General features: G+C 39.0%; 1 protein-coding gene and 1 long non-coding RNA gene across 5 annotated transcripts; one reads left to right on the forward strand and one right to left on the reverse strand.

Moving 5' to 3' along the window:
- Window positions 1-28,150: 28,150 nt before the first annotated feature.
- On the reverse strand, window positions 28,151-56,572 carry LOC120532336. The gene is made up of 3 exons (XR_005634275.1): window positions 56,485-56,572; window positions 40,659-40,767; window positions 28,151-28,222 (listed from the first exon to the last, which is right to left on the reverse strand). It is a non-coding gene; the product is annotated as an uncharacterized LOC120532336 (long non-coding RNA).
- Window positions 56,572-210,049, forward strand: LOC120532335 (complexin-1). Of its 4 annotated transcripts, XM_039758237.1 has the most exons (5): window positions 56,644-56,660; window positions 56,802-57,057; window positions 57,896-58,007; window positions 154,809-154,984; window positions 209,693-210,049. In XM_039758237.1, exons 3-5 carry the CDS (start codon window positions 57,977-57,979, stop codon window positions 209,888-209,890), a joined length of 405 nt encoding a protein of 134 aa, XP_039614171.1. In that variant the 5' UTR covers window positions 56,644-56,660; window positions 56,802-57,057; window positions 57,896-57,976; the 3' UTR covers window positions 209,891-210,049. The 4 variants fall into 4 exon arrangements, with proteins under 4 accessions (XP_039614172.1, XP_039614171.1, XP_039614170.1 ...); XM_039758238.1 differs by lacking the exon at window positions 56,802-57,057 and having other exon boundaries at window positions 56,572-56,660; XM_039758236.1 differs by lacking the exon at window positions 56,644-56,660 and having other exon boundaries at window positions 56,683-57,057.
- The last annotated feature ends 78,309 nt before the right edge of the window (window positions 210,050-288,358 follow it).

The following is a 288,358-nucleotide window of genomic DNA, read 5'->3' on the forward strand; positions in this document are numbered from 1 at the left end:
TTCACTTACTCAATAGAAAACATGCTAGCAGATGGCATTTTAGTGTCTTCTAGATACAGTTAATTAGAGCAAATGAATCACACGTGTGGGTGGATAATCTTCTGGGCACTGTTTTGTATGTGTTTCAGTTTTAAGAGCTGGCATGTTATACATCTAAAGAGAAATACACAAAATAGTTTAGAATTTATAAATTTACTAGTACTTTAAAGCTACACATTTTTATTTTATTTGGAAAAACAATGTTACACAAGGCCTTTGACAGGATTGACTAAGTGCTTGAAGAGAGTCATGAGTGAAATACGGTTTAATACTATATTTATTGCAGTTTCTCTCGATTGCTTAGACACATTTCTTGAAAATAAGCTCCATTCCCAAAACCCTAAACACAATTTCATAACTGCTCATTGAACTCCTCAAACTTCAAACTTCCAGGTCTGAACCAAACTCTCTACTCAACACCATGTAATCTTATATCAAAACAAATCTTTTCCTTCAGAGATCACACAAAAGCTCTCAAAAACATATACACTACAACACAGCCTTACACCACACTGAGATCAATTCAAAGCACTATTGAATAATGTTATTTATGCCCTCCCCCACTATATAAACAACAAATGTAGAAATTTTCTAAAGAAATTGATCCTTTAACGTACAACATAATACATAAGGAATTGGAAAGAAAAATAAAATTCTATTCAGCTACTGCATCCCTTCTCTGGTCAGGGTCAGGCACATAGTGCCTGTCATAGTGTTTGGGACAAGATATTTTTCCTTGATTTTACCTTTCTGCTCCACAGTTTAAAATTACAAATCAAACAATTCAGATATAATTGCAGACTTTCATTTAAGGGGATTTGCATACATTTTGGTCACACCACGCAGAAAGGACAACACTTTTTCTTCATTGTACCTCCATTTCAGGGCACTATAATGTTTGGATACAGCGATGGCAGGCATATTAAAGTAGTCATGTCTAGGACTTTGTCCCATATCCCTTGCATGCAATGACTGCTTGAAGTCTGCAAGTCACAGACATCACCAGGTGTGAAGAATCTTCTCTGGTGATGCTCTGCCAAGCCTGTAATGTAGCCATCTTCAGCTTCTCCTTGTTTCAGTGTCTTGTCGCCTTACATTTTCTCTTCAGCATATGCTCAGTTAGATTTACTGTATATTAGGTGACTGGCTTGGCCATGCAATAATTTTCCATTTTTTAGCTTGGAAAATCTCCTTTGTTGTCTTAGCAGTATGTTTTTGGATCATTACCATGCCGTTCAGTGAGTTTGGAGGTATTTACTGAAGTCTGAGCAGATGAGATATTTATATACACCTCAGAATTCATTGTGCGACTGCCGTCAGCAGTTCCATCATCAAGTGTGCCAGGACCTGTGGCAACCATGGATGCCAACATTCCCACTGCCATGTTTAACAGATGAGCTTCCAATCTGCTTTGGATCTTGGGAAGTTCCTTTTCTTCTTCACACTTTGTTATTGCCATCACTCTGATGAGGTTCATCTTTATCTTGTCTGTCCACAAGACCTTTCCCAGAATTCTGCAGGCTCTTTGAAGTCTTTTTTCACAAACTGAAATCTGGTCATCTTGTTTTTGTGGCTAGCTAGTGGTTTCCATCTTGTGGTGTGGCCTCTATTTCTGTTCATGAAGTGTTATGCTGATAGTCTTCTCTGACACACACACACACACCTGCCTTCTGAAGACTATTTCTGACCTGTCAGACAGGCTTTTGGGGCCTTTTCTTGACCATAGTGAGGATTCATCTGTCATTTGATAAGGTGCCACATGAGAGGTTGGGCATCAAGTTAAAAGAAGTGGGAGTTCAGGGTGATGTTTTTAGATGGGTGCAGAATTGGCTCAAACACAGGAAGCAGAGGGTGATGGTGCGAGGAACCTCATCAGAACTGGCCGATGTTATGAGTGGTGTTCCACAGGGGTCAGTGCTAGGGCCGCTGCTATTTTTAATATATATAAATGATTTAGATAGGAATATAAGTAACAAGCTGGTTAAGTTTGCAGATGATACCAAGATAGGTGGATTAGCAGATAATTTGGAATCCGTTTTATCATTACAGAAGGACTTGGATAGCATACAGGCTTGGGCAGATTTGTGGCAGATGAAATTTAATGTCAGTAACTGTAAAGTATTACACATAGGAAGTAAAATGTGAGGTTTGAATACACAATGGGCGGTCGGAAAATCGAGAGTACACCTTATGAGAAGGATTTAGGAGTCATAGTGGACTCCAAGCTATCAACTTCCCAACAGTGTTCAGAAGCCATTAAGAAGGCTAACAGAATGTCAGGTTATATAGCACGATCTGTGGAGTACAAGTCCAAGGAGGTTATGCTCAACCTTTATAATGCACTGGTGAGGCCTCATCTTGAGTACTGTGTGCAGTTTTGGTCTCCAGGCTACAAAAAGGACATAGCAGCGCTAGAAAAGGTCCAGAGAAGAGCGACTAGGCTGATTCCAGGGCTACAGGGGATGAATTATGAGGAAAGATTAAAAGAGCTGAGCTTTACAGTTTAAGCAAAAGAAGATTAAGAGGTGACATGATTGAAGTGTTTAAAATTATGAAGGGAATTAGTACAGTGGATCGAGACTTGTATTTTAAAATGAGCTCATCAAGAACACGGGGACACAGTTGGAAACTTGTTAAGGGTAAATTTCGCACAAACATTAGGAAGTTTTTCTTTACACAAAGAACGATAGACACTTGGAATAAGCTACCAAGTAGTGTGGCAGACAGTAAGACGTTAGGGACTTTCAAAACTCGACTTGATGTTTTCTTGGAGGAAACAAGTGGATAGGACTGGCGAGCTTTGTTGGGCTGAATGGCCTGTTCTCGTCTAGAGTGTTCTAATGTTCTAATGTCATCAACAGTGGAGCTCTTCCTTGCCCTACCAGTCCCTTTGTAATTACTGAGCTCACCATTGTGTTTTTTCTTCTTAATGATATTCCAGACAGTTGATTTAGGCCATCCTAAGGTTTTACCGATGCCTCGGATGGTTTGATTCTTCTTTTTCAGCCTCATAATGGCTTCTTTGACTTTCGTTGGCACAACTCTTGAACTCATGTTGAACAATGGCAACTGCAGACGCCAAGGAGTAGAAGCCAGCCAAGGTCTCTTATGAAGCCATGAAACCCACCTGAGGAATCACAAACACCTGGGATGCCAATTGTCCCAAACATTGTGGTGTCTTGAAATGAGGGGACTACATAGAAAACTCTTGTCATTTCTAATTGGTGTGGCCAAAATAATCACAATGTCTGAATTGTTTGATTTGTAATTTTAAACTGTGGAGCCAAAGAATAAACAAAGGGAAAATGTGCTTTTGTCCTAAATATCATGGAAATCACTGTACACAGTAAGAATATGCAAACTCCAGACAGACAACCACATGTGGTGGGATTCACACTGAGCTTTCTGCACTACTGTCTCACATGTGGCCGGACACTCATCTACACCATTCATTTTTATTCAGCAATGCCATGGGCTACCTGGCTACTCACCACAGCCAATAATAAACATTTAACTTACTGAAACGTAAAGATTTTTTTTTCTTAAAAATGATTGATTTGTTTTTCATTTACTACTTAAAAGTAAAACAAAATCACAGTTGTCTAAATTTCAGCCTTCTCTTCAGCACAAGCTGAAATTTCAACGAGGGGTTTCAGACTTTCGATATGCGCCGTATATCCGTGTGTGGCAGGTGGGACTGTCTTCATGAAAGCACCTACTAAATAAAACATTTTTAATCTGTTGTGTCCTCTTTGAGCAAAATATTTTCTTTTCTGTTGCTGTCATGAAGTGAAATGTCATAATTGATAAATGTCACAGAATGAAAATAAAAATAGCAGCAAACACCCTTTTATCAAAATCGTAATTCTGCTCTGACCTTTTGCTGCACTGCTTTAGTTGCGCCATGCGTTTACCTCCAGGTCACGCTTTTTCTGTGGTAATGCTGGCAGATATATTTAATTGCACTTCTGCCAGCTTGGAAAAGGCTGATTATTTCAAATAATATAAAACATTAACAGTCAGCTGTCTAAATACAGCACTTTAGGAATAATATGTGTAATGTCAAAAATGAAGGGAAATTCTAATACTATAAGAACAGACCTACAGATAAAAGAAACACTTGCACCATATAATTGGTCCATTGGCACGAATGAAAATGAATTCCACGTTCAAAATTCCCAACATGTTGAATGGCAATTAAGCAGATCATATACAGTGAGTAAATAAAATACAATCTTTTCAAATATCTTTGGAAGGTTTCTAGTAAAAAATGGTTTAATCACATAATACCAATCTCTATTTGAATTACTCAAACATGGCTCATTACCACTGTTGTTTGTGGTATCAGCATTCAAATGATAGAGTTCAATTTAATTAAATTAATTTTTGTGTGGTGCAAGCACAGGGTACCTTACACAAATATTTGGACTGGGACTTTTCTGCAATCTTGGTCTTGCTGGATCTCAGTGTGGCATTTGACACAGTAGACCATGGAGTTCTGTTAAAACGGCTTGAGGATGAAGCAGTCATTCAAGGCTATGCACTGAAATGGTTTGAGTCCTACCTTAAAGGTAGAACTATGTCTGTTAACATAGATGGGAACTTCTCTCAGCCAGCACCTCTCACACAAGGCGTCCCTCAAGGTTCTATCCTGGCTCCTCTTCTACTTTCCTTTTATCTGCTCCTCTTGAGGACCATCTTTTACAAACATGATGTTGTGTATCATTGTTATGCTGATGATATGCAGCTGCACCTCAAAGATAGTTCTGACATCACTTCATCTGTAAAAAAAGCTGTTGAAATGCTTTGAGGATATTAAATATTGGATGGCACAAAATTTCTTACAATTAAAAGAAAAAAAAAAGCAGAAGTCATTATTTTTGGTCCTACCACATCTGCAGTTGAAATCGACACTCAGTTTAGGACCCTTGAAAGCAATGATTCATAATGATGTCAGAAACCTGGGTATCATCTTTGAGTCATCACTAAGTTTTGAAAAACAAATCTCCATGGTAGTAAAGTCCAATTTTTACCAACTGAGGCAAATTTCTAAACTAAAATCCTTTCTATCACAGAAGAACTTAGAAACAGTCATTTATGCCTTTATTACATCTCGGATAGATTATTGTAATTTCTTATGTGTGGTTCTGCCAAAATCTGCTCTGTCACACCTTTGGCTGGTTCAAAACACTGCAGCGAGATTCTTAATTGGGTTCGAGAAAAAAGGATCACAACTCCCCCATTTTAGCCTCTATCTCCACTGGCCACCGGTGAGGTGTCGCATTGATTTTAAGATCTTGTTTGTTTTTAAAGCCTTGCATGGTCTTGCTCCAAAATATATCTGTGACCTCCTTCACCCCTATGTGGCATCAAGAGCACTGAGGTCATCTGGACAACTTCTTCTTGTAGTGCGAAGATCTCAGCTAAAGTCGAGGGGAGGCTGAGCTTTGGATTCATAAAGTATTCAGTTCCCTTCACTTTCTGCCCACTTGTTGGTTTCATTTAAATGGAGACATTTGCCATTTTTGATATCCCATCAATCCTCACTCAGTTACCCATAATGGCAAAGTCAAAGCACGATTTCAGAAAGGTTGCAAATTTATCAAAAATCTCTTATTCATAGAAGACTTCATAGGAAGAGTCAGTAGATGGATTGGAAGAGAATGAAGGGGTGTCATGAGGTCACTGGAAAGGGCTGCGTGGTGCTCCCGATATCTTTGCAAAAGAACTAAATTCTGGTGCTTCCTGTTTTGCTATGTGGTTGCGAGACATGGATGCGATCCAGTGACTTGATATGAAGGCTGAACTCCTTCAGTACTGTGTCTCTTCATAGAATCCTTGGATACTGCTGGTTTGACTTTTTGTTGAATGAGCGGTTGCTCACAGAGTCCCAAATGAGGCACATTGCCTGCATTGTGAGGGAGCATCAGTTATGGCACTATGGCCATGTGGTGCAATTACTCAAGGGAATCCGGCTTACAGCATCCTCATTGTTGAGGACCCGAGCGGCTGGACCAGGCCAAGATGACGCCCATATGACATCTGGCTGCAGCAGATAGAGGGTCATTTCCGGAGGGTGTGACTGGACCGTGTGTCTGCCTGGGGGGTTTGTCAACCAGAATCCTAAGCTCTTTCATCATGTGGTGGGTGCGGCACTGTGCTGTACCAGTGCATGCTCCCCAACCTGACCTGACCTGACCCGATTCATAAAAGTATACAGACTTTTTGCTGTGGCACTCCAAATTTTGGCCAGGTGCATCCTGTTTGCTTTGATTCTCCTTGAGATATTTCTAGAACTTGATTGGAGTCCACCAGTGGTAAAATGAAATTGACTGGACATCATTTAGAAAGGCATACAGGTACCCAAGTATATGAGGTTTCACAATTCATACTGCACTAAAGGAGAAAAACCAAGTCATGAAAGACTTGGTAGACCTCCACAATCAAACTGTGGTTAGGCATAGATCAGGACAGAGGGATCAAACGATTTCTAAAGCTTTGAATGTTTCGAGCAGCCCAATGGCTTCAATGATTGTGAAATGGAAGAAGCTTGCAACCACCAGGACTCTTCCTAATGTCGGTCATCCAGCCAAACGTTCTGAAGGAAACCAATCTCAGCAACACTCCATCAGTCAGGCCTTTATGGTGTTCCAATGGAACCATCTTGAATAAAAGAAAGATGAGACAAAGATTGAACTCTCTGAGCAGAACTCCATGTCTGGCAAATCCCAGGCACTGCTCATTACCTGCCTAATACCATTCCTATAGTGAAACATGATGGTGACAGCATCATGCTATGGTATTGCTTCACAGCAGCGGGGTCAGGGAGACTGGTCAGAATTGAGGGAAGGCTGAATGCTCCCAAATAAGAGAAATCCGTGAAGAAAACCTACTCCTGAATACAAGCAATCTCAGACTGGGGTGACGGTTCAGCATAACAATGACCCTAAGCATACAGCCAAGACAATGCTGGAGTGACTTCAGGATAAATTTCTACATGTCCTTAAGTGGCCCGGCCAATGCCCACAGAACGTCTGTGAAGCTACCTGAAGATGGCAGTTTACAGAAACCTTACATACAATCTTGAGAGGATCTTCCAGGAAGAATTGGATAAAACTTCCAAAATCCGGGTGTACAAAGCTTGCAGTGACTTACCCAAAAAGACTCAAAGCTGTATTTGCTACCAAAGGGGCTTCTACAGAAACGAGGGACTTCAGTTTTTGATTTTTAATAAACTTGCACACCTTTCTGAAAACATGTTTTCACTTTGTCATTATGGATTACCGAGTGTAGACTGATGGGCAAAAATGGCAAATCTATCAGTTTAAAATTATGTCTGCAACACAGTAAACTATACAAAAAGTGAAGGGGTCTAAATGCTTTCCGAATCCACTATATATTAAAAAATATTTTATTAACTGAGGCTCATCTGAGTTCAATATATATCTTACAAATATTTAGCACTCTACAAAGTCCACAGATTTGTGTCTTAGACTTCAATATTAAAATATTTTATTGGATTTTGTGCAGGGTTTTCACCCAGCAAAAGCTGTTCAAAATCTCACAAGTCATGAGCTGGATGTATTGTTGTTTTTACATTCGTTTTATTTCCCTACCATGTTAGCAACAGGAAGTCTAATTTCTCAAACAGTGTTTTCTCTCTCCAGTTTCTTTAATACTTTATATTCTTGTTATTGCATTCCTGGTGAACTAATTGGCATTGCTAGCTTCTGTGTGTGTTTCAATCAACATTTATAACAGCAGGCATCTCTACAACAGGCATACAGTGGGGCTTGCTATGGGCCATATTGATCAGGAAAAAAATAACAGCAAAGGTGAAAGAGTTTTTTGTGAATACATTTTTTTGCAATTCCCATCTATTAAATGTCAAGTGGAAAAGTGAGAAATGGATAGTTAATTACAAGCTAGTCGGACTACTTTTTTTCTACTTAAAACAGATGAAGACAATGGAAATAGGTTTGAATTAAATATCATCAAACTCAAATAATGTTTTATTATTTTTGAATAATCAAAAAAAAAAAGAAATGAAGAACACAATCACAGTGATAATTGGAAAGATCACTATAAATAGCAGCTTTGTTTGATATATTAACCCTCCTATTACACTGAAAAAATGACAACTTTAGGTTACGGGTCAAAATGACCCTTCAGAGTTTATAGTCAAATCACATTAAAACGTGGAAAATGTCATTATAGGATTACAGAACATTGAGAAAGATTAACGATTTTGTAAACTGTGATAACAGTGTTTCATTGATGTAATGCAAAGACATTTTTTGTATTTGTTGTGAAAAATAAGGCACAACACAGATGAAGTGCTGGGGCACCAGCCGGTGATCCCCATATAATTCAAGATAAACTCTGTGAGAGATGGCCGGCAGTTTATCCTGGCCAACACCCCCAGGCCGCTAGATGGAGTCCTCCCTGCAACATGGAGGTGCCCCGAATTCCCGCAGGGCATCATGGACAATGGAGTTCGGCTTCACAGCCCTGCTGGATACCATGGGAGCCGCTGCAGGGAGGCACAGGGATTTATATTTTCCTTATAGCCCGGAAGTATTCCCCAGTCACAGGGATGGAAGAAATGAAGCACTTCCGGGCTGAAGAAAAAGAAGAGTTTTCATCTGACCCGGAAGTGCTATGGAATTACATGGACTGAAGGACAGAAGCACTTGCGGGTCGAGCACTATAAAAAGGACTATGGGAAACCCAGCAGACGGAGCCGGAGTTGGGAGGGAGTGTGACAGAGCTGCTGGGTGGAGAGGAGGATTGATTATTGCTTATTATTGATTTATTGTTGATTATTGAGTATTGTGGAGGTGCTTTGTGCTCAGTATAGAAGAAATTTAAATTGCTTCTGATACTTTTACCTGGTGTCTGGACATATTGACTGTGGGTTACACGGGGCAGCAGCGACCCCCTTGTGTCACAACGCGTACAAAAATAGCAACAGAAAAAAAATTAAGAGTTGAGTCCATGTATCAAACTGGCTTCTTCGGGCAGCAGCGGCCATTATATGGGTTTTACACTGAAAGGGGAAGTGTTTGGTGTGGAAGTGTATGTGACTTCAGGTAACCTCTGGTCTGCAGATAAAAGAAGAGAATATGTGAGTGGCAGCACCCTCTCACATCCTGGGGTGAAATTACATGCAGTAACCAAGCCTTGAGACAGTCCTTCTACTCACATGTGTATGACATTTCATAGAATTTTAGAATTAATTAGTTTTGATTTCATCTTTACATTGCTTCGCACATGATGACCACAATGGAAGTGTGTGCTTTCTTGCTGATATATTTCCAACAGTGTATGCACCTGGTGCTGGTCTTACTGTCTTTTTTGAGTGGGGCTCCCCTGGCATCTTTTTTGCACATGCACCCATTAGATCCAAAAAGAATTTTCCCACTGTACCCAATGGATCCATTTCTTTTTGTTTCCTTGCGGGTATGGAAATACCAGCTGTTATTTTCATCTTATCATCTGCAGCTGCTGGGGATCAAGGTGGCATAGTTCCCCTCTCTTTGGTGTGGTAAGTGCTTTGACAAGATCCTCCATGAACATCCAACGTCAATGAAAATTACCCTTATTCCACTGCTGGTTGATCTTAGTCTATAGGATATTGGCATTATAAGCAGGCAAATCTAAAATATTGAAAGAAACAAACCAAAGGTCATGCACTGGCAGTTGTATGTAGCTGTAATTTTGTCCAAGTTGTCAACCCCTCCTTTAGTGGAATTGTAGTCCAGGATTATTTGTGGCTTCATGTCCACTCTTTTACTCAGACATGCATCTGTGTACTTTGTGCTTATTACAAGAACATTCTTATTTTTCTTTGGTTAATATGAAACAATGCTTGCATTTATAGAGAAGGCAAGTTTTGAGGAATGCATAAGAACGTAAGAAATTTGACAAACAGGACGAAACTATTCAGTTGTATAGCTACTAGCTAAGCTGTCCCAGTGTCTCACCCAGGTACCTCTTAAAGGTTGTTCAAGATTTCTGCTTCAACTACATGGCTCAGTAATTTGGTCTGGATTCCCACAGCTCTTTGAGAAAAGAATTGTTCCCTGGCTTTAATCCTAAATGTACCTCCTCCTTAATTTGCACTGGTCTTCTCGAGTACATGATTCACAGTTTAGTTGAAAGAATTCAGCTGGATCTATTTTATCAATGCCTTTCAGAATTTTGAAAACCTGGTCCCCACATAGTCATATCTGCTCATGGCTAAATTGATTTAATTCTCTGAGTCTGTCAGAGTACAACATACCGAGCTCTTCCTTGCATTTTCTTAAGCTCACTAGGAAGTTCAGGCTTCTTTTTTCTAATTGTTCCCTTCTTCCAATGACTACTCTTCCTACACAATCCTTACTACATCAACAACTACTACCACGTCAACTTGAATGGCCAGTGATGACTCCACCTCTGACCATCAGTGTGTAATGTCCATAACTGAAGACCAAGTAATGAGATAACTGAGGAAGCTAGACACAGGAATAGCTGAAGGTCCTTATGGAGTTGGTCATCGAATTCCTAAGGCTTGTGCTGACCAACATTTTGTGGTGTCCTCTTGTCACCTGTTTAGCTTGTCCATAATGCATCAGCATGTTCTACTGCTGTGGAAAACATCCTGCATTGTTCTTGTTTCAAAAAAAGCAGTGTGATGCCCAAGGCTGCGTACAGCTGCCCTATCCCCAACACAGACAGGCAGGACACAGGTTAAGCACATAGCCCAGTTTATTTACACAGTTCAGCACAATGCACAATTCACCAACACAGTCCCATTTTTGCTTCCAGTCCTTCAACCTCCACTCTTCCTGAGGCTTTGTGGTTCACTGTGCTGCTGCTGGCGTGCATCTTGCTGCTGTGCTACTGCACTGGGCTGTGTGTGCACTTGTGTTGCTGTTTTGGTCAGGGCCACAATCATTATTTAAATTATGTCTCCTGCTAACAGACGGCCAGGAGACCCATCTGGGATGCCATTTGTAATGCACAGGGTGCGTACAGCCGCCCTATTCCTGACACAGACAGGCAGGATACGACTTTGCCACACAGCACATGGTTTATTTATACAGTGCATAAATCATTAATACAGTCCCTTTTTTGCTGCCAGTCCTTCCGCCTTCACTCCTCCTCAGGCTTTGTTCTCTTCCTCCCTGGTTCCTTTTATAGGGCACCCGGAAGGAATCCAGGTGCCCAATGAGCTGTCTGGGTGTGACGGAAGTGCTGCCACACAGGGCCCTGTAAATGTCCATGCACTCCCTGGCAGTGGCCACGGCCCCAACAGGGTTGAGCTTCCATGGTTACGACCTGTAGTCCTGCTGGAAACCAGGGGAGCTGACGTCTGTCAGTCTGGCGGAGAAATGGACTTAAAAATACTCACTCCCCTGGTCCTTCCATACTCAGGGCTACCCGGCCAGGTAAGGGCTCTGGGCATCAACCACAGCAGTTTTCTTTCGGTAAGACCACCTTGAGCCACTGCAGTTTGTCTATCAGACAAGGACTGGAGCGGAGGACACAATTATCTATCTGTTCCACGAGGCTTATTCTCACCTAGACATAGCTGGGAGCACAGTGTGGAGTATGCTATTGATTTCTCCAGCACCTTCCATACCATCCAGTCATCCCTGCTAAGGGTTAAACTCAGAGACATGCAGGTGGATGAGCCTGTGGTGTCCTAGATAATAGATTATCAGACGGGCAGACTGCAGTTTGTGTGACTCAGTGAGACAACTGACACTCTTCTCCATCCACTCCACCCTGCCTACACTCTCTTCCACACTCCTTGTTACTCTGTACTGTTGATCCCAAGTATTTAAACTCATCCAACTTTGCCAGCTCTACTCCTTGCATCCTCACCATTCCACTGACCTCCCTCTCATTTACATGTCTTGTTCCTACTGACCTTCATTCCTCTCCTCTCTAGAGCATATCACACACATCTGATTGTTCTTACAATCAGTAATTAATATAATTTGCGGCACAAAGAAAGAAGAATAGTAATCAGGTTTATGCACATGCTAAAATCACTTAAGTAGCTAGGATGCTAACCAGGGAATGAGGTAGGAGAAGTCAACACAATTCTTTATGTTATGCAAGTGAGTGGTGTGATCAACTGTGTTAAGGGAAGCACTTAAATCAAGGACAAGACCTGAAGTATTTTCTGAATCAGAGAAGAGCAAAACATTGCTATCAATTATAGATCTCTTTGATGTAGAGTCCAAGGTGCAAGCCAGATGTTAATACATTTAGTTTATTTAAGTAATATATGTAAACTGTAAAAGGTGTCACCATTTTATGCTTTGCCTTCCATAGGCACCACCCTATTACATACAGTTTTTACTTTATGGTTGGGGTTGTTGCCTTGGTGGAAAATAAATCTCCTCCCAAAACACAGGCTTCTTGCAGATTACATCTGGTTTTCCTACAGGATTTCGATGTATTTTGCTGCATTCATTTTACCCTGACAAATCTTTCAGGGCCTGCTGCAGAGAAGCATCCCCATATCATGATGCTGCCACCATTATGCTTCATGGAGGGGATGGTGTATTTTTGGTAATATGCAGCAAAACAAGGTGTTTAGACTGGTCAAACGGCTATATTTCAGTTTCGTCAGACCATAAAACTTCTTCCTTCTAACTTTAGAGTCTCCCATGTGCCTTGTGCAAAACTCTAACCGAGATCTTGTGTGCCTTTTTTTTAACAGTGGTTTTCTCTCTTTGCCATTCTCCAGAAACCTGTGACTAGTGAAAAACTTGGGCAACATTTGTTTGCTCTTACGACTTGGAGCCTCAGTGATGGCAGAAATGGTGGGAGGCCTCCAAAATACACAAATGGTAGTCCTTTAACCTTCATCAGGTCAACCCAAAAAAATCTCAAACCAGTCAGCAACCAGCAGCAGGCTAGGCCTAAATGTGAAAAAAAAACTGGCTTGAAGTTCAAATTATAGGAAAATCTCCAAAATATGAGAAAATATCCTACTAGAAAGGGGTAACCGATAACCCATGGCTTGTGGACAAAGCTATAAAACAGAATCATTATAAAAAAGAGGATTTATTACAGAAAAAGATTGCAAACTACAGAGAAGGCTTAAAAGAGCAAAAAAGATGCAAACAAGTATTGCTTTAAAGAAAACCTGAAGTCATCAAGTCCCAATACGTAATCTGCAATTGTAATCCTTAAATCAACAGCAAAAAAAAAAAAAATCAGAAAGCCAGAAAATCAATGAAGAATGCACTACTCACAAAAATCTTCAAAACCACAAAATAATCTACCCACTGAGTACCTAGGTCAGACCTCTCCTGAAGGCCTAGGATGGACCCAACAGTAGAGAGGTCACAGTTGCCCTGCTTCTTGTAGCTCCACTCACAAAACACAAGGAAACATGCTAACATTTAAAGACACGGTGCATATTTAACCAAATAAAAGAAAAATATACATATAAAACAAATAATCTTCTTAAATAATATGCTACCGTGTCCAGGATTTTAAATCACATGTAGCTCGCAAACTGTTTGACCTATTGACATGAAATTTGGTACACATACAGTATACTACGTGACCTCTACTGTCCACTTTTAGGGTGATGATTTTGATTATTCTTTTTATTTTTATTATATTTTATTGTAGAATCAACTCTCAGCAGAGGCTGAGGGTTGTTCTTATCCCTTACCACCTTCGCTGTCACTTCCCCTACCTCTTCATATCTTAAATTATTCTTGAGGTAGACTCAAGACTTACAGTGGTGTGAAAAACTATTTGCCCCTTCCTGATTTCTTATTCTTTTGCATGTTTGTCACACAAAATGTTTCTGATCATCAAACACATTTAACCATTAGTCAAATATAACACAAGTAAACACAAAATGAAGTTTTTAAATGATGGTTTTTATTATTTAGGGAGAAAAAATCCAAACCTACATGGCCCTGTGTGAAAAAGTAATTGCCCCCTGATCCTAATGACTGGTTGGGCCACCCTTAGCAGCAATAACTGCAATCAAGCGTTTGCGATAAGTTGCAATGAGTCTTTTACAGCGCTCTGGAGGAATTTTGGCCCACTCATCTTTGCAGAATTGTTGTAATTCAGCTTTATTTGAGGGTTTTCTAGCATGAACTGCCTTTTTAAGGTCATGCCATAGCATCTCAATTGGATTCAGGTCAGGACTTTGACTAGGCCACTCCAAAGTCTTCATTTTGTTTTTCTTCAGCCATTCAGAGGTGGATTTGCTGGTGTGTTTTGGGTCATTGTCCTGTTGCAGCACCCAAGATCGCTTCAGCTTGAGTTGACAAACAGATGGCGGACATTCTCCTTCAGGATTTTTTGGTAGACAGTAGAATTCATGGTTCCACCTATCACAGCAAGCCTTCCAGGTCCTGAAGCAGCAAAACAAGCCCAGACCATCACACTACCACCACCATATTTTACTGTTGGTATGATGTTCTTTTCTGAAATGCTGTGTTCCTTTTACGCCAGATGTAACGGACATTTGCCTTCCAAAAGTTCAACTTTTGTCTCATCAGTCCACAAGGTATTTTCCCAAAAGTCTTGGCAATCATTGAGATGTTTCTTAGCAAAATTGAGACGAGCCCTAATGTTCTTTTTGCTTAACAGTGGTTTGCATCTTGGAAATCTGCCATGCAGGCCGTTTTTGCCCAGTCTCTTTCTTATGGTGGAGTCGTGAACACTGACCTTAATTGAGGCAAGTGAGGCCTGCAGTTCTTTAGACGTTGTCCTGGGGTCTTTTGTGACCTCTCGGATGAGTCGTCTCTGCGCTCTTGGGGTAATTTTGGTCGGCCGGCCACTCCTGGGAAGGTTCACCACTGTTCCATGTTTTTGCCATTTGTGGATAATGGCTCTCACTGTGGTTGCTGGAGTCCCAAAGCTTTAGAAATGGCTTTATAACCTTTACCAGACTGATAGATCTCAATTACTTCTGTTCTCATTTGTTCCTGAATTTCTTTGGATCTTGGCATGATGTCTAGCTTTTGAGGTGCTTTTGGTCTACTTCTCTGTGTCAGGCAGCTCCTATTGAAGTGATTTCTTGATTGAAACAGGTGTGGCAGTAATCAGGCCTGGGGGTGGCTACGGAAATTGAACTCAGGTGTGATACACCACAGTTAGGTTATTTTTTAACAAGGGGCAATTACTTTTTCACACAGGGCCATGTAGGTTTGGATTTTTTCTCCTAAATAATAAAACCATCATTTAAAAACTGCATTTTGTGTTTACTTGTGTTATATTTGACTAATGGTTAAATGTGTTTGATGATCAGAAACATTTTGTGTGACAAACATGCAAAAGAATAAGAAATCAGGAAGGGGCAAATAGTTTTTCACACCACTGTAAATCCCAGCTTAAGTGAAAAATTAAGGAAAACATACTAAGTAATTGCAACACAAACACTGACTTAATCAGTTTTAACACGAAAAAATGCAAATGAAAGAAGAGTAGAAGCAGGCCGCTAGGGTGGAGAAAAGAAGATCTGCTCAGGAAGCAGCAAGTGCATCTACCTCTGAGCAAACAAATGCTAAATGTACAGAGAAAGAGAATGAAAACTATGAATGCTCAAGTCAAGTTTATTCACTGTACATTATCATTCCATTACTGGTCATTCATAAGTATCAAAAAACAACAATAAAACACATAAATACACAAGATTTTCACAATCCAGTCATATCCAATGTAGGTTGTAACTCCATCAGGGTTCTCACAGGTCTCTTGGTGGTCTCCCTCACTAGTCTTTTTCTTGCATGTTTGCTCAGTTTTTATTAACCGTCTACTCTAGCAATTATCCAGCTGTGCCACACTATCCATGATTTATTTAATTGGAAATTCAGTTACTTTGATATTGTCTTGTTTCCATTCCCTGACTTGTATTTTTCAATCCTCTTTTCACAGAATTGCTTGGAGTGTTCTTTGTCTTCGTTGTGTAGGTTAGGCCACCCTAGTGACTCACCACAAGTTGGACCTTTCACATACCACTAACTTCCATCATGTTCGAACTGAAATATTCTGCATGCAGACCATCTTTAAACACACTGAGTGGTGTGCCTCCGGTCTCTCCGTGTCAACCGCCACCATCTCCCCACAGTGCAGCCAATACCATCCACCTGTCCACAGTGCAAATTCTACACTTGTTGCCAATATCTTTCAGTTTGAACATTTGCTCTAACCAAACTGTAGGCAGTGAGTCGTGACCCCATAGTTTCCTGGGGCCTCATATATAAACAGTGCGTACACACAAAAATGTTGCGTATGCCTGTTTCCACGCTCAAATCGCGATGTCATCAGAAGCTATTGATAAGTACAGTTGTGTGTCATCAGCATAGCTATAGTATCTCATGTTATGCCCCGAGATAATCTAACCTAACGGAAGCATGTAAATCAAAAAGAGCAGCGGACCCAGGATAGAGCCTTGTGGGACACCATATAGAATATCATGTGTCTTTGAAGTATAATTACCACAACTTACAAAGAATTTTCTACCTGCCAGGTAGTATTTAAACCAATTTAAGACACTGCCAGAGAGACCCACCCATTGACTAAGGCAATTTCTAAGAATATATAGGTTCCAGCTTCCCTGCAACACTGCTCATAATAGAGCAGGATGAATGGATTGTTAATAAAATCCCTTCTGGTAAATACATTTATGAACTGTATTTATGAAATGTACTCAAATATGACCAGGCATTTCACCTGGAGGCCCACCCCTTTAATCAGTCATGAGTCTAGGCCTATAACAGCTTATTCATTGACTAACATTGAGCTTCACAAGATATCAACAGTGGAAAGTTCACTAAGAGGCATATGCATCAAAGAAAAGTGACTGAAAACATTATCTGGAAGAGAATATGCCTCATACTTGTGCATACTCAAGATAGCTCAACAAGAAGAAGGTAAATTCAACTGTGCAGATTTACAGAATGCTGCTAAATAATCCTTAGGCCCTCCAGTTGCAGATATGAATAAATATTTCATGACAGGAGACGGGTCTACAATTTAAATGCTCTTTCACGTCTGAATGTGTTCCATTTTTGTTCACGAGAGTGTTTTCCGACCGTGGTTTTTCTAACAATACTTTTGTAAAAATAAATGTGTTTGAGAAATTGCGAGCATAAGACTGGATGACTTGACATTTGGATTATGTGACATGAGTAATGTTAGATGTTTTCATAGATGGTTTTCATAACATTTGTCGTTGTCCAGCATTGGTCAACATAGATGCCTATTCTTTGTTATATTTACATCAGACATCACTATAATCCACATGAGGTTTACCTTGTAAGAAGGATTTAGGAGTCATAGAGGACTTGACACTATTAACTTCCAGACAGTGTTCAGAAGTCATTAGATAGATAGATAGATAGATAGATAGATAGATACTTTATTAATCCCAAGGGGAAATTCACACAATCCAGCAGCAGTACACTGACACAAAGAAACAATATTAAATTAAATAGTAATAGAAATGAAAAAATGAAAAAAATAAAAATAAAATTAATGTTAGCATTTACTCCCCTGGGTGGAATTGAAGAGTCGCATAATGTGGGGGAGGAACGATCTCCTCAGTCTGTCAGTGGAGCAGGACAGTGACAAAAGTCTGTCACTGAAGCTACACCTCTGTCTGGAGATGACACTGTTCAGTGGATGTGGATTCTTCATGATTGACAGGAGTTTGCTTAATGCCCGTCGCTCTGTCACAGATGTTAAACTGTCCAACTTTAATCCTACAATACAGCCTGCCTTCTTAACAAGTTTGTCCAGGCGTGAGGCGTCTTTCATCTTTATGCTGCCACCCCAGCACACCACTATGTAGAAGAGGGCACTCGCCACAACCGTCTGGTAGAACATCTGCAGCATCTTACTGCAGATGTTGAAGGATGCCAACCTTCTCAGAAAGTATAGTCGGCTCTGACCTTTCTTACATAGACTATCAGTATATTAACAAGGCTAATAGAATGTCAGGTTATACCGCACCTTGATGTATAGAGTACAAGACCAAACAGGTTCTGCTCAAGCTTTATAATGCACTTGTGAGACCTCATCTGGAGTACTGGGTGCAGTTTTGGTCTACAGGCTACAACAACGACATAGCAGCTCTAGAAAAGGTCCAGAGAAGAGCGACTAGGCTGATACAGGGCTACAGGGGATGAGTTATGAGGAAAGATTAAAAGCGCTGAGCCTTCACAGTTTAAGCAAAAGAAGATTAAAAGGAGACATAACTGAAGTGTTTAAAATTATGAAGGGAATTAGTCCAGTGGATCGAGACTGTGACTGTAAAATAAGCTCATCATGATCATGAGGATTCAGTTTGAAACTTGTTAAGGTAAATTTTGTACAAACATTAGGTCATTTTTTCTTTACACAGAGAACCATAGACACATGGAATAAGTGACCAAGTAGTGTGGTAGACATCAGGACCTTAGGGACTTTCAAAACTTGACTTGATGTTATTTTAGAAGAATGAAGTGGATAGGACTGGCAAGCTTTGTTGGACTGAATGAAGTGTTCTTGTTTATGTTCTAAACAAACATATCTACCTTTTTTAGGTGGAGTATTTCTTTTAGCTGCTCATTTTTAAAAGCCTGAGGTAGTACACCTGAAATAAAAAAAATTAACCATGACAATTCTCTTTTTTCACCATTCAGAATTTTAACTGTTTCCATAGAAAACACAGCACTTAACAGTGCAGCCCAAAAAGCAAAATAGTCCTCTGAATCACTAAAATCCTTTTCTGATTTTACAGAACTCAGGCAGTGTATCCAAAGCTGTTATAGAAGAACTGTCATACAGATAGAGACATTGAAATTGTTCGCGTGCTGGGCATTTTAACTTAATGAATCGGATTCTTGCTGAGCTGAGGGGACAGGAGACAGGTGGAGGCAGTAGGTGAATGATGTCTGTGAACTCAGGACCCAGTTGGTGTTAGCCCTGTAAAAACATTTAATCACCACTGTGACACTCAGGAATTGACTGTGTCTTTTAAGAGAATAAAGCAAATGTATAGAACAATAGCAGTCTTTTGGTATTGCTAAGAAACTAAATCAAAATGTCACCAGTCCTCAAATTATAACAAAAAAGTCCTTAATTTAATACAGAAGATAACCACAAAGTGATAAAAAACACAAAGAAAGCAATGTACTCCTGCCTGCTCCAACTCTCAAAAATCGATGTGGGGATCCTACATGTTTTTGTAGGACAGTTCACTCTCAAAACTGTCCCTTTTCACAGCCAAACTTATTCTGTATTTTGTATGACATTCTTCCTCCTACCTGTTAATTCCTCCTTTCATTTCTTATCTTGTTTTTATTTTACTGATCAAAAGTCACTATTAAAACTCTCTGTTGGGTTATTTAATTATGTATATATTTATTTCAGTCTCAGTTGTGTGATTAACTGTTGTGTGTATGTTGATTATGTAACTTATAATTGGAGAATCACCAAAACGAGAGTCAAATTCGTTGTATGCGTGCATACTTGACCAATAAATCTGCTTCTGATTTCTAGACTTCAGTTTCACACTTTGTAAAGAGACTTAATCCACCACATCTTTTGTACCTAGCAGTACTTTGCATATTTGGGAAAGCATTCCAGATGAGATAATGTTTTTAGTTGGCAAGCAGTGGTGAATGGTTTCTCATCTCAATTCTGAATTTCTTGGTGGTTATTGTGCTCATATAGGATGGATGTTACGTTCTACATTTTAGTTTTACTTTTAATCAACAACATCAATAACTACTTATTTCTTGCATAGTCCAAAATCATACAAGGAATGTCTCAATGGGCTTTTTTACAGACCCCCCAGCCTTGACTCTCATGTAAGACAAGAAAAAGCTCCAAGAAAAAAAAAAGCCTTGAAGGCGAAAAAAATGGCAGAAATCTTGGGAAATTCAATTCAGAGAAACCCCCTTCCAGGTACTACGGGTGTGCAATGGTTGACAAAAAAAATGGGGTAAATTCAACACACAAAACAGACCACAAGAAATCCTCTTCATAGAGCTAGATGACCGATCTATCATGGCCACCTCACAAATCTAATACAGCAATACACAGCACAGTTGCAGGCACAGTAAAACGTAACAAGAGATGATACTGTACCTTTTACTAAATACAGAAATATAACGTACTAGCCAACCCGCGGCGTAGCATACGCCGTATAATTACCAACGTGAACAGTCAACGTGGCTCACAGCTGCATGTGGACTGTAGCACAGACCAAAGCGAGTGAGGATGTGTTTGGTGACGTGATGGGGGCGGGACCATGAGCAAGCAGTGCGCATGCCTCAAGAGCAAGGGTGGACGCGGGAGGAGGGTGAGAGTTGGCGGGCGGGGCTCTGTCGTGCGTTCCTCATGACGCGGGAGGAGGGTTAGAGTGAGTGGTCGGGGCTCTGTCGTGCGTACCCCATGGTCGTGCGACTTGGTCGATTATATATACAGTGGAACCTCGGTTCACAATCCTAATTCATTGCAAAACTCTAATCGTAAACCGATTTGGTCATGAACCGAAGTCATTTCCCCCATAGGATTGTATGTAAATACAATTAATCCATTCCAGACCGTACAAACTGTATGTAAATATATATATTTTTTAAGTTTTTAAGCACAAATATAGTTAATTACACCATAGAATGCACAGCGTAATAGTAAACTAAATGTAAAAACATTGAATAACACTAACACTGTAAGAATTCACACTGTAGCGCTACGAACTGCTCGCTAAAAACACTTTGTTTTAATGAATTTTGAGCACAGGGAAAAAAATTTGAAAAATCTGTAATTTAATAAACAACCAAGAAAAGTAACATTGCAAAAATGCACGCGCGTGCCTGTGTGTGTGTCCCTGTGTGTGTGTCTCTCTCTGTGTGTGTGTGTGTGTGTGTCTCTCACTCTCGCCTGTGTGTGTGTCTCTCTCATGTGGACTGTAGCACAGACGAAAGCGACTGAGGCTGTGTTTGGTGAGTTGTTGCGTGCTGGCACATGAGCAGGCAGTGCACATGCCTCGAGAGCGACGGTAGATGCAGGAGGAGGGTTAGAGTTGGCGGGCAGGGCTCTGTCATGTGTATTCCATGACACGGGAGGAGGGTTAGAGTTGGTGGACGGGGCTCTGTTGAGTGTATCCCAGGGTTTTAGAGTTGGTGGGCGAGGCTCTGTGAGTTGGCAGGCGTGGCTCTCTGTCTTGCTTGCGCTCAGTGTCTTGCATGCCCTTAGTAAATTATATATATATAGATAAGGATACAGATTTGTTAAAATACACCAAAACAAAGTAGATATTAATTAACATAAATGAAAAACAACATCTGTCCATCAGCAAATTTTTGAACCACTGTCAAATTGTGGAAAAAGTGTCAGAGAAAAGCCAGACACAGTCAGAGTCCTAGAGAACTCAGCTAACAAGACGCCTTCCCCATACCCTTCTACCTGATAACTACAATGCTTCATTATTTAAAGTGAATTTTACATAGGCAGGCAAGCAACTTGGCAGTAGAGCAGTAGCACCAAGTGCCACAGAAGAAGAAGGGCAGGGTGAGCAGAGGTGGCCTTAAGGGTGTGTGGGGCTTAGGGCTGACCAACCCCACGCGGGGCCAGTTACGTAAAACACTGTTATCAGTATGTTTGTGCTGTATAAACTTGTGCGTGAATTTAATAAAAATAATGTTAAAATAAACACCAGATTTTTTTAATTACAGTATTCAGATAAATTTTTGCAATATAACACGCAGACTTTATCAAAATATAACGATATCAAGTCAAGTCAAATTTGGGAGCATGCACTGATACAGTGCGTTGCCGCACCCACTACACAACAAAACACCTCGGGATCCCAGTTTGTAACCCCCAAGGCAGACGCACGGTCCAGTCCCACCCTCCAGAAATGACCCTCTACCTGCCGCAGCCAGGTGTTATGTGGGCGACCCCTTGGCCTGGTCCACCCACTTGGGTGCCCAACAAAGAGGATCTTACGAGCGGATCACCCTCGGGAAAAGCGTGCCACATGGCCGTAGTCCCGTATCTGGCGCTCCCTCACAATGCAGGTAATGTGCCTCATCTGGGACTCCATGAGCAACCGCTCATTCGACACAAAGTCAAACCAATGCTACCCAAGGATTTTCCGGACAGACACAGTACCAAAGGAGTCCAGTCTTCGTCTCAGGTCACTGGACTTTGCCCAACACCCAGTCCATACAAGCACTGAACAGAGTAGGAGCAAGAACACACCCTGATGAACCTCAGAATCAACTGGAAAAACGTAGAGGTCCTGCCTCCACTCTGCACAGCATTCACAGTACCAGTGTACAGGCCGGCCATGATATCCAGCAACCTCGAGGGGATCCCGAACCCTCAGGATGTCCCACAGGGCAGCTCAATCAACTGAGTCGATCGCTGCGAAAATTGACAAAGGCTGCAAAAACTCTGCCCATATTCAGGTTTGCGCTCCATGAGAACCCTCAATGCCAGGATCCGGTTGATGTTAGACTTCTTAGGCATAAAACCAGACTGTTCTGGTCACTGATAGGTGAGCAAGTGATCATGGATCCTAATGAGGACGACCCTAGCAAGGACCTTACCTGGCACCGAGAGCAGTGTTATCCCCTGTAGTTGCTGCAATCCAGGCGATCACCCTTCCATTTCCAGTTAGGGACGACAAGTCCCGTTTTCCAGTCAATTGGGATGATGCCAGTCTCCCAAATGAAAGCAAAGATTGCTTGCAATGCCATGAGGACAGCCTTACCACCAGCCGGGAGAAGTTCATTCCGGATATCACAGATCCCTGTAGCCCCTCCCCCCCGAAGCTGGTTCACCACCTGTGCAATCTCAGTGAGACTGGGGGACTCACAGCTAATTGGAGGATCAGCCTCAAGAACCATGGACCCAGAGATATCCAACATCCTAAAAAGAGGATCAGCTTTGAACAACTGCTCAAAGTAGTCAGCCCAGCGGGTCACAACTGCAGTGTCATCCGTAAGGACTGTTCCATCAGCTGCTCTGATTGCGATTCTCCAAGGAACAGATTCAGATGTGTGTAATGCTTTGATTTCTCTGTAAGCAGGATGTGGGTCACTAGACCACAGATGCTGTGTCACTTGCTCACAGATTCCTCTAACAAACACCTCTTTTGTCTGTTCCTGGTACAGACCAGAGTTGCCATTGAGCCGTGCACTGTGACTCCTCTCGATGATATCCAGGGTGCCCTGCAAGAGGAAACACCTCCTTGTAGTAACACCGGTAACACCAACACAACCCTCAGCAACCTTCAGGGTCTTGTCACTGAAGATCTCCCACATCACATTAGGATTGGCAGTCATATCCAAATCTGAAAGTTCCTCACACAAACTGTGTGCAAACTCATTCGAAACAGCCTGGACTTGGCCAGACTCATTTTCCTAGTAGGTGGTAACCTACTGGACCTAAGCTGGATCCTAAGAGTAGCAACAACAAGTCTGTGGTCAGAATTCACAAACAGGGCACTTCTGTAGACCGTGCAGTTTGGCAAGAGCCTCCAGCGTCTGCCCATGAGGATGTGATCGTACTCCTTCACTGCACCTCCAGTATTGGAGTAACAAGTCCAACGATGTGGTTCAGGGCGCTGGGACCAGGATCCAGCGATTCGCAGCCCCTGTCCTTTTGCAAACGATATTATAAACGATTATAATGATATAATCTGTTAAAAAAAGTTAGCCATGATCTCTTACACTCATGGCATCGAGAGCGATACAGCTAAACCAGTAATATAATGTTGCTTCGCGTTCCACCGCCAAACACTTCCCGCACTGTTTCAACTAGGCCTACTTTAGCAAACTGAACCAAAGACTCGACTAAGAAATGATGGTAGGCTCTCCGGAGACGAATGAGTCAAAAGCAACAAGTTATCAGTTGTTCCCAAGTCAAAACAGAAGCCAACCCAGCGACTAATGGCTATACCTATTTTAGGAAGGGATTATACTGGCGACCCTTTTCGGGCGATCAAGGTGGACTATGGAATATTTTCAAAGATGTACATGTACAGAATTTGACCTTGAAGAGGGATTTTAAAAGGGTTCCTCTTAGAAGCATCTCAAATATATATATACTGGAAAATATAACTTGACAATTCCGCTCAAACAGGATACGTGGACCTCAAAAACGGGGCCCCCTTAGGTGCGGAGCCTGGGGCGGTTGCCCCACTTGCCACTCCCAAATGCTGCTCTTGAGGGTGAGCAACTGTTTATAAAAATTATATTAATTACATTTTAGTACTAATGACTAACAACAAAGATTTAGTATGCACAGCTATTTAGCAGCTCTAGTCAGGATATAGTCAACCTGTTATAAAATCTGAGACTGAAGGGGCATCTCTTATAGTAGCAGGTAGGCAATTACACAGCTTTGGGACCCTGTAGTTAAAAGTTCGACCCCCAAGCCCCCTACCATGTTATTTAGTAATTCTTGGACTCTTAATTTGGCTAGCATCTTAAGATCTTATTGTGCTTTCTGGTTTATAAAATAATGATAAGTTCATTAGTTGCTTTTATCCAAAGCAACTTACAAAAAGGGTCAACATAATCAAGTAAGCATCAGCCTGGGGGACTTCTTAGGAACAAGTGTTACAGGGTAAAGGAACTAAATTGATCACTACAAATGAAGAGCTCAGATCAAAATGCAAGTGTTTACAAGAACCTAACAAAGCAATTATCCGTCTGACAGAAATTCACCAAACAAGAGAGTCTTTAAACACTTCTTAATCTCACTGAAGGAGTCAGAAGTTCATATGAAAGTGTGAAGCATGTTCCACCAGCTAGAAGATAAACATGAAGAGAATCTTGACTGAATCTTGACATGGCAATTATCTTGTCTTCCTCTCTTAAGCATGTCCCGTAAAGACTACTTCTCATACACTGTCATTTCGAGGTGCCTTGCTCACCGCCTGTCCTCTTTTATATTTCCCATCATTGAAGGCAACTCTCCACCTCATGTGTCTCACACTTGTACTTTTAATCACATCACCAAAGTCAAGCTGATCAATCAAATTACTCAGAGGGACAGGGCACACACACACAGAGGATAGCATTTCATTAAATAGTAGATGTTATTTGAGATTCATAATACAGGGTGACACAGAAAAACGGGAACTTTTGAAAAACCCACTAAAAATAGAAAAATCTAACAAAAAAAATTTATTGGCAGCAATTGAACCACTACAACATGCCTTTTAAGAGACAGTAATCCAAATTATCAATGTCTGAAAATTACGTCCTGTAGATGGCGTCCTCCTGTACGTATGCATTCTTCCAATCTGCTGTTGAGGTTGCCCATTGATTGCTGCAACATCTCAGCTGGGATACCACGAATTTCGTCTTGAATTCTTTGTTACAATTCATGCAGTGTCCTTGGCCGAGTCGTGTAGACCCGACTCTTAAGGTAGCCCCACAAGAAAAAATCACAAACGGACAAATCCGGTGATCTTGAGGGCCAGGGAATGTCACCGAATCTTAAGATGACACGGTTACCGAACAATTCTCGCACAGCTGCCACTGATTGCCTTGCAATTGATTACTAAATTACTAAATGGCGAGACTGTTTACAGCTCAAGGTCCTTGTTCCGCAGTGCTGCCAACTGTACATGGCTGCCACTACGCATTTCAAAAGTTCCCATTTTTCTGTGTCACCCTATATATCTAGAATTAATTTACTTACATGTATTTCATCAAATAGTCTGCATGCGTCATTTAGGTTAGTTGGTGTGACAGCATCTCTGCCCTGAGGAAGAGACTATGATTCTCAAACACAGTCACTTTCTTCTCTTGTGTCTTCTAGAATATTCTCTGTATTTATTGGATTTTGAATATTTTATTTTTTGAATGTGGCCATTCTTTATATATTCTGGTGCTTTGAACTTTGGTATTTGCCCATCAATCTACACTCAATAACCCATAATGTCAAACTGAAAATATGTTTTCAGAAAGGTTTGCAAATGTTTTAAAAATCAAAAACTGAAATCTCATATTTCTGCAAGTATTCAGATGGTTTGCTGTGGCACTCCAAATTGTACTTAGGTTTATTGTTTGCTTTAATTCTCCTTTGGATGGATCTAAAACTTGATTGAAGTCCAACTGTGGCAAATTGAAATGATTTGACATCATTCAGAGAGGTGCACATGTACCTGGGAGTATAATTCACACAATTCACACTACATGTCAGGACAAAACCAAGCCAAGAAGTCCAAGAATTCTCTTAAGAGCCCAGCAATCAAATACTGGTGATGAAAAGAGCAGGCCATTTTTAAAGTTTTAAGAGTTCCCAGGAGTATAATAGCCTCAGTAAATGTGAATAGGAAGAAGACTGGATCCACCAGGACTCCTCCTAGAATTGTCCATCAAAATGCGTAAGAAGGGCAATGGTCAGGACAAAAACCAAGTCAAAGGGATTCTCTGTAATCCTACGGGATCAAATTGTGTCTTGGCCCAGATCAGGGCAATGGGATTAAAGTATTTCTAACATTTAAAATGTTACCAGGAGCATATTGAGAAACTAAGCAAGAATGGCCTTGCTCAAGGAGGTGCTCAAGAACACAACAGTCACACTAACATTGGTTCAGAAGTCATTTATTATGATGGGAAAACATGATCAAGGCACCATGCAGTACCTACATTAATGGTTTGAAGGCCAGATGTCCACGTGACCATCATCATCAAATTCTTTCACGTGAAGCCTGAAAACCATAAAGACTGATTTAGATCATTTATGTTAGGTAGAATGTCCTCCTGACCATCAGACCTTACTTTATTCTTTGTTATTTAGCATTGCCTAATATATTTTTTATAAACTTTTCTTTCCTCATCTTGTAAAGCACTTTGAGCCTCATCATTTGTATAAAAATGTGCTATAGAAATAAATGTTATTGTTGCCTGAATGATGACTACATCAACATTTCTTGCTTCGCATTTCCTGTCATCCTACATTTACCCAAATCATTGTAGACATGTATTCCAAATAATGATGTATCATTTACCCTACACAATTCAAGGCACCTCACACCCAGATAAACAGACTTGAGCTCTGAGAGGGGTGGGATAGCAGGCTGATTGCTGCAGTTGCTGATTGACACATTTGCAAAACAAAGAAGCTGATGAAGAGGTGTGAGGGAATTTAGGGTGGCCCGGCATTACGACTTTTTTCATAGGATTCAGGGATTTTAGTGTTAAGCCCAAATGAATATCTCTGGAGAGCTCTGAAGATGGCAGTTTATAGACACTTCCGATCCAATCTAACTGAGCTTGAGAGGACCTGCCAGGAAAAATGTGATGGGATAAATTGCTGTTCAGGCAGGCAATTTTATTATGCTTTATTTCAAAGTGTTAGTAGGCATTGTTGCCAATTTTTCTTATTGTTAAAACCGTAATTTCTTTTCTTATACTTCAACTTTTGACTTTTATGAAAGTAGCAAGCTTTAAACACAGAAAGAGGAAGTGTTACTACAGACAGAAATCAGGCTTACAGAGAAGGGATTAAACAGTCAGACACCTTAGTGGAATGAAAAGATCAGAAACATAAAATGGTAAACTGGTCATTTTCTGGACGTTCCACATGTGTAAGCAGAAGCCATCAAATGACTGGTGAGGTTGGTGTTGATATGGTCTGTCAAAATGATATTGGATAGAGAGGAGTTAGGGGTGTCTCACCTCGGTCCTGACAAGCTTTGAAAAGTTACGCTTCAAGCAGGAAAAGATACAGATAGAAGGTTGAGAAGAAGGAACAACATAACCATCAAGAAGGATGACATGTAGAGCCCAACAATATGACCTTAAGAGAGTCAAAGTCACACATAGAGTGTATTTCTATGAAAGTTCCTAAACTATTCCGGGTTGTACTAATTGCTTTGCCAAATCCATTTACTTTCATTCGCTTTTGCTTTTTGACATGTTAAGAACTTTTAAGAATATTACCTGCTCCCTTGCTTTCCTTGTTGCTCTATATTACTGTCTGCGGTAAAGAGAAAAGAGGAGACATCATCTAAAAGGGGAAGTGAAGCACAGTATTCAGTATTTGGTAGAGTGTATTTCTCCCCAAGGGGAAATTGCCTTTTCAGATGACTTTTGGCGGTCAGAGCTGTCAGTTCTGGGTGAAATTGGAATCCGTAGTTCCAGCAAGTACAGTGCCTCTGCGGGCTGACTGCTTCCAGGCCTTGTAAATGCTGTAAAACAAGCCAGGAGCGGTGTGTTAATTACGAGGGGCGTTGAACTATAAACAGGAAATTATGAGCTACACTTTATTGATTGAATACAATGAAAAGACTTATGCACTATTTTTCTATGTAGTCTCCAGCCACTGCAATACCCATGTTCCAGTGCTCAGGAAGCTTCTTAATACCAGAAGAGTCTTTTGACTGCATGTTGTCCCATTCTTGCACAGCGTCAATAACCTCCTCATTCAACTTGAATTTTTTTCCCTTCCACAAATTCCTTAAAGTGGACCAAAGAGATGATCGTCCCTCTCTGAAAGACTTGCACCAATCATACACTCGAGACTGAGGGAGACACTCAACCCCAAACTGATTTTTAAGTCTCCAATAAATCTGAAATGGAATGACTCCCTCTTTTGTCAAAAATGTAATAATAATTCACTGTGCAGCACTACTGTGTACCTCCTGCTCCGACATGTTTATTACAACTGACAGGAAGAGCAGCTAGCACTACTAACAACAAGTTCAAACATGCATGTGATTCTCCCATGAGTCATGTCTACCTTGCACTCTTTATAAAAACACAGCATGAAAATTCCTATTTATAACTGAACCCCCCCTCATATTTAACTACTTGATATATTACTGGTTTTAATGATTTTAGCTAAACCCATTATTTTAACTAATACTGGTTCAAGCAGCATGCTTCTGCTTAAAAAGGTAATCACCATTTAAGCACATTAGCAGTCAGCAGGCACCAGCTGTGGGTCAGGTCAAAGTGGATAAAAGGCGGACGCGCTAGCACAGAAAGGGGAGGAATAACCAAAACTGCAAGAGAGAAAGTGATTCCTTGTTTTTAGACTTTTTGGGCATGACAAGTATTCCGCTGAGGAACTAGGACAGGCAGAATTGGCTTTGTTGAGAAGTTTTAATGGGAGCAAGGTCACTACCTGAGATGGAAGTTCCCCTGTGTGGTGAAGTCCACGTAGGATGAACAATAATCAAAGAGGAAGACACAGGCAGACAGAGGCCATGGGAGCTGTGTATTACAAGTCAAGGGAGGTTTTGTTTAAACAATATAACGCAGATGAGGCTCCATCTAATAATAATAATAATACATTTTATTTATACAAGGCGCCTTTCAGAGAACTCAAGGACACCGAACAAACAGATAAATAAATAAATAAATAAATAAATAAATAAATAAATACAAAACACAATTATAAACAACTTAAAACATCAGAAAATCTAAAAATTAAAACCAAACAAAACCACTATAATTAGGAGGAAGAAGAAAAAGCTATTTTAAACAAATGTGTTTTAAGTTTACATTTGAAAGATGAATATGATTTGATATTTCGGAGATCCGCAGGTAATGAGTTCCAGTGCTTGGGAGCAGAACGGCTGAAAGCTCTGCTCCCCATGGTGGTTAGACGGGAGGGAGGAACGGTCAGATGGGTGGAGGAAGAGGATCTAAGGTTACGGGATGGAATGGCAACATGTAGTGTAGTGGCACATCTGGTGTACTGTATGCAGTTTGTGTCTATATGGTGTGTGTGTGTGCCCTGCGGTGGGCTGGCACCCTGCACGGGGTTTGTTTCCCACCTTGCCCCCTGTGTTGGCTGGGATTGGCTCCAGCAGACCCCTGTGACCCTGTAGTTAGGATATAGCGGGTTGGATAATGGATGGATGGATTACAAAAAAGACATAGAGTAGCAACACTGGAAAAATTCCAGATGAGAGAGCGACAAGGCTGATTCATGAGTGTGAGGTATGAGCAATCTGAAGATAGCATGTTTTTATAATTAGCTCTTTGACTTCGAACCTGTATTAATGCATGGCAGACAAAGGCACAAAGCTTCTCTTCCACGTTCAGATGTGAAACACACAAAGCATAATTCAAAACAACTCTGGAAAATCAATTTCATTCTGTTGCAACCCACAGGCATGAAAAAGAAACACAATGAACTAATTTAAAGCAAACTAACTAAGCTGTAAGCAGTGAAAGAGACACCAAACGCAGAAGACAGCATCGTAAGATATTAAGCATATTTTAGTTCTTTGACCCTTGTTCAGGTTTGGTTAATACTTTAGGGGCATTCTTCTATAATCTCTGACTGCATCACAGTGAAACAATGATCTTATTGGTTTAAAAAGGAAAATTATTATTATTTTACCTGCCCTGGTGAACCTTAAAAGGTTCAATTCTTTCAAAGCAGTGAGACCATTCTTTTAATACCATTTTTAAAAGTTAATAATTGTCAGTGTAAAGCGTCACTGCCTAATGCTACAAGCAAATAAAGGCAGATGAATGTTGAGTTTTATGCCTGGCTCACAACTACACAATTTTAGCTGTGTTTTTAAAAATATGAAAAAAAAGGTTGAAACCAAAACAAATTAACTTAAATTACATTCTGATACTAGAACAATAAATATAGAGTTAGATAAATGTCAATAAAAGTTAAGTACGTATAATAAAATATGCATCTACATTTCAAAAAAAATGTTAGGGGGGGGCGAGATTAAAACTGTTATGAAAACTAGGGTCGCAAATACTTAAAGGTTGAGAAACGCTGGCTTACACCACATGATTTTATCTTCCATTTTGTAGTTGTAGACAAATTTTGAAGTTGATAACAAAACAACTACCGGAGAAGTAAACAATGATCTTATTGGTTAACACTAGAATTCTTGAAGCCTACAAAAAAAACTCGTAATCCCAGGCCCACCTTAAATCCCTTCGCACCTCTCCATCAGTGTCTTTTGTTTTGTAAAGGTGTCGATCGGCTCAAGCAGCAAGCAGCCTGCTGTCCCATCCCCCACCTTGACAGAGCTCAGCTCAGGCAAAAAGTTCTCCCAGCTCAAACTTTACTCCGCCTGTTACAGACTGAAATCAAAAGCTTCTTCTTTTTGGGCACATACACCATTAGTGCGGCGCTGTCAGATCTAAACATTACCGTGGCAAATTGCTCGCATACTGAAGTGACTTTAGCTGCAGGTGGAAGTCCCATTTTACTTATGGTGCCAAGCAGAGTTGTGTTGCGTTAGCCAGGGAAAGTGCTGTGAAGATGCTGTCTGTTGCTACGGTCCTGCCTTTGTCCAGTCACGGGACATCATATCTTTGATTACAACAAATAGCTCTGAGCAGGCATCAGACACAGCACTGCTCTTGTGAAAACAATGGAGATAAATGCCATCAACTCAGAGAGGGAGAGGCAAGTTTGTTGTACCACGTGAATGTCACTGAGAGAATTAAAATTTAAAAAGAAAAAAATAAGCGCTAACTTTTACAAGTAGCCAAAATTTAAACCGGCTGTTACAGACTCAAATCAAATGTATGTTTTTATTATATTAATAATAACAGCAGCTCAATCCTCAAAACACAGAGCACCTGGTCTCAAACCCAGCACCTTTGTGTTATAAGGCAACAGTTCTTACCTCTGTACCATCCAACAATAAATTCCCTGTCGATTCCCTGACATTTGAAATTGAGTTTTTAAGTCATTGACACCAACATGTAAATCAAATGCTTTTTTTTATCTTTGGTTATATTCTTGAATAAAAGCACACATCTTTATTTGATATTTGGACTAAAGTCTTCACAAATTATACACATCACGTCATTATTAGTATAACACGGAAAACGTTTCTGCTTTAGGTATGTGTTCAGCATTTCTTGCATTTCCTTTCATCCTGTACTTACCCAGATCTTTGTAGACACGGAACACACATGAAATGCATGTATTCCAAATAATTATATACTGTATTATGTACCCTATACAATTCCAGGAACCTCACACTCAGATAAGGAGCCTTGGCTTGAGCTGGGAGAACTTTTTGCCTGAGCTGAGCTTTGTCAAGACAGGGGATAGGACAGCAGGCTGCTTGTGCAGATTGATGCATTTACAAAACAAAATACACTGAAGGCGAGGTACAAAGGGATTTAAGATGGGTTGGGACTATGAATTTTTTTTGTAGGGTTGAGGAATTCTAGTGTTAAAAAGGAAAATTATTGATTTTTTTTTTACATGCTCAGCTTTATCGTAACAGGCACAGTCCCTTCAAAGCAAAAACACAAGTCCCTTAATATAAATTGTTTAAGCTGATAACTGCCATTTTATTACTTCAGTATTTAACTCTTCACACAAACAAAGTCACATGTACGCTGAGCTTTATGCCGGATTCACACTAAAAGATATTGGCTTCAATTTTCCAAGTTTTGATATTAATGACATACTCCCGAAAACTGAGCCAAATTCCTGCATGTGCCCGTTGTGGTAGAAATTAAATTGGAAGAATATATATTAAAGGAGGAAATGATTTCCTCAGACTAGGACCTTGTTGTGTCAAGAACCAGGCAGGAGGAAGCTTGTCCATTGCAACTTTTACTTCTTTTCGGCAAATGCTGAAGGGGGAGCATCCCTGTTACAGCAATCTACTAAGGAACACAGCCCTGCACAGACATTGTAAGCAGATGGTCAAAGAATAAATGCAGACAGTCAATCTAATAGATAACTAATTTGGCATAACAGTGCTGAGTTAAAGCATAGACATCACCTGAAATTTACTCTAAATGGTTTGTTGGCTTACACACTCAAAAAACGTATCCTTATAAAAGTCTCATTCTAAGACACTCTTTTACTTCTCATATCCCTCAGGTTCAGCTCCATGAAATTACCCTTGAAATTTCTGTGTATGTGACAACTGTCCAGTTTTTGCTGGTTGTAGGACATCTGCTGATTTCTTAATATACTATAATATCCTGTGTATGACATCAGCCTTCTCCTGGCACATTCTTATCTTTGTTCACTTGACCTTTATTTGGCTTCCTGCTATGTTTGAACACGTTTCTGACATTTTTTAACCCTTTTACATTATTTCTAAGATAGATGCTATATTTTAGTGTGGAAAGCCTACCAAAACACTTGTGCCATATGCGTAATTTTTCTTTTCTTCCACACTGTCACTTACACTCATTAAGTAACAATAAATTAATTGAGCTTTTCCAAACTTGTTTTAAATTATCAACACAAAATCTTCTAGTAGTCCATAGTCCTACTAGTAGTGGAAACAGCAATGAACAGTAGCCTTTGAGACCACAAGAAAGAAGGAGGCGGGCAAGGTGGAAACTGTTAACAACCTGTGGAGAGAACTGAGACAAAACCAGATCAAATCTTGAGGTCTCTCGGATAACCTCAACAATGCTAGGCAATAAATCAGGAAAAGAACAAAAAGAGCAGAACTGAAATTTCATGACATAGTCTTCAGTTTGTGTGGCTCCAGCAGAAATGAGCCTGATAATGAACATTCTCTTTTGGTTATCTTGTTTTTACAGTATATAGGGAGGCGACTGGAAGGGGCAGGACTTCTAGGATGGTCTACAAGTGAGGTCAGTGCACTTCGGTGGGCTCCTCCTCCATTTTTGGGCTGATAGATAAAGTTAGGTTAGTAACGGTACTTCACCAAGAACCTGTCCCTGGTTTTAACTCCTACATAGAGTTTCCAACACACCTCAGCTGTGTGAGCGCATTGGAAACCTTAAAATGAGGTCAAGTAAAGTATCTGCACAACATGTCTGGAGCCAAGAAATGGAGGAGAAATTGGTAGAAATAAGTCCCCAGCCACTTCTTTTGCTGAAAAAATAACAAGTGTTACTTATTAATGTGTAATTTTATTATTATTTTTGTTGTTTTCCAATAGTTATATGTTTTATTTTCACATATTTTCTGTCTGGGCTGTAATTACATATTGTTTTTAAAAACACCTCCATTTCTTGTTCTTTGTGGGTGGAGCCCCAAGAGGCGGGGCCACCATAGGGTCTTCCTCCTGGCTTTATCTTCAGAGCCAGCAGCAGGATCCAGCAGTCCAGCCTTCATTTTTGGTTTAGCTTATGAGTATTACTATTTCAATTTTACATTTCTGGTTATTTTTTGATCTCTTGAATTTGTCTTAAGGGTTTTGGTTCAAGACTGTGTTTTGGGACTTTGTTTCCTGTGGATAGCCTATTTGGGCAAATCCTTTTGCCTGTGTTTTTTCTATTTTATTAATAAATCTTTGATTTGTAAAGATTCTTCATTGCCCTTCTGTGCATAAGCAGAGGTTCACAGTTACCCTCCCAGGATGCCTCACTCTCTTTTGTTATGCTTGGGATGCCAAATCACAACAGGAAGATGCTCATCTGGCTCTAATGTGGCAAAAACACCTGAAACCTGCATTCACATGTTTTTACTTTTCTTTTTCAGGAGAAAAAACATTTCAAAATCAGATGCTCTTGGTCAAAGGAAAGATCTTATAATTTATGAACATTGTCTATACCACTGTGACAGCAAGACAGGAGATCACAAGAAAGAATGTTGTATAATGTGAGCCTGCATTAGACTGACCAGCGTACTGTGACCAGCTACATAGACTGAGACTACAAATGAAACATTTTAGAAAATATACAGTATACATGGTGTAACATTCAGTTTAATCAGTCATGAAGTTAACTGATATAAATGTTGAAACGTTTCACATGTTATTTACTCCATCAAAGAGTTGTCATGTTTTTGTTTGTTAAATATTTTTGTAGAAATTTGTTAAATTCAAAAATAAAAGCAATGACAGACTGCAATTACATGTGTTAATAGACTACATTAAATACATGGTTTTTAACAATACAATGCCATATAGTTAAAAAAAATAGCCTAAATAAGCTTGTGGTGGCTCAATAGCTTTCATACCAAGCAGATTCTAATTCAAGTGATGTAAAATGTCATCATCTGATGTGTTCACTTTTCTTAAACATAACGTTTTTGAAATTATACATGGTAGAGTAGCACCCAATAATTACCAAAACAAAAAATTGGAAAAAAGGAACTGAAATAAGTTGCCCATATAGTGATCAATATTTGTTAAAACCCAGTAATTCATTAAAATTATATAATTAACTAAGAACTAATTTATTGTATAGCAGGAATACCAAAGGTGACAATTATCTTTAAATATTTTAATTCCAGTTTAAAGATACTCAAAAGCAAAAGCGGCTCTTTGGACATGGATATAACCCCAGCTCAGACTGTTGTACGTTATAATGTCGAGTAAATTATGCTGTAATCCTGGCCTGTCCTTGTATATATGGCACAATCAGTCTCTTCATACACTGCAGAAACCGGATACCAAGGTGTGGCCCTTGTTGAATGAATGGCAAGCGGCTTCGATCATCTGATCAACTGCAGTTCCTTTTTCAAGTCGGCCGTATGTTTATATTAATTAAGGGAGCTGCAACCTTTCTTATGTAATTAATTAGTTCAAACTCCATTTAGTTGTTGGTTGAAAACGGTTCTTTAAAGTAAAATTCGTTTAGTCAGTTCAGTTTTACATATGGTTACATAGCTGTTTATCTCTTTAATTTTTTTCCAGTACAGTGAATTTTTTATTGTTCTTTTTGTACTCAGTGGTTAACTTGCCTATAGTAGCAGGAGACGTGAGCAACTGTATGATCTACTTGCCCTTCCCCTGGCATTGTACTAGGGGTCCAAGCAACTGGTAAAAATAAAAAAAAAGTAACAAAGTTAAAGAGAGAGGCAGACAAAATATACAAGTTGATGTTACAACTGTCAAAGTAAAATTGAAACAATAAACTAATTCAACATTAAAGTCACACAGAACGTTTATCTGTTTTTAGATAGACCAGTTTGAAACTTTGACATGCTTTTCAATTGGAGATTCTGAAACTTTAAAACTTTTGTACAGTGTAATCTATTCAAGATATCTAAAGGAGAACTGAACTGTCATGACAAATTTATTTGAAGAATAAGTATGCCAAATTTCAACTGAATTGGGATGTTTTATGTGGACAGACAGACAGACATGGCTATTGCAGTAGGTGCTTCTCGCATTATAGGCAAACATACCTTAAAATGGGTTTAGGAGGCACAAGTAAAGGGGATAAAATTAAAAATCCTTTTATGGTATCACCAGGGGGCAAGCCACCCTGGCGCCTTCGGCACCCAACCTCCAAGTTGCAGCCAGTTTGCTGCTCGCTCTGTTAAAAACAGAGTAAGAATCTGAAAGTCTAATAACATCACATTAAAGTTCGATAAATTCTTAAAAGAATGATACCAAACATATATATGTAGGTTTTAAAATAAGCCAGATTTAAAGTGTGACAAAAAAGTGACATACAAAATGTCGCATAAAATCGTTGCACTTTTAGGCTTATGGTTTTATATATATATATATGGAGAGAGAGAGAGTTGATATATGACATGAGCAGCAATCTGCCTTAGATTATAATGCTAATACAATAATGAAATATAGTGAAAATATCTGCTATAGTTGTAAATGACACAAACTACTACTGCTTCCAAGAGGATGACGATGGACAGGTTATAACTGCTTTCAACTTGCTTGGATAAATAAATACCCAAACCACCCGTTTTATCCTTTTTTTTTTTTAATTAATGTCCCTCGACAGTAGTGAGTTTCTCCACCACCGACATGTTAAAAAAAGGGTTAGCACGTGTTGTTTTGTGGAAATTAATTAAATGAATGCTTGCCAAAAATAAATCCAGATGGGGACATCTGAACTGTAAGCAAGAGCAAAAATAGTTAATTCCCATAGCAAACATTCTCTTTTAAATATCAGGAAACAGCAAAGAAGAAGAAGTCACATTCAAGTAGCCAGAAGTATAGCAAAACATCAGGGAACAATGAAACACCAGGACCCCACTCAAACAGTTGACATCTTGCAGAGTTTGCTTCATAAATAATCTGATTCTTCACTTTTTGTCCTTTCTCTGTCACATAGTATTAATACTGTAACAGTGAGCCCTCTACCTCTTTAGTGCACCTGTTTTCTCACTTATTTTTTTACGAACATCTCCAGCTTTTACTTCTTTACAAAAATGTTCAAAATCCATAAATCTCTTCATACAAAACAATATACTTTTCTTGTTATTATATATTCATTCTTTCAGGATAATCCTTAAATTATACTGTTACGCAAAATTAAACTCATGAACAGATTGTTTGAATTTTGAATAGTTATTTTTTATTTGCATTCATTAGCACAATGAAAATATAATTAGAATGCCTCAATCACATCACATTAAAGTACAAAATTGAAAAGAAATTTAATTAAAATTTAACAATTTATTCATGTACATAATATTGTTCTAAAGCAATTTAACATTAAAATATTTAGTCAGTTTTATGTTTTTAAAAAACAAAGGAAGCATCAATAGATATGAATTTACTGGCATATACCTTCTCTAGGATTTGTCACTTCTTAAGTTTTTTTGATGCCAAATTTCATTTGGTAGCCTGTCGTTTTTCCTCTTTTTTTTCTAACAAGTCCTTATGAACCATCCAGCAGTAGTCTGCCATGGAACTGACATCCTCAATCTTCTTTCCATGTCCATGATATCTTCATGGAATTTTGCACCCTGCTCTTCACTCACCACTCCAACATTTTCGAGAAGTGTCCAGCTGCAGTCAGGACAGTTTTAGGCCTCAGACAGATCTGAGTACTTCAGACACTATGAGGTGTATAAATTGATGCCCCTGTTTCGCTGTTTTCCTGTGTATTCAGCATTATTGAGGTCTTTAAGTTCTGCATCCGAAGCAGTCGTTTTGGTGTCATATATTAAAAACAAATTGAACAAAAAATCTTAACACTTTGTATTTTACAGGATACGTTTTATATCTGTGTTTTGCAATGTCTCATTCATGAGACTGCGCTTTTTAAAACGTTAGTTATGTGCTACACTGAACAGAGTAGTGGCTCTGTGGCTAAGGAACTACACTGGAAATCAGAAGACTGACCCCATATAAAAAATGAAGAAGAATAAATTCTTATAGACTCTGAATCAAATAAATCATATAATTTGTGTAAACAGTCAAAATATGCAATACTACGCGCTGGATGTTTAGGAGCTCTTTAGAGTACTGTCTTTGTGGTCCTCTTGGTGTCATATTATTAGTGCTGTTTTATTACTGGTGTACAAAATTTTAAAATTTATATTAGCGATGCATTCCTTGTGGCAGAGTTTATGCTCCAGAGGAATGACGCACTCGCCCTCAGAAACACGAAGAGGTATAAAGTAGTCTTTTTAGTCGCCCAACTAAGACCTTCTCTGTTAACCGAGCGGCTTTGCCTACCCACTGGGGATGGCTCACAACCTTGCAGCAAGTACAAAGAGATGTTTATTACATTAGCACGTCAGTTTTTCCTGGTGAAGTTTCTTTATTTATAATAGATGTTTCTTGCACACAAGTTCAGTTTGCCACCATTACTATAATAGTACATTTAGCATAAAAGTGTACCGCAAACACGGGGATGGGGGCGTGGAAAGTGGGTGGAGTCAAAAGAGATGTACCTGACAGGGATGTCATCTTACGGGCCTCAGAATGTCTCAGGTCGCTGAATCTGTCTGAGGCCTAAAACTGTCCTGAGTGCAGCTGGACTCTATTGAGATTTTCAGGGAAAAATTGTAAATGGGAATCCAAAAAGTGAAATTTTAACTTAACTAATACATTTTTCACAATTTCTTTATAATTTTGATCTTTATTCTTATATAAAAAACATAGAATTACTTGTCTAACACCAAAGTCTGTATTTTCTAGTATCAGGTATAGCAAAAAATCAATTTAGCCTCAGGCAAACTTAGAAATTTTCGACAGAAGTACATCAGACCGGCTCCATTTTTTGATGGGGTTTAATGCTTCATTAAGTCAAGTTTAACTCTTTCAGGGTTGTGTAGTTTTTTCCCAAAAAAACAAAAGAGTTTTTGAAAAAGCACACAAAGCAATGATTTCACAGAGAAATCAACATAAAACGTCTGTTGTTACATGCTGTGGCTGCCATGGTAGGGTTGGGGGGCTGCAGCATCGGTCGCGGTGCATCGCAATGTGCTTTGCGCCTCTTGTCATTGTAAGTGGCAGTCCTCCCAGGCTAACATTGCCATAGGCACGTCAGATACGTAAACCTGTTCAGCACCATGATCAGATGGAGACCGATCAGTTGATGCTGGTACCTGACATTCATTTTCAATCACTTGCATCAAAATTGAAGTCTGACAAGTCAGAGTCCAATTCAGCGATATATGCAAAACGTCATCCACAGAATATTTTGCTTTATGCATTCACTTCCATCTCTTGTCAGATGTTGATGTCATTTTTGCAGTCGTTTGTTCCTTGCTACTCACACAAGCTTAGGGACTCTCAGTCAAACCAATGAAGCTAATTTTCCTTCTAACAAAGAGAGTCCAACTAAAACAAGACAATGGGTTTTGTCACCGTTTACAGCTGATTACAGCCGTCAGCCCTTCCTTTTGACATAAGTCAACTTCCGCCCTGAAAGACTTAATATGAAGAAGTGGTAGCAGCACTTTATCTGGATCCACCAACCTCGGTCTGATGATGTTTTGGGCACCAAGCTGTCCATTCCTTCTGACCCTAATGTCACTTAATGACCGTTTTGCTTTAGCCCTTTAAACTCAGCCTCATTTATGTCCATTTTATGCTACTTTGATTTAAATGGCTATAACTTTAGCATTCTTCACTCAAAATTCATGTTCGGCTATACATTACTCTTTCAATATTTCTACACCTGAAGAATTAATTATGTTGGACACATATGTTACGGCAGAATAAGTTGCAAGATTCAATAACATGTTTACCAAAAATGTTCTTTGAATGTTAGAAATAATTTGGAATAAGCATCCAAATACTATGAAAGTGTCACTGAATGTGCTACAACACTCAGAAAAAATTGTTATGAAATATCTACAAGTAATATTTGTTCCTGTTTTGAAGTAGTACAAAACAGGATTCTTTTTCTCCACTTTTACTGGTTTTAAGTAAGTACTTATAGCATACAAATCCATTATTGAAGATACATGGCCCATGTATCAATTTGAAGAGCAGATCTTACTCACAGTATATATAAAAATTATGCAGTCTATCCAAATGGCAAAACAACAGTTGTAAGACTCAAAAACATCTTTACAAAAAACCAAAAAGACTGAAATATAGAAAATGGAAAACACAGAAAATGTAATGTTCCTCCTTTCACATTGACTTTGTGAGGTATGGCGAAGTTCCCCAACATTTTGATGATTTTGCCAAACTCACAGTAAAGTGAACTCTGCAGATTTCACTCATCACTACTCAGAATCACAACACTTTGTATGCTTAAGTGTAAATAGAATACGTATTTATGCATTGCTAACTTGTCCACATTCTTTTTGATATCAGGCAGTGGCTTTGCAATTTTCTTGACACGTTCTCAAAAATTGGTAACTCTAACAAGTTATGAATAATTAAATTGAGGAAAGCAAAGGTAATAGTTACACATTATTTTAACAAAATTTGCTACAGTACTATGATGATGCAAAGGTAATTTAAATTCAGTTCAGTTCATTTTTATTCCACTTAAGAGTCCAGTACATTACATAATACTTACCAATACAGTAGAAAGCATAATGTTGAATCATAAACTGAAAAAATCAGGAGTGGTCTCCCCTCGACTTTCTCGTATACTTTGATAATGGGATGGATATTTTAGGAGTAAACTGCAAGACAAAGATAATATTTTTATAATAAAGAACCACCAATAACAAATAAAATCAAATTAATAACATATTGAAAAATTATTATAAAAGTGAAGTTGAAAAAATTGGACTCTGCAGCTGAATGAATAAAAAGTAAAGAATAGCCCAAACGTTGATAGAAATATAAATTTTTTTACCTAATACTTGTATGCAAAATTTGGTTGACCTAAGTGAACGTGTACTCAAGTTATCATGTTTACATAGACACACACACAGACATAATTCCAATAATGGTATTTTCGGACTCGGGGAGATCTAAAACGTCAACATTCATCAAAATCTCGAGGTCGATTTTTGGACGATTACAATACTTTTCCTATACTTCGTTTACAAAAATGATAAATAAATGACACAAACTACTCCACCCAAAAGCTTGTTCCTGTGTGAACGTGTTTCCTCTGTGTACACTGCTCTGATTTTCCAGAAGTATTTATTAAATGATATTTTAGCAATAGTACATTGATTCCACGCTATTTCGCAATTCAGCTATCGCGCCCACTCTATATCACGGATTTTTCTGTGGAACATGTCTAATTTTCTATCGTGAAAATCTGCGGTTTTATAGTGATTGTTTTTTATGGGTTTTTGACAACTTTTTACGTTAAAATAAGCATTTTTCTATGCTAAACTATTAATAACAACAATGTATTTCTGTAATTATAACATACATTATATAGACACCTGTACTATATTTAAATAAAAATGGAGTAAAAATTCAATAAGTACATCCTTCCTGTAGTGTAGTTTGCAGCCAATTCATAACAAAGCATATGCTTTTCATTTGTCACTACGATTGCTAAACAAAAGTTCATTAGAACAATACGTATTATAATTTATAACTATAATATAACTGTAAATATTGACTAAAATGCAGTAAAAAGTCAATATGTATATAAAGTAATGAATATTTAAGCAATACAGAACAGTAAATCATTAAATATACGTACATTGTACACTACAGTAGACAAAGAGTTTTGCGTTACAGTACCCAGATGATTTCTTACAAGGCCTGTTATTGGCTGAAAGAGGAGACTCAACCAATCAGAGCAGGATTTTCATTCTCTTGGGCTCTGATTGGCTGCTGCTAACATGGTGTAATCTCGCAAGCACAGCAAGCGTGAGTCCCCAACGCATTTCACTTGCTTGTGGTCCGATTGTTGTGAGCAAACTTTTTGTGAACTTTTCGTTTTGTTTTAAACCCTACGATGGCTCCCAAGCACACTGCATCTTCCAAGCCTTCTGAGCGCCAGAGGAACAACTGACCATTCAGGAGAAGGTAAAACTCCTGGATATGCTTCAGGAAGAAAAGCGTTACGTGGACGTCACTCGCCATTACAAGTTTACTTGTGTTTAAAGCATGTGGGAGGGGTATTTTAAGTTTAAACTATTTAAAAAATGTTTATTTATATGGTCTTTCTATATCTCGGATTTTCACCTATCGCTGATGGGTCTGGAACCTAACTTTCGCGATAGGCGAGGGATCATTGTGTAAGCGTTTTGCACTTTGTGAGTGTACACCTGGCTGACTTCACTTGTACATTATGTGTTGTGAGTAATGGGAGGTTTTTTTATGAACTTTTTCATTTTGTTTGCTATTGTCCACCATAGATCCCTATTTATCAAAAATGTCCATCCATTCTGGGTGAAAACAGGATATAACAACTTCTTCCTGGCCATCACTACAAACTACATGGGGTAAGTAAGTTTTGAAAAATATAATTTCAGAGCTCAGCTTTTCTTTACCAAAGGACTTTACTGGTCGCCGACAGAGCGACCTTGCAAAAGTCTGAACAGTAGTCTCATGTTGCAGATTTTGCTCACAATGAAATATGATAATGCAATTTGTTTCTCCTAGTTATTTACCTTTGCATAAGTCATTAAAATATTCATCATGAAAGGCAGTATATAAAGCAGAGAATAGTTTTTGATATAAATTACGTCAACAGAAATGCAAAAGGGAAATTCTGGAAAAAATGTCTTGTGGACAAACAACACAAAGATGAACCTGCATCAGAGGGATGGCCAAAGCAAAGTGTGGAGATGAAAAGGAACTGCCTGAGATCCAAAGCAGCCCACCTCATCTGTTAAACATGGTTCTGGGGGTGTTACTTACTTTTTCCTGAATTCTGCAAACTCCTTAAAATATTTTTTTTTTCAAAGTGTAATCTGTCCATCCTGTTTCTGTGGCTAAGTATTAGCCCTACCATTTTAGGGTTTAGAGATTTTTGGGGTAATTGAAGCAGCTTAGGAACAGCAGGAGCTGTTTATGGGAGATGTAGCCTAATTTTCTTGTTGTAAAAGTAGGACAGTCCTGAACTCAGAAGTGATTCCAGAGTTTGGCCTCAGAAGTGACTCCAAAAGGGAGTTTTAAACTTCTTCCAGGATGAGGTGCCTTTGAATTTGGAGCTGAGGAAAGACTTTGGGGAATCGAGTGCCCTTAAGCTGCCCCTCATGTGTACACGTGGGACAACAGACAGCAAAATGTTTCATTTTTGATAAGTGAGTTTGGAAGATGGATAGATGTTTAATTTCATTAACAAAGAATGATGCCCTCCAAAATTCATCAATGACAAAGATCCAGAGTCACACTTTTAAGTTTCATCTAAATATGGCCATAATGAGCATTGCTCTCCAAAATTGTTGGCTAACAGAGATGCAATGCATAGCCACACAAAAGCAGGATGAGGTTTTGTTAAGCTAGTGACCATATTTAAAGATCAGGTGTTTTTTGTTTCTAAAACTGAGTTTATTACAGTACAGCATATCATACTGACTCTTTTACTTATATAGTTCCTCTTCCAAATTTAAAGAAAAGTCCAAAAGGTTACCTCATTAGAAACATCTTAGTGCTGCCTATTCAGTAGGGTCCAGAATGGCTTAGATGTTACTGTATACTGTATTACATCACCTTTTTAACAATGTAAATTATGTACAAATCCTAATAACTTTCACATTTCCTTTCATTAATCAATTACCAATCTAACTGGAAAAATATTTTTGTAAATGATTCAGCTTAATCATAACATCATACAAGTTTGTCATTTTCTTATTATAAAATTTGCACTGAGGATAATACATGAAACTCGGCACACAATCCTCACGCAACTAAGAGTTGTTCTTCATCCACCATAATGAAAGGAGGAGCGTCTATTTGTCTGTCTGTGTGTCCATTTGGTTGCTATGTCTCCGTCATTCCAAAAGATGGTGCGTCACAGACATTTCAGTAATAAAATGCATTGCATTTGACATTCTAACAGATGCCGCATCACACACTTTAACACTGATTTTACAAATCCCATATGGTTCACTGCAAACATTAATGCTGAGATCTACATTGATTACTTAAATGTCAACCTTGTCTTACACGGGTATCACAGCCAGTAAAGAGTAAAACAGCAAATTATCCCTAGATATATCAATAAATAACTTTCTAAGAAATTAGATTTCCATACTTACCCTAAAAGAATGAAGGCTGTTATTGCCGCAAAAAGAGGTCTCGACAAAATATTAATATGTAGGTTTTAAATAATTATGCAAACACAAACATTTAAGTTTTTCTTCTTCAGTTAAATATCTATAGAAAAGGGTTTATGTCTTCTTCTTCTTCTTCTTCTTTCGGCTGCTCCTGTAAGGGGTTGCCACAGCAGATCAACTTTTTCTATAGCTTCTTGTCTTCTGCCTCTTGATCTGTCCACATTCATAAACCTTCTCTTAGGCTTTCCCCTTTTCGTCTTACCTGGCAGTTCCATCCTTAGCATCCTTCTCCCAATATACCCAGCATCTCTTCTCGGCAAATGTCCAAACCAATGCAACAGATCACAATATCATCCACAAACATCATAGTCCATGGGGACTCCTGTCTAATCTCGTGTGTCAATCTGTCCATCGCCATTACAAATAAGAAAGGCCTCAGAGCCGATCCCTGATGTAATCCCAAATCCATCTTGAATGCATACGTCGCTCCTACCGCAGACCTCACCACTGTCACACTTCCCTCGTACATATCCTGTACAACTCTTACGTACTTCTCTGCCACTCCTGACTTCCTCATACAAGACCTCAACTCCTCTCGAGGCACCCTGTCATATGCTTTCTCCAGGTCCACAAAGACGTAATGCAACTCCTTCTGGAATTCTCTATACTTCGACTTTGGAAATGTATGTTACAGCGTAAGAGTTTGCATTAAAAATACTGAATAAATGCATGTGTACAAATCTGTTGTAATGCAGAAAAGTATGAAGGCATTCAATACTTTTGTATTTAATTGCATGAAGTTACTGATAAAGAAGGGAAGGAGGGAAGGGGATGGAAGAGGGAGTGAGGGTGGAAGTGCTGATCTGCTGTACCTGACAAGAGTGGTATGTGTATGAGACCTGAAACATTTTGTTCCGACTACACTCACTTGGGTAACCATCTCTTTCCATTATTACTATCACAAAAGTGTTACTTACTGGTCACTTAAAGCAAGAACTACTAGACACATAACCAGATCCTTTCCTACTGCAGTCACTCTGGTTAAACATAATCTTTGATTCATGTCAATTTCTTCCAGTCTGTATAATAAATGGGCATTAATTTAATTTCTGTATAATAAATGGGCATTAATTTAATTCTGCATCATCAAATTGTTTAATCTACAGTAGTTGTGTTTTTGTGAACTATATTATTATTCTCTAATGTTGGGGTGGTGTTATGTACTGTATTGTATATTTTGCCGTTAATTGTAACAACAAAAGTAATGCGTATGGATTTAACATGCCAGAAAAATTCCTAGCAACAATGTTGCCTGGCAATAATGTTTAATTTCCTCTTCTTCTATCACAGAAGGTTTTTTCCAAAGCACAGCTTTACTTTGTAAACTGCTGTTAAAGTATGAGGAGAGATTTTTGATTGAAGAAGGTTTGAACATTCTCGAAACATGTGACCTAGCAAAGCGGGCATTCGATGGCCTCACTATCAGGTTGGATCATGCTGTGTGTACATTTTAGACATTCTTGGGAAAGATATATATGAACAACAAACACTTTTCAGTTGAATGATGTGCTTAGTACATTTTCAACAGGAATTCATTTTACGATTGGTTGACCTTCATTATTTTCCTGATATTTTGACTGAAAAACCCCCGTTCCCATCAACTCCTCAGATCATCGAAAAAGTAAATTCCCAGCGATTTGTTGTTCTTCAGAACTCTTCAGAATCTGCTCAGGGATAAACGTAGGTGAAAGATGAGGTAGGTTGGATTGGTTGCTTTTGATGAAGTTTCTAAATCTCTATACATATAAAATCCAACTTCTGTCTGTCTGTATGTATGTCTGTCTGCTTTTCACAAGAGAACTACTTCACGGATTTAGATCGGGTTTTTTTCTATAATTTGCTTGAACATTCTGGTTGATTTTGCGACTTCTCTCATTGCACTAAGTATCATAGTTCGCTTACTGGAGCAATTTATTCATGCTAATCTGAGACAGAGGCTGCGGGCCGAGGGGAGGAGGAAGCGTGACGTCAGGAGTGCACAGCTGGGTGTGTCCCTCCTCACTCATGTGCCAGTCTCTACCTCTGGCCACATTTTGGAGCGGACCTTGCCTGTACTTAGCTAGCGATACCTGTTTGTTTGTTGATTTTTAAAGTCTGTCCTGTTTCACTACTGTGCAGGTGGAGCAGCAGGGGATGGCTAGTCATATACAGTATATAGAAGAAATCGTGCATCACAGGGGAATTACATTTTCAGCATAAAAGGTTAAGGATGGAAATTCATTGTCAATATGGAGCTCTCGAAATGCAATGATGTTGAGTGCCTTCAACTGACTGAATACTATAGAGTTTTATGAAAGCTGAAATGAGTGATTTACCATGTAAAGAGGCAGCAGACAAGAGCTTCTCAGACTTAAAATATGTCTGACATTGGGTTTGATACTTTAATAAATGGTGACTCATTGGATTGCTGCTACATTCACAATAATGCATGTTGTCTGGAGAACAGATAAATATGTTTTGTTTCTGTTAGGTTTGGTGCTTTTGGGATTGTTCTAAGTAAAGAAGAATTCTATAAAGGCAACCTCACGTTCTACGTATACGGTGCATTCAGAAAATATTCAGACACCTTCACTTTTGGCACACTTTATCGTGTTGCAGACGTAAATGGATACATTTGCCATTTCTGCTCCTCAGTCTAGTGTAACTTCAATCCACAGGACCTGCAGTGTCATTCACAGCACACTCGCTCAATATGCCCACTGCAAGGCCTTTGTCGTGATTACTAATAAAACACATCCTAATCAGGGAAATTTTAAGTACGATAGGGAATAAAATCGACCAGAGCGGAAGTAATAATCCTGTTGGAAACCTACGGACTTTTACAGAATGATGTAGCCCAGTGGTTATCAAACTGTGGTGGGGGTTAGGGGGTGCGAAGATGTGAAAAAAGGGAAACAAGAATCAAAAATATGAAAAATACATCTATTGAAACCAAAACAAATTAACTTAAAGTACATTCTGATACTAGAAAAATAAATAGAGTTAGATAAATGTCAATAAAAGTTAATTCTTTGTGAGTTGTGGTAATCAAATCTCAAAGACACATGATATCCGATATGGTGTTCCACAAGGCTCTATCCTGGGTCCGCTGCTCTTCTCAATCTACATGCTTCCGTTAGGTCAGATTATCTCAGTTTACAACGTGAGCTACCACAGCTATGCTGATGACACACAGCTGTACTTATCAATAGCACCTGATTACTCCAACTCTTTTGATACACTAACACAATGTCTTACTGGTATTTCTGAATGGATGAATAGTAATTTTCTAAAACTAAATAAAGAGAAAACTGAAATTTTAGAAATTGGCAACAATGGATTCAATGAGGTTATCAGAAATAAACTTGATGCACTAGGATTGAAAGTTAAGACGGAAGTAAAAAACTTAGGGGTAACCGTTGATTGTAATCTGAATTTTAAATCGCATATTCATCAGACCACTAGGACAGCATTTTTTCACTTAAGAAACATAGCAAAAGTTAGACCTCTTACATCATTGAAAGATGCTGAGAAATTAATTCACGCTTTTGTTTTCAGTTGACTAGATTACTGTAACGCACTCCTCTCAGGACCACCCAAAAAAGACATAAATCACTTGCAACGAGTGCAAAATGCAGCTGCTAGAATCCTAACTGGGAAAAGAAAATCCAAACACATTTCTCCAGTTTTGATGTCACTACACTGGTTGCCTGTGTCATTCAGGATTGACTTTAAAATTCTGCTTATGGTTTATAAAGCCTTAAATAATCTCGCCCCATCTTATATATCGGAATGCCTGACACATTATATTCCAAATCGTAACCTTAGATCTTCAAATGAGTGTCTCCTTAGAATTCCAAAAGCTAAACTTAAAAGAAGTGGTGAGGCGGCCTTCTGCTGTTATGCACCTAAAATCTGGAATAGCCTGCCAATAGGAATTCGCCAGGCAAATACAGTGGAGCACTTTAAAACACTGCTGAAAACATATTACTTTAACATGGCCTTTTTATAACTTCACTTTAACTTAATCCTGATACTCTGTATGTTCAGTTCATCACAATAACTATTCATAGTGGCTCTAAAATCCATACTGACCCCAACTCTCTCTTCTGTTTCTTTTCCGGTTTCTTTGTGGTGGCGGCCTGCACCACCACCACCTACTCAAAGCATCATGATGCACCAACATTGATGGACTGAAAGCCAGAAGTCTACGTGACCATCATCATCAGGTCCTTCCATGAAAACCCTAAATACAAAGAGGACTGTTTGATTTATGTTAGGTAGATTGCCCAGAGGGGACTGGGCGGTCTCGTGGTCTGGAACCCTACAGATTTTATTTTTTCTCCAGCTTTTGGAGTTTTTTTGTTTTTCTGTCCACCCTGGCCATCGGACCTTACTTATTCTATGTTAATTAATGTTGAGTTATGTTTATTTTTTATTGTGTCTTCTATTTTTCTATTCATTTTGTAAAGCACTTTGAGCTACATTTTTTTGTATGAATATGTGCTATATAAATACATGTTGATTGATTGATTGATTGAAGTAGGTATAATAAAATATGCATCTATGATATATCATTAATTAAAAAAGAACAAATTGGTATTAGTGAGCTCCTTTCAAAAAAACGTTAGGGGGGCGCGATTAAAACTGTTATGAAAACTCGGGTCGCAAATACTTAACAGTTGAGAAACGCTGATGTAGCTGATGGTATGCTGGGTCTGCTTGCCTTCTTTATACCTGTTACTAGAGTTTCTTATTTATTTTCATAAGTTATTTCTGCTCTCATTTTGTTATGTTAATGAGGACAGAATCACCAGAATTGACTTGGTTGATAATAATACTCAATATGCTGTTGATCATCCCATTACAACTCCTCAATGAAATTATTGAAACTCCAAGTCTGTATTTTAAATTGCATGAACAATAATATAAAGGCAAACTTTTGTGAAAGCTGAGATAACCACTATGAGTGATGGACCTCCGTCACATCACGTACAACCTGTCATTTCCATTGAATCACTGATGTGTGCCAACCACACCATTATAACAACTCTTCCCAATTAAATGTTTTGAAATGTTACGTAGCTTGGAATTTAAGTTGGCTCAGCTTTATCATACACACTGCATTTTATTAAGATCAGCTCAGCTGTTTTGGAATAATGCACTGGTTTTTTTTTTGGTTACCCCAATTACAGGCCCCTTTCCCAATGAAAATTTTGAAATGCCATATAGTGTGCATTTTAATTTGAACTAATGGCAACCCAAACACAAAAGTTTGTAAAAATTGGTTCAGCTGTTTATGTGAGATTACTGAACAGACAAGATTTGATCTGATATTGGGGAATATTTTAGAAAAAACAAATACTGTAAATGTACTGTGAAAGATGAGATGTCAATAAATAAACAAATAATAATAGTAAGCATTAATAATTAAATGTGTCATGAAATATGTTTGGCGTTACTTATTTCTTTATGCTTTTATTTATTTCTTCATGCATTTATTTCAGTGACACCAACTTCAACATAAAATGAAAACTGTCATTTTCACCCATCACAGTAGAGAGGGCGGGCTCTAGCGAGTACTGTGTTTTGATTGGTGAATCGTCAATAGGGTGTGCAGACAGTGAGGCTGTAGGTTCAAGCCCTGCTACCGATGCTGCGTGACCATGAGAGTATTTGGGGAAACAAAAAAAAATTAAAAATTACATCTCCAATGTTGCAATAAGTTGCCTTGGATAGAGATGTCGGACAAATCCGTAAATATAAATGTAGAAATCCTTGGCTAAGAAGTGCTACATTTATAGGCAGACATCACATGTACGGTGCAGACTGCTGCTGACAAATTTAACTCTTCTTGAATGAAAGTAGCTGCATCATGTTGTTATTCTGAATAACTTTTTCTTGCTCTCATGCCTGCCAAAGTCACACAGTCACAAGTTAGCATGGGAATCCTGTGGCTCATACACATGTGCAAAGTTGCAAATTCTTCTACAAAACAATTAACACAGTACTCACTAGAGCCCACCCTCTCAGCCTTGATGGGTGAAGATGACAGTTGTTATTTCAAGGCGTGTTTCATGATGTGTGCTGTGTCATGAAAATCCACTTTAATAAAAGGATAAGTATCTGTGTATCTGGGTGTCTGTCCAGTTGTTATGTCTCTGCCATTTCAACAGATGGTGCATCACAAACATTTGCAGTGTCACACACGTGCGCATAGGGGACAGCTTAAGGGCTCTGGTGATTGCAATTACCCACCGCGGGTTTTCGTTGGGCACGAAATCTGCAATTGCGAAGGCATCAAAGACCTCAGTATTAATTGACAACACATCTGTTACCTGTACAGATCAGATAAAAAGCCTTGGTGTAATTCTGGATAGCACGTTGTCTTTTCAGTCTCACATTAGTTCTGTTACCCGAGCAGCTTACTTCCACCTGCGTAACATTAATCGCCTGCGTCCATCTTTGTCAAATCACTCTACTGCTATTTTAGTCAACAGTTTGGTCACCTCCCGGCTGGACTATTGCAACTCACTTCTCTTTGGTCTGCCCCAAATGTTACTACATAAACTTCAACTTGTTCAGAATTCGGCTGCTCGTATAATTACTAAAACACCCTACTCTGATCACATTACACCTGTAATTCAGCAGCTTCATTGGCTGCCAATAAAGTTTAGGGTCAACTATAAAATTTTAGTCCTTACATATAAGGCTATTCATAATCTTGCCCCTACATATCTCTCACAGCTCCTACAAGTCACTAAACCCTCTCGCATGCTCAGATCTTCTTCCATCAACTTAAATAATCCACCAGCACGTCTTGTCACGATGGGATATCGAGCGTTTAGCAGATCGGCACCTTCCTTATGGAACTCATTACCTGCCAACCTTAGGAACATGACTACCCTTCACCAATTTCAGGTTAATCTTAAAACTCATCTGTGCAAAATTGCTTATTCACTGTAATTGTTACTGGTGTTGTTTTATTTGGATTTTAATTTTTAAGTTATTGAATGTTTAATTTTTTATCTGATTGTACAGTGACCTTGAGTTTTTTGAAAGGCGCTTCAAATAAAATGTATTATTATTTATTATTACCGCTGCAGGGGTTGGCACTGTGTTCTAATGCCGCTCTCTTCTTCCCTCTGCAGACCGGATGATTGACAGATGTAACATCTATGACATCATTTCTGGTATCCTTTTGCCTGGATCTGCCTTTTCCTGCCAGAAGGACATATAACCGGATGTTTGGCCATTCTGAAATTAGTTCAATGCTGGAACAATTGTCTGAAAAGACATTTTTATGCAGCTATTGTTTGTTATTCTGTCTTTTCAAATACACAGGGTCAATGGATGGTGGCTGTCTGTCTAATTCTCGTACAGTAGTAGTGAAATGCATTGCATTTGTCATTCCAACAGATGGTGCCTCACAAACATGTGTGGTACAGTAATCCCTCGCTACTTCACGGTTCACTTTTCGCGGATTCATGACTTTGCGGGTTTTTAAATATAGTAGTAGTATTTCCTAGTCTAAGAACAACAAAACAAGTTCGGTGACTAAGTGCGTTGTAACACGGGCTGTGATTGGTACATGGGAGGGAGACGACAAATCACAGCTTCCCGCTTTCTAATCGGGCCCGTGATTGGTGCTTTGACTGATGCCCAGATCCCACAGCACCTCCCTTGTCTCTCTGTCGCGCCATTTCGCTTCAAGCTTTCTCGAGCGTTTACTTTACACTGTACTGTGTGTGATTTTTTTGTGGTTTCTTTGTGTTGAACTTCGCTTCAATTTTCACCCCCTGCAATGGCTCCCAAACTTGCTCCTTCTTCCAAGGCTGGTGCTGAGCCTAAACGCTAATGAAGAATGATGACGATCGCTGAGAAGGTGAAACTTCTGGATATGTTGAAGGAAGGGAGAACATTCGCGCGGCTGTGGCTGCAGACTGGCTAAGGATCTGCAAGAGTGGTCACAGGAATGGGACGACGATATGGTTCGATCGGTCCAACTTTGCAACAAGGTCAACGACGTCATGACCGCCTACAAGCTGCTCTTCGACCGGAAAAAGAAGCAGCGGCAGCAGCTGCCGATCACAATGTTTTTGCAGCCTCACAAAAAAGAGCCAGTTCCTACTACTACTACGGAAACCATGGAAGAGGTGCCCCAGGAAATGGCACCGCCGTCTGAAGAGACGTAAAATACAGTCATCGACTGCTCAGTAAAAGTCATCATCACCTTCATCGTCATCATTTTTACTGCACAGCATATTCATCACCATCATCACGTCATATATAGGTACGTGTACTTTACTATACAGTAACTGTAAACTTATCTACCGATTTCATATTGCTTAACAGTTGTCCCTGTTATTAATAGAGTAAAGGGTGGGCTGTAAACAGTACAGGGAGGGTTTAAAAACGTCCAAATACACATTCAATTATTAAATAAATATGGTGTCCCCACTTCGCGGAAATTCAGTTATTGCGGCCGGCCTTGGAACCTATCTCCCGCGATAAACGAGGGATTACTGTAATGCATTTTATTATTAGAAATGTTTGTAATGTACAATACCATCTGTTGGAATGACAAATGCAATGAATTTCATTACTACATGCATTACAACATATGCAGCTGGCCTTGATTTAATGAATCGACACACAAAGGGTCTCAGACTGATGCCTTTATCTTTATTCACGTCTCCAACTTTACATTCTTTATTAACGTTGTTATACTGTCACAAGCACCTTGAAAACTACAAACAAAAAATATAAACATACATTTTTAGCAGTTACAAAGAAACAGAATAAATGAAACAACATATAATCAACTGCATACCTCTCTCTGCTTACCAAGGGTGCAACAATATTAATGATTACCGTTTTAGAGATCAGTGTTTGCCTTCCGCTCTTTCCTCACAGTTTCTCCACACTTCCGGTATTTTACGTCATTATGTCCCCTACGTGTGGAATGATTTCGCAAGTCATTTACAAAATACATTCCACTAGATAGTTTACTGCCAATATTAACTCTGAGGTATACGTTGATTACTTAGATTTTAACCAATGTTAGACAAATAGCACAGCTACTAATGAAATGAATACATGTAAGAAATAAGCAACAAAAACGTATTCCATTAAACATTTAACTGCATATTTAATTATTTTTTCCCCAAAATATTCCTTCATAATCTGAGGACTGAAATGAGGTAATCAGTGTGCAAACTGGACACATGACATCAAAAAAGCCAAATAAATTCAGAAGAAAGGCAGAGGGTATTATGATTCCATTTATATACATTTGGTGTTCAAAAAATATTTAACATAAACATATTTAACTAAACGTTCAATATACTATATAGTGTTTTGCTTACATACTCTATTTAGTATGTGAAAATAATACTCCACACATTGGAAAAGAAAAACATTATTTAAACTTACATCAAGGTGTGGCTGCTGGCCAATGCCCATGCTGATATCTGTAACTAATTACTCCACAGTGACTGAGATTTGAACCCAACACTCGTACGCCATGAGACTCCATGCCACTCTTTTCTTAAATCATTTTACTAAATCAGCAGCCATACCACCTGCACTTCAGGACAGGTCAGTCAACTAAAGTTAAACCTGTTTGGGCCCAGCCAGCTCTTGGATGGGAGACCAACTAGGAAAAGCTTGGGGTGCTGCTGGAAGAGGTGTTGGTGAAGCCAGCAGGGGGTGCATATCCTGTGTGGATCCCAATGTCCCAATACAGTGATGGGGATACTCTGCTGTAATAACTGTTGCCATACTTTGGGTGAGACATAAAACCAAGGTCCTGACTCTCTACAGTTGTAAACAATTCCTGGGCATCTTTTGAAAAGAGAAGAGTGTTTAGGTAGGGTGTTTCCCGATGTCTTCGCTAAATTGTCCACTCTGGTCCCCTAATCACCCCCCATCCAGTATTGGCCAACTACCGTTGATAGCAGTTCACTACCTAATAGTTAATGTGTGGTGAGCATACTGATGCAAGATTGTCTGTTGTCACATCATCAAGTGGATGCTGCACACTGGTGGTAGATGAAGTGGCTCCTCACTGTCTCTATAAAGTGATTTGAGTAGGTTACAAAAAGGCTACATAAAATACTTCATTGTAATTATCTACTTATCTATCTTTACTCTTAAAAATAATGGTTTCTTAATTGAAGTTTACTGGGTTGTGTTGTTCCTTATTGAACCATTGCTTGATAAAGAGTCAATTAATGCCGGGACAGGTTCATTACATATGAAATTGGTTCTCTGGGCTCTGAAAAGGTGTCTAAAATGTGCATAAAACAGAAATACTGAGTGTACAGTAGGCTACCAGCAGGACTCTTAACAGATCAAGAAAACCTGAACTTTGTCTGTGTTGTTGTATTATACAGCAAGAATCCTTCTGAAATCAGGAACCCATTGGTATTTCACAAATCTGTTTTCATCTGTTTGTGTTGTTTGGAGCTTGTTACACAAGTTTTTTTCTGGAACCGTCACGTGGATGGTTCTTTATCACTCTGAAGAAACACTTTGGCACATTCATTTTTAAGAGTCTATCTATCTATCTATTATATAGTGCCGTTAAATGCCTTTTACATTTATCTGTCTATAAACCTAATAAAAAAAGTTCCTTCTAAAACCTTCATATGTATAGTTCTTCGGCACTGTGCTGAAGAGCCACTTTACCAACTTTATTTTTAAAATTTTGTTTATTATATACTGCATTTTACACCTGTCTATCTATCATATAGTGCCTTTCACATCTATCTATAAATCTAATTTTAAAAAGTTCTTTCTGGAACTTTCACCTGGATCACACTGAGAAATGTCTTTAGTATCTATCTATCTATCTGTTATATAGTGCCTTTCATATCTATCTATCTATTATATAGTACCTTTCATATCTATCAATCTATTATATAGTGCCTTTCATATCTATTGATCTATTATATAGTGCATTTCATATCTATTTATTATATAGTGCCTTTCATATCTATCTGTTTATTATATAGTGCCTTTCATATCTACCTATTATATAGTGCCTTTCATATCTATCTATATATCTATCATATAGTGCCTTTCATATCTATCTATTATATAGTGCCTTTCATATCTATCAATCTATTTATTATATAGTGCCTTTCATATCTATTATATAGTGCCTTTCATATCTATCTATATATGTATCATATGGTGCCTTTTATATCTATTTATTATATAGTGCCTTTTCTATCTATCATACAGTGCCTTTCACAACTATCAATCAATAAATCTAATATATAAAGGTTCTTCCTTGAACCTTCATGTGGATGGTTTTTTGGCATTGCTATGAAGTACTTTTCTGAGACAGCTTTATGTTTAAGAGTCTATCTAATTATAATATTCAATGCTTGTATAAAGAACATGGCTATTACTTCTGCTTTATTTTCATCATTTAAAGCTAATAATGCAATATAAATGCTTACATTAAATCTGTTTTTACTCTAGTAAAACGGTAAACGGAGAGAATTGCTGTCTCACTTTTTATCTGCAGTATCATTCCTCCTTCTCCGTATGACCTTGGTGCCTCCTTGGTGTGTCACTGGGGCAATGTTTAATTATTATAGGAGAGCCCAGAAAAAAAATAGCCTTTTATTTGTGTATCAGGGTTCACGATTTCAATTATAGGCTACTGTCAAAAAATTAGTATCATTATTATTAGTAGAATTAGTATTATCATTAAGTTGCACTTCACGAAAAACCCTGCAGGCAACTTTATGTTGTCGGTTGTAACAATCCGTTAGCTGGAAAGCAAACTCGCGACTTTACCTACCGCATAGCAGGTTGCTAAAATATTTAGATGCCGAAACACAATGAAATGGTTTTGTTTATACAAACACCGAGCGAAAGTCTTGAAAAAAAGAGATCGTTTTTTGCAGGTTTAAGCAAAAGGATTTGAAAATGGCTTAAACGATACGGAACAGAAATGTATAGATATATGAATTGTATCCATCTTGAAGGAAAAACATCCGGCGCGTTCCGTTATGGTTTCTCACGCCGGCATTCGTACAAACAGTCCCAAGGACAAAAAGAGGTGAATGAATAGATAAACAAAACCCGAGAAAGATGGATGAGGATGCAACCATTACTTACAACGTGTCCCTCGGTTAAATTACGCACCTTACTGCCGCAGACGAAGCATCATAGTTATTTTAAGGGAACGCATTATAACCCTTTACAAAGTGATGTAGGCGGTGATGAGGACGAGGGGGAGAAAGACGACACATCCTTATAGGGAAGATAGCATCGTGTTATGTAGGTCAGGAATGAAATCGGAGGAAAGAAGGCTATGGAAGGTAGGCAGTTCAAAAAATTACGCTGTGGGAATTGTGCGGTGTAGTAGTGAGCAAGTCAGGAAATTCCTCTGCAGGAAAGGGGAGGGTGCGGCGAGATTGAGCAGTATTAATAATTGATTGCTCTCTTTTCTTGGTGTCAAGACGTGGGACGTTTCAGAAGGTAGAACTCCATGTGATTCCGAGTGCCTTCATCAGCAGCCGCAGTTCCTTTCATAAACACTCGTGCAGTCAGTCAGTTACGAGGGGCTGAGAGAAAGAAACAAGGACACCCTTTGGAGACGAAAAAGCAGAGATGTGCGAAGTGAGCAGTTAAATAAGCACGTCTGCGGGCCGACGTTGAACTTCACGTTGAAGGGATAACCCGTCGGGGTTTTTTTGCCCTTGTATATCTGGACAGGTAATTATGTGGGTAAAGTAAAGCAAATCATCGGCAATAGTTCGGGCGGCGGACGGTAGTGGGAGCTTTCCTTTCCTGTATGGTGCTGAAATGCAGCACAGTTGAGCGGAAGAAAGTGTTTTTTTTTTTCTAAATTAAGACTTCTTGGGAGAGCGCTAGTGTTTGAAAATTCTTTCTTTCGCATGAGGGGGAAAATGTGATTGCAAGACTGCAGACTCCGTGCAATGAAGATTGCCGTTGCAATATTGAGGTAGTAAAGTTGAAGGCATTGTGGATTATTTTCAAGGGAAGAAGACATGGTGGTTTCTTTTTTAGACTCGTGTTTTACTGCCCCTCTCTCTTTTTTTTAATCATTAATGAAATCCTGAGGAAAAAAGGGTGCAAGGTTTTGGGACCTTTGGATTGCAACGTCTTTTGAAAATATATTCTCAAAATCGCCGTAAGAGGGAGCTTTAGTAACTTTAGAGAGGATAAAACATTTTTTTTCTGTTTGTTTTCCCTTTAAAATAAGGACGTGACAAGTACTTTTACACATTTTAACGTCAGCTGTATCGCTGTATAACCAAATAGAGATATTTTAATGGCAAATTGCAATTATGATTTTTCTGGAAGAGAATATGCGACTATGTGACGTGGCCGTTTATACGTAAAAGTCCACTAAATTATCAGACTACAGTAACTTTCTGTTAACATTTAATTTAAGAAAAAAAAATTAATAACTCAGTTTCATAATTTGTGAGGGAAATCTTTAAATTGAGTGTTCTCTAATCTCAATTTTCTGCCTATAATGTTTAAAAATGTGTGTCTCTCAAGGTAAATATATACATTATACCAACAGATCCCACTCCAGAGGACATTTCTCCCAAACCCTGAATGTAAATTGTGACGAAAAGGAAAGAAGGAATAAAAAGCCATCGCCATGGATTTTGTTATGAAGCAAGCTTTGGGAGGTAAGTGGTATCAGGGGAGTTGTGAATTTTCCGGCTGGAGGACTTGAAAGCGCGTTGCCAACGTGCCAGAAGTGCTGCCGCAGGAAGCCGAGATTGACATGAGAGGAACTGTCAGCAAAACGTCAAACAGAAATGCTGCTTGACAGTCGGGTTTTCAGGGTAACTAAGTGAAACTACTGTAATGGACTTCGGGCACGTTTGAGATCCCACCCCACATAACCCCCAACCCGTTGTTTCGACTAGTGCACCTCTTTTTGCTTCAGTATTACAAAAGCTTCCATCTATGAATGCGCACCAAGTTCACGTGCAGAACAGGCTGTTCACGGCAGTGTGTGCTGCTCGGCTGCGGTATGCTAACTGGAGGAAGAAAGGTGCGTGGTGGGAGGTCGTTCAGTTTGGGTGGCATCCAGAAGCCAGGATTAACTCGAAATACTTCACTTTTCTACGTCCCCATTCAGCCAAACACAGTCTGTAAAACTCAACCGGTGACTATTCTGTATACTACAAGACTAAGTAAAATATAAAATGGCATTCAGCGTACAAGTGCTGGGCTGATTCGTTACTACTGAGAAAAAAGTGGCATTCTACACCACCGTGGGAAAAGACTCACCTTTACTACACATCATCTCGCAAAGAGTCTCATTATACGATTGCATCTTTTAGACCGCTGCATTCAAACTGAGCATACTGAAACGATTGTTCACAAAATCAATGTTTAATTACTCGAGCCTTTAGTTTGATTAAAACTATAGATCCTCACAGCTCCAGGCACAGCATATTGGGTTCGATTCCTGTCCAAAACACTCCCTGCGTGGAGTCTTCACGTTCCTCCCGTGGCTGCGTCGGCTTTCTTTTTGTCATTGTCGTTTACCAGTAAATCTCCAACAGTGGTGCATACCAGTGATTGGTGGACACGAAATGGAAGTGTGCGAAATGTGACCAACCGTCCCGTTCACGCTGGTCTCTGCATTGCACCTGCTAGTGTCGGGATAGCTCGCCGCTCCCTTCACCTGATCACGGATATATGCCAAGAAAATGAATGATGACTTTAACGAACTGAGTGAATTGATAGATCTCACTATTAAAAAGATTACATTAATTCTATCTATCTATCTATCTATCTATCTATCTATCTATCTATCTATCTATCTATCTATCTATCTATCTATCTATCTATCTATCTATCTATTTAATTACATTCAGTTTAGTTGTGTGCAGCACAGTTCGCTGAGTTCAGGCAGAGAGCGTTGTGACGAGCTTTTAGATAAAATGCAAGTATACACTTTACACATTACCATATACAGAATAATACGTTTAAAAACACGGACTTGTTAAACCACAGAACAAAGTAGTTTGAAACTGGTTAACATAAATGGTGGCGCAGTGGGTAGCGCTGCTGCTTCGCAGTAAGGAGACCTGGGTTCGCTTCTCGGGTCCTCCCGCGTTTGCATGTTCTCCCCGTGTCTGCGTGGGTTTTCTCCGGGTGTCCAAAGACATGCAGGTGAGGTGCATTGGCGATCTGCCCGGGGTTTGTTCCTGCCCTGTGCTGGCTGTGATTGGCTCCAGCGTGACCCTGTGTTAGGATATAGGGGGTTGGTAAATGACTATGTCCCGTTATAGTAATCGATCTATTATGTGTCACCATTCAAATATATCTATTCAATATATAGTTCATTTTACATCTATCTATCTATTATATAGTGCCTTTAAATGCGTTTTACATCTAACTGTCTATCATTTCACATTTATCTGTCTATAAACCTATTAAAAAAGTTCCTTCTGAAACCTTCATGTGTATCTACTGTTGTCATGTACATCCATCTATCTATTATAGTAGTATGTATGCAGTGCCTTTTACATCCATGCATTTATGTATGCTTCTGTCTATCATGTATTGCATTATATTGCACCTATCATATAGTGCCTTATATATCTAACTATCTTTCTATCTATCTATAACATTCGATGCTTGTATGAAAGAAAAGAGCTAATGAAACATTCATTATGCTATAATCTATCCTATAGAGTGTTATTCCTATCTCTCAATCTATTGCTGTATAGTCTGTTATTCTATATTTTATCCTATATATTTATTACTATAACACTTCACACATCTATCTATCTATCTATCTATCTATCTATCTATCTATCTATCTATCTATCTATCTATCTGTTATATAGTGCCTTTCCATATCTATCTATATATACTATAAAAATGTTTGCTGTAATTTGATGGTTAAGTGACGGTCATCTGAGCTTCCAGTCATTTAGCCCTCAAAAAAACTGGCAGACGCATACAGCAGAGTACGGTTTGTATCAGTAAAATCGATGAAATCTGCAATGAAAATTTTATTATCATTAATATTAAGTTGAACTGTTTTACTCAGTACTTAATATACATTTAACAATTATCTCAGATCAAAAGAACTTATGCTATTTAATTGGGTGATATAATTGTTAATTTACAACATACCTATGATGTACAATTCATGCATCTGTATAAAAGTGCTATAAGTCATCATAGTATTATAACGTATTGTCAGAACATAATCATTTTTACATACTGAAACAAACCCAACATTTAATGATTGAGTGCAGGTTGTTTGGCGGAGCAGGAAAGGTCGCATGTGCTACAGGTTTGCCAGTTTACAGAAAGCAATGCACCATAAATCAGCTTCCATAACCACAGAAAAACCTTCAGCCCACTCCCAACAATTAAACCATCTTTAAGTTAGGAATAATTAACAAGGAGCATTCCTTATGCAAATACACTAACGTTATGCAAATTTAGAATTTTAAGCCATTGTGACTTGAGGGTAATACAATTATTTAAAAAATTGTTTTTCACATTGAAACAATTGTTATTGACTGCTAAACACTGCTTAAATATAATTTTGCATGCATTTAGGTTTAAAATTACTTTTTTAACCGTTTATTGTATTACAGTTTTTTTACTGTGAAAATATATGATTAATGTAATTTATTTTTTACTGGATTTCTTTCAGTCTATCATATAGTGCCTTTTACTTCTTTCTCTCTGTCTATCTACCTATGTATCATTTTGTGCCTTTTACTACTATCTTATCTATCAATCATATAGTGCCTTTTATTTCTATCTATTTATCACATAGTGCCTTTTATTAATTTCTGTCACTCTTTCATATCATTTTCCATTTACATCTATCTTAATGTTAATCTAACATATAGTGCCTTTTATTTCTATCCATCCATCCATCCATCCATCCATCTATCTATTATATAGTGCCTTTCATTCATTTATCAATCAATGCAAACCTGTTAAAGATAGCAAGAAAAACAGAAATCTTAACAGTATAAAGCACATTTATTATCTCTGCATGAATTTGTGCTTGCCATGTTTCAGTCTACATTCAAAAATCAAAACAGTCAACCAGAAATCAGACCAAATATAAAGAAAGCTCAGCAATGCCAGGTTTTTATAGATCGCTTTTTTTCCATCTAGCTATCCAGTCTGTGTAACGTTTTATTTTTAGTTTTCTGTTAACCTTCCAAAGTGAATTAAGTTTTAAGACTCTAAACGCCACTCATTGATATTCTGGGAAAGAATGTGACTTTGTATTGCTAATTTATTTGTTTGCAGCTGTTGTGTATTATTCTTTAATGTAAAGGAATATTTATTGTTTGCTTTATGCAATCCCAGGATCCAGCAGATGGACCCGGTGACGTGATGGATATGTTGGCTTGGAAGTGCTGATTATACTGAATATGCTTCAAAGAACTGAAATGGGATTCATTCCATTAACCAACCTTTAGATAAGGCAATTTGTCAGACCTCTGGTCCAGTACACAGCTCTATCAATAAAGAAAATGATTAAAATCCAGTGAACTGTGCTCAAAATGATTTTACTCTTGAGAAAATTGAGATATGCCAAGGCTTTCTCATGCTGCAGTATTGATTTTTTAGGAAGGCAGCACACGCAATGGTTGAAATGACCTGAAAACTGCAGAACCTTTACAATTAAAGAGAAGGGCGAGTTAATTGCAAATCTTTGTAGTTTCTTTTGTGCTCACCAAATGACCTGCGGCTCATTTTACAGTTTATTGTTTTGGTTATTGCCTGTTGTTTACTGGTTAGAGGATACGCAAGTAATAAATTAGAAAATAATGACCACTAAATAAAAACTGCAAAAAAAAAAATCCTTCAGGGTGCTTTCATCAGCATCAGCAGACTCCCGTGTCATTAGCATTCCATGCACTTTTGTGATAAAGTAAGAATTTAGAGTGGTTGACTAATTAGTTTTAATGTCTGTCATGGGCTGTAACAAGAGACATTTAACTGAAGTTTTATGTTTCTGGTTATGGACATTAACACGATCTGGAGACTTTCATTTTCAGGATACCAAACATGAGCCCTGATTGCATATAAAATTAAAGGAAAGCTTGGCCTGACTGTACTTTCAAGAGTAACAGGCAATAAAACACCAGAAAGTAAAGACGGAAACTTATTATCCAGTGAAGACAAATGCGCTAGCAAGCTTTCTGCCCACCCAACGTGAGTCATGCGCTGTAGCATTTGATGGAGTGTAATGTTCCTTGCACGTGTACTTGTGAGGTACTTGAAATGGAGTACGCCGGCTAATTGCATTTTTGGAAGTCAAAAGTACATTACGGAAGAATGTTTCCCAGCAAGACTGATCGATTCCAGGAATGTCTGAACGTTAAACATTATTAATAGTAGAGGCTGACTAGATGCTGTGAGGGATGTGAACATTTGTAAACATTTATTGTTTTTGTTATTTTTAATACTTTTGTTATCATAATATAGACTTTACATTATTAGGTTTATTAATTTTTGCTCTCATTTCTTAACATGTCTTATTGGCTTTATTTACACTGAGGTTTTTTCTTTATATTTCTAAGACACGGTATATTTTGATATACTAGCAGTACTAGTAGTTTTGTCATTCACAGAGACAACAGTCAAATTCTTACTTGCATGTCTGACCAACATGAATCAAGTCTCCATTCTTCAGACCACAATAAACAAGAATGCATTAAAATACATCAAGGTCATGTTATTGAAGAGAATCAGCCTACCTGATGCAAGGACAAATTTTCTCTAAAATTGTGATAAAAAATGAAAACTTGTGGATTTCTATTCTTCTTCTTGGTATTCTTTTGGCTGCTCCCTTTAGGGGTTGCCACAGTGGATTATCTTCTTCCATATCTTCCTGTCCTCTGCATCTTCTTCTGTTCCACCCATCACCTGCATTTCTTCTCTCACCACATCCATAAACCTTCTCTTGGGCCTTCCTCTTCTCCTCTTCCCTGGCAGCTCTATCCTTAGCACCCTTCTCCCAATATACCCAGCATCTCTCCTCTGCACATGTCCAAACCAATGGAATCTCGCCTCTCTGACTTTGTCTCCCAACCGTCCCACCTTAGCTGACCCTCTAATGTCCTCATTTCTAATACTGGCCATCCTCATCACATCCAATGCAGATCTTAGCATATTTAACTCTGTCACCTATCTATCTGTTTTAAAACTTGTGGATTTGTATTGCTAGGCAAAATTTCAACTTTTTTGTACTTTTCTCTACAATAAAGAAGGATAATGTCTAGGACAATCTTACAAAAAAAATATTTCCCTAAATACATCTCATGACGTTCTACATCGGGGTGGACAAAGTCAGTCCTGGAGGGCCGCAGTCGCTGCAGGTTTTTGATCTAAACCAGTTGCTTAGTTAGAAAGCAATTCTTGCCAACAATTAAATGTCATGGCTTGTTAGTGCTGTAACTCTGCCATGTTAGGTCATTCTCATAGTCTTCCCCTTTCTTAGTATATCATCCAAATGATTTAAAGGCTAAAATGGAGGAGTAATTCTCAGCCCTTCACTTTTTTCTCTTTACTTTTCTTTCAAGTATTTAATTAAACCCAATAGTGCATGATAAACACACACAGGTGTAAATGTGTAGTAAGCTAAATTTGAGAACTGCTGCTTTCTTTAGTCATTTGCTAATTTAATTGCTAATAAGGAGCAATTAAAAACTGAGAATACTGATGTTTAAAACTAAAATAAGCAAAAAGTGTTGAAAATCTTAACGAGTGAGTCAACTAAAATGAAGCAGAAGTGTTACTTGAGCAATAAGTGCTTCTTATTAGGCCATTGGGTTGGAGCAAAAACATGCAGGCACTGCTGCCCTCCAGGAACGACTTTGCCCACCGATGTTCTACATCATAAAACAAATAGACCAACACTTGACAGTTCAGTGATTGTGTTATTGAAATATCCATATTGAAATACAGTGATACCTTGGTATACGTCCACTTTGGAATAAGTCCAACTTGGTATACGTCCGGTTTGAACGTGAAACATTTTGCTTGGTATATGACCTTTGTTTGGAATACGACTCGTGTGCTAGAACACCGCGTGCTACCCTTGTTTACCTCTCTCGAGACAAAGCCACGACTGCTCACGAGCGTCAGTATGCCAGTTGTTAGTATTCAGTGAACAACATGCGTTATAATTCTCTGTGAATTTTCACGTGATTTTGTGTTTTTTCACGTAAATTTGAATTGATTGTTGAAAAGTATGAAGGTGACATGCATATCCTGGACTTGGCTGCTGCATACCGTATGCCGCGAACGATGGTATCTTCGATTGTGAAAAACAAAGACGTTATTAAAAGTAAAGTGAGGTTAAACTTTCATTTATTTCAGTAAATTGCTTTTGTATTTATGTATTTTAGTATTAAGCAGTGTTTAAATTATTTTATACAACCCCATTAATGTATAATATGCCAATAGCAATAGGATTTTTTTTCATGGGAACGGATTAATCATTTTCCCTTTATTTCTTATGGAAAAAATTTGTTTGGTACACGTCCTGTTTGGTATAAGTCAAAGCATCTGGAACGGATTAAGGACGTATACCAAGGTACCACTGTATATGCACATTGTGGTGAATGATCACTTTGTAATATTTATTTCTCATCCCTATTGGGATTAATATTAATTCTGTTTGTGAGAAATTTTGTTTTTTTCTGTCTAGGTATCTTTCAAGTTGGGTTTGGTAGTTTTTATTTGTCTCTTGGAGTTTATTGCTATTATTATTATTAGAACATTTTACTGCATTTTGTATTTCCGTCGCTGATGCCTCTCACGGTTGTTGTAGTGGTGTGGCTATGTATGGCACAACAATTCTGTCAGTGCAATAGTATAAATATCTGTGTGAATTACATCTCCTGGTGTCTGATTTGGTTCAATTCTTTAAAAACAAAATACTAAACCTTTGCTTTGTTTCAGTACACAAGGCAATTTAATGATTTTGCCTGTTTTGCTTATCAAGTGAAAGCCAATGCCACATTATACAGCCTCTAGTTGTAGGGTAGGTCATACTTCCCAAAGCGTTGCTGATCTTGGATAGATAGATAGATAGATGTGAAAGGCACTATATAATAGATACTGTAGATAGATAGAGAGATAGATAGATAGATAGATAGATAGATAGATAGATAGAGAGATAGATAGATAGAACTTTATTTGTCCTCAGGGAGAAGTTTGGCTTTTTATAGAAGCTCTTTCAATAAATAAATACATTTAAGTCCATAAGTAATGATCATTATATTTATGACTAGCTGTCCACCCACAGCTCCACCCGCGCAGTAGTGAAGCAGGACAAACTTTAAAAATCAAAAAACAAACAGGTATCGCTAGCTAAGCAGAGGCACTCCCAAACGTGGCCAGAGCTAGACCTGATTCGAACTGAGCCTGGAGTGTGAGTGAGGAGGGTCTTGCTTGGCTCTCCACTCCTGATGTCACGTTTCCCCCTCCCTTTGGCCCACAGCCGGTGTCTCGGATTAGCATGAAAAAATCGCTCCTGTAAGCCAACTAAAATACTTAATGTGATGAAAGAAGTCACAAAATCAACCGGAATATTCAAGCAAATTATAGAAAAAAACCCGATCTAAATCCATTAAGTAGTTCTCTCGTTCGCTAGCTAAGCGGAGGCAAGGTATGTTCCGAGGCTGGCATGTGAGTGACGAGGGCCCTGCCCGGCTCCCCACTCCTGATGTCATGCTACCACCTTCCCTCAGCCCACAGCCTCTGTCTCGGATTAGTACAATTATATGCTACTTGATTAGCAAGAATAAATCGCTCCTGCAAGCGAACTATGATGCTTACCGCGATAAGAGAAGTCGCGAAATCAACCAGAATGTTCAAGCAAATTATAGACAAAAGCCTGATCTAAATCCTTTAAATAGTTCTCTCGTGAAAAGTGGACAGACTTTTCACAGATGCTGGAGTTTATATATATAGAGATTATATTAGTTTTGTCCAAATACTAGAAATGGTGGGACTATGTGGAAAAATGTCTGTCATTCCTAAACAGCTCATACGAAATTTTTGGTAACCCCCTTAAATTAATGCTGAAAGTCTACACTTTAATTGTATAATGATTACAATAAAAATACATTGTGGAGAGGTACAGAGCCAAAATTGTGTCACAGTCCAAGTGCTTGTGAACCTATCTGAACATAATTAGACAGATAAATAAACATAAATACACACACATACACACAATATGGCCTTAACACAGACCAGAATGACTAAAAAGCAGGAAAATTGAAAAGAAAGAAAACGTCTGACTTGGCAATCCCAGTCCTGGTGAGAAATTATGCAGGTGTATTCTTGTTGCTATAAAGGAGCCCCGTTAGTATTTCTTGACACACTTCTGCTGAATGATTCGTTGGCTGAATGTCCTCAGTGTTAGTGTGTCAAAGAGAGGATGTGCAGCATTGTGTATAATGGCACTCAGTTTTATTTTAATTCTCTCCTCCTCTATGACCTTCCAGAGGGTCCAGTGTGTGTCTCATAACTGACCTTGCCCTTTTAATTAGCTTGTTACTTTGGTGGACCTCTCTTGAAGTGATGTTACCTTCCCAGCATGCCTCATTTTAGGAAATCACACTGGCTATCATAGAGCTATAGAAGATGTGAAGGATGTAACTTCCCACATTAAAAGATCACAGTCTCCTAAGAAAAGCTGGCTCTGCCCTTTCTTCTATGGCACCTCTGTGTTCCGAGACCAGTCCAACCTATCATTGATGTGGATCTCCAAGTACTTGTAAGAGTTCCCCACCTCTGTTTTGTACAAAGGGTAAACAGGCACAATGAGCTCAGTCTCAGTCAATGCCCTCTTTTATCTTCTTTCCATTCTGTCATGATATGTAAAACACGAGATGTTAGACAGCTGAGCTTCTTCCAGAGGTCCAAACATCCTCATTCGTTGTTCTTCATCATTGCATTATATGCTTTGTACTTTTGAATGAGTGTTCTTGTGTTATTAGCTCTCATGTGTACACCGATACAACTAATGACAATGCTGGGGTGAGTTGAAGACTAGTTGGAGTGAGTCGCTGGGTATGTCAAAGTGGAGTTCACAGGAGCACACCACGAACTGCCTTCATCTCACTAAAATTATGTTAATGAAAATCATTTAAAAACTCATCAAATATAACATGGCCTTAAATGAGCTTTGTTTTTACCATCTGAAGATTTTGTTTTGAATATTGTGTCTTATTTATTAGTGTCACATGAAGAACATGTACCAATGGGAGAGCCTGGACAGATTCAGAGTCCATTAACATGTTTCTGGTGAACTGCTTCATAAATCTTTATATTCTTGACTGAGTTTTAACATCAAAATCACTGATGTAAGTTGAAGTCAATATGTCATTGTTTTATGCCCAAATAACTGAATGTTAAAAATATTTTCCAAACGATAATAATCTTGAATGGTGGTGCAGATGTTAGTACTGCCTCAGAGTAACCCTCAGAGCTCCAAGACCAGGTTAATCAGTAATTCTCCTAGTATGGCACCTCATTCAGAGTTGGCTCTGGCCTTCAATAATGGGTTTATGGTTGCTGACCGACTATCCATTTTCTGAACTTATTTATTCATCTCTAGGGTTGTAGGGTCTTAATTATACTCATCAGTCTTAACAACCTGCCCAAAAGTTATATTTTTGTATATGTTACTTACCCCATGTGTTTTGCAGTGGTGCCCGAGAAAAATTTCTAATTCCATGAAATTCTTGGAGAAACTACATAAGAGAGATTCTCATGGAACACGATTGATAGGTGACCAGTGCTGCAAAGTAGAAAATGGTTTGCAAAATGACCACGTCAAAAAGAAAAACAAAAATATCACGTTACTTGTGTAACATAATCCACATCTTTTATACAATCGCTAGCTCAAAATATACAAAATAATGAAATATTTGCTACAATGTTGTTAAAAATCACTTCCTGAATTATCAGCAAGTATATAAATGTAAACTCAAAGACTCAGGGAAGTGATGTTTTGGATTGTACACCCGCCTCTCCTTATCACTTTGTTGGCCAAAGAATGCCGAAAGAATCCAGTCTTCATTTCAAAATGCCTTCCCTTGAGTGTTTAAGTCATTTTGAGACATCCCTGTATATTCCCGCAAAACAACGGCAAACCACATTGTGCTAAGGATTACAAGTGCATGGCAGCCGAAGCAGAGAGTGTGGGCATGTGATTGGCCGGTCTGTGGTCTTGTCCTGTGTGGCACATTACAAAGTGCAAAATACAGCAACAGAGACGGGTGGGTGAATGGCGGAAAAGTTCAATTCTAATTCCTATAGTGCCCAGTAATTAAAAAGGGATGTGAAGCAATGGGAAACAATTGACTTTCCAAGCGTTTTTGGAGTGTGCTGTAGTCAATAGGTTTGACATAAGTGTATATTAAAAAAAATAATAATTTACAAAACATAAAAAATTTGTTGTTGTCAACATACATAGTTCAAGGTGAATAGCCGTTAATCACTCCTTTTTATTGTTATTAGCATCTTCCATATAGTCCCAACATTTTTGGAATAATAAGAGTATTTAGAACTGTGGATGGATAAATGAATGACGTAGCATTACGATTACTCATTATATGTCATGAATATTTTATGGATGCCAACAATACTTCATTGGAATAGACAGCCTCAAAAAATGAATAAATAAATTAATGAGCTAACCCTACTGAAGTACCTCATATATCACATAGATGCTAAAAATATTACACACTAGCCAAGGTACCCAGAATTACTTGATTATAAAAGAACTAGTCGTGTAAGTCCGTGCTGTAAAAAGCCCAGGGTCGTAGAAACTATTGAAATCATCAGAAAATAAACTAAAATGTAGAGATGTCAGGTAATTGAAAGTAACTACTCTGGGCATCTCTCTCCTAGGAGGATTTGTTTTGCCGACGAGCTCGCATCGCTTGTGCATTAACAGCGGGATGAAAATTAAAAGGGATACCGGTTTGCCGATGTTAGCAGCTAAATGACTTTGTCTTTCTTCTGAAGTTTCATTTTGCTGACGTGCTCGCCTCGCTTGTGTTTTTAGTGGCTAAGCAAGTTGTCTATTTCCTCAGAAGCAGAGCCCTAACCCTGACTCCACCTCTCACTTCCGGGCTGGACAGACACACGGTTTTATTTGGATAGATTATTTATACAATACTATAATTTTGTTGATTTTTGTCATCTGGGATTAGAATACGAGGATTTGTAAATTGATTCATTAATTATATTTTGGGGGACTCATTACTGCTTACTATGTTAATTATTATGCACAACCAATAATCTGTTGCTTTCTGAAGTGTTGAACTGCAATAAACCAATCTAAATTATGAATTAAGGAATGAATTAATTACGCCCTGTAGTGGGCCGGTGCCCTGCCCGGGGTTTGTTTTCTGCCTTGCACCGTGTGTTGGCTGGGATTGGCTCCAGCAGACCCCCGTGACCCTGTAGTTAGGATATAACGGGTTGGATAATGGATGGATGGATGGATTAATTATGCCTTACATACCTACAATACTATTTGTTTTTTCACATGAACACTATGTTTTGCCCCTCAACCCCAATGTCTTATAGTTTTTAAAAGTTTAAAATGAAAGAACTTTGATCATCTTTAGGTTATTCAGATTACACAGGCATCTAATGTTCATTACATATGATATTATATTTCGCAGAACTATGTAAAGCTTTACATAGAAATCAAAACATTGCACTGTTACTTGAGAGAACAGTGCTGTGCTCTACAAGCATGGGAGCCAACTGATTTATTTCCTGACCTAGAAAAACGCAGAAGCATTTGCTGAGACTGCATACACTTAGGTGTATAATTAGCAGTCAGAATGCATGAAATGAGTATGACACTGAAAAATCAATATAGTAGCAAAAATGCATTACAGCTAATAGTATGTTTTCCACAAATAATTATACACAGATTTACACACAATCACAAATGCAAAAAGTAAGTCTTGGTATTAGTAACTGAGATTTACTGAAGAATTTATAAAGAAATTGGCATCAGTGTCCTGACTAGTGATTTATTGGAGAGTAAGAAGTGCTTCTCAATTTTCTAATTCGTCCATTGCACATTTACTACTTTTAATATTCAATAACTTGCCTACTAGCAATTTGTGTTTTTCTGGAAGTTTTAGTGCAGTCTGGAATTGTCCTCAATTTCGGAGGAGTGCCCAGTGTGCTATATACTCTTCAGTGCCATTACACAGACTCCATGGTTAACTGTCTCACAGTTTCACTTCTTGTAATGGCTCTGGTTTAAACTTCGCCAGCCAATAAATTGTGCTTGACTTGACATGATTAAAACTATAAATAATTCTTTCAGTGTTTTAGTAGTACAGAACAATCAGGGAGGAAGTCATATAGTAACGTGAATTAAAATAAATAGATTGTAGCTACGTTTTTTTTCCAAAATTACCAAAGTTCAGCAGCTCTAGCATAAAAATGGGATTCAACAAAAGCCTGACGTGCTGAAATGATTCCACAGACAAAATATCTTTGTTTTTAAAAGTTTTAGTTAAAATTGAAATAGCAAAAAAAAGGAAAAGTTATTTTCAAAGTTTAAATCTTGTTACATTTCAAATCGTTACAAATCACTTCAAAACAGATCTGAACCATTTCACAACGGTCAGAAAACTGTATGCCTATCCCATTTCTAAGCTGAAAATGGGTCTTTTAAGTCCCTGATTACTGGGACCAGTTCTAAACAACAACTGACTCAATTAACACACTGTATCTCAGTTATAGCAGGAAAGTTCTATCTCTTATTAACTTACAGGAGGAGAAGACTATACTATTGTATATGAAAGAAAATTATATTCTATTCAAATTAAGCAAATTCTAATATGAGTTTATCTCAAAGTTTGAACTTTCTAAGATTGGCTCTTACATAGATAGTGAAATAGCAGATGCTTTAAAGTTATATTTATCTGAGGTCTTCACATATGAGGAAGTAGATAACCTCCCAGCAGTAACAGGGACTACTAAGGAGGTACTGAGGGTTTTGGAAATTGTAGAGGGAGAAGTGCAGGAATCAGAGGGGTTTGGAGTGAGGATCTTTATTAGAATTGGCCAGTGTTAAGAGTGGCGTGCACCACTGGCCAGTGCTGGGGCTGCTGCTGTTTTTAAAATATATAAATGACTTGGATAGGAATTTACTGTAAATAACAAGCTGGTTAAGTTTACAAATGATACCAATCTGGGTGGATTGACAGATAAACTACAATCCACTGAATTATTACATAGGGACTTGGACAGCATACAGGCTTGGGCAGATGAAATATTAATGTCAGTAAATGAAAAATATTACGTGTAGGAAGTAAACATGTTAGGGATGAATACACAATGGGAGGTCTGAAAATCGAAACTGTCAGACGCTGTTCAGAAGCCATTTAGAAGGCTAACAGAATGTCAGGTTATATAGCGCCCTGATGTGTGGAGTACAAGTCCATGGAGGTTCTGCTCAAGCTTTATAACACACTGGTGAGGCCTCATCTGGAGTACTGGGTGCAGTTTTGGTCTCCAGGATTGGCAGTGCTAGAAAAAGTCCAGAGAAAATTGACTAGGCTGATTCCAGGGCTACAGGGGGATGAATTATAAGGAAAGATTAAAAGAGCTGAGCCTTTACAGTTTAAGCAAAAGAAGACTAAGAGAAGACCTGACTGAAGCGTTTAAAATTATGAAGTGAATTAGTCCAGTGGATCGAGACGGTGACTTTAAAATGACATCAAGAACACAGGGACACAGTTGGAAACTTGTTAAGAATTTCTCACAAACATTAGGAAGTTTTTCTTTACACAGAGAACCATAGACACAGGACTTCAGGGACTTTTAAAACTAGATTTGATGTTATTTTGGAGGAATTAAGTGGCTAGGACTGGCAAGCTTTGTTGGGCTCAATAGCCTGTTCTAATGTAGATTGTTCAAATGTTCTAAAAAATATGTCTTGCCATGCACAGTTCTTTGTTATATGTTTTGTAAAGACAGAGAGAGAGAGAGATAGACATTTCTCTTCTGTACTTAAAATTAGCAACAGAGATAAACAATATTTGAACATGCTAAGTAATTGGCTGTTTGATGTCAGGAGATGAGTCAGTGGATTACTGTTCCCTTCTGCATGAGGGGTTGCCAGATACCCGAATAGCCAAAGGAAGACACAGAAAGCAAAAAAAGAAGGACACAGGAGGATTCACTGAAAGTTTTGCTCAGGGGGTCTCCTAAGCAGTACTGGAACCAAATAATTGCTGGTACCGTCTATTTTGTTGGCTTTTATGCCTGCTTCATGATCAAAGTTATTTCGGCACATAGTAATATATATATAATATCAGAAGGTTGGACTTTTGAATGCATTGATATGCCTACATTGTATCAAAACACAGGGGGTGGTTCTCCTTTACAGTCTTGAGTGTGCTTATAGACCTGGGGGTGTCAGTATGCAATCATTCATTGGCAGTATTCAGACCCCTTAAACAGAATAGTGCTGGTAACCATATTGGTAATGTATTGGCCCGCTTCAAGCCCGGACCCATACCCATATTTCAGCTGTATAGCACCCTAACTTTAGAATGAACTTAATTAGATGAGTGGACTCAAATCATTCCTTTAAAAAACAACTTAAAACTTATCTGTTCAGGAAGGCTTCTAACTTAACCTAACATTATGCCACTTCTTTCAGTTTACCCCTCTATGCAGGCACACAGGACAATTTGTGTGTGTGTGTTATATCACGAACTATGTTATTTTTTCATGCAATTCTTTTAATACTGAACTTAGTACTTTATTCTGCTTAATTTTGTTCTTTGATTCTGTCTAATGCTTTATATATCCTGTATTTATCTGTCTAGTGTTTCATGCAGAAAATATTTGTATCCAGTTTTACATACACATTGCTGTTTTTTCTGAGACTCTGTGAAGTGCCTTGAGCATGGAAAAGGCACTATATAAATAAAATGTATCGTTAACATGAAATAGACAGAGGCAATATGACAACCCTACTCCTGCAAGAAATCTTTTGAAATAGCAAATTCCTCAAAAAATCTGCCATTTGTAATAGTAAAACGGCTAAAGTATTTTTGTATAAACTCCCTGTAAGACCAGATAATTTTGGACTTGTCCATTCATTTTCTGTACCAGTTTTCTCAAGACAGAATTAAGAAAAGCAGTGCTACCAATGACTTAGACCTTCCTAGGGCACACTCATGTCCGTGCTAAGTGACAACAGTCTAATCTAGAGCCTCCCATTTAGATAACAAACACATCTTTTTACAAGTATTCTACATTCAAGTCTTGGCAAATTTTTTACTGACTTTTACAATGCTAAGCATGCCTAAGGAGGTTCTGATTTTACTAACTGCAACCCATTGTGCTTTATGAGGCATATTGCAAATTAAGATGGGAACTGCTATTGTTTCTTTCAGGATTGTTATGCGTTTTTGGTCTGTAGTATTTTATAATATGTTGGTGTTGCTCATCAGACTCTGTTAAGCATACCAGATCACAGTGATATATATAAAATATATACAAAATCACACAAGGAATGCCGCAATGGACCTTAACAGGCCCTGCCTCTTGACAGCCCCCCAGCCTTGACTCTCTAAGAAGACAAGGAAAAACTCCCAAAAAAACCCCAGTAGGGAAAAAAATGGAAGAAACCTCGGGAAAGGTAGTTCAAAGAGACCCCTTTCCAGGTAGGTTGGGCATGCAGTGGGTGTCAAAAAGAAGAGTGTCAATACAATACAATACACAGAACAGAACAAATCCTCAATACAGTATAAAAATAAAAATTTTAGAAGTACGTAGCAGAATTTAACAGTGGATGACATCACATAATATGATTTGGATTTGTTTAGAGTCCTGGAGGCCTCATCCATCAAGCTGCCTCCCCCATTTGGCCATTCCACGGCTGAAACAGTGCTGGGCCAGCCAATCCGATGAAAGGACCCCTCTACCCCACGATTCCTGCGATCCTCCATCAGGGATGACTTTACCTTAGGCAGGCAAAACAACTTGGCAGGTGGGCTGTGGCACCAAGTGCCACATTTGAGTACTGAGAAGAGAAACAGAGTAGGTGAGGGTTAGTAACAAATTCTAACTGTCATGTTACTTATATTTTAATCCTAATGACTAACAACAGAGATGCAGTCTCTACAGTTAATCAGCAGCTCTAGTCAGGGTGTGCTAAACTGAAGTAGTGAGTCATCAGCCGGGATTTAAAAGCTGAGACCGAAGGGGCATCTCTTATAGTAGCAGGCAGACCATTTCACAGTTTAGGGGCCCTGTAACTAAAAGCTGTTATTTAATTAATCCCTGGAATCATAAGCAGACTGACATCTTGAGATCTTAATGTGCGCTCTGGTTTGTAAGTCATGATAAGTTCAGACAAGAAAATCGGACTTTGGCTATTTAATGCTTTATATGTTAAAAGGAGGATTTTGAAATCTGCCCTAAACTTAACTGGAAGCCAGTGTAAGGATTTAAGAACTGGAGTTATGTGTTCGTATTTTCTTGTTCTTGTGATGTACTCAAGGTCTATAATAACTATTCCCAAACTAAAGGAACACTATTGCTGCGGTCTCAAATTTTCATAAATGTATTATGTCTTTTCTGATTATATTCTTGGCAATCTATATATGGAATCTGAGGTTTTCGTATGCAAGGATTTCCAATATTTGTTAAGAAATGGCTTATATTATAAGCATATATTTTGTTTACATTTTGCCGTGGTGAAATTCTGTTTTTCCTATGGATGATGTTATTTTAGAGCCTTTTGTATCTGCTATTTCCCAGGCAGCATTTCCCAGAATACACTGCAATGTGCTAGTTTGTGAAGTCATCAGAACAACAGTTTAAAGGTCATCCTTGGCAGTTCTGGTCTATCCAAATCTGATGGATAAACCTTTTGTCTCTCTGTGATCAAGAATTTTTATTTTTGCTCTTCTCAGTTACTAAATGTCTGCACTTGGTTTTCAAATCTAATTTTACTGGTCTGCAAAAACAAAAAAAAAAAAATGCTCCCTTCAAAAATTGTAGGTGTTCCTTAGATATTTGACGAAAACCCAGCAACACAATTGTTCTATCACACTCAGTTTTTGGAAGAGGGGGTTTCAAAATATAAAAAACTTAATCTATGAAAAAAATTTCTCCCAATTTTGATTTAATTAAAACAAGCTTGTTCCATGGATGCCTGATTTCATTTGATCTCATAGTTTTGACCGTTTGCTGTCCCAGATGACGTCGCTATCATTGTTTATCAAATCCTGTTTTTTCAGTGCTGACAGTAATTCTCCATCCTTCTAGAGTGTTCTCAACAGTTTTTAATGGTGTTGTGACCAAAGCAACAATTAGGACGCTGGCCGCAGGTGCATTAAATCTTCTCATTTCTTACTGGATTTTTTTACTCCACAAACGCTTTGTGCATTTTGAATCTTGACTCTGTTCTGAATTTTATATTTAGGATTAGGATTGAATTTGTTTATTATAATACAGTACATTTTTCTGTAGTTTTGGCTCATGTGTTTTGTTAATTAGTTATTGCTATTTTTGCTTTCTGTATTTTTAAAATTTTTTAGGTTTGGAATTTAGATTTTTTCTCTTAATCTCACAACTTTATTTTTGTAATCTATCCTGTTTGTGCCTCTTTTGATTTTTTTACCTAATAACTTAAAATAAAATGAAGTTTTTTTTGTGTGTCCTCTGTTCCATTTAAAAAGTGTTATCTTTTGAAATTAAAAACAGCATCACTTGGCTTACTGATTTCCATTTCTGTTGGCAAGGCATTTTGACATTTTATAGATTCTAAAGCACACAGAAAATGTTACAAACATCATTATCAAAAGCTCAAGGTTAATCTGGGATTCAAAGCTAACTAAAAAAAAAGGAAGAAAAAACACTAGGGTTTAACTTTCCCAGCATGCACTACACTCCTGTTCAGCTTGACAAGACTGCAAATGAAAACCAAAAGGTTTATTATCTGAATCATACAAAATATCTCCAGGGAAATACACTCTTCCTGAAGAGGAATGGCTGCTTGATGTAGTCAGAAAGTTAGCATGTCTTTTGTAAAATATCCATTCAATCTATTTTTTATCCAGCTGATGTGAGCAAAACAAAAAAAAGTAACTTTTTAAATTAGGTTAAAATGATTAATAACATAAGAGAGACCATTACAGACTCGACACGCTTATTTTAACATAACGTTAATGAATTCTTGCCATGTTTAAATAAACTAATTTGAGATAATATTGAATGCTGCTTACCCACCCAGTTATAAAACGTGGGTTGGGATTCTCGCTGTTGACCAAGATAAGTCTGTGTGCTAGTGGTGTTGTACATGCTATTATAATCGATTTATCCCTATGCACTTTAATGCCATCTAAGAGCGCACCAAATAGAGCCGTGAATGGAGTAGGAATGACTGTAGCATTGAGGCTTGTCCAAAATTATATTTTTATTTGGTCTGTTTGCTGGAGCTGGATGGGTCTTGCCCAGTGTACATTTTGGACAAATTTCTCTTATTTGGAAGAGATTAAACTATGATTGTAATGTCTGTCTTTTCTTATAGAGAACCTCATTAGGAAATCTGGTGTATTTGTGATCTATTATGGAAGTCTCTGTAATCAGTTCTGACACTTTGTTATTCTTTAGTTTATTTTGTTTTGAGAGAGATATGAAATAATTTATAATCTTAAGCCTCTGAGAAAAAATAATCAGTTTGTATGGAGATAAATTCGCTAAATTTTTCGTCTGCTACTGACAGAGGGTTAAGATGGCAGATGCGAGTTGAGTATGTAGGACATAGTGATATACGCTCTACAATAACGGGAGCATGGTCATAGATATCAATACCGTAGTACTTGCAAGATTTCATAGCAGGCAAGCCATTATTATCAATGAAAAAATAATTAGTTCTTCAGAAACTGTGAGGTACAGGCACGAAGGAGTAATATTCTCTTGAATTTGGATATAAAAATCTCCATGAATCTGAAAAAGTGTTATTTGCAATGAACTGTGAAATTATCTTTGCTATTTTAGATGTTATGGCTGCTATAGTTGAGAACGTTTTCAAGTCTGGATGTCAAACGCAATTAAAATCTCCAGCCACTATGATTTTATGAGTGGTCATATTAGGAATCTGTGCAAATAAATTGTATATAAATTCTCAATCATCCACATGTTTACCAGAATTACTTTGGAGTTCCAATAAGTTCCAAACCACTATGACGTAGCACTCTTCTGGATAGGATACTACATTTGTTCCATCAAGTGGAATTGTTTTATGGATTACAATTCACACACTTTTGTGTTTCTTATTATAGCTCCAAATAAGGATTTTCCCAACCCAGACTCTTTTCAGTTAAAACAGGCCCTTACTTGTTAGGTGAGTTACCTGTAGAATTACGTTGTTGGCCTTTTAGCTTGTCAGATGGGAGAATACTTGATTTTCTGTTTAGGTCATGACTGAGACCTCTGACATTCCAGCTGAAAAAGTTCAATGGATATCTTGTAATCTTGGGTTAAAGCATTGAGTTTGGATATCTTGTAATCTTGGGTTAAAGCATTGAGTTATTTCTGATTTCAACTTTAACGCTAATTGCAAATGTTTATTGCCGGGTGTTCTAATTAGTAAGGTAGTACACAAATTGATATTTACTACTGTGAATCAGAAATTTGTTATTATTATATTGGATACAATGGAACCTATATATCACCAGATTTTCTGTACAGACTGAAGAATATGAGAAAGCAATGCTCTAAATTAAACTAGGTTAAGTTTTATAACACCGTTAAAAAAACATCTGTCTGCACCAATCAGGATACAGATAAATGGTATAATCTATAACCTTCTTTGCGTCTTTGAATATCTAAAAGTACTACAATAATTAAACATTAAAAGTCTTTGGCAAACATCTCATCATTAAATATGAACATCTTCTATAGAAAAAAAATAAAATGAATAAATTGTCACTATCTCACTGTGTCTATAGTAAATGTGCGGAAAAGAAATGGTACAAGATGTCTTAGGTGGACAGGATGGCATTGTCAGAAACACTGCAGAAAGTTTTCCATAACACCAACTGACTTATTCAGATTCAGGGAGAAGAATATTAATATTATGCCATTCAAGATGCCAGTTAGAAACCTATTACTGGTATCTGAAATTTTAGATGGATCTCAGATCAAGCCAGCATTTGTTGTTTGTGTCATGTAAGAAACTACCTTGACTCATCCACAGCACAGTATTGTGCCATGCTTTGTTGTTGCAAGGTGATGACAGCAGAGTGTTTCCATTTCAGTGTGTCATTTCTAAAGGTCATGTCTGTCTTACTGGAATACAGGCAATCCTTTGAGTTAGAAATGTTTTGACATTCTTTGAGGTAAGAATGGTATCACATACAGTGAGGTGCAGTGATAACAAACTGAGCAGTTTGTGTGACATTTTTCAGAGTGTTGTCAAAGTTATTGATTACATATATTGAACTCGAATCTCCATCTGCATCTTGCAGGTGCATAAACCATTACATTGAGGCACCATGCACCTAGTATATAAACAGCTTTTGTCTGATTCCTTGGTGTCTTTGTGATGATTCTTCCTGTTTTTATGATCCTTGTGTTTTTAAAATTGGTGTATTACAGTACATCTTTAAAATTAATCAGTAGTCAGAAATAAAAGAAGAAATCGTACTCATATAATATGGTAAAGGGTAACATGGAGGTTTTGCGGTGACTCTGTTCTAAAACATTAGATACATTTATTCCCGCACTTATATTTTTTTGTTACATAGACCCACAAATATGTCCTCCACCCCCTTGCACTCACCAGGCCTGGACGGAGATACAGCCTGAAGTTACAATAAACTTACCACTGAGACTGCAGATCAGTCTACACCCACAACTGACTCTTTAACTTTCTTAAATATTTTAAATGTGGCAGAAGCAGAAGAAAAAAAGCAAAATGAATCACTTTTGGCAATTTCAGAAGCTTGGATGATGCTGGCCAATGTGTTTGATAAGTCTTTTATGGTTACATTGTTACATCACATGGCACACATCTTCTTGATGGCTTTATTCTTCCTTCTTCTGCTGTTTCCTTATTCTTCAGTATCTCTTCCATCCTGAAGATAACCTAACCAAACCACCTTAACTGGTTGTTATGGATCCTGATGAGAAGTGACTCTACTCTGAATCTCTTCCAAGTCACTGAGCTTCTCATCTTATCATGGAGTGTTAGCCACACTAACAAGAAACCTCATTTATGCTGCTTGTACTTGCAACCTCATTCTTTCAGCCATTACCCACAGCTAATGACTATGAGTGAAGTGGGGGATGTAGATTGATGAGTAAACCAAGAGCTTTGCCTTTAGACTCAGCTCCTGCTTCACAACCACAGGCCAGAATGATGCCCCACAAAACAGCTGCCACCGCTCCAATCCACTTGTTGTTCTCACATTCACTTCTTCCGTGTCCCAAAAATACTGGAATTCCTCCACTAAGGGCAGTTGTTCATCCCTCACCAGGAGAAGCAGTAAACAATTTTCTGAGAGAACTATGACCTCAGACTTGAAGGTGCTGATCATCATCCCACCTGCTTCACACTCTGAAGCAAATCGCTCAAGTTTGTGCCAAAGATAGATAGATAGATACTTTATTAATCCCAAGGGGAAATTCACATAATCCAGCAGCAGTATACTGATACAAAAAAACAATATTAAATTAAATAGTAGAAAAAATGAAAATAAAAATAAAAAAGCAGACAATAACTTTGAGTAAGTTAAAGGTCACAGTCAGATGAGGCAAAGAGGACAACATTATCTGCATAAAGCAATGTTGCTACCCTAATCCTCCCTCCACACATCCTTGGCTGTGCCTTGTTATGTGAGAACCCTAAATCCAAAGAGGACTGTTTCATTTATGTTAGGTAGAATGCCCAGAGGGGACTGGGTGGTCTCATGGTTTGGAATCCCTGCAGATTTTATTTTTTTCACCAGCCGTCTGGAGTTTTTTTTTTTTTCTGTCCTCCCTGGCCATCGGACCTTACTCTTATTCCATGTTAATTAATGTTGACTTATTTAATTTTCTTAATGTGTCTTTTGTTTTTCTATTCTTCATTATGTAAAGCACTTTGAGCTACTTTTTGTATGAAAATGTGCTATATAAATAAATGTTGTTGTTGTTGTTGATATCCTGTCCAAGAAGTCCACAAATAGGATTGGTGACATGACACAACCTTTATAATTTGTAATTTGCCATTGATAATTTAATAATTTTTAATTTCAGTAATACATGCCAGTCAATGAAACCAGTTTGTATGGTTATTTGACCATACAAGGGGGGACCCAAAAATAACAAGAATTTTTTTTTTTTTAAATCATATATTTCTCTGAACACTTCCAAAATGTAATCACCCTCAAAATACTCTCCAGAGACACAATACACTTGTCCCAACACTTTTTCCATTGTTCAAAACAGTTCTGAAACTCTAAGTGATAGCCTTAAGTGCCTCTGTCGTTTGCCTCTTGACCTCCTCTACATCCTGAAAACGCTTTCCTTTAAGGTCTCTCTTCATTCTTGAAAATAAGAAAAAATCGCAGGGTGCAAGGTTCGTTGGCAAGGTGGGGGCCATTGTCATCCCATTTTTCGTAAGAAATCGCCACACACTTAATGCTGTATGAACGGGAACATGATGCCGTGATGCAGAAGCCACTCGCCTGATCATCGCAATTCGGGTCATTTTCTCTGCACTGCATCACGCAATCGCTCGAGTACTTTAAGGTAAAAACCCTTGCTTGGCTCAAAGCTTTTTCTTTGAAAGCCAGAGGTAGCCTTAAATTAAAGGGTATATGAGGTCTAGGGCTCACCAACCCCACTTGGGGCCAGTTACGTCAAATGCTGTTACTGGTATGTGTAGACTGTATAAAGTTGCGTGTGAATTTAATAAAAATAATGTTAACGTCAACCGGATTTTCTCATTACAGTATTCAGCTAAATTTTTGCAAGATAACATGCAGACTATATCAAAATCTAACAATATAATCTATTTAAAAAGTGTGCCATCATCTCTTCCACTCATGGCGCTGACAACGATACGGCTAAACCAGTAATAAAACGTTGCTGCACATTCCACTGCCAAACACTTCCCACACTGTTTCAACTAGGCCTACTGTAGCAAACTGAACCAAAGACTCGACTGAAAAATGATGGCAGGCTCTCCAGATACGAATGAGTCACAAGCGACAAACCATCAGTTGTTCCCAAGTCAAAACAGAGGCCAACCCAGCGACGAATGGGCTATACCTATTTTAGGAAAGGATTATACTGGTGACCCTTTTTGGGTGATGAAGTTGGACTACAGAATGTTTTCAAAGATGTACATGTACGGAACTTGACCTTGAAGAGGGATTTTAAAAGGGTTCCTCTTAGAAGCATCTCAAATATATATATATACCAGTAACGGCAAACTGCACAATAACATGCAGTAAATACACTTGACTTGAGCATTCCTAGTTTTCATCATCTTTCTCTGTATGTTTAGCATTCGTTTGCTCAGAGGTTGATGCGCTTGCTGCTTCCTGTGCAGCTCTTCTTTTTTCCACCCTAGCGGCCCGCTTCTTACCTTCTTTCATCGGCATCTTTTCGCTTTAATTAAAACTGATTAAGGCAGTGTTTGTGTTGCAATTACTTAGTACGTTTTCCTTAATTTTTCACTTAAGCTGGCAGTTTAGTCTTCAATCTGCCTCAAAATGATTTAAGATATCAATAGGTAGAAGAAGTGACGGCGAAGGTGGGAGGGATAAGAACGGCTCCCGTATGCATGCACCGCACGGCAGACCTACTGCCGAGAGTTGATTCTACAATAACATAAAATAAAAAGAGGAATATCCTTGGAGGTCAATCATCACCTCGAAAGCGGATGGTAGACATCACGTAGTATATGTGTACCAAATTTCAGGTCAATAGTTCAAACGGTTTGTGAGCTACAGGTAATTTAAAATCCTGGACAGACAAACGGACAGCCACGGTAGCGTATTATATAAGAAGACATATACTAGAGAATATAACTTGACAAATCCACTCAAATGGGATATGCAGACCTCAAAAGCGGGGCCCCCTTAGGCGTGGGGCCGGGTCGATCACCCCACTTGCCACCCCCAAACGGCGTTCTCGTTGAAAGCCTCTTGAGACATTGTGTCAACTTCTGTTGCTGTTTTCCCCAAAAGGAAACAGCACTTGGTGCAAACACGTTATTCTTTCAAGTCTGCCATCACAAAATTGACAAAGATGGTAACCGAGGCTCAAGAAAAAAAATTACACTGACCTTACAGACCTTTCCCCAAGGATGCTGCTTGGCCAAATGATGCAGAGGGCAGTCTAGTACACGCACTTACCCGGCAAACATCGGAACTAACGCCTCTCCAACCTCCAGAGAAAAATTCTTGCTATTTTTGGGGTTCCCCCCTCATATACCAGCAAATGCAATGCATTTCTCACACACAAAAATCCAGACTCTTCCTAGTTTAGCTTTCATTGAGCGTACTATTTTCAAACACCCAGGATGTCTGTCAGGTGAACCATTTTACCCATTCATAAACTTTTTGCTGAGTCATGCAGTTTTCATTTCTGTCCTGAGCCAACATTCTTTGGTGAATTTCAGCAGGATTCATTTCCTCAAAGCTTAATATGGTCAGTATAAATAGAGCTTAAAGGTGTTGTATGACTGTTCCCACCCTGTACAGAGTGGCTTCCAGGAACATCAGGAAATCTATAGTAAAGGGAAACAAAGCATAAAGAAACAAAACCACCTATCCGGACCACTGGAAATAAAACATGTCTAGTAAAAGGCTAATAACCAACCCAAATTATTTTGGAAATATCTGCAGAGAAGTACATATTGAGGCAATGAAATGGAATCGATATCCAAAACTATCAAAATACAGGCATGCACCGATTTTCAGTGGCAGGGACAGGGAGACTGGTTAGAACTGAGGTAGGATGAATGCAGCCAAATACTGAGAGGTTCTTGTGCACACCACCTCAGACTGGGGTGATGGTTCACCTTTCAGCCTGGCAATCGCCTGAAGCATGCAGCCAAGCAAATACTGGAGTGGCTTCAGGACAAGTCTCTAAACAAAGCCTAGATTTAAACTCCAGGGAACATCAGTGGAGAGACCTGGAGATGACAGTTTTTCAGATGCATCACTGAAAGAATCTGCCTGAAAGAATGGGATAAACCGCCCAAATTCAGGTGTGCAAAACATGTAGAGACTTACTCAAGGGGGCGGCACAGTGGCGCAGTGGTAGTGCTGCTACCACCTAGTCAGGAGACCAAGGTGTGCATCCCAGGTCCTTTGAGCTACTGTTTGTATGAAAATGTGCTATATAAATAAATGTTGTTGTTGTTGTTGTTGTCCTCCTAGCGTGGAGTTTGCAAGTTCTCCCTGTGTCTGCGTGGGTTTCCTCCGGGTGCTCTGGTTTCCTCCCACAGTCCAAAGACATGCAGGTTAGGTGCATTGGCGATTCTAAATTGTCCCTATTGTGTGCTTGGTGTGTGTGTGCCCTGCGGTGGTGGGCTGGCACCCTGCCCAGGGTTTGTTTCTGCCTTGCACCCTGTGCTGGCTGGGATTGGCTCCAGCAGACCCACGTGACCCTGTGTTAGGATATAGTGGGTTGGATAATGGATGGGTGGACTTAACCCAAGGAGCTTCTACAAAGTACAGGTAGTCCCCAGGTTACGGACATCCGACCTACGACTTACGAATTAGGCCACAGCTGTGACGCATGCGCCTCAGTAACTGCCGCTCCATCATCTTCTGTCTGGGGATGCTGCAAGCGGTGGCTGGAGGGGGGCGATTTCGCTGCTCGCGCAGTGTAGTGTCCCTCGGGCAGCTCCCGGCAGCAGCGGTGACCCGTGGTCCATAGTCACTGGGACCACAGCTATCGCTCGTATGCAGGACGATGATTCGCTGCCCGCCCACTACGCCACTGCAGCTACTGCTCCTGACTGGACGCAGGCTGGATGGAGCGGAGGGGGGCGTTTCACTGCCCACCCAGCACACACGGAAGGTAATGCTGCAAGCGCTGACCCGGTTGTAGCTGAACGGAAGCCATTGAGGGTGAAAAGGGTGGCGGGGGTAGCATTGTAGTATGCCTCGGATAGCTGCCTGTTGAATTGGGGTTGGGCGATTTACTACCCAGCTTTGGCTGCACCGTGTTTGTTCTTGGTTGGCGGACGCTGCAGGCAGCATACTGTAGTGCAGGTGACTGTGTGGTGGGCGGGTGGTGAACACCCCCTCGCCACTCCAAGTCATTCTCAATAGCAAGTCTGCTTGTACTGTTACAAACATAGCAGAAGTTGTCTCTTGTCAGTACATCAGACGTGTTGACGACGGGTGCCTTCCTGCTGTGATAGCGTGTACAGTGCTGTGCAGAAGAGCTCATCTTAAACTTTTGTCTTCACCCTTCAAGAATGTCTCTGAAACACAAATCTGATGCAAGTGCTGGTGATACAGTAAAGAAGAGAAAAACCATCACCATTGAAAATAAAGTATAAATAATAAAAAGGTCAGAGAGAGGTGACACTCCATCATTCATTGGCAGAGCACTTGGTTACAGTCGGTCAACAATAGCATTTATTAAAATAATGGACCTGTTCCAACTTCCATACAAATTCAACTTAAGTACAAACCTACAGTTCCTATCTCGTACGTAATGAGTCTGAATACTTATATAAATAAGAGTACCTTTAATTTAGAATAAATTTGCAAGCCTTTCTGAATCAAAGGTAAATTTATCCATTTAATATTAAAACTACCAAACAATAATGTGTGCTGAAGCATGAAGGGGTTGGAATAACTTTCTGAATCCATTGAACCAGTAAAGCATAATAGTGAAAACAAAAAGCAAAAAAGTAATGGTAATAATGAGGAGAAATAAAATATACTGTATATATATGACTCATGAAAGAAAATTATTTCATAAAGTAGAAATATATGTGTGTAAAGCTGCTTCATGAGGGCGGTAATTTATTGAATATCACTTAAGCTACATGGCCGCCTACATTTGCATGCCGTTTATTGTTACTGTACTTTTTCAATGCCTGTAACACCAAGAAAAACTCTGAACAACTTTATTGCCTACCATTACATTTTTATTTACTCATTCAGTGAGATTATCCTATTTCTTTTTAAAAGCTGTCTGGGTGGTTTAATTTTACTTATAATTATCTATCTAATTAAGCTTTTTGTCCTGCTGCTTCATATTAGGTGCTTTGCAATGTATCCCCGCCACCCAAAACCAAACCCCCTCATCCTGTGCCCTCACCCTCTCATGTCATATTTATTTCAGGTTAATTGAGATCTCTAAAATAGCCTGCAGTGGGTGTGTTGGAAGAAGTGGGCCCCGTGATGAACTGCCATTGGCATCAGTCTAATTAATCATTCAGGAATAAATGGCTGCTTTGGTATACATTTTATGTTCATCATTTAAGCACTGTATGTACTTAAATGATGGAGTTTTTTTTCTCCAATGTTCTCAGCCTTCAGGCAATGCACAGAACTAATTAAAACAACAAATAAATTCTTACATTGCATAAAGCAAGGAGATTCATACTTAGAATCTGTAATACACTACCAACACTGGATTAAGAGTACTGAATACAGTCCTGGGCAGCCCATTATAAAAATGATATAATAACTAAAATAGCTGTGCAGAGAAGAGCAGCCAGGTGCATCCCTCAAGGGCATCATCTACTCAGTGTATGGACATTAAACCACTCCTCTTAAATAGAGATGGCAGCATTGGGAACTAAATCCAGATCTTCAAAACACTCAAAGGCATCCATAATGTTGATCCAACAGAATTCTTCCAGTTAAATAGAAACACCTGATGGGAATTAAGGAGAAGCACGTTGAAGTGAGTGGTCATAAAGAGTCGTCACTACCCAGTCTGCATCTCCTGAGCAGGAGCACTGTTTTCACACCAGTGTACGCTACATTGCATTTTATGTTACCCCATTCGTACTGTTTTATGACATTACATGCTGTTTTCTCTTTCTTTGGGATCATATTGAAGTGGACTTTGTGTTTATTAATGCATAAATTACTATTTACTCATTAGGATGACAACTTTAAGGTGACTTGAACCATTTTAGATAGAATTGATTACATTTCTTTTATTTTAAAATTGAGGCGCAGGCAGGTAAAGTGACTTGCTCATGGCCTTTATTAGAACCCATAACTTTAGGGTTTGAAGTATAAAGCCTTTACCACTACACCACACTGCCTAGCTTTATGCTTGACAAAAATTAGAAATTACATATCCAGGGTGGCGTAGGGAAACTGGAAATTTTGGAACTAGGAGACCTTGGTGCATTGGCAGTTGTTTGGGACCAATGCAACCTCATTTAGGACCCCTTGCCATCTATATATATAATTCACTAAGGCAAGACACCCATGGAAAGCTCGCTGGAAGGGGCGTGGATTCACTAAGCCGCCGACAAGTAAGACACCTATGGCGCACGCAAGGAGGAGCCACGCCCACCAACTCCAAGACCATTGGATACGATGACAACTCGCAGAGGCACGCCCACCAACTCGGACACGACGACACAGAAGGAACAGCGTCATTTATATTCGTCTGTCGTGGAGGCCTCATGTACCTCCGAGCCACCTTGACTGTTCATAGAGGCATGTTTCTCGCGGAGGCGAGTCGCCATACGCAGCGTGTAAAACTGTTTGCAAGTGGTATCCCATGGGATCCTTAAAACAATCCTTTACAACTGAGGTTAAAACACAATGAAGTAAGCAGTCTTTAAAAACCGAGTTTTCGGTTACGACGCACGACCGCGTGCATCATAGCAAACTGTTTTACACGCTACATACAGCAATTCGCATCCACGACAAACATGCGTCTTCTTCACTCACGGACAATTATATGTTGCTCTCTCCAGAGTTCCATCTTTTCATTCACTTTCTGTTGTATCCTCAAACCCTCCCTTTTTAGACAACTGTGTCTTTCCAGAAGTGTTCAACCATCAATAAATAATTATGCGGCGTTTGTTATGCCGCAGGTTCATTATTGTGTTGTATTTTGCTCTCTCCAGAGTTCCATCTTTTCATTCACTTACTGTTGTATTCCAACACCAACCCGCTTTAGACAACCGTGTCTTTCCAGAAGTGTTTAGCATTCAATAAATAATTATGTATGAGATTGAGCGAGTGTCTAGGTGTGGGTAAGCCATTGAACCCCATTCGGGCTGCAAACCGTGGAATTCCCACTAAGTGCGACTCATACGCTCCCACTGTTTTTGTCCCTACCCTTTGTACACAACCACCTCGCTACTACCGTGGTCGGGTGTCTTGGTGGATTATATATAGAAAAGCAGCCAAAACCACACAGAGCAATGAAACGTCTACGTCAGTCATAGGTGCATCTGGACTGTGTAAAGACGACAACGTCTCAAGTGACGAGTTGGAGGTGGGCACATGAGCAGGCAGTGCATACTGAACGAGAAATCGGCAGACTAGCATGACGAAGGGAGCTGAATGGACGTCCTTCTCCTCTTCTCCCGTTCCACACTCCGCGCCGTGCACCCCCATCCCTCCGTCTGGCAGGAGAAGGCGCGATGGCGATCCGCCAGTTTTCAGTCACGGACGATTGTGTGTTGGTTCGTTCCGTGCATTGTTACAATGTTGCTTTTCTTGCTGATTTATTACATTACCGATTTTTCAAATGTTAATTTTCTCCCTCTGCTTAAAAATCATTAAAAAACAGCCTGATTATGTGGCGTATGATATGCCGCGGGTTGGCTAGCTAGTTATAATGGAGCAGTGGAGTGGTGCGCTACGAGTGTTCGCTCTGAAAGCCTTTTATAAGATTGGTGATAGTGTGACTGCTGCGCAAAGGGAATTTCAGCGTCATTACCAGTTAGGACATCACGATCGTGTTCCATCTGCTCATGCGATTACAACACAGGTGCGTAATTTCGAAGAAACGGGTTCAGCCTTAAAAGACAACACCCCAGGTGGATCTACTTCACATATTGCCCGAGAATGATGGCAGCTATTAGACGATTGTTTGGAAGGTGCGTCATTTCACACAACGGTGACATTCCATGGCCTCCGAGATCCCCAGATCTCACTATTTGTGATTTTTTTTCTGTGGCGACATCTTAAAAGCCAAGTGTACTGCACACATCCTGCAACCATTACTGAAGTAAAAAGGGGGACTGAAGAGGAAATTGCTGGTATTTCTCTTGACAAGTTACATCGAACAATGCAGAATTTCCACAACAGGCTGTCAGAATGTGTACACCTTCATTATGTTTTCTTCAGAATATAAAATGAATATTGTTTACCATCATTAATTGCATATCCTGTACAATACATTTCATCATTAAATGGATTTTGTGATGTGTTTATTCATGCTTTGAATGTCAATTGAAAATTTCCCATTTCCCTGTGCCACCTTATATAATTGTTTTAAATACATTTATTACTCACAAAAATTTGCATGTGAGCATCAGTAGGCTTTGCGCCCTTGGAATCAAGTTACCTAAACTGTTCTATAACATTTTGGTAATCATTTGCCGCTCTGATGTTGATCTTTCTGATCGTAAAACAGGTCATTACGGTAGTAATTGACGAGAAGAATTCATAATCCTTTGCCGAATTACGCTATTTGAAGGTTCCTCTAGAGTGCCTCTTTCTTTTGCACGATTTGGCTCAAAAACTAACCAGCACATCATCATTTCTTAACAGGCTTAGCTTTCGAGTTTGGTATTTTTCCATCCAGCCCTTTCAGCTCTAGAAACTGTGACACACTCAGACACACACACACACCCATCGTTGAGATATTGCTGATTTCGGAACCGGGGACCCTAAAATGTTGAGATCCGTCAAAAAGTGAGAAATTTTTGACAAATCTAAAGTTTTTGTTCCTCCCCCAAAGTTGATAGGTTGTGGTGGGTGTGGGCGCATAGCAAATAGTAGTCACTTGGTTGTTTTTCCCTCTCATAATCCTCTGAAGGTGTCCAAGCCAACAGATGTCTGCTAACATAGACTCACTCCATTTTCTGTTATAACATCTGTCCATTTGAGTGATGACTTGATGGAACCTCTCCTCATGTTCTTCAGAGTCTGCTCCCATGTTCAAATGAGAGTGTTTGAAATGAATTTTTAAAGTTGCTCCCAACTAGTTCCCAAGAAAATCATGGCCCATGTTTTTTTTTTCCAGTAATGGAAGGCTGTGTATTCTTTCACAGAGAAGACAATGGATAGATCAACCCAACCTGGCATATTTCTGTAATAAATTTAAACTACAACTTTCTTTTTCCTGGACAATAAAAAGGCATTTTTCTAATATTCCAAAACAATAAAAACTTGTTGGAAACACTTTATTTTGAGATGTGTCTACTTCAACTGACACTATAAAGGGTAATGTGGTCTGAAAGTGGGTCCCAATGCCCCAGTTCAGTAACGGGGACATTGTGCTGTAAATATGGTTCCATCCTTCAGGTGAGACATAAAATCAAGGTCTCTGTGGTCATAAAAGATCCCTGGGTATCCTTTATAAAGAGTAGAGTGTATCCTGATATTCTGGTTAAACTTCTCACCTCAGCCAGGTCATTCTGGCCCCCTAATCACCCGCTGTCTCTAATTGGCTAACCATCTCACCCCTTCACCACCTAACAGCTAATGTGTGGTGAGTATACTGGTGCAAAATGGCTGCTGTCGTATCATCCTGGCGGATGCTGCACATCCTATCTTACAATGAAAAACACTTTCAGTATTAAGAAATGCAGCATATAAATGTAATTTATTATTATTATTATTATTATTATAAGTAGTAGTGGTAGTAGTTGGAGTATTAGATTGTGAACATTCTGGAATTCTGCGGTGGGCTGGCACCCTGACCGGGGTTTCTTTCCTGCTTTGCGCCCTGTGTTGGCTGGGATTGGCCCCAGCACACCCCTGTGACCCTGTGGTTGGGATATAGCAGGTTGGATAATGGATGGATGGAAAGACATTCTGGAATTTAAATTCATTGTTCTTGAATTGTGCAGCCATGCAGTTTACTGCTGTGCCACTGGGCCACTGTTAGATAACATTTACTTAATGCAAAATTTTGACAGACCCGTAAGAGTATCAAATCATAACCAAAATGCATTTAATGTAATTTATATCTCAGTAATCTTAAATGTTACTTGTCATTAGAAAATAAAGTGTTTGTTCGACTCTGCAACGCACATACTTTGGTTTATTAAGTCCATTCCTTAGCTTTACAGAAGTGCAATAAAGGAAGATAGTAAAACATAAATGTCTCCTGTTAGAAGTGGGCTAGAGCTGTGTGAAATTAAATTTCCAGTTGTAACTTTGATGTATGATTGTGTGCACTGGGAAAAACAAGTTATTGGAGTGGATGACTGCGTTAACGAGGAGTAAATATCTACAAAGTAAGTCTCTGTCCTGTGTTCACATCATCATTGTAGTTAAATACCCAACCCAACATTTATGGTGCCGCTACCGGGAGTCGCTTCAGTATCTTTGCTTACAAAGGAAATGTTCCACTAGCATGAAATATAAATCTTATTGCAGTTGTAGATTTTTTTAGATTTGGATCTTCCACATCTTCTTCATCTCCCGTCACACTTCATTTGCTATCTCCCTCTTGCTGCTGTATCTCACTTAAATTTGTAAATGCCATGGATGAGAGTAATAATAATAATTTTTTACTCAAAGCGTTTTAAGTAGTGAATGGGAGGCCGCTTCTAACACCACTAATGTGTAGCATCCACCTGAATGATGTGATAGCAGCCATTTTGTGCCAGTACGCTAACCACACATTAGCTGTTAGGTGGAGAAGGGCTGAGAGAGATAGGCAATTAGAGACAGGGGATGATTAGGGGGCTAGAATGACAAGGCCATAATGGCAATTTAGCCAGGACATCGGGATACACTCAACTCTTTATGAAGAGCACCCAGGAATCATTTATGACCGCAGAGAGTCAGGACCTTGGTTTTATGTCTCATTCGAAAGATGGCACCATTTTTGCAACACAATATCTCCTTCACTCCACTGGGGTATTGGGATCCACATTCAGACCATAAGGTAAGTGCCTCCTGCTGGCCTCACCAACACCTCTTCCAGCAGCAACCCAAGCTTTTTCCTGGTAGGTCTCCCATCCAAGTACTGGCTGGGCCCAAACCTGCTTAGATTTAGGTGGTTGACCAGTTCTGAAGTGCATGTGGTATGTAGGCTTCAGGTCCGAGCTCATCTTAGAACCATATGCAAGATAAAGGAATTCCTTTAAAAATCCTAAGGCTACCAGACAACACTGCCTTCTAGTGGCCCCTGATTCTACTGCAACCATTATTCTGATTTGCACTTAAGTGGCTTTGCAACTACTTCTGTGTTTCTCCAAATGAAACGGAGTTCCAGTGTGTCCTTTCTGAATATCCCAGCCACCAACTGTTGTCTGGGAGATAGTCAGCCATGTTTGAACCATCAGCTTTGCGTAAAGCTCCATAAAATATACAACACTGTTCTAGGACAATGGTTTTATAACCCATTGCAGGTACACCCTATTGTGTAGCCCAAGCATACAAGGTGTGACAGATAGGGGGTGCCACTGAGCCTCAAGCCCTAGACACTACTAACAGAAATGCAGTCTTGGGTTCCAAAGAGAGTTTTTTATTATAAAAATAGCTCACAAATGTATCTTCGAAGTTTGTAGAAGCACAATTATAAGCAAATATTTTTCTTTCTTCCTTCTCTTTTTGTTCACCTCCCTTCAGTGAGTGTTGCTTCCTTCCTCCCCAACTCTGACTCAACTGGTGAATGGCTGGATGGCTTCATATTATGTCGGACCCGAGAGTACTTCTGCTGCCAGGGCAAAGCCCGACGGAAGCACTTCCAGTTCAAATGGAAGTCACAAAAAACAGGGATCATAAATCCCCGCAGCACTCACCTGGTGGCACCCATGGGACCCAGTAGGGCTGATGTACAGGACATCCACTTGCTTACTAAGGCCCTGCAAATCTAGCGGATATGGGATGAGCATATTCCAAAATAAGAGCCGTCCTCCACTGCTCCTTTGTTTTGCCAGATAATCCTGCCTGGCACTTTAAGATACTGCTATCAGTTTTAAATTCACAAGCACAGTGTCCACTTTGTGAACCTTAAAAGGGGTCCTACTTGTACCCTTGTCACTTGCATTCAAAAAGGAGCCTTTCACACCCATGCAGTGGTGAAGGTGGGAAGAGGGAAATTAGGGAGCCGAGTGATGAAGGATCAGAGGTTCAGTTATCAATTACAGAAACAGCACTTTTTGTTTGTAGGCATGGGAAAGGCACTATAAAATGTGTTATGTTTTTGTCTTCACAAAAATTTAATCAAGGAAAGCCAATAAAACACAAAGTACCCTTTTTCACTTTTCCATCAGTTTTGCATGTCTTATATGCTCGATGACTGCTTATATCCATGCCCCTCGTTTCAGTTTGGCCTTTTCACCATTTGAGGGTTCATTTTGTTCCGTTTTGCCCAGGGTGTAATATTTTTTTTGAAAAGTACAGAAAGCAATGGTTTCACACATAAACCAACACATAATAATTATTAATGACATGTTTTATGTTGGGCGGCATGGTGGTGCAGTGGGTAGCGTTGCTGCCTTTCAGCTAGGAGACCCAGGTTCGCTTCCCGGGTCCACCATGCGTGGAGTTTGCATGTTCTCCTCTGCGTGTGTTTTCTCTGGGTCCTGCGTTTTTTCTCCCACAGTCCAAAAATATGCAGGTTAGGTGCATTGGCAATTCTAAATTGTCCTTTGTGTGTGTGTGGGTGTGTGTGCGCACCCTGCGGTGGGTTGGCGCCCTGCCCGGGGTTTGTTTCCTGCCTTGCACCCTGTGTTGGCTGGGACTGGCTCCATCAGACCCCCGTGACCCTGTAGTTAGAATATAGCGGGTTGGATAATGGATGGATGGATGTTTTATGTTTCAAGAGCCTCTACAATATGTGACTTCACATGCCTATTACATACATGTTTGTCTCATCACTCGTAAGCTAAAAAAACAGCTTGAAGTAGTCGAGTTGCTGGTAAACCATAGTGTCCTCTAGCACGGTGTGTCATTTAGTGAAGTCCAGTAGCCATCTTGCCTCCCATGAATCTATGTCTACATAGTCTTCCCAGGCAAACGTTGCTGTAGGCGCTTCAGCTACATGAACATGTTCAACACTGCGATCAGCTGGGGACCGATGAGCTGATGCAGGTACCTGAATTTTGTTTTCAATCACAGATCGTTTAGATCAAAATCGGAGTCTAATAAGTCTAATTTAGCAATAATACACAAATACTGCTTTCCGTGTTTACTTCACTCTCCTGCCAGATGTTGGTGCCATTTTAGAAGTTGTTTATGGCACTCACGCATGTGTAGAGAATCAAGGTCAGATCAATGAAGCTATCATTCCTTCTAGTAAAGTGAGTCGACCTGTAACGTAATGGTGAGTTTTGCCAACGTTTACAGCTGATTACCACCCTCTGCCCTTGGATGTTGACATTAGTTGACATCTGCCTTCATCTGTATATGTCGACATAAGTCGACTCCTGTCTCCAAAGTGTTAAAGTCAGAATGTGACATCAATTTTTGGTTTTTCAGTTTAAGAGGTTTGGCCATTCAGGAATTTGCTTTAATGAGAATTTGTATGAGGACAGAAATTCGCTTTGACTGTGGTGGACAACCTAACAGGCAATGGGGGTTCACTAAAAGCCCTGTAGGCAGAATGTTCACAGATGGAACGTACTGAGGAGATCGATTTGCTGGGCTTAGCTGTTTGGTGGTTACCTTTCCTCTAAATGACCATTATGAATAGCTCAACAATTATTCAGATACCAAATTCTGTTTTTCACTGAATCCGATATCTCATAAAAACGGTTTGTGACTTTTGTCATTTTGCTTGTCTTGACTTTATTAAGTAATAATTGTAATTTTTCACTTACAAATAGTTTTCAGTATGGAACAGGAATTATCACAGTCCTGTTTTGGTGCAACCGTTCTCCCTTTGACCTTTACCTACAAAAAGTGAGTTTGTGAAATCGATGGATGGGTTTAGTAAATGAGTGGATAAATTCCTTACTTTTTTGACCAAATTGAAAGAATTGAATTTTAAAATCTTTAAACATTTATACTTTTAAGATTGTTTCTTTTTCTAATTTTAGTTTCTAAGTTTCTTTTTTCTTTTTCTAATTGTTTTTTTAGTTTTCCTGTATCAATTCCTTCTGATCTGACATTCATTTGTGTTTGTTTTGTTTTTTAATCTTTAAATTTAGCTTAGACATCCATTTGTGGTGATTCCTTTTACTTACATAGATCGCATCTTCTATGGACATTTTACAAATTTGTTGGTACCCTTCCATGAAAAAAGAAGAACCTTTTCATATTTGCGACCTTCTCATTTGCCAAATGGAGCTTCTGTGCTCCCACCATTTTGAGCTCCAGTTGTTAGGGTAAATACTCTTGTTGTTAGGGGGTGTGTCCTCCGAGGTCATGAACTTGATAACAACACAACAGGTTAAAAGGTCCCCAGGGTATCACCTCCTCATCTAAGTTGTGAATTCAAAACTCTTTTTCAAATTGTGCTGTCAAACTCTCAATTTGCAGCCATTTGTTTGATTCTTGACTTTTCTCTTGTTTTTTGACCACATTTTTGCCTTGACACTCATACGTCTGACTTCTAGGTTTTGACCCTTAGGTTTATCTACTGCTACACTCCCAAGCTCTGTCCTGCTTGAAGACATAACAGATACACTGCAGATTATAAACAGTAAGGCTTTCATAACTGTTATGAATGGGAGTCTCAAAGCACAAAATTCCCAAAAGCAATTCCAAAAATGCCCACTAGAGGGGCATATCACCAGTTAGTAATAAGGGCAAACATCGAATCATAAAAAATTAAAGGTTTATTTTTCATAAAAATGCTCTGTAATACATGAAGCTCCAGTGAACTCAAAAAAGGCATCATTGACAAGAAGAACAAAAATACAAAAACTCACCAAAGAATTTCCTTGTGCATTCACAATGAACCACCAGGAACTGTGGGAGACTCTCCAGCTTTTATAGGACAGAGAGCTGTTCCTGGTGGTGATTGGCAGTTGGCCCTGCCTCTTGAGTGGAGGAGGAGGAGGAGGAGGAGCACGCAACTGATTACACTGTGTTGCCGCACACACAACACGGATTGAGTTCTGAGTGCGGCCATACACCACACTGAACAGTATGAAGTTTTTTACAGTGACTGGAGTGCCAATCCTGCCACCAACCCCCAAGTTTTCCCTGCAAGTTGAAGGACCTGCTTGCAGGGCTGGATGCAGATTAACGTCATACTTAGGACAGAACAATTACAGGTTAAGGACCTTGTTCAGGGGCCCAACGGAGTGGAGTCCCTTCTGGCACTTATAGGATTCGAACTGGCAATCGGCAGGTACAGATCCCTAGCCTCAGAGCCACCACTCTGCCCTCTTGAGACACAATCCACAAAACACATGGAACAAAAAAAAAGACTTGGTACACAATGCAGATAATAAATGAAAGAAACGTTACCATTAATAAATTATTTAAAAATTTAACAAAAAGAAAATAAAACAAGGGTTTGAACCCCAGACAGTAACATTAGACAGATATACCCACATGAACTTTAATGACTCATCTCTACCGCCAAATCTGACACAGATTTTCAAAGATTAACTTATTTTTTATACAAATAAGCAATTTGGAGGATAGTAATGAGAATAAAAATAAAGCACCACTCTAAAAAAAACAAGCACTTCAAAACCCCCTTCATAGTTTCCTAGCATTTCCCATACTTTTCATCTCACTGCCTAGACTTTCTTTCCTTTCTTGCCGAAAGTCACTGGTTACTACCACCCTTTTTCTTAGGTATCCTTCTGAATATCCAGAATTGCACCCTATCCTGCCAAAACAGACTCTTCTACATGACCAAAAAGCGGGCTGAGAAAATGGCGGAACTCTAGCATTGCTTCAGCTAACCTTACCTCTTGACAGGGTGAGAAGAACACAATAACTCAAGAAATGCACTCGTGAAATATCCTGTGCCCACTGGATAAATGAGAGGACCCCCTGAGCCCTAAACTCAAGACCTGTTCCATACTGCTCTGTTGTAAAGCTTGTGCCAAACATGAATGAATAAATAACAGAGGCCAGTTTTCTTCTATACTTGCATAGAGCGCATCTTCTACAGACATTTTACAAATTTGTTGGTATCCCTCCACGAAAAAAGAAGAACTCACATTTGTCCCTGAAATAACTTGAAACTGACAAAAGCAATTGGCACTATCATTGTTTGTTCCTTATTCAACAAAAATCTGACTTTGCTTTGGATTCTACCAAATGTTTTAATAATAACACAAATGAAAATGGTGTGGACAATACAATGTTGGGACCCTAAATATAACATTTTGTTGCACAACCTTTAGAGTTGGAAATCACTGCAGACAAGCGATTCCTGGAGCTCTCGGTGAGACTTCTGCACCTGTTGACAGATAGTTTGGCCCACTCTTCCTGACTAAACTGCTCCAGCTGTGTCAGGTTTAAAGGGGGCCTTCTCTAGACTGCTTGGTTCACTTTGTTCCATAGATGTTCTTTGCGATTCAAATGAGGGCTCCTAGAAGGCCACTTCAGAAGAGTCCAGTGTTTGGTTCTTACCCATCCTTAGGTGCTTTTAGCTGTGGGTTTTGGCTCATTATCCTCTTGTTGGATTCTTCTACCTAGACTGAGACAGAGCTTTCTGACACTGGACGTATGTTCTGCTCCAGAATGTCTTTATAGTCTTGAAGTTTCACTGTTCCCTGCACAGACTCAAAGCATCCCATGCCAGATGCAGAAAAGCAGCCCCAAAACATAAGTGAGCCTTCTCCGTGTTTCACAGAAGGTATCCTGTTATTTTCTTTGAAAGTTTCATTTTTCATCTGTAGATATAGATTTGATATGACTTGCCAAAAACCTCCTGTTTTAACTCATCAGTCCAAAAACATTCTTCTAGAAGCATTGTGACTTGTCAGTGTACATTTTAGCTAATTGCAGTCTGGCTTTTTTACATTTCTCTTTCAACACTGAAGTCCTCCTGGGGCTTCTTCCATTGAGCCCACTGTCACTCAGAAAGTGATGAATGGTGTAATCAGACTCTGATGGAGTTCTTGACCTTGGAGTTCAGCTTGTATCTCTTTAGACATTGTCTTTGGCTTTTTGCCTACCATTCTCAACATTCTTCTGCGCCTTCTGTAGTTGATTTTCCTCCTGCAGCCACTTCCAGATGAACTTTGAACTTCTTAATGATATTTGAAACTGTAATCACAGGACCATCAAGCTGCTTGGAGATGATCTTCTAGCCTTTGCCTTGCTTCTTTTGGATCTCCTCAGACAACTCTCTCCTTTTTGCTTTCTCTGGTTCATGTTAAGTGGGGGACACACAATGACGCCACACATCAGAGTGACAACTTTTCTACATTTAAATTGGCTGAATGACCAATTGAATACTTGGAGATACAGTATGTGTGATATAAATTGAAGAAAGCGGCAAGTTTGAAAAATCTATTGTGTAATGATGCAGACAACACAGCAAAAAATGTTTGGGTGCAGCCACCCCATTTCCTTGAAAATTGATCAAATGGTCTTGACAGACATCAGTCCAAAAACAGAGCTGAGAAAACAGACACAATATAGTGGTTTTAAAGCCAGTCAGAGGGAAATGATGTCATCAGGGTAGGAACCGAAAGTGACATCCTCGGGGGCCCGGAAGTGACATCATCTGGCTTGAAAACAGAAGTGACGTCATCCGGCTCGAAAATGGAAGTGATGTCATCTGGCCCAGGAAGAATTTCCCGTGGTTGGTCTGCGGAGGAAAAAAAGAACGTATCAGTCCACTCTGCCACCCCTGGTCAGGCATGGAATTACCCTCTTTTGAGCCCTTTAGCTGTCCCCCACCCGCATGTTTGTGACACTGTATAATCCAACTATTGAGGATCTCTTCTAGGATTCACAACAAATGTGTTCAGGCCATTTTAGGATATATTTGTAGAATAAGCAACACTTGATCTCTTGTCACACTTGCTTTGCTTTACTCTGTGACATATCAAAGGTATGCAGGTACACAGCAGGCAGTTGCTTTTCATCTCATCACTTTTCAGGAGGCATACAGCACAACTGTAAGGGGACAGACAAATTTACCTCCATCTGTATGTCAACATGGGGTCTTTACTCCCTGGTCTTATCTCTCGCACTCCTTTTTGTGAGAACTTCTTTTTTGTTCTGAACAGAAACCTGAATACTGCTTTCTGGCTACACTCTGCATAGTTCTTTATGGAAATTACCATCTTACACTGGGAAAAACAAATAACATTAAAATCGAATTACACAATGCAATAAAGATATATTAATAGTCCACACATAAACCCAGCTCAAGTCATAAGATCCATTAATATGAGTTTTATGCTATCTGAATTTTGAATTACTCCCATGACAATACAGTTAAAAAGAGAGCTGCAGTGTCCTCGAGTCTGCCCCGTGCACTGCCTTCGTATGCTTATATTCCCGCAGTGGCTTATTCATCACCAGCCTTTCACTGTCACTTCGACCTTGAGAGGTACACTGAATTAATGAAGGCAGGCGATACAAGCCCTCGGCACTCAGAAACCCACTAGATGCATTTCATCTGATGCTTTTCTGGGGTTTATAGCTCTTGTAGCTGCTTGGGTAAATGTTGTAACCAGTGTACTAAATTCAGCATGCAAAGTGGAGAAAGATTTCACTTGTGTGGTGTGAAGTCTGCTTAGATAGAAACTATTCTTGGAGGTGCTGAATTTTAAAGGGCAATTCCTCTATGCAGGCGTCAGTACTCGGGCTATGCTCTAGTTGAGCATTTGTCAACAAATAACATGCAAATAAAGGAAAATATTAAGAGTTGAGCTTTATTTATTGAATTATTTTATTGTTTGCCAGTGAAGTATGCAGACACACGGTGCTAAAATGAAATGCAAATAAAAACCAAGTTAAAGATAAGGGGCTGATGGTACTTGTTACGTTTTTTATTTAGTATATATATTATACTTGGTCATTTATTTATTGAGGAAAATGATCGGATATTACATATTTGTGAGTGGCAAAAGTACGTGAACCTCTAGGATGATCAGTTAATTTGAAGGTGATATTCGAGTCCGGTGTTTTCAATCAATGGGATGACAATCAGGTGTGAGTGGGCACCCTGTGTTATTTAAAGACCAGGATCTATCAAAGTCTGCTCTTCACAACACGTGTTTGTGGAAGTGTATCATGGCACGAACAAAGGAGATTTCTGAGGATCTCAGAAAAAGAGTTGTTGATGCTCATCAGGCTGGAAAAGGTTACAAAACCATCTCTAAAGAGTTTGGACTCTACCAATCCACAGTCAAACAGATTGTGTACAAATGGAAGTAATTTAAGACCATTGTTACCCTCCCCAGGAGTGGTCGACCAACAAACAACAACATTTATTTATATAACACATTTTCATACAAAAAGTAGCTCAAAGTGCTTTACATAATGAAGAATAGAAAAATAAAAGACACAGTAAGAAAATAAAATAAGTCAACATTAATTAGCATAGAATAAGAGTAAGGTCCAATGGCAAGACATGTAATAGCCGGCGAGGCCACAAAAGACCCCAGGGTAACTTCTAAGCAACTGAAGGCCTCTCTCACATTGGCTAATGTTCGTGTTCATGAGTCCACCATCAGGAGAACACTGAACAACATTGGTGTGCATGGCAGGGTTGCAAGGAGAAAGCCACTGCTCTCCAAAAAAAAAAAATTGCTGCTCGTCTGCAGTTTGCTAAAGATCACATGGACAAACCAGAAGGCTATTGGAAAAATGTTTTGTGGACGGATGAGACCAAAATAGAACTTTTTGGTTTAAATGAAAAGCATTATGTATGGAGAAAGGAAAACACTGCATTCCAGCATAAGAACCTTATCCCATCTGTGAAACATGGTGGTGGTAGTGTCATGGTTTGGGCCTGTTTTGCTGCATCTGGGCCAGGACGGCTTGCGTTCATTAATGGAACAATGAATTCTGAATTATATCAGAGAATTCTAAAGGAAAATGTCAGGACATCTGTCCATGAACGGAGTCTCAAGAGAAGGTGGGTCATGCAGCAAGACAAGACCCTAAGCACACAAGTCATTCTACCAAAGAATGGTTAAAGAAGAAAAAAGTTAATGTTTTGGAATGGCCAAGTCAAAGTCCTGACCTTAATCCAATTGAAATGTTGTGGAAGGACCTGAAGCGAGCAGTTAATGTGAGGAAACCCATCAACATCCCAGAGTTGAAGCTGTTCTGTACGGAGGAATGGGCTAAAATTCCTCCAAGCCGGTGTGCAGGAATGATCAGAAGTTACTGGAAACATTTAGTTGCAGTTATTACTGCAAACGGGTGTCACACCAGATACTGAAAGCAAAGGTTCACATACTTTTGCTACTCACAAGTATGTAATATTCAATCATTTTCCTCAATAAATAAATGACCAAGTATAATATTTTTGTCTCATTTGTTTAACTGGTTTCTCTTTATCTACTTTTAGGACTTGAGTGAATATCTGATGATGTTTTAGGTCATATTTATGCAGAAATATAGAAAATTCTAAAGGGTTTACAAACTTTCAAGCACCACTGTACATAGGGTACACAATTACCTTGGCCATTCTGAACTTGGTAGTGATGCTGATTGATTTCTTTGCTCTCCCATATTTTATATAAACTCAGTGATTCATAGCGACTACTACGTGACAGCCTTCTGTTGATCTCAGGTCCCAGCTTTCCATTTCAATCGATTCTGAACCAAGGAAAATTTCATTTTGAACCTTTTTTGATCTTTTCATTGCTGACCATTACTTTTATATTTACATTTTATAGGATTTTGAAAAACAGTGTAGTGGACTAAAAATCCCAGCTAAGGTTCACACTGCCTTTGATGGTGATTTTTTAATTTTTTTTGGTGGGGATTCCAGGAACACACCCAGCCTTGGCCCGACTCACACACACTCCCTTACAGAGACAAAAAGCAAATGGTAATAAAACAGAAATTGAAGAATGTATTATAAACAAACTATAACTATGCAAACTACAATGATCCCACCCCAGTTCTCTTTGGGTGATTATACAATAAACACAAATTCATCAATAATAATCAACTAACAAGAACCACACACGATAAAGTCCATAAAAATGGCAAATGATGTAATGAAATGATGGAGATAGATAGTACAGTGATCAGCTCGCTGTATGTGAATGTAAAGAACAGTCCTACCGGTATTTCCTGATGATGACATCAGGAGCGTTCCTTTCTTCTCAGGTTGACAGCCAATCCTCATACAGTCCTCATGCAGCAGGAAAACACCAGACAGCGTATACACCGAACAGGTGACAATTCAGGACATAACAACAATCCACAGGCATTGAACGGGAAGGCAAATAAACAGGTAACTCCAGACACGAAACAATAAAAAACTCCCTTTCTCTGTATAACTGGCCTCCTTTTAAATCTCGTGCTGGCCTCTTTGTTCCCACCAGCCCCTGCACCCTTATCAGATGACCAATCAGAGCCATTGCAGGGACTGCTGGGAGTTGATGTTTTCACCCCCTAGTAGCACCACTACAACTGGAAGGTTTGCATATTGTATTTATTGATTTGGAGAAGGCTTAACATAGAGCACCATGTCAAGATGACTAGAGGTGTGTGTGTGTGAGAGAAAGGAGGACCAGAGAAGTGCGTGAAGATTGTTCAGTATATATAGGGAGTGAGGACTCAGGTTAAGGGTAGTGTTGGGGTAACAGACAAGATCCCAGTTAGAGGAGGTCTGCACCAGGTGTCTTCTTGAACTCCTTACCTCCTTGATCTGGTTATGCATGTGTTGAGTCATGGGATAAAAAATCAGTCCCCCTCGTGCATTCTTTCTGCTGATGACATTGTGTTGTGTAGCACCAGAAACCGAGGACATGGAGTAGAGGTTGAAAGAAGGGAGAAGGGCTCTGGAAGACAGAGCTGGATGTTTCGCATGATGCAAATTAATCTTTATCTTAATTCAGATTTATGCATCCAACAAACAATTCTGTTCTATAGTTGTAACCTTAGAACGAGAGGATAGGATTCAAATGGAGCAAGGGGGAAAAAATTCAGCTTGCAAATCCTGCTTCTCAAGTTTAAAGATAGGCTTATTTTGTTCCTAAGCCTCATATAATGCATAACAGGTACAGTAAAACCCCATTAATCCAGACCCCGGTGATCCAGACTTTTGGTTAATCTGGACTGGATTTTACATCATGGGAAAAATTCTTCGTACTGTATTTTACTGCATAAAGAAAAGAAAAATAACTGACTTCAGAACAGTTAACTACAAATTGTACATTATATTTATCAGCAAAAGCTCGTCTAGCTAAAGTTAGGACATTAGGACAATATAGATGACAACAAACCATTCAGCCCAACAAAGCTCACCAGTCCTATCCACTTAATTCTTCTCAGCAAAGTTGTGTTTTGAAGGTCCCTAAAGTCCTACTGTCTACCATTTTACTTTTTCACTTATTCCATGTCTCTGTGGTTCTCTGTGTAAAGAAAAAACTATAAAGAAGTGGAATAGTGGTTTCTTTGCACACTTTTCTTATACTATGTTTGTTTCACTGGAGTATAAGAGGTTAGAATGTGAATGCCTAAACCACGTGATCGATGCAAACCTTGCGCAAGACTTGGTGACCTCCATGTCTCCTGTGATACAAACAACAGTTGCTGCATTGTGAACAGGGCTTGGGGAACTAATGTCTTTCTTCTCTTTCTCCTTGATTTCAGTTATTTTGCCTTTTTGCCATGTATCTTCTTGTACCATGGTGAACCTTCAGGTGACCAAATTCATCAGGCATATCACTCAGTCATACAGCACTGTATGCATTAGTTTCACTATCTATGTCATTGTCTCCAGTGCAATTCACATTGTTGTTATTATCGCATCATTCAGCTAATGGCTCAGTTTCCATTTCTTCTAAAACTGGTTTTATAGCTTCTTGTTTACACTCCATTGTTTTTGGTTGAAGGCTCCACCCTACTCATGAATATTGATAAGTTACTGCGTCATAAAATACATAGAAATATTCATGATTTTTTGCACCATAATGTTATCTTATAAACTAGATGGCAGCAGAATACCTAAGAGATTCTTAGATTTAACATTATGAAGCAGATTATTACACGTCACCTTATTTCTGACTCGGGCTTAACTATAATTACATAGAATTCTTGTCACACCCGGGGTTAACGCCAAATCTTTTTTCTGTTGTCATACCAGCCATACCACCTGGGCTTCAGAACAGGTAATCCTCCTGAATCTAAGCATGTTCTGGTTGTGGAAGAAAATACAGACACCCCCCACCGGAATGCCCCAATTTAAGCAATAAAACACAGGCAGGAGAAACCGTCAATCATTATTCTTGATCTTGGAAGAGGCAAAAATTTGTTATATTAGTGTTTTTGCAAAGAAAAAAGTGCCCTCTGTGCTATATTTATACAATCCATTGATTAGGTTACTACTCAAAAAAGGAATTCATTACATATTCAGAAAACTTTTAACATGATTGGTTACCCCTGGTTACTACTGGGACATGACAATGTTGATACCTTAAATGACCACAATCTGATTGATAGTCCTGTTAGCTTAGGGTGTATGTGACTTTTTAAATGTATTATTTTTATCCTTATTTTAGGAGATGTGTGAATTCCCCTACAGGTTTATCCAGTTTTGAACAATAAGACAAAGACTTAGTTCTTTATGATCCAACTGGTTACAAAAACAGGACACTTAGTACTAAGTGAAAATATAGAAAAATGATTATGCCATAAAATATAACACATTTCTCATAAGGGGTTATTTACAACGTATAAAAAATGTGTTTTATCATAGTAACCAATAAAATAACAGCATTGGTTTTTAAGCATACGCTCAGAAGGATATGAGACTCTGACACATTGGACCAGGATTCAAATTCAGCTCTTACATGGTCCCGGCCAGTACTTGGATGGGAGACCGCTAATGAAAAGCTTGGATTGCTGCTGGAAGAGGTGATGGTGAGGCCAGCTGGGGGTGCTTACCCTCTGGTCTGAATGTGGATCCCAATGCCCCAGTGCAGTGACGGGGACACTGGGCTGTAAGTATGACGTCCTCCTTCAGATGAGATGTAATACTGAGGTCCTGACTCTCTATGGTCACAAAAGATCCCTGGGCATGTTTTGTAAAGAGTACAGTGTATCCCAATGTCCTGGCTAAATTGCCATCACAGCCTCATCCATTCTGGCCCCTTAATCACCCCCTGCCTCTGATTGGGTCTCTTTCGTTCACCACTTCACTGCTTAACAGCGCATGTGTGGTGAGTGTACTGGCATAATAATGGCTGCTGTCACATCATCCAGGTGGGTTCTACACATTGGTGGTGGTAGTAGAAGTGGTTCCCCTCTGTCTAAGTGCTTTGAGTAGTGAGAAAAGTACTGTATAAAAGTAATTAATTTAAAATGTCAAATTTAATTCAATGTTGTAGATGTGTAAACTTTTTTATAGGCACTGTCTATTCTCTGATAATGGTATCCAAATTTTAGTATTTTTAAGTGCTGTTTAGTACATGTAAAGTTCTCATCTCCATACTAAAATTAATATAGAAAATTCTAATTCAATGAAAGAACCCTGAAAACGTTCTTTTGTTTCATGACATTTGAGCTATACACTATTTCGCATGATACAGAACTTTTAATCTTGTACTAATACTCTGTGATGGACTGGCACTGTCCGCCTTGTCGCCCATTTCAGTGTGATAAGCTCCAGATCCTCATGATCCTGGAAACAGATCAAGCAGGGCTAAGAAAGTTCTGTTGTATGGGAATGGTTCAATTAGCGCAGCCTTGTGTTTCATTTTCAAGGCACAGTGTTGAAGTAAAAACTGTGCTGCAAACATCTGTTTTGTTGTCTGTTTTCTGGGAAAAAATAATTGGTTTGTGTCTTGTTGCTGTGAACACTCTGGAATAGAAGGCAAACACCCTTAATGAGGACACCTCAGCTGTAACTTCATGTTCAGTCGTGAAGGCCGTCCAATTCTAAACTTTCATCAGTCATTTGTGCCCTTCAAATTACCAACAATATTAGATTATAGAGGTTATGCTTTGATTATTGTATCTTTTAGTGCTTTTGCTTTTGTTTCAGTCATTTGGCTAGAAATACATGGTAGATTTCTAATAACAGTTAACAAATACCTGTGGGCTTCACCAAGATGGAGTCATTTGAAATATTGAGGTTAGATTATGATTAAGACAATCCCCCAATACTTCACAACACTGCCCCAAATAAATACTGAAGATATGGTGTCCTCCATAATGTTTGGGACAAAGGGACCCATTTTCCTTGATTTCCCCCTCTGCTTGACAGTTTAAAATTACAAATCAAACAATTCAGACGTGATTAAAGTGCAGATTGCCTACTTTCATTTAAGGGGATTTGCACACATTTCAGTCACTTTTCAGTCAATTGTTTTACATGATCCCCCCCATTTCAGGGAACCATAATGTTTGAGACAATTGGCGTCACAGGTGTTTGTGATGCCTCTCGTGGGTTTTATTGCTTTATAACATGCCTCGGCCCTTAGGTCGCTTCTCATTTTTTACCGTTTTCTATTATATTCAGAAGATTATCGAAATCTCTCGTGATCATCCAGCTTTTGGAGTCTGTAGTTCACGTTGAGACAGAATGCAAAACACTAAGCCATTCTTTTAAATTACACGTTCTGTCACCAGCAAGGACTGGCTTCTAATTAGACAGTTCAGTTGAAAACAAATACATGCAGGAACTACAGCCCCCCTAGGACTGAACTTGAAGACTCCAGGCCTTGGGTGGATGAGTGTGCATTTTGATTGATTTGCCCCAACTTACCATTCAGGGTTGCTTTTGCCTTACAACCATTAGCACTTTCACCCAGCGATTCTAATACTGGGTTAAACAGGGTCTGGAAAACGAATGGATTATCATGACACTCTTACAGATGGTGGTTCTTTATGGTTCTTTACTAGGTTGTATTGTTCCTCGTTGAACCTTTGCTTGACCAAACAGCATGTCATTTTGGGGAGGATTCTTTTTAAAAGAAGTTGGTTCATTTTGCTTTGAAAAACTTAATAATACATAGAAAAAAAAAAACGGAAGTCTTAAATATATTGTAGGCTACCTAGCAGGACACTAACAGATTTATCAAAGTTGGACTTGGTCTGTGGTATGTTCTTCAAGATCTTTAAGCCTATTGGTATTTCACAAAACTGTTACCATCTATTCATGGTGATTTACTGCAGGGAGCCTGTTACAGATCTAAATAAATGTCTCTTGCTGGAACCTTCATATGGATGGATCTTTTGGGAACCCCTATGGCATCTTTATTTTTAAGAGTGTACTGTTTTCTAAATAACACATTGGGTTGTATTTAGTGGCTTTATTTTCTGTTTTTTTTTTCCTTTAATCCTTGCCATGGATTCCGTTCTAATTATATGAATAAATCCCTGTTACTGTTTTATTGTAATCCATATCACCACAAACACATGTTTTAAATTATAATTAGTATCTGCATATTTCAAGTCTCCCGTTTTATGATTTGAAAATTGCCATGTGCAGCATTCACACGAGTAATCAATAGCTAATTATCTCAGGAAGGGGAAAGGGCGAAAAAAAGAGCTTTTTGGAGGGCCTTCAAAAGAGCAGCCATTAAAAAAAATATAATCAGTAAAGAGGTAAGCGGCCGTACATAAACAATAACAATACCAGACAATACCATTTAATATTTTTTTTTAGCTTTAAACTGTGGTGCCAGTTAGGAAACCCTGGGAAAATTTTTCACTGAAGGCTCCCGAGAAGCCCTGATTAGCAAGACAGAATGATATTGACAGTTTTCTTTTCTTTTGACTTAACGCTTTTGTGCAGAATTTGATTTGTTTTTTTTTTATGGATTTTGCATCTCTGATTTTTCACATACAATGGATTTTATAAGACTTCTACACCCTTTTGTTGATGTAAAGACTGAAATCAAGACAAATGGTGTCAGACCCTTATTCAGATTCAATATTGACTTTTCGCACAATTTTTAATGAAAAAGCAAATGGATCAAACTTGCAATGCCTCGATGTCGTAAGTACACGTGTGCACACCCCCTTAAACTCATATTTCTTTAGAAGTCATTTTTGCTTTGATTGATTCCAGTGGTAAAGTCTGTTTCAATTGGTCTTTTATCAGCTTCGCACACCTGGAGTTTGCAATTTTCTTCCACTCTTCTTAGTAGAAGAGTTCAGACTTAGTCAGGTTGTGAAAATTTCCACATAATTTCAATTAGATTGTGTTTCAGCTTTTGATGTCAATAATATATTCCTGTATTGTGGATTAATATTAGGGCAGTAAAGTGGCAAAGTAATTAACCTATCCCCATCACAGCTCTGGACAAGGGACTTACTGTAATTCTTCAGAATAGGTAGTCCACCTGAAGCTAAGAATGTTTGACCTGTACCTGGGTGGGAGACCATCTAGGAAATGCTTCGGATATTCCTGAAAGAGGTGTTGGTGAGGTCAACAGGGAATGTGTGGATCCCAATGCCCCAATGCAGTGATGGGGTCACTGTGCCACGGAAATGGTGCCATCTTTTGGATAAGGCATAATACTGAAGTCCTGACTCTGTGGCCATTAAAGGCTCCTTTCAAAAAGAGTGAGTGTTTTCCCTTTGTCCAATATGGCCTCATCCGTTTTGTGCTCCCAAGTCATCCACAGTGCTTTATTCGCTAACTATCTGTCTCATCCTGTCACCTCCGAATAGCTAATGTGTAATGAGCGTACTGGTGCAAAAATGGCTTTCAGATGGGTACTGCACATTTGTGGTTGTCAAAGTGAATCCCAACTATCTATGTAAAGTGCTTTGAGTAGGTTAGAAAAGTGCTATATATTCATTTATTCCTTCATTTCCCACCATTTATCCAATACCAGCTCTGTGGCATGGTGGCACGGCAACAGTTATAGCAGTAAGGCTACTGTGGAATCTAAAGGTGTTCCCAGACCATCTAGGAGATATAATCATCCCAGTGAGCCCTGGGTCTTCCCTTGGATCTCCTCCCAGCTGGTCATGTCTGTAAAACCACCACTGGAAGGTGTCTGGGATCCATGGCCTTAACCATTTCAAGATTTAACTCACTCATGTAGAACGATTATGTGTATCGTTTTTGTACTTACTGCTACTGGTTTTGATTCAAATAAATATACGGTAGTTAGTGAGGGAAAGCTTAAACCCAGCGTCTCTGTCTGACTGCTTTAAGCGGGGCCGGGAGGTTAGATTGTTCAATCCTTGTTTAAGTGCAGACTCTTAAGGGCACCTTTGTGAAGCCCTCTATTTGTGGTAAACTGGGTTGTACTAAATGTTTAGAAAGTAAAGACAGTCCCAGTTAGTGAGCAGCCTGGCATTAGAGGTCCTGTGGTGAGATGTTACTAGTAACAGTTGCATTAATGCTTTTTGAGATTTTTTTCCTGGTTTTGACATTTTTTCTATTCTCTGTTGTTTCATTGTTTAGGATCCTATGGTGACCCTGTTTTCCCCTTTATACTCTTTATTATGTAGACCTTAATAAAATGTCTTAAATCCCATATACTTACCTCTCTGTGATCAGGTACTTTAGCACTTCTAAATCTGTAATCTAAGGCAATTAAACAGAGTAAAGAATCAGGCAAGAGTTGAGCTATGCATTTAAGTATTTATTATTGGCAATATGCACAAAAATATTAAGAAAGCATGTTACAATGTGAATATCGGCAATCCATACTGTTATAATCTAAGTAGCAGTACTTTTTGCATCCATAGGTGGCTTATCTTCAGTCTAGATTGCTTTGCTACCACATGGTCTTAGAATGGAGTTTTGAAACAGGCCACATGCCTATCTCAATATGGCTGCTGCCAAGATAGAGTTATTTTCCTCATGGCTTTCTCTTCATGGCCAGATGAGAAGAGAGAGAAGTACAAGCAAGGTGACAAAATTTATACAATTCTTATGAGAAATCACAAACCAATGGGAACATCATGTTACAGAATGGTCTCTGATTCAAAATCATTAATAAACAGCAATACTTCAGACCAAAAGAATTAATTTACCTCTCGTTTTCTGCCCATTTACCAGTGAATGTGCTCAGGTACAACTCATCCTCCAGTTGCTTTGTTTAGACAGTTTATGACGTTCCTCCAGGGGTGGCTTGTAGGCCCATATACTGTAAGTCCAGACACAGTCACCCTTACCAAACTGGTCTGATGCTTCATCCTCCCGCCATAAATTTCACATCTTGAGTTGGTCCTAAAGACTGGGGAGTTGGTTAGGTAAATAACAACGAACCGCTGTTCTCATCAATGAAGTAAAACATGCCTCCTGAAACTCTACCTAATGTTACATTTGCTTTCTCTAGCTTACAAATATACGCATACTGTACAAAATCTTTATCAACTTATGTGCTAGATATCACTCCAATACACCCATACAGAAAACAACCTAAGAGGTTAGTGTTAGGTGCATGTAATAGGTGATCTGATAACATGATAAACTTACATATTTAAATGATAGTAAAGGTGTAATATTACGGTATATGAAAAGTCTTTGTGAATTATTTTAGTGTTCTAGTTGCCATTACAACAGAGACAGTATGGCTCATGTGGAGCCCCATGGTTATTTAGATCTCACCCTACAGTAATAGTCTTATTAAGCAATCATCTCAGACTTCTTTAAATCTGTTCAACTGTAATCATGAGGCATTAAAATAATCTTCTGGATATAATAGGTAACTGTAAAAAATGAGAACTGGCCATGTAATACTATAATGGCTGTGATAATATGTAACTGATTCTGTTACATTGTCCATCTGAAACTTCCTTTTATATTTTTAACACTTTAGTTTAAAATAATATGAGAATCCTTTACTCACTGTAGTCTCCTAAGATACATTACTTATAGGTTGAATACATTAACACTTTTTATATAGTTTCAGTCAGATACCATTTGTTAATAATTCTTTCTCAGTTATTTTTTCATGATATCCTTTTTTCATTTGTTTGAAGGTACATATACTATGTGCATCACATTTTTATGTGTTTCCAAAGATGAGTGTGTGAGCAGCTTGAATGATCTGCTTCTTCTGTAGAATCATAGGCTTTACTTAAATATTTTGTTTAAATCTAATTCCATTCATTATGGAATGAGATGTGTCATGAAGGAAATGTGGAAGGATCACCAGATTGATTAGGCAAAACAAACAAGCACGTGTGGATTGCACCAAAGGTCGAATGTGTACTAAATAATGAATATTAATTAATAACAGCAAAAGGTAGGTGCATGATAAGAAGTCGACTCTAACCTTTGATAAAAGTACCAGCCATGCTTGCCTGGTAAGCAGCATGAACAGATTTGACAAAAGTGGAACGTGTTATGAATTTAAAAAATGAAAACTACACCCAATTACATGTCTTTTGTGACATGTGTGTCAGGCCTTTGTATTTACAGTTTTTTAGAACATTAAAATAATCTAGATAAGAACAGACCATTTAGCCCAACAAAGCTCGCCAGTCCTATCCACTTAATTCCTCCAAAATAACATAACTCCAGTTATGAAGGTCCCTAAAGTCCTACTGTTTACTACACAACTTGACCACTTATTCAATGTGTCTGTGGATCTCTGTGTTAAGAAAAACTTTCCAAATTTACCCTTAATAACTGTGTCCAGGTGTTCTTGCTAAATTCATTTTAAAATAACAGTCTCAATACAATGGACTCATTCCCTCCATGATTTTAAACACTTCATTCATGTCTCCTCTTAATCGTCTTTTGCTTAAACTATAAAGGCTCAGCTCTTTTAATTTTTCCTTATAACTTATACCCTGTAGTCCTGGGACCAGCCTAGTCGCTCTTCTCTGGACTTTTTCTAGCACTGCTATTTACTTTTTGTAGCCTGGAGACCAAAACTGCTTCCAGTCCTCCAGATGAGGCCTCACCAGTGTGTTATAAAGCTTGAGCAGAACCTCCATGGACTTGCACTCCACACATCAGGGCGCTATATAACCTGACATTCTGTTAGCTTTCTTAATGGCTTCTGAATGCTGCATGGGAGTTGATAGTGTTGAGTCCACTATGAGTTCTAAATTCCTTTCATAACTGCACTTACATACGATTATTTCTAAGGTAAACTAAATAACAAATACAATAATACATTACTCTACAGATGCCAGTGAAGCTGCCATATAGACTGTTCAAAGGTCAGGCATCAATACAGGACAGAGATAGATATTATAAAAAGGAATTAATCAAAGTGAAGCAGGTATGTATATTGAAAATGAAACAAAATTAGGAGGCTTAATGCCCTATTTTGGTTTCATCTATCAACTTTTTAAATTACTTTTCCAGTTCAGCGTCACAGGAAACTAACCCTGGACTGGCATCAGACAGAGTTGCCTATTATAATAATGTGCATACTGTAGCTGTGGAATTTTGAAGAAGGACTAATGTATCTTGTGCTGTATGTCTGATCTCAGATCCATGTTTCACCTTTTCAGTCAGGAGAGTAGAACTATGAAGAGCTCTATGCAATTTATGAATGAAGTGTAATAAATCTATGGTGTACATCTCTGGAATGTAAAAACACCATGCACTCAGGGATTGAAACCCAAAGGTTCCAGGACTCCCTGACATTGTGAAGCAGCCTCCTTCAATGCAGGTGTTAACGAAAGTCAACATAAAAGGTAGAAGGCTAACATTGTTTCTTAGTGTCGACAAAAAGTAGCCTTTTTGGCTACTACTACTTTTTGGTTTTATCTAATAGATGACAGCAAAGAACACATAATAAACTGAGGCACTCACACTTCAGGCATTCATTCTTCTTTCAGTATCGCAATAAATACCAGATATTGCTCTTACTTGTCAAGCAGGCTAACTGAACATTATTTTCCAGCAACTAACAGAAAATTTAATGTAGACAGTGTAATGTTTAGACATTTCATTTCCTATGTTTTTCACAAATTGAATAAATGCAATAGTCTATGCTTGGGATGCTTGGTAAGCCAAGAAGCAAGACTCTATATATATATATATATATACATATATATATATATATATATATATATATATATATATATATATATATATATATATATATATATATACACTCACCTAAAGGATTAGGAACACCTGTTCAATTTCTCATTAATGCAATTATCTAATCAACCAATCACATGGCAGTTGCTTCAATGCATTTAGGGGTGTGGTCCTGGTCAAGACAATCTCCTGAACTCCAAACTGAATGTCAGAATGGGAAAGAAAGGTGATTTAAGCAATTTTGAGCGTGGCATGGTTGTTGGTGCCAGACGGGCGGTCTGAGTATTTCACAATCTGCTTAGTTACTGGGATTTTCACGCACAACCATTTCTAGGGTTTACAAAGAATGGTGTGAAAAGGGAAAAACATCCAGTATGCGGCAGTCCTGTGGGCGAAAATGCCTTGTTGATGCTAGAGGTCAGAGGAGAATGGGCCGATTGATTCAAGCTGATAGAAGAGCAACTTTGACTGAAATAACCACTCGTTACAACCGAGGTATGCAGCAAAGCATTTGTGAAGCCACAACACGCACAACCTTGAGGCGGATGGGCTACAACAGCAGAAGACCCCACCGGGTACCACTCATCTCCACTACAAATAGGAAAAAGAGGCTACAATTTGCACAAGCTCACCAAAATTGGACAGTTGAAGACTGGAAAAATGTTGCCTGGTCTGATGAGTCTCGATTTCTGTTGAGACATTCAAATGGTAGAATCAGAATTTGGTGTAAACAGAATGAGAACATGGATCCATCATGCCTTGTTACCACTGTGCAGGCTGGTGGTGGTGGTCTAATGGTGTGGGGGATTTTTTCTTGGCACACTTTAGGCCCCTTAGTGCCAATTGGGCATCGTTTAAATGACATGGGCTACCTGAGCATTGTTTCTGACCATGTCCATCCCTTCATGACCACCATGTACCCATCCTCTGATGGCTACTTCCAACAGGATAATGCACCATGTCACAAAGCTCGAATCATTTCAAATTGGTTTTTTGAACATGACAATGAGTTCACTGTACTAAAATGGCCACCACAGTCACCAGATCTCAACCCAATAGAGCATCTTTGGGATGTGGTGGAATGGGAGCTTCGTGCCCTGGATGTGCATCCAACAAATCTCCATCAACTGCAAGATGCTATCCTATGAATATGGGCCAACATTTCTAAAGAATGCTTTCAGCACCTTGTTGAATCAATGCCACGTAGAATTAAGGCAGTTCTGAAGGCAAAAGGGGGTCAAACACCGTATTAGTATGGTGGTCCTAATAATCCTTTAGGTGAGTGTATAATATATATATATATGAATTGGAATCCAGAGTTGTTCGATAACTTTCCTTTTTTGTTTATTTTCTTCTTTGCTCTCCATAAACTCTTAAAAATAAATGTTCTCGGGCACCAAGCGGTCCTTTAGAATGATACCATCGAAGAACCATTTTTGGTCCAGAAAGAGCTATTTATTTATTTAGATCATTAACAGACTCAAGACAGTGAATAACTGCAAATAGATGGTAAAAGATTTGTGAAATACCAATGTGTCATGATCTTAAAAAGATTCTCACTACATAAGTCCAGTAACTAACACTATGTCCAGGTTTTTTTCATCTGCAGCCCACCATACATTACAGATTTTGTTTTCCTACCTACTAGGAAGTTTTTCAAAGCACAAGGAACCAACTTTATATGCAAATAACCGTTCCCAGAATGAAAGGGTGCTTTGTCAATTGAAGGAGCTATGAAGAACCACCCAACATAGTAAAGAATCATATAGTGCCATTGAAGAACCGTTATGTTTAAGAGTGTACTTATGGTGGTTTATCGAGTAGGTTGCTTTGCTTTTATTCAAAATATAATACAAAATCTATAGACTTTATTTCCTATCCTTTCTTATGTACGTTAACTTTTGGGAAAATCCAAGATTTGGTGCTAAAACGATCGTAAAATTTTTTGAAATATTTAATGTTTTAGCACAACATCATTTTGTTATTCGAGACCGCTGCCAGTTTGTGCACACTTGCTAGCCACATTGATATGCAGGACAACTAGAGGTCCTGACCATTTAGTCACCTGACAACTCTGACAGTGCCAGTATTAGTTATAGCCTTCTTGGTTTTGTGCAATAGTGTTTTGACTACGTTCTAGTTAAGTGATTTGGCTACAATGACAGGTAGGAAAGATTCATAGTTTTGATGTTTGCTTGTTTTTTGACTTAGGTTTCATTTAAAAATACCTCAGTTTTAAGGCATTACAAGAACAGACCATATAAAGAGACACTTGTTTTTTGTTCTTGTGTCACCACGTAGTAAACTCCTTCATATATTTTAGTTTTATCTTATGTAAGAACTACAGTCCTCTTGCTGTATCTCCCATATTAGATTCATGTCATTACCATCATTAGGCAAGAAAGGCAAGAAATATGAAAGAGCAGAGTATGAAGTCTCCAAAAATAGACAGCTACTTTCATGTGCTCTATATAACGAAATCAGATATGATGGTAATTAGGTACAGTTCCTGGGAAATACAGAAGTATCATAGTCAATATGAAAATGACCTTTGTCTTTGTAGATGTTAAATTATCAAAAGGGGAAAAGGCTATAATTGCCTGGACAAGATTAAGAACCGGTTTGGTATTATCTGAAGCAATTACTGCTGATTTTGATGAACTCAGACAAATTAACCACATTTGTGAAACTTGCCTCAGGATGGAACATATTACTAAATTATGGTATACTGCTGTATTTACTGCAGTATGAGAAAGGGTGATAATATGGCACATTCATAATATAAAACCATAAATTATTTATCAGAGGGAAGGAGATTAATGGTTGCTTTATTAAATTCATGAGAAGAATTTTAAAATGTCATTTTTATCTGCTTAATAACTAAGACAGCTGTCAACTGTTCACAATGGAACATCTTTTATGCTCTAGTGTGAGCTGTGTTGGAAAAGTAATTTTGAAGAAACATTCAAACAACTTATATCAGTGAAAGGGAATTTGAAAAACAATTTAAATGTTCCTCCATCTATTTTATAACCAGCTTTTCTGGGTCATGCGGAGTTAGCATCTCTCTCTCCCTCTCAAGTGCATGCGAGGCAAAACAACCCTGGATGGGGTAACAGTCCAGGTTAGTTAATCATACAGGGCTAGTGAAAAAGATACATTTAACTACTGTAAAAAGGAGAGCCGGAGACACAAAAAGGTTTGGGGATGGTCACCCCATATAGTGAAAAAATGCAGCAAAATAAAACACGTGGTTACAGTCGAGTTCAAAATGGAACTCAATACAGAGGTACAAACAGGGGTATTTAACTGTACTGTATATGGGGGAGACAGGAAGGTGGTGGTCCAGGGTGGCCGGAAAAGGAAGTGCTGTCTTCGGTAGCTGGGTTCTTAACTAGGAAGTTGTTATCATCAGAGGGTGGGATTGTGCTGATGCCACTATTTATATTTAGTTGTTTTTTCTGCTGGTCTGAAGAGGGACAAAAGGAGAGAGGATTAGGTGACAGTGCCAACCCTTGATCCGACTGAGAAACAACATTATTATGAGCCTATCAACCTTCTCCCAAGCGCACGTGTGTGACACTACATGAAAAAAGCATAAAAGTTTACAAATTGCATAATTATTACATACAACTGAAATATGAGATAATATCTTATATATAAACGTCTATGCGTGGAAGTGTGTGTGTGTGTGTGTCTGTCTGAACCGGAAGTGCAAGGGTACAGCATGAAACTCAAAGAAATTGACTCTGTTGCCAAAGTGAAACCGCAGAGGAAGAGAAACTGGCTTAGTCGCTAATACACAAGCACGTCGGCAAAACGAAACCTCCGAGGAGAGAGAAACACACTTAGCCGCTAATGCAAAACCAATGCGATTGATTGATTGAAGTGCCAGAATCTATGGTTTTTAAGAGCTGGGCTTTTTACAGCACAGGCTTACACAACTATTACATATATAAGTCATGGTAACTAAAATTAAATGTGTATTTATGATCACCATTGTCCAACACAAAAAAAAAGTCATAGCATTACACAAGTCTGTGTATGGATGAGCAACCAAGTGAATCTGTAAGCTAAAGCTACAGGAGTTAAACCTAATAATTTGGAGCAGAGGGCACTACATGGAGAATCCATTCCAGCTGTTCACAATTCTCAAAAACTTTAATAAAGCTGATCCAGAAGAGCTCTTTCAGTTAGTAATAATTTCAGGACAGCTAATGAAGTATAACTGGAAGTGCATTTAGGAGAGCAACACCAGATGAAGACTGGGGTTTCAGTATATAGACAAGTTTAGTTATGTTTAGATATACGACAAAATACATTTGAGACAAGGGTGAAGACCACCATGGTCCTGTAGTAACAAAGTTTAAGTTGCTTCTGAGATATGTGATCTGTCACCATTAGTTGCTGGTTCAGAAGTGAATGCCCACTTCTGGGTTCTTATATACTGTGCAACAAAGTTCTAAATATGACGGCTTTAATAGACCTACCCTTGCTGTGTCCCAAATATTATGGTGCCGTGAAATGGGGAGACCATGTAGAAAAAGTGTTGCCATTTCTACATTGTGTGACTGAAATGTGTGAAAATCCCCTTCAATGAAAGTGTGCAATTTGTACTTTCATCGTGTCTGATGTGGACACCAGAGGGTGCACAACTCTCCAAACACCCGACACAACAGACAGAGGCACAAGTTCCAGTTCAATACAAACGTCTATGCATGGAAGTGTCTGTATCTGTCTGTCCGGTACAGAAGTGCGAGGCTACGGCATCCATCTCAAAGAAAGCAAATCTATCGCCAAAGTGAAACCGCCGAGAAAAGAGGAAGAGAGGCGAGCATGTCAGCAAAACTAAACCTCCGAAGAAAGAGACACTTGCTTGGCTGCTGATAGACAAGCGAGGCAAACACATTGGCAAAACGAAACGCCCTAGGAGAGAGATGCTCAGAGTAGTTCCTTTCAATTACCTGACATCTGTACGTTTACATTTTTCTTCTGACAATTTCAGCAGTTTCTAGGACCCTACCTTTTTATAGCACAGGCTTGCACACCTAGCATATATATATATATATGTATATATATATATATATATATATATATATATATATAGTGGAAATCGTACCCCCAGACACAGACAGACGGACACCAGGATGTATAAAACACACTCCTTTATTTTCCTTTGCACCACAATGCCTTCTCTCACCAACTCTCTTGCTTTCTTCCTCTTTCTCTTCTTCTTTTTCTCTTTCTTTCTCTCTTTCTCTTTGACCTCCTTCCTCCTCCTTCTCCTCCTCACAAGCTTCGTCTCCTTCTTCCCAAATCTGGCTCATTGTCTAGAAGGAGGCAGCCCATTTTATCAGGACCCGGATGAGCCCCAGGTGCTCCCCTTGACGTCACTTCCTGGTGTGGTGGAAGTGTCAGGAAAGCCCCTGGAAGCACTCCGGGTCTTCTTGGAGTTATTTCCGGCAGCACTTCCTGGTGTGGTGGGAGTGCTGCCATCCAGGATTCTCCAACTGTCTGGGCGCCCCCTGGCGGTGGCCACGTCCTCTCATGGGTGTCCCAGCTCCGTCTCTGTGGCCCCCAAATAGACCCGGGCGGCTGCCCTCTCGTGGCCGTGGAGAAGTATTGTCCCCGTTGGGGACTGTCCAGGCGTCCCGGCCGGGCAGTGTCCCCGTACATATATATATATACACTAGGGGGGCAAGCCCCCCGTCACCTAAATCACCTAAATACAAACATTGGTGTTATGAATAGATATTTTTTTTAGTAGTTTGTTCCTGTGAAAGAAAGTTTCCTCAATCAAAAATAAAGACCATGACTTTCTTGATATTTTAGTTTATAATTTAAAAACGGAATAAGAATAAGAATATGAAAATCTGACATCACATTAATGTTCGATAAATTTGGAAAAGAATGATACCAAACATACATATGTAGGTTTTAAAATAAGCCCGATTTAAAGTGTGACAAAAAACGTGACATAAAAACTTCACATAAAATCGTTGCACAATATCTTTCCACTTTTAGGCTTAGGATTTTATATATAGAGTGGATATCAGCTCAGATACATTGTTTTGAACAAATCCGTTCAGATATATATATATATATATATACAGTGGTGTGAAAAACTATTTGCCCCCTTCCTGATTTCTTATTCTTTTGCATGTTTGTCACACAAAATGTTTCTGATCATCAAACACATTTAACCATTAGTCAAATATAACACAAGTAAACACAAAGTGCAGTTTTTAAATGATGGTTTTTATTATTTAGGGAGAAAAAATCCAAACCTACATGGCCCTGTGTGAAAAAGTAATTGTCCCCTGAACCTAATAACTGGTTGGGCCACCCTTAGCAGCAATAACTGCAATCAAGCGTTTGCGATAACTTGCAATGAGTCTTTTACAGCGCTCTGGAGGAATTTTGGCCCACTCATCTTTGCAGAATTGTTGTAATTCAGCTTTATTTGAGGGTTTTCTAGCATGAACCGCCTTTTTAAGGTCATGCCATAGCATCTCAATTGGATTCAGGTCAGGACTTTGACTAGGCCACTCCAAAGTCTTCATTTTGTTTTTCTTCAGCCATTCAGAGGTGGATTTGCTGGTGTGTTTTGGGTCATTGTCCTGTTGCAGCACCAAGATCGCTTCAGCTTGAGTTGACGAACAGATGGCGGACATTCTCCTTCAGGATTTTTGGTAGACAGTAGAATTCATGGTTCCATCTATCACAGCAAGCCTTCCAGGTCCTGAAGCAGCAAAACAACCCCAGACCATCACACTACCACCACCATATTTTACTGTTGGTATGATGTTCTTTTTCTGAAATGCTGTGTTCCTTTTACGCCAGATGTAACGGGACATTTGCCTTCCAAAAAGTTCAACTTTTGTCTCATTAGTCCACAAGGTATTTTCCCAAAAGTCTTGGCAATCATTGAGATGTTTCTTAGCAAAATTGAGACGAGCCCTAATGTTCTTTTGCTTAACAGTGGTTTGCGTCTTGGAAATCTGCCATGCAGGCCGTTTTGCCCAGTCTCTTTCTTATGGTGGAGTCGTGAACACTGACCTTAATTGAGGCAAGTGAGGCCTGCAGTTCTTTAGACGTTGTCCTGGGGTCTTTGTGACCTCTCGGATGAGTCGTCTCTGCGCTCTTGGGGTAATTTTGGTCGGCCGGCCACTCCTGGGAAGGTTCACCACTGTTCCATGTTTTTGCCATTTGTGGATAATGGCTCTCACTGTGGTTTGCTGGAGTCCCAAAGCTTTAGAAATGGCTTTATAACCTTTACCAGACTGATAGATCTCAATTACTTCTGTTCTCATTTGTTCCTGAATTTCTTTGGATCTTGGCATGATGTCTAGCTTTTGAGGTGCTTTTGGTCTACTTCTCTGTGTCAGGCAGCTCCTATTTAAGTGATTTCTTGATTGAAACAGGTGTGGCAGTAATCAGGCCTGGGGTGGCTATGGAAATTGAACTCAGGTGTGATACACCACAGTGGGTTATTTTTAACAAGGGGCAATTACTTTTTCACACAGGGCCATGTAGGTTTGGATTTTTTTCTCCCTAAATAATAAAACCATCATTTAAAAACTGCATTTTGTGTTTACTTGTGTTATATTTGACTAATGGTTAAATGTGTTTGATGATCAGAAACATTTTGTGTGACAAACATGCAAAAGAATAAGAAATCTGGAAGGGGGCAAATAGTTTTTCACACCACTGTATATATTGGTTCAGATATATACATTGATTGAGATAAATTGGTTGAAATACATTCGTTTAGATATATATATTGGTTTAACTAGATCGGTTTACATATATATATATATATATATATATATATATACTGTATATACAGTCATGTGAAAAAGGAACTACATCCTCTTACATTTCTCTGTTATTTAACTCTAACCTCGGGTGTAAAACAACATAAAACAGATTCCACCATGTCATTATTTATTTAACGAAAATGAAGCCAACATGGAGAAGCCATATGTGAAAAACTAAGTGTAAAAACTAACTGTATACCCCATAATGCAATAGCTTGTAGATCCACTTTTAGCAGCAATAACCTGAAGTAATCGTTTTCTTTGTATGACTTTATCAGTTTTTCACATTGTTGTGGAGGAAGTTTGGCCCACTCTTATCTGGAAAAAAAGGAAAGCAAATTCATTGTTTCCACAATTAGATTTATGCAAAGAGTGAGAAACAGAAAACTGCACTAGGGTACGGGTCTCCATACAAAGGCACTTTTATTGTCCCATTTGTATAACCTTCTATGGCCGACAGTCTGGCTTCTAAATTACATTTACTTTAATGCAGCATCCGGTTCCATTTGTGCCTTGTACTGATTGACACCATTATGTGTATCTAAGATTATGCCACTCAAAGAACAAGGATACTCATCACTGATTGCTTTAAGTATTTAGTTTCAAGCTGTGGTGGATGGCCGCTTTGAATCTCTTTTTTATCTCATTGTGCTTATTTTTTGATCACAGGAGGAGACTGATTTTCAAGTAAAAGTTGCTCAAGTACTATGCTAATGATGCCTTTCACAAAGCATATTGATCAGGTTAAAATTTGTGAAAAGCATATTATTGCTTTTTTGACTAAGTAAATGTCCTTTGTTTACGCTTACGTTCATGTATTGAATAGGTAGTCTTGTTTGAACGGGAATAACACCATGAAATTCACTGCTACAAGGTTTCTTCCTAAAAACCCACCTTCAGTTTCCTCCAGTCTGTGCACTTTAAATGTTTGGGGATACAGTGCCCCATTTTTCCTCATTTATTAAAAAATACCGTAAAGCAACTTTGAAAAGACAGGGAGAATGAAAAAGAAACTAAACAAAAGATTTGACACTGAGAGAAAATAGAGAGTTATGATTGCTGTTATCACAGTGGTTCTCAAACTGTGGGGTGGGCCCCCGTAGGGGGGCGCGAAGTAACAAAAAGGGGGGTGCGAAGAGGTGAAAAAAAGAAAACAAGAATCAAAAATATGAAAAATACATCTATTCAAACCAAAACAAATTAACGTAAACTACATTCTGATACTAGAAAAATAAATATAGAGTTAGATAAATGTCGATAAAAGTTAAGTAGGTATAATAAAATATGCATCTATGATATATCATTAATTAAAAAAGAACAAATTGGTATTAGTGGGCTCCTTTAAAAAAAAACGTTAGGGGGGCGCGATTAAAACTGTTATGAAAACTTGGGTTGCAAATACTTAAAAGGTTGAGAAACGCTGTGTTATCAGTTCAAGAGCTCAGAACCTGAAGCTAAAAGATTCATTTATATCTCTTACTGTCATTGTGAATATTGAATGACTACATGGTTTAACAGCAGCAAATAATGTTTAGAGACACATTGTGATATATGGCATGTTTGGCATTTCTAATTACATACTAATGCTAACTTACTTTAGTTATTCGTTTATATGTGCAGTGAAATGTTGGATGCTGACTGCTCTGCAGACTTGTTTGTGGTTCTGCTGGAGTGGTGTCACTGTCATTAGGTCCATTTACTGTTTCAGGTGTACAGAGGACTGAATATTACATCTTCTGTGTCTCTTTTTTAGCAACTCACTTAACAACAGTTCTTTTTATCTTCTTTTAACTGGGTGTGACAGCACACTGTTTAGTGCATCTAGCCATCTATCCATTATCTTAAACATTAGGCACAAAGCAGCCACAACACCTGGACGGGGTGCCAGTCACACCATTTAGTTTGAATGTACGTTGGCTACCATTTCTTCAAACCTCACATTGACTGCAGCAGAGTGACAGACACCACATACAGTCAACAGCAGTGCGTCCTTCATTTTTACTAGTAACCCACTGAATTATTTGATTTGTAATTTCAAACTGTGGAGCAGAGGGGTAAATGAAGGAAAAAACGTGTCTTTGTCCCAAACATTATGGTATATATACACAATGGATGGATTCTCTTCTCTTTACATGGCTATTTGAGGTAGCTCTTTATCCTTAAAAGAACTGCTCACCTTTTTGCCACAATAGTTGGAAAGGCATGCAAATTTTCAGGCTTGCCATTTATATAGACGCACCTACCACTGACGATGTGATGCCATGTCATATCTGGGTAATGCAACTTGTCAGTGCCACTCACTGGCTACTTCATTAAGTACACCTTTCACCTGTTTAACTGCTTGTTAACATAAATATCTAATCGGCCAATTACATGGCAGCAACTCAATGCACTTAGGGACATTGTCAGAATGGGGAAGAAAGATCGTTGAAGTGACTTTGAACATGTCCTGGTTGTTGGTGCCAGACAGACAGGTCTGTGTATTTCGGAAGCTGCTGATCTACTAGGATTTTCACACACAACCATCTCTAGGGTTTACAAAGAATGGTCTGAAAAAGGGAAAATATCCAGTGAGTGGCAGTTCCCTGGGGAAAAAAATGCCTTGTTGATGCCAAAAGTCAGAGGAGAATGGCCAGACTGGTTTGAGATGATAGAAAGGCAACCATAACTTAAATAACAACTTGTTACAACTGAGGTATGCAGAAGAGCATCTCTGAACACACAACACATCCAACCTTGAAGCAGGTGTGCTACAGCATCAGTAGACCACATCAGGAGCCACTCCTGTTAGCTAAGAACAGGCAATTGAGGCTACACTTCACATGGGCTCACCAAAATTGGACCATAGAAGATTGAAAAAACATTGCCTGGTCTGAAAAGCCTCAATTTCTGCTGCAACATTTGGATGGTAGGGTCAGAATCTGGTGTTAACAACATGAAAGCATGGACCATCCTGCCTTCTATCAACAGTTCAGGCTACTGTTGATGGTGTAATGGTGTGGGTAATATTTTCTTGGCACACTTTGCGCCCCTTAGTACCAGCTAATCATTGTTTAAATGCCACAGGCTACATGAGTATTGTTGCTGACTATGTCCATCCCTTTATCACTGCAGTGTACCTGTCTTCTGATGGCTACTTCCAGCAAGATAATGTGCCATATCACAAAGCTCAAATAATCTCAGATTTATTTCTTGAACATTACAATGACTTCACTGGACTGAAATGGCCTCCACATTCACCAGATCTCAATCCAACAGAGCAACTTTGGGATGTGTTGGAACGGGAGGTTCGTAACATGGATGTGTAGCCCATAAATTTCAGCAACTGTGTGATGCTGTCATCTCAATATGGAGCAAAATCCATTAGGACTTTGTTGAATCTACACCAGACAAAAGGGGGTCCAACCCAGTACTAGCAATGTGTACCTAATAAAGTGGCCAGTAAATATATATATATATATGTGTATATATATGTGTATATATATATATATATATATATATATATATATATATATATATATACAGTATATATATATATATATATATATATATATATATATATATATATATATATATATATATATATATATATATATATATATATATGTATATATATATACACAGTACAAGCCAAAAGTTTGGACACACGTCCTCATTCAATGTGTTTTCTTTATTTTCATGACCATTTCCATTGGTAGATTCTCACTGAAGGCATCAAAACTATGAATGAACACATGTGGACTTATGTACTTAACAAAAAGGTGAAATAACTGAAAACATGTTTTATATTCTAGTTTCTTCAAAACAGCCACCCTTTGCTCTGATTACTGCTTTGCACACTCTTGGCATTCTCTCGATGAGCTTCAACAGGTAGTCACCTGAAATGGTTTTCACTTCACAGGTGTGCCTTATCAGGGTTATTTAGTGGAATTTCTTGCTTTATCAATGGGGTTGGGACCAGCAGTTGTGTTGTGCAGAAGTCAGGTTAGTTGGACGATCATTTATTTTCAACAGGACAATGACCCCAAACACACCTCCAGGCTGTGTAAGGGCTATTTGACCAAGAAGGAGAGTGATGGAGTGCTGGAAATGGTCATGAAAATAAAGAAAACACATTGAATGAGGAGATGTGTCCAAACTTTTGGCCTGTACTGTGTGTGTGTATATGTATATGTATATATATATATATATATATATATATATATATATATATATATAAATATATGGTCTGTGATACAAGTTTACGTATTTATAGCTAGATATCTACAAAGGAATGAGAATTTTTTTCTGAAGGCTGGAGGGTCGTTAGTTCCGATGTTTGAGGCTAGGTGCGTGTACTAGACTGCCCTCTGCATCATTTGGCCAAGCAGCGTTCTTGAAGTGCTCAAGTGATTACCTGATTCAGTGTGGAGAAAACAACCCGAATTGGCTTCTGCATCACAACAATACTTTCGCCCACACAGCATTAAGTGTTTGCGACAGTTTCTCACAAAAAACGGGATGACAATGGTTTCCTAACCCACCCTACTGCCTGGACCTTGCATCCTGTGATTTTTTCTTATTTCCAATAATGAAGAAGGACCTTAAAGGAAGGTGTTTTCAGGATGTAAATGAGGTCAAGAAGCAAACGACAGAGGAACAGAACGCTATCACTTTGCAAGAGTTTCAGAACAGTTTTGAACAATGGAAAAAGTGGTGGGACAAGTGTACTGTGTCTCAGGGAGAGTATTTTGAGGGTGATTGAATTTTGGAAATGTTCAGAGAAATACTCAATTTAAAAAAAAAAAAAAATTCTCGTTATTTTTGTGTTACCCCTTGTATGTGAATGTGGAGCGACAAGAGGGAGCTTGGTGGTAAAATACATTTAGTGTTCAGTAATCAATATTGAAATATCACTTTGACAATAAGTTGTCTTTTTCCGTTGATCCATCTCAGAAAAGGCCAATAAATTTCACAGTGATTCAATGTTGTACAATAATAAAATGTGAAAACTTCCAAGGGGGAAGTTACTTTGCTTTGTTTGTTTGTTAGTTTGTTGGCACACACCATTGAAGTAGGGGATCACCCATTTAAATTAAATTATAAAATGCAGTTTTTAATAGTTTATTGTGTACTGAACCCTGTGATGGTTCCCATTTGAAGGACTGTTCTTGCCTTGAGCCCAATACAGACTGGGATAGGGTACAGCTTCCTCACTACCCTGCTCGGGATAAGCGGGTTTCAATAATGGATGGATGAATGGATTGTTTAGAATAAATGTAATAAAAAAGTAGATTTGGTATTAGAATACCCAAAAAGATATATTTTTAGATCTGCTTTTGGACATTACTGCAAAGAAGGTTCTTCTTTTGGTATTATGAAAGTGTACTGTAGTTTCAGTTTTCATTACACACAATGGAATATACAAGAATCTGCCGCTGTTACCTTTATTTCCTGTCACTTTTGCAGTAATTTGCAAATTGACTATGAATGATTTTATCAAACTAGTGCAGGGAGACAGATGGCAAAATACAGCTTTGAAGCTAACCAGCTCGCAGCTGTAGCAATAGCGAGGAGCGTAATTAAATTATAGACCACATTACAGCTTTTAATGGACCCATCTATTTTGGTTTGACTTCCTTCACTGATGAGTTATTGATTGGTAGCTCTCGTTTGACTGATGTCTCTGCAAATTCCTCTGCAGTTTTTATTGTGAGCTTTTGATGCAAGTTGATTTAAAAATTGCATTCACTGGGAAAATATTTGGATAATCTACACTAGCTGGACAGAATGAAAAAAATAACGTAATTACTGCTATTTTTATGTCTAGAAGAAGGCTACAGAAATGTTATTGAAAATTCTAATATTATAAATGGAGGTCTTTCATTTTGGAATACCTTAGTATTCTAATGTTGACTGTAAATGTATTGTATGCTGTATATTAGAACGTTAGAACACTCTAGATGAGAACAGGCCATTCAGCCCAACAAAGCTTGCCAGTCCTATCCACTTTTTTCTTCCAAAAAACATCAAGTCGAGTTCTGAAAGTCCCTTAAGTCCTACTATCTACCACACTATTTGGTAGCTTATTCCAAGTGTCTATTGTTCTTTGCGTAAAGAAAAACTTCCTAATGTTTGTGCAAAATGTCCCCTTAACAAGTTTCCAACTGTGTCTCTGTGAACTCATTTTAAAGTTATTGTCTCGATCCACTGGACTAATTCCCTTCATAATTTTAAACACTTCACTCATGTCACCTCTTAATCTTCTTTTGCTTAAACTGTAAAGGCTCAGGTCTTTTAATTCTTTCCTCATAACTCATTCCCTGTAGCCCCTGAATCAGTCTAGTCGCTCTTCTCTGGACCTTTTCTATCACTGCTATGCCCTTTTTATAGCCTGGACACCAAATCTGGCTCCTTCTCATAAGGTGTACTCTCGATTTTACAACTGCCCATTGTTTATTCAAACCTAATATTTTTACTTCTTAGTCAAGGTACCTGTTGAAGGAATGGAGTAGAATAATTAAAAAAAAATTGCTCTACCTTTCTTCTGTATTTGCATTTGTGAGCATCTCTTAACTGGCACTCCGTCTCTCTCGAGTATGTTCCCGTAAAGCCTGCTTCTCGGACTCTGTCATTATTTTCGAGGCACCTTTCTCACCTCCTGTCTGGTTGTATACTTGCCATCTGTAAAGGTGGCTTTTCTCAGTGTGCTTCATATGCCTTTGCTTCTCTTTGTGCATGTCACACTCTCGCTCGCACATTCGTCACATCACTAATCAGATTGCTCAGAGAGACTGGACACACAGACCTTAGTGTTTTATTATATAGTAAATTACATATAAATATAGAGAAAGAGAGAGTTAGGTAACTGTAGGGGCAACAGCATGTGACCCAGGCTAAGGCTTATGAGACCAGTATATATTCAAGAATTTGATGACATAAGGGAGGAATAAACAAAAGATAGAATACAAAGTACAAAATAAATAAATGACAAGAAAATCCTGCTGCCTCTTTGGATCTAACTAAACAAGACTTGCACCCTATCTGCCTTTAGGAGTAGCTCCACACCTTGCGACTCAAACGTTATACACCAAATAATCCTTTTTTTTCCATTTCCGGTGTTATTTTTTTCTGTATGAGGTCAACTGGGCTAAAGGACGCTTATTCCCACTACTGCAAAAATACATTTTTTGCATTATTTCTCAAAAGTATTGCATTATTTTGAAATAACGATTGCATTATTTCACAAAAGAATTGTGTTATTTAGCAATAGATCTTCCATTATTTCAAAATAATTACAGCTATACCCCTGTTTAATGTATGTTCAGGCATATAGATGTGGTCTGTGATCCCATAAGGTTATAATAGAGTTCAGAAATCCCAGTCGGATGGGACATAACCGGATGTGGTGAAAGCCACAGCTTCTTGCATGCAACACAGATATCTCATGTCTCTTGTATACAAAGTGATTGCGCTGCCAGTACTGTATTATACTTTCTATCATTAATTTAATGTGATCTTTCCTTACTTACAAATAAAAAAGTTTACCTTATTACTGTGTTCTTCAAGTCATAGGTAGCAGCACCTTATCTTGTGTATCGAGCATCTCTGGGTTGTTGTAGCTTTATCTCCCTATATTTAGTCAAAAAAGGAACACTACAATGTCCCATACAGCTTCACTAAGTACTATATATAAAATGGTGAATATATCACATTACATCCTGTTTCACAGAACATATTGTAAAAGTTAAGGGGTTAGTCAGTCAGCCATTTTCTAACCCACTTAGTCCTGAACATGATCGCAGGGACCTGCTGGAACCTATCCCAGTTAGCACAGGCACAAGGCAGGCACAATCCTCTGGACAGGGTGCCAGTTTATCTCAAAGCAAACACACACACACACCCCTACCTCACACACGGGCCAATTTAGTCTGGCGCCAACGCATCTAACCAGCACGTCTTTGGACTGTGGGAGGAGACCGAAGCACCCAGAGGAAGCCAACACAGACACGTGAGGAACATGCAAAGTCAACACAGAGAGGACCTGAGACACGAACCCTGGTGTCCTTACTGCAAGGCAGGAACATTATGACTGTGGCGTTAAGTGGTGTATAGCTGTATCACATTATTTTGCAATATTTCCTGTTGCAGTCAGGTGTTGTTCTTCGAAGGTCTAGTGACAGCTAGAGGCAAAGCGGTTATGTATCATGCAACCAAGTGACAATAATTGAATGCATATTACAGGCACATGCTATACTTTTAATCCTTTATCTGCTGAGGCATAAATTTAATCATACCCATTTTAGTAGACCAGTCTATTTTATTTAAAAGCAGCAATATATAGCAACCACCAAGTGACAGCCTCTGTTGATCTCATGCCCCAACTTTCCAATTTGATTGATTTTGACTCAAGAAAAAAATTAATTTGGACCTATTTAATCTCTTCATTGTTGGTTGTTACATTTTATATTTACATTTTATAGGATTCTGAAAAATATAAAGATTTGCATATATGGTGTTTATTGATTTGGAGAAGGCTTATGGTAGAGTGACACGTTAAGAGGTCTGGAGGTGCATGAGAGAGAAAGGAGAACTAGAGAAGTGTGTGAGGATTGTCTGGGATATGTATGAGGGAGTGAGGACTTCATTTAAAAGCAGTGTTGTGGTAACAGACTTATAGAAATATAGAACTATACCAGTTCGAGAAGGTCTGCACCAGAGGTCTTCTTGAAGTCCTGACCTCTTTGATCTGATTATGGATGTGCAGAGTCATAGGATAAAAGACCAACCCCCTTGTTTCAGGCTTTTTGCTGATGACATTATGTTGTGCAGCACCAGAAAAGAGGAAGTGGAGAGGAATCTGGAAGAATGGAGAAGGTCTTCAGAAGATAGAGGGCGGAAGATACATAGGAAGAAGACAGAATATCTGAGTTTAAATGGTGATCAGGATTCAGAAGTTAGCCTGCAAGGATGGGCTATTGAAAAGAGTGGATAAATTTAAATTCTAAGATCAGTGGTAGCCCAAGATAGAAATGTAGATGCACAGCTAACCCACAGACTGCAGAGCGGATGTAACAATTAGAAGAAGGCATCAGGAATATTGTCTGATTGAAGAATTAAGGCAAAGGCTAAAGGTCAGGTTTTTAAGACAGTGATAAGACTAGCAATGATTTATATAGCCGGGACAAGGGCAGTAAAGGGAGTGCAGGAGAAGAAATTAGATCTGTCAGAAATGAGAATATCGAGATGGATGTGTGGAGTTACAAAAAGGCACAGAATAAGAAATGAGACAATCAGAGGTACAACAAAAGAGGGAGAGATATGAAAGAAAGTAGAGAGAAGGAGGTTGAAGTGGTATCGGCATGTGATGAGGAGAGGCAATGAATACGTGGTAAAAAGATTGATGGGAAAGGAAGTACAGAGGAAGAGAAAATGAGGGAGGCCAAAGCAGAGGAGGCTGGAAAGTTGGAAAGTAAAGAAGATCTGAAGGAAAAGGGTCTGACTGGGGAAGAGCTGCAGGACCGAAATGTTTGGAGAACATTGATCAGGCACATTGACCCAACATAGGAGTTGGAAAAGATGAGGAGGAAGAAGAAGAAAAAAGGATTTTGTAAAAGGGGTAAACAGCTACTACAGAAAGCAAGAGGAATGACTTTAGTTTCTTCCAAAGAAGAAAAAGTAGAAGTAAAATACTTAAGTATCACAACGGAGGTTTTCTATGGAAACCATTGATGTTTCATTCAACACTGATGGAAGCAAAGTCACGATTACCTGAAGCAAAAACAGGAAAAAGTGTTTCAGAACTGGAATCTGCAAAACAAGAAGAACGGGAATGCAGGGAAGTCTACCAAATAAAAATGATGATGAATATCAAAAGAGAAAATTGTAGACCAAAAAAACTTCAGGCTCAATGGTAAAAACAATAATGTGTTTAACAAACAAGAAAGGGCCTTTCATTACTTTACACTTTTTATATTAGCTAGTAGATAAGATGTTTCAGTATTTAATCTATGAACCTTTTAAAAAAGTCATCATGTCTTCTTTATCACTATGATTATTTCCATAAAGAAGTGTTTCCTGATTCAGTCTTCATTCCTTCTTTAATTCCCACCATTATCCTTGAGTATGTAGTTCATGCATCCATCCATCCATTTTCCATCCCGCTGAATCCGAACACAGGGTCACGGGGGTCTACTGGAGCCAATCCCAGCCAACACAGGGCGCAAGGCAGGAACCAATCCTGGGCAGGGTGCCAACCCACCGCAGTATGTATTATTGATTTTCTTAAAATCACACAACATTCCATACAAATAAATCAATTTCTACAAACATAAGATAGAAAAACAAATCAACCCCCACCCCTGGGAAAGAGAGCTCGAGCCAGCAAAGTAAAACTTGAAGCTAGTAAAAATAAGTAAGTCGATGAATTAATAAGTGAATAAAGATAAATGAAAAAAAGGAAAAAAGTGGAGAGAATCTGCTTCCTCTGTACTTTTAAAGCTTATTCTAAAATGTTATTGATTAGATCCTGCAAGGTTTTGAAAAAGTTCTGCACAGATCCTCTATGTGAGAATTTGATTTTTTCCAGTTTCAAATAGTATAAAACATCAGTTACCCACTGACTTAAAATATGAGAGTTACGATTCTTCCAGTTGAGCACGATAAGTCTACGTGACAATAGTATAGCAAAGGCAATCACAGTTTGTTTGTCCTTCTCCACTTTAGGCCCCTCTGTGAGCCCACCAAAAACAGCTGTTCGTGGATTAGGTGGGACTGTGACACCAAGGCTGTCTGATAGACATTTAAAGATTTTGGTCCAGAATGATGTTAATTTGGCGCAGGTCCAGAACATGTGACCCAGTGAGCCTGGGACTTGATTACAGCGTTTGCAGTTTGGATCTTGCCCTGGAAACATTTTGGACAATTTTAAATGAGACAGATGTGCTCAATATATAATTTTGAGTTTAATAATCGTATGCTTTGTACATATGGAGTTCGAGTGAATTCTCTGCAGTGTTACCTTCCACTCCTTTTCTGAAATATTGAGTGAGAGATCCTTTTCCCACTGTCCTCTTGGATCTTTGAAAGGAAGGGACTGTAAAATAGTTTTATATATTGCAGAAATGCTGTATGAGTCGTCAAGACTGAGCAATATTTTTTCCAGCATCGAGGTAGGTGGGAGGTGAGGAAAATCGGGCAGGTTCTGTTTAACAAAGTTTCTGATTTGAAGATAGTGAAAGAAATATGTTGCTGGAAAATTAAATTTGGAATATAATCGTTCGTAGGATGCAAAGACGTTGTCTATGTACAGATCTCTAAGTGATTTAATCCCAAATGTTTTCCAGATATTGAAAACTGCATATGTTTGAGAGGGTGGAAAAGGGTGGTTCTCGTGCAGAGGCGCCACAGATAAGAGATTCTTTATCTTAAAATGCTTTCTAAATTGGTTGGATATTCTGAGTGAGTGAAGCACAATTGGGTTGCTAGTATATTGGTGATAACTTGTATTTATTGGGGTACAAAGCAAAGAATATAAAGAAGTACAGCAGGATTTTACTTCTATTGTGGACCAAGCTGTTTGTGTTCATCTGCCATGCCACCTTTACCTTAGGTCTTTGTAGGGTCGCTCTTTGGATACCTGGATGTTTTGAATTCCAAATAAACGAGGTTATGGTTGAATCTAATTTCTTAAAAAATGATTTATTGATGTATATTGGGATGTTTTGAAATAAAAAGAGAAGCTTAGGAAGCTTGACAATGTTAATTCTTCCAGCTAAAGTGAGATGAAGGGTTGACCATCTATGCAAGTCTTGCTTAATTTTCTCCATACAGACAGCGGAAGTGTAGTTTACTTTTTAACTGAAAACTGGATTTGTTGTCATAAACTAGTCCCAGTTTGAATAAGTGTGATTGTGTGGGTGAGGATGCCTTGCAGTAGATTGACACCCTATGCAGAGCTGGTTCCTCTCTTGCACCCAAAATTGCCAAGGTAGACTCTCTGTTACCTTAGAGTTAAACTGGAGAGCAGGTTAGAAAATGAATGGATAGATGGATGGATGTTGCCGTAAAGCTGCCGTCACTGATATTTGTGGAAGGCCACGACGGTTGCAGGACTTTCATGCTCTCTGCCTCTTAACTAGAAGCCAATGACTGCTGCTAATGAAATAGACTTTTTTGCCCTAATTTGTATTCCACTCATGCCAAATCCTTACATTTTTTTTACCCTTCCCCAGAGCCTATAGTTGCTTCATATTTTAACCAGCTGTCAATTAACACTGAGATTAAAATGAAAAGGGAACCAACAGCTGCAACAGCATTAGCACGTGTCTCTGTGTTCATAATGAAGGATCCTTTTCAATAAAATGCTAGAAAAGAAATAACAGAGAAGGACTGAGACTGATAATTATTAAAATGTTCCAGACCACAAAACATTATCATGATTCCTGAAAAGGAACAAATAGGGGGGTATACATGGCATGGTCCAAAGTCTGTGGACATCTACATGAGCTTGTTGGGTGTCCGATTCTAAAACCATGGGCATGTAGATTAAGAGTCTCCACTCTTCTTGGCGTGAATCTGTGGAAATTTGTGTTCATTTAGTCAAATGTTTGTTTGTGTGGTCAGGTACTGATGTTGGATGAGAAGACCTGCCACAGCAATCAAGTCCATCACAAAGGTGTTCAACAGGGTTGAGGTCAGGGCTCTGTGCAGGCCACTCAAGTTCCTCCATGTCTTTGTGGACCTGGCTTTGTGCACAGAGGCACAGTCAGGCTGAAACAGAAAAGGGATTTTCCAAAACTGTTGCCACAAAGTTGGAAGATCACAATTATCTAACATGTCTTTGATTGCTGTGGTATTAACAGTACCCTTCCCTATAACCTAAGGGGCCTGGTGCATACCCTGAAAAACAGTCCCTCTACTGTTCTTGTCTTTGGTGTTTGAACCGGAAACTAAACAGCAGCCAAACTGCACTTCACAAAAGATTCATAGAGTCAGGACATAATGCCTTGTTCCAATGTTATTTCGATTTTATGAAGTTAGCGTGAAACTGAAAAGAAGCAAATTACAAATAGTTACCAATTTAAAATAAACAATATAATTTCACTATATATTTATCCAAATAACTAAAATAATACTTACGGGCTTTGCTTCGATGGGACTTACAAACACTAACTATTCGTGAAGCTTGCTGTCTAACTACTGACTTCCTGTAATTCTATTTCCGCTTCCTTACAACTATCTACATGTCAGGTCAGGTTGGGGAGCATGCACTGGTACAGAGCATTGCCGCACCTAGCACATGAAGAAACAGCTCGGGATCCCGGTTGGCAACCCCCCGCCAGAAATGACCCTCTATCTGCCATAGACAGGTGTTACACAGGTGTCCCCTTTGTCTGGTCCAGCCACTTAGATACTCAACAACAAGGATCACGTGAGCCAGATCACCCTCGGGTAATCACGCCACATGGCCATAGTGCCGTAACTGACGCTCCCTCACAATGCAGGTAGTGTGCCTCATTCGGGACTCCATGAGCAACCGCTCATTCAACAGAAAGCCAAACCAATGGTACCTAAGGATTCTCTGAAGAGACACAGTACTGAAGGAGTTCAGTCTTTGCCTCAGGTCACTGGATAGCGTCCATGTCTCGCAATCATATAGCAAGACAGGAAGCAGCAGGACTCTAAAGACTTGAACCTTCATTCTATTGCAGAGATATCAGGAGCGCCACACATCCCTTACCAGTGACCTCATGACCCCCCATGCTCTTCCAATCCATCTACTGACTTCATACGAGGAGTCAGAAGAGACATGAATGACACTGCTGAATATTTATTTATGAATATTCATAAAGTTTTGTTAACATTCCTTTGAATAACAAACAGCTAATCTGCGAGGCAGAACAGCCCCAGACCATTATTCATCCACATAAAAAAACTTTACAGTAGACAATATGGAGAAGGTAGTGTTCTCCTGGCATCCACCAGATCCAGATTTGTCCATCTGACAGCTAGATAGTAAATTATAGTTCATCACTCCAGAGAACACCTTTCCAATGCTCCAGAGTCCAATGGGGTTTGCTTTACACCACTCTAGATGACATTTGGTATTACACAGTGACCTTAGCCTTGAATGCAGCTGCTCAGCCATGGAAATCCAATTCATGAAGCTCCAGACACAAAATTCTTGTGAAGATGTTGCTTTCAGGGTCATTTTGGAATTCTGTTGTGAGTGATGCCACAGAGGATTAGTAGTTGATTTTTACTCGGTGTGCGTTTCTGCAGTCTGCTCTGTGACTTTGTGTGGTGTGCCATTTCATGGCTGAGCTGTTGTTGCTTTTTGATGTTTCCGTTTTACAATTACAGCTTTTACAGTTGACTGGAGAAGATTTAGAGGAGTGGAGATTTAATGTACTGACCTGTGGCAAAGGTGGCATCCTATGACACTACCACATTTAAAGTCACAGAGCTCTTAAGCATGATCCATTCTACTGCATGCAGTGAGGTGGGCCGGTATGCACTGGCTTTTCTGTGAACAACGGTTGTGTTTGTTGCATACCTGCATACTTAACGCACCACAAATCCCCCCTAAACGTCTATGAACTATAACGTAATTATATCACGGAGAAAAAATCTCCAAGAAAGGACATCCATTCTGTTAAGAAATCCGACTTAAACTGGAAGTACTGGCATTTCTGGGTCTCCATGTCAGGTACTGCTGACATGGCTGTGTGTTTGATTTTATGTGCCTGCTAATAATGGGTGTGGGTGAAACACCTCCACACAATCATTTCTAGGGGTGCACATACTTATGGCCACATCTTATATATAAACATCTGTGCGTGGAAGTGTGTGTGTCTGTCTGTCCAGCCCAGAAGTGAGAGGTGGAGTCGGGGTAAGAGCTTCACCTCTGAGTATATGCAAGCAAGGTCAGCACATTGGTAAAGGGAAACCTCTGAAGAAAGAGACACTCGCTTAGCGGCTAATACAGAAGCGAGGTGAGCACATCTGGAAAACGGTATCCCTTTTACTTTTTCTCCCGCTGCTAACACACAAGTGAGGCGAACACGACAGCAAAAGGAAACCTCTGAAGAAAGACAGTCACTTAGCCGCTAATACACAAGCGAGGTGACAATTTCAATAGTTTCTAGGTCCCTGGGCTTTTTACAGCACGGGCTTACACAGCTACACAGTTATAATGGGTATAAACACTCATTAATGTAACTGAAACAAGTTAGGCGATGTCCATTTGGCTTAACATTCAGGTGCGTTCGGTGACTAACTTAATGGATATGAAAGTTGGAGCATTCCTCATTTTGATTTACTTCATCCAAGAGTCAGTTATCACAGTTTTGTCTATTAAATAGCTTAGTAGTAATGAGTCATATTCAAAAGTAATAACGATAATAGAATGCAATGCCACATGTTAGTAGAGAACATTAAATGCGTGCTTTTTAACAGCACTTTACAATGGAGTTAAAATGGAGCACAAGGAGGAGATTTGTGGTGGCTCAATGGCTTTCATACACAGACAGAAGACTGCCATTCAATTGATGTGCATTAGTGTTAGAGGGTCTCTGACTAATTGTTGTTCAATTGTCTTCAACCGAACATGAATGCATACTCAATAGAGCAGGAATCAATAATTAGCAATTGAAAAAATATCAATTAATACAACATGTCCAATACTAGCATAAAATCAGAATCAATATTACCCTATGAAAGGGGTAAAGAAGTTGAAATAAGTTCCCCATCTTGCTATTAATATTAGTTAAAACACCATTTATTAAAATTATATAAGTTAATATTCATTAAAATTTTATAAGTTATTAGTTAAAACATCATTCATTAAAAATATATAAATAAGTCAAAACCTGGAAAGGAACAAATGCCATCATCCACAATGGCATTCACTACATTTGTATATATTTAAAATTTTAAATCATTTATATATTGTACTATTACCAAAGTTTTGTTTCACTGTATGAACATATGCATCATAGAACTAAGACAATAATAAAGTTATGAGAAGGGATGTAAAAGTTTGCAGAATTGCTTAAAAAAAGACACTTATTTTAAAACTTACAGCAATTCCATTTTAATCACATTCAAAATACTCTCTTTGAGGTGCCATACCCTTGTTCAAGCACTTCTTCCATTCCTGAAAACATTTCCTATGTGCACCTTTTGTTATCATGTCTAGAGCCTTCAGTGTTTTCCTGGATTTCTCCCATGGTAGCAAATCTTTTTCCCTATAGTCTCTATTTAGATTTGTGAAATAAAATGAAGTCACGGAGAGAACAGCCTGGCAAATACAGGAATGTGTGAAGCAAAAACACTTTGACTGACAACACAGTGTCAGTGCAGATGTGTTGGGGGCACAGATAAATAGATAGATAGATAGATATGAAAGGCACTATATAATAGACAGTTAGATAGATATGACACAATATAATAGATAGATATGAAAGGCACTATATAATAGATAGATACAACACAATATAATAGATAAATAGAAAAGGCACTATATAATAGACAGATATATATGGCACAATATAATAGATAGATATGAAAGGCACTATATAATAGATAGATATGACACAATATAATAGATAAATAGAAAAGGCACTATATAATAGATAGATATGAAAGACACTATATAATAGATAGATACAACACAATATAATAGATAGATATGAAAGGCACTATATAATAGATAGATAGATAGTCCCAATGAGGCCTTATGCAGGCATATTGTTGATGGTATAAAGGAGCCCCCCATTGTGTTTCTTCACACACTTCTGCTGAATAATTTGTTAGCTGAAAGTCCTCAGTGTTGTTGTGTCAGAGAGAGGATGTGCAGCTTATTTCATAATGGCACTCAGTTTTATATTATTTCTCTCCTTTGCTACGCCCTCAAACAAACAGCTCCTGCTTTAAAGTGAAACTGAGCTGCTTAGGCACTCACGATCACAGACATTTTTCTTCTGATGCTTTCCCGTAGAGGCCTCAGCAGTTCAATGTAATGTTGTTGATTAACAGTCTGTTCTTGGGGAATAAACTCTCAATGTCGAAAAACACAATCGTCATTGTCTCTTGGTGGCTTGAAGAAAAAAAAAAAATCACCAAAGTCACATACATGCACGATACACACTCCATCAACTCGGCTTATCTACTGTTTAACTTCACTAGAGGCAGATCCTACATTCACATGCTATGGGAAATATGGGAAATGCAAGCTTCCAAGAGACCCAAAGAGAAAATTAATGTGAATGGCTTTCCATGTGGTATCTCCCAGTTGGAAAATTCACAGACGGCTTTTGTTACTGCAACTTTGCTAAGATGTAATACAAAACTGGCCTTTGTCCCATTTTCATTACATTGAATAAAAATAACAATAACCAGGTGAGGTAAAAAAAAAATATGCAAGGCTAGAGAGAGATCTCACCAAAACCTAATATGCTTTTTCAAACCAAATTCTCAGTTTTGACCTCTTTCACGTCAGCTGTATCTCATGTCTCCTGTTTGTCCAAAGCTACGTCTCCTAAGGAATGTTATGAGAAACATCTGTAACAAAGCTGATTTATAAATTAAACATAAATGAGAATCTCTTACAAGTCTCACAAGCCATCCAAGGTCAACCTTTGAGCAGTAAAATGTTCCTAGAGGTTCTGCAGAATTTCTCTTGATTTTGACTCTGATGTTTAAAATTTTTGCCTGCATGTTTTCCAAATCCTTATTACAATGCAACCTTTTAGCGAGTGTATACATCTCAATATTAGTATCATCTTCTTCTTTGTAATACGCGCTGTTCTTAATCTACAGTATGTCTGTTTGTTCAGAGAAAATCCAGCAGCCTCCAGGGGACTGGGCCTGAGCAGCTGTGTGCTAGGCGGTATATTAAAGTACACAGTGTTCCATCTTATTTCTAGTTTGGTGAAAATACATTTGGGGCTAGCTAAATCACATGCAGTACGATTATGAGTTGCCATGCTTTTTTGGTTTATGCGCATCAGGGGAAAAGGGGTGCAGTTATTTATCCTTTTTTTTTTGTAGGCAGATAATAACTTAAAATTGATATGATTGCCAAAATGAATGTTACCAATAATGTAACCCTCAACAGAGGACACTCTTATTGCATTATGCTGATCCATTCTTGTGGCTGAATCACCCTTTTAATTAACTAAGTATTGTAATATGTTATTGGTACAAAGTAATCATTCTTGCACTAATGCCTGTTTTATCCGAACAGCCATGGCAATGCTGGCTTTAGCATGTTGTGTCATTGCTTTGGTTTCATTTTTCATGAATCAAAACTGGAATCAATTCTGGAGCTTTTCTTTATCTCGTTTAATTACAATAATAGGGCGGCATGGTGGCGCAGTGGTAGCGCTGCTGCCTCGCATTAAGGAGACCTGGGTTCACTTCCCAGGTCCTCCCTGCATGGAGTTTGCATGTTCTCCCCGTGTCTGCATGCGGGTGCTCCAGTTTCCTCCCACAGTCCAAAGACATGCTGGTTAGGTGCATTGTCGATCCTAAATTGTTCCTTGTATGTATGTGTGTGTGTACCCTGCTGTGGGCTGGTGCCCTGCCCGGGGTTTGTTCCTGCCTTGCGCCATGTGTTGGTTAGGATTGGCTCCAGCAGACCCCCGTTACCCTGAGTTAGGATATAGCGGGTTGGATGATGGATGGAATTACAATAATATATGTAAAGAGTGCTTTATTTTTTATGGTTGATTGAAATAACTGCTGCGAGAAGACATAGTAAAAGAACAGATGTGTATCTTTAAAGTTCCACAAGACATTTAATTGTGCTTGTTGTAAGTGATGGATTGGATAGACTGGGGTCAGGATTGACTACCTGCACAGCCACTCAGTCAAAACTAGATACAAAGTCAGGGCAGGATGGTTCTCAGTTTCTGTCCCAGGCAGGATGATCAAATAATGAATGGACAAAGGACGAGTGAACCTTTTGTCCCCAGGCACGAAAGGTGGCAGTGCTCACCTGGCTGAAACCCAATATGGACATCTGCAGAGTTCCCTTCGCGTACTGTAGCCCAAAAGGGCAATCCTGTTGGGGCCTTTGGGTGAGGGTAGGGGCTTATTGTGGAGAACGGACATCACTATTTTAGAGAGCTTCTGTATGAACCAGCATGCAATGCTGTGACACCAGAAGTGCTCCTAGGTCTGACATAAAAGGAACCGCTATGCCTCATCCAGAAGCAGATGGCAAAAGTTCATGTGGAGGAGTGGAAGGAAATGGAAGAGGAGAAGGTGGCTTTATTAACAAAAAATACTGCGTTGGATTGTTAAAGAAAGCCTGTAAATGTGTCTCTGGGTAATAAAAAATCTTTATCCCTAAGCTGTGTTAGTGTCATGTAGTTGTGTCTTGTGTTCATGGCTCCGTTGTACCCCCTTGTGGTTGCAACATTTTAATTTCATCAGAAAAGAATTCCGCCTCTTTTTCAGGTCTGGCACTTTTTTACAAAGAGGCCTCCACTTCCATGCACTATGGTCTGATCTCAAAGTGATCTTACATTCATTCCCCCAAAAGATCCATTTATCAAATATGCATCCTATACTGCAAAATTATAAGAAGCATAAGAAATTTGACAAATGAGAGGAGACCATTCAGTCCATCAAACGTGTTTATTTAGCTAATGGCTAAGCTATCCCAATTTCTCATCCAGATTCTTCTTAAAGTTTGTTGAGGGTTCTGCTTCAACTCCATGTCTATGAAGTTTGTTCCAAAGTCCCAGAATTCTTTATGTAAAGAAGTGCTTCCCAGCTTCAGTCCTAAATGCACTTCCTCTTTACTTTCCACAGATGTCCTTAATTACGTGTTTTCCCCCTTTAGCTGATAGAATATCGCTGAATTTAATTTATTGATGCCTTGGAGGATTATGAATACCTGAATTAGGTTCCCACACAGTTTCCTCTGCTCAAGACTAAACAGGTTTAATTCTCCGAGTCTGTCACAGTACGCCACGTCCTTAAGTCCTGGAATACACTTGGTAGAAATAATTCAAGCATTTGGAACTATGCAGAGGAGAGCAACCAAGTGTTTTTTGGCATCACTGAAGATTTCAACTTTGTGGTGAAGAAATGGTCACAGGAAAAAGAAACTCCTTTTCGTCAAAATGGGTGTGACTTTACCAATACAGGGTGGTCCAGATCTAATTATGCAGGTCCAGATCGTCTGGATGACTTTGATTTATGCGGGGCCGATTCCAGTTCGGCGTGAAGATGATTCTTCATGTCGTCAGTTCGCACACTTCTCGATGGTCCGGGATTTTTCGGGTGATTTTCTATGTAATAAACTTAATAAGTTATAGCAAATTACATAATTAGATCTGGACCACCCTATACTGTCATTTTCAGCTTTATTTTACCTTGTAATTATATTAACCTTATAGTGAGCCTACTGTAGTCAGTTTTCACTTAAATAATTCATTCTGTGCAGTGTGTTAGGGAACATTTGGATGCATAGTGTGAAAAGAACCATGGTAAAGGGTTGGGGAATCCACCCCATACACCCTGAAAGCAATTTTTAACAACAAAAGAGTACTCATATAAGACTGAGCCAAAATCTGACTGGCTAACAATATGAAAGAGGTTTATATAGGAGAAGATTCAAAATTCTTTATTTGTCACATGCATAGTTATACAGGACTACATGCAGTGAAATGCATCCTGATCCGCTTATCAAAAACTTTGCAAAGTTAGAAGAATATTACTTAGATTAACAAAAAGTCATAGATTGAAAGATAACAGTATAATAGAACATACTAAATAAGTAACATTATGTGAATAAAGTACAATTAAGTGTTAAGGTGCAATAGTACAGTGATTATTGTGCAAAACCTAAGTTAGACAGGTGCATAGTTAAATGACAGACCAATTCCAAAACAAGGTAAGGGTAGACGGCATAGTACCAACTTACAGTCCAGTCTAAGTATGTGGAGGGTCATGGATGAGATGGCATGTTCTGATTTAACAGTCTTATGGCCTGAGGATAGAAACTCCTTCTGAGTCTCTCTGTCCTGGCCAGGATGCTACAAAACCTTTTGCCTGATTTTCACAGATGAAACAGGCTATTGCTGGGATGAGAGGAGTCTTTGATAATCCTGAGAGCTCTGGTCCTGCATCTTCTGGTGTAAATGTCCTGCAGAGATGGTAGAGCTGACCTGCAGCATCGTTCCTCTGCACAGATCACTCTCTGTAGGGCTTTTCGGTCCTGAACACAGCAGTTTCCAAACCAGGATTTAATGTTCTGTGTCAGGATACTTTCCACAGTGCCAGAGTAGAAAGTCTTTAGAATCCCTGAAGAGACCCCAAAGTTCCTAAGCTGTCTGAGATGGTAGAGTCTCCACTTTGACCTTTTGGATGTGTTCAGACCATGTCAGGTCCACAGAGATGTGAACCCCCCCCAGGTATTTAAAACTGTTCACCCTTTCCACTGGAGTCCTGTTAATGATGAGGGGCTTATAGTCCACCACCAGCTCCTTGGTTTTGCTGACGTTGAGCTGGAGGCAGTTTTCCTGACACCACAATGTCAGGTTCGCAACTTCATCCATGTAGGCCGTCTCATCGTTGTTCGCGATGAAGCCCAGTAGCACCGTGTCATCTGCAAACTTCACGATAGTGTTGGAGGAATACGTGGCCATGCAGTCATGGGTGTAGAGGGAGTACAGCAGGGGGCTAAGAACACACCCTTGAGGAGCTCCTGTGTTGATGGTATTGGTGTTGGAAACACATTTACCAACCCTCACTGCCTGTGTTCTGCCCTTGAGGAAGTCCAGCACCCACGTACACAAGTCCCTCAGTTTCACTAACAGCCTACAGGGTATTATTGTATTGAATGCTGAGCTATAGTCAATGAACAACAATCTCACATAGTTCCCCTGTTTCTTGTCCACATGGCTGAGGGTGGTGTGCAGTACGTGGGAAATTTCCTCCTTCATCGATCTGTTAGGATGGTAGGTGAACTGGATTGGGTCAACGGTGCTTGGGATGGAGGATGGAATGGGTGGGATCTCAGGCGGAAATGAGGTCTGCAGGAAGAGGGAAAAAGGTGTTAGTGCCATTCATCAACTCCTGGCTCTGTACCTTACTCCCAATTAAGCCCTTAGACTGCCTCCCAAGCGGACGTGTGTGACAATAGGTAGAGCCAGTTTTGGGTCTGAATATGAGGTTAAATGAAAAAGTAAATACAGTTTGAAAATTACACCATAACCACAATGGATAGAAGCTGACGCAATACAAAAACTTCTTATGAACAAGATCTGAGTGTTTTGAAGTGAGTCCATTACTTTGAACCAGATAACAACTGACAAAGCATGCAATGGAAACCCCCATCCTCTCCAGAAAAGAAGGAATTCAAATTACTGCTCTCCTCCAAGAAAATCGTCATGACCTTCTCTGGGAACATGAAGGGCCCTATTATGACGCATTTTCAGTGATCAGTGCTGCCAAAAAACAGTCTTGCTACACCATCACTATCACATCTTCGGCCCATTTAGAGATGCTCTATCTACGCGCTTACAGGTTCCCCTCTGATGATGAGGTCTAGGAAGCATTGCAGATCTTGATTCAGGAGCAGCTCAAAAGTTTTGTCTACCAAGGAATGAAGAAGTTGGTGAAATGATACAAGAAGTGCATCAACCTGCAGGAAGACAATGTAAGGAACTGATCTTCATCTGCTCACAGTTATCAGTACTTTATTTACTGATTTTTCCTTGTACATTTTTTTTACAATCTGTTGATTATTGCAGGAATTATTAGTTATGTACTTTTTCATAAACCCCCTGAATCTAATTCCTTGTTACTCTCAAGCTTGAATGGTTACTCTTATATTTTATTTCGGACACTTGTAATTTGGGAGTCATTCTGTTTAAAAAACTTTCGACAGATATTTAGATAAATAGGTTGGTGGTAAACTAATAAATTATAGGAATGACTACATGGCATTGTGGTTAGTGCAGGCACCTTTCAGCCCCAGGGGCTTGTACTTGATTATTGGCGTGGTCAACATTTGTGTTTGCACATATTTTCTCCAGATTCATGTCACTTTTCTGTGTTACCTCCAGTTTCCTCCCACATTTCCAAAGATCTACAAGTTACATTAATTAGTGAGTCTGAATTGGCGTTGTTTTAATTAGTGTGGTGCTTTGCAATAGACCATTATCTTGTCCGGGGTGGATTCTTGCATTGGTGAAATAAATACGAACAGTAGATGAAAAGTATAATTAAACCACAAAAGAAATGCGGGCTGATTGTCTCAAAGTAAAATGATGTTTTTTTATACTCTAAATATTCTTTATGCAATGAATTCGAATCATAAACTGTTACGGTGGATTCAGAAAGTATTCAGACCCCTCCACTTTCTGTACAATTTATTGGGTTGTAGATCTAATTTTAAATAGATGAATATGCCATTTTTGACCATCAATCTACCATTTAAAACCCATAATTACAATTTGAAAGCATGTTTTCAGTAAGGTTGGCAAATAAAAAAACTGAAATCTGCCATTCATATAACTATTCAGTCTTTACTGTGGCAATCCAAATTGTGCTCAGTTGCATCATGTTTGCTTTAATTCTCCATGAGATGTCTCTAGAACTTAATTGAAGCCCACCTGCCGTCACACACGTGCACCTTAGGGACAGCTTAAAGGCACTGGTAGTGGTAATTCCTTGCTGATCCAAAGGGTGGTGCTGTATTCTAACACCTCTGTTCTTCCTCACTCTGCATACCAGATGAAATAAACATTGAATTCTTTGGGCCGAACTCCAAAGACTATGTTTGGTGAATACCAGATAGTGCTTATCACCTGCCTAATGCTTTCTCTATAGTAAAACATGGTGGTGGCAGCATGGAGTGCTTCTCCATGACTGGTCAGAGTGGAGGGGATGATGAATGTAAGCAAATACAGAGATGTTCCAAAAGAAGAATTCATTCAACATCAGAATGGGGCAATGGTTAACCCTTCAGCAGAACACGGACCAAGTCAACACTCGAGTGACTTTGGGACAAGTCTTTGATTGTCTTAAATGGCCTGGCTAAAGCTCAGACGTAAACCCCGTAGAACATCTGTGGAGAGACCTAAAGATGGTGGTTTACAGACACTTCCCATCCAAATGAAGAATGGGATAAACTACAGAAATCCAGGTGTGCAAAGCTGGTAGCGACTTACTGAAAAAGACTCAAAGCTGGGATTACTGCTGATGAGGTTTCCACAAAGAACTGAATTAAGAGTTGGTATACTTCATGAATGAGAGATTTTATTCAATTTACAAACCTAACTAAAAACATTATCATTTTGTCATTATGGTTTATTGAGTGTACATTGATGGGTAAAATAGGCAAATCTATCCATTTAAAATAAAAAGTACAACACCGTAAAGAGAGTAAGAAGTGAAGGGGTCTGAATACTTTCTGAATTTACTGTAATTCCCATGAAACTGTCGATTCCAGTCCACATCCTTATAACAACTGTGGAAGTGCTGGAGCGAAGTCTGGACTCGGCAACACCAAGTCACATATATGTATATGTTCAGTTTTTTACTCCCCCTCAACTCAAGCTCCCCACTCAATGGACAAAAACAAAAAAATCAAGATAAGTCAAAGAGAAAGGTTCAGTCAGTCAGTCATTGTCCAACCCGCTATATCCTAACATAGAGTCACGGGGATCTGCTGGAGCCAATCCCAGCCAGCACAGGGAGCAAGGCAGGAACAAACCCCGGGCAGGGCACCAGCCCACCGCAGAGATAAAGGTTCAGTAGATGTAAAATGAATATAGTAGAAGAAGATAAAAAAAATTCCCTGATGCCACTGCAGATGCAGATATTTACAGTGATAGAAAAGATCCAAACTCCTTTGTCCTAACTATGAAACATATTTTTATATTAAAAAAAGAAAAACAATCATCTTTATACACACAAATTGGAAACACGGTAACTGCAGACATTGAGAAAGGGATGGAAGCCGGGCAAAGTCCCAAATGATGAAATGTCGGTAAAACACAGTTCAAAGGGGCTATTCTGAAATGTGTGTCCAATGAGTCTAGATAGCAGTCCGACCGGAGTCTGTCAGCCATGGGCAATGGATGATGAAAAGTACAAACCATCTTACTCCCATGTGTAAATGGATGAAAAGTAATAATCTGTTGTTATTTTTGATGAAATAATAGAAGCGTTTGTTATAACAGATTTAATTTTTTTCAATACTTCCTTTTTTCCCCTTCTTGTAATACGTGGTCTTATCTTTTAATATATGCAACCTTGAACTAACAGGAATACCCCAACCTTCAAAAAAGGTTGTGATTGCTAAAACAGCCCTCCCCATTTAGTAATGTAACTTTCAAACAAAAATAATAAACAATGGCATGAAATAACAACAAAAGTAGCTGTCAAGTAACAAAGTTGCCTCCACTGTCAGGGTTCCGCCAGTGCCGCATATCGTCTCTCTTGGTCAAAGATGCCTCCATTCAGGCAGCCATCATTTTAAAGCCATAAGGGGCGGAGTCAGCTGACATCACAGGGCGTGTCCTCCAGGCTGTGGAGGTAGAATGTGATGTGGATGTTGGCAACAGAGCCCCTACTCAGCACCAGGATGGTACTACATACTGTACCTGGGAAGGCCTTGGAAGGTGATCCTCAGATGTGCATGTGTGACAATGTTTTATACAAGGAAAAGGTCAGACAAAACACAACACTTATAAATACTGAACAAACACAATTGACATTTTATGTAGCCTTGCTACATCCTTACTCATTGTTGTTCTAGTCCTCATGCTTCTGTTATACTACATTTTCTTTATGTCACTATATCTGGACAATACTGTTATGAGTTTTATTCACATGTGCATGTTAACTGTGGCACACAGGGGCTCAGCAGTTAGAAGTGCTAGCCAAGCATTGGATTAGATAGCCAAAGACAACTGGAGGCTTGTATAGTCAGCTTAAACACAGGTTAGGGTATTTCTGTCCTCTATCAGCACAAATCTTCTTTCCTTATTGGGAGAATGAGAATCGGCATGTAAGCACTATGATATGTCTGTATTTTGTGGAAGAGGAATTCAGCCCTTGTTTGGAGACAGAAAGGACCAGCAAGTTGAAGAAGAACCGTATAAAAGGTCTGAACAGTAGCCAGAACCTTCGAGGCTGTGTCGACACAAAGAGTTGTCGAAAAACTTCCCAGCGTGGGGACGGAGAAAATGGCTGACTGTGTTGATCCAGATTTCCCACCTGGATAAAAGTCTGTCCATATGCCTCCCCGTCTGTAACCGCGTAAAACGTCAGTAAATGTAAGCTAAAAAGATATTTTGTCTCATGTGATTCTTGTACCGCCGTAATCACTATGGGAGGGATATCGCCTTTTCTGGTATATTATGATATTGTTTAATTATTTAATATGCCACAATTTTAAAAGAACACATTTCCAAGAGAGCTAATGCCTCTGCAGGAAACAGCTTCTAAATCATAAATTCAGGTTAATAATTGTATCGGTGGATAAAATGAAATACAGTACACACTTTTATATCTTTGAGTACACAATTTATGTAATAATGCTTCTTTCCCTAGAAAGTTAATGTCTTATAAGAATGGTTTAGTACTTACAGTATATTCTTCTTGGGTAATATTTATTTTAATTTTATTTTTTCACAAATTTAAGCTAAATATGTTTTTAGGCAATTTTAAATGAATAGATACCATGCTTGGCTAAATCATTTAATTAGTATTTGTATAGCTTCCATTCATCTTCTTCCTGTATGGTGTAGCAGAAATAAAGTATTGCTTGCATAAAGTGTTATAATTTAAGTTCTGTATAAAGAATTGGCAAAGTTAATTAACATTACCGTTTTTTTAATAATTATTAAAATGTTACTACCTACACATTAAAGAGAAAAATGTAATAAAATTATATTTTTTGTGACTAAAAAGACAATTGTAATCAAGTAGAATATTATTGTAAAGGGGTGGTGGAAATATTTTATAAAGTCATCTAATGACTCACTTGCTTTGCTATATATAGTGGGAATTCTAAATAGGGCTCTTGCTTTCATACAGCCGATAACATTTTCAGCCTGTTAATTATATTCACACCTTCTATGTTTCTTTTCCCGGTGACGAAAATGAAAATGTGATATACCAGGCAGTCAGTTTTGTCAGGAGAAAATGAAGTGGCGCATGATTCAGCACTGTGAGCTAAGCAAGTACCGTTTCCTTTCCTGGACATGTTTACTTCATCAGGGTGTCATGGGGCGTCATATCAAAGAAAGGAATGGCTATGATTGGGAATTCATAATATTTAATCATATATATTATTTCAAGGAAGTGCATGTTGCAGCTTTCTGACTCAACTGTTCAATTTGCCATGTTTCCATTTAGGCCCCTTTAGGGACTTGAATGTAAGGCAACTGTTGCTACCCTTTTATTTTTAGCCTTAAAAATGCAAAGTGTTATAACTAACAAATCCCCGCTATTACTTGTAAATATAACAAACTGGAAAGTCAGCCATTGTCCACTTCTTTTGTGTATGTATATTATATCTGCATGTGGGATTAAAGACATGGCGTTGCTAATTTATACAACTTGAATTTCTCATTGAGGCTCCCTCTGGCACCATCCTTCAGATGAGACATACTGTAGAACCGAGGTTGTAACTCTCTGGTCATTAAAGATTCCTCGGCATCTTTCGAAAATAGTCAGGTTTATTCCGATGTCCTGGTTAAATTGACTATCATAAGTCTGTTCTGGCCCCCTAATCATCCCCTGTCTCTTTTATTTTCATCAAATTTTATTTCACAATTCAAACATGCACCAAAAAAACAGCATTCTAAACCTAAATACAAAATTATAATATAGTAGGAAAACATTTTCTTCACACTTAACCCTAGAGAGCACATCAATCAATCAGTTCCTTCCACCTCTCTTTGGTGGCGGCAATACACCACTTTTAAGTGTCTCTTTAAATAATTTCTCCTCTGTCTCTGATTGGCTATCTCTCTCACCCCATCACCCAACTAATACCTAATGTGTGGTGAGTAGACTGGCACAAGAATGGCAGCCGTCACATCATCCAGATGGCTGCTACACATTGGTGGTGGGTGAACTGGTTTCCCTCTGTCTATGTAAAGCAGTTTGAGTAGCAAGAAAAATTGATTTGTTACTTCATTTCTGCTTATTAATAGCTTTTAATTCCATATGACCATGAACATGCTAGAGTTTTTTTTTTATACTGATAAAATGAAAACGGAATACAGCAAAAGAAAACCAACAATAATAACTGGTGTTGAAAAACATTCCTTTATGTCGTAATTTTGCCCTAAATATCGGAGGCCATCCAATTTCCTCCTTCCCTTGGTTTCACTCTGGTATATCAGTGCAAGGTGATATATTTAATTAGTCAGGGCTGGAAATGTTCCTTTCTCTTCGATTTATCATCTTATCCCTTATACTTCCTACTTCTTACTTTCTCGTATACAAAGTATAGAGGGTAAGTATTATAATCATGCAAAGATTCGATGTCGAGATTTTGATGAATCGCGACGGTTTAGACCTCCCTGACTTTCTCATATATACGAAGTATACGGAAAGCACTGGAATCCTCCAAAAATTCCATTTCGAGATTTTGATGAATCTCAATGTTTTAGACCTCCCTAAGTCTGAAAATACCATTTTTGGAATTATGTCTGTGTGTGTGCGTATGTATGTAAATACGATAACTTGAGTACGCTTTCACTTTAGGTCCGCCAAATTTTACATACAAGTATTAGGTACAAAATGTAGATTTCTATCAATTTTTGGACTCTATACGCTAACCAGAAGTGGTACTTTACCTTTTATTCATAGAGCTGCAGAGTCTGATTTATTCAACTTTACTATTATAACAATTGTTCAATATATTATTAATTTAATTTGATGTGTTGTTGATAGTTCTTTAATGTACACAATATAAAAATATAATCATTGCCTTGCAGGTTACTCCTTAAATACCCATCCCCATATCTGAGTATACAAGAAAGTCGAGGGGAGAACACTCCAATTTTTCTATTTGCAGTTGAGGTCTGTGCTCAGGACATGTGAAGTTCCCCTCTCTTCCCCTCTTCCAATGTATGCCCTCAACTCATTTGCTTCATCCCTTTCTCATAAGACCACACAGTATCTGGTCTCTCTTCCTTCCTCCACAAAGCTTCCAGGCACATCTCAAAGTGCATAAAATCAAAACAGTGCACAGTATTAGCAATGACATTGGTTTCCCTTTTGAAATATGAGATCCTTCCCCAATTTAAATGGGTGACCATGACAGACAGGGGATTTTTCTTTACATAGAACTTAAACTATTTCATTCAAACAGTTCAACCACTCATATCACAGATGTTATATTTGAGTTCCACAACAAAGCCTTTCCTGTTGAAATTGTTTGCTCATCCCCTACAAAAAAAAATCCCTGAGTAATTAAGATCAAGGCACCACGTATGGCGTGAAAGTGGATTTGTACATTTATTTTAATAATCTGTCTTTAAAATTTCTTTGTACACAGTTCTTGGGTGTCAAGTAAATAATAATACAGTAATCCCTCGCAATATCGCGCTTCGACTTTCGCGGCTTCACTCTATCGCGGATTTTAAATGTAAGCATATCTAAATATATATCACGGATTTTTTGCTGTTTCGTGGATTTCTGCGGACACTGTGTCTTTTAATTTATGGTACACGCTTCCTCAGTTTGTTTGCCCAGTTGATTTCATACAAGGGACGCTATTGGCAGATGGCTTAGAAGCTACCCAATCAGAGCATGTATTACATATTAACTAAAACTCCTCAATGCTATACGATATGCTTGATTATTCTTTTGACTGCTTGATTGTTTGCTTGTCTCTGCCTCTCTCTCATCCTCTCTGACATTCTCTGCGCCTGACGGAGGGGGTGTGAGCAGAGGTGCTCTTTGCACAGAAGCTGTTTGCCTAGTGGATACGAACGCACCTGTAAGAAATGCTGGCCGCTTTCTTTATCGCGGTGCTTCCAAAAACACACTTATTGATTTTTTGCTTTAATCTCGCATTCTATCTCTGACGTTCTCTGCGCCTGACGGAGGAAATGTGAGCAGAGGGGCTGTTTGCACAGGGGCTGTTTGCTTAGAAGATACTGACGCTCCTCTGAAAAATGCCGCTTTATTGCGGTGCTTCGGCAAACTTAAAAGGACACCTATTGATTTTTTGATTGTTTGCTTTTTTTTTCTCTTAAATTCTCTTCTCCTGATGCAGACACTCCTTTAAAGAAAAGATATATTTGCATTCTTTTAATTGTGAGAAAGAACTGTCATCTCTGTCTTGTCATGGAGCACAGTTTAAACTTTTGACTAAAGGGTGTTATTTCATGTCTAGAGGGCTCTAATAATGATAACAGTGTGGGAGAGTTTATAAGGGCTTAAAATATATCAAAATAACTATACAAACATATGGTTTCTACTTCGTGGATTTTCACCTATCGCGGGGGATTCTGGAACGCAACCCCCGCGATCGAGGAGGGATTACTGTAATTATTACTATTATTTTTTTTAATAAATCTTTTTTTCCATGGTTCTTTGTTGTTGAGTTCCCGTTGAAGAATTTACTGGTAACAGAACATATAGTGCACACACCAAAACAACTGAAATAACAATTAACAAAGTGGCATTTCCGATATATTAATAAAGTTTACTGTCCGCCGTCAATCACAGGGCACTCTGGTAAAATGTCTGTAATACACCATCATCCTTAAAACTTAGACTTCATCACATTGCTGTGCGTGACAAAACAGCGGGTTGACGACTGCATGCTGACGACTGTACATTTTTGCTGACGGACAGGCCAGCATTTTGCATGGAGTATGCGTTAAAATCAAAAGAGAAACGGCATGCAAAGATGCGCGAACACAAGGAGATTGGTGAGAATCACACCTTAGTGTGCCATGGCAAATCAGATGGGACAAACTGAATTCCAAAGGGCACAGATATCTTCATAACAGGGGATCCATATGATGTTGAAATAAATTTCAAATGTTTTGCATGTTACCTTTTGTTTTAACGACCTGTCATATTCAGCCCTTCGTTCATTATTCTGGCATAAGTGTAACCAGCCTCTCATTTGGAATACATGGTCCATCTTCGGTGCTGTGTACTCAGAAATATTTTCCCGCCTGTGTCTCCAAGTTTGACGTCATTTTCGCAGCGACTCCCTTGCACCCAGCACAAGATATAAACCAGCCTTTATTCGGCTCAGGGATATACAAGGGGGAGCCCATACCGACACATATGTTAACGGAACATCTGCTTAACAATAATAGTAATAATAATAATACATTTTATTTATATAGCACCTTTCCTACGCTCAAGGCACTTCACAGAATTTAAGAAAGAACGGTAGGGTATACAGTATATAGTATTGTACTAAACCAGATAAATAAATAAAGAAGAGTAAGATAATAAATTCAGAGAAAAGGCCTAACAGACAACAGGTTACATGAGCATCTTGACAGAGAGGTAAACTGAGAGAAGGGTAATAAAGTCAAGGAGCGTTAAAAGCCTTCCTGAGCAGATGAGTTTTGAGTTGTTTTTTAAAAGAATTCATGGAGTCGGCTGACCTGATTATTTTCGGTAGGTCATTCCAGAGTCTGGGCACTTGCTATACAGCTGAAGGCCCTGCTGTCACCCATGGAGTGTAGATTAGTGTGGGGCACAACAAGATTGCCAGAATCAGAGGACCTTAGTGGGCGGACAGGCACATAGTGATGGAGAAGGTCACTGATGTAGTTTGGTGCGAGATCGTTTAAGGCTTTGTAGGTTATTAGTAGGATTTTATATTCGATTCTGTAAGACACAGGGAGCCAGTGAAGACGGAGCAGGATGGGTGTGATGTGCTTGCTGCTGCTGGTTCGAGTAAGGACTCTTGCAGCCGAGTTTTGAATAAGCTGGAGCTGTGATATAAGATTAGAAGGGCCCCTGCCAGCAGTGAGTTACAATAATCTATGTGGGATGTGATAAAAGCATGGACAAGTTTCTCAGTTTAGAAAAGGAGAGGAAGGAGCGAACACGGGATATGTTACGGAGGTGAAAGTAAGAAAGTTTCTTAATGTGATTTATGTGGGCGGAATAAGAGAGGGAGGAATCAAAAATGACACCAAGATTCTTTGCAGCAGAGGCAGGTCTGATGAGATCACTGCCAAGATTGACTGGGAAGGAGCTCATTTTATTAAGTTGCATTTTAGTCCCAATTTGCAGGAGTTCAGTTTTGTTGCAATTTAATTTTAAAGAGTTCTGCTCCATCCAGGTTTTAATTTCACTAAGGCAGGTTGTGAGCTGAGAAAGCTCTGATGAAGTTCCACTTTTAACATTGAAGTAGAGTTGAGTATCATCTGCATAAAAATAATAACCCAGTCCAAAGCTACAAATAATATGGCCAAGGGGAAGCATATAAATACAGAAGAGAAGAGGGCCGAGAACAGAGCCCTGAGGAACTCCTTGTGTGACTGGCGCTGAGCTGGATCTGCTGTTGCCAAGACTAACAAACTCTTGCCTATCAGTCAGATAGGACTTGAACCACTGGAGGGCAGTGCCAGAGATACCCAGCATGTTCTCCATTCTGAACAGTAGAATGTCATGTCTGACAGTGTCAAATGCTGCACTGAGGTCTAATAGAATTAATATGCTGGTTTGTCCAGAGTCTGCTGCCATAAGCAAATCACTGGTTAACCGTAGCAGAGCAGTTTCACAGCAGTGCTGTGCTCTGAAACCAGAATGAAAGGGTTATTAGTGGTTAAGTAATTGGTGAGCTGGGAGGCTACAACACGCTCAAGAACTTTTGACAGAAAGGTAAGTGGGAAATAGGCCGAAAGTTGTTAAGATTGTCGGCATCAAGACCAGACTTTTTTAACATTGGGGTTATAGAAGCGATTTTAAAACTGAGCGCACAGAGCCAGTGTCAAGGGATGAGTTTATTATTGTTGTAACCGTCAGGATTATGGCATGAAGGCAGGATTGAAGTAGTGTGCTGGGGATGGGGTCCAGTCCACAAGTAGTCGGCCTCATCTTACAAAGCAGGTTATTAACAAACACAGATGTGACTGGTGAGAACTTAGAGAAGGAGCTGGATGGAGTGGGAAGACAGTGAAAGATAAAAACAGAAGATATATTTATGTTAGTTGAATTATTTTGATCATTAATTTTGTTACAGAAAAAGTGGAGGAATTCCTCACAGACTTGAGTTGAAGAGGTAGTTGGGCGAGATGCGAGTTGGAGTAGTTTATTAACTACAGAGAACAAAACCCTTGGGTTATCGTGGCCACTTTCTATTATTCTGCCATAATGGGTGTTCTTGGCAGCAGTTAGTGCTTCTCTGTAAGCTCTTTGGTGGTCAGAGAAAGCCTGGATGTGCACAGTGAAGCCAGTCTTACGTGACATTCTCTCAAGGCATCGGCCAGCTGCTTTCATAGATCTCAGTTATGAATTATACCAAGGAGCTGAACGCTTTGTATCTGTTACTATATAATTAGTTTAAAGTTTCAATGATTTCATATGCAACCAGAAAACTAAGCAGAAATGATAAAAGCCTGTTTTTGGTTGTATTTGAGATTATTTTAGTTGCAGACTGGAGCCATGGTGGGACACAGGCTGGGCCACTTGAAGGTTGCTGATTTAGAAGATTCCTGCCTCCTTTTGGCTGACCCCACAGGAGCTTCCTGTAAAAGTGCTGCAAAAATACATCCGAGTTTTACAAGCATTGCCATTCAGTTCACTAGAACAATCGTTTGGTTGAAACTGTCCAAGAACTGCTGCTGGCAGGAATTTTTTTGAACCGCTCCCTTCTAATGATATTAAAAATAATGACAAATAACTTTACAAGCATTTCAGGGGCATTCTGGTGTGGCGTTAAAATGCTTGTATAATGTTTAGGTGTTTAACATGGATTTCTTTTCTACTAATTACACTAAAGAACTTTGTTTAAAACTTTTTCCGATCCCCTGAAAGCCGGGTGCTGGCATTTTTATATGTGATGGAATCAAAAGTCACACATACAATATATGATGTGGCAATAATCATCAGTACTATAAACAACATGGAGGCGACCATACTTAAACATTCATCCATCCATTATCCAACCCGCTATAACTACAGGGTCATGGGGTTTCTGCTGGAGCCAATCCACACCAGCACAGGGCACAAGGCAGGAACCATAACTAAACACATGGTCAAAAATGATAAAAATATTAACATCGAACAAAAAATAAATGAAAAGAGCATGATTCATGACATCTTTGTAATTAGAATAATAATGAGTAAAAATGGATAAAATAAACAAATCAAATCATTGTTTTTTCATTGGTACAGAAAATTTGCTTTGGAGGCATAAATGAACTAAATATTTTATATTTAAAATCCTTTTTTTTTATTATGGTCATACAGGGGCTACCAAAGACATGGGGAAAATGCTGGGGGGCGATGAAGAAAAGGACCCTGATGCAGCAAAAAAAGAGGAGGAACGGCAAGAAGCACTTCGGCAGCAAGAAGAAGAACGAAAGGCAAAATATGCGAAAATGGAAGCAGAAAGAGAAGTAATGCGACAAGGCATTCGAGATAAGGTAAAAAAAAATAATAATATCCCTAAAAGAATGGTGTTGAGCTGTAACTGTATGTTTATTTTTGATACTTTGTAGAAAGTAACATTGGCTTTATTTGCATTCATAATCGTATGCAATAAAAGGTTTGAAAATTTACTTAAAAAAGAAGAATACCGCTGCCTATTAGAAATGGCTGCCGAGTGAAGCGAGCAGGGGATAACCCCTTAGTAAATTTATAAGACACAAATATCCTTAACAATGTCAGTCTCTTAAATGATTGCATATTCTGTGGAAGAAAAATAAGCCACAATATTTTAATTTAACAAAACAAGTTCTTTATTAGTATTAATGCTGTGTAATATAGCAGGTCTGTGGCACGTGCATTTTAAATAAATAAATAATGCTGTCGGGGTTTTTTGGCACCTTTATCCCACAAGGTTTTAATAGGGAATCAAGGTGCGAGGGAGAGAAAAAGAAAAGAACGATGAGGAATGGAGGTTAAAAGAAAAGAGAGAAGGGCAGGAATGAGACAGATTCTGGTGCATTAAGAGAGGGTGAAGCAGGCAAACGGGAAAGTGAGCCCTGTGTGATGCTCAAGAGCGGGGCAAAGTGGCCAATCCTGCTGAGCTCTTTATGAAGCAAGAGTGACCAAACGTTCTGGGAGGCTCCCACAGAAGCACGATGGACAGTGGCATGGAGGGAGCGAGGAGCACACTTGAGCACAGTGCCCTGCAAATGCTGAGGAAATGGCAACAGGTGCCGAGCTGTATTTAAGGGTTGTCTGCGCCTGTTAATGGACATCTTTTTGTGCTGTGGAAGCTGGGATGGGTAAGCCGAGGAGATGTTGGTTTTAGGTCATACTAAAACTAGGCCCGTTTGTTCCGTGCCATGCCCAAGCTGATTGTCCCGACTCCCTACTTTCCCACTGGCCTGTACCCACACTGTGCTAAGCGTTCTGGGCCTGGGCACGCTTTCATCATGACCATGCGACTTCTTGTAAAGCCAAAACAAGATCCGAAGACGAAATGACAACATTCATGTCAAAGTGATTTTCCTTATTTTGTGGTTGTTTTGGAGTCATTTAGGGCAGGATAACGCTCTACCCTCTTATAGATTTACTGAGTGTGCAGCACAGTGTCTTGCTGTTAATCGTGCTGCACGTCCAAGAAAATGGGTGACAAATGATGTTAAGGGATGAATTTGCAGCTTTTCTTGCCAACTACCATTCACATTCATGTGTAAAGTGTGTGACAGGTTAAAGGGTTTTCTCGCACCCTTGTACCCTCGGACCACACGTCAGACACCAGATAAAAGTTCAAATAATTATTTATTATAATAATTATGTGCACAAAGCACGCTCCTCTCCACAATTCTCCAATAATAAATCACAAAAATACAATAAACCAATCCTCCACTCCCAGACGCTTAGCCACCCTGCCTCCCAAGTCAGCTCGCCGTCTGGGAGCTCCCACAGTCCTTTTATATCCCCCGACCCGGAAGTGTTCCCAATCCAACAGTCCATAAGTCCTTATTCCTTCCGGGTCAGGGTAAACAATGCTTTTTCTCACCCCGGAAGCCCGTCGCTCTTCCTATGACGAACTTCCGGGTCATAGGGCACGAAGAACTCTTCGGTCCTCCCTGCAGCTCCCTCTCGTGGCCCCCATGGCATCCAGCAGGGCGGTGCATAAAAACTCCATTGTCGATGATGCCCTGCTGGTCTTCTGGGGACCTCCATGCTGCAAGGAGGGCTCCACCTGGCGGCTTGGGGGTATTGGCCGGGATAAACAGCCGGCCATCCTCCACAAGTGAGAATAAAAACCTGTTTTTAGCTCACAAGATATTGAATGAAATGAGAATTGCGCTATCTGACTTGTCGCATCATTCAACACGTGTCTGTTTTTTGTGCTTGTGCATGTTTAGCATTTCACATTGTTCCCAAATGCTTCCAAGTAGGCCAGGACACGGTATGGTTGGCACAGCACGGAGCGAACACACTAGTCAAACAAACTAGACTTTGCAGAGTTACATGCGGACAAACATGCTTGGGCAAGGAACGAATTGCCACTGTGAGAAGAATGCCAAGGCGTGTGGTTTTTAAAGATAGATCATTTTTGCCCTTATTTTAAACCTTGTTTTATTGGATTTATTTATTGTACATGTTAACCTCCACTTTGCACATCATTTTATGGATTATTTGTTTATTTATGGGGGAACTGAAGCACTGCACTTTGGACACTGTTTGTTTTTTGTAAATAAAAGCATGAAACCCTTGTACCACCGCTTGCTGACTGTGTGTATCATCATTTGCCTGGCTCATCCTCAGGTACGTTATCAACGTTACTGGGTTTAAGCGTCTCACGAAAGCAACCAGGGAGTGTGGAGACAACCCGGACCCTCGCATGATGATCCAGAACTTTACCATTAAAGTCCTGAATACCAAATTATCACCGTGTGTACCCTGAATCCCAAACCCCTCACCCCCCACCTCTCTTAGCCGCTTAGTTCATAGCAAATAAGATGTAAGTCATGTCTGGTGACTTTTTAGTGACCCTTAGTTAACGAACATATTCTCAGCTTTATTGCTTACAGAGATGAGATCATTAATTGTCTTATCAGTAACAGCCCATCGTTATAGTCCAAGATACTCCATTAACATAAACAGGACATTAATCACATCACCTTCACATAACTCTAATAACTGCCTATGGAAATATTTTATGGGTATGATATACTTAAGTACCTGCAAAGATACAGATTTGGTTAGAACTGACAAGAAAATGAAGTATTATGAAACTAATCAACATACATAAGACCCATTACTTAGTGTTAAATCTTTAAGTATATCTTTCAATTAATTAAACTAAAAATTAAAAGAGAAAAATTCAAACTGTAAATAGAGATATATATCCAAATAAACCCAATACAAATTGAGAATATATTACTCCACAATTTAAAGGTTTCAGTTTGATATTCACAAACATCAAATGAATGTTCACATTGTTTGGTTTACAATTCAAATTGCATTGTGTCAGGTTATATAGCACCCTGATGTGTGGAGTACAAGCATAAGGAAGTTATTCTGAAACTTTATAACGCACTGGTGAGGCCTCATCTGGAGTACCGTGTGCAGTTTGGGTCTCCAGGCTACAAAAAAAGGACATAGCAGCACTAGAAAAAGTCCAGAGAAGAACGACTAGGCTGAGTCCACGGCTACAGGGGATGAGTTATGAGGGAAGAATAAAAGAGCAGAGCCTTTACAGTTTAAGCAAAAGAAGATTAAAAGGTGACATAACTGAAGTGTTTAAAATTATGAAGGAAATTAGACCAGGAAATCGAGACTCTGAGTTTAAAATAAATTCATGAAGAACATGGGGACACAGTCGGAAAACTTTGTTAAGGGTTAATTTCAAGCAGGTTTTTCTTCACACAGTGAACCACAGACATTTAGAATAAGTGACCAAGTAGTGTGGTAGACAGTAGGACTTTCAAAACTCGACTGAATGTCATTTTGGAAGAGTTAAGTGGATAGGCCTGGCGAGCTTTGTTGGGATGAATGGCCTGTTCTCATCCAGATTGTTCTAATGTTCACGGTAAAAGTAAATCTGTACATCAGAAAGTCTGGGCTGTATTTTCTTTTAACATTTCTGGTTGGTTCAAGATTTTTGGGATGGATCTTGTTAGGATGATACAGAATTGGAAGTGTTCATAGTAGGTGATGCTCCAGGGCACTTGGGGAATGAGTCCATATTCTGTAGCTATCTTAATGAAGTGTATGGCGTATAACTAACTGGTCGTCGTCTGCTTGGAACTGGACTTACGTAAGTTATTTTAATTCCACAGTATTCTGGAGCAAAATGTACTGCAATCAGTAGTCCTCTAAATGATTAAAGTGATGGCTAATTTATTTCTTTGATTTATTTTTTTTTAAACTTAAGCTGATGATGCTTCTAAGTTGTCCAAAGACCCACACTTGGGCCATGACCAATGGTTGAGAAACATTGCTTCATACTCTACTGCGTTATAAGCCTTGTAAATTAAGATTTTACTCTCTTCTTGGATATGGTTGTATCACTTGCTTAACTCTTTCAGGAGGAGTTGACAATGGTAATTGACAGTAAACTGTGACAAAACCAACCATTATGTTTTAATTGGTCTTGTTGCTAGAAGGAAGTTCAGATTCATTGGTTTGACCGAGATTTCCTGCACTCGTGTGAGTAGTAAGGTGCAAACACCAGCAAAAATGGCACTGACATCTGCCGAGAGATCAAAGCGAATGTGTAAAGCAAAACACTCTGTGTATGACATTTTGCCTGTTATCTCTGAACTGGAGTATGACTTGTTGGACTCAGATTTTGATACAAGTGATCGAAAACGAATGTGAGATTCCAGCTTCAGCTGATTGTTCCCCAGCTAATCGTTGTACTGACAATGTTCGCCAGGGGGGACTGCCACTTAACAATGATAAGAGGTAGAAACCAGATTGCAATGCACTGTGACTTTCTCCCAGCCACACAAAGACAGCCTGGCAGCAAGCCTGATGCATATTCTTGGCAAAATGGCAGCCACAGCATGCAGCAACAGACGTTTTATGTTGACTTCTGTGAGAAACCATTTCTTTTCAGAAACTATGTTTTTTGGAAAAAATATTCAGCAGTCGAAGAGTTAAAGTAACAATTAAGCACAGAACTGCGTATTAAAATTGTTCTATTTGAACCATTGCTTCTTTAGTTGGTTGTTTATGACACTAATTAACTTGTTTGTTAAATGATTGGTCTACAAGACGGTAGTGGGAGCATCTATGTTATATGAGTTGGAGATGGTGGCACTGACCAAAGAACAGAGCTGGAGGTGGCAGAGATAAAAATGTTAAGATTTGCATTGGGTGTGACAAGGATAGAGAGGATTAAAAATGAGGACATTAGAGGGTCAGCTCAGAATGATGGTTGGGAGACAAAGCCATAGAGATGAGATTGTGTTGGTTTGGGCATGTGCAGAGAAGAGATGCTGAGTATATTGGGAGAAGGATGCTAAGGATAGAGCTGACAGGGAAGAGGAAAAGAGGAAGGCCTAAGAGGAGGTGTATGGATGTGGTGAGAGAGGACATGCAGGTGAGGGGTGTGATGGAGCAAGATGCAGAGAACATGTAGATATGGGAAAAGATGATCTGCTGTGGCGACCCCTAACGGGATCAACCAAAAGAAGATGAAAAAGAAGTTAAAATACTGTTTTGGCCTGGGAAGAAGGCACCAAGTTAAAGCCACAATATATAGTGTATTATTTTCACTATTATCCACTTTCAGGCTTTGTAATCCAGAGATTTATGCTGTCATAAGACTTTCTGGAATTTGAATCCACTGGACGGCTTCATGTAAGCAAAGCACTGCAGAATGTACAGCAGTATGTTCATCTGAAGTGCGCCTTTTCCTGAATCCCTCCCTGTGGATTATCTAGTATCATTGGTAGGATTTTGTTTATTATCTTAAGCTTATGTGCTTTCTGAGAAAATGCAGCAGATTTCAAGTGTATCTACTATATGTGTACAAGAAACAGATGCTTCTGTTCCACTTTGTTGCTTTATCACAAGTAACATATTTACTGTATTAGTTGTGAAGGACAAGGCTAAGGCCTGTATATTAGTTTCCTAGTGGTAGTGTACAATTAACTGCCTTTATGTGTCAATAGTCTGAAAAGAGCCTTAAGTTAGATAGCTAGATAGATAGATAGATAGATAGATAGATAGATAGAATTTTATTTGTCCTCGGGGTAAATTTGGCTTTTTAAAGATTCTCTATACATAAATATAAAAACAGTATTATATTATAACAATCAGCAAACCCTAATCCTAACAGCTCCAAGTTTGGGTGGACAATGCTTTCTCCTTTTCCAGGCAATATGTGTATTTCGGAGTGACTTTGGGAACGGAGTTATTCTTCATGCTGGTGACTTCAAAGAAAGAGTCAAGGCCTGTTAGGCCTATTCATTTCTGGACACTGCTCTATTCAAATATTAATATCTTTAAATATAAACCTGTGGCGGGCGGCACGGTGGCGCAGTGGTAGCACTGCTGCCTCGCAGTTAGGAGACCCGGGTTTGCTTCCCGGGTCCTCCCTGCGTGGAGTTTGCATGTTCTCCCCGTGTCTTTCCTCCGGGCACTCCGGTTTCCTCCCACGATCCAAAGACATGCAGGTTAGGTGGATTGGCGATTCTAAATTGGCCCTGGTGTGTGCTTGGTGTGTGGGTGTGTTTGTGTGTGTCCTGCGGTGGGTTGGCACCCTGCCCAGGATTGGTTCCAGCCTTGTGCCCTGTGTTGGCTGGGATACGCTCCAGCAGACCCCCGTGACCCTGTATTCGGAATTCAGCGGGTTAGAAAATGGATGGAAGGATAAACCTGTGGCACAATCCGAGCAGGTCTGACCTCATCTTACTGCTACCTACAAGCCTGTATTGGCAGTATCTGCTATTTGTTATCCAAGCCAGAAGTTTTTATGTGTGGTTGGGGGTCGGGGGGTTGTAGTTTATTTTTATCATATTTATTTTTTGGAACTTCTGTAAAAATTTCCCCTTGGGAACAAATAAAGTATTATCTATCTGTCTATCTATCTATCTGTTTATTAGCTTCAATGATCACTTCTTTACACTGCCTGATGTTGGTAGTGATGAGTCCACTATGACTCCCAGGTCCTTCTCATAAGGTGTGCTTTCAAGTTTCAGACCTCCTATTGTATATTCAATTTGAAAATATTTACTTCCTACATGTAATCTGAAGGCGATGACATTAAAGTATCATGCTGGTGCCTTCCATGCACTCTCCTTTGCTTAAAAGAGGAAAAATCCAAAGTTATTTTTATCTGCAATTTGTCAGACTTAAGGAAGGTGATCCTCTGCAATATTTAAAGCAAATATTTCAAAAACTGAGCTTTTTAGAGTTTTGATGTAGGCCTTATTTTGTGTTTTGGGTTGCACTTATGGGTTTTTGTTTGTGCATTAAAATATCTTGGATTTGTCCTTTTGATATTAAAACACCCATTAGTGTGCCAAATGTCTCAAACCCATCAACCTCTTCCATTGCAGTCTTGTTATAATTAATTTGACTGCAAGATGATTAATAAATTATCATTAGTTTCTGAGAGGTATTTTCTGTTCTCTCATGTCATTTTCTTTTCTTCTGTATTGGTTCCTAAAATTGTTTTTTGTTCATTTTCTGGAGATTCTGAAGATGGTCATTTGCTTTAAATAAATATTATTTTTTGTTCAGACATAGCTTCTACTTAGATGCCTTTCTTGTGATAAGTCTGCCTATGACAGCTTTTTATCGTGTCAAGGTTGGAACGCTTGAATAACCCTCACCTCTAGAGCTCCTCTGGTTTTATGGCAAGCATTTTGAGTTTCTGATACGCAAGACTAAACACAAACCAAAGAAAAGAGACAGGAAAGGTTTTTTTAAAGCTCAGCTAGGAAAGCTGCAGGTGCTTTAAAAGTAGGCATTTCTATTTTTTTTATTTTGTACATATCTGAAATCAATATTTATCTGTTTGCTTTTTGAACAATAGGCATGTATTGAATAAGGACTTGAAGTATCGACCACAAGTCAAGGACCAACCCTGCAGACATGACAAACTAAAGCACACAGATACATTAAGTCATATCAGCATTGGCTGATTGGCTGGTTAATATAATATTGAAAAACTTAGGAATATGACATAACATACAATATATGAGTTGTGTGCAGAAGAACCTAAGGGCGGTCGTCATCAGGATGTGACAAACCATTGCCAGGGGCATGGCAATGGTAGGTGTGTGATGATTGGGTCATTAAAGCAAACAGTGTAAAAGCGAGAATCATCTGAGATTGTGAATAGTAACAAGGAGCTTGGTGCAATAGTTTATGATCTTCTGGTATTGAAAACTTTAGTGATTCCTCTTAGACTTTGAGTTTGGCTAACAATTGGGCTTTGGCAACTATTGTTTTTCAGTTCCTGGTTTCAACCCTTTTTGTGGTGTTTAGGTTTTTGATTTATCTTCTAGTCACTTCATAATTCTAAACTTGCTCAGTTTTTCTACTGGCAGAACATAAAGTAAAATAGATATAGCTTAAAAATATGTTGGTACTAACCGTCCCCTGCAACTCCACCCGCGTAGTTGTGAAATAGGACAAACTTTAAAAATCAATAAACAAAAAACAGGTATCGCTAGCTACATGGAGGCAAGGTCTGCTCCAACATGTGGCCAGAGATAGAGCGATTCGATCAGAGGCTGGCGCGTGAGTGAGGAGGGCCCCACTACTGATGTCACGCTTCCCCCTCTCCTTGGCCTGCAGCCTCTATCTTCGATTAGCACGAGTATATCTCTCCTGCAAGCAAGCTATGATAATTAGTGCAATGAGAGATGTCGCAAAATCAACAGGAAAGTTCAAGGCAAATTATATAAAAAAAAAACCCAATCTAAATCCATTAAGTAGTTCTCTCGTGAAAAGCAGTCAGACAGACGTTGGATTTTATATACCGCATATACTCACGTACTGTATAAGTCGGGTCTTGAAACCCGAAAAATCGATCATAAAATCAGACCCCAACTTACACACCCGTGCAAAAATGCGACACTTAATTTTTTCTTTTCATCTTTTTGCCTCCTCCAATCTCGCACCAATTTCTTTCGCCACTTCAACGACGTTTAATTTCAAAGTCAAAGTCAAAGTCAAAGTGAACTTTATTGTCATCTCAACCATATACAAGTATACAGATAGACGAAATTGCGAAGCTCAGGGTCCACAGTGTAACAACATGATGTGCAAATAGTAAATTAAAAATAGAATAAAAATTTTAAAATTTATAATTAAAACACAAACAAACAAGACAAGACATTGTGCAAAGATAGGACAAACAAGTAGCAGCAATATTGATGTGTAAGATATGTAATATAATAAGTAAATAAATAATAAATAATAGATATAGATAATACAGAAATTATCAGTGTATGATAATAGTTGTTTAAGACGTGTGTAAACAATGACAGGTCAGAATGTTTCATAAATCCTTAGAGGTCAGTATGAGATTTTCAGTTCTTTGGATAGTGGTTTTCATGTATTAAAGTTCTGTTTTGTAGAGGAGGTTGAGGCCGTGTGGAAGGTCCCAGGGGGCAGCCTGGTGTTAAGGAGTCTAACAGCTTGGGGGTAAAAACTCTCCTGCAGCCTCGCAGATTTGGCTTTGATGCTGCAATATCTTCTCTTGGATGGCAGAAGTGTGAAAAGTCCATGTGAGGGGTGTAAGGGGTCCTGCACAATGCTGCAGGCCTTGCGGACACAGCGTTTGTAAAATATGTCTTGTAGTGAAGGGAGAGGCACCCCAATAATGTTCTCTGCTGTCTTCACTATCCTTTGCAGGCGCTTGCGGTCGGATATGTTGCAGTTGCCATACCAGACAGTGATGCAGCTGGTCAGGACACTCTCTATGATGCCTCTGTAGAACATGGTGAGGATGGAAGGGGGAAGACGTGCTTGATTCAGCCGCCTCAGGAAGTGTAGTCTCTGCTGGGCTTTCTTGATTAGTGATGAGGTGTTATGTGTCCACGTAAGTTCCTCAGTTAAGTGCACACCGAGGAACTTGGTACTCCTAACAATCTCCACATCTAAACCGTTGATGCTGAGCGGGATGTGGGCAGGACGTGATTTTCTGAAGTCCACGATTATCTCTTTTGTTTTGTCGACATTGAGAGATAGATTGTTGTCTTCACACCATGCGGACAGCCATTTCACCTCATCTCTGTATGTTCTTTCATCATCCCTGCTTATCAGTCCCAGCACCGTCGTATCATCCGCAAACTTGATAATGTGGTTGGTGTTGTGCGTGGCTGTGCAGTCAGCAGGGTGAACAGCAGTGGACTAAGCACACAGCCCTGCGGCGCTCCAGTGCTCAGTGTGATGATGCTGGAAGTGTTGTAGCCCATCCGAACTGACTGGGGCCTCTCTGTCAAGAAGTCCAGGATCCAATTGCAGAGGGTGGTGTTTAGGCCCAACCTGCTCAGTTTTACAACCAGCTTTGGAGGGATGATTGTGTTGAAGGCAGAGCTAAAGTCTATGAATAGCATCCTGACATATGTGTCTTTTTTATCCAGATGTGTCAGGGAGATGTGAAGGGCAGAGCATATGGCATCCTCAGTTGACCTGTTTGAGCGGTATGCAAACTGAAGAGGGTCAAGGGAGGCAGGGAGATTAGTCTTTATGTGTGACATGACTAACCTTTCGAAGCACTTCATTATGATTGGTGTGAGTGCAACTGGTCGGTAGTCATTCAGGCATGTCACTGATGACTTCTTTGGCACTGGTATGATTTAAAACCAGCTTCATATTTTCTTCTGATCGAATGCTCTATCGTAGATAAGGGATGATCTTACAATAAAGGGGTATGAGGGTGTGAGATACAGAAAACACAAATCAGTGCAAATGTTGCGTTGGAATAGTTTGGGTATTACCGTGTGGTTACGTAGGCACAATAGAGAGAGAGAGAGGTTAGAAGCACATGCTGATACAGCGCATTGCCACACCCACATAGAGATAAAAGGCTGTGTGCTCCGTGGTTACTCTCTCAGGTGGGCATCAGCATATCATAATCCCTTGTACCAATAGCATGAGTTTTCCGCATTTGACTTGTACGTTCAACATTATAAAATACCAGAAATTATAATGTAAAATCAAGTGCCGACTTATCCACGGGAGAACTTATCTGTGAGTATATACGATATATAGTGATGTATAACTTTTCAAAAATGGAAGGTGTGGTGAGCGGCTGGGGGCAGTACCCAGAGAGGGACAACACCCCATCCGGACCACGAGAGGGCAGCCGCCCTAGTTGGTATGGAGGCCACGGGAATGGAGCATGGAAGCTTAACCCTATATGGGCCCGTGATCACCACCAGGGGGCATCCGAATGCCTGAAAAGCCCTGGACATTAGCACTTCCACCACACCCGGAGGTGCTGGCGGAAGGATTACCAGGGACACCCGGAGTGTTTCTGGGTGCTCATGCGCCACTTCTGCCACACCAGGAAGGGCCACAAAAAGCTCATCTGGAGGCCCCTGGAGCATGTCTGGGTGGACATAAAAGGGACCACCTCCCTCACTTCGTCAGCTGGAGTCGGGTGGAAGAGGACAGAGCTTGGAGGAGAGGAGTGGCAGCGGACAGAGAGAGAGACATTGAGGACTGGACTGAGGGTGCTTGGTGCAGGGGCACTGGGTTGCGTGTAAACACTTGTAAATATGTATAATAAATACAGTGGTGTGAAAAACTATTTGCCCCCTTCCTGATTTCTTTTGCATGTTTGTCACACAAAATGTTTCTGATCATCAAACACATTTAACCATTAGTCAAATATAACACAAGTAAACACAAAATGCAGTTTTTAAATGATGGTTTTATTATTTAGGAGAAAAAAATCCAAACCTACATGGCCCTGTGTGAAAAAGTAATTGCCCCTGAACCTAATAACTGGTTGGGCCACCCTTAGCAGCAATAACTGCAATCAAGCGTTTGCGATAACTTGCAATGAGTCTTTTACAGCGCTCTGGAGGAATTTTGGCCCACTCATCTTTGCAGAATTGTTGTAATTCAGCTTTATTTGAGGGTTTTCTAGCATGAAGCGCCTTTTTAAGGTCATGCCATAGCATCTCAACTGGATTCAGGTCAGGACTTTGACTAGGCCATTCCAAAGTCTTCATTTTGTTTTTCTTCAGCCATTCAGAGGTGGATTTGCTGGTGTGTTTTGGGTCATTGTCCTGTTGCAGCACCCAAGATCGATTCAGCTTGAGTTGACGAACAGATGGCCGGACATTCTCCTTCAGGATTTTTTGTAGACAGTAGAATTCATGGTTCCATCTATCACAGCAAGCCTTCCAGGTCCTGAAGCAGCAAAACAACCCCAGACCATCACACTACCACCACCATATTTTACTGTTGGTATGATGTTCTTTTTCTGAAATGCTGTGTTCCTTTTACGCCAGATGTAACGGGACATTTGCCTTCCAAAAAGTTCAACTTTTGTCTCATCAGTCCACAAGGTATTTTCCCAAAAGTCTTGGCAATCATTGAGATGTTTCTTAGCAAAATTGAGACGAGCCCTAATGTTCTTTTTGCTTAACAGTGGTTTGCGTCTTGGAAATCTGCCATGCAGGCCGTTTTGCCCACTCTCTTTCTTATGGTGGAGTCGTGAACACTGACCTTAATTGAGGCAAGTGAGGCCTGCAGTTCTTTAGATGTTGTCCTGGGGTCTTTTGTGACCTCTCGGATGAGTCGTCTCTGCGCTCTTGGGGTAATTTTGGTCGGCGGCCACTCCTGGGAAGGTTCACCACTGTTCCATGTTTTTGCCATTTGTGGATAATGGCTCTCACTGTGGTTCGCTGGAGTCCCAAAGCTTTAGAAATGGCTTTATAACCTTTACCAGACTGATAGATGTCAATTACTTCTGTTCTCATTTGTTCCTGAATTTCTTTGGATCTTGGCATGATGTCTAGCTTTTGAGGTGCTTTTGGTCTACTTCTCTGTGTCAGGCAGCTCCTATTTAAGTGATTTCTTGATTAAAACAGGTGTGGCAGTAATCAGGCCTGGGGGTGGCCACAGAAATTGAACTCAGGTGTGATACACCACAGTTAGGTTATTTATTAACAAGGGGGCAATTACTTTTTCACACAGGGCCATGTAGGTTTGGATTTTTTCTCCCTAAATAATAAAACCATCATTTAAAAACTGCATTTTGTGTTTACTTGTGTTATATTTGACTAATGGTTAAATGTGTTTGATGATCAGAAACATTTTGTGTGACAAACATGCAAAAGAATAAGAAATCAGGAAGGGGGCAAATAGTTTTTTACACCACTGTATGTGTGTTGGTTTTTAACCATCAATGTCTGCCTGTCTGTGTCCGAGCCGCTCTCCACAATGGTAAATCTAAAGCAAGGGCCACACTAAAAGAGTTCTGTGAGGGAATGCAGTGAAACATCAAGGCATTTACTTTTCTAACCTGCTCCACACCCTGACCAGCTTTGCAGGGAGTGCTGGCACCTATCCCAGTTAGCATGGAGCCCAAGGCAGGGTGCCAGAACAGTGATTTTTTTTTTTTTAAACAGGGAACAAAAAGTTATTATCAAAGGAATGATTGATAAAATGTATAAGGAAAGGTAGAGTAATTTAGAAATTGGAAGAATGTCAACAGAATGGGAAAAATTAGTAGGTTAAGTACAGGAAACAGTAGTCTACAAGAAATGGAAGAATGTGAAAAGTGCAGAAATGATCTCTTTAACAAAATAAAGAATAGAAAAAAATATTATTGATGAAGAAATACTCTAAACAACTATACAAATGAAAGAGTGAAAATAGATTAAAGAATGAGTTATAAGAGATATAAAAAAAGATAATGGAAATGTTTTAAGAGAACCACAGACACTTGAAAGGAGTGACCGAGTAGTATGGTGGACAGATGGGGCCTTCAAAACTCGACTTGATGTTATTTTGGAAGAATTAAGTGGACAGGACTCGTGAGCTTTGTTGGCCTGAATGGCCTGTTCTCGTCTAGAGTATTCTAATTTTGCAGTGTTGTCACTTTTCTCCTTTCTTTTTCAATGCATTAATAACAACAGCGAATTTATACATTTAATTTTAAGAATTAACCCACCCGCATAAATGAAAATATAGTTTTGGGCACGAATACCTCTTTTCCTGTCCCAGATAATGGTGCTGGTTAAAAGCCAACAAGTATGTTTTACACAGAGATTAAAATGTATCTGGGTGCATCAGATCGTAAGAAGCACAATTCTATACATATCGAGCAAATCACTCCTAGACCAAAGCAAAAAACAAAATGAGATGCTATAAGACTGCGCCTATATTAAACATTTTGAAAAATATGTTAATTGATATATTTTTAGCAGGCTTAGCTTTGCTTTGAATCATCCAGCTTTAACTGGAACTGGTCTGATTCATCTGGCATTTACTTGTGACATTTGCGCTGTACTGTACTATTAGTTGTTAGGAATCCAATTACAAACAGAATAATTGAATAAAGTCAAAGCATTCGGTAACAATGAGGATTTTCACGGAGGGCACGTACATCCCTGTGGTAAGAGAGTCTGCTTTATTTGAGTGTGTGGGGCTGCTAAATGTCACTGCATGAAAAACAGGTCCATGAAGTTTAAAACAAGAGTTAAAATGGGATATGTTGCAGCGCGACTGAGCACATTCATCTTCTGGTTTCTTGTCATGAAGTGATCTACTTTGTATGAGCTGAGTGTCGTGTTTTCAAGGACACAGCTGAGAGCAGAGTCAGCCCTTGTGTCGCTGAATAATTGTGATGCAGACATCGGTGGACTTGCTGCACTCGAATGTCACCGGAGGCTTGCACTTTCTCCTGCCTGAATCGTGAAGATTTACAGCCTGCTTAGGATCACTCTATAACTTTTTATTCAAATGTGTCCGAGTAGACAAATGAGCACAGTGCTATGGTACTTTGTACCGCCTCCTCATTCCTTTGGGGGCAATGGTTCAGTTCCCAGTTCCCATGTGAATTTTTCCTGACATGTTTACTATATACTGTATAAGTGCTTTTTTTTTTTTGCTTAGCTGCAGTTTACTTCTGTGGCTTGACAGATTGATTGTCCTAAGTGACCTTCAGGATCAGCGAGGTACAGTTTTATCCATGGAGGAGCAGAGGCTTTCACTGCAAGCAGTCAATAAAATCAGAGGTCAGGCCTTGTAGATTACATCAACAATTGTGAGGATGCTTAAATCATAAGAAAGAAAGAAAGAAAGAAAAAGAAAGATTGATTGATTCAAAGATTGATTGATTCACTGGGTGTGGGCATTTGTGTCTCTTGCTCTACAGGATGAGCTTACAGAAAATTGAAATGTGTATCCATACTGTTCTGAGGAACTGGACATGCAGACCTTTTGTATTTTAACATATAGGAGATGCAGATGTACAATTTAAACAGATTGTTATTTTCATGGGAATTCTTACATATACATAATAGAATTAAATATTGTACATTACAGCGAGTAATTAACCATAGTGAAAAATAGTAAAACGTAATAAATTGAAAGAAAATTATGTTCCATATTGCGTTAGAGGTATTCGTTGCGTTATATGTTTTTGTTCTGTTTGCTTTTGAAATTAACACGTAACTGTAAAACTTCAGTAAAAACAATTTTTTGAATACATTTTTCGTCAATATTGAACTGAATTTTGATTCCGTATTTGGACTTACATCATGATAGTGCAACATATAACTGCCCGTGAGAGAATATTGTTTCTTTCTCTCTAATAAATAAACCGACTTTTTCATGTGTTTCTCCCTGTGATTTGTTAATTGTCATAGCAAAAGCTATTCTCACTGGAAACTGGAAACGTTTTAATATGAAAGGCATATTAAGATCTCCTTTGGTGTCTAATGTTATCCACAGAAGATGTACTTCGTTACCTTTCTTGTCGCCTGTTAAAATTTTACATGTTAGAATTGTTCGACCAATTTTGAATACAATTAATTTTGTCCTATTGCATAGCCCATCACTCAGACATAAATTACACAATAACATTACGATACATCCTTCTTTTAACAGTAATTCGGCCAGTGGAAGACCGGACGGTGTTAACAGTTGTAGATATTCTACGGGATATTGTAAGTTGATGTTTTCATCTTCCGCACCATCACCACCAACTGTTTCAGCATAGTCGATTGATACGCATTTAACCAATTTGCAGTGTAACCGATCAACAATTTTTGTGTTAATTTGTTTGACTACATCATATCTCTGTGCTAGGATTGCCTGTGTACTCATTTCTTCTGTTGATAACCCTTCGGGATGAAATTCTTCAATAAGATTTGGACATAATAAGTCTTCTTTTATTGGGAAGTTAAAGTGAGGAAAACGTTAAAATTTATAAGAGCTGAGAGTGCAGGAACTGTGTCTGAGAAAAGCATTTACACAAATGAGAGGTGAGAGGAACTTGGGTGTAGTTGAAAAATGGTTGAGAGGAAGGCGGGACTTGAAAAAATCTCTTGGCAATAGTCTCGTCTGAAGATTTTCTTTTATAATAGACAGTAACATGCATACATTTATAGTAGATATAATGTTTAACGTAATAAAGTGTTTTTCAAGGCACTTTGAGACATATTATAGGCTAATGCCATATAAATAAGTGTGTATTCAATACAAGTTAACATAAAATATGGTAAAAATAATTAAATTACACAATAAAAAATTAGAACTAATACCTGAGTCATTTAAGATATAATCTACAGGAGGGAGAAGTTTGAACTACACAAAAAAATGTACTATTATAAGGTCAAGTCTGGGAGATCATCAGCACTTGTATTCCACCCAAAATCAATAATGTGGTCCTTGTGTGTTTAGATGGGCCAACCAAATGTTGTAACAGGCCAAGTCCTCAGTGTACAGTAACAGGGTTGCATGCTGCATGCTGATCAATTCACCTGAACTCAACAGTGCCTTCAGAATGTATTCAGACCATTTTGTTTTTGTCACATATTGTTATGTTGCTGCCTTATGCTAAAATCGTATTCCCTTCAAAGAACAACTTTCAATACCCCATACCCCACATTTTAGAAATCTTTGCAAATTTGTCAAAAATAAAAAAAAAAACACTGAAATATCACATTACTCAGTATTTCATTGAAGTACATTTGGCACTCCAGTCTGGAGTTTTCTTGAGTCCGACATGATGAACTTCCTACACCCGGATTTTGGGATTTTCTGCCATTCTTTTCCACAGATACTCACAATCTCCGCTAGGTTGGATGGAGAGCTGTCGGTGAACAGCTATTTTCAGGTCTCTCTAGAGACCTTTGACTGGGTTCAATTTGTGACTCTGGCCAGGCAACTCAAGGACATTCACAGAGTTGTCCCTAAACCATCCTTGTGTTGTCTTTGCTTTGTGCACAGCGTCATTGCCTTATTGGGAGGCAAACCTTTGATACAACTTGAGGTCGAGAGTTCTCGGGAACAAATTTTCCAGTACATCTGTACTGTGCCTCTTACAACTTTTCTTCATCCCTCACTGGTCTCCCAGTCCCTGTCGCTTAAAAAACAACACCATATCGTTAGGCTGCCACCAGTATGCTTCACCACTGGAATAGTATTGCACAGATGGTGAGCTGTATACCTGGTTTCTGTAAAACACCTTGCTTAAAGCTGAGTGAAATGTTGGTTTCATTAGACCAGAGAATCTTGTTTTTCATAGTCCTTTAGGTGCCTTTTTGCAAACTCTAAGCACACTGTCTGACCACTCAGCTTTAAAGCCCATATTATGGAGTGTTGTAGTAGAGGTTGTCCTTCTGGAAGTTTCTCCCACCCCTATCTAGTCTCCCAGTACCTGCTTCTGAAAAACATCCCTACAGCATGATATTGCCAACACCACCATTGGAAAGGTAACAGCAGTGGCTGGTTTCCTTGAGAGGTGATGCTAGTCTTGGTTTCAGCAGAACAGAGAATTGTGTCTCACAGTCCGAGGGTCCTTTAAGTGCCTTTTTGCAAAGTCCAATTTGGCTTCCATATGTCTTTTACTGAGGATAGGCTTGTGTCTGGCAACTCATAAAGCCCAGATCGCTGGAGTGTTTCAGTGATTGTTTCTCTTCTGGAAGGTTCTTTTATCTTCACATAGGTTCTCTGGGCATGTGTGCCACTCTACTCTCATTTGTCAATCAATGATTGCATTATACATTATGACTGTGGCACATTCTTCATACTCTATGACATTTCAATATTATTACTTAACTATTGACATCATTTTTAGTACTCTTCTACATATTGTTCTCCTCTCAAAGTGTCCATATTTGTTCTCTTTTTGAATAAAAAAGTTTAATAAATAGGCAGACACTTTCCTCACAACTTCTTGACAAAAATAAGCATTTGCCTTTCTTTCTGCCAATAGAACAGACAGTTTCTCAAAACAAAGATTGTTGCTACATCATTATCACACAAGCTCAAGGTTAATTCCTGTAGGAATCCAATGCTACTCAAAGCTGTGAACAAGCTGGCTATAGAAAACATTATAAGGTCCTGCTTTACTTTCTATCTAAGAAAAATACTCCTGCTCTGCCTTTCAGGTTTCCTAGAATGCACTACACTTCTGTCCAGCATGATACATCTTTCAGGCTCACATGTTACCTGAAATCTGTCAGTTCAAAAATTTAAGGTATCAGCCATACAGATGGAAGTTCTTCAGCACTGAATTCACCCCATCTTTACGTTCATTCTCTTCATTTCATTTCTATGAAAAACAATTTAAACTCACCTCTTCAAACTTCTCCCTCCAGTAGACTATTTATTAAATGACTCAAGTATTATTTCAATTTTTTTATTGTGTGTATGTATTTTATCATATTTTATGCTAACATTTATTGAATACACATTTTATTATATAGTATGAACCTATAATATGTCCCAGAGTGCCTTGAAAGACACATTATCATGTTAAACATGTTATCTGCAATATATGTATGCATGCTATCTTGACAAGATCATGTATACTTGTTATGTGTCCAGTTCATCAGAGCAGTATGATTGGTCATTTTGGCATTGGTGACATGATGAAAGAGAAAGTGTGAGTATGGGACACATGAGGAGAAGTAAAAGCACACTCTAAGAGAGTCGCCTCCAAAGATGGAAAGTATCAAACTGGACAGGAGGCTCCTTGAAAATAATGAAAGAGTCTGAGAAGCAGTCAATACAAGAACTGGGAGCGCCTGTGAAGAGACCTTCGGACACTTGTGAATAAAGAGGCACTGAAAGTACACATAGGCAATTATTTTTATTTTTAAATTATTCTATTACCTACTTGTGACAGGTGCCGTGGCTGGTTAATAATACTATTTAAGAAGATGCAAAGCCGGTGAGGTTGAAGATTTAAAGATAATCAATGGGCACACAACAATTGTGAAAATGTTAAAGCACTACTTATAAGACAATGCCAGCTTTTTGGTGCTATAATCTAGGGATAGGTCACTATGTTGATGTCACATTTACTGTATGCTATTAGTGTGATTGGCTGGAGGTGTAATGTGCGGTGCTCGTTTCTTCTTGTGCTTTTTGCTAGCAGATAGGGATCCAACGTTCAATAACCCTAACCAGAAAAAAGAATGCATTAAATAGACAGAGATCTCAGAGTCTTTTCCTCCATATGTGCTTTCTGAGATCTGTCAGTTTGTTGGAGAGTCTGTTTTATCTTTCAGTATGCACAAAAATATTTTTAGTTTTTGCTTGCTGGAAGAACAAATGTCATGGCATTATTTTACATGTCTAAGGGAATAGTTTCACAAGTGTCACATTTCAAGCCTTTTTTCTTAAGAGCACTTAATAAAAGAGCATCTAACATGGATCAATGGTGAGGTTTTCATAAGCATTGTGTTTTAGAGGTTAATTCCTTTAATTTAAACCACTGGGTAGCAGGTTGGCAGTGTCTCACTGTGTGACCTTGAACAAGCCGAGCCAATTAATCCATGTGTGTTTCCATTATAAAAAATACTTTTATGAAATGTATTCTTTTCCTAATATTTAAAGTCACCTTAGATAAAGGTGGTAAAGAAAAATACTATATTCTTTTTTTTTTTTTAAATCTACATCAGGGTCTGCAAAGTCAGTCCTGGAGGGTTGTAGTGGCTGCAGGTTTTTGTTCCAACCAAATTTCTTAAAGAGATGTCAGTTATTACTATTGAAGCACACATTTTTACGCTTCATTTTAGTTGTCTCACTTGTTAGGATTTCCTATCCTTAATTGCTTATTTTAGTCTTAAACAATTGTATTCACTGTTTTAATTGTTCCTTATTAGCAATTGGGTGCATATGGCTAAGGAGCAAGCAGTTGTCCATCTAACATTTACAGCTAGCTGTGTGTATTCATGTTGAGCTTTCTAGTTAAATAAAATAATTGGAAGGTGTTGTTATATGTCCAGACTTGTATTTATTTTCTTTTTTTCTTTATTTTATTTAATACTAGAGGGTTTGCCCACTGCTCGTTTCGTTCGCCAAGCCCCAGCCCAAAACCCCCCCTCGCCCCCGCCGCCTGCGCTACGCGCTAGCCACTTAGCGTCTCTACCACTCGCGTTGTGAAGAGGGGACTGAATGCACCCCAAGGAGACGCGGTCGCTCCTTCGAAACCCCCGACTTAAATCGTGATATAATGGGAGCCTCCCTGGAAAAGTCTATTCGGGGGTTCTGGAGAGGAGGGTCCGTCGGATAGTCGAACCTCGGATTCAGGAGGAACAGTGTGGTTTTCGTCCTGGTCGCGGAACAGTGGACCAGCTCTTCACCCTTAGCAGAGTCCTGGAGGGTGCATGGGAGTTTGCCCAACCGGTCTACATGTGTTTTGTGGACTTGGAAAAGGCATTCGACCGTGTCCCTCGGGAATCCTGTGGGGGTGCTCGGGAGTATGGGGTACCGGACCCCTGATAAGAGCTGTTCGGTCTCTGTACAACCGGTGTCAGAGCTTGGTCCGCATTGCCGGCAGTAAGTCGAGCCCGTTTCCAGTGAGAGTTGGACTCCGCCAAGGCTGCCCTTTGTCACCGATTCTGTTCATAACTTTTATGGACAGAATTTCTAGGCGCAGCCAGGGTGTTGAAGGGGTCCGGTTTGGTGGACTCAGGATTGGGTCACTGCTTTTTGCAGATGATGTTGTCCTGTTTGCTTCATCAGGCCGTGATCTTCAGCTCTCTCTGGATTGGTTCGCAGCTGAGTGTGAAGCGGCTGGGATGAGAATCAGCACCTCCAAATCCGAGCATGGTCCTCAGCCGGAAAAGGGTGGAGTGCCCTCTCAGGGTTGGAGGAGAGATCCTGCCCCAAGTGGAGGAGTTCAAGTATCTCGGGGTCTTGTTCACGAGTGAGGGAAGAATGGAGCGTGAGATCGACAGGCGGATCGGTGCGGCATCCGCAGTGATGCGGGCTCTGCATCGGTCTGTCGTGGTGAAAAGGAGCTGAGTCGTAAGGCAAAGCTCTCAATTTACCAGTCGATCTACGCTACTACCCTCACCTATGGTCATGAGCTATGGGTAGTGATGAAAGAACGAGATCGCGAATACAAGCGGCTGAAATGAGTTTCCTCCGCAGGGTGTCTGGGCTTTCCCTTAAAGATAGGGTGAGAAGCTCAGTCATCCGGGAGGGGCTCAGAGTAGAGCCGCTGCTCCTCCACATCGAGAGGAGTCAGATGAGGTGGCTCGGGCATCTGATCAGGATGCCTCCTGGACGCCTCCCTGGTGAGGTGTTCCGGGCACGTCCAACCGGGAGGAGGCCCGGGAAGACCCAGGACACGCTGGAGGGACTATGTCTCCGGCTGGCCTGGGAACGCTTGGGATTCTCCGGAAGAGCTGGAAGAAGTGGCCAGGGAGAGGGAAGTCTGGGCCTCTCTGCTTAAGCTGCTACCCCCGCGACCCGACCTCGGATAAGCAGAAGAGGATGGATGGATGGCAAATAACAGTTGTTTTTTTTTTTATCTCCTCTTTGCTCGATCAGCTGCTGGTTTGCTGCTGCTGTTCGTGCACTTCAAACATTTAAAACCCTGTACAGCAGCTGTCCTACTCTTTGACTTTTATTTCCAGCCCCGGGCGTGGTTAAATGTCTTGGCACAAATTCTCGTCTCGCGGGACATGAGTTCTTGATATTTTTTAGTTTATAATTTAAAAACGGAATAAGAATCTGAAATTCTAACAACATCGCATTAAAGTTTGCTAAATTCTGAAAAGAATGATACCAAACATATACATGTAGGTTTTAAAATAAGCCCAACATCTATCTAAACTTTACCATCTATACATGAGAACATTCAGGCTTGGTGTGATTAAATGTATTACTCCAGTATGTCTGTTGTAAGCACACAGAATTCTTTTTAACATATGACTATAAGAAATTTGACAAATGTGCAAAAACCACTGAGTCCGTCAAGCTTGTTTGTTTTGCTATAAATGTTGGTATTTTCTCTAGAAACTTCTAAAAGGTTGTCAAGGGTTTCTACTTCAAATCCATGACTCAGTGGTACCTTGCAGATTCTCTACATGCCTACTTTAAGACAACCTTATGATAATTCCAAAGTAGTTTACCTATCTTTTAGGAATTATGGACTTGCGTTCAAACCTTGTCATGTCCATTGTGAAGGCTGCCTTTTTATTACAAATTATAAAATGTCCAAGAAACTAGAAATAGTGTTTTTTCCAGAACTAAGTTTAAATGAAATGTTCAAAACTCTTAATGGCAGGATTCAAACAGCTACTCTCTGAAAAACAGCTTTTTCCATGGTTTCAAATTTCATAAAAATATTCCTATAACTGTATGGTTGTAGATATTATTTTGTCATTACCACTCTGCATCATCCAACTATTTTCTAAAGAGGAGCAGTAATCTTCTTCTGTGCCGCAGTTCAAAAGCATTGATTTTTTTTTCATTTTGTCCTCTTGGTGTTTGACAAATTGTGGATGAAGTTTGAACTATAACCATTAAATTTAAAAGCACTGACAATTTTTCTGTTTCCTTTTCTCACCATTCATTCTTCTTTAATTTTATCACTATACAATATCTCTCTCTATATATAAAATCCCACGTCTCTCTGTCTGTCTGTCCGCTTTTCATGAGAGAACTACTTAACAGATTTAGATCAGGTTTTTTTCTATAATTTGCTTGAACATTCCGGTTGATTCTGCAACTTCTCTCATTGCACAGCACCGATTTATTCTCGCAAATCTGAGAGACAGGCTGCAAGCGGACGGGGCCCTCCTCACTCACGTGCCAGCCTTTGTTCGAGTCGCTCTACCTCTCGCCACGTGTTGGAGTGCACCTTGCCTCTGCTTAGCTAGTGATACCTGTTTGTTCAACATACATTATCTTCTACAGATTGTTAAGGAGTAAGGTTTGACATTTTTGAGAGAGAGAGTGTGTTTTAGAGGGTAGCTTCTGATTGCCAGAGATTATAACGGCCACGTGCTTTTCTCCCAATGCGAGGGACGCTGTCCCGTCAGAGCTGAACGCGATCAGATACAGTGCCAACATTTGACGTTGGAGTGTACCTACCTTACGCTTGGCCAGAGATACCTAGCCAATTTTTTTACATTTTTGGCAAAGAGATCACAACTACATTCTCACCCCAATAGCAAAACCAAAAATATTGTGCATCAAGAGAACCTTGGATGTGAAAGATATCAATATAAATTCTTCTCGATACAAATGATTACATTTTTTTATATTGATTTTTAAAGTATGTCACGTTTCACTACTACGCGGGTGGAGTCGAAGTTGACAGCTAGTTTAAAATAATAGTAGTGTGCGTAAGTTCTCTTTTGACTAAATTGAAGCATTTTATTGCTTTTTTTTTGTCTATGTTTCCAAAACATACATTTGTGCAGGATTATATAACAAAGCTGAGCTTGGCATGCAATAAGAGTCAATGTATAAAAATATCATTTTTGCCATGCACTTAACTAATTGAGTTAATTTGAGGAAACACAGTGATTAAATGACTTAATACAAGTGATTAGTAAATGATTAATTTGAACTGAAAGCTCAAAGTCATCCTCGAGGTTAAAGGACTTGAATAAACTCTGTTCAAACTCAAGCCTCTAGGTGTAAAAGAAATTTTAAAATTTGATAAAAACTTGAAAACATTTATTCATATGAAGGCATTATATGTTGAGTAAAATACAGTACAGATGATAATTAAATACTAAACATTTTGTCAAATAATTGAAATTGAATGCAGCTAATACTGTTACTTAATTTTTTTTATTTTCCCTGTACAACTTAATAACCCCAAGTCATGTACTTTGCAGAATTTCTGAGATGATTTTGTACTAATGTGGTGTGTTGATAAGGGGGATGAGGCAGAATATAGGGGTCAGGTGGAAAACATTGTTTCTCGGTGCAAAGGCAATTCTGCATAAAGAACTCGTCATTGACTTTCATTGCACCAAAAAGCCCACTACATCTGGTCATTCAGGGAGCAGATGGGGAAGTGACGCACTGCTGTAAGTACTTGGGGGTCCACATCAATGACAGGCTGGACTCATCTAGTAACACAGAGGAACTAAAAAAGAAAGTACAAAGCAGGAAAATAGACATGGGCAGTGACATCCTTTACACGTTCTAGAATTCTATGATGGCCACTGCAATTTTCTTAACATTGTGGCGTGCTGGTCCAGTAACATCATTTCAAAAGAGTCCCATCCAAATCAACAAATTGATTATGAAAGTAAAGGCTCCCTGGACCTACTTGAGGTAGCAATGGAAGACAGAATGAAGACAAAACTGATGGCCTTTATGAACAATGCTGCATGTCCTCTCTATAACACATCATCCTTGAGTGTATCCAGCCACAAATTAGTCAAAAGATTTGTGTCAGGAAACACTACTGGGGTTCGTTTTTGCCTATAACATTATGCCATTATAATGTCGTACTATAACAACAACAATAACATTTATTTATAGAGCACATTTTCATACAAACAATATAACTGAAAATACTTTACAAAACGAAATAAAAGGAAGTTAATATAAAAAATAAACAAGATTAGGCAATAATATTATACAGTATGTAACAAAGAAAAAGGTATGGTAGAATGGCCAGGAGGACAGAAACAAAACAAAAAATCCAGTTAGGGTGGAGAGAAAAACAAAAATCTGCAGGGGTTCCAAGGGCAAAAGATCACCCCCACCCCCCGTAATCATTGCTCTGTACAATACAATATAATTTATTTTTGTATAGCCCAAAATCACACAAGGAATGCCGCAATGGGCTTTAATAGGTGCTGCATTTTGACAGCCCCCCAGCCTTGACTCTATAAGAAGACAAGAAAAAAACTCCCAAACAAAAAAAAAAAAAAAACGCTTGTAGGGAAAAACAAATGGAAGAAACCTTGGGAAAGGCAGTTCAAAGAGAGACCCCTTTCAAGGTAGGTTGGGTGTGCAGTGGGTGTCAATAAAAGGGGGCTCAATACAATACAGTACAATACACGGAACAGACCACTCTGTAATCATTAGCAATTTTTTTTGAAATTCCTATGTATGTTTGAGGTGAGTTGTTCCTGTTGCTTATTATAATATATTTTTTTTTTATTGTGATCAATTAAAGATATGATAAATAGCAATGTAAAAACAGGAAAACATATACAGTATAAAAAATTATAAATAAATCAAAGAAAGCCAAATTACAAAAGTATGTTAAAAAAATCAATAATTTATAAGTGTTTGACATTAGAGAGGCCATAAACACCAACCTCCCAGTCCCCTACAAGATTCCATGGCCCCAAACCCAAAATGCTCACTCACCCGTCACAGCAAACCACAATTTCTCTATAGTATTCAAATCATAATAATGAGAGAAAAAAAACCTAAACACAGTACAGCTGGCTTTTGATTTTCTTAGAGAAAGCTGAGCCTTCTAAAAGTATCAAATTATAAAATAAAAATTTCCAGTGACTAAAGGATACACCGTCTTGGTCTTTCCAAAGACATACTAGTAGAAGTTTTAAAGAAGTTAGAAGCAATGGAAAAACACTGTTTGTGTAGCTGAGATCTCGACAAAATATAACCTGAGAAATCCATTAAGATCAGTAGTTATGGTAATACAGATAATTCTAATATTTTTTGAGCTTCTCTACAAAGCTAAATTTCCCCTTGGGACAAATAAAGTACATTCTTTTTAGTCATTCTGTTATGCACTTTGGAGGTGGTATGTTGTTTGTCATAATATAATTTTTGAATTTATGTATTGTGCTTCTGGAAAACTATACCTAACTATAGCGGCCATGACACACTCTGATTCTGTCTGTAAAATGTTGATTTATTTATTTTAATTCAGGAACGCCAGCCTTATCTCAGTCTGCAGATGCTCAAGACACAAAACCCAAAAAGTAAATAGTTAAATGTTAATTAATATATATTATTAACAATACCAAAATAAAACAGACAACACACACTCATAAACTTACCCGAATAACGCTGAAGGTGATGGGTAATTAACTAACACAGAACAAAAAAAACACGACAATGCACTGAGCACAAAATGTTCAATGATAAAAAACACTCATGGCAAAAGTCCAAACACAGTCCAGTACAACAAATGCAGATGACGGTAACAAATGACAGGAACAGCCTCATGAATGTTATGAAAGCTTTGTCCTCCTGTGTTCTAGTTGTTACATGAACAGTTGTAGAAAGTGGAAACACTGATTGAATAAAGACGTTTACCAACCCAGATTAAACCACGTGAACAATCAGACACAGGACAAGGACATAAATCCAGGAAATATTTGTAATCCAACAGGTCATAATATCTGTAGTCCAGTTATGGGACAAAGAACAGACATCAGAAGGTTGCAATCCAGCTGGCTTCTTATATTTGATGTCATACCTTGCTTCTCCCAGCAACCCCTGAGGCAACAGCTGAAGTTGAGTAATGGCGTAGTTCTCCTGGGGATGCTGGGATTTGTAGTCCATTTAAGTAGTGCTTCTACATATTTCTCTATTTAGCTATTTAGAGTTAGCTATCATATGGTGCCTTTTACATCTATCTATCTATCTATCTATCTATCTATCTATCTATCTATCTATCTATCTATCTATCTATCTATCTATCTATCTACGTATATTTATTTGTCATTGTTTAATGTTATAAATTAAAAAATATTTGTGGCTCATAATTATAAGTGCTAGAATTCAGTTTTGTATCTCAGGCACTACATTTAACGATTATAGAAAAAAGTTTGTCTAAAGGACAGATGTTAACTGTGGACTCAAAAAGACATGATAGTATGCAAGGTGGCAGGTACCAGAAGTTATAATTCAATCCAAAAACATTAGGAGAAAATAAAAAAGCAAATGATTCCTGGCTACCTACTGATCCTTTCCCTACATAACTAAATAACACACGGTCAAAACTTTTTTGAATAATTAGCCAGAGGTAAGACATAGTTACTACCATACAAACATATGAAATATAACCACATAAATTGATTGATTGATTGAGTCAACTTTATTGTTATTGTACAGATACAACAAAATGTACTTATCGCATACCCCTTGGGGTCAGAGAGATATATCATATCAAATGATGATACCAAAACACCTAAGACTACACCCCCACTACCATATTTTTGTTTAAATTTGCATTTTCAAATGAAAACTATCTTTGTCCACACTAAAATTAACAAAAATGCATATAACGTAACTCTTTGCCTACACTGAACATGCACACATTGCCAGAAACAGGAAGAGGAAGTGTCCTCCACACTAGACATTCATTTGCAGTTTGTGTTTACACACTGACAGTGGCTAAGAAAATGTAATAAGCGGGATTCCAATCAGGAAAGGGCCACATATTAAGTACGAACCAATCAGAATGTGATCACAGTCACTATTTTCAAAAGTCTATGTTTTTACCAATCCAAATTGCAATTGCAATATATGATTCTGAAGAGCATTTTCAGAAGTCTCTGTTTCTGGTGGTTAAAAATGGCAGTATAGTTTGTAATGAAAGGTGGAAATTGACACTAAAATCTGCGTTTTTAAACAAAAACAGAGTAATGTGGACTTAGCCTGAGTGGCAAGGAACGATGTAATAAACAGTGTTGCTGAAGCCATGGAAAACATATCCTAAATAACAGTTCCAAGATGGAAACCAACAACAAGATGCTGCCAGGACGACATCAGAAATGAAGTGGTAAAAACAACCACATTGAGAATGACACAAATATTACCATTCACAAAGTTTGCTGCGTCAGTTTTTATGGTAGCAATTTGCATATCCTCCAGAATGTTCTGAAGAGTGATCAGATGAATTGCAATTAATTGCAAAGTCCCCCATGCCTAGAAAATGAACTTAATCCCCAAAAAACCCATTTCCACTGCTGTTGTGAAGAAGGCTTCAGGGCACCCAAGAAGGTCCAGCAAGCACCAGGACCGTCTCCTAAAGTTGATTCAGCTGCGGGATCGGGTCACCACCAGTGCAGAGCTTGCTCAGGAATGGCAGCAGGCAGGTGTGAGTGCATCTGCACACATAGTGAGGTGAAGATGAAGAAGATGGCCTGGTGTCAAGAAGGGCAGCAAAGAAGCCAAGAAAAACATCAGGGACAGACTGAAATTCTGCAAAAGGTACAGGGACTAGACTGCTGAGGACTGCTGGGGTCAAGTCATTTTCTCTGATGAATCCCATTTCCGATTGTTTGGGGCGTCCAGAGAAGAAAAGGTGAGTGGCGCTACCATTAGTCCTGTGTCCGGCCAGCAGTAAAGCATCCTGAGACCATTCGTGGGTGGGGTTGCTTCTCAGCCAAGGGAGTGCAGGGCTCACTCAGAATTTTGCCTAAGCACACAGCCATGAATAAAGAATGGGACCAAAACATCCTCTGACAGCAACTTATTCCAACCATCCAAGAACAGTTTGGTGATGAGCAATGATGGAACATCATGCCTTAAGGCAAAATTGAGAACTAAGTGGCTCAGGAAACAAAACATCAAAATTTTGGGTCCATTGCCAGGAAACCCCCCAGACCTTAATCCCATTGAGAACCTGTGGCCAATCCTCAAGAGGTGGGTTTACAAACAAAAACCCACCAATTCTGACAAACACCAAGCATTGATTATGCAAGAATGGGCAGCCATCAGTCAGAATTTCGCCCAGAAGTTGATTGCCTGGGAGAATTTCAGAGGTCCTATTATTGACTCTTTGGATAAACTTAATGTAATTGGTAATGAAAGCCTTTGAAAATTATGAAATGTTTGTAATTATACTTGAGTATACCATAGAAATATCTGACAAAAAGATCTAAAAACACTGAGCAGCAAACTTTGTGAAAACCAATTCTTGTGTCATTCTCAAATCTTTTGGGCCATGACTGTACAGTATAATAAGATGTAACAAGAACACACAAGAACTGATGCAGGGCAACAAAAAAGGTTAAAACGCATAACACTGTTTAGATAGATAGATAGATAGATAGATAGATAGATAGATAGATAGATAGATAGATAGATAGATACTTTATTAATCCCAAGGGGAAATTCACATAATCCAGCAGCAGTATACTGATACAAAGAAACAATATTAAATTAAATAGTAATAAAAATGAAAAAAAGTTTATTTGGAGGTGGAGGGAAGGCTGCATGGTGACCTTGTCCAGGTATTCAAAATTCTCTATGATATCAATAATGTTAATCCAGTAGAATTTTTTTGATTAAATAGTGAAATGGATATTTGGTGACGTGCATTTAAAACTGGCGTCAGGAAGCAGTGCTTTACTCAAAGAATCTGAAATGAACTGCTCTCTCACTCTCATTGATGTGGAAGCCTTAACAATTTTTAAAAATAATATCTGGACGTGGTATTGGGACAGCATAGCCATTTGTCAGCTTAATGACCTTGGTGGACTTAGTGGTGTTCTATTATTAGTCAAACTTATGTCTGTATGATCTTTGCACTTTCTACCTCCATCTACTCTGTAGTCACTGTAAATTCTCCCAGTACCAGTGTGGGAGTTGGCCATGTTATTAACTTGTTTCTTATGCAACAAAACCCAGGGATTTTGTAATAGAAATGGTGTGTTCATAAAATGGATATATGAATACATTACTTTTCATTGAACAATAATCATGGTTGTATTGATTTTGAGTTTAAAGACTCAAATTGCATTCATGTTGTGGTAATTGCTGAGTTTCTCTTTTGTGGTACCACAATTAGATGATGATAGTGTGCAAACCTTGATTGGCAAGATGGTATTATCCCCATTGACTTTCCTATGTTAATTATTTTTTAATTGACATAATTCTTATATTGTGATTTTTCTTTGAACCGAAGCAAGCTACCACAGTATTACAAACAAATATCCATAAACCCCAAATCAAATGAGCTTTTTTTCAGCTGCTTCATAATCCTTTCTCATTATCCCTGAAATAGCTGACTTGCCTAATTTTATGCTTCAGAGTTAATAGAACAAGCAGTCTAAATGCATAATCTGCTTCTAACATCTGGGTAAATGCTATCAGCTTTTCTCCGCAGATCAGTAACTGGTTGCCTTTTAACAGGAAACCAAGCAATTATCTGTTCTATACAGAAAAATTACATCAATAATGGTGAATGCCAGGTGTGTGTGCTATTGATAAAGTACAAGAATGACAGGGATTAAACTTATTTTTAATGGAACTGAACATCACTAATTCAGTTTATTGATAGTGGTATGAGGGAAAAAAGAAAAAAGAAGCCGCAAAGATTGTGAATCTTCATTTACTTTATGAGGCTCAATGTGCTGTTTGAATCCATGTGACTATAAGGACATTTGCATTTAAAGATATTACGTAATTACGAAAATACTCTGTATGGCTTTGATGTTCCTAATTATTTAAAGCATGCAGATTCTGTATTTATAAGTCCTCTGACAAGAAAATTAGTTTCACTATTATTTATTAAAATCTGCAGTTAAAAAATATTTAATTAAAGCAAGAATTAACATTTATTGTAATTATTATTGCTCGAAAAGTAAATATGCCTATAGCATTGTGATGTACTAATACTTAGGGTCAGAGTCTACAATTATTCATTATTAAGTATAATTACTCACTTCAAGAAAGACCCACTGAATCAACAAGCTAATTAAAAGGGCAGGCTCAGTTATAGGATGCACTCTGGCAATCGTAGTGAAGGAGAAAATGAAGACAAAACTGAGTGCCATTATGAACAAAGCTGCACATTGCCTATCTGATACACTAACTCCGACGACTTTCACCTTCTTTTTTTTTTGTCTTTTGACATACTTTGTTAATCCCTGAGGGTAAATTTTCTTTTTGCATGACCTTCGGAGGTCAGAGCACAGGGCTAGCTAGCCATTGCATAGCACCCCTTGAGCAATTTTCCGGTTAGGGACCCAGTGGATTAGGATCCCTTGTAGCAGTAACAGGATGGGAACCGGCAATCTCCCAGATACCATTGCAGATCTGTAGCCAAAGAGCCACCACTCCATATGACTATGAACAATACATTATATTAATACTCTGGGCTTTCAGCCATTGAATTATTTTACAGAAGAGTGTCAGGAAACACAACTGTATAACTGTGACAGCCATGTTAGACGTTTTCTATCTATCTATCTATCTATCTATCTATCTATCTATATATCTATCTATCTATGTATCTATCTATCTATTATATAGTGCCTGTCTATCTATCTATCTATCTATCTATCTATCTATCTATCTATCTATCTATCTATCTATCTATCTATCTATCTATCTATCTATCTATCTATCTATTATATAGTGCCTGTCTATCTATCTATCTATCTATCTATCTATCTATCTATCTATCTATCTATCTATCTATCTATCTATCTAGATACCCTAACACTGTGCAAACCACTACACAATTCCAACAATTTCTTGAACAAAACATTTGCAGACTTCAATAAGTTAACTCAAGAATGGGAAAACTATACAGAATAATAGATTCAAATAGTACAATTTGAGCAGGTATGAAGTATTTACAAATATACAAGCAGCACAGTTACCATTTATAGGTTGCAAAAACAGAAGTCACCCTCTGTAAGTCTGTTTAAGATCTGAATACTGAATCTGAGGATAGAAGCTGCAGAGACGGTGTGTAGCACGGTTCATGATAGCCTCCTCTATTTCCAAATAAAGATATAATCTATTAGGTATTAATGTTTCCTACTATGGTTGATTTATACTTATGTTGTTTTGTTCCCTGCTGAATTACTCATTTTTTACTAATAGCTTGAATTTTTTTCCAGCCTATAATATAACCATGAACACAACCTGCAGTGTCTAAATATATAATAAGATATATTTACACATGCAGTGTCTGAAAACTATGAAAACATCAGATGCTGGAACAAAAAAAAAAAAAAACACTTTGCCCTTGGAAATGGCTTTTCATTTTCCATCAATTCAAACACCATAAATTGTGTATCTTCAGCAAACTCTAAAGGTTACTGCTTTCAGGGTCACTTTTTGTTGTTAACTGTCTACCATTTAGTACATTTGCTATTTTGTCAGTAACTAACTACTAATCAATGCTTTTGACTTTCATTTTGTTACTCTGTCCTTGATTACAAAAATACAGCTAGCAGATGTTCTTGGTCGTAAGGTGTGACAAAACACGCAAGTGATGGCAGAAAAAGTTAATAAGCATTTTATCAGGGTTTTCAAAGATCAATGTGACCAGTCCTTACAACTTGCTTGCAGAGGCAAGAGAAGCTTCAATGTATTCCATTTCTGATGAAGGTCAGAATGTGTTAGCTGTAGTAGTAATTGTATTGTCACACATACAGAGTTGAATAAAATTCTTACTTTCATGTCAGGCCAATATGCAGCATGTCGCCGCTCTCAAGCACTAACATAAACAACAATGTACTGAAACACATAACTCTGTGGAGGTAAAGTAAATATTGAATCATTTCTATTGTACATTTTTTATTTTGATTTAATATTTTTCATCAGTTCCCGAAGGGAAACAATTTTTTCACATGGGAACCTCTGCTTTCCATAGAGAATATCAGGACACGATTCAATTTTGCACACCAAGGCAAAGGCCAGGGGCCTCATGTATAACACCATGTGTAAAATTCACACTAAAACATGGCATACGGATATGCACAGAAGAATCCAGATGCACAACACCATGCATAAGTCAACTTCCATGCACTTAAGCTCCATAAATCCCGATCAGCGTGAAATGCAACTCACGTGCACGTGCCTGCCACCCCACCCCGACTCCTCCCAGAATTGTGCACATTTTAATATGCAAATCAATATACTGTAAATATCACCTTCCTTTCAGTATTTGGTTAAAAGACAATTGCAAAAACCATTGAAAAAAGAAGAATTTCAGCAATTGTGAAGAGGAGGCAAGGAAAAACATACTAGTTATTGGCTTACGCAGTGGTATGAGCCATAAAAGCATGGAGGAAACACTTTAAAAGTTCAAGTTCAGAAAGTCGCACAGTGCCCGAAATAAAATCTAAGTGGTAAGATGTCACAGTTGATGTGAAAAGGTGAGTCGCAGCCAGCCGCCTATTTATTCTGTTTACGACAATATTACAAAAACTGCGCCCCGTGCGATGATCAGGCAATTATGGTGCTGCTGCGCCGTGCACGTCTTCAGGCACTGGCTGCAAACACACCTCTGCCTCAGAAACCTCTGGGCAACCACCTGGCTGTGTGCTGACAGACACTCTTCTGGAGTCACAAAATGCTGTAAGAAATGTGGCCAATGAACTAAGGAATATAAGGGCTGTACTATGTGATATTGACCAGAAAATCAATGAACTGATTAAAAAAAATACATTCTGCTAATTACATTCAAACAAAGTTGTAACACTCTCCGATTTGGCTGATCATTTTGTGGGTCAGTGTCAGTTACATCATACAGCGTCTCTTCAGGTAAAGGCAAGCCACGATTGTGTGCCACATTATGGAGTACGCTACATGCTTGCACAATGCGACACACTTTCTGTGGAGTATAGAGCAGTACATTAATAGATTGAAAATGCTTTCTGTTTACATAAGGAAATTCCTTCTCTCAAGGTGTCTTTATAGTGTAGTGTCCGAACACCATAATGGATTGATTCTCTACTTTTACATGGCTCTTTGAGGTGGCTCACTGTCCTTAAAAGGACTGCCACACTAGTTGGAAAAAACACCTGCAACTGCACAGAGATGCCATTTTTATAGGTTCTCCACTTAAAGATGATGTAATGCCAGCTCATTCTTTTGGTGATTCATACCTATCTGATGTAACTTGCCCAGCACCACTACAATAGCAATGTGCGTACAGTTGACTGCTCTGATAACATTTGGAAACCCTGACGTTGCTGTTAATTGCTCTTTTTTGTTTGTCAGTTCAACTACACTGTAAGAAAATCTTATCTATCTGGATGACAAGCGGATAATACCTTCCCATACAGCTGGCATGTCAAAACTCTGTGATGACTGAGAAATACCCAATCAGTCAGCAAGTTCAGGTTGAAAAGCTCCTGTGGTTAAAAACCCGAGAGTGGACAGGACTTGCCAAGGAGCAGGTAGAGCACAATTCCTAAAAGTCTGCCTTTGTAAAGCCGGTGCCAGCTCAGCACACAGCTCCAAAAGGAGAGCTTTTGGAAATCGAAATCATCTTAGAAGCTAGTCATCATAATATATAAATACACACTCTCTTCTAATTCTTCCATTTGCGATATCTTCTAACAATGCTAAAGCAGCCATGGTAGTTGTAATAGTCTGGCCATATCGTGCACCATTATATTTTTACTGAATGATCACAATCAAGTGAATTTAATGTGCAAACGATATGCAATTAATTTTGGTGTATTTGATAAAACCTGCGTCACAGATTAGAATCTAATAAAGAAAAGTAGTCCACAGAAACAGTAGCACCGCTTTGTCGCTGGGTGCCGGCAGTTTGCAAAACCCAACAGAAACGTAAGGGGGAACCCTTCCATGAAAATGTGCGTGGCTTTACACCAAGTTTAGTTTTTATACATCTCGAATTGAACGTGGAAAGGGGAGTACGCAATGTTTTTGTGCATACGCACTGTTTATACATGAGGCCTCAGGTCTTTTGGAACAATGGATCTCTGGATAGACAAGGTACAGTTGTTTGACCACAGAATCAGAACATATGTTTAATTTTTGATTTAATTTGTTATACTTTATTATACTTTATTTTCCTGACAGGAAATTGTCTTTCCAAATGATCTTAGGAGGTAGGAGCGCAGGGTGAGCCATTGTACAGCACTCCAGAGCAATTTTCAGGTTAAGAGCCTTGCTCAAGAGCCTAACAGAGTAGGATCCCTTCTAGCAGTAAACGGGATTTAAACAGGCAACCTTTCAGATACCGCCAGTGATCCTTACCCTTAGAGTCACCAAATCAAAGCTAAATCAAAGCTAATCTGTCTCATCCTTAAATGTCCTTTATGACAAGGTCTTACGTGATAATTTAACTTACAAAGTATATTTGCTTATAAGTCAAAAAGCAGTGCAAAATATAATCATTGCCAGACTTTTAAGATCAGATCTGAGGCATATTTGAGCTGTTATGGCATTAACCTCAGATAAAGGAGAACTAGAGTCATAGGGTAGAATGGTCCTTTCATCTAATTGGCCGACCCAGCACTGACTCAATTGTAGAATGACCAATAGGAGTGAGATGGCTTGTAGGCTGAGGTTCTTCAGGACTTTAATTGTGTTTGGCTTGTCTGACTCCTTTTCTATTATCTGACTGTGGTCCTACAGTACAATTAGCTGATGGACAGGTATTGTTGTTTTTCATTTCTGTTAATTAGTTTCTAGTTTGTTTTTGATGTATTTGAACAAATCTGTATCCTTATAAGTGATAGTTTTGTAATTAGTGAGTGGTATAATCTGTTCTTACATTTGCCTTGAAAGTTTCCACAATGCTCAGCACTAGAGGAGGAGGGCTGTGCAAAAACAAATTTGTTTGTACTGCTGAGGTGTATTTGTGAGGTGGCCATAATGGATTGGCCATCGAGCTCTGGAAAGAGGATTACTTGTGTTCTGTTTTGTGTGTTGCATTTACCACATTTTTTGGCACTCATTACACACCCAACCTACTTGGAAGGGGGTCTCTTTTGGAATTGTCTTTCCCAAATTTTCTTCAGTTTTTTACTTTCTCGTATACGAAGTATTGTAATCATCCAAAAATTCAGTGTCGTGATTTTGATGAATCTCAGTGTTTTAGACCTCCCTGACTTTCTCGTATACATAATATAGGAAAAGTATTGGAATCCTCCAAAAATTCGAGAAATTCGTGAAAATGTGAGATTTTGATGAATCTCGATGTTTTAGACCTTCCTGAGTTCGGAAATACCATTTTTGGAATTATGTCTGTGTGTGTGTGTAAACACAATAACTTGAGTTTCACTTAGGTCAACTAAATTTTGCATACAAGTATTACGTACAAAAGATACATTTCTATCAACTTTTGGACTCTTTCCGCAAACCGGCAGTGGTACTTTACCTTTTATTCATGCAGCTGCAGAGTCCGATTTATTCAACTTTACTTTTAGAATAATTGTTCAATAAATTATTAATTTGATTTGAATTGCTGTTGATGGTTCTTTAATGCACATAATATAAAAATATAATCATTGTCTTGCAGTTTACTTCTCCAATATCCATCCCCATATCTGAGTATACGTGAAAGTTGAGGGGAGACGACTCCTGATTTTTTCTTTCCCCTACAAGGTTTTCCTTTTGTTGGTGTTTTTTTTTTTATCTTCTGTTCAGAAAACAGAGCCCATTAAAATGCCATTCCTTGTGTGATTTTGGACTGTACAAGAAATAAATTGTTGTTGTTGCTATTCCTGCCTTAGCCTTAAAGTTATCAAATGTGCTCTGCCACTCCTTGTGATCATAAATGGATGGATGGTTTCCCTTGTTTTCACATCGAGATCTTTTTAATTCTGTGGAATTTGACGGTGTTTAACCATTTTAAATGGTGTGAATGGCAGATTATTTAAAGCAACTAAGTCCATCCATCCATCCCAGCCAAAAGGGCGCAAGACAGGAAACAAACCCCGGGCAGGGCGCCAGCCCACCACAGCAACTAAGTCTTATAATGTTAAAAATATCAATGATGATTTTTAATTAAATGAAGGATCTATTTGTGGTTGTTTTGACAAATTCCTTTTCCCAAAATTACTGAAACTCTCTTATCACGCTTATTTTTCACAGCCTTAACCCCGCGTGTTAAATGAGTCATTGACTCCAGAATAATGATTACTAATATAGTTTTAAAACTCTCTTTTTTCCCTGTTATTTTATAAATACTTCAATTTACTGTACATGTATTCTCCAGGACAAAAAGAATGAACAAAAAGAAGATACTCTTTATAAACACACTGATTTGAGGCAAACAGCTGTGTTCCTAAGCCTAAAAAGATCTATGGCACAAGGGAATCAATTGCAAATTAATCTGAGTGTATCCTGCAGACGCGGCACAATCCGAAGATCAATGAGGCACTTCAGAAGAATAATTTGTCTGCTGCCTATAGAAATTTTGCTGTGCCGAGATAACATTCTATACCAGTGCTGGGTGAAGCAAACTGAGGGCCCTTACCTTCACAGAATCTACTTTTCATTTTCCACCTCAGCGCCACACTGTCTGGCTTACACAAGACAGGATGTCTGCCAGCTTATTAGTACCAAGGCAATTTCAAACTTCCTCAATCATAACGATGGGGTTCCGTTGTACCTCATCTTAGTGATCAGAGCCAGAAGTAGCTCCTGGACAGGAGTTGTGTAAAGAATGCAGCAGCAGCAGAACAATTGGAGGTCATTTTACTGTTGTTTTAATATATGTGCTGGATCTGTGTCTCTTAAACTTTTCCGTATGACCCATTAGTGATTCTATTATATGAGGCTGTGGGTCTGAAAGTACTCTTTGATTTATCATAAAAGGAAGCCTTCCCGCTTTAAGGGTTGAGTCAGAGTTGGAAGATGGAGGGCAAAATTCAACTGGAGCAGCGGAATTGTGTTCAATGAAGATTGTGGTGTGGACTTTGGAAAAGAAGGTATTTTGAATAAAAAATATTTATTTGCCTTGATGTAATTGTGTCAGGGGTTTAGGCACTCGGTGGTGCCCCCTAGAGGTCACAGGAAATTGTATGAATGGAGAAGGGCTTTGGAAAATAGAAGATGGAAGATAAATGGGAAGAAGGGAGAATATGTGTGGTTCAATGATGATCAGGGATCAGAAGTTAGCCTGCCTCGAGAGCTATTGAAAAGAGTGGATGAATTTAAATGTCTAGGATCAGTGGTAAGAAAATAGGGAAAACTAAAGGCAGAGATAACCCACAGTGTGCAATGTGGATTAATCAATTGGAAGAAGGGATCAGAAGTATTGTGTGTGTTGCAATGACATGAAGCAGTCAAGACAATCCTAAAGTGGTTTTGGGGAAAAATGTAGTACTGTTCTTGAGTGGCCAAGACAAAGCTCAGACTTAAGCTTCATAGAACATCTGTGGAGAGACTTGAAGATGGCAGTTTACAGACGTTTTCCATCTGATCACATTAAGCTTGAGAGGATCTGTCAGGATGAATGGGATGAACTGGCCAAATCCAGGTGTGCAAAGCTTGTAGTGTTTTACACAGGAAGACTTGGAAATTGTAATTGCTGCCATAAGGGATTCTACAGAATACTGAATTAGGGTCCTGAAAGATAGATAGACATGAAAGGCACTATAAGATAGATAGATAGACAGATAGATATGAAAGGCACTATATAAAATAGATAGATAGATAGTGTATATCATTAACTGAAGGAACACACAAGTCTGAAAAGAAATGTTGGGATACCAACCGGCTTGCTCCCTTTAATTACTGAGTTGTTTGACAACTTAAACAGGCGCATAGTGGTGCAAAACGGAAACAAAACACAATTAGGTACCTATAGAACAAGCAGGGACAAGCTATTTGGGGCATTTATGGTTGTAGTTGGGGGCTCACTTTCCCAAAGTGAGAGACGCCTTGTTCTACGAGTGTCTTGCGCTTTAATAGTGTCTGGGCCATAACAGGCAGTCAGTTGTCCTCATTGGCTGTCTTCTTGAAGCTGTGGGTGGAACAAAGTGACAATACCGTCAGCCACACGACCTCATCATGTCCTAGAAGTGTAGTGCTTACTTTTCATGAACCCTCCAACGCACATGCATGGACAAAGCATACATACTTAGATAGGCAGAACTTTATTTGACCCCAGAAGCTCCTTATATAATTTAATACACACACACAATATGGTCTAAACATACACCAGAATGACTAAAAAGTAAGAAAATGAAAAAGAAAGAAAATTTCCAACTTGGCAATCTTAGTGTGGTATTTGGCAGGTGTATTGCCATTGATATAAAGGAGCTCCCACTGCGTTTCTTGACACACTTCTGCTGAATGATTCATTGGCTTAATGTCCTCAGTGTTGGTGTGTCAGAGAGAGGATGTGCAGCATTGTTCATAATGGTACTCAGTCTTATCTTCATTCTCTCCTGCTTTACTACCTCCAGGAAGTCTTACCAGCCTGTTATATTAGCTAGTTGATTCGGTGGGCCTCTCTTGAAGTGATGTTACCTGCCCTGCACAGCATAGGAAATCAAAGAGTTGTAGAAGATATGATGGATGTCACTATTCACATCAAAAGAGCACAGCCTGCTCTGCTGTTTCTTCTATTGTTCCTCTGTGTTCTGAAACCAGTTCAACCTGTTGTTGATGTGGACCCCCCAATTACTTGTAGGAGCAGACCACCTCTACATCCAATCCTTGAGCAGTGTCAGGACGTAGAAGTTCTTTGGTGCAGCAAAACTGATTGAAACTGAAACTTTATGGGCAGCAACGAGTGCTTCTGTGAGGTCACAGCTGATGTCCTTTCTTCTTGGCCAGATGTGAGCTCAACCCCAAGTGGTCCAGATCCCCAATCTGGCAAAAGTTTTGCTTTTACAGAGTTTCTTACGCTTCCTGGTAATGAACTTACCTTGTGCATTTGACTAGTAACACATGGCCGATTAAAAATTATGGAAGTTGGGAGGATGGACTAAAAATAAGTGCAAAGAAAATGTAATACAAATGTACTAATTAAAAATACATTGAGTACTTCAGTGTACATAATCTGAATAGGCTAATTTGCACTATTTAAATTGATATTAAGTGTACTCAAAGTGTACTACCCCTAAAATATATAAAAGTGTGTTATTAGTGCATTACTTGATACTGTGCTATGCATGCTTTAAATATAGAGTGGTCCAGATCTAATTATGCAATTTTCATTACGTTATAACTTATTAAGTTTATTACGTAGAGAATTTACAAAAAATTCTTTATGTTGCCGTTAGATGGCAGAACCTGCCCTGCATTCCAAAATGGCGGGGAGACGGTTGTCAGTAGAACAGCGGGTGCGATGTGTTTGCCTTTTCATAATTGCATAATTAGATCTGGACCGCCCTGTATAAGTTCATTTTTGGTGTACTTTCATACACTATTGTTAAGTTCATTTTAAGTGTATTTTACTGCATTTCTGGTATATAATATACAAAAAGTATGCTATATTTGAGTTGTAAATACATTTGAAATATATCACAAATATGTTTTCAATGTATTATCCTTGCATTTTGATTGAAATATAAATATAATTCTTATATATTATAAGTGTATTAACAAGTCTCTAAAATGTGGATTCAAATATACTTCAAGTAGAAACAAAGTTAATTTATGAAAGTACAGAAATAATAAAAAAAAAGTGTACTTAAGCATATTTAAGCACATCTTAATGGTGTCTCAAAACAGCACATTCAAGTACACTTAGTTGTATTTAAGTACAGTGGACCCTTGACTTACGAACTCAATTCGTTTGCGAGGACTGGTTGTAACTCAAGTTGGTTGTAACTCAAGACTATTTTTCCCATAAGAAATAATGGAAATACCCATAATGTGTTCCGAACCTCCCACAGCAACACTTACTTAACCTTTTCATAATAAAAAAGGGTTGTGTAATGTGCATAATATACCAAAACACCAATAATTTTTCTAATGTACTAACCAAAAAGTTATAAAAAGTGCCTAGCCTACCAGAAACAACAATTTCACACTCTACTCACCTTTAATTTGACATCTTTGGGCTGCAGGAATGAAGGAGGAGGAGATTGAAACGGAAGGTGGTTATTGTTTAGAAGGAGCCTCCTTATGCAAATTTTTTCTTTGTAAAATTGTTGAGATGGTGGATTTCGACATGCTGTACATATTAGCGAGATCTGTCACACGAACACCACTCTCATATTTCCGCACAATTTCCTTCTTCGTTTCGATTGTGATTGCTGTTTCTCAAGTTAATAATGACAGTAGTCGAGCACTCAGTTCAAAGCTGGTCGTGTTGTGAACTGCTGTAATAATACACTCCAAAGCAAGCCGGTGCTGACTCAGCCTGATGACATCATCATGTGCCACGCCAGCCAGCTAGCTAACATCCCTTAACAATCGCTTTCTTTATCTTCGTTACCTTCTCTTCCTTCCTTAGCAATTATGCGTCTTGCTTGCCATGGTCTTAGTGAATTATATATATAGATAAATCACTGCACTGACCGAAATTACGTCCACAAACACATGTATCTGGGCTCCGACTGACGCTTGCGAATGCTCTCGGCTGTTTGTTTGCAATCGCACAAGCGGATACACGTGACCGCATCCGGGTCATAACGCAAAATGTTTGTCGTAAATCAAAACAAAAATTTTGGTCGTAAATCAAGTTATTCGCATGTCAGGCCGGTCGTATATCAAGGGTCGACTGTATATATTTAGTTACACTAATGATATTACATTAGCACACTTAGTACAAAATTAGTGCTTGAAAATACAGTAGCACACTTTTAACACAATAAGTGCACTGAAATGTTCTCCCCATGTCTGCGTGGGTTTCCTCCTGGTGCTCCAGTTTCCTCCCACAATCCAAAGACATGCCGGTTATGTGTATTGGTGATTCTAAATTGGCCCTAGTGTGTGCTTGGTGTGTGGGTGTGTGTGTATGCCCTGCGGTGGGCTGGCGCCCTGCCTGGGGTTTGTTTTTCTGCCTTGTACCCTGTGTTGGCTGGGATTGGCTCCAGCAGACCCCCGTGACCCTGTAGTTAGGATATAGCGGGTTGGATACTGGATGGATGGATGAAAATTAAGTGTATTTTAGTCCACTTTTTTAACCTAGGTTCACTGATAGGAGTCAGTAAAAATAAGTTTGAATTAACATTACAGCATCAAAAATATCTTGAGTTTTCCATTTGTTATACCTCCCTACATATTTAAAAGCGGGAGACCCTTTATTTACATCTGCTCCAACACCCCCTCTATTACATTTCCTTGTTTCCACTAAGTATACTCAGCAAAAAAAGAAACGTCCTCTAACTTTCAACTGTTTTTACTTTCAGTAAACTTAATGTGTAAATATTTGTATGAACACTAAAAGAGTCAACACCATAAGACATAAACTAAAAATGTTTCACAATGTGTCCCTGAATGAAGGGAGGCTCAAAATCAAAAGTACCAGTCAGTATCTGGTGTGGCCACCAGCTGCTTGAAGTACTGCAGTGCATCTCCTCCTCATGGACTGGACCAGATTTGTCAGTTCTTGCTGTGAGATGTTACCCCACTCTTCCACCAAGGCACCTGCAAGTTCCCGGACATTTCTGGAGGGAATGGCACTAGCCATCGATCCAAATCGATCCCGCTCCAGGGTACAGGCCTCGGTGTAACGCTCATTCCTTCGACGATAAACATGAATCCGTCCATCACCCCTGGTGAGACAAAACTGTGACTCCTCAGTGAAGAGCACTTTTTGCCACTCCTGTCTGGTCCAGCGAAGGTGGGTTTGTGCCCATAGGCGGCGTTGTTGCTGGTGATGTCTGGTAAGGACCTGCCTTACAACAGGCCTACAAGCCCTCTGTCCAGCCTCTCTCAGCCTATTGCGGACAGTCTGAGCACTGATGGAGGGATTGTGTGTTCCTGGTGTGACTCGGGCAGTTGTTGTGGCCATCCTGTACCTGTCACGCAGGTGTGATATTCCGATGTACCGATCCTGTGCAGGTGTTGTTACACGTGGTCTTCCACTGCGAGGGTGATCAGCTGTCCTTCCTGTCTCCCTGTAGCGCTGTCTTAGGCGTCTCACAGTGCGGACATGGCAATTTATTGCCCTAGTCGCATCAGCAGTCCTCATGCCTCCCTGCAGCATGCCTAATGCACGTTCACGCAGATGAGCAGGGACCCTGGGCATCTTTCTTTGGGTGTTTTTCACAGTTGGTAGACAAGTCTCTTTAGTGTCCTGCGTTTTTAGAACTGTGACCTTAAATGCCTACTTTCTGTAAGCTGTTAAGGTCTTAACGACCATTCCACAGGTGCATGTTAATTAATTGATTATGGTTAATTGAACATGCATGGAAAACATTGTTTAAACCCTTTACAATGAAGATCTGTAAAGTTATTTGGATTTTTAAAACATTATTGTTGAAATACACAGTCCCGTTTCTTTTTTTGCTGAGTTTAGTTTGTATGTTTGTGTTCTCCCCAAATGACCCCGATGCCTTCTTTAACTTTTTCTGCACTTAGCACTGTTTGTGGTATCGTTTTCCATTTCGCTCTGCCAATGATCAAAATCCTTAGTCTTTCCATGACCCTGTGTTTTCTCCATTATGCTTGTAAGCCCCCATGCTGTTTTATAGCAACTCTACCTGAAGTTCATCAATGTTTTTTTTTTTTTATATTGTGTTTCTATGCTAAGGTTTAAAATTTCTGATATTCATTACATTTTGAATTTCTGTTTCCTCACTCATAACTAACATCCTGCAGTCAAACGCAATTTTCTGTGAAGTTTCATTTTCTATTTCCTTTGGGTTGTTATCATTGTCACAGTCAGTGACTCGGCACGCTTTCCGCTGTTTAGAGGTCCTCTGATATTTTTTCATAGCTATTATAAAAATCTATTTATTTTTCTGTTAGTTTGTCTTCTTCATTTGTCTTTCACATCAAGAAAGGAAACATTCATACCGATCGTCATTGGTTTGTTTGCATTCTCTGTTTCTCCTAAAGAGTGTCACATTAAACTGAGTGCTATATTTTATAGTCAGCAGGCAAGGTTGCTTATAGCCTCTTTAATGCATTTCTTTTGATTAATTTGATGGTTGTAAGGTAACACCTTGACCAAGGAAAGATTAATAGCAGTGGAAAAATGAACAGACTGTAAGAGAGAAAGATGCAGTCAGGAAGCTGTTCCAGCATAACTTTGGGGAAATATACTGTACAGTAGGAAATTAAAGAGTGTAGGTTGGGCATTCATTAACAGATTAAAAAAATGCCCATACCTTCATTAACAGGCTAATGTCGTTCGAGTTGATAGAGGGCAGATTCAGCAGCAGGTTTGATATAAAGAAGCAAATGTGTTTGTATGACTTAATGAATCAAAGATTGGAGTTAAGGATACGATTATCTATCTGCTTGACAAGGCTGGACAAAGCTGACAGCACGGTGAGGATTCTGTTTTTTGATGTCTCCAGCGTCTTCAATGCTGTCCAGCCATCTTTGTTAAGGTACCTCAGAGATATGCAGGTGGGTGAGCTGATGATGTCCAGGATAATGGACTATCTGTCGGGCAGGCCGCAGTTTGTGAGACTCAAGGAGTCTGTGTGAGCAACACTGGAGCACCACAAGGAACGGGCCTGTCTGCTTCACTCTGCACAACTCAGATTATAAATATAACACAAGGTCCAGTTACTTGGATACATTCTCAGATAATTCTGCACTTATGGGGTGTGTTTATAAGGGGGATGAGGCAGAGGAGAGGAGTCAGGGGGAGAACTTTGTTTCTTTGTGCAAAGAGAATCATCTGCAATTTAACAGTAGCAAAAACCAAAAACTGCTTATTGACTTTCTCTACACCAAAGAGCCTCTATGTCCAGTCATAGTTCAGCAGAGAGTGGATGTGGAGATGGTGCGCTCCTAACAAGTATTGGGGGGCCACAGTAATGATAGGGTGGACTAGTCTCAGAACACAGAGGACCTAAATAAGAAAGGGCAGAACGGGCTCTTCTTCTTTAGGAGAATGTGTTCCTTTAATATTGGAACGGTCATCCTTCACATCTTCTATTATTCTGTGACGGCCAGTGCAATTTTCTAAACTGTGGTGTGCTAGACTGGTAACATCACTTCAAGAGAGGCCCACAGAATCAATGAGCTAATTGAAGAACAGAAGAACATAATAAAATTATGAGAAGCTTAAGAGATTTGACAAATGAGAGAAGACCATTCAGTCCATCAAGCCAGTTTGTTTAGCTAATAGCTAAGCTGTTCCAAAATCTCATTCAGATTCTTTTTAAAGATTGTCAAGGTTTCTGCTTCAATCAGCCTAGTTGCTTTTCTCTGGACCTTTTCTACCACTGCTATGTCCTTTTTGTAGTCTGGAGACCAAAACTGTACCCAGTACTCCAGATGAGGCCTCACCAGTGTGTTATAAAGCTTGAGCAGAACCTCCTTGGACTTGTACTGCACACATCAAGGCGCTATATAACTTGACATTCTGTTAGCCTTCTTAATGGCTTCTGAACACCGTCTAACAGTTGATAGTGTTGATTCCTTTACGACTCCTAAACCTTTTAATCTTTCCTCCTAACTCATTGCCTGTAGCCCAGGAATCAGCCTCGTCACTGTTCTCTGGACCTTTTCTAGCACTGCTATGTCCTTTTTATAGACTGGAGACCAAAAGTGCATGCAGTACTCCAGATGAGGCCTCACCAGTGTGTTATAAAGCTTGAGCACACATCAATATGACCTGACATTCTGTTAGACTTCTTAATGGTTTCTGAACAATGTGTTTGCCTGTAAAAGTGCTTAATGCCTTGATTCTCAAATGCAGTTTCCCTTAATATCCACTGATGTCCTCAAGTACATGATTCATCCTTAGGCTGAAAGAATGTTGCTGGATCCATTTTGTCAGGGCAGGCTCAGCACTCTGGACCCCTTAGAGGTCATAGCAAAGCAGAGAATTAAAAAAAACAATGCTACACATCCTCTCTGACACTCCAACACTGAGGACTTTCAGCTAAAGAAGCATTTGGCAGAAGTGTGTCTAGAAATGCTATGCGGGCTTCTTTGTACAAACAGACAATACATCTGTATAGTGCCTCACTGGAACTGGGACTGCCAAGTTAGAAGTTTTCATTTCCTTCTTTTTTAGTTTTCTTTCTTTTTAGTCATTCTAGTGAGTGTTCAGACCATAGTGTGTGTGTATGTATGCTTATTTATGTATCTGTTTATGTTTTAATTAATTTAAATATGTTTTGTATTATGCCAAATCTCCCCGGGTAACAAATAAAGTTCTATCTATCTATCTATCTATCTATCTATCTATCTATCTATCTATCTATCTATCTATCTATCTATTTATATAGTGCCTTTCCTATCTATCTATCTATCTATCTATCTATCTATCTATCTATTATATAGTGCCTTTCATATCTATTTATCTATCTGTCTCTTTTATAGAATGCTTCTTGTACAAGGGATGTTTAAAACTTTAATATTTTCGTTGGAAATGTTGAAGGCAGGAGGAGTAGTAATTGGTCATATCTGAGAGTGTCGTGTGACTGGGAAAATTGCATCACAAAGGAAGGCAACTATGTAGAAAAGTGGTGTAATTTGTTTTTGAAATTCTTAATAAATAAGGTTAAAAGAAAGTGCGGAAACTTTTTGGTCCCTCATGTTATGCCAGTCAATGTTGTTTTACAAATACAATTCAATTATGAAGATAAAGCACAATACAATATAATCGATGTACCTTTTCATTCATTACAGTATGCATACTGAGGCCTATCATGAGAACATTAGGTGTTAAATCCTAGTTCATTGTCACTATTTTTCAGCCAAATAGTATCCCATGTTGGCTTTTTGATGTGGCCAAAAAAGAACAGGACAATCTGTGTAAATATCGGCAGAACGTGTGATACTGAACGGGCCAGATTTCAAGCCCATTTTACTGGAACTCTGAGGCAGCAGAACCAATTATGATCACCACATCACATTTGCACCAATTTGTGTTTTTTGTATCTCACACCCTCATACACCTTTATTTTTACAGCATCCCTTATCTATGATGGAGTGTTCGCTCAGAAGGAAATATGAAACTGGTGTTACATTAAAAGTCGTTGAAGTGGTAAAAGAAATTGGTAACTGCGCTGCTGCAATAAAATTTGTGTCTGAGAAATTGTATTTTTGAACGGGCGTATACGTCAGGGTCTGAGTTTATGACCGATTTTTTGGGTTTCAAGACCCAACTTATACATGAGTATATACGGTAGCTTATATAAAATTATGTAATAAAAATAAATGCATAAGATGAACATTGTATAAACAGTATAAATAGAAAGATTTAAACACTCAAACTCATTAGCTAAAAAGCAAGTGAATAAAAGTGTTTTTTTGGAAGAAACTTAAAACTATGAAGTGTGGGAGTCAACCTTATTATGAGGTGCAAACCATTCCACAGTTTAGGACCAGCGACTGCAAAAGCACGAATGCCCCTCGGCTTCAATCATGTGCATGGGACAGTAAGCAATAGCTGGTCAGAAGAGCTCAGCTGCCTGGCTGATGAATACAGAACAAGCAGATTAGCTAAGTACGGTGAAGCTGACCCATGTAGGGCTTTAAAAACGAACACTAAAATCTTAAAATTCACCTTGTAACTAAGAGGGAGCCAAGGAAGAGAGGCCAACACCGAAGCATTGGGATCCATTTTTTTGCTGCTGGCTAGAACTCCAACAGCTGCATTCTGCACCATTTGTAGGCAAGAGTGTCGTACGGGACACTCCAACATATTGGGCATTGCAATAATCCAACCGAGACATGACAAAAGCATCAATGAGCTTTTGTAGGCCACTAAATGATAAAAACGGCTTGACTATATTGATCGTTCTGAGGTAGAACAAAACTACTCTTTACCACAGCATTGATCATTTTGTCAAGTTTAAAACCTGTGTAATGGCCGACCCCTTACCCAGCCGGCAGCTACACTTCCAAAACCTGGGGCTGGGATAAATTACTGAGGCTAATCTATGAATACGAAGCCGTACCTCTAACAAATAAAATTTTCCCCACAATCAACGGTTTAAACATAAGCATACAAAAGCAGATATGTAAAAATAAGTGGATAAATATATTAAATGACTTTCACACGTAGAAAATAAGTATATATACTGTATATAAAGATATGTATAAATCACCACCAAAAAAACAACGTGACAACACCATGTATATAATAACAAACCCTCCCTTGTCCCAATAACATACAGTATAACAAACGCAAAACACAAATGACAATGAATGAATACGGAAAATGCCAATGATAGTAAATACGGATGACCGGTCAACCGATAAGTGATGTGTTTGAATTTCCCGGAAAAAAATGGAACAACCTGACCGTGAATCCTCAGCATGTGGTGGATAATGTAGTCCAACCCCGGGTTCTTTTGCAATGATTGAATTGAAATAAGTCCGGCGGAATGAAAAACAAACTGGTATCAAAAGCGTGATGTGGAAAACAGCAGGTAAAGTTGGTTCGTTGTCGTGAAAATGTAATCTCCGACTTTCTCCTTCCTCCACTCTGTTCCCTCCTGATTGTTTATATAGTAATAAGCCGGCTGTAATTGATTGATTGTAAACAGATGCTTTCCATCTTGGGGCTATGGTCTCTTTCCATCATCCGTCCCCCCTGTATTTACGGGGACGACATTCACTGATGCACACATTATAAACAGCAAACGGGACGATGGACATAAAACGCACTCGGTACAAACATTGAAAACACTATTACAATGTAGCCCCACTACACCTGAATCCAAGATCACCCTGCGATTTTTAGCAATTTTTGGCTTTAGGTACCGAGCAAGTGGACCCAGTGTGCTAGCAATGTTTTGGGTTTAAAGTTTAAAGCCGCCAATTTACTTAATTCATGCATCTTTGGTATATGACAGGAAAACTCACATGGGGTAAACATGCAGACTCTGCACAGACAATGACCAGCTGGATTTGAATCCTGGGTGAAGGACCAATGAGCCACCATCACCAAGCACTGCATTACCATGCTGGCCCAAGCAGACAACACACTGTAGTATAATAGTGTGTGATAAACAAAAATAAACATAAAAAATTAATACCAGCTCTGACACATTGCAGGCCTTGAAGAGCACAAGAGTACTTCATAACCTTAACTTCTGAAGGCAGAATTCATTTCACAGTTCAACGTTTCACAAAAAGTATCCTTAAAAATTAAACCATTGCAAAAAAGTACAGTCCATTAAATAGTAAATGAAGCATCGTCATTTCTGCATGATAATGAAGAGAACACATTACATATTTCTCTATGCCTTAACATGTTTCAGTGTATCTCTGCATAAATCAAAATGATGCTCTGTTTCTCCATGGTGACCGCAGTACTGCAATAATTGTGGATATACCTTCTTTTAGATCATTGATGTAACATATTTTTTGAATGTGGTCCATGTTTTTCATTTATCTCCGCAATAATGAAGTCCACTCTCATGTATAAAAACCTTATTTGATTCCATACTAAAATTTTACTTACACATTGCTTAAGAAGTCTTAACAGGAATGTGCTTAAGAGAGATTCAGGCACATGGATATCAATGGAAGGCACTGAAGGGTAAGGGATAGCAAATATCTTTTGCTTATTCTTTTACCTAGTGTGGCTAGTTACCCATAATTTTCTTTTAGGAAGATATTCTGAATTTTCTGGCACTGGATCCAGAATTACCGCGTGACCAGTGCTACCATGAAAAATCTTCCTCAATTGCATTGCATTCCTATTATGAGAAAGGTGCATTAATTTATTTACAATAATTCTTAAAGTACCACATTGTGAAATCTTTTCAAATGTATTTTCTTGTGGGAAATGGCCTCCCAGCAATCAAACTCGCCTGGATTGGAATTTAGGACAATCTAAACCACGTGCATTCAGCAGGTTTGAGAATCATCATGCTCACCACCTCTGAATGTTAATGGGGCTGTATATGAAAAGGTTTATTTCTCTGTGAATTCGAAAACCTGTCCCAATGAAATGCAAGTTGAGAACCTGCTTCATGTTTTATATCAGTGGTCTTCAAAGCCAGTCCTGGAGAGCTGATTATCTCAAGGCATAACGTGAGCTGCCAAGTCAAGTCAAGTCACTCGATTGCAGCGAGTGCAGAATGGAGCTGCTAGAATCTTAACTGGGAAAAGAAAATCAGAGCACATCTCTCCAGTTTTGATGTCACTACATTGGTTACCTGTGCCATTCAGAATGGACTTTAAAATACAGCTTATGGTTTACAAAGCCTTAAATAATCTGCTCCATCCTATATCGTGGAATTCCTGTCACCGTACACTCCAAATTGTAACCTTAGATCTTCAAATGAGGGTCTGCTTAAAACTCCAAGAGTTCAACTTAAAAGAAGTGGTGAAGAGGCCATCTGCTGTCAAGCACCTCAAATCTGGAATAGCCTGCTAGGGAATGGGGGGACAGGGAGTTTAGGACAGGCCAGGTTTAGATCTATACAAGGAAGAACAAGCAATGGTGTAAAAATATAATGCATAGTAATGTAAATTCTAAGCAAACACGTAAATGTAGAAGGATTAACACATTAAAAATAGCTTGCCTTAATGCTAGAAGTATCAAAAATAAGGTAAGTGAGTTGGAGTTGTATGTAGCAGAGCATAATTGTGATATTATAGCAATAACGGAAACCTGGCTAAATAACAAAGATGGGGATGAGTGTAACATAGAGGGATACACATTTTTAGGAAGGATAGACAGAACAGAAAAGGAGGTGGGGTTGCTGTTTATGCCAAACAGGGTTTAAATGTAAGTCCTCTTCAGTTGGATGATGAGCCCCATCTTAGTGAGGACATGTGGCTTCGCCTGGAAAATATTAGGGAAAAGAGGTCTTATTTTAGGAGTGTGTTATAGACCACCCAATTCAGACAGTAATTTCAACACACATCTTTTTAGTAATATCAAAAAGGCAAGTTTACAGGGGGATATTATAGTCATGGGGGACTTTAATTATCCAAATATTAACTGGGATAACCTTGCAGATGGAGGAGCACAAGATTTTTTAGAAGTAATAAGCAACTGTTTTTTAACACAGCATGTTAAAGCAGCAACACGGGGTGAAGCCTGTCTGGATTTAGTATTCTGTAATAATCAGGATAGAATTGAGGGTGTAGAGGTGATTGAACCACTAGGGTCAAGTGACCATAATGTAATACAATTCTCAGTATTTTGTAAGAGTGCAGATGCAAAGACTAAAATTGTTAAGTTGAACTTTGGTAGGGCTAATTTTGAGCAGATGCGACAAAGTCTAAGTAGGATAGACTGGGATAAGCTTTTAAATGTGGAGACAGTCGAGGAGCAGTGGAACAGGTTTAAAATGTTTTACATGTAATATAGGACAGATACATACCTAAATTTGGAATTAATAGGAAACTAAAAAAAACTCCACGATGGATTAATAAAGATTTAAAAAAGAAGTTGCAAAGGAAAAAACTGCTGTATAAGGCATATAAGACTAATGACTGCAAAGAGAATCATAGCACGTATGAGAACATGAGGGCAACCATTAAGAAGGATATCAGAGAGGCTAAAAGACAGTTGGAGAGGAATATAGCAGATAAGGCGAAAGAAGACCCCAAGAGATTCTTTCAGTATTTTAGTAGTAAAAGAACAGTTAAGGAGGAGGTCAAGTTCATCAGGAATAGTAAAGGGGAATTAAAAGATACAGACAATGAAATAGCAGATGCCCTAAACTTAAATTTTTCTGAGGTGTTTACAAGTGAGCAAGTGGATAACCTCAGAGCAGTAACAGGGACTACTAAGGAGGTACTGAGGGATTTGGAAATTGTAGAGGGAAAAGTGCTGCTCAGATTAAATAAGATGAAATCAAACAAATCACCAGGACCAGATAATATTTATCCTCGTGTTCTTAAGGAGGCTAGTGAGTACAGATATAAACCCTTGACACATATTTTTAGGAAGTCACTGTGCACTGGAGAGATTCAGAAGGACTGGAAAATGGCAAATATCATCCCATTATATAAAAAGGGGGGCAGGGCAGATCCAAGCAACTATAGGCCAGTAAGCTTAACATGCATCATAGGAAAATTAATTTAGGGAATTATTAGATAGATAGATAGATAGATAGATAGATAGATAGATAGATAGATAGATAGATAGATAGATAGATAGATAGATAGATACTTTATTAATCCCAAGGGGAAATTCACATAATCCAGCAGCAGTATACTGATACAAAGAAACAATATTAAATTAAATAGTAATAAAAATAAAAAATATTAAAGTAAAATTAATGTTAGCATTTACTCCCCCGGGTGGAATTGAAGAGTCGCATAGTGTGGGGGAGGAACAATCTCCTCAGTCTGTCAGTGAAGCTACTCCTCTATCTGGAGATGACACTTGAGATTGAGCAACACATGGCAAGGACAGGAGTTATTCTGAATAGTCAGCATGGGTTCAGAAGAGGGAGGTCGTGTTTTACTAACATGCTGGAATTCTATGAGGAGGCAACAAAAGGATACGATCAAAGTGGAGCTTATGATATTATTTATCTGGACTTTCAGAAAGCATTTGATAAGGTGCCACATGAGAGGTTGGACATCAAATTAAAAGAAGTGGGAGTTCAGGGTGATGTTTTTAGATGGGTGCAGAATTGGCTCAGACACAGGAAGCAGAGGGTGATGGTGCGAGGAACCTCATCAGAAATGGCCGATGTTATGAGTGGTGTTCCACAGGGGTCAGTGCTAGGGCCGCTGCTATTTTTAATATATAAATGATTTTGATAGGAATATAAGTAACAAGATGGTTAAGTTTGCAGATGATACAAAGATAGGTGGATTAGCAGATAATTTGGAATCCGTTATATCATTACAGAAGGACTTGGATAGCATACAGGCTTGGGCAGATTTGTGGCAGATGAAATTTAATGTTAGTAAATGTAAAGTATTACACATAGGAAGTAAAAATGTTAGGTTTGAATACACAATGGATGGTCTGAAAATCGAGAGTACACCTTGTGAGAAGAATTAGGAGTCGTAGTGGACTCTAAGCTATTGACTTCCCGACAGCGTTCAGAACTGAATGTTAGGATATATAGCAAGATGTGTGTAGTATGATTCCAAGGAGGTTCTGCTCAACCTTTATAATGCACTGGTGAGGCCTCGTCTGGAGTACTGTGTGCAGTTTTGCTCTCCAGGCTACAAAAAGGACATAGCAGCACTAGAAAAGGTCCAGAGAAGAGCGACTAGGCTGATTCCAGGGCTACAGGGGTTGAATTATGAGGAAAGATTAAAAGAGCTGAGCCTTTACAGTTTAAGCAAAAGAATATTAAGAGGTGACATGATTGCAGTGTTTAAAATCATGACGGGAATTAGTGCAGTGGATCGAGACTGTTATTTTAAAATGAGTTCATCAAGAACACGGGGACACAATTGGAAACTTGTTAAGGGTAAATTTCGCACAAACATTAGGAAGTTTTTCTTTACACAAAGAACGATAGACACTTGGAATAAGAGACCAAGTAGTGTGGTAGACAGTAAGACGTTAGGGACTTTCAAAACTCGACTTGATGTTTTCTTGGAAGAAATAAGTGGATAGGACTGGCGAGCTTTGTTGGGCTGAATGGCCTGTTCTCGTCTAGAGTGTTCTAATGTTCTGATAGAAATTCGCCAGGCTAATACAGTGGAGCACTTTAAAAAAACTGCTAAAAAACATTATTTTAACACTACTTTCTTATAGCTACATTTTATTGTAACCCTTATAAACTATATATGCATTGAATTATCATTTTTATCATGGCTCCGCAATCCATAATACCTCCTACTTTCTCATAGTTCCTGGTGATTCATTTCAAGTGCTCGAGGGAGTGGAGTGTTGACTTGTGTTTTGCTGTGCTTTGTGCCTTTTATGATTACTGGATTTTTGAACCAGTGCTTAGTTTTTGACTTTGCTTTGGATGTTTTTTTAGGCAGTTCTTGTTGTACTCTACGAAGCTTTTTAAGTTACAGAGTATTTTTGTTTAAAATAATACTTTCATTATATGAAGATTTTTCAAGGTCCGTTCTGTTTCTAGTCGGTGTATTGATGGTAATACCCCAGTAGTAGGCAATTTTGGAAGTGTTTATTGGACTATGCCTGTGGACTCCCAACTCACGACAATTACCAGCTCTTTCCTTTTCAGTTGATGAACACCTTACAGCTAAAACAGTGTGTTAACTTTCCTTTCGTTTCAGCCTTAACCTTTTCTTCCCTTTGTAGATGCACGTTGACACAGCCCTACACTGACTCCATTTGTATCCTCTTATACATGTTCTAAGTAAAACTGCTAAGTAAAAAGTGAAAATATAGAATTTAAACAGCACACTTGATCTACAATGCTGCTGATTATTGTTTTCAACCATTCTACTCTTTTGATGAAGGAATGTACGGGGGTGAAAATCAAAAGTTAAAGGAAATTTGAAGATTCCACCGTAACCACAACAGATAGAAGATAACATGTTTGCTATGGGTGGTTTAAACACACAAAATGCAGAGCTCTACTGCTAGTCTGGTAGAAGTCAACATCTAATGAACATGGACACTCCTCTGCGGAATTGCGCCATCGTTGAACCACGAGCCATACGAGCCTTCCTCGACTGAGGAAGTCACTTGGATGAGTGATGAAACGTATCGGAAAAAAACTATGTCCAGATGAACAGAATCAACTTTCTAGAATTTCCTTACCTGAATTATTAAGCATTCATCGAGACATCTTCAAACCATACATGTGTTCAGTTTTAGCATTAGTTTAACTTCCCATTGTTTTCTCTCTGGCTGTGTTCTGAAGTTGCCCATAAGCACTGAGACTCTTCCTCTCACAGTGTCCATGGCTATTGAAGTGGGTTGCTACAGGAACATCTGTGTTTCCATGCTTGATGTGGAACCTGTGGAAATTCATTCTCTGGTGGAGTGTCTGCACATAGAGTGCAGTGACAGGGCATTTCATACGGAGAATGAGGTGGACCAAATTAGATGATCTGCAGAAAAATGATCCCTTTATACGACGAAAGACATTCCAGGATGTTTTACTTACGATTTTTTGTTTTTCTCTTTTTCTTTTCAGTACGGTATAAAAAAGAAGGAAGAAAGAGAGGCAGAAGCCCAAGCAGCGTTGGAAGTAGCTGCAGAAGGAAGTCTCACTCGTCCAAAGAAGGCAATACCAGCAGGTTGTGGAGATCAAGAGGAGGAGGAGGAAGAAAGTATCATAGATACCGTCATGAAATACCTTCCAGGCCCTCTTCAAGATATGTTCAAAAAGTAATAGGGTTAGAGTTGTTATATTGCTCTCTTTTGTTTACTAGGCAAAATATCTAATATTCTACTTGAGAAAGATAGAACACAGTTGCAGACATACCACGATCTCTACACATTTTATGTTTTCTTTTTTGTAAAAAGTCTCTAGTTTAACACACACATATATATATATATATATATATATATATATATATATATATATATATATATATATATATATATATATATATATATATATATATATATATAAAGTGAAAAAAGAAAAACCTCCAAGAAAATAAGCCATACTTTTACCTTTAAAGAAAATCATTTTTTTTGTTTGTGTCTTTTTAAATATATGCCTATATACTGTGCACATATATGTACAGTATATATGTGTATGAATGTGTGTGTGTGTGTGCGTCCCACGGTGATAAATGTGTTTAGAAACTGTTTCACGGGCTTTAGTGATATTTGTATCTCCAAGGAAGGAATAAAAATGTGTCAATGTACATGTGCAAGCATGCTAGTGATTAGGACCTTCATGAATATCTGTATGTTTTTTTTATTTTGGTGACTATCATTAAGCATTAAGGCAATAATTCCGATGGCACTCGTTTTAGTTTAATTGTCTTTTTTTCAGATCTATCAATGGAATAATTATACAAAGCAAAAGTAAATAAGCAAAATATCTATTGTGTATTAAACAAAGACCTTGATGAAAACTTTGCTCTGTCAGTTGTCTTGATTCACTGCTTTACTAGCTGGATGCCAAGATACAAAATACACATCCTCCATCAGTCCAAATGCTGACACTGAAACATTGGTTTCTTTATCCTAGTTCCTTTCACGTTATGGTGAGGGGGGAGTATATGTCTAGAATATAAAATATATGGCAAGCAAATGTTTCTAATCTCATTCCAAAGTTACCTCAATGCGAATCATACATGTTTGCGATACATGTCAGATGTTTATTAAACACCACTTTCATTTTCCTAGCATCTGGATGGCTGTTCAATAGCCGCTGATTTAATTACGGGCGTCAAAGGTGATATTATATTATTAACCTGTGGTCATTTGTGCTGTATATTCTAATACTAATTTAAAAAAGGGAATCAAAAATGGCAATAATAGACAATCATCATTACAGTGTTTAGCTTTTTCAAAGATATTAGATTTGCGATCTGTCATATTAGGGTCAAATGAGAACAATATGTAAAAGAGCCATTTCTAAGTGTTAACTCTAAAAACAAGTTATTTGCTTTCTTAAATCTGTGTATTTCGCATAACCAATGTTACCTGTTAAAATAATAGTCAGCTCCACCCAGTTTTGGTATATTACTTATTAAACATATTATTAAAATGTAATCACCTAACAAATTACTGTTTCTACTACTACTAATTATATATTTGAAGCATATACTCTGACACCATCTTGTCTCACTCTCTTGTGATGTTATGTCTCTGCATTGGTAATTGTTACTGAAAACGAGAAACCAGCAGGACTGCGTTTCAGGACTTTTCATTCTATTAAATTGCTTAAAAAGCAGCATCTTCAATGTCCAGACAAGTTTCGTTTGTAATTTATTGTATACAACATTTCAAATTTGTTTTTCAGATTTTCGTAGCTGTGGGTTTATTTTTTGTATATACTGGTGCTGTACATAAGTGGAAGCCATCTCAATAAAACTGAACAGCGAAAGATAAAAAAATAGAGTTATAATCAATGTGAAATTTCATTTACTTTGCTTACCGTGCATTTGAAATAGGCCACTGTTATTTATTTGCCAGCTTGTGGCTTATGAGGGTTTGTGTTCATTTTTTTCAAAGATTTTCAGTTTTGTTCTTATTGTTTGATGGTATTTCTAATGCGCATATTTTGCAACACATCAACCCAAAATGTTAAGTGTAATAATAAAAAAAAAAGAACAGAGAATCAGGAAAATCTACCTTAGCAGTCTCCTGTTTCCAAAAAAAAAGCAACATTTCTGAAAATAAGGTCTATTTTTAAAGATTATTTATTTCAGTAATAAGGCATGGTACTGTAAATGCAGATAGAACAATGAAAAGCATCTTTTTACACTTAGTATGACATTTAGTTTTATGGTTGAATCAAATATAGTGTGTATCTTTTATATAAATATATCCTTTCAAGTGTTAGTTTTTAAATATTGTAGGGAGGATGCCTGATTGTGATGGTTCGGTTAATGAAACTGAATTTTCTATATGTTATAATACCTTGACTTTTTTCCGCTATTTTTCATTTATGCTTATTAAGTAAGTTTTGTTTAAATTTCTTGTGTAGTCAAAAACATTGTAAGGCAAAATCCTGATGATAGCAAAAGAATCGGCTAGACATAAGGAATGTCCCAGCTTTCCAGATATTCGGTCTAATGAAAGCAGAGTAGAGACTGTGTGGTGTTTGACAAGGTAACAACAGTGGCATCTTTTATGATGTTTAAATTCAAGTTGTGGACTGCTTTTATGAAGGTTATAAAAAATAGAATTGTTATTTTAACCTTGGACAAAAAATCTTTTCTTTGTCAGTAACATAAAGTTGTTTGATCTATCTATAAAGGATATTTGCGCACTTCACTTTATTGTTTCTAAGTTATTGAGCACTTGGTCACTTTGTGATTTTCACATTCTGACTATGGTTGGCATGGTGGCAGCATTACTACCTTGCAAGTAAGGAGACCAGGGAGAACCGCAGAGTCCTCCCTGCGTGAAGTTCTTCCCGTGTCACCGTGAGTTTCCTCCCAATGTCCAAACACGTGCAAGTTAGGTGAATTGGTGACATTACCTTTGTGTTTTTGACTCAAATGTGTGTGTGGAATGTGTGTATCAACTGCCAGACAATGTTCAATGTTAATTAAGAAGGTTATCATAGCGTCAGGGCCTTGGTGTGTGCAGTACAAGTCCAAGGAGGTTATACTGAACCTTTATAACACACTGGTGAGGCCTCTTCTGGAATACTTTGTGCAGTTTTGGTCTCCAGGCTACAAAAAGGACATAGCAGCACTAGAAAAAGTCCAGAGAACAGCAGCTAGGCTACAGGGGATGAGTTATGAGGAAAGATTACAAGAGCTGAGCATTCATAGTTTAAGCAAAAAGAGACCGGAGTGAAATGTTTAAAATTAGGAAGGGAATTAGTCCAGTCCATTGGGACTGTAAGTTTAAAATGTGTTCATCAAGAACACGGGGACACAGTTGGATTCTTGTTCACGGTAAAACATTAGGAAGTTTTTCTTCACACTGAGAAACACAGACACATGGAATAAGTGACCAAGTAATGTGGTAGACTGTAGAACGTTAGGGACCTTCAAAACTCAACTTGATGTTATTAGAAGAATGAAGTGGATAAGTGCTGGTGGGCTTTGTTGAGCTGAATGGCCTGTTCTCGTCTAGATTGTTCTAATGTTCTATTGTGTGTTCACCCTGTGGTGGATTGGCACCCTTGTCCAGGTTTATTCTATGCTGTGACCCTGGTCTGGATTAAGCGGGTTGGAAAACAACATGACATTCAGACAATATACACATCATTTAGGCACCCATGTATTTTATGGATCCATCCCTTAGTAATCTTTCTCGTGAGCAGGTGAATTTCTTTCTTGCTGTTCACACAGCCTTGCGAAAAGACTGACAAGAAATTTCCTGTATGGCCTAAAAAAGTAAAGTGCAATTAAGCAGGGGACAATTTAACAAAGTTAAAAATATTTTTAGACATGTCTGTGGTAGCCTATTTCACATATTAAGATGAAAAAAAAAAAAGTGAATGTGACTTCAATATAGCCCTGCGGTGGGCTGGCACCCTGCCCCGGGGTTTGTTTCCTGCCTTGCGCCCTGTGTTTGCTGGGATTGGCTCCAGCAGACCCCTGTGACTCTGCAGTTAGGATATAGCGGGTTGGATAATGGATGGATGGATGGACTTCAATATATACAAAAATTCATTTTATAAAGGACACAGACGTCACAGAGCAGCATGACAGTCACCTCCATGTAAGTTGCAGATTCTGAGAACTTCAAGTTATCTTCTGCTTTTTTAAATTACCCATTACAACTATCATTAACACTCTTCTAGGAGTTGTTCTATTTATAATGAGTTATGATTCCCAGAGGAACTGTCATATTTGATTAAAAGAGGCCTAAAAAAAGCAAAACTTGTAAAATATATCAAGAAGGCATCTGCAGGTTTCTGTAGTCAATCTAAAGCAGCAAGAGTAACAGAGAACATTTTTACAGTATATGAATTTGATTACTTAGTTGCTGTTTCATAAAGAAGTACATTTTTATCGTATTGTAAATGTCTAACCCAAATAGCAACATATGTAAATGCATAATTGATTAGAAAATAATATTATACGGCAATAATATGTAACGATTGTACACTTTAGGTGCAGGTATAAAAATAATTAACACGTATTCTGTAGCTAGAGACATTGAATGTAGATGGGTAGCAGTTTCTGTATTTTACAACAACAACAACAACATTTATTTATATAGCACATTTTCATACAAACAGTAGCTCAAAGTGCTTTACATAATAAAGAATAGAAAAATAAAAGTCACAATAAGAAAACAAAATAAATCAACATTAATTAACATCGAATAAGAGTAAAGTTCAAATTTTATTAAATTTCTGAAACTACTCTTCCAGTTTATTGATGAAAGGCAGTAGCTAATGCAATGAAATCTAAATTTGAACTAAGCCGATCTAACATGAGAGGTTCACTTTTTTTGGCATTACTAATTTGTTAATACACTCTCCGCCACACACAATAATGTTATCCCGTCTTTAAACCCTGATACACTATCTGTGCCAGTCAGACATTCATAGTGTCACTCTATCAGTCTTCAGTTTTCCATGGCACACGCCCCACTTTGAATCTTTCTATAATAATTAACTGGCAATAAAATTAATTTTGAATTCCAGTTTTATTTAATTATTTTTGTATGTAAAAAGTGACATTTTTATTAGAAAAGATTTCATAATAAGTAACGAAACAAGCCTAGCTTTTGATGTTATTAAGATGGTTACTTATCTGGACACTCAAAGCACTTTACATAGACAGTGGGGAGCCACTTCAGCCTCCACTAATGTGCGATGGCAGGCATTTTTACGCCAGGACGCTCCCCACACATTAGTGTTAGGTAGTAAAGGGGTGAGGGAGGTAGTTGGCCCATTACAGAAAGGGGGCAAGAATAGACAGGGCCATTATGCGCAATTTATCCAGGACATTGGGAAACACCTTACTATTTTTGAAAAATGCCCAGGAATCTTTTGTGACCACAGAGAGTCAAGACCTCGGTTTTTTACCTCTCATCCGAAGGACGGTGTCATTTTTACAGCACAGTGTCCCTGTCACTGTACTGGGGTATTGAGATCCACATTCAGACCACAGGGTAAGCATGCCCTGCTGGCCTCACCAACACCTCTTTCAGCAGAAGCCTAAGCTTTTCCTAGATGTAAGGTTTCTTAGACTTCTGTAAGTTTTTCCCTTCCTTCTCCTACCCATGACTATGTTCTTAGTTTACAGGAGTATTCTACTGCAAGTTGGTAATATGACCTTGAAGATCTCAGAGTGTATGCGTAGTCTTTATGTCATAATCCGGGGCGGGACACTCCTACATAAAGTCTGACGGGGTTCTGTAGTCTGCTTGCATGGGTTTTTCTGGCTGTTCAGATATCTTTTTAATGGTCATAGACATAGTGTTAGGTTTATTAACATCACAGAATCACGGTACTGAGTGTGATTTACAGAGAGCTCTGTCTTGATCACACTTTTTTTGTTGGTGAGATGAATTCCTTTACAGATATACAACAAACTAGAAGGGATTATAAAAAAAGTAAGTTACTGCAAACTAAGAAAATTGAGAAGTTGTTTCACCCTATTCTTTAAAAAGTTGCCATTTTTAAAAACCTTTCAGGAAACCAAAACACATTTTATTTTGATGCATATGAAGCCTTTACATGATTGGCTAAAGACACAATTCACAAATACTGTAATACAAAAGTCTATCTGCTCGTAAATTGTAGCATATTTGTAAATCCTACGCTCTCTCCACCAGTCCCATCACAGCTTCTGTTACGCTGTCAGTTAGTCCAAAGATGCTGTCTCCTAAGGCAAAGAACAGAACATGGAAGCACCTCAACTTTTAATTCCCTTTAATAAATACTAGAGATGTGTCAACATATTGAATACACAGAGTCATCTCAAAAATGTGGAAATTAAATTTACATAAATACATGCAATCTGTGCACCATTTTTAGCTATTTATGTTTTTTATTTTTGCTACAGATGTAATTCTCTTTTTTCCATAGGTGGTCCAAGTCCTTCTTTTTAGCTCAATATGTTTTCACATGTCACCAATTGAAGGTGTTCAGTGCAGTTAGATGAACTTTAATTCTAATTTACCCCACAATGAATTGCATGATAGGTAAGGCACTATACTGGTTGAAACAATGTTGTCTCCTTGAGATTGATCAAGTTTCGAACTATAAAGGCTTGCTGCAAGGTTTGTTTAGTTGAAACGGATATTCGGAGTAATGGAACAAGGTTATTGGCTTGCAAACATCTTAGAAAAGGAATATGATTAGCTTTTTCAGTTGTCATTGCAAGAGTTTGTGATGAAAATATGACACCCAAATCATTCTAAATTCCAAAACAAGCATTTACTTGGAAAACAATTATTGTGACACGAATGTTGCTAAAGATAAAGGGTCAGGATTAATGATGAGCACAACCAGCGGAATTTGCGTCGTGTTAAGTTTGGAAAAATGATATAAATGTTTGGGAACTTTGCCAAACTTAGACAAACACATTGAAGTCAGTGGGGAAGGAAACTCATTTTGAGTGGATTATAAGTGTCCCTGATGGGTAGGGAAACATCTGGCAACTATGCTTGACCGATTATTGTGGCTAAAAATGTGACCTGAGCTGTGAGGCAGCAGTGCTAAAAAACTGTGCCAACGTGCCTCCCTGGGATAAAATTAATAAAATTAGATATCAGAAGAGTAAGGTTTCTTGCATGCAGGAAGCATGAATTAACTAAGGTTTGTCCCTCACAGATTCAATAGTAGGTGGTACTCAAACCAAAAAGTACGTTGTTTTTTTCTTGATGCTTTTGCTTATTCACTACCACTGCTAACAAAAAAGTGCAACACTAAACCAGGTAGATTCTTCACACCTTCCTGTTTGTATCAACTGCATAGCACCCTGGGTAATACTATTTAAAGATTATAGGGCTCAAGTATTACATATCGGTCACATACAAGTGCATATCAAACAACATTACCTTTAAGACACAAAAGACACAATTTCCATTTCAATCTGTATGCACACTTTCTATTTAAATGTATCAGCTCAGCTCTGGGATGTCACAATGGCTTAACAAAACATCATGGGTCACTGGGAAAAAAAGTTTGCCTAAGCCAATTTCCAAGAAAATATGCAGCAAACAAGGTCACATGTGAGCCATGTGTATTTGGGGTGGAAAACGTTTTGTCAAATATGTCAAATTTATGTTTAATTCATAATTACAGTATTTACTTGTGTACCACGCACCCTCGTGTAAGATGTGCACCCTAATTTTTACAAAGAAAATCGCGAAAAAAGTTTTGCCCCGTGTACGACGCGAGTTGTGATTGTATAGGAAGCATTTAGAGAGAGAGAGAGTACTGTTGAGCAAGAGCGAGAGCAAGCGAGCAAGTGAGCGAGAGGGAGAGAGCGCAAACGAGTGAGCCCAAGCAGAAGAAGTAAACATTACAGAATTACATTTCCTCATGTATGACACACACCTGATTTTCTAAGGCTAGTTTTCGGGGAAAAAATGTGCCTGTGGTACACGCGTAAATATGGTAATTAATTAAATTAATATTTATTATATTTGAGTCAAAATATCAAAATTGTTCTTGGTTGTTTTGGATTTCCCTGTACATGGAACATGAAATACTAAAGTTATTTTTAGTCACGTATACAAGTTGTATTTGAAAAAGAGTACACTGGAAATTAAGCTGAATAACTGCTCTGTAATAACTTTGATTCATTTTCTAGCCTGCTTGTCTAGTTTAACAGACACAAGTGGAACTGTAGTATCAACAAGTAACTTAATATAATGCATTCTTTTGGCAGTTAATAAGGGGCTAATCAACAAAAAGTCCAGATCTGATACTGTTGGATTGTTTATGGGGAAAATCTATATTTATAATAATGTCTGTCTGTTTGTCACATCATTACCCACAAACTAATAGGACTAGAACCTTGATCTTGGTCTTCATTGAAAAATTATGTCCTGATATGTTGTGGAAATTTAAAAAACTTTTAAATAGTGATAGCGTGGTGGATAGAAAAGTTTATTGTAATTAAAGCAAGCCTGTCCATTGATAATCCCCCAGGAAATGGTACAAACGTGTTTACAATTCTTAATCAAGCGTTTAAATTTGTAAACAGTGAGTCGAGAGTTTACCATTGTCTATATTAAGTGTTTTGTAGTACTTTATTTTAGAAACGTAGGTAGGCTTCACTAGTATATAAAATAAAACCTTAAAACTATGAAAATATCTGTGACATGAGCCACCAATGAAAGAGAACCGGCAAGTTCACTGCTGTTGGCAGATATCATCTGTGCACACATCACGATTCATTAAGGTATGGTAAAAATATTTGAAATGATCTTTTCTGCAATAAAATGGTTTAACTTTAGATTTGTACTGTAGGCTTGTAACATATTTACGCAGTTTTACACTTTTATGGATACCCACAATGCCAACCCAGGTCGATTTTTTAAAAATATCAATTCTACCTTGAATTTCTTGGTTTCCACAGACGTCTCCTGTATTAATTTGGTTTTGGATTTATTGTATTGAATTAATGTGAGGTTTTATTATATGGAGAGAATTTTACAAATATTATGTTTAAATGTAAAAGCAAGGCTTTAAAAAATTAAAAAAAAAAATACCTTAGAATCAACCTTTAACAGTTTCCCTCGCTCAAACAAAGCCATACGTGACCAGATGAAAACCATCTGGTGAAATGTTTTGGTGTCAAACATGAAATCTGTATGCATAAGTCAATAAAATTTCTTCAGGCCATTATCTTCATGTTTGTTTTTATAATAAATGGAAAAACAAACTATTGACAGAATCATAGCTATCTACAATTAAACAGAATTATGGGAGTAATAGAAAAAATCTTTTTATGTAGCCTGAACGTTGTGTTTAATGTTTTTTCTCTACGTTGTCTGTACTTGTTATCTCCTGTGTGGTTTACAAACCAATGTATTTTCATGTCTGTAAATGTTTTGTTCATGTCTTTTTGGTGCCTGTATTCTGAATTGTATAGCTGGTGCATTTTTGTATTGTAATTGTATCGACTTTGTCGTCTCTGTTTTTTCTATTGCTTTCTTTTTTGTTTTCAATCAAATGCATGCAGCTCAATCTGTGGCAGCAGCAAGGTGATTTAACAGACTTGTGTGAATGTTCTAGGTGTTTGTATTTCGCCTGTTAGTGCTCGCTGCATGTGCTCAAACACATAACCAGTCCTGTACTGTTTCTTTGAAAGTGGAATCACATCAAAATGAAATAAAGTGATTTCATACATCTCTTTCTCCCTGTCTTTTGCACAACATGGAAGAATCCACCATTACAGTGTATCCTAACTGTGAAGATTTAAAGTCATGAAGGATATGAAGTATAATATTACAGTATGGACTTCTTTCATAATAAATTCTGCCTAGGCTTTTCAGTTACCTCTGGCCTGCATGTTACAAAACTCCTTCAGATCGAACATGAAATATATGAGATGGAAACTGTAAAAAAGGTGTCAGCTTCCTAATTTTCTCATGAATTGCTTCTAAAGGCTTCCAGTTGATTTGGATTGTTTTTTTTTTTTATTTGACCCTAAACGATCTGCAAATTAGTGGTATAAATATTTTAAAAAAATAAACCAAATATCATGTAATGTAAAAGGCAAAACAATCATAAAGAGTGAGGGCACCCATGGTGAACCATTTGAACATGATGGAAAAAAATGTTAGTCACAAAAAAAACGAGAATAAGAGCTAATGACGCAATATTGTGTCTTCTTCAAATGAGCTGCTGGCGGCGACATCCTGTTTATATCAGCTCTCGAGGAAGGGCGGGTTCAAGGAGGAGGGACTGGAAATGATGTCACAGTTCTTTGTGCTGTGGAGCTGCTGGACTGAGGATGAAGAGAAATGAGAGGCATATTACAAGATAATAAGTCCTCAAGTTGTCTCCCATTTGCGTGTGTTTGACAGTCACCAAACATATTTCGTTTGTTATAGATAATTTACAGATCTGCAGTCTATCTATCGATACAAATTTTAATCTGAACTAAAAATAGAACAGGGCGGCACGGTGGCGCAGTGGTAGCGCTGTTGCCTCGCAGTTAGGAGACCCGGGTTCACTTCCCGGGTCCTCCCTGCGTGGAGTTTGCATGTTCTCCCCGTGTCTGCGTGGGTTCCTCCGGGCGCTCCGGTTTCCTCCCACAATCCAAAGACATGCAGGTTAGGTGGATTGGTGATTCTAAATTGGCCCTAGTGTGTGCTTGGTGTTTGTGTGTGTCCTGCGGTGGGTTGGCACCCTGCCCAGGATTGGTTCCTGCCTTGTGCCCTGTGTTGGCTGGGATTGGCTCCAGCAGACCCCCGTGACCCTGTATTTGGATTCAGCGGGTTGGAAAATGGATGGATGGATAAAAATAGAACATGTATAAAAAAGAATGTTTTCGATTTTAAATACACCCCAAATATGACAGTTCCAAAACGTCATTTTGGATTCAATTCCTAATTACAGTAATCCACAATAAATTAATAAAATGGCTTTCACTTTAAAACTATTTATTGTAAACTATAAAAACATGTTGACAAAATTTACGTTTCATGAAACTTAACAAGTATTAAGTGAGCAAATACACAAACTCTTCCTTTGAGTCCTGCTACTACAAATCTGAAAGTTTGTTCAGTCAGTTTTAAAGCTAACAGAGTAAAAGAATTACTTTGTTAAGCTATTCTAAAATGACATGCACCTTAATACCTTGTAATATTAAAAACAACTCATATATTGCCATAGTTTAAAAATAGGAGAGTTGAGTAAACGTGCAATGCTATAATGATATCTGGAAGGTCTGGCTGCATTTTATGTTTGCTCATTTTGTTCGACATCTTTGAGGTGTAAAAGTATGTGACATGTCAGATATAACCTTTTTCACAAGAGAATAGCACCAATGTGGTATGTCATTCAATGATATAGATGATGCCAGGTTGAGTTTTCTTGTAGCTTTCAGTTGCCTTTCTCTATATTGTAGGATGCCACTAATCTTTAACAATGTTTGTACAGCAAAAAAGGATAATAATGTACAAATATTTTATCAATTTCCAGGAACAAACTCAACAAACGAGAAGATACTGACTTATCAACATCATCATCATCGTTGTAATATCCATTTTCCACATTTGTCCAGGTTGGTCTATTCCGCAACTGTATTTGGTCCTGGGATTCTTAAGTTAACTTTAATTAACCAACATGTTTGGGCAAAATACAAATTACTCTTCACTACCGTAGCTGTATGTTATTAAGTATGTTAAGATAAAGAAAATGTATTCTGTGAGGAGAAATGAGGCAGCGCAAAGTAAAGTGGGTCGCAGTGAAATCCTCATTTAATAGTGACAATGATAAAAAAAAAACAGCAAAACCTAAAAAAATAAATAAATGACAAACATTCACTGATTGTTAGCAATCATAATTTCAATGCTTCTGTCTATCTTCGACAGTCTTATTATGCTGAATGAACGCAGACTTCTTGACATCCATCCATCCATCCATCCATTATCCAACCCGCTAGGTCCTAACGCAGGGTCTGCTGGAGCCAATCATAGCCAGCACAGGGCGCAAGGCAGGAACAAATCCTGGGTAGGGCGCCTGCCCACCGCAGACTTCCAGATATGTCATTTAATTTTATTGTGGTGGGACTTCGACGTTGAAGCAGAAGGGACATCACTCATCTTCATATGGGTCCTCCTCCACTGTAGGGCTGGAAGTGAGAAAGAGAGACTAAGAGCTGTACCTCGCCTTCATCTGTCCCCTAGTTTACCTCATGAGCCGAGGTATCCATACTCTTCTGAAACATTTGTGTGGGACAATTAATTCAAATTAATGGCCATTTTCGATCAAAGCTGGCTTCAAAAAGTGCCTAATCATTGACATGGCACACAGTATGCAATGATTCACGCCTTTCAATAGAGGAAGTCTGAGGGTAGAATTGGTGGGGGTTTATTTACAGAAAAAGTAAAAACCTTATTAGATATAATATACAGAATAATAATAATATTTTGCATCGTATCCTAAAATGTATTACTTTATGATATTATTGTATGCCCTGACATTCCAATTCTTTTTTAAATAAGCCTGAATGACGATATTGGACATAACATGGTTCGATGGAGGAATCCTCAAGAACTCTGATCACTTGTGCAGGGAGTGATTGTAAGGGTAACATATTTATCTTCTTTGCCAATATTCATGGTCTGTCGTAGGAATCTTTAAAAATGGTAATCAAATCTGCTGCTTTTCCTAAAGTTCTGTATATCGATTCTACTTTGGAGCTCTGCTTAACTGGGTTTTTATTTTTATGAATTCATCTTTAAGTAACAATGAGTAAAATCAACATATGGGAACAGTGTGGCTCAGCTGTTACTGTTAATTCTCAAACTGAAGGTTCACATGACAGGAATGAATTAGTAGTGGGAATTTATATTTATCTATTTTTTTTTTTCTATGAATACAATTCAATACATGTTATTAAGAAAACAATGTGTTCCTTCCATTTGTAAGCTTGCTACCATTATAAATCCAGCTATGTCCATTAAAGATTCTGCATGTTCAAACCTGCTGCGGAACGTTGCTGTAGTTGTTGACAAGACTTAACTATAATAACCTTTGGTTTCATTATGTTAATATACCAAAATTCTCTGGAGGCCTCTACAGCATGTAACTTTAGGAAACAGAATGTGTTAATTGCATTTAGATATTAAGAGGCATATAAGAAAGCCTAGTTATTTCTGAAGTTATTTATGTCCTCATTACACATTTCTTGTTTGAATCATGTTGTTTAACTAATATTTGATTTTACTATGCAGGGCCATCTTAACAGCATTATAGGCTCCCGGGTGAAACAGTGCACTGGGGTCCCTACCTACACATCCACTCAGCAAGTCACAACATACATAGATCAGCATGGGGCCTCTATGCTTGTGTGGCCCCCGGGCAACTGCCCAGCATGCCCATGCTTTAAGATGGCCCTATTGCTATGTGTACAGCACCTGCAATTACCCTTTTTCCTTAATGCTAATGACTTAACATTATATGAGTTCCAATTTGCATTTTTATTTATTTATTTTTGTCTTTTCAGTGATGTTTTTCTGAAAGAAAAGGCTTATACACTATTTAGTAAAAAGGATAGATAGATTAGATAAATAGATAGATCCCGTGATCATCAGAGGTGACTGTGCAGAGGGTACAGACCTATAAATACCTGGGAGTGCAGCTGGATGATAAAATGGACTGCCAATACTGATGCTCTGTGTAAGAGAGGACAGAGCCGACTGTACTTCCTTAGAAGACTGGCGTCCTTCAACATCTGCAATAAGATGCTGTAGATGTTCTATCAGACGGTAGTGGCGAGTGCCCTCTTATATGCAGTGGTGTGCCGGGGAGGCAGCATAAAGAAGAGGGATGCCTCACGCCTGGACAAACTGGTGAGGAAGGCAGGCTCTATTGTAAGCATGGAGCTGGACAGTTTGAAATCCGTGGTAGAGTGACGGGCGCTGAGCAGACTCCTGTCAATCATGGAGAATCCACTGCATACACTAAACAGGATCATCTCCAGACAGAGGAGCAGATTCAGCGGCAGACTGCTGTCACCGTCCTGCTCCACTGACAGACTGAGGAGACCCCACACTATGCGACTCTTCAATTCCACCCGGGGGGTAAACGTTAACATTATACAAAGTTATCGTCTGTTATACCTGCATTTTATTGTTTTTATTGTTTTTATCAGTATGCTGCTGCTGGAGTACGTGAATTTCCCCTTGGGATTAATGAAGTATCTATCTATCTATCTATCTATCTATCTATCTATCTATCTATCTATCTAGATAGATAGATAGATACGAGGTATGATCAAAAAATACGGTAAATGTTTTAAAAAAGAAACGTTTATTGCAGTAAAAGATTTACAACTACTAGTCACCCTAAAAATACTCTCCTGCACTTCGAATGCACTTATCCCAACGTTCCTGCCACTTTGCGAAGCAGCTCTGGAAGTTTTCTTTCGAGAGTGTCTTTAGTTGGGCTGTCGTGGCTGCCTGGATGTCCTCAATGGATTGAAATTGTTTGCCTTTCATGGTCATTTTCAATTTAGGGAACAGCTAAAAGTCGCACAATGCCAGATCCAGTGAATAAGGTGGATGCGGATACAGCGTAATGTTTTTATTTGACAGAAATGGTTGGTTGTGGAATAGTTTGTCAAAGCTCATATAAGCATGATGGTCAGATATGCACAAACTTTTGACTTTTTGGATGTATGGGTACAAATAAATGCTCCAAAATCTTGTTGTGAAGAAGAGTGGTGGCACTTACAGTTGTAAAGAAGGTGGGAGGTAAGGGGGGGAAACTGCATATTAAGGCCTGGTTTTGGAATTGGCTGTTCTAAATGATAATATAGGTGTGATGTTCAGGTGTATACAAACTTTTGGCTATAAAGTATATACTGTACTATATTCAAATGATGTATTTTAAACATGAAACACATTACCCTCAATCATTGGCTAATAGCACCACTGAAAACATAAGGACATATCTCACAAGGAATCATGTTAAAAAATCAACCACCTTGTTATCATATAGTGAGCCAAATAATGTGATAAAATCATACTGAGTTGTCCAAAGCAGGTCCCACTACTAATACATAACCATAAATTTCCTAAAACCACTTTTTCCATCACACTCATTTGGTGCCTGTTTAATATTGTTAAATGACCTAACATGCATTTCTTTACAGAATGGATACAGGAGTAAACTGGAGTATTTGATTTGAACCCAGGTCTTTGGAGCTGTACACAGCATTGTTAAGCAGTTTGCTCTGGCGCTACTTTTATGGTATTTATTCATTAATTCACTCATTCATATTCTGAAGCAGATAATCCTATGGCTGGATTATGGGCCACAGCTTGTCAGATACAAGTCCAGCTCTTGGACGAGACATGGACCCAATTCACAGGGCTCAGAACCTCACATGGCCACCTTCACTCACACAGGGCCAATTTAGAGTCAGCAAACAATCTAATAAATACTGTGAAAAATACCCCTTCACTTTCTACACACTTCATTGTTTTGTAGATTTAATTTTAAATGATAAATTTGCCTTTTTTGCCCATCAATATACATTCTGTAACCCATAATGGCAACGAGAAAACATGTTTACAGAAAAGTTTGAAAATTTACTAAAAATCAAAAACTGCTAACTCTCATTCAAGGGAGTGTTCAGGCCCTTTGTTGTGGCATTTTCTCCAAAGTGTGCTCAGATGCATCTTGTTGGCTTTAATTCTTCTTGAGATATTTCTAGAACTTGATTGGAGTCCACCTGTTGCAAATTTAATTGATTGGACATCATTTAGGAAGGCACACACTTGTGTATTTAAGATCCCACAATTCACACTGCATGACAGGGCAAAAAAGAAGCTATGGAGTCCAAGGAACTCTCTGTAGACATAGATTGGGTCAAGGGCATAACACATTTTTAAATCTTTGAGTATTTTCAAGAGAACAGTGGCCTCAGTAACTGAAATAGAAGAAGTTTGGAGCTGTCAGGGCTCTTCTTACAGTTGGCAATCCTAGCAAAGTGAGTAACTGAGTAAGAAGGGCCTCGAGTATGGAGGTGACCAAGCACCCAATGGTCAATGTGAAAAAGCTTCAGAAGTCCTCTGCTGAGATTGAATGTTTGAATGATGACAACTTTAGCAGCACACCATCAATTAGGTGATTTTAGCAGAGTGGATAGACACTCTTGAGTAGAAGACATATGACAGCCCACTTGGAGTTTGCCAAATTAGATTTAGAAGACTCTTGTGTGATGAGACAGAAATTGGAGTAGTATTTGGTCACAACTCCAACTCCAAATACTGCGTCTACTGCAGTGAAGACCATGGACCGTTCATCACCTGCCTAATACCATCACTATGGTGAAGCATGGTGGCGGCTATGAGGGTGCTTCTCTATGACAGAGACAGGGAGTCTGATCAGAAATGAGGGAAGTATGAATCAATCATCAAGATCCAGAGTACACATGTTCTATAGTGACTGAATAAACTTAGGAATCCTCTTCATTACCTCGTCTTGAACTCTTTCTAATAAACTATCTGGGGTTGAGCGATAAGAGAAGGGTGACCACAAGATGAGCTGCAGACTGCAATTGCATCTCCATGAAAGGTTGGTGCATATGATTTAATATACTGTAGAAAGAATCAAAGAATTGAAGATACTCAGATTCACATACAAAATCCTAAGATGACAATGGGGTTACCACTGGACCCTTCCATGACAAAACAATTGGCAATTTTTGAACTCCCTGAATGAGAAGCAATGGTTTTGAGGGGACAGGATCACACTGTGCCTTAGATTAGCTTTGTAAACTCAGATGATAAGCTGGCCAGATAGAGAGAAGTCGAATCGTGAATACTTTGAGTCACTGGTGAAGTTTCAAACAACAGAAGACAACAGCTGCCTGGAATAGCAACACACATATTTGATGTGTTGCTGATCTTCATCCACTTCTCAGAACTGCATGACGATCAGGGTTGTATGGTAAGAACTGCCACATTCTATTTGCTTTCTTTTATGGCACTAGCTATTTGTGTAATATTAAAAGATTGAAACTTATTATGCCTGCTTTCCTACATACACATTTTCTCTATTCTGTCACCAGGGGCTGGGGACTGAGTTCCCTTTTCAGCTAATTCAATTGGGGTGAGGGCGAATGCTCCCACCAGATAAGCTACAGTGACAGTAATATCTGGCTGAAGTCAGAAGGAACTACTAACAGATTATAGTAGACTATATTCCTGGGTACAAATGCTGTGCAACTGCAAACTTTATATGCCCAAATATTGGTAAGTGAAAAAATAGGTAATGGAAAGTAATGACAGAGATGTTACATATCACTGTGGTCCCAGAAGTCACTCCAAAGCCTTTTCAAAATTCAACAGACACTTACAAGGTGTAGGATAAAGATTAGCTGATGGTGACAACCTATAGGCATAGACTACTACTAAAGGCAGAGTTGCTTAATGGTTAAAGCTTTGGACCTCAAACCCTGAGGTTGTGTGTTCAAATCCCATGACTAATATTGTGTGACCATGAGCAAGCCACTTGACCAGCCTGTGCTCCAATTGGAAGACCAAAAAGAAATGTATCATATGAAATGTATCATAAATGTTGTAAGTCACCTTGGAGAAAGGCATCAGCCAAATAAGTAAATGTACTACTTCTTCATCTGCCTTGTATTCTTTTCCTGTTGACTTAATGTCGTAAAAAAATTCAATATTTTGCAAGTACATTATATAAAACCAGACAAGGAAGCCTTATCTAACCATGCAGTGGCTTTTTTTTTGGTTAAAAGAGAAGACCTAGCATTTTTCCACTCATTCTAGATAGTTTCACTTTAAAAATATGCCGGTATACTTAAAAAAATCAAAAGTAATAAAAATTTACTATAACGGATGTATACTGAAGATTTTAGTGTCAGGGGCACATTAATCCATCATCCACTAAAAGCTTCTATAACAGAACATCTGCAATGATTTATTCCTTCAATGGACAGCAAACAAGGCATGTATGAATCCGCATCTTTTGTCCTTGAATTACTCTTGACATCCTTGCCACCTGCTAGTCTGAAAAACATTACAATGATGATATTCTGTAAGTGCACTTTAAAAAGCATTGGATTGTTCAGAAACATCGGTTCAATCATTCAGAAATCGTTAGGGTCTAAAAAACTGACTTTTCTGAAGAAATAAATAAAATGAGAATGTGTGCCTTTATGTCTTTGACATATATTTGAAGACTCATAAATACTCTTTTATAGATTATTTCCGTGGAAAAGACTAAAGGGGTTGTTATGCTTAGCAGGTTACACTGTTTCAGCAATATAAGTCCAAAAACTGGTAAGTACTTTGTGGTAATTATAGAGCTAGTGCATTGCCTAAACCTGCTAGTAACATATGTTTGTCTCAAAGATTAAGCCATGCATGTTTAAGTGCTCATGGAAGTGACAGCGAACTGCAGAGGAGCAAGAGGAGAAAGGATCAAGCGAGAGCGCCAACCCCCAGTCTGGCCGACGAATATCAGTTGTAACAACTCTAGAGGGCACGCCTCCCAACCCGACTCAGACAGACGCTAGAGGTACACTTATAAAAACAAAGACGTTTTTATTTTTCTTGACCACGTGGGAAACACCTTCCCCGTTTCCCACAGGCACAACTCAGTCCCAGTAACACAAAAGCACACAATACAATAATAGTTTCTCTTCTCCTTATTCCTCCACTCCTCCTTGCCAAGCTTCGTCCACCTGACTCTGGCTCCTGGAGTGGTGTCGGCTGCCTCCTTTTATAGCCCACCTGGAAGTGCTCCATGTCTTTTAATGACCCATTACCGGCTGCACTTCCGGGTGTGGCGGAAGAACCACCCAGATGGGTTCAGGAACCACTGCAGTGCCCAGGTGACACCCCCAGATCCAAACAGGATTCTAGAAAACTCCATCTCCCATGGAGCCCTGCAGGAATCCGAGTCACCATTGCCACCCAAGGGTGCTGCCATCTAGCGTCCCGGGGGAGGTACTGTTCAGTCCATGCTTGTTCCCCTGGCAAGGCCCCAGCCATCTGCCACACAGTATTTCAACCTGTAAACTGTCCCCCAATGCACACGTATGTGTGTGTGACAACTTAAATTATACTTACTTATTCTATGTTAATTTATGTTGACTTATTTTTATTTTTTATTGTGTCTTCTATTTTTCTATTCTTCATTTTGTGTTCCTTTTTTTTGTATGAAAATGTGCTATATAAATAAATGTTGTTGCTGTTGTGGGGGTGTATTGCCTATAAGTAAATTGTGGGTTTAGAATTTTGTTATCCTGCAAGTTATGCACATGTTAAGATTTTTAATATGCAATATAGCCAAAGAAGCCAGAACGTATCCTAACAAAATCTGGTCCAAGACAGGAACAAATCCTAGGCAGGATTCCATTACATCACAAGGCGCATTCATGCACAAGATGGGTACTTCAGAAATGCCAATCAAGGTCTTTTTAATTTCTTTGTAATACGTGGAGAAATCTCAGAAGAAAACAAGCAAGTCCTTACATGCTCAAACAATTAAAGTAGTCAGAGTTGGGTTTAAACTGGTGCTGTGCAGCCGCAGTACTAGTCATTGTGACAAAACACCATCCTTAAAGAATATGCCACCTAAAAATGATACTTTTGGCCCTCCATATTCATGTGGGATTGGTTGCAAGACCCATCTGTGGATTCTAAAATCTGTGGATGCTCAGTTCCCTTAAAATGATGTACCCAGAAGCCAGGGGACGCCCACCCTATTTTCTGTGTGGGTTTTCTAAAGCTCCTAATACGCCAGTGTAGTGACAGGGACTCTGGCGCTGTCTTTCAGATGAGACATAAAATCAAGGTCCTGACTCCTAAATCCTTCCTCCTTGTGAATTCAGACCTACGTTTTTTTACTTCCTACAAAAATTTTTTACATTTACTGACATTAAATTTCATTTACTGCAGTTAGTGTTATTATAGACAGCAGCCATACCACATACACTTCAGAAGAGGTCATCCACCTGAAGCTAAGCATGTTTGGGCCTGGCCAATACTTAAATGGGAGACCACCAAGGAAAAACTTGGGTTGCTGCAGGAAGAGGTGTTGGTGAGGCCAGCAGGGGGAGCTTACCCTGTGGTGTGAATGTTGGATCTCAATGCTGCAGTGCAGTGACGGGGACGCTGCTCCTGAACGTTTTCTCCTGGTACAGATGAGACCACGCTCCGACTGATGTTTAAAGAGTATTTATTTGCTCTCTCTCTCTTTTACCGCTCTCAAACCCGTGAAAAACTAAAATACACTAAAACTAGTAAATTAAACAATTAATGAATTGCGCAGGTGTCAGGATAACAAATTAAACATACCTTGTGCACCTTCTGACCAGAAATTCAGGAGTCTTTATCACAGTCTCTCTGATACTTCACTTATTCTTTAGTAAAACTAAACAGCTCAGTGTCCATTAAGCGTGTCCCTATGTGCATTTCCGCTCCACCTCCGACCTTATCATGTGACCACTGCGCCCTTCCGTTCAGACCAACTTTGCAAACTTATGTACAAATACATTGATTATAATATAAATAAAATTACAATTAGAAAAGCAATTATTATCAACAATAAGACTGCGCTGCAACTATATGATATACAATACAATTTACAAAGCATATTTTACAAATTCAAACACTACATTTACATATATACACAAAAATATTTTGCAACAGCTACACTGCTGCAGAAATGGCGCCATCCTTCAGATGAGACCTAGACAATCAGGACCTTGGTTTCGAGGTCATAAAAGATCACTGGGCAACCTTTGAAAAGAGTAGGGTGTATCCCGATATCCAGACTAAATTCTCCACCTAAACCTAATCATTCTGACCCCCTGACCGTCCCCTGTCTCTGATGGTCTCTCACTCTCTTTCTCTCACCACTTCACCACCTAACAGCTAATGTGTGGTGAGCCATACTGGTGTAAAAATGGCTGCCGTCACATCATCCAAGTGGATGCCACGCATTAGTGGTTGTTGATGTGGCTCCCCACTCACTATGAAAAGTACTTTAAGTAGTGAGAAAAACATTATATAAATGTAAAGAATTATTATTATTATTATAAAATGATGTAGTATTTGCATATAACCTATGCACATCTTCCTGTGTACTTTAGATTACTTTAGATTACTTATAATACCTAAGCGTATTATACGGAAGCGTATTACTGCCACGACATAATAAAAAAAATATGCTCACTATCACGTTATAACGTGAAAATATTACATTATAACGTGAAAACATCACGTTAAAACGAGAAATCGTATCATGTGATAACGTGAAAATATAAGATTATAACGTGAAAACATCACGTTAAAACGACAAATAGTATCACGTTAAAACGTAAAATCGCTGTTTGTTGAATAAGCATGAAGCCATATCATGAGCCTTGAAAAACCATCAATCGCTCCATTTATACATATTCCAAACGGCTTTAGTTTGTCATAAGAGTCAACATGCCACATAAAATTAGGTCCCGGATTAATGTACACGCGTCGCATCAGTCGATTCCTCCGTCTTTGCTCAACACCACGGGGGTCTAGAAACTTTATTAAATGCCTCACCGTGGTTTGGGTCACAACATGCCCAGCTTGAATGCAGCTGAGATGGTGTAGCTTGTATCCATGGAGCCTTCCGTGCCCTTCCAGCTGGTCAATGAGAAATGATGCTACCTCCAAAATGTCGGACTGATTCTTTCTTCTGTAAAGCCCCATGTCTTTTAAAATTCTTCTCAGTGTACGCATACTTATTACAAAACCATCCACCTTAGTCAGCAGGAGCAGAATCTCTCCATGTCTGACCCCAAGCATAAAGTAGAATTTGATCAAGTCGTAAATGAGCCGTTTCATTTGCAGACGTGCACTCCTCACTGGATAACCAAAAAAGTTTCACGTTATAACATGAAACTTTATCATGTAATTACGTGAAATAATATCACGTTTTAACGTGATACTATTTGTCATTTTAACGTGATGTTTTCACGTTATAATCTTATATTTTCACGTTATCACATGATACGATTTCTCGTTTTAACGTGATGTTTTCACGTTATAATGTAATATTTTCACGTTATAACGTGATAGTGAGCATATTTTTTTTATTATGTCGTGGCAGTAATACGCTTCCGTAAATACCTAATACAGTGTAAATAGTCATTATACAGGGTGAGACAGAAAGGACGGACATCTTTGAAATGGCTAGAACTCACCACTAGGTGGAGTGACAGATGTGTTGTAGGTAGCGTTAGGTTCGCGAAGTCTTAGCATTTTTTTATTTCCTTTTTAGTTGAAGCCATGGAGCCGTGGACAATAGAACACCACGTTTTTGCGTACGACTGTTTTGTCAAGAACAACCAATCTATTACCGCAGTTCAGTGTGAGTTTCGTTGCCGTTTCAATATCCACAGAAATAAAGCTGTTCCCGCTCGTAACACTATCCCACATTGGGTTAACACTAGAATTACCAGAGCCTACGAAAAAACCCATAATTCCGTCCCACCTTAAATCGCTTCTTAATTCCCTTCACACCTCTCCGCCAGCGCCCTTTGTCTTCTAAATGTGCTGATAAAGAGAAGCTTGGAGCAGCCGGCTATTCCATCCCCCCACCAATTTAGAACATGCACGAACTTCTCTCAGCTCATGCCTTGATTGAGTATCTGGGAGTGAAGTGGAGTTTTAGAGTGGAAATAATAGATTGTTGTTTGGAACACACGCATTTCATGTCTGTTCCGTTTCTACAGTAATCTGTGCCAACACATTGTTAAAACAGAAACGTTTTTTATATTCTAGTAGTAGATGACAAAATGTAGGCATAAACTATATAATGTATGAAGCCTGAAGTCCAAATAGCAAAGAAACATTTTCACAAGAATAATACAATTGCGCTTTTATTCAAAAATATAACTGCAGAAACAAAAAGCCGCCTTAACATGCGACATTGACAGCAGTTTATTGTAACTGCCTCTGTGGTTCAATAGACTCAGCCCCCGCTAGGGATTCAAGAGGTTACGAGTTTGATCCTGCCCCTCCGTTTTGAGAAGTAAACTGCTCTTAGTCTTACTGTTTTAGAATAAAAGCATACATTTGATTTCAGTCTGTAACAGCCGGTGCAATTTATGATCCTTGTAAAGGTTAGCTTTTTTTTTTTTAAAGCATTTCGTACACGAGGTACACTAATGAACAAAAGACCACCGAGGGCTACAAGAACGGCATGTACTCCTGAAAATGTGGAAAGCGTACGACTAGCCCTGCTGCGCAGTCCAAGTCCATCTGCTCGGAAGCATTCTTCTGAACTTGGCCTCAGTAATTGTTTGGTAAGGCATATTTTGCATTTAGACCTGCATTTCCATCCCTACAAATTGTCAAATGCTATATCAATATGAACTCAAATCTTTCAATAAATTCCTTTGTAAGAAAAAATTAACAATTTTGTGATTTTGTAAAAAACGGTCATCCTTTCTGCCTCACCCTGTACTATATTGTTTAAGGAATTCATGACAAGAAAAAGAAGTCTGTATGTGTTCAATACAGACCTAACCATCGTGTGCCTAACTACATAGCACACATCAGCAACAATATAACTTTTTCTTTCTTTCAACACTTTCAGATTGATCTCGCTGGTACTCGCTCTCACACACACACACAGTGTTAACACTCGCCAAAAAGCAATGAGATGTGTAGCACTGTAGGTAAGCGGTGAGACATTAGGCTATCTTGAACCTTCTGTCAGGTAAACACTATATAACTGGAAGATTAGTTGGCTTAAAAAAAAGAAATGATGACTGCAAATAGCAGCCAATGTTGCAGAGTAACGTCCTCTTCAGACGGAAGTCTAGCAATGGCTGAACTCTTCCGGTAGTTGTGTCTTTTTAGGTGGTTCTGGGAGGAAGAGGTGGGTCTGTAGTCAGAAGTGGAAGTGAAGTCATTGCTCCGCTGTTCTGTTTTGAAGGCAAGAATAGTGAGAGGATGTGAACGATAGCGCCAACACCCAACTCGGGGTGTATTTACCATTAGTATACAAGCCCTGATGATGTCTCCACTTCCTGCATGTGCAATGACGTATACAATGGAGTGTGATTTACAAGAATTAACTTGTGATATCTGAACTGAGAAGATTTAGAATGGTCAAGTAACGCAGCATTAGAATCCTTGTGATGTGGGAAGAAAGGAACACCCCGAGAAATCAGTGTGGACATGAGGAAAGTGTCCAAACTCTACACAGAAAATGTCAGAAATAATAATAATACATTTTATTTATATAGCGTCTTTCCCATGCTTACAGAATTTAAGGAAGAACGGTAGGGTATACAGTATATAGCAGTGTATAAACCAGATAAATAAATAAAGAAGATTACGACAGTGAATTCAGAGAAAAAGCCTAACAGACAACATAATTGATGGATTAGCACACACACACACAGGTTACATGAGCATCTTGACAGAGAGGTAAACTGAGAGAAGGGTGATAAAGTCAAGAAGCGCTAAAAGCCTTCCTGAGCAGATGAGTTTTGAGTTGTTTTTTAAAAGAATTCATGGAGTCAGCTGACCTGATTAATTTCGGTAGGTAATTTCAGAGTCTGGGCGCTATACAGCTGAAGGCCCTGTCATCCATGGAGTGTAGATTAGTGTGAGGCACAGCAAGATTGCCAGAGTCAGAGGACCTTAGTGGGCGGGCAGGCACATAGTGATGGAGAAGGTCACTGATGTAGTTTGGCGTGAGGTTATTTAAGGCTTTGTAGGTTATTAGTAGGATTTTATATTCGATTCTGTAAGACACAGGGAGCCAGTGAAGACGGAGCAGGATGGGTGTGATGTGCTCGCTGCTGCTGGTTCGAGTAAGGACTCTTGCAGCCGAGTTTTGAATAAGCTGGAGCTGTGATATAAGATTAGAAGGGGCACCTGCCAGTAGGGAGTTACAATAATCGATGCAGGATGTGATAAAAACATGGACAAGTTTCTCAGCATTAGAAAAGGAGAGGAAGGAGCGAACACGGGATATGTTACGGAGGTGAAAGTTTCTTAATGTGATTTATGTGGACGGAATAAGAAAGGGAGGAATCAATAATGACACCAAGATTCTTTGCAGTAGAGGCAGGTCTGATGAGATCACCGCCAAATTGACTGGAAAGAAGCTCATTTTATTAAGTTGCATTTTAGTCCCAATTTGCAGGAGTTCAGTTTTGTTGCAATTTAATTTTAAAGAGTTCTGCTCCATCCAGGTTTTAATTTCACTAAGGCAGGTTGTGAGCTGAGAAAGCTCTGATGAAGTTCCACTTTTAACATTGAAGTAGAGTTGAGTATCATCTGCATAAAATGATAGCCCAGTCCATAGCTATGAATAATATGGCCAAGGGAAGCATATAAATACAGAAGAGAAGAGGGCCAAGGACAGAGCCCTGAGGAACTCCTTGTGTGACTGGCGCTGAGCTGGATCTGCTGTTGCCAAGACTAACAAACTCTTGCCTATCAGTCAGATAGGACTTGAACCACTGGAGGGCAGTGCCAGAGATACCCAGCATGTTCTCCATTCTGGACAGTAGAATGTCATGTCTGACAGTGTCAAATGCTGCACTGAGGTCTAATAGAATTAATATGCTGGTTTGTCCAGAGTCTGCTGCCATAAGCAAATCATTGGTTACCCGTAGCAGAGCAGTTTCACAGCTGTGCTGCACCCTGAAACCAGACTGAAAGGGTTTCCATCAAATTATTAGAAGTTAAGTAATGGGTGAGCTGGGAAGCTACAACATGCTCAAGAACTTTTGACAGGAAAGGTAAGTAGGAAATAGGCCGGAAATTGTTAAGATCATCAGCATCAAGACCAGACTTTTTTAACATTGGGGTTACAGAAGATTTTAAAAGTGAGCGCACAGAGCCAGTGTCAAGGGATGAGTTTATTATTGTTGTAACAGTCGGGATCACGGCATGAAGGCAGGATTTAAGTAGTGTGCTAGGGATGGGGTCCAGAACACAAGTAGTGGGCCTTGTCTTACAAAGCAGGTCATTAACAAACGCAGATGTGACTGGTGAGAACTTAGAGAAGGAGCTGGATGGAGTGGGAAAACAGGGAGAGATATAAACAGATGATGTATTTATGTTAGTTGAATTATTTAGATCTTTAATTTTGTTATGGAAAAAGTGGAGGAAATCCTCACAGACTTCAGTAGAAGAGGTAGTTGGGCCAGATGTGGGTTGGAGTAGTTTATTAACTACAGAGAACAAAACCCTTGGGTTATCGTGGCCACTTTCTATTATTCTGCCATAATGGGTGTTTTTGGAAGCAGTTAGTGCTTCTCTGTAAGCTCTTTGGTGGTCAGAGAAAGCCTGGATGTGCACAGTGAGGCCAGTCTTACGTGACATTCTCTCAAGCCGTCGGCCAGCTGCTTTCATAGATCGCAGTTCTGAACTATACCAAGGAGCTGAACGCTTAAAGGAAACCTCCTTATGTTTTAAAGGAGCTGTTTTATCTAATGCTGAATGAAGGGCTGAGTTATAGTGGTCAACAAGACTATCTAGTGTTGATGGAATAGGTGCAGACAGTAAAAGATCAGAAATGGATCCAGAAAGGATAGAGGGACAGATATTTGTAAGGTTTCTGTAAGAAATGTGTCGTTTACAGGTAAGAGGAGGGAAAGGCAGTGAGACAGTGAAAAGTACTGCTTTATGGTCAGAGAGTCCCAAATCAGTGCTGAAAATATTGGCAACAGATAGTCCAGATGTGCAGATCAGGTCCAGAATATGACCACCAGAGTAAGGATAGGAATTAATTTCTCAGTTTAGATGTAGTAGTGTCAATATGGACGTTGAAATCACCAAGAAGGATAATTCTCTGAGAGTAAGAGCTTAGGTGGATTAAAAGTTCAATCAGATCGGATGAGAAGGATACATTGTATTTTGGAGGACGATAAAGAACAATGAGTGAGATAGGACCTGTTTCCGTTATTAGTTTAAGAGCCAGGCACTCAAAAGACAATGGACAATCAATTGGGATTTGTTTGATGTTAAAATCTACTCTGACAATTATTTCAAGTTTACCGCCTTGCCTTGAGTTGCGAGACTGTGTGGGGAAATTGAATCCAGGAGGTGTCACCTCTGTGAGAGATGTAAGTTCGTTCAGTTTTTGCAAAGTCTCCGTTAAACACAGTATATCAAGTTTGTTGTCAGTGATGAATTCTGACAGCACCAATGCTTTGCCATTAAGAGATCTCGAATTAGACAATGCAATATTAGTTAATGTGGCTTCTTTTTGAACAGAGCTGTGATTAGAGTTTATTTTCACATAATATAAATTCGGCAAACTGACACTTCTATTTCTAGTCTTTTCATTCGCAGCCTGGCGGTGGCGGCGACCTGACCCGCGATGTACATATTTCAGGCACCGCAAATATCGACGTCTTTTAGGATGTTCCAGTCAGACCATTTGTTCTGGACAAACTGTTTAATAAGAAGGAGTTTGGCATGAGAGTATTTTAGCATGATACTGAGCAATACTTATCTGATAGCCGTGGAGAAGCAGCACAGCACAGCGGAGCCGGTAAGACTGGTGGGTTAGGTAGCGTAGATGAGCGGCAATAGCAAAACAGGAGAAAGCATAGCAGGAGGAGGTAGCAGGATTTGGAGGTTCCAATACACAGCCACAAACAGTAACGCTTGGTAATTTCACAATGTGGGTTCTGGCTCCACACTCCCTTTGATGTTTGGAAGCACTTGAACTCAACACCGTCGATAACGTAACCGAGTGAGCTAGTCAATGGAGGCAAATAAACAATTGAGCAAGGGGTGGTGCAAAAAGTGCAATAGTGCTTTTATTTAAAACAGTCAACAAAACAGGTGTTCAAATAAATAGTGCAGTTCTTTCTTCAATAAATAATCCAATAAAAGGTGGAGGTTAAAATCAATAGAAAAACACAATCCTTAAAAACCAGAGGTTAAAATCTTCTCATGGAAGCAGTCTTAAAAACAACAAACAAGCTTGGTGCTTCTTTTCTGATAGCGTCTCACCTGCTTATCCCGTTTGGGCTTAGCAGCAGGCAAGACGCTCTCTGCAGCTGCCCTCCTCTACACTCTCGAGACTGGAGACCTCCCGATCCCTGGCTCCTGTATGGCACTCATCCCAGTCCCCGAAACTTGATTACCTCAATGGCCAGGACGCACACATTGGGGACTCCACCACCAAGTCTCCCGACTTCCGCTGCCTTTCCGTGGCCTTCTGCGGCTCATCGCTTTCACCAGGTCACTCCCGCTACATGGTCGCCAGCGGAGCAACATCCACTCAAACACCCGGGTGACGGCCTTACACCCAGCTTCCTCACAGCTGCCCTCGAGCGCTCGATCGCACACTCACCACACGCACGCACCGCCTGCTTCCTCGCTCCCTGTAACCTCCGTCCTCTTTTCCTCTCTCTCTTTTCTCCTCTTTCCATTTTTCCCCCTCACAACTGACTCGCGCTTCTTTTTAAATGACGAGGGCCACAGCAGCTGCACCATTAGCCATGGGACAATCACGAATGTGGGCAGTTCCTCACCTGTGCACTCTGTGAGAAACGCCCACACCCTACAGATCACCCCACAGCTCGCTATGGCCCAACGTCCCCTCGCTCAGCTGCGAACGCGTCGATTATTTATTTAAAAATGGCCTTTACTCAGTGAGCTGTGGACCTGCTATACCACACAGGCGTGATCACCCCAGAGCCACAAGCCAGGTTAGTATGAACATCAGATCAGTTCCCAGTCATAGAGTACTGTAAGATGAAACGGGAGCAGATCAGCATAGTGAATATAATCACGGAGACAGATAATCCCAAGGTCCTAGATCGCCATGTACAAAGAAACGTTTGTAGGTCTCATCCCGTGATCCACAGATTCAGTTGTTCCCAGTCAAAGTAGAGTCCATAAAATCTGTACATATTAAACCAAATCCATACAATTTGAGTCAGCTGTATCCACAAACTCTACGTACAATAAAGGAAATAAAACAAGCATAAGAAAGTGTAGAATTAAAGCAAATTTTCTGAAAAGTGTTGTTAAGATGGAGGAGCGGCCACAGAAAGTGTGGACATGCAAACTTAGGGTGTGCCATGCGGGTATGGGATTGGTTAAAAATATGGTGGAAGAGTTTAAACGTAACAACTGCTTTAACCTGATTTCTATTTGCCCCAGAATTGAGGACTTATTCGAGGGACACCGATGACACTTCTGCCAATCATCCCACTTCTTCCGCCTCCTCCTCCATAAAAACCACCTGAGCTGATAGGATGGTGTCATTTGTAATCTGGAGTTCAAGAAAGATAGAACTCTGTGAAGAGCTGCCATATTTACATTGGGAACAAAGTCATTAAAGTGCGGTACATTTTTCCAAGATTTCTTTTTTTTTTTTAACTGGACATTGTAAAAGAAGTACTCTCAACACACGAAAAAAGGTTTGGGGCAGCCACCCGTATATTGTCCCTGGCTGCAAAAGGGTACTGAAAACAGGAATGATCTATTTAGTTTGAGTTCCAGGACAGAACTAATGAGGTTTTGGAATATGGCAGCTTTTTAAGCCATGAACACGAAGTGACGTCATCACAGAACAGGAAGTGATGTTAAATCAGGCAGGTTTTCATGTATTTTGCCTGTAGAGATAACAGAGGTAGGTTTAGTGCACCCCGTCACCCCCTGGCCTGGCAGGTAATTACCTCCACTTGGTCCACTCAGCTCCTTCCTAGTTGCACATGTGTGACAACATTAAACAGGGATCACTTTGGTTCCCCAACTTGTTTTCTTTGTTTCAGAGACTTATTTACAGAAAGAACATCTCAAATCACTGAGCAGCAGTGGCACACAAACATAAAGTATCCATTATCTCTGCATAGCTTCAGTTTTTAACATTACACAACTCCATTTGTGATTTCGACTTAATGCAGTTTCTGCTGCTTTCTTATTGACAGAATATAATATATGTTAATACTTGCATGAAATACAAATTACAAGCACCAGTGACATACACTGTTTTTTTGACATCAAGTTTTTACATTTTAAAACAATAACATATTTGTGTTTATATATTTTGCCAAAATCTGGTCAGGGTTGGTTTCCACATTCCGCCCAGTGTTGTTGAGCTAGGTAGCTTATAAGATGGATGGTGTAAATACCAGAGATGATGGTCTGCCATTATGCCTTACCTGACCGGGTCATTGTAATGGAAGGACCACTGAAGCAAGACACAGCCTGACCGATTGTTATCATGGACAAGTAACGGAAGGACCGGGAGAAATGGCTCTTTATGAACTATTCTGCCCCTGTCGTGAGAAATGATAGTGTTCCTCTAACTCGCTTCCAAATCAGATTTCTGCATGGTTGCCTGGGAATTTGGTGTCTGGAGAAACGGCCCTGTAGGAATCTTCAGGTACCACCAGAGGACGCTATGGAAAAGGAGTTTGTGACTTTTGTGTGACCCAGAAATGCTTCTGAAATCTTCAAGGATGAGCACTAAGGGTTAAATCATTTTTCTAACCATGCAGTGGTCTTGCCTTATATTTTATTTATGCCCTTATTTGTGCTAGCTCATAACTGCTTTTAGCTCATGTTTGCTTATTTTTATCTATTGTCCTAGCTTATACTGTACATTGACTTATGACAAATAATGCAACAGCAATCATAAGTGTATTTCTGCAGTTAGTACTAGCAATATCTGTCTATGAAGGCTTGTTTCAATTTCAATTAGCCTTTCCTTTAGTTTTTAATATAATTTTGTTCTTTCACAGAAATTACACTTAATAAGAGATAAAGATATAAGAGATGACATACACTACCAGTTGAAAAGTTTTAAAACACCTCAGTTTTTCCAGTTTTTCTTCAAACGTAATCATTTAAAATCCAATGAATGACCTAAAATTGTGAAAAGGTTAGCAGTACATTGCCAGAGGTTTAAATTTAAGGTTTAGGTTAGCAAAAAAGGGAAATTTCAGAATATTACAAATGGGCCTTCTTGAGGGAACAAATAAAGGGTTACAACCTACCTGCAGTTTATTAAGCTTTCAAGTTAAAGCAGACAATTTGCACAGGTGTCCCAACTTGTGCTGATTACTTAAAAACACTTTGTACACGTGTACTTTAAGAGTGTGCCTGTGTCGATCAAACAGAGGAAGCTCTGCAGTTTACTTATGACTTTATGCTGTAGGAAGATACATAAATAAATCAAGGTAAATAACATTTGATCTGGCTTTCATATAAGTAACATATAAAAAATTTTATATAAAGACCATCACAAAACATAATCACAAACTGGGCTTTGCACGATACTTTGGCGTGCTCTGTAAGCCGTGCTTTTTCTTTGAAGGACATGTGTTTGGCAGACTAACTGGCACGATGACACCCGACCTGTTGCTGCATCCAAACAGTGCCACCTTTCACCTTTACACCTGGTGCAGCTGCGTTGTTCTTATATGCGAGTAGACGTTTCTGGCGGGGGGTGCTTCTGTTCTCTTTTCCGATGTAGAACCCTCATCTGAGTTCACCTCTGCTATAGCACATCTTTATTTGAAAACAGCACTGTCAGGTGTGGGCGAGCGTGAACGCGACTAAGAGACTAAAACGGAATAAACAAAACCCTAACCTTTACAAGTACCATACACTTACACCGGCTGTTACAGACTCAAATGAAATGTATGTTTTTATTGTATAATAGTAATCATAAGAGCAGCTCACTACTCAAAACATTTATTTCGGGACACGGGAAGGCTCGAACTCACGACCTGTTGATTATGAGTCAGCAGTTCTTACTGCTGTACTACCAAAGCAATCATGTCAATGAAGTACACTAACCTGATTTCTTTTTCTTTGGTTATAGTCTTGAATAAAAGCACACTTCTTTTATTATACTTGTACTGTTGTGAAAGTACTTATTTGATATTTGGACTTCAGTCTTCACACATTATACACTTCATATTAAAATTTTATTTTGTTGTTAGTACTAAAACATGAAAAAAGTTTGTCTTTTAGGTATGTGTTCAACATTTCTTGTATTTCCTGTCATCCTACACTTACATAGACCTTTGTAGACACAGAACACACATGAAATGCATATATTCCAAATAACTATATATTATTTACCCTGTACAGCTCCAGGTACCTCACTCCCAGATGAAGACTTGAGCTGGGAGAGCTTTTTGCCCTTCCTGCAGCGGTGGGGCAATGGGATATCAGGCTGTTTGCTGCTTCTGCTTATTGTCACATTTACAAGACAAAAGACGCTGACGGAGAGGTGCAAACAGATTTAAGGTGGGCTGGGTTTACGAGTTTTTTTGTAAGCTTCAGGAATTCTAGTGTTAAAGCAGATTTGGAACATACTGTGCTGTTAATATTATGGAGCACATAATGTTATATGTTCTGATGTTCTACTGTTGGTGTCTCCACTGGCTGAGCACTGCGTTGGGTAAGTTTGGGAGACCTGAGATAGGAAGTTGCACTGGGCTCAGAAAGTAAGTAAAAGAATGATGAGGACCTGATGAATGTCTTTTATTCTGGTTGTTTTTGGATTAAGTCATGGATACTCACATGATTTTATGAATTATTTATTTATTGAAGAACTTTTGCACTGCATGTTGGACACTTTGGTTTGGTTTGTAATAAAGGCACTTCAGCACTTTGCACCAACCCCTTGCTGACCCTTTGGGTCCTCATTTAACTCACTCATCCTCAGGTACGTTACCAGCGGTTCCAGGTTCAAGAGGCTCCTGGATGCAACCAGGAAGTGTGGAGCTAAACCGGACTGTCACATTGATCAGATTGGCTTTGGTGACATGATAAAACAGAAAGTGTGAGTGTGAGATGTACGAGGAGGAGTAAAGGCATACAATGCATGCTGAGAGAGTCACATTTAAAGACAGGAAGTATAAAAGCAGAAAGGCACCTCAAAAATAATGACAGAATCTGAGAAGCAGGCTTTACGTGAGTATGCTTGAGAGAGGGAGCTCCAGTGAAGAGGGGTTCACACATGCAAATACAGAGGAAAGGCACTGAAGGAAGAGCAAGAGATTGCAAATATTATTTAATTATTCTATTACTTGACAACTACCATGGCTAGTTTTTAATGAAATAGTTTGAATTTTTGTCATTTCCAGAGTCAGTGAATTCATATGTCTGATATACAATGTAATGAAAAATATTAAAACACTATGCTAAAAAAAAAAATCTTTCAGGGATCCCTCCTAATGACTTGCATATGATGTTGTCTAAAGAAGAGAGCTTGGGTAGTATCCTGAAATTCAAACCACGCTATTAAAAGCTATCGAGCTGGGGATTTGGCAGAGAAAGCCGAGACTACACAAGTGTAGCAGAATAAAAGATTAGATTTGCACAAGATGAGCACATCATTAAGAAAGAAGTGAAGCTGACCAGTACATATGGGACTGCTGATAAAGTGAGAAAAAATGTAATGAAAATTGTTGATGACATTTGGTTGTGATGTAGAATATTTAAAGAAAAAAAGCTACAAAAATGTCACTGAGACTTGCCAGACCTTTTATAATATTTGAAACTGTAGCAACATTTTCTATACTTGAAGTTAAATTTATTGTCATGTGTACTCTGTACAATGAAATAATTACTTACGTTTCCTAGTATAGGAATAGTGACACTGATACACACACAATAAAAGAGCATACATTTTGTGCAACATACTGTATGTACAATTCTATACAATATGCCCTATACAGTGGCTTCAGTGCTTTTACTTTTACACATTTTTCTATTTTTCCACATTATACTGAAATCATTAAAAAATGTTTTTCTCATCAAACAAAACTCAATACCCTGAATGACAAAGCAAAAACAAGAATTTAGAAATTTTTGCTAATTTATTTATTAAAAATATCATGTTATTTTCTAACCTGGTTAATCCAGACCAGCATCGTGGTGGAGGCCAGAGCCTATCACAGATAACATAGGGTGCAAGGCAGGAACAAACCCTGGTCAGGGTGCTAGTGCATCGCATGGCAAACACACTAACTCATACACATCAAACATACACCAGGGCTAATTTAGTAAAATGTATTAAAAAATTAAAAAAAACTTAAATATCACTTTGACACAAGAATTCATATTCTTTACTCAGTACTTCATCGAAGTATCTTTGGCAGGGATTATAGCCTGTGGACTTCTTGGAATTGACTAGCGACAACCTTCACGCACCTGGATTTGGGGGTTTTCTGCCATTTTTCTCTGAAGATCCTCTCAAGTCACTGTTATATATATATATATATATATATATATATATACCTGCTCACTTCGCTCGCCAGGCATTTCACATCTCTGCCGCTCATATATGCGGATTTCACTTTCGCCAAAAGCAAATCTTTTAATTCTCACGGATACGCCTCTTCATTGGGAAGACACACTACTTTTCCCTGATGGAAACACAAATTAGACAATCTACAAGTCTCCGACTTAAAGTTTTAAGCCAAACAATATCTACATACTTCTGTCATATCATCTATGTCCATATATTTGATATCTTTTCGCTGTTCTGTTATTTCACAGTGTAATAATTTCCATTTGTTAGTGCTAATGTGATCTTTATTATAATTTTTTGAGACTTTCGAATTTTAGTACTTTCATAATCTCTAACCTGCTCTGCATGTGTATCACGCCAAAGTTTTTGAACCTCTTTACGATGTTCTACTTTGTCTTCTACTCTTTGTCTTTTATTTCCGACCTCGCTTGGAGCTGAGATCGCAGGAACTGTGTCTGACAATAGCATTTGCCTGAATGAGTGATTGGACCATCAGCGTGGTTGTAAATGTTTGAGAGGAGGGCGAGACTTGGCAAAAACTCTCATCTCGCAGGACCTGAAATTATCTCTGAGAAAGTCTTGTCCCAAGATTTCCTTTTATAATAGAAAAATATTATTATTGTATCTTACCTGTACTTGTCGTCTATAAGTGTCTATCTTTTTATAATTTTATTATTAATTTGGCATCTATAGACTTACTCCAAACATCATCCCATTGTATTTGTAAAGTGACAACAAAGGTATCTTGAATCATGTATGTTGTATTCTTCGTGGTCAGCTCATCATCTCCACAGGCCCAGACAGCCAGCCTGTATCCATATGGATACTGAGAGAGAGCTGTCTTCTCCTTATTGATGAATGGCAAGATAGAGAGTGGTGGTCTTCTCTTTGTGGCATGAATGAGGGCAAAGTGAGAGACTTAAGGGAAATTGGAAGCTTTAGCTTATACTAGTCCAACTTCATTGGTATACCTCAGGACCAATGGGTGCAAGCAGTTCCATTGGCTCATTCAATCCTATTCCAATGACCAATATAGTTAGTCAACTTGAACCTTCTTGGGTTATTCAACAATGAAATGACTCAAGCACAACCTCCTTCCCAGTTCAGATACTTTAAAGTGTGGGTATAATAAACAAGAAGAATTTAAATTTATTGTCATGTCTACTCTGTACAATGAAATAATTGCTTACATGTCAACTTGCATGTCGAATGTCAAAATCCATTAAAAATTGGTTCGGACTTATATTTGTTTAATTTCTGTGTGAATTAAAAGAAGAAAGAAAGAAAGAAAGGAGGTGATTAAACCAAAAAATGGGCCCAGGTGGTCCTTTCCTTATCAGTGAAACTCTGGAGCTAGAAAACCACTTTTCCCAGCTTCCTGACTCTTTAACATTACATATAAAGACATAAAAAATATTTGTCAACTTTTATGCCTAATATCATTCATTTTACACTCCACCACACAGGCACATGACAGGCCTCTGTGAAAATTTCTTCAACCTTTTTCTACAACTCCTACTCACAACTTTTCCCATGGGAATGAAAAAATTTTAAAAATGGGATCTCCATGATATATTTTTGGTTTATCGTGGACATCGATGAATTTAGAAAGAAATACAATGGAGACATTTTTGTTTGTCTCATGCTTCTCTGTTTTTTTTTTTCTCAGAAAAAATCCCCCACAAATATCCCCTCTCGAGTTTCAGCAGAGATCTCAGCAAAGTCACAAAAGTGAACTTTTATTCACCCACCTAGTTTCATATATGCCTACCCACCAACACATTTCTGGCTGTACTACTACTACTACTACTTCTAATAATAATAATAATAATAATAATAATAATCTAATCTCTCTATATAAAATCCTAAGCCTAAAATTGCAACGATTTTATGTGACTTTTTATGTCACCTTTTTTGTCACGCTTTAAATCGGGCTTATTTTAAAACCTACATATATATGTTTGGTATCTTTCTTTTCAGAATTTATCGAACTTTAATGTGATCTTGTTAGATTTTCAGATTCGTATTCCGTTTTTAAATCATAAACTAAAATATCAAGAACTCACGTCCTACGAGACGAGACTTTGTGCCAACAGATTTAACCACGCCCGGGGCCGGAAATAAAAGACAAAGAGCAAATGACAAAGACAGCTGCTGTACAGGCTCTTAAATGTTCAAAGCGCTCATGGCACAGCAACAACAGCAGCAGCAGCAAGCCAGCAGCTGATCGAGCAAAGAGGAGGTAAAAAAAACCTGTATTTGTTTCCCATAGTATCACAGTTTAAGCGTCTCCTTGGGGTCAGTGTTGCCAACTTAGCGACTTTGTCGCTATATTTAGCGACTTTTCAAATCCCTCTAGCGACAATTTTTTTAAAAAGCGACTAGCGACAAATCTGGCGACTTTTTCTTGTGTTACTGGAGACTTTTGGAGACTCTGATGCGTCTGTACTGACTCTTCTCAACTTGCCACAGCAGCTGCCGGCCCCTCCCCCGTCCCAAAGCACTCACAGACAGGCCCGTCCTCTCGCAGGAGTCCCCCCCCAGCTGCAGTTACAGAAGGAGATGCTCACTCCTACGAGTCTCGACTGCAAATGAATTGCCCATGCGCGAATCCGCCGTTAAGTGATCCCGCCCTGGCTTGTAAACGGGATGTAAATTAAAAATATCCTGTTCTGATGCATATTAAAAAATGTTCTTTGTCTAAAATAAATTGCTGCACAAGAATAAATCGCTGCATTTGACTCAAACAGCCTCATTACTTACCTCATCCACTGTGTGTGTGCTTCTCTGTGACTTTAGCATAAACATATAGCTCGCTAGTTCATCATGTCTCAGTCAAAACTATACTCTCAGAAATTCAAAAAGGAGTGGGAATCAAATCCTGAATTTAAAGGAGGGTTGAAGCCTTTTATTGGAGATAATACACGGGCATACTGCCTGTATTGCAAGACTGATTTTTATGCCAAACTTTGCGATATAAAAAAACACATGTCAACTCAGAAACATACACAAAAGGCAAAGCATTACAATAGTTTCACACAAAACAAACTGCCATTTATTTCAAGCTTCAAATAAGTGTCACGTAACTTTATGAAAGCCATATGACAGAATTGTCTCTTACTTTCGGTTTCTGAATTTGCAAATAACTTGCATGTGCAGCGTGCATTATGCAAATTACGTGATGACGTCATCTAGCGACTTCTAGCGACTTCTACGACAGCCAATAGCTACTTTCCTTACTGACGAGTTGGCAACACTGCTTGGGGTGCGTTCAGCCCCCCTCTTACACAACTCGAGTGACAGAGACGCGAAGTGGCTGGCACGTAGTGGCAAGGGGGGTTGGCAAGCGAAGAGAACAGGGGGTAAGCCCCCTAGTAATAATATTAATAATAATTCTTTACATTTATATAGAGCTTTTCTCACTATTTAAAGCACTCTGTGTGTAGGCAACAATACATTTTGTAGATTTTTTTTTTCTTTTCTCCTGAGCTATGAAGTGCTGCTTTCTCCTCCCCAAAAACTGCGCTCCATTCCAAATTGTTTTCACCGGCCACCAATGCTCATAAGTCATTACTGAGTCACATGACTTTAACATGGCCTTCTCATAACTTCACTTTAACTTAATCCTGATACTCTGTATGTTCAATTCATCACAATAACTATTCATGGTGGCTCTAAAATCCGTACTGACCCCTACTCTCTCTTCTGTTTCTTTTTCCGGTTTCTTTGTGGTGGCGGCCTGCGCCACCACCACCTTCTCAAAGCATCATGATGCACCAACATTGATGGACTGAAAGCCAGAAGTCTACGTGACCATCATCATCATCAGGTCCTTCCATGAAAACCCTAAATACAAAGAAGACTGTTTGATTTATGTTAGGTAGATTGCCCAGAGGGGACTGGGCGGTCTTTTGGTCTGGAACCCCTACAGATTTTATTTTTTTTCTCCAGCTTTTGGAGTTTTTTTTTTTTCTGTCCACCCTGGCCATCGGACCTTACTCTTATTCTATGTTAATTAATGTTGACTTATGTTTATTTTTTATTGTGTCTTCTATTTTTTTATTCATTTTGTAAAGCACTTTGAGCTACATTTTTTTGTATGAATATGTGCTATATAAATAAATGTTAATTGATTGATTGATTGATTGATTAAATATCAACCTATGAGCAGTAACATTTTCCTAAGATTTACTCCTTTCAGATGCTCCTGCCCTTAAGTCGCAAAGAGTCAGCCAAGTTACTCGATGCAGAGAATGCAAGCAGTTTAAGATGTCCTAATTCTGCTGAGTCATTCTTTTTTCTCACAAAATGGTCATTTGATAAGGAATCAGTGTCATTGCGTCACACGGGCAAAGCAAAAGAATGGCAAAAGTTGTCAGAGCATCAAAAGAAAAATTGATATTATAACAGAATTTCTTAATAAAGTGTTCATTGTATTTGCTTCAGAGAACTGAGAATACTTGGTGGTCTTTAGTTGATTCTATTAATAATCTCTCTTTCTCTGTTTATTTTGGTGAGGACTGTTGGAATACCCCCAGCACCAGCCACAAGTCCTTTGGTAAAATCAGAGCCTAAATATATCTTTTTTTCCTCTTTTTCTTTTTTTTTTATACTCTGCATTACAAGCCTCTAGAAGTTCCTCAGTTTCCTTGAGAGGTATTCACAGTTATTCCCTGAGGCACAAGTTATAAAAGTGAAGACATTTTTATTCGAGGTTGGTGGTAAAACACCCATTTCTCATGGACTCAGAATTTCTGTTCAAAAAGTAGAAAACATTTTACACAACTGTGAACGCAACTAAAGAATGAAGGCTTAAATAAGATTTACTTGATTTAGACTCTCTGTGTTGAATGTGCAAGGTTCAATTAAAGCTAATTAACAAAAGCAAATTCATTATGAGAGAAAGGATTATCTTTTAAATAGTTTTACTGTTTACATTCTGCACTAGGACTGAAAGGCAGAAGCTCAGAAATAATCAGAAAGATTACTTTATTAAAAATTTATATTCATAGTCACATTGCTTTGCAGTCACTTGTCTAAGGAGACAGATTCCACAATTCTGCTTCACGGCTCCAAAAACCAGGGGGGCCTGTTCAAGTTATTTTCTGTACCTCTTCTGCACTTTTTCTTCATGTACTCCACATTACTGTCCCATCTCAAACTCATGCATGTTATCAACTTTCTGTAGGCCTGGAATAAATGAGTTTGAGAATGTACCGGACAATGGATGGGCATCTGACCCAAGGTTGGGTACGCTATAGGGTAGAATCAGTGGCACCAGGATTTCATAAATTTGTGGGCTTAAATTTGTCACAAGTGAGCCTAATATTCTTTGTATTACAACTAAATATACATTCATGTGAAAAATTAAGTACACCCCAGGGAAATCGTACACTCAACATATTTGAACGAGCAAACATTAGACCTTCATGCAAATCATGTCTACAGATTAAGGTGATATATTAGAATGAATGATACATAACATTGACATGGTGGATTTATTCTCAGAATCAAAAATTAACAAAAATGTAGATTGTTCAGATTAAAAAAAGTAAGTTCACCCCTACATTTTCACCACTTAAGATTCATTAAAATTAAGATGTTACAGATGAGGTGCCAATGATTCGAATGAGTCTCACCCTTCTTAGTCGCTAAGTCGCAATGATCAGCCAGCTCATGACCACTGCCGCCCCCTAGTGAATCAGCATCACTGTCCCTGGGATTCACTTGCTGTACTAGACTAGCCTGCAAGCGTCAGCGTTGGCCTCTGTGTGCTTGTGTGCAGCCAATTCAAGCGCAGTTTGCTCTGTGATTTACTGAATTTCATTAATGGCGTCAGTTGCACCTTGTACATATAATAATAGATTGTTGCAGTAGTTTTTTAATAGTTTTTACAGTTCATTGGCAGTGTGTAAAGTGTTCAGTGTTGCAATAATTATGATGCTCTGTGCATAAAAAAAATATGTATTCCATTAAAATTTCACTTTTTCTTGATAAATTATGACATTTCCTTAAAAAGTGCAGCAAAAAAGTATTTGGTGTCTGGGAGTGCATTAACCCCCCCAAGTATGCGGCAGTTTAAGGGATAACACTATACCCTGAATATATTATCATGGAAATTCCTATGTTTGTTATTTTGGTTCACCTGCACTACAGTAACTGTTAACAATACCGTTTGTATGAGTGTTAGGTATCTACTTTATTGCACCCCACATGTACAGCTGTACCTGCACATGAGCCGCTACCTCAAGCAAAGAGACTTACTAGCTCTGCACAAGGAGACCAAACAATTGAGCTACGTCTGTGCCGGCTCGCCATGCTACTTTTTATTGGAGGCGTCCCCACTAAGTTGCTAACCCATTTGGGAGTGTTGCAATCACCCACACGGCACGGTGGCGCAGTGGTAGCGCTGCTGCCTCGCAGTTAGGAGACCTGGGTTCGCTTCCCGGGTCCTCCCTGCGTGGAGTCTGCATGTTCTCCCCGTGTCTGCGTGGGTTTCCTCCGGGCGCTCCCGTTTCCTCCCACAATCCAAAGACATGCAGGTTAGGTGGATTGGCGATTCTAAATTGGCCCTAGTGTGTGCTTGGTGTGTGGGTGTGTTTGTGTGTGTCCTGCGGTGGGTTGGCACCCTGCCCAGGATTGGTTCCTGCCTTGTGCCCTGTGTTGGCTGGGATTGGCTCCAGCAGACCCCCGTGACCCTGTATTCGGATTAAGCGGGTTAGAAAATGGATGGATGGAATCACCCACACCAGGTGGTCTTATCACTATACCTTGAATACAGTATATTATCATGGACATTCCTGTGTGTTATTTTAGTTCACCTGCGCTATAGAAACAGTTGCCTATATTGTTTGTAAGAGTGTTAGGTATCTACTTTATAGCACCCCATGTGTACAGCCTTACCTGCACATGGTGACCGTTGTCGCCGCCGATTCGCCAACAGTGGCAGCAGTCGCTCAAAGACAGCTCAGTAGCTCCTCCGCTGCATATTCCTTCCACGTAACATGCTGACACTCTATTCACTGCGTGCTGACTCCCTGTTAAGCAGTAAACCAATGGCAAAGAAACACAGCTGCCTTTCGAAAACTCAGCCTTAAACAGTATTTAAATGGGAAACAAACACACTCTTAACGGGCCTTCTATGGGATCAGCTGCAGGTCTTCAGGCTTACCGTGTAACATGCTTCTCACATGATGTTTAGGACATTTAAAAGACTCAGCCCCGACCAGCTAAACTGCCCACCTTTCTGCCCTCTCTGCTCCAGACTGCATCCGCCCCAGCCGCTGCTTCTGAGCCACCTTGATGAGGAAGACTTTGACTTCTTTTAAACTAAAGAAGGGAGCTAGAGCAGGGCATTTGCCAGCTGTAACCTGTGAGCGGAAAATAAACACTTTTTTGAATCAAGTATTTGCATCATCAGCAATACAATTGTTGTTTCTTGGAAACCTGGTCTTTTCTGTCTCTTGTGCAGCTCTGCAACCCAAGCTACTTCAGGCTCAGAGACTTAGTAGCGGAGCTCAAGAAAACCAAACAGTTAAGCTACACCTGTGCCAATTAACAAACCAGGTGCCCACTCACCGTGCTGCTTTTTATTGGCAGCAAGCTAATCCCTGTGAGAATGTGCTAATCACCCACCCCAGGTGCTCCTATCACTTTACCTTGCATATATTATAATAGAGATTCCTGTATTCATTATTTTGGTTCACGTATCTTATAGATGCTGTAACTATATTGTTTGTTTGAATGTTAGATTTTTCTAATTTTTAGCGCCCTATGTGTACAGGCTTACCTTCACATGAACAGCTACCCCAAGCAAAGATATTTACTAGCTTAGCATAAGCAGACCAAGTGATTGTCTTCAGACCTGAGCTACAGCTGTGCCAATCACCAAAGCAAGTGCCCGCTCTGCACTTGCTTTTTATTGGAGGCATCCCCCCTCAGCTCCTAACCCCTGAGCGAATATGGCAATCAGCCACGGCAGGTGTACTTAACAGTTTACTTTGACCCAATCCAGAAGTATAAAATCAATGTCGCTGCTGGTAAGTAAGGCAGGATGAAGCACGGGTCAAATGCGTACCAAAAGGAAACCTCTCAGTCCAAAAAAGGTTTGTTTAAAAAACGTTTAGTGAAAATTCAAAGCAAACAGCCCACACAAGAATAGAGAAGAGTTGTTACACATATAGAATAAAAGGCAAAAAAAGGAAAAATGTTTCATCTTGTTAAACTTCAATTGCATCTATATTTAAGGATGCATATATATTTCTAGATGCTGTACTTCCCTTTCAGTACGTTCCAAACATACGGCTCTGCACATACAACTGAGCACGTTAAGGGTCGGTTTGAAACCGTGTGCCTTCCATGTCTTAAACACGGCAAGGCAGGACACTAACTGAGGCTAACCTGTAGTCAAAGTGACAAGAAATAGTTAGAATATTCCATTTCAAGTCAGCTTGTGGGGGTTTTAAGGACCTCCCATATGCTATGCCCTAATTTATAGGCAAACATTTAATATTGTAGCGACTAAGAAGGGTGAGACTCAAAAACAGGTACTTGAAACCTGGTGCTCCAATGATGCTCAGTTTATTGAAAACAAGAACTGAACAGAAGAGCAAAAAAAAAAAAAATATCCTCAGCCCGCTGTTTAGGGTCTCTTGGCACACCTCCAAAACAACAAAATGTCACTATTTTGTCTTTACCACTTTTCGTCCATACACTGCTCTTTGTAATCACTTTCTCTGTTCACTTTCGAGTCTTCCTTTTTTTTCATCTCCCCATCCATATACACACGTGCACACACACACCTCCTTCGGTCCTGTCTCCTCCCCTTCTGCGCACGCACCTTCTGTCTTTCTATGTAGTCATAGACAACCCAGAGGCTCTCTTTAACACAGTAAATAGAAAACATTCTTAACGTTAATTACCAGACGTCACAATATAACTTAAATAACTAGCAAATGGCTCTTACAATCATTCTTATTTAATAAGCTACCCTGGCTGTCCGTTTGTCTGTCCAGGATTTTAAGTCACTTGTAGCTCGCAAACCGTTTGACCTGAAATTTGGTACACATATACTATGTGTCTGCTTCCGGGGTGATGATTGACTTCCAAAGTCAAAAATCGAATAACATGTAGCCTAAAATTTGGTACACATATATTTCGCTGATACTGTGCACTACACCTTTATATTATTTTTTTTTTATTTTATTGTAGAATCAACTCTCAGCAGCGGGAAGCAGGGCAGCCGTGTGGCGCATGCAAATGGGCACCATTGTCATCTCTACCACTTTCACCATAACTTCCTCTGCCTCTTCATATCTTAAATCATTGTACACATTTATGGTCAATGAAGGTCAAGGGGCAATGGAGTATGGTCAAGTCAAGCGTATTCACTTCACATTATCATGCAGTGCACCATTATGCATAGTATTATTATAAAGCAACATTAATAAAAACACAGTAAAACTGATGGTAGCTAAAGTAGGAAATATATTTGAAAAGAGATTTTAAAAAGTTATGAAATTTATCTGAAAAAGCGTCATTATTAAAAAATGTTTATGTAGGTGATGAAAGGCGAGTCTTTTCAATTAAGGGTGCAGAGCTGCTTCAGAGTGTTATTCAGTCCTCAGTGGCCTTGCCAGTTTCTTTGTTGTTCCCATCTGTGCTTTCCCTCTATGTGCAGAATGCATCCCAAACTTAAAGACCTCCTTTCACCTCAAATTAACAACAATTACAAGAATAATCGGCAAGTGTTTACCTTTCTCAGGCTCTAGAAAGGAGAAGAATGAAGGTCAGTAGGACCACCACAACAGAATACATGTGTGTAAATGAGAGTGAGGTCAGTGGAATGGTGAGGATGCGGGGAGTCAAGTTGGCGAAGGTGGATGAGTTTAAATACTTGGGATCAACAGTACAGAGTAATAGGGATTAGGGCTGTTCGATATAACGATATATATCGGATGACAATATGAAAACGTCTATCGCTGCACATTACGCTATCGTTTGTTTCATGGTGTCGCAAAATAAACTGTTTATGGCAATATTTTTTTCATTGTTTTGATGGCCACCACGTGGATGCAGACACACTAGCATGGCTGATGAAGACGAGGCAACACCAACACTTGTTCCTAAACGAGGGGCTGCCTCTGTAGTATGGAGATGGTTTGGATTTGAAGAGTCTGACACGGACCAAAAAACGGTACTGTGCAAATTATGCTGCAAACCGATCGCTACCACAGACTCCAACACGACAAACCTCTTCTACCACCTCCGCAAAAAGCACGTGAGCGAGCATGCAGAGAGTTTACAACTGAGAGGCAGGCCACGTAGGATATTACAGTTGTAAAGGTACTATTTAAATGAGCATGTTAAAAGCTTGGAAGATTAATTGCTACCAAAACAATTTGCTTAAGGCATAATTTTCCCTGCAGCGTTTGCTGTCAGCGTTAATCTTGTTAAAATTACGCTTACGCCACAACTGCATTAACGGCAAATCTCCGTTAACGAGTTACGGATCGCCCGTGCTTGGGGCTGGACGGCATCAACACGCTAGCGCCGCCCAGTCCCACGCACGGGCGATCAGCTGTAACTCATTAACGGAGATTTGCCACACTACGATGTGCAAAGTAACATTTTACTAGAATGTAGCCTAAAAAATATTATATTTAATATTATATATTTAATATATTTTTGTCGTAAGCCTTATTGCTGCTACAGTTTGAAGTACAATGTTTACATTTGGTTTTGACAGTTAATGTTAGACTTGTATTTATTTTGTTTAAAGGGTTTATTGGCCTTATATAGTTTAGTTGTTAGTGCTTTGATCCTTTTATATTTAATATATGTTGTGAGAGTTATTGCTGCTACAGTTCACATTTTGTTTATGTCAGGCATTTTATATAGCAGTATTTTATATTGGGCCTTTAGTAATTTGTTTTTGAAAAGTGTTTTATATTTGATACATTAACATTTTATGTTTACATTCGGGGTCAAACATTTGCTCAAATGTTCTAAATAAAAGAACAGAAATAATTACAAGTTGAGTACTTCTCATTTTTGATTTTTTTAATTTAAATGAAAAAAGGAGTGGTGATTATATAAACTATTCACTGAATACAAAGAAAATGTACTATATCGTGATATCGGGATATGAAATGAAATATCGGGATATAAGATTTTGGTCATATCGCACAGCCCTAATAGGGATTGTGGAAGAGAAGTGAAAAAGAGAGTGCAGGCAGGGTAGAATGGGTGGAGAAGAGTGTCAGGAGTGATTTGTGACAGACAGGTATCAGCAAGAGTGAAAGGGAAGGTCTACAGGACGGTAGTGAGACCAGCTATGTTATATGGGAAACGGTGGTACTGACCAGAAAGCAGGAGACAGAGCTGGAGGTGGCAGAGTTAAAGATGCTGAGATTTCCATTGGGTGTAATGAGGATGGATAGGATTAGAAATGAGGACATTAGAGGGTCAGCTCAAGTGGGACGGTTGGGAGACAAATTTAGAGAGGCGAGATTGTGTTGGTTTGGACATGTGCAGAGGGAAATGCTGAGTATATTGGGAGAAGGGTTCTAAGGATAGAAGAGGAAAAGAGGAAAGTCTAAGAGGAGGTTTATGGATGTGGTGAGAGAGGACATGCAGGTGACGAGTGTAACAGAACAAGATGCAGAGGACAGAAAGATATGGAAGAAGATGATCCACTGTGGCGACCCCTAACAGGGGCAGCTGAAAGAAGAAGAAGAAATTACAAAAAATAGCTTAAGACTCTAAAGGAATGATCTAAAGCAGCGTTTCTCAACCTTTAAGTATTTGCGACCCGACAGTTATAATCACGCCCCCCCCCTAACATTTTTTTGAAATGTAGATGCATATGTTATTATACCTACTTAATTTTTATCGACATTTATCTAACTCTATATTTATTGTTCTAGTATCAGAATGTAGTTTAAGTTAATTTGTTTTGGTTTCAACAGATGTTTTTTTTTTCATATTTTTGATTCTTGTTTTCTTTTTTCACATCTTCGCGCCCCCCTTTTTGTTACTTCGCGCCCCCCTAGGGGGGCCCGCCCCACAGGTTGAGAACCACTGATCTAAAAGATATAAGGCTCAAGTTAGTAAAGACACAGAATTTCAGATCAATCTACTGCAGTCATTTAAAAAGAGTTTGTTTGAAATGGGATCTAGAGTCCAGAGTTTAAAAGTTTAAGGAGAGTCTACTGACGTAAAGAGAAAGGTGCAGCTTCTCTAAATGTTGGCTGTTTACTCAGGTGTCCATATGGCTGGCAGGTTAATCAGGATCAGTTCACATTTTGACTTGGTTTCAGTCCATGTTCTTATGTTTTATATTTTTAATTCATAGTTCAGTATTGCAAGTTTTAAAATTTTATTCTTTATTTCTGTGTTTATACAGGGCGACTTTTAACTTTTGAAGATGGTGACAGAATTATTTTTTTCTGGCAAAAAAGGACATTTCCAGTTAATTTTCAGTGCAGAATTTCTTTGCAATAAATATTTGCTAAAAAAAAAATCCTACTGAAGCATAACCTTTCAGATGAATATGAAGTAATGTACTTCTCAGCGAGGTAAGAGCTTGTTTAGGTTCCACGCTGAATGTAACACTCAGATGTAGGCAGAGAAATGAAGGGCTTTGTCTTTTAATGCCATTCTCAGACAATCATAATTTATGTAAATGCTTTTGGGTCCTATATGGTGTGTTTCCTCATCTATCAAACTCATGCCAAGTTCTGCCAACAAAGAACTAAAAATAAAACTGCAGAGAGTCGCATTACTATGTCAGTTATGAATTGCAATAAAATATTGATGTGTGAGTCATTTGGAATAAATTTAAAACCTGACTGTTTAAAAAATCAGGTTCTTCCTATTATTGTCCATTAATTTTATATGCTTTTTTATTACTCTTTAATTTAATATTGTTTTTTGTGTCAGTATACTGCTGCTGGAATATGTGAATTTCCCCTTGGGATTAATAAAGTATCTATCTATCTATCTATCTATCTATCTATCTATCTATCTATCTATCTATCTATCTATCTATCTATCTATCTATCTATCGAAGTATTTATTTTTCTTCGAAACGAAAGAATGTACTTTGGTAGTAATTTCAAATGAATTATAATTTGATCATTTAGCCTACAAATGCATTAAAAGTATATTTTTCTAGTGTTTCCAACCAAATTTAATGCAAGACCATTGTGGCTGGGTGTGGGAATGGCAGGACTCCAGACAGCTAAAGAAAGTTTGGGGTGCCACCGGGGTTGTCCCCTTAATTGTCTGTGGACAAATAAAAATAAACAAAAAGAAAACAGAACTCCTTGAAAGTAGAGTCATGGGGTTGCAGTTGCAGTAATGAGCCACCTTCTGAGGCGCCTAGGGTTTTATGAATGGCTGGACTGGAAGGGTCGGGCCTTGACCGGGCAGCTTCTCGGCACTGTAGGTAGAGAAGAAGTACATGACAATGTAGCAGCAGCGCCCCCTCTTGTCTTGGTGGGTTACTACATACGTCTACTGAGCCTCTGAGGAGGTCCTCCATGGATGCCTGACACTATAATATCTTACCAAATTCAGCCTGCAAGTTTGAAGCAACCTTGACTACAAGACATGCAACATGAAACGAAATGAAAACCTTACTCTCGATTCAATGGCGCTTATACGACTTACTGTATATATAAAATGTACAGTGTATTCACAAAGTATTCAGACCCCTTCACTTTCTGCACCCTTTGTGTTGCAGATTTAATTTTTGTTCATCAACATTCAATAATCCATAACAACAAATCGAAGTCAAGTTTTCAGTAAGGATTGCAAATTTATTAAAAATCAAAAACCGAAGTCTCTCATCCATGTAAGATGTAAATAAATACTGTGGATTCAGAAAGTTTTCAGAACTCTTCAGTTTCTGCGGACTTTATTGTGTTGGAGATTTAATTTAAAATGATAAATTTCCCAATTTTGCCCATTAATATACACTCAGTAACCGCATAATGACAAAGTGAAAGCATGTTTTCAGAAAGGTTATCAAATGTATTAAAAATTAAAAACTGAAATCTCTCACTCAGACCCTTTGCTGTGGCATTTCCTCCAAATTGTGCTCGGGTGGATTGTGTTTGCTTTAATTCTCCTTGAATGTGTCCAGAACTTGATTGGAGTCCACCAGTGGCAAACGTAATTGATTGGACATCATTTACAAAAGCATATGTGTACCTGTGTATGTAAGGTCCCACACTTCACAGTGCATGTCAGAACATAAACCAAGCTATGGGGTCCAAGGAACTCTCTGTATACCTCCTCAACCAAATTGTGGTGAGGAATATATCATGGCAAAGGGATAAGACTATTTCTAAATTTTTGATTGTTTCCAAGAGAGTAGTGGCCACAATAATTATGAAATAGAAGACGTTTGGAACTACTGGGACTCTGGCTGCACTACTTCCTAAATTTGGCTGTCTCGTCAAACTGAGTAATCGAACAAGAAGGGACTTGGTCCGAAAGGTGACCAAGAATCCAATTGTCAATCTAATGGAGCTTCAGAAGCCTTCTGCTGAGATGAGAGCACTTGTCAGAGCACCATCTCAGCAGCACTCCATCCATCAGGTAGCTCTGGTTAAGCGGCTAACTAAATGCCAAACTGCATTTGAAGGACTTCTAGAGGATCACAATAAAGAATCTTTGGTCTGATTAGTCTGAAGTTGCACTCTGGGCAGAACTCCAAGCACTATGGCTGATGAAGACCAGGCACTGCTCATCACCTGCCTAATACCATCCTTACAGTGAAGCATGGTGGTGTCAGCATCATGCTATGGGGATGCTTCTCACCAGCAGGAACAGCGAAACAGGCCAGAATTGAGGAAAGGATGAATGCAACCAAATACTAAGAGGTCCTTGAAGAAAACCTTTTCCAGAGTGCATGTGACCTCAGACTGGGATGACAGTTCATCTTTAGGCAGGATGACTGTAGCGGCGCTACTGGGGAGTAAAAACTTCAACTCCCAGCAGTCCCTGCAGTGGCTGTGATTGGTCGTCTGCTGAGGGTGCAGGGGCTGCTGGGGACAAGAGATTTAAAAAGAGGCCAGTTATACAGAGGAGGAGAGATTTTTTTGTTTAATTTCTGGAGTTACCTGTCTGTTTGCCTTCCCGTTCATTGCTTGTAGATTCTTGTTTTGTCCTGGATTGTCTCCTGTTTGGTGTATGGACTGTCTGGTGTCTTCCTGCTGCGTGAGGATTGTATTAGGATTGGTTGTCAACCTTTGAAGAAAGGAGCGCTCTTGATCCCATCACACATCATCATCAGGTAATACTGGTAGGACTGTTCTTTACATTCACATGCAGGGAGCTGATTTCTGGACTATCTATCTCCATCATTTCATTACAACAGTTGCTGTTTTTTATGGACTTCATTGTGTTTGATTTTTGTTAGTGTTTGTTATTGTCGAATTTGTTTTTATTGTATAATCACCTGAAGGGAACTTGGGTGGGATTGTTGCAGTTTGTGTAGTTATAGTTTGTTTATTATTGTTTAATACATTCTTCAGTTTCTGTTTTATTGCCATTTGATTTTTGTCTCTGTGAGAGAGTGTGTGTGAGTTGGGCCAAGGCTGGGGGCGTTCCTGGGATCCCCACTGAAAAAACAAAATAAATTGCCGTCATCGGGCGGTGTGAATCTTAGCTGAGTTTTAGACTGCTACATGATGAACTGAAGGATACAGCCAATTCAATGGTGGAGGGGCTTCAGGACAAGAATATAAGTGTCCTTCAAGTGGCCCCACCAAAGTCCCGTCCTTAAACCTCATAGAGCATCTGTGGAGGGACCTGAAGATGGCAGTTTATAGATACTTTCCATCCAGTCTAATGAAGGTGGAGTCGATCTGCCTGAGAGAATGAGATAAACTTCCCAAATCTAAGTGTACAAAACTTGTAGGGACTAACCAATGAGATTCAAACCTATAAATGCTGCCAACGGATATTCTAGAAAGTAGTGAAGTAAGTAAGGGTCTGAATGCTTACGGTATATAAATGAGAGATTTCAGTTTTTGATTTTTAATAATTTTCTAAAACTTTCTGAAAACATATTTTCTCCTTGTCGTTATGGGTTATTGAGTGTAGATTGACAGGAAAAAATGGCAAATTAATCCATCTCTAAGTATATAAAATCCAACGTCTGTCTGTCTGTACGTATGTATGTCTGTCCGTATTTTCACGACAGGACTACTTCACAGAATTAGATCAGATTTTTTTCTATAATTTGCTTGAACATTCTGGGTTGATTTTGTGACTTCTGTCATTGCGCTAAGTATCACAGTTCGCTTATGGCACCGATTTATTTGCGCGAATCCAAGAGATAGGCAGCAGGCCGAGGGAAAGGGGGTGGAGCCCTCCTCATTCATGTGCCAGCCTCGGGGCGTTCCTTACCTCAGCTTGGCTAGTGAACGAGAGAACTACTTAACGGATTTAGATTGGGGTTTTTTTTCTAGAATTTTCTTGAACATTCTGGTTGATTTTGTGACTTCTCTCATCACTCTAAGAATCATAGTTTGCTTGCAGGAGCGATATATTCACGCTAATCCGAGACAGAGGCTATGGGCGGAGGGGAGAGGGAAGCATGACGTCAGGAGTAGGGAGCTGGGCAGGGCCCTCCTCACTGTCCTGTCTCACTACTATGTGGGCAGAGTCGCGGGGGATGGCTAATTTAAAATAAAATCAACAACACACTAAAGTGTGAAGTGAAGTGAAGTGAAGTGGACTTGCAAAACAGGTTTGAATATTTACATGCAAGTGAGTGTTCAGGTGTGCACTGCATCAAAGGAGACATTCATGGAGAGCATCAACCAGATACATCTTTGACTCCAGGGGTATTGTGATGATTTTTTCTGCAACAATCTTTGGGTAATGTGTAAAGTCGGCTCCCAACCACAGATGCCCCATGTCTAGAAATTCAAACATGAGACAGAAAAGTATTCATTGAAAGGAAAGTGTCATGGATGGCATGCCTGGACCAGGAATTGCCCCTGTCCATTACAGGAGACTTCCTGTCTTTACAATGAACTTGGCACGAAGAGCCAACAATTTGTGGAGTATGTCAGCATCCTGGCAGGGGTGGATAAGGACCTTTACCCAGCCTAGGAGAACAACGTAATGGAGTGATCAGGGAGGATTTCATAGCCTAGATGGCAGTATCCATGGGCCCTTGGTACACAAATGGACACCCGCAGGACATGCTGGGAACTGTAGTGCCATGGAGCAGCCATGTTGGGTTCCATAAGTGTTGCCAGGGAGTGCTGAGGAGATTTATGATCCCTGTTTTCAGGGAGTTCCACTTGATCCAGTGGGCTTTAGCTCCGGAAGAACAACAATTATGGGACCCTTAACCTAATATTTAGTTGCACAACCTTTAGAGGCAGTCACTGTGAACAAGCGATTCCTGGAGATCCCAGTGAGACTTGTGCGCCTGTCCACAGGTAACTTGGCCCACTCTTCCTGAGCAAACTGCTCCAGTTATGTCAGGTTTGAAGGGGGTCTTCTCCAGACTGTATTTTTCAGTCCTTTCCATAGATATTTGATGGGATTCAAATCAGGGCTCATAGAAGGCCACTTTAGTATAGTTCAATGTTTTGTCCTTGATCGTTCTTTGGTGCTGTTAGGTGTGTGTTTTGGCTTATTATCCTCTTGGAGGGTCCATGACTTGCTACTGAAACAGAGCTTTTTGGCACTGGCCAGTATGTTTTTCTCCAGAATGTCTTGATTGTCTTGAGATTTCATTGTTCCCTGCACAGACTCAAGGCATCCCCTTGTCACACCCATCAAAGCATCCCCAAAACATAACCTCCTCCATTTTTCACAGTGGGTTTGGTGTTTGTTTCTTTGAAAGCTTTATTTTTTCATCTGTGGACAAAGAGCTGATGTGATTTGCTGAAAAGCTCCAGTTTTGTCTAATTTGTCTAGGTAACATTCTCCCAGAAGCGTTCTGGCTTGTCAATATGCATTTTAGCAAATTCGTGTCTGGCTTTATTATGTGGAGTCCTCCTGGGTCTTCTTCCATTGCGCCCACTGTCACTCAAAAAGTGACAAATACTGTGAATAGACACTGATGGACGTTGACTTTGGAGTTCAACTTGTATCTCTTTGGAAGTTGTCCTTGACTTTTTGTCTCCCATTCTCACTATCCTTCTGCCCATTGCTTGGTTGATTTTTCCTGTTGCATCCAGAATGGATGGTTACACTCCCATGGGCCTTAAACTTCATAATATTTGAAACTGTTGTCACAGGAACATCAAGCTGTTGGAGATGGCCTTCTAGCCTTTGCCATTAACATGCTGGTCTAGAATTTTCTTTCGGATCTCCTCAGACAACTCTCTCCTTTTTGCTTTCTCTGGTCCATGTCCAGTGTGGGGCACACAATGACACCAAACAGCGGAGTGACGACTTTTCTCCATTTAAATTGGTTGAATGACTGACTGCACATTTGGAGACGGGTGTGACACGAATTCAAGAAAGCAGCTAGTTTGAAAAATCTCTCAAATCCAGCTATTGAGGGTCTTTTCTAGGGGTACCAACAAATGTGTCCAGGCCATTTTAGAAGATCTTTGTAGAATAAGAGACACTTATTTTCACACTTGCTTTGATTATCTCGAAGACACATCAAAGACATGCAGGTCTACAGGAGACAATTGCCTTTCATGTCATCACTTTTCAGGAGGTATGCAGCACTTTTTCAATGAGCTGTAAGGGGAACAATCAATTTAATTACATTTGTATGACAGCCTGGGGTCTTCTTATCTCTCGCTCCTTTTTTGTGGGAACTTCTTTTATATTCTGAACAGAAACTTCAGTACTGCTTTCCAGCTGCACTTTGCATAGTTCTTTATGGAAATTACCGTCTTACACTGAGAAAAACAAATACCATTAAAATCAAATTTTACAATGCAATAAAGATATATTAAAAGTTCACACATAAACCCAGCTCAAGTTGTAAGATTCATTAATATGAGATTTATGCTACTTGAATGTTTGAATCACTCCCGTGACAATGCAGTCAAAAAGAGAGCTGCAGAATCCTTGAGTATGCCCCATACTCTGCCTTCATATGCTTTTATTTTATATATTCACGTCTGTATTTAGTTTTCTCCTTGTAGGTTTCCAGGACCAATCTTTTTGACTCCTCTTCAAGGACAAGGAAGCCTTCTCTTAAGGACCCCTGTGTTCTACTTGTGAGTTCTTTCTGAGATGCATATGCAAGAACCTGTAGGGTTCTGATAAGGTTCTTTGATATCAAGTCTTCTTATTATTAATACCTTTTTCTGACTTAAGTTAAATAACATGCATGGCAGAACATCTTCCTGTCTTAGATCTGTGTTTACTATAAATACTCTTGAAGTTTTTCCTTCCATTTTACTTTACTGTTTGTACTTGTGAGTTGCATCTTCGCTGATCTTATTAGTTGACTATGGATTTCAAATCCCTGTAGCACTCTGTATAATGCCTCTTATGGCTGGGATGGGGCAAGGATGCCAGCCCTTAAGTGGCACAAGAAAGAAGGCAAAGATCGTCCCATCTTGGCCAGGATACAGGCAATAGATACCAATGTGGACATGGGTGTGCCAGGTGTCCCCGCAGGGACAATGCCTGTCAGTGAGACCAGTGTGATGGAAGAACAGGGGAGACAACTTATCAGTGCTACAAGCTCCCACTACAATTAGGTAAAAGCATCCCTAGATGGCGCTATCAGTATGGACACCCACAAGGTATGCTTTGAAGAAGAAGAAGAAGGTAGTGGACTCGACACTATCAACTGCCAGACAGCATTCAGAAGCCATTAAGAAGGCTGACAGAATGTCAGGTTATATAGTACCCTGATGGTAGAGAACAAGTCCTAGAAGGTTCTGCTCAAGTTTTATAACACACTGGTGCTTCCTGTCTTGCTATATGGTTGCGAGACATGGATGCTATCCAGTGACATGAGATGAAGACTGGACATCTTTGGTACTGTGTCTCTCAGGAAAATCCTTGGATACCATTGGTTTGACTTTGTGTCGAATGAGGCACATTACCTGCATTGTGAGGGAGTGTCAGGTACAGCACTACGGCCATGTGGCTCATTTCCCCAAGGGTTATACGGCTCATAAAATCCTCAATCTGGGGACCCGAGTGGCTGGATCAGGCCAAGTGGTCGCCCACGTAACACCTGGCTGTGGCAGATATAGGGTCATGTACGGAGGGTGGGACTGGATGGTGGGTCTGCTTGGGGGGTTGCCAATCGGGATCCCGAGTTGTTTTGTCGTGGGTGGGGCAACGTGCTGTACCAGTGCATGCTTCCCAACTTGACTTGACTTGGTGAGGCCTCATCTGGAGTACTGTGTGCAGTTTTGGTCTACAGGCTACATAAAGGTCATAGCAGCATTAGAAAAAGTCCAGCGAAGAGCGACTAGGCTGATTTAGGAGCTACAAGGGATGAGTTAGGAGGAAAGATTAAAAGAGCTGAGCCTGTAGAGTTTTAGCAAAAGAAGAACAAGAGGAGACCTGACTGAAGTGTTTAAAATTATGAAGGGAATTAGTCCAGAGGATTGAGACGGTGACTTTAAAATGAGTTCATCAAGAGCACGAGGACACAGTTGGAAACTTGTTAAGAGTAAATCACACACACATATTAGGAAGTTTTTCTTCACACAGAGAGCCACAAACACATTTTGACCAAGTAGTGTGGTAGACAGTAGGATTTTAGGGACTTTCAAAACTCGACTTGATGTTATTTTGGAAAAATTAAGTGGATAGGACTGGTGAGCTCTGTTGGGTTGAATGGCCTGTTCTTGTCAAGATGGTTCTAATGTTTAAAGCTGAGAACTATAGTCCCAAGGGCTGGCCTTGTTGGACTCTGTGGGTACCACCAGGGTGTGCTTTGTGGGGCTTTCAAGTGACCCAGAAGTGTTTCCAATGGACCATTCCCTACCCCTGGAAGTACTCCTGGGTCTAAGACAAAAGAAGCAGCTTGACCTCATCCAGGCGAGTTGCAATCAGGTGGAAGAAGCACAAAGCTCACCTGGAGGAGTGGATGAGTGGAAGAAGAAAGAAAAGTAGAGAATAGAGTTGTGTTTATTATTACAAAGAAGCTTTTGGTCAGGGTACTTTATTATAATAAACCTTTTATTTGATTTGTCATTGTGGTTGCGTCTGGGGTTTGGGGTGCTACAGGTCAAACTCTCTGTTTACACTGTCATAGGGCTGCTTATAGTCAATAAACAGGTTATGTAGGTTTATATTATATTCACCACACCACAATATTAGTCTGCTTTTATTTCTTCTGTGTATGGTTCTAGTCTCAGTTATTTATTGTTTTAATTAAATTAGACCACTGTGTTGAGTCCTGTTTTCTTGTTTTTCTTTTGATCAGTTTCAAAAAAGCCAAAAGACTTCTGATTCAATGTTATGTGATATTAAAATGTGAATACTTTTAATTGGCACTGGCCATGTGTATATATACTGTATATGTATTGTCAGGGATGCCAGGGGCGACGACCCGGCCAGGATACCCTAAAGGACCGGAAGAGGGTCTACGCCCACCCTGGATCACGTGGGGGCTGCCACCCTGGTTGCTTTGGGGGCCACAGGTAGAGGGCTTGGAAGCCAAACCGTGTAGGGGCTTGTGGTCACCGCCAGGGGGCGCCCTATTTGCCTGAACAGCAATAATGTTTCTACTCCTTAGAAAACCTACTGTACTCTCCTGTGCAACTTTGTGACCCAAGCTTGATGATGTACATACAGGGATGGTCAAAAGTAGGTTTACAGTTGTTCATATGTAAAGGCTTGCAGGTTATGATTATTATGATAGCTTCATTAACTCAATAGCTTTATTAACTTTAAGAAGACAAAAAATCAAATAAACAATACATTAACTAATAAATAAATAATAATACAGGAATAAACACTGTGTTTTGTGTACTCACAACTGTAAACCTACTTTTGCCCTCCCCTGTACATGAACAAGCAATCATGAAATGCATGGGTCACTGCCAAAAAACAGGACACACTGTCTACTCAGGCACACAAAGAAAGTATAAAAAGTAATGTAATAGTAATTAAAGAGAGAAGGAACAATAAACAGATAACAAATCAGAAGAGGTATTTCTCTTGTAATTTCCAATTTAGTGCCTGCCTTATGTATCATCTAAGTTTGAATTGCAATACTGTAATATGCGCTGCTGTGTGTAAAGATTGGACTTGGTCAGTATAAAAGTATCTTTAATTAATAACTGGGACCCATCAGATTGTGTTTCTGATTTTGATATGTGCAGTTATGAAAACATCTTTCAGTGGGCTGGCATCCCATGCATTGTTGGTTTCGGTGGCTCTCTGAAATGAATTAGATTAGGAGTGTTGAAAATGGATGGATACAAATAATGAAAAGACACATTTTAATAGGCTTTCAAAAACAGGACGACTGACATTTTACCAACAATCCCGAAACTTCACTAAATAAATTTGGTAATGGATGGACTGATTGATGAACCAGTTACATTTTGATTAATCAGTGACACTTGGTTGTGAAGTTTTAGAGAAAGTGTGGTGCACAGTAGTCTGCATCAATGTACAGTATACATGTTAACCCCAGAAGATTAAGGCTGTTGTCAGGTATAATAAATCAACTATTTCAGATCAATATTCTAAACAGTTCACATCATTACTACATGGATTCATGGTTAAAGCCTGTCATGATAAATGTGAAAAGTCAATATGTTTGATAACGTAGATTTGAGCAATGGTCAAAGCATTACTGGTTATTACTTTTTCTGTATAATTTGTTAAGGAAAATTACTCAAGCCACTGCTGCTCCCATTAAAGGTCAAAGAATTATCCATCCATCCATCCATCCATCATTCAACCTGCTATATCCTAACTACAGGGTCTTGGGGGTCTGCTGGAGCCAATCCCAGCCAACACAGGGCGCAAGGCATGAAACAAACCCCGAGCAGGTCGCCAGCCCACCACAGGGCACGCACACACACACACACACACACACACACACACACACACACACAGCAAGCACACACTAGGGATAATTTAGAGGGGGCCAATGCACCTAACCTGCATGTCTTTGGACTGTGGGAGGAAACCCGAGTACTCAGAGGAAACCCACGCAGACACGGGGAGAACAGGCAAACTCCATGCAGGGAGGACCCAGGAAGCGAACTCAAAGAATTATCGTTGTATAAAATTGCACATTATTGGTTTAGGGTGATCTAAAATAAGAAATTCATTGACACTTTTCAGTACTACAACTGCCATACCTATGCCAAACGGTAGCTGAATCCTTTGATTCTCACTAATGACCCCCCAGCTCCACATTCTGAATTGTGTGTCCCTACTGCTCTACCCCCACCAAAGCCACAAACAGCCTTCTACAGCTTAAGTGAGTGTAAATATAAAAAATTTCTTGACAGACAAAATGTATTGTTTACATATATTTTCAGTTTATATGTTTTTATTGGAAAAAGAAAAAATTCTGTGTGCACTCCTGAAAACTGGTTTAGTATTCATTAGTGAAAGGCAAAACAAAACATTTCAATCAGATGGGCACATAAAATAATACATGAAGTAAAAACGAATACTTTTCTATATAAATAGATAATAAAAATGACAGTGGTACTTACATATTTCATGGTATATGTAGGTAAAGGGCAAGTGGCCTAACAAATTGAATATACAACTGTCCATAGTCTATCAGTGCTCTAGTTAGTTTGTTAGAAAAAAACATTGTTAACTCGTTCAGGGCGAATGTCAACTTTTGGCACAATACATGGTGGATGTAATCAGCTTTAAACTAACTCAACGCTCACCATTACATTTCAGTTTGACTCTCTTTACTAGAAAGAACGTTAGCGTCTTCGTTTTGACCTCGATTCCCTGCACGTGCATGAGTAGCGAAGACCAAACAACTTCTGAAATGGCATCAACACCTGGTGAAAGACCAAAGGGAATGTGCAAAGCAAAATAATCCATGGACAACATTTTGCATATTATCACTGAATTTGACACTGACTTGTTGGGTGTTTGATGCAAGTAATCTGGGGATGAAGATCGAAAACGAGAGTGAGGTAATAGCTTCAGCTGATCGCGGTGCTGAACATTTTCATGTAGCTGATGCGCCTAAAGCAATGTTCATCTGGGAAGACCGCCACTTACGATGACAAGAGGTACAAACCAGATTGTGTCGCACTGTGACTGTCACCTCTGCCCACCTGTCGTGCGAAGACAGCCAGGCAGCACTAGAACAGGTGCCAACAGTAGCCACAGCATGCAGCAACAGATATTTTATGTTGATTTATGTGTGAAACCCAAGTACAGTGGCGGTTTAAGGGTTAATGTGTGTTTTAATGAGGAGAGTCTTCTGTCACAAGGCACAGATTGGTGGAGAGCTGTTGTGCTAGTTGTCCTACTGGAAGTTTCTCCTATCTGCAGACAGGTAATCTGAAGCTTAGCCAGAGTGAGCATCGGGCTCTTGGTCACATGTCTTACCATGGCCCTTCTCCTATGATTGCTCTGTTTTGCCAGGCAGCCAGCTCTAGGAAGAGTCATGGTTGTCAAACACTTATTCTTTTTAAGAATTACAAATTCAACTGTGCTCTTGGGAACCTTCAATACTGGAGGAATCTGTTGTAGCCTTGCCCAGATCCGTGTCTTGACATGATTCTGTCTGTCAGCCCTGAAAGCAATTCCTTCGATCTCAAGGCTTAGTTGTGCTCTGATTCACATTGTCATCTGTTGGACCTTTTCAAGCATCCAAAGGGTCTGAATACAAGGGAATAGTTTAGTTTTTTATTTTTAATAAATTAGAAAAAACTTCTAAAATCTGTTTTTCTCTTTGATATTCTGGAGCATTGAGTGTCGCCTAGTCTCACTGACGCCAGTCGTTTAATATATGCATCTGGAGGCAACGATGAGTGAATCTTGTTAAAAAGTGGGTGAGGACAACTAGACGGCTCACTGACTGTCATGCTTCTAAACCAAAACAATGCCTCCTGAAGGTGGTGCTCAAAGTAGGGGGATGTTATCGAACTGTAAAGAGCAGCGGTGCACTTATCAACCCGGTCCGACAGACAGCAAGCTTCTGTTTACACTGAACATTCAAATGAATATTATACTTTTTTATTTTTAATAAATTTCAGAAAACTTCTAAAATCTGTTTTTACCTTTGGTATTTTGGAGTACTGTGAGTTGCCTAGTCTCACTGAAGCCAGACATATAATATTGCATATACACTCACCTAAAGGACTATTAGGAACAACTGTTCAATTTCTCATTAATGCAATTATCTAATCAACCAATCACATGGCAGTTGCTTCAATGCATTTAGGGGTGTGGTCCTGGTCAAGACAATCTCCTGAACTCCAAACTGAATGTCAGAATGGGAAAGTAAGGTGATTTAAGCAATTTGGAGCGTGGCATGGTTGTTGGTGCCAGACGGGCCGGTCTGAGTATTTCACAATCACCTCAGTTACTGGGATTTTCACGCACAACCATTTCTAGGGTTTACAAAGAATGGTGTGAAAAGGGAAAAACATCCAGTATGCGGCAGTCCTGTGGGCGAAAATGCCTTGTTGATGCTAGAGGTCAGAGGAGAATGGGCCGACTGATTCAAGCTGATAGAAGAGCAACTTTGACTGAAATAACCACTCGTTACAACCGAGGTATGCAGCAAAGCATTTGTGAAACCACAACATGCACAACCTTGAGGCGGATGGGCTACAACAGCAGAAGACCCCACCGGGTACCACTCATCTCCACTACAAATAGGAAAAAGAGGCTACAATTTGCACGAGCTCACCAAAATTGGACAGTTGAAGACTGGAAAAATGTCACCTGGTCTGATGAGTCTCGATTTCTGTTGAGACATTCAAATGGTAGAATCAGAATTTGGCGTAAACAGAATGAGAACATGGATCCATCATGCCTTGTTACCACTGTGCAGGCTGGTGGTGGTGGTGTAATGGTGTGGGGGATGTTTTCTTGGCACACTTTAGGCCCCTTAGTGCCAATTGGGCATCGTTTAAATGCCACGGGCTACCTGAGCATTGTTTCTGACCGTGTCCATCCCTTCATGACTACCATGTACCCATCCTCTGATGGCTACTTCCAGCAGGATAATGCACCATGTCACAAAGCTCGAATCATTTCAAATTGGTTTCTTGAACATGACAATGAGTTCACTGTACTAAAATGGCCCCCACAGTCACCAGATCTCAACCCAATAGAGCATCTTTGGGATGTGGTGGAACGGGAGCTTCGTGCCCTGGATGTGCATCCCACAAATCTCCATCAACTGCAAGATGCTATCCTATCAATATGGGCCAACATTTCTAAAGAATGCTTTCAGCACCTTGTTGAATCAATGCCACGTAGAATTAAGGCAGTTCTGAAGGCGAAAGGGGGTCAAACACCGTATTAGTATGGTGGTCCTAATAATCCTTTAGGTGAGTGTATGTCTGGAGACATCTATGGGTGAATTTTCCTTAAAACTGGGTGCAAACAATTAGATGGCTCAGTGACTGTCACATTTCTAAACCAGTCCAACGTCTCATGAAGATGGAGTTCAAAGTAGGGGCGGTGCACTCATTAACCTGGTCCGACAGACAGTAAGCTTCAGTTTACGATGAACAGTTAAAAGTCTCCTAAAAGTCATATGAAACATATAAATGTTTGTCGCATGTGCTGGGAGCAAACATTGCAAGCAAAAAACCTTTCTGTAACATCAAATTAAACATTGACTTTCAAAGACAATGAACGAGTGGTAAACGTGAACGATCCGTTGTCACAGGTGCCGTGTGTGCTCGCTGTTGTTCACCAATGCAATGATAGTGCAGGAGTCATTGTGAGTTTGAAATAATGCTATGCTTGTGAAAATCTGAACTGCAAAATATGTATTTGACGGAAATGGTGTGTCACACTCTATCAAAAGGACCATAGGAGAATCGTGCAGATTTCAGTACTTGTGGAAGAATTAAATTTAGATATGTTAATAAATCTTCTCTTAAAATTAGAACTCTTTACTATTAGAAACCAGGCAGGAGAAGAACCGTTCTATGCGTCTTTAGTAGCAGTTCATGAACTGGGAGCATTCCTTACAAGCAGTCTATTACAGCATTGTCAGAATGGTCAAAATATTAAGGGTAGATTTCTGTTTTATAAGCAAACCAGTAACGGTGCACTGCCCGATAATGTGCAGTGAATACACTTGACTTGAACATTCCTAGTTCTCATTCCTCTTTCTCTGTACGTTTAGCATTCATTTGCTCAGAGGTTGATGTGCTTGCTGCTTCATGAGCAGCTCTTCTTTTCTTTACCCTAGCAGCCCGCTTTTTCTCTTTTTTCATCTGCATCTTTTCGCGTTAAAACTGATTAAGTCAGTGTTTGTGTTGCAATTAGTTAGTACGTTTTCTTTAATTTTTCAATTAAGCTGGCACTTAAGTCTTCAATCTGCCTCAAGAATGATTTTAGATATGAATAAGGGGAAGTGACAGCGAGGGTAGTAGGGATGAGAACGGTGCCCGTATGCATGCGCTGCACATAGAGTTGATTCTACGATAAAATAAATAAAAAAATAAAAAGAGGAATAACCTTAGAGATCAATCATCACCCTAAAAGTGGACAGTAGATGTCATGTAGTATATGTGTACCAGGTTTTATGTCAATAGGTGAAACGGTTTGCGAGCTGCTGGTGATTTAAAATCCTGGACAGACAAACGGACGAATATAAGAAGATGAATTTAAATAACAGTGTCAATCAATACATACATTTACTCTGGTTGGTTCATCAGCTTATATCCAAATGACATGTAAAATAAAAGTCAATTTTATTATTTTTCTGGTTCTTTTTGTACCTTTGAGTTGAGCTACGGCCCTTGAAATTTCTGTGCATATCACAAGTGTCCATTCTGCTTCTTTACAGAGCATCTGCTGACTTCTTAGTCATCTCTTAGTCATCCTTCAGTACATTCTGTATATCACATCAACCCTTCTTCTGGTACATTCTTGACCATCTCAGTATTTTTCCTTTCTTATTTCAATGTACACACTGCAAACCAAAATACTTAGCTATTGTTACATTTAAATTATTCTCTCACATTGTCAACGAATCTGCCTAATGACACTAGTAGATGTGCAGATGAGGCTGCACAACATCCTCCTTCTAAATGCATGTCTAAATGAAGAACTAACGAAATTGAACATTACTGTCTAATTAGAAATGCAGCCATTCCATGACAAAATAGCTGCAGCGTTTTAACACATCGTATATCCATAGACCTGAATGTTTATTTGCACTCTATTTGCCATTGTTATGTCATATAATGATGCAATAGTGAAAATAGCAGAAAGATATCATACCATTCCACACCTGGGTAGTTCTCATGGTGCACTACTGTACCTCGTGTAAAGAAAGCACACAAGTCGCATAAAGGGCTTGGGGTTTTGAGCCCCGTATACTGTAACAAAGAATTTCACAGGTCTTTTCTTGAGACAAAACTTGTTAGAAATCATAAGACAAACATGGCGGGTTTGGAGGGACAATATAAAGGGCCGGACCGGAAATCAGTTGTGATGGTTGCTGGGAAGGCGTGATGGAGTATGGGAGTTTGACGTCATCTTTGGGGGACCAGAGGGAAGAAAGGAACCCGGAAGTGTAGACCTTTGTTTACTCCGGGTGTTTCTTATGGCAGCGTCGCTTCGTCTTTTCTGAGAAACAAGAGAGAGAGAGGTTAGTACGCTGCCTTCGTCCCCTGGCGGGTCTTATCGCGGTGCGCATCAGTTTCTTTAACGCTCCCGATGCGCTCGTGCGTGACACTTGGCACACTGGTTATAAACACTGTGTTAGAGTATGCCATATGATATACTAGCCATCCCCTGGGGCTTCGCCCACGTATTAGTGAAACTGGACAGCGAGGAGGGCCCTGCCCAGCTCTCTACTCCTGACGTCACTCTTCCCCCTCCCCTCGGCCCACAGCCTCTGTCTCGGATTAGCACAAATATATCACTCCTGCAAGCAAACTATGATTCTTAGTTCAATGAGAGAAGTCGCGAAATCAACCAGAATGTTCAAGAAAATTTTAGAAAAAATAAAGATCTATATCCGTTAAGTAGTTCTCTCGTTCGCTAACTAAGTAGAGTTAAGGTTACGCCCCGAGGCAGACACGTGAGTGAGGAGGGCCCTGCAGCCTGATGAGTCTCTCTCGGATTTGTGCTAATAAATCAGTGCCGCAAGCGAACTATGATACTTAGCGCGATGAGAAAGTCGCAAAATCAACGGAATGTTCAAACAAATTATAGAAAAAACCCGATCTAAATCCGTTAAGTAGTTCTCCCGTGAAAAGCGGACAGACATACAAACGGGTTTAAAAAGCTAGAAGAAATTTTGCACTTGGACCACGAAATTTTTAAAACTGTTTCTTAGCGAGCACCTATGGGCCAAGTCCTCATGGTTCGGGATATTTTGTAATGAGTGAGTCAGTGGTATTTGGCTTTTTTACTGTATATATAGATTATTATTCTCATTATTCTCACTTTACAGACATTTTTTATCCAGAATGGCCTGCAAAAATCAATAATTCTGTGGTACAGTTGAGAGATCTGAAAATATGAAATTTCTAAAACTGGATGTTCATAAGAAAATAATCAGAAGATTACTAGCATCATCTTCCATTGCTTGGTTCCATCTACCTGTGACACTGTAATGGGAGAAGCAGGCTCAGAAAATTAATAGAGGCATATCCTCAAAATGTCAGAAAGAATTCTGTGCAAGTGACATATTTCAGTAAATGATCTTGAGGGTTAGCATTCTAATTACAGCAGAAGCCAGGATTATCATTGTGAGTATTATAATTGACAATCTCTCGATAAATTATAAAGTGATGATCAAAATTTTAACAGATCCTTATCCACATCCTAAATCAGAATTTGATTAATTATGACACGAAAATGAAAAATATAACATAATTAACTGCAGCTCACTGGAGAGTTACTTACTCTATAAAGGGACAAGTGGACAGCAGAAAGCAGAGGTGTGTCCCTTTGGTATACTGGTCAAAAGGTCTTCCTGCATGATAGATTTTAATTGAATTATAATCCTAGCAGCTGCTGGAGGAGGTCTGCAATAAGAAATTTTAATTGACTTGGGTGTCTAAATATTAATTATTCATGCCTCATAACCTAACGCATATTCCACGGGAACTCCTACAACCTTTTATCTCACTTTGTGTACTGTATGCAGTTCCATTATTACTGTGGTTTTCCATTTTTAACTTGACAAAATACAAGAATGATTATTATTACACATAAGTAACTGACTCAGAATGCATAGGCATAGCTTACATGGAAAAATTATTAAACCATACATTTTACTGTTATACAACATTGAATCACCGTGGATTTAACTGACATGTTTGACACTGATCAACAGAAGTAGCATCTCTGTAAAGTGATTGAAATTAATTACAAATATAATGTAAAAAATATATTTCTTTGACTACCCAGAAATCCTTAGACGGAAACTAACGATGAGTGGTATACATTAGTAGAATCATATCCAAAGCACAGTTGTCTGTCTGCAGTTCACGGGCAGTCCTGACCTGGATGCTCTCTCAATTTTCTGGTTCATTGGTACCTTGTGCTCCTCCATGCAACACACATATTCAGTTACTCGAACAGTACATGGCCCCCCGGCCCAATGTACTGTACAATTGATGTCTCACTCAAATGGGAGACCAGCCCAAGCTTTTTTATTTTTATATGTGATGTAAAGCTATGAATGTGACACCCTGGGGCCTGTGGAGATCCTATTCTAGTCTTGCTGTGACTAATTTTCCAATTACATAGATGATACAGACAGGATGATACTTGTCATTCATTATGTTTTCTTAATAATGTATTGAATGTAGTGAGAAGTCAAGCAAAATGACAACTTTTATTGGCTAAAAAGATTACAATATGAAAGCTTTCTAGGCAACTCAGGTCCCTTCTTCAGGCAAGATGTAATACAGAAACGGGAGTTCCCTGTGTTTATATACACACCAGGACAAGTAACAACATTGGAAAACATTTAAGTGAGACATCTTAAATGTAAAAAATTAATAGACCACTGCAGGTTTCGCGGATGTCTTTATGCTAGGAGGGGAGGTTCTGGAAATACAGATTACACAACTGCCAAACCTGCAGCAACTAATTGTCCAAAGCTCCCTAAGTGAGCCAACAGAAAATGGCACATCTCCCTGCCTACAGAAAAGATGTAAAACGTGTCCTTACATTTACTGTATAATACCGATTGCGTAGTTATACCACACTGCTGACTAGAACATTGTTTAAAGGAGTCATTTTCCTGCAAATCATCTAATGTGGTCTACTTAATTCTCTGTATGAAATATCCTGACACTGCACTCTATGTGGGAGAAACTGGATAAACACTCTGCTAAAGAATGAATTTCCACATACTCCACATTAAACGTGGCAACACAGATGTTCCTGTAGCGGCCCACTTCAACAGCCATGGACACTGTGAGGGGAACTTTAAAGTCAAAGGGCTTATGGGCAACTTCAGAACACAACAAGAGAGAAAAGAATGGGATGTTAAAACTCATATAACATGGTTTGAATAGAGACAAGAGTTTTATGGCCGGATTGTTTGCATCTCTATGATTGATAAAGACAACCTGACTACAGACCCACATTGTATGGAAAAACTCATCAGAAACTTCAAAAGACTTTGTTGGACAGTTATCTTATCTAAAGATCTTGACTCTACATTTTTCTCTTGCTAAATGAATCTTAGCCTTGGAGTGGTCTATTAATTTGTTACATTTAAGATGTCTCACTTGAAGGTTTTCCAATGTTGTATCTGTCCCAGTGTCTATGTGAACACAGGGAACTCCAGTTTCTGCCTGAAGAAGACGCCTGAATTGCCTCAAAAGCTTGCATATTGTAATCTTTTTAGTTAGCCAATTAAAGGTGTCATTTTGCTTGACTTCTCACTACATTCATAATGGCTAACACGGTACAACACCCTAGTACTTTTTTTTTTTTTATTTTTTTATTAATTTTATTACAATCAATACATAGCAATCAAGTTTTTACAAAAAAAAGAATTGAGTTAAGAACAGATCGATCCCCACCCTTGAGAGAGAGAGCAAGCCAAACGGTGTAAAATTTAAGGCTTGTAAAAATACCTAAATTAATAAATTCTCTGTGCTTCATGACCTCATTTTAAAATATTACTGATTAGATCCTGCCATGTTTTGAAAAAGGTCTGTACAGATCCTCTAACTGAGTATTTGATTTTTTCCAATTTCAAATAATATAACACATCAGTTTCCCACTGACTTAAAAGAGGAGAGTTTGGGTTCTTCCAGTTTATCAGAATAAGTCTGCGTGCCAACAGTGTAGTGAATGCAATCACAATTTGTTTGTCCTTCTCCACTTTAAACCCCTCTGGAAGAGACCCCAAACACAGCTGTTAATGGGTTAGGAGGGATTGTGAGTCCAAGGCTGTCTGAGAGGTAATTAAAAATTTTTGTCCAGAATAATGTTAATTTGGTGCAGGCCCAGAACATGTGACCCAGTGAGGCTGGGACTTGGTTGCAACGTTCGCAGGTTGGATCATGCCCTGGAAACATTTTGGAGAGTTTTAGTCGAGACAGATGTGCTCGATATATAATTTTGAGTTGTATAATTGTATGCTTTGCGCATATGGAGCTTGAGTGAATTCTCTGCATTGCTACTTTCCACTCCTTTTCTGATATATTAATTGAGAGGTCATTTTCCCAGTGTCCTCTTGGATCTTTGAAGGGAAGGGATTGTAAAATGATTTTATATATTGTAGAGATGGAGTCTAATTCCTTAAAATTGAGCAATATTTTTTCCAGCGTGGATGAGGGTGCAAGATGAGGAAAATCTGGAAGGTTCTGTTTAACAAAGTTCCTGATTTGAAGATAGTGAAAGAAATGTGTAGCTGGAATGTTAAATTTGGAATGTAATTGTTCATAGGATGCAAAGACGTTGTCTATATAAAAATCTCTAAGCAAGTTAATTCCTAATTTTTTCCAGATATTAAAAACTGCATACCCTAGTACTTAACAATTAAATAAATCCAACCAAAGCCTACAAAATACATAGTAAGAGGCTGGAAAACATTCATAAGAATTTCTCATTGTAGCACAAACTTAACAGGAGAGCACAAACTCTATATGTTACTTGTTGTGGGAGATCTCATATCAGATCTGGAGGACACCCACAAAGACACTTCCACAACGCTCCTAAGGAATACAGCATGGAGGAAATTGACAGCATCCATCTTTCTAGGCCAAAACAATTCTTAATTAGCAATAGCAACCCTACATTTTTTTACTAAAGATTAATGGCTCAATATATGTTAATCTCAGCGGTGGGTTGGCACCCTGCCCGGGATTGGTTCCTGCCTTGTGCCCTGTGTTGGCTGGGATTGGCTCCAGCAGACCCCCATGACCCTGTGTTCGGATTCAGCAGGTTGGATAATGGATGGATGGATATATGTATTACTTTATCACTCAATATAAATATTTCCACACATTGCTTGTCTTTTTCTGAGGCATTGAGTTCAATATATTTGACTCAGTATCACACCATACTTCCGTCTAAATATAAATATAAAGTATGATTTCCGTATTTTGTAATGACATATATATGCATTCTCATGTCCTGTGGTTGAGTGATATGTTGCATATAATTTGATAAATATTTTGTATATCTTTATTTGCTGAATTAGCATTTTAGTTGTTATATTGTTTAAAGAGCAAGGAAAACACACAAACCATTTTTTCTCTACCCCTAAAGCTTTAAGAATGCTGTTTATTATAGCTGAATTGCTGGCTACTTCTGACAGAGAGGCCTAGTTTTATTGCTTAATGACTTGAGTTTGGGGGCTGTACCTGAGCTTTTCCATTGGTGAATGGCCCAAGAAGGTGTGTGTGCGTGTGTGTGTGTGTGTGTGTCAGATGCTACGCAAGGACAATAAAGAGAAAGTCTTGCGAAGGCCATGTTGCATTCTGGCAGAAGCCGACCAGCAACAGCAACAAGTTTTAATTAGATAGCATATAATTTTGTACAAAAAATGTAGCTTAAAGTGCTTTACAAGATGTCAAAGAGAAAGTTACAAGAAAGGAAAAGCAAGTCAGAAAAAGAAGTAATATTAAAGAAAAAAAATAATTCTAAACAATCTTTAAAAAGATAAATATCTAGTAGAAGAGTAGCATCCTTATATATTCATATATGGTGAAAATGTCAGATGGCTGGGAGGACAGAAAACTAACAAAAACAAAAAAACAACTCCATTTAGGCTGCAGAAAAAAACACAATCTGCAGGGGTTCCAATGCCAAAAGACCACCCAGCCATCACTGGCCATTCTTTCTAACATAAATGTGCTTAATTCATTCCTCTTTGTTTTCAGGCTTCCTGAGTTTAGGATTTGGTGACATTGGTCTCATGGACAACCAGGGCACCCAACCAGATGATGACCTGAGGAAAGAAGGCTACCTGGGCCTGTGAAGATGATGAGCTGACCAGGAAGAATTCAAAGTAACTATAAGTTATTGCACCACCTGAAATTACACATCTACTGTAGTATTATCAGTTTGCATGGCTGCGGTTTACAAAGCCACATTGTATTTTGTTGTATGGCCCTAGTTATAATAAAAATGATTACCTATAATACACAGTTAAAGGTGGAGCTCTTTCTCCTGCCTGTTTTTTTTCACTCTATCTAATTGTTTGAGGTTATAAGGAAGGGGGAAAGAAGTGAAGTACTCCATTTAGCCAGAGAGTGGAAAGTGAATGGAGTTTAAAATATTTGATTAAGGTCAACACACTAAAGAATATAAAGAGGAAAAAAGGGTCACCATAGGACCATACATGACAAGTCTGTCTGATGCATGTGAAATTTATTTTGTTACATTACAATACAATACAATACAATTTTGTATAGCCCAAAATCAAAAAGGCCCTGCCTCTTAACAGCCCCCAGCCTTGACTCTCTAAGAAGACAAGGAAAAACTCCCAAAAAAATCTCTTGTAGGGAAAAAAAATGGAAGGAACCTTGGGAAAGGCGTTCCAGGTAGGTTGGGTGTGCAGTGGGTGTCAAAAAGAAGGGGGTCAAAACAGTACAATACACAGATCAGAACAAATCCTCAATACAGTCCATCCATCCATTGTCCAACCTGCTATATCCTAACTACAGGGTCATGGGGGTCTGCTGGAGCCAATCCCAGCCAACACAGGGCGCAAGGCAGGAAACAAACCCCGGGCAAGGCGCCAGCCCACCACAGGGCACACACCCCCACACACCAAGCATACACTAGGGACAATTTAGGATCGCCAGTCCACGTAACCTGCATGTCTTTGGACTGTAGGAGAAAACCCTCAATACAGTATAAAAATAAAAATTTTACAAGTACGGACCAGAATTTAACAGTAGATCAGGGTACCCAAGACGTAGATCGTGATTGACCGGTAGATCACAAAGGTAGTGCAGGTAGATCACGTTCCATTCCAAAAAAAATTTTTTAAATGTTAGTCTATCATATATCCTCCCTATGGCATTTGCCACTTGATTGACATACATGGCGGCCAGTCTGAGATCTCTTTTCTTCTAACACACTGGTCATCCCGCACGCACGATCAAACGCATGAGCTACTGCAAAACTCCGGGTGTGGTCTAGTTAGCCTTCCAATTTATATCGACTAAAGAAGGGATTAAAAAAAACAAAAATTGTTTGGGGAGGGTATGGGCTGGATGTGGAATGGGAAGAGGATTTTTTTTCTCATAATGTCACAATTAAAGTGCGTTTCTCTGATCTGTTAATCTATCATTGCTATTCCAAAGAAGGAAAATGTGGAAAGGCACTTTCAAACTGTTCATAAAAACTACGAAACTGACTTACTTCCGAAAAGTGATCTGAGAAAGAGAAAGTAGAGGGAACTAAAATCGCAGTTAATCAGACAGCCGTCATTTTTCACTCGGCTGAATTCAAAAGCAAAGACAGACACACAAGCATCATTCGGGTGAGTCCTTTCGATCATTAAGCATAAGAAGTCCTTCCAAGAGCTACCTCCTTGACTGCATTATTTGACTCTACTTATTTATGTGAGTCAGCCTTTTCCCACATGAAGATTATTAAATTCAAATACTGTAATGACCATAAATGGTTATTCAGTTATGCAAGGTACAACATATATTTTATGTATAAAGTATACTCAGTATGTGTGTGTGTATATATATATATATATATATATATATATATATATATATATATATATATATATATATATATATATATATATATATACTGCTCAAAAGAATTAAAGGAACACTTTTTAATCAGAGTATAGCATAAAGTCAATGAAACTTATGGGATATTAATCTGGTCAGTTAAGTAGCAGAGGGGGTTGTTAATCAGTTTCAGCTGCTGTGATGTTAATGAAATTAACAACAGATGCACTAGAGGGGCAACAATGAGATGACCCCCAAAACAGGAATGGTTTAACAGGTGGAGGCCACTGACATTTTTACCTCCTCATCTTTTCTGACTGTTTCTTCACTAGTTTTGCATTTGGCTACAGTCAGTGTCACTACTGGTAGCATGAGGCGATACCTGGACCCTACAGAGGTTGCACAGGTAGTCCAACTTCTCCAGGATGGCACATCAATATGTGTCATTGCCAGAAGGTTTGCTGTGTCTCCCTGCACAGTCTCAAGGGCATGGAGGAGATTCTAGGAGACAAGCGGTTACTCTAGGAGAGCTGGAGAGGGCCATAGAAGCTCCATAACCCATCAGCAGGACCAGTATCTGCTCCTTTGGGCAAGGAGGAACAGGATGAGCACTGCCAGAGCCCTACAAAATGACCTCCAGCAGGCCACTGGTGTGAATGTCTCTGACCAAACAACCAGAAAGACTTCATGAGGGTGACCCAAGGGCCCCATGTCCTCTAATGGGCCCTGAGCTCACTGCCCAGCAGCATGCAGCTCGATTGGCATTCGCCATAGAATACCAGAATTGGCAGATGCACCACTGGTGCCCTGTGCTTTACAGATGAGAGCAGGTTCACCCTGAGCACGTGACAGAAGTGAAAGGGTCTGGAGAAGCCATGGAGAACATTATGCCTGTAACATCATTCAGCATGAGCAGTTTGGTGGTGGGTTAATGATTGTCTGGGGAGGCATATCCATGGAGGGTCACACAGACCGCTACAGGCTTGACAAAGGTACCTTGGCTGCCATTAGGTATCAGGATGAAATCCTTGGACCCATTGTCAGACCCTATGCTGGTACAGTGGCTCCTGGTGCACGACAATTCCTGGCCTCATGTGGTGAGAGTATGCAGGCAGTTCCTGGAGGATGAAGGAATTGATACCATTGACTGGCCACCACACTTTCCTGACCTAAATCCAATAGAACACCTCTGGGACATTATGTTTTGGTCCATCCAATGCCACCAGGTTGCACCTCAGACTGTCCAGGAGCTCAGTGATGCCCTGGTCCAGATCTGGGAGGAGATCCCCCACAACACCATCTGTCATCTCATTAGAAGCATGCACCGATGTTGTCAGGCATGTATACAAGAACACAGGGGCCATACAAAGTGCTGCGTACAATTTGGAGTTGCTGCAATTCAATTTTGGCAAAATGGACTAGCCTGCCACATAATTTTTCGCTCTAATTTTTGGGGCATCTTTGAATTCAGGGCTCTGTAGGTTGATCATTTTCATTTCCATCAAACGATGTGGCATCCTTTCGTTCCTAACACATTACCCAGTCTATATCAGTATAGATATCCAGGAGGATTTCTTTTTCCCATTGAGATCTGATGTGTTTTCAAAGTGTTCTTTTAATTTTTTTGAGCAGTTTATATATACTGTATGTATATATATATATATATATATATATATATATATATATATATATATATATATATATATATATATATATATATATATATATACAGTGCATCTAGAAAGTATTCACAGCGCATCACTTTTCCCACATTTTGTTATGTTATAGCCTTATTCCAAAATGTTTTAAATTAATTTTTTCCTCACAATTCTACACACAACACCCCATAATGACAACGTGAAAAAAGTTTACTTGAGATTTTTGAAAATTTATTCAAAATAAAAAAATTGAAAAACATCCCCACAACATGATGCTGCCATCATGATGCTGCCACCTCCATGCTTCACTGTAGGGATGGTATTCGCCTGGTGATGAGCAGTGCCTGGTTTCCTCCAAAAGTGACGCATGGCATTCACACCAAAGAGTTCAATCTTTGTCTCATCAGACCAGAGAATTTTGTTTCTCATGGTCTGAGAGTCCTTCAGGTGCCTTTTGGCAAACTCCAGGTGGGCTGCCATGTGCCTTTTACTAAGGAGTGGCTTCCGTCTGGCCAGTCTACCATACAGGCCTGATTGGTGGATTGCTGCAGAGATGGTTGTCCTTCTGGAAGGTTCTCCTCTCTCCACAGAGGACTTCTGGAGCTCTGACAGAGTGACCACCTTGGTCACCTCCCTGACTAAGGCCCTTCTCTCCCAATTGCTCAGTTTAGATGGCCGGCCAGCTCTAGGAAGAGTCCTGGTGGTTTCGAACTTCTTCCACTTACAGATGATGGAGGCCACTGTGCTCATTAGGACCTTTGTAATTTGTAATAAACAAATAATGTATTTCTTAATTCTGTGGTAACAAATAACAGTCATAAACTTAGAATTACACATACTTTTCTGTATTTAATGAAAGTGTTATAGCTCAAAAACAACAAAACAGACGCATTTTCTTTTTTTTTTAATTTTTATTTATTAATTTTATTACAATCAATACATAGCAATCAAGTTTTTACAAAAAAGAATTAAGTTAAGAACAGATCGATCCCCACCCCTGAGAGAGAGAGCAAGCCAAACGGTGTAAAATTTAAGGCTTGTAAAAATACCTAAATTAATAAATTCTCTGTGCTTTATAAACTTATTTTAAAATATTACTGATTAGATCCTGCCATGTTTTGAAAAAGTCTGTACAGATCCTCTAACTGAGTATTTGATTTTTCCAATTTTAAATAATATAACACATCAGTTTCCCACTGACTTAAAAGAGGAGAGTTTGGGTTCTTCCAGTTTATCAGAATAAGTCTGCGTGCCAAAAGTGTAGTGAATGCAATCACAATTTGTTTGTCCTTCTCCACTTTAAGACCCTCTGGAAGAACCCCAAACACAGCTGTTAATGGGTTAGGAGGGATTGTGAGTCCAAGGCTGTCTGAGAGGTAATTAAAAATTTTTGTCCAGAATAATGTTAATTTGGTGCAGGCCCAGAACATGTGACCTAGTGAGGCTGGGGCTTGGTTGCAACGTTCACAGGTTGGATCATGCCCTGGAAACATTTTGGAGAGTTTTAGTCGAGACAGATGTGCTCGATATATAATTTTGAGTTGTATAATTGTATGCTTTGCATATGGAGCTTGAGTGAATTCTCTGCATTGCTACTTTCCACTCCTTTTCTGATATATTAATTGAGAGGTCATTTTCCCAGTGTCCTCTTGGATCTTTGAAAGGAAGGGATTGTAAAATGATTTTATATATTGTAGAGATGGAGTCTAATTCCTTGAAATTGAGCAATATTTTTCCAGCGTGGATGAGGGTGCAAGATGAGGAAAATCTGGAAGGTTCTGTTTAACAAAGTTCCTGATTTGAAGATAGTGAAAGAAATTTGTAGCTGGAATGTTAAATTTGGAATGTAATTGTTCATAGGATGCAAAGACGTTGTCTATATAAAGATCTCTAAGCAAGTTAATTCCAAATTTTTCCAGATATTAAAACTGCATATGTTTGTGAAGGTTGAAAGAGGTGGTTCTTTGCAGGGTGCCACAGAAAGAAGCTTCTCCGTCTTAAAATGCTTTCTACATTGGTTCCAGATTCTAAGTGAGTGGAGCACAATTGGGTTATTAGTGTATTGCCGATAACGTGTGTTTATTGGAGCACAGAGCAAGGAATACAAAGAAGTACTGCAGGATTTTACTTCTATTGCGGTCCATGCCTGTGTATGTTCTTCTATTTGTGTCCAGGTTCTTATCGACTGTATATTTGCGCCCAGTAATAAAACTGGAAGTTAGGTAGAGCCATGCCGCCTTCTGCCTTTTGTCTTTGTAGGGTCGCTCTTTTGATGCGTGGATGTTTAGAATTCCAAATAAATGAGGTTATTGTTGAATCTAATTGCTTAAAGAACGATTTATTAATGTATATTGGTATGTTTTGAAATAAAAAGGAGCTTAGGAAGAATATTCATCTTAACAGTGTTAATTCTTCCAGCTAGTGTGAGATGAAGGGTTGACCATCTATGCAAGTCTTGTTTAATTTTTTCCATGCAGACGAAATTTTGTTGATAAAGAGCTTTATGTTTACTTGTGATGTTTACCCCGAGGTATTTAAACTGTTCTGCAATGATAAAAGGAAGGGTGTCTAATCTAATATTATATGCTTGAGAATTCACGGAAAGAGTACACTTTTATTCAGATTAATTCTGAGACCAGAGAGCTTTTGAAATTCTGTGAGTGCTGCTAAGACTGCAGGCACAGAATTTTCTGGGTCCGATATATACAGTACCATGTCATCTGCATATAATGAGATTTTCTGTTCCAGTCCTTCTCTGCTAATCCCCTTTATCTGATCAGTATTTCGACAATGTATTGCCAGTGGTTCAATGGCAATTGCAAACAGCAGTGGTGACAAAGGGCATCCTTGTCTTGTGCCACGTTCTAGTTTAAAGTAGTCTGAGCAAATGTTATTGATGCAAACTGAAGCTTCTGGGTTAGTATACAGTAATTTAATCCATGCACAAATGTTCGGGCCAAACCCAAACTTCTCCAAAATAGTAAAAGGTATTTCCATTCAATCATGTCGAATGCTTTTTCTGCATCCAATGATAATAATATTTCTGGGGTGTTTGATTTAGTTGGTGAGTATATTACATTAAACAGGCGTCGAAGATTTGAAGATAAGTGTCGGCCCCTAATAAATCCAGTTTGGTCTTGTGATATTACTGAGGGGAGCACTTTCTCCATCCTTCTAGCTATGATTTTAGAGAGTATTTTAACGTCGTTATTCAGAAGTGAAATTGGTCTGTATGATGCACATTGTAATAAGTCCTTATTTTGTTTTGGAAAGACAGTGATTAGTGCTTGGCGAAAGGTTTGTGGAAGAGATTCGTTATCTCTGGCTTCTGTAAATGTTGCTAATAGGAGGGAGCTAGCTGAGCGGAGAATTTCTTGTAAAACTCTGCAGGGTAGCCGTCAGGGCCTGCTGCTTTTCCACCTTGGAGTGACTTTATAGCATCCAGTAATTCTGATAATGACAGAGGTTTATCGAGTTCCTCCACACTAAAAGCGTCAATTTGTGGTATCTGTAATGTATCCAGAAATGCATTAGATTGTATATTGTCTTCTTTAAACTCAGTAGTATATAGGGATTTATAGTAGTCTCTAAAAGTGTACATTATATTTTTGTGTTCGATGATTTTATCTCCGTTCGTGTTAGTGATTACGAGATTGCTATGCACATCTTGCTTGTGAATTTGTTGCTAAAAGCTTATTAGCTTTCTCTCCATGTTCATAATAATGATGTCTGGATTTGTAAATTAGTTGTTCAGTTTCTTTAGTTGTCAAGAGGTTTAATTCTGAATGTAGAGCCTGCCTCCTCTTATGTAGAGTCTCGCTTGGTAGTCTGGCATGTTCTTCATCTATTTTAGTAATTTCGCTTTTTATCTCTGCTACTTTCTTCGCTTCGGATTTATTTCTGTGGGAAAGATATGAGATAATCTGTCCTCTTAAGAAGGCCTTAAGAGTTTCCCAGAGTATTCCTGCAGAGATCTCAGGGGATGTATTTGTCTCTAGAAAGAATTGATTTGTTTGGATATAAATTCAGTACAATTCTCGTCAGCTAATAGAAGCGGATTGAGCGCCATCTGCGGGTGAGTGTATGGGGCTTAGTAATTTCAGCTCCAAGATCATCGGAGCATGGTCTGAAATAACAATAGCATCGTATTTACAAGATTTAATCTTAGGCAAGAAGTTATTATCTATAAAGAAGTAATCAATCCTTGAGTAGCAATGATGTACTGGTGAGTAGAAAGAATATGTTCTTGAATTTGGGTTTAAAAACCTCCAGGGATCTGATAAGTTGTGATCAGTTATAAACTTTGTAATTATCTTTGCGGTGTTAGTTGCGTTCCCCTGTGGAGGAAGTCTTATCTAAAAGTGGATTTAAACACAATTAAAGTCCCCAGCCATTATAAGTTTATGAGTGTTCAGATTGGGAATGGATGCAAATAAATTTTGTATAAATTCCTTATCATCAACATTAGGTGCATAAACATTTATCAAAATCATTTTACAGTTAGATAAGTCTCCCATGACCATCACATATCTCCCTTCAGGATCCAATACTACATCTGATGCTACAAATGGTACTGTTCTATGTATGAGAATTCCCACCCTCTAGTTTTCTTTGTAAAACTAGAATGGAACATTTGGCCAGTCCAGTCTTTTGCAGCCGGAACTGATCCTTACTTAGTAAGTGGGTTTCCTGTAAAAATACTATTTTAGCATTTAGACCTGTTAGGTGAGAAAGTACTTTCTTTCTCTTTAATTCGTGATTCAGGCCTTTAACATTCCAGCTTACGAAGTTAACTGTCCCATCATGGAGACACTGATTCTGAGTTTTTGATGTCATTTTATAGTCTTAACTGGAAGTGAAATAGTTTAGGTCTTAATTTCCTATTCCCCAAGAGTTGTTGCCATGCAGCTTATTATTACGTTGATAGTTATAATTATAAAGATTGAGATGATAGATTAGGTATAGATCAAGCCTGCTCTCTTTCTCTTCCCCTTAACCCCCACCCTCCCTTTTGCCTCCCCAGGTGAGGCTAAAACCCACTTCACGCAGTCCCAGTCCTCTGACATACCCAGAGACAGAGCACGTCCAAAGCACATCAAGCCCCCATGCAGTGGCGCTTTAAGGTTAAAAGATAGAGATATCTGTTACCAATATAGTCTTTAAAAGAGGAAAAAAAAAAAAAAAAAGAATTTTGCACTTAATATATATATATATAATCTTCAGCAATTTTAGTGCATTAAGATGATACCCCCAGATAATAAACCCAGGTGATGGTGTTAAAGATGTGTCCAAAATAAGCATAACAAGTCTTAATGCAGTAATAGCAATAACAGTAAACCAAGGGTATGATATTGAACAGTCTCATTTAGGGTACACATGAAATAATTAGAAAGAAAAAAAAAAGAGGAGGAAAACGTAATTAAGCACAATAAAACATAAACATTTAGCGCCCTAGTAATACTAAGTAATAATAAGTAATAAGTAAGTAATAATAAGAATATGAGAATATATGCTGATAAAAAACCCGTATTTTAAAACAAATAGATCAGACAGTAGATTATTAATCCTAGCTTTATCATTTACCGCCATGACTCACAATTATGTATCAGAATAGTCCCGGGATCAACTTTCTTAATTCATTTTCTGCTTCCTCCTTGCTAGCGAAAACATAGAAATGACCCTGCCATTCCACTTTCAGTTTTGGCGGATACAGGAGGCTGTATTTGACATTGGCTTGCCGTAGCAGCTGTTTAATATTATAGAAGGCTGCGTTTAATAGCTGTTGCTGGAGAGAAGTCAGGAAGACGAATGTGGCTATTTTCATATATAATATCTTCCTTTTTCTGAGGAGTGCCATCACCTCTAACTTAAATGATAATCGTTCAAAGCGAACTATAAAAGATCTTGGTCGGGTCTGGCGGTGTTTGATCAGCGTGCGCGTAAGCGCTGCTATCTCAGATTCTGCTTTAAAGTCGCCCCGATTATTTTAGAAAAAAGTTCAGTTGCGAATTTCACAGGGTTTGAACTTTCTCGATTCTCCGGCAGGCCTTCAATTCTGACATTATACCTTCTACTCCCATCTTCTAAAGCAGCCAGTCTGTCTCCAAGTTTTTCTCCGAGTTTTTTACATTCCGAACTGACATTTACTGCTCTTTCCTCGGCACTGGCAGCTGAATGTTCGGCCATTTCGATCCGATTCGTGAATGTCTCATTAAGATGCTCCAATTGATCAGCAAGCGTGCTCAGTTTAACCGAGTTTTCTCAATGCGCTCTTCAATTTTACCCAGCACCTGTCGAAGTTCAAGTTGTACCTCTTGGCGCAGCCTTTCATTTGCCTGTTGGAATTC

This window comes from Polypterus senegalus, chromosome 7 (assembly GCF_016835505.1).
Source record: "Polypterus senegalus isolate Bchr_013 chromosome 7, ASM1683550v1, whole genome shotgun sequence".
NCBI classification, from domain to species: domain Eukaryota; kingdom Metazoa; phylum Chordata; class Cladistia; order Polypteriformes; family Polypteridae; genus Polypterus; species Polypterus senegalus.

Bases quoted from the DNA above. Each gene is read 5' to 3' on its own strand.
- LOC120532335 (XM_039758238.1), top strand. From the start codon at position 57,977: ATGGATTTTGTTATGAAGCAAGCTTTGGGAG. The intron at 58,008-154,808 runs GTAAGTGGTATC...ATGGTCATACAG, and splicing joins TATGAAGCAAGCTTTGGGAG to GGGCTACCAAAGACATGGGG. The intron at 154,985-209,692 runs GTAAAAAAAAAT...TTTTCTTTTCAG, and splicing joins GACAAGGCATTCGAGATAAG to TACGGTATAAAAAAGAAGGA.